A 267,848-nucleotide genomic window follows, 5' to 3' on the forward strand; every position below is an offset into this window, starting at 1 on the left:
TAAAAATAGACTCTAAAAAGTGAGAACTTTGGGGTCTGATTCTGCAAACCAACTTCCAGGAGCATCAGATGAGCATCTGACAAGGCCCTGCTCCCTCCTCATGTGCAGGCCACCTGGCCAGTGGCTTGGCATGAGCAACTCTAAGGCTGGTAACTATGATAACAACCTTGCAGAACTTCTGTGTGTGTGTGTGTGTGTTTGTCTGAATGAATGTATGAATAAATACGAGATTGAATGGAATGTTATAACTATAACTAACTGCTTACTATGATTCTTTCTGTATTCACAATAAATGTGGTATTTTGCCTTTTTCCCTTTAATAAGATCCTGCTGGTTTTTAATTTATTGGTATAACAAGGGTGGAGCCAAGTCTTTGTCGGATGCACATCCGATGCTCCTGGAAGGTGGTCGCAGAACCAAACTCAAAGTTCTTAGTCTTTTGGTCTGTTTTTATAGGAGTTTTATTCCTATGTCAGTCTATGGAGGTGGCTTTATCATGCTGTTGCTGAATCAATCAGCAGATGGTACATCCCTGATGGCTCCGTGCTGCCAGATGTTATCTTGTTCTTCGGTTCTCCCATCCTTGAGGCTGTTGGGTGGATTCCAGTCTGCCCTCTGGGAGTCATCCAGTTATTTCCACTTAGCGCATTCTTCGGCCAATCGATACTGAAGTGGTAACTCTTAGGCTGGCACTCCTAACCATTCATCTTCTATTTACACACAACATCCATTCACATGCATTCTCGAGCTTTATTTCAACATACATCTCTTCTGACGTTAACAACTCTTAGGGTGTAACGAAACTGCTTAACCCCCTTACCATATAACATACATTACAAGCAAGATAAAGAACATGAGAAGGGTGGGAGTCTCTGTGTGCTGTTCCAAGGAACAGTTGTTTTTGCAAAGTCTTATCTCTTCTGAGAACAGACTCTCTGTCCCAGGATGTGCTGAGCAGTTTGGCCTTCTAATTAACATTACTTTGGGATCTTTAAACTATATAAAATTAAAAATCATACAGAAATCCTCTGGTATAGTAACAATTCCCTGTCACTCATTCTCAGCTTCTGGCAAACAGAGGCTAGGGACACCATCCCTGCCTATCCTGGCTAATAGCCATTGATGGACCTATGAATTTATCTAATTCTTTTTTGAACCCTGTTATAGTCTTGGCCTTCACAACATCCTCTGGCAAAAAGTTCCCCAGGTTGACTGTGCGTTCTGTGAAGAAAGACTGCTTTTGTTTGTTTTAAACCTGCTGCCTATTAATTTAATTTGGTGACCCCCTAGTTTCTGTGTTATGGGAAGGAGTAAATAACACTTCCTTATTTACTTTCTCCACATCAGTCATGATTTTATAGACCTCAATCATATCCCCCCTTAGTCATCTCTTTTCCAAGCTGAAAAGTCCCAGTCTTATTAATCTCTCCTCATACGGAAGCCATTCCGTACCCCTAATAATTTTTGTTGCCCTTTTCTGAAGCTTTTCCAATTCCAATATATCTTTTTTGAGATGGGGCGACCACATCTGCAAGCAGTATTCAAGATATGGGCATACCATGAATTTATATAGAGGCAATATGATATTTTCTGTCTTATTATCTATCCCTTTCTTAATGATGCCCAACATTTTGTTCGCTTTTTTGATTGTCACTGCACACTGAGTGGATGTTTTCAGAGAATTATCCGCAATGACTCCAAGATCTCTTTCTTGAGTGGTAACAGCTAATTTAGACCCCATCATTTTATATGTATAATTGGGATTTTGTTTTCCAATGTGCATTACTTTGCATTTATCAACATTGAATTTCATCTGCCATTTTGTTGATCAGTCACCTAGTTCTGAGAGATCCTTTTGTAGCTCTTCGCTGAGTTTGGCCTGTCAATATTTATACCCAGGGCTCTAACTGAGGGGAAATGAGGGAAAATGCAACTCCTTGTTAAAATACGGAAATCAGTCTATTAAATAGGATAGGCTTAGGAAGAAGAGATCCCGTTATCACTATGCAAGTTCTGCATTCAGACACACAAAGGGGCTGTCATAAACACACAGCTAAGGGTAGCATAAAATCCCTCCTTTACCTGTAAAGGGTTAAGAAGCTCAGATAATATGGTTGGCACCTGACCAAAAGGACCAATAAGGGGAGAAGATACTTTCAAATCTTGTGGGGGAAGGTTTTTTTGGGGGCTGTGTTTGTTCTCTCGGGAGACAAAGAGAGACCAAGCAAGTACTCCAGCTCCTACTGAATGATACATCTAAAATTACAGGAATAGTAAGTAATAGCAAGGAAATGTGTTAGAGTATCTTTTGTTTTAGCTTGTGAATTTTCCCTATGCTTAGAGGGAGGTTTATCCCTGTTTTTTGTAACTTTAAAGTTTTGCATAGAGGGGAATCATCTGTGTTTTGAATCTGATTACCCTGTAAAATTACCTTCCATCCTGATTTTACAGAGGTGATTCTTTTACTTTTTTTTCTTTATAATAAAGTTCTGGGTTTTTTTAAGAATCTGATTGGTTTTAGTGTCCTAAAAACCCAGGGATTTGGTATGTGCTCACCTGTACCAATTGGTGAGGATATTATTCTCAAGCCTCCCCACGAAAGGGGGTGAAGGTGCTTGGGGGGAATATTTTGGGGAACAGGAACTCCAAGTGGTTCTTTTCCTTGAATCTTTGTCTAACTCACGTGGTGGTGGCAGCAAATACCGTCCAAGGATAAGAAGGGATTTGTGCCTTGGGGAAGTTTTAACCTAAGCTGGTAGAAATAAGTTTTGGGGTCTTTCATGCGGATCCCCACATCTGTACCCCAGAGTTCAGAGTTGGGAGGGAACCCTGACAGGGGCTGATTTACAGTTATTTTGGTAAATCACCCATTTGATAAGAGGAAAATATATCTGATTTATTAATAACTTTAGAGCAAAAAAGAATTTGATATTTTGTGGAAGTGCATAATGACCTTCTAAAGAACTGTACTGTTTGGGGGGTTTTGCCGTTCTTCCCAGCCAGTGGTTTTGATCCTGCTGTGCCTACATGGTCAAAACTACCAGGAAATTTTATGGCCAGGTTCTTCTGGTACATTCTGGGAGCTCTGTGAGGCTGCGCTTGTGTAATTCCACCAGAAAAGGTGACTACAGAGCTCAGGAATTGAGGGATCGTATATGGAATCCTGCACTGACAAATGTCTTGCCGTCTTTGGCTTAGGGGCTGCAGGGTTGTGGTGATGTAAAACAGGAGTATGGTTAATACTTCTCCCTGTTGTGCTGATACTCAGCTCTATGATTAAGGCAAAACAGATGTAAGTAGCCAGTGTAACAGAGCAGATACCAGTCTTTTCTAGGTCCCTGTATAGTGGTTTACTCTTACCCATTAGTTTGGAGAAAACAAATGTTTCCCAAATGTTGCTGGAGGCTGACTAGCATCACCTGACAGTGAAGTAGTTCTTGACTGCAGACATGTACACTCAATGCCAGCATTTGCCCCACAGTATCACAGTAAGGACCAGTTATACAAGACTGAAAGATCTACATGACAGACAAGGTGGGTGAGGTCATTTCTTTTCTTGCACCAACTTCTGTTGGTTAGAGAAGCTTTTGAGCTCTTCTTCATAGATCTAAATGAATCATGCTCGGCATAATCCAGTTAGCTGGGAGGGTAAATGTTCCCATAATCTCAAAGACACCACTACCATTTGTTTCCTTAGTAAAATGCAAATTTCTATGAGGCGTCACATAAAAAACTGCAGTCTATACCCAATCAGGTGCATATTTTCAGCAAGTACCATCAACTATCCCATCGCTGTGTCTTCACAGATATTCCACTATGCTCCAGCACATACACCAATATATCACTACAGTAATAATAAAGTCATTGGCATGGAAATGGGCTGTGTTAGACAGAGCACCCGACTGGCCCATCTGTCCAGTCTTTCATCAGTATAACTTTCAGTAACACTGTGTCCTCACTACCTATCATGCTCCAAATGTACTTAAGACGAATGTGTACATTAATAAATTTGAGTATTTTCTCAATCTTGACTTCAGTATTTCTCATAAGAAAAGCAAGACAGTTATATTTTAAACAATATTAATGTGTATTTCTAGATATGCACAAGATTCAGAGGGATTTCCTCCTCTTACTGCATTCTAATCTACTGTAGTATGTCACCGCACTGGGATTTCCCTAAACCACATGTTTAGGTATGTAAGGGTATTCTTCGAGCAGAGTTTTCATGAATAGGTGTACTGCTCTGCATGTGGGTGAAACAGAAGCACTTAGAACAAGTGAGGAAGGCTGGCACAAAAATGTGTAACTAGAGGAAATAGCACATTCGTCTCTTATCTGGATCTGAAAAAATAAAATGTCCTGGCATAATAGATTTTAAGGCCAGAAGCATAGGTGCCAACTCCATGGATGCTCCAGGTCTGGAGCACCCACAGAAAAAAATAGTGATGCTGAGCGCTCACCAGCCACCTGCCAACAGCTGTTCGATGAGCCTCACCAATCAGCTCCTCCCCTCCAGCGCCTCCCGCCTGCCCGATCGGCTGTTTGGCGGCAGGGAGGAGGCACTAGGGGGATGGGAGAGGAGTGGGGGCAGGAAGAGGTGGAGCAAGGGCAGGGCAGGGCATCAGGGGAGGGAAGAGCAGGGGTGGGGTCTTGGGGGAAGAAGTGGCACGTCAGGGCAGAGCGGGGTTGGGGTCTTGGGGGAAAGGACGGAGTGGGGGCAGGCCCTTGGGGCAGAGTGGGAGTGGAGAACCTCTGGGGAAAGCTGGAAGTTGGCACTTGTGGCCAGAAGACCTTCAAAGAGAATTACGATCATGTAGTCTAATGTAGTCTAGTGAAGTCTACGATCAATGCAGGCCATAAAATTTCACTCAGTAATTCCTGTATCAAGCTCATAGCTTCTGGCTGAGCTAGACATAAACTTTTAGAAAGACATCTAATCTTGATTTAGATATTGCATGTTTGAACTGATCCAAGAAAATACTTTTTAGAAAAATGTATTTTAGACAATGCGTAAGTAGTATGTGGATCTCATTGCCACAAGATTTGATTGTGGTCAAGAGCTTAGCAGAATTCAAAATAGGTTAGCCATCTATGTGGAAAGTGACCACACACAAAAAATCTAATGTTACCATAGTGTTAAGTTTGGAAGGGTTAGAAAACCTTCATTCATCAGAGCACACAAGCCAACCTCTAAATAAAGGGTTAGGAAGAAACTCTCCATATGGATGGGTTATTCTGTAATTGCCCACTTCTGGTTTTCTTGCAGCTTCCTCTGAAGCATTTGGTATTGGTCACTGTCAGAGATAGGATACTGGAAATAGGGCACTGATCTGATCCAGAATAGCAAATCCTATTTTCCTGTCTTGTGTGAGACATGGTGATTTACTTCCGGTGTGCATTAATGTGTAATGGTGGAAGTGTGTGGCACCAACATAACTTTTCATAATTCTGTATTTCACAGGGCTGAGGTCACAATGAATTATTACTCTTAGAAAACTGCCAATAAATACTGGAAATAATATCATTCCATTATTTTTCTAAAACTCCTTCACAGGACTCACACTTTCCAGCAGGGACAGTTCACCACTCAAAGGCAGTGTGGGATGACCTCTGTGCCTTCCGCTCCTGGAGTAATCCCCAAACTCAGAGGTAGCTAGTTTCTCCATATGTATACCCATGACCGAAGTGTGATACAGTGCATCATCATACTTACATTCCCCATGCATAAATATAGGCACAAATACATCATACTGCCCACAGAAGATCAGGGAGGGAGACAAAGAAGTAAAGATGGAGGATCCTGGAGATTAATAGCACAGGATGCTGGCTGTATAAGAGACCACAGTGCTAAGAATAATTGCTAATAATAAGCATATTCAGTTTGTCTATGATAACCAATTGACTGCCCAACTAAAGCAGCATGAAGAAAAATATACTGCAAAGGCTAAACACCACTTTTCTTGAAGTTGAATACATTATGTAATTAACTCGTTCATTTTTCTCTACAACTCAGTTGATGCACAAATCAACTGTGTGTTGGTCAGCACAGCGCATAAATTTTACATGATGCCCTGGGGTTATGGCTTGAAAATTAACAAAATACTGAACTGCAACTTTTCAATCATTATCATTATGGCAATACAGTTTTTTCCCTATTACCTGCACCATGGTCTATGTACTTACAATATTAGAGACAACTGCTATGACTGTATGTCAGAGGTGGGCAAACTACGGCCCTCTGGACCCTCCTGCTCGGCCCCTGATCTCCTGGCCCGGGACGCTAACCCCTAGCCCCTCCCCTACTGTTCCCCCTCCCCTCCCCCGCAGCCTCAGCTCACTGCACTGCTGGCGCAATGCTCTGGGCGGCAAGGCTGCGAGCTCTTGCCAGGCAGCAGAGCCGCAGCCTGACCCAGTGCTCTGGGCTGCACGGTGGCGTGGCTGGCTCCAGCCGGGGGGCACAGCTGCCTGTCATAGAATCATAGAATATCAGGGTTGGAAGGGACCTCAGGAGGTCATCTAGTCCAACCCTCTGCTCAAAGCAGGACCAACCCCAACGAAATCATCCCAGTCAGGGCTTTGCCAAGCCTGACCTTAAAAACCTCTAAGGAAGGAGATTCAACCACCTCCCTAGGTAACCCATTCCAGTGCTTCACCACCCTCCTAGTGAAAAAGTTTTTCCTAATATCCAACCTAAACCTCCCCCACTGCAACTTGAGACCATTACTTCTTGTTCTAGCACCGCCAGCCACCGGTGCTCCATGCAGCGCGGTAAGGGGGCAGGGAGCGGGGGGAGGGGTTGATAGAGGGCAGGGGAGTTCGGGGTGGTGGTCAGGGGGTGGGGGTGTGGATAGGGGTCGGGGCCGTCAGGGGGCGGGGAACAGGGGGGTTGAATGGGGACAGAGGTCCTAAGGGGGGCAGTCAGGAAAGGGGGGGGTTGGATGGGGCAGCAGGGGGGAGCCAGGGGCAGAGGTTCCGGGGGCGGTCAGGGAGAAGGGGTGGTTGGATGGGGCAGGGGTCACGGGGGAGCAGTCAGGAATGAGAGGAGGGGTTGGATGGGGCGGCAGGGGGCAGTCAGGGGCAGAGGGTCCGGGGGCGGTCAGGGGACGGGGGGTGGATGGGGCAGGGGTCCCGGGGGGGGCCATCAGGGGACAGGGAACAGGGGAGGTTGGATGGGGCAGGAGTCCCGGGGGGGCCAACAGGGGGCAAGAAGCAGGGGGTGTTGGATAGGGGGTGGGGGCTGGGCCACGCCTGGCTATTTGGGGAGGATGTGGCCCTCAGGCCAAAAAGTTTGCCTGCCCCTGCTGTATGTAGCAGTTGATAAAATAAAACTTAAAATGAGGCATAATGCTGGGGGTCGGTTCTACTGGTATGTGCAAACTTGCATTTGTTGCATTCTTTTGGATGTGGTCAACTAAAGGCAACATGGTTCCTGTGGCCTTCATTAAATTATTAAAGTAATTGCCATTCATATCACAGGCAACAGAATAACAGGTTTTCATTATATACTCTGAGGAGTCAGTTATCACCGGTATCTGAAATGCAATGGGAGTTTTTATAGCAGATACTCATGCAGAAATTTGTACGTGTCCAAACAATAAACACCACTACCAACTACATGTATTTCTGCAATAGGACCAGCTTGCACAGCATCTATTTTGTTGGGGTGGGGATAAGGAAATGTCTTAGGACAGCTGTTTTCCACTGTATTTACCTAAAACATATATAAGTGTTTGCTCTTTGAATAATACACACGTGAAGAAACATAACTGCCCCTCTGAGGAACCCCACTGCATGCTATGTAACTGCACAGCCTTCCTAAAATACATATACTATCCTAACAAAACTGAGAGCGTATTTCACTGTTTGCAACAGAGATTGAAATGTGTCCCACAGCCCTGGTTATCTAAAGACTAAGCCACCTAGCCTGTGGTGCCACATCCCCTAGAAGTCATGTTCCTCAAAGCCAACACTACTGCATTGACTTTGCCACATCTTCACTCACTCTTCTGCTGAATAAATCAGTTCTGTGACCCTACCCCACCCCACCCATAAACGAAATCTTAGCCCTATCAACCTGGCAATCCACACACAACATAAATCAATTTGTGCTGGTTCCAACCACCAATCTATTATAAGCTACTTGGCTTCCTCCTCCCTTTGCCTAGCACTCTGTTAAAGCAACAGGAGCCTGCAGTTCCCCGGCCACACTCAGTCTATTCCTCTCAGGCCTATTTCTATTCACCCTGGGCAAACAGGGCAGTGGTTTTCCAAAAGCCCTAATTTACAATTCATTTTAAATCTCACTTGCAGTAGTGCTGCCCTTAAACAAAAAGGCTTACTGTCCTCTAGTACATAGGTGTCTTTGTAAACATTGCTCATCAGTGTGGTTGCCCACAGCATGACACTATATCGAACAATCTATGACAAGCAGAGCTGGTTGGAAAATGTGATATTTTTACTTGCAGAAAACTTCAGTTATATTTGTTTGCATCTCAGTTTTTCATGGAATTTTTTGAATATTCTGGAAAAAAACCCTAAAGTATTTTGACTGAAAACTAAAATATTTCAATGCTGAAATGCTGCTTTAGTACCTCATGGAACCTTTTTCTTCCACAGTTCAGGTTTCCTGACTGGAGAACTTCTCCCATGATGCACCATGCTCTCACCTTTCATGACGGGGAAGGCCAGTCATCATGGCAATTGCATAGGAGATGTAGTCTGGTGGAGGATCCTGATCTACAGAAGAGAATGGGAGCATGATGTACCCAAACTACAACTCCCATAAGGCACCACGGCAGCATTTCAGAATCAAAATATTTCAGTTTGGGGCCAAAATATTTTGTTTTTTCACCAAAAACCAAATACTTTTCAATTTTCAGGTGTTCAGTTTTTCAACAAAATATCAATTTTTTTCTGTGGAAAGTAGATACTTTTCACAAACAAAAACTTTATTCAAAGAACTAATTTTCTGTTGAAAAGCAATTATGATGGAAAAATTTCAACCAGGCCTTATGCCAAAACTAGGTATAGTAGGTAAGGGAAATTTGCCTGCATTGTACAGACACAGATCCTATCCCCAAACACCAAATATATGACACAGGTGGAATCTGAAAAACTTTTTAAAATTTACTCTAATGGAATGCCTAATTACAACATGTCTATGCAAATTAACAGTAGGCATGTTTGCAAATACCAAAACGGAGTGCATAACAATTTCAGCATTGGCAACACAGTTAACTGTATTCACACTGCCTGTGTAACGTACGTTGGTTACCTATGTACATAGCTTACATATGTAGCTTTTAAAAAATTCCTAACATCACAATGTGTGTGCATAATGAAGGAAAGTCACACAAGTGCATGCATTTTAACATAAATCATTCTGTATTTCTGGTTCACTGCAGACCTCAGTGCTCCATTGCCATCTATTTCCACCTGCTATGTCCGTTCATACTTTATCTTGATATCCGTGTAAACACATAAATCCTTGACATGTATTCTGACACACCTCTGACAGATTTCTTTCCAGGCCATCACAGCTATTTCCTCAGACCCTACTGCCAAACATGACATCACTAGCTCATGTATTATTACTCCTACATGACACCAGTCATTTCTCTCTAGGAGATAGTTAAGTGATGATTTTTATATATGATTTACATTTTTAAATGTAAGCATTTCTTGTTATAATTCCAAAGTTCACTTTATGTTGCATCTGCTGCACATGCAACTTAACTAATAAACACGTCTCTCCTGCTATCTGGCCCCCTGTACAACAGCAGTAAAGCCATTCAATTAATGCAGAATTATAGAGAAAATCCTGTTAAAGTACTTATGATAGTTAACTCATTTGGTATTAATGTGTCTAATGGTCAAGTTTATTATAAGAAATACCAAAGAAACTAAGGATTAGGCCAATACTTTCATAAACTTAAAAATGATTTATTCTAGTCTCCCTACACCAGTTGCAGATCTCTCTCTCTTTGTGTATGACCCTGGTCTAGACTCTAGTAACCTCTTCACAGGACAGGGAAACGAGATTTGGTTTCTTTCACCAGTGCTGACACAGACTTCCTACGTGGCAGTTGGGCAAATTGCTTATATCATTAATGCTTGTTTGAAATCTTCAGTGGAAAGGCTCTCTAGAAGAAGTATGTTGAACCAGGTATGTCCGTATAATTCGCTCCCTAATTTGTTCCTCATTACAGGACATATGACTAAGCTATATCATTGAGTTGCAAAACAACAAAATACTGAACTAAAACAATTCCTGCTCTCCTTTACTATGTAGTACTGTAGATAAACATGTAATTGAAACTGGGAGTATAAAAGATATAACGACCATCTTTCAGTAGCTGACAAAGTTAGCAGCCCCACCTTACTCACCTGAACTAGGAATGGGAACTTGTCCTGACAGCTGCTGCGGGTCTAGACAATCACCTGGGTTTTTTGGGTTTTTTGGGTTTGGGTTTTGGGTGTTAGGAGGGAATTTTTTCTCCTATGGGCCAACTGGCAGAGGACCAGGGAAGGTTTTTTTTGCCATCCTTGCAGCACCCTCAAGCCACAGTGGGTCAAGCAGGAAAGCAATAAATAGCGTACAGAGGTACTACAGTGGAGTTGTTTATTGGTTGCAGCTTGCAACTGGTTTCCAGGGTGGATGAGAGAATAAAATGAATGATTTGGAGAACTAAAAGATCTGGGATTTTGGTGATGTGCCTTGGGCTCACGGGATAGGGTACAGGCCGAGGTCAGACCTTGTGACCCTCATGGGCTGAAATCCCCACCCTTCTGCATCCTCTGTACCCCTCATGGAAGGAAGGGTGCTAGAACTCAGAAAGAGCTGAGTCCTGGAGGATAGACTGAGGCGAGCCTACCGTGCATATATGTAAGGAGCCTTGTAACCCCTGCACCAGAACCAATTAAATGCCTGCTATATGGGCACCTCCCTCCCAGAGGCATCAGGGAGTCGGTATGCCTGCTGGGCGTTTTGTCAGGGGCCTGGCTTGTCGCTCCCCAATTGCCCAAATAGCAGTTCAAAGCTCTGAAAGGTGGATTAAGCGAACAACCAGTTGGCCGGTAGCCCAGGCCTCCTGGTGGGGGGGTGAACAATAGTCTATGGCTCGGGCCTTCTGAATGTGGGATGAGCAATTAAACAGTCTATATTGCTGGCCTAAAGATTAGCACACAACCAGCTTCATGTACGGAGCTGGGGAGAAGGAGACCCCAGCCCGAGGCCCTAGAAGTGGCAGCTGATCCAGTCACTTCGTCAGTGGGGAAATGTGCAGTCGCTGCCTCGCGTTCCAGCAGCACAATGAGACCAAAGTCTTGTTTCCTTGGGCTACTTCCTACCAGTTCCTGTTGGCACTGCTCCATCACTGCTGGGCCCTGGTCCTCAGTCTCGTGGTCAGGTTTCTGGGGCAGCCGTTTGTATTCCTTGTCTGGTTGCAGGCTCGGCAGAGGGCTCTGCTCCCTGAGAGGGACATCTGCCTCTTGGTCTGGCCGCGACTGAGCTGCAGGGCCCTGTTCTTACACTTCCTGCCCCGCCCTTGCACTTCCTACAGAGGGGGCAGGGTACGGTTAGCTGCGCCCACCAGGAGGAGTTAACCCCCTCTGTACTGGAGGGAAGTCACTCTGCCTCGCTACAGGTACGGTCGGTGCATGGGGCTCTCCACCCTTCAGACCCCCTGTGCGTACTCCTGGAGCTGGGGGCAGCCTTGTTGCCCACCTCTCAGGTTTTCCTTGAGCGGGTCCTGCGAGGGTGCTCCCCGCCCACCCCTTGCCCAAAGCCCTCTGGACCTTTTCATCGGGCCCCTGTCCTGCGAGCCCACCCCGGCCTAGGGTGACCAGATGTCCCGATTTTATAGGGACAGTCCCAATATTTGTGGCGTTTTCCTTATATAGGCTCCTATTACCCACCATCCCCTGTCCCGATTTTTCCACACTTGCTATCTGGTCACCCTACCCTGGCCCCCTCCCTTTCATAACCCGAGCTGGCTGTGTGCCCTGCAGCTGGTTCACCTCCGAACAGCACCAAGGGAACAAGTTTACACACTCATGCTCCATACATTTCACTTCCTCACCCTCGTGTCCTGCCCCAATACCAAGTGGCAGGACTATGTACTATCTGTAGGAGGAACACCGGTGGGCCAGCCTCTATTCCACCTTGGTCCCACGGCCTGCCGGGGATATCAGTTGGTGTCTCCTTCATGGAGCTGTGAGCACGGGCATATACTTGGCACGGTTCACTCCCATCCCCAACGCCTGCCCCTTTTGCGGCGTGAGGAAGACCCTGGCGCATGCCTATCTCGGAGGCGCCAGGTTGCAGCCTCTATTCCGGCTCCTCCAGAACCTCCTGTTGAGGTTTTGTCTTTACTTTTCCCCACGCCTCTTCATACATTCACACCCTGTCCATGGCCTCACAAAGTCGCGAGACCTCCTCATCAACGGCCTCCTAGCCCTGGCAAAAGTGGCCATCTACAATGCCAGGAGGAGGATGCTAGATGAGGGGGTGCTCTGCGACTGTGGGGCCTATTTCCGTTCCTCCCTGGTTTCATGCATCCGGGCAGAGTTCCTCTGGGTAGCATCCGCTGGCTCCCTAGACAGCTTTGAGGAGCAGTGAGTGCTGTCCAGGGGTCTCTGCTCGGTGTCCCCCTCTGGATCCCTAGTTTTGAACCTGTGACCTCCACTCCTTGCCCTGTTATTTTTTAGTTGCCCCTCATGTTTAGTTAGATCCTGCATCCAGTGGTCCCTGCTGCAAGGCTGGAGGAGGGGCCTTTAGCCATGGTCGGGCTTGCGCCCGCCCGCCTCCCAAAATATCCAATAAGGCCTCGCTTCAGGTAGGTAGTGCTCCTCTCCTTTGTTAATAGTTTAAGAAAAGTTGCACCTCTCACTTAATTCCGTGCATGTGTTTGTTCTGATTTTGCCACTCTGTCCACGCAAATGCTTAGCTATCCATTTTAAAACTTTAAATGAAATCTTTCAACCCAGAGAAAAATATCTGTCTGGAAAAAGAGCAAAAAAAAAGGAAAATTGTTAGGGAATACAAAACCAACCTCACTAATAATGAGGCTTACAACAATGTGGCATAAAGATTTGAAAATTCTAACATTTTATTTCCATTACATGATGAATACATTAGATTCTTTGGGCCAAAATTAGCTCTCATATAAACAAGTGTAAATCAGTTGTGTTAAATGGGTTCCCTTTCACTTACAGCAGGGCTGGATTTGGCCCTTTAATTTTAAAAATAACTTTTTCAAAACAACCGATATATTACAGCTTTATACCTTCATTTGTTTCCTCAAGATCTCCTGTGGAAACAGAAAGAATCTTTACTTATTTTATATCTGCTCATTGAATAAGACTCTTCATAGTGGTCTTGTAATCAATTTTATAAGGACTAGTTCTATATGGACTGGTTCATCAGGGCTGGATCCACTGGTCAGATCTTCAGCTGATATCAATTGTCATGTCTCCATGGACTTCATTTTGTACCAGTGGAAGATGTGCTCTATGTATTTTTACAGCACCTGGCACAGTGGGCCCCTAATTCTGAATGTGGGCTGTGAGTCCTACTGCAATACAAATAAGTGCTAATTAAATAATATGAATAATTAAATGTTGAGGCAAAGTCAACTTTATTGAATTATCTTGGGTTTGAAAAATTAACTTGGAAATTTCACATGTTTCAAATTGTCAAGATTTCTGGTACTTCTTACTTGCAGCCAAGGTGAAATTTTTAAGAGAACTTGCCCTTTCTAATGGTAGTGTGGCATTTCTGCTTCTAATGCTAGAATGGGTCATGGAAGTGAGACAGCATGGGTCTAGTACACACAGCATGCACCTGGGTGCCAGGACCAACTGAGTTCTAGTCAGGATTCTGCCACTGACTCACTGTATGGCTCTCAGCAAGTACTAGGGCTGCATTGTTCAAAAATGGCCTCTAATTTGGGGTGTCTCTGTTTTTAGATGTCCAGCTACAGAAACCTTGTGCCTGGTTTTCAGAGATGCTAAACATCCACAATTCCAGCTGAAGTCATCTTTGAAAAATCAGGCCCTGGGTGTCTAAAGCTAGGCACCCAAAAACTGAGGCATCCAAAATGAGAGGCTACTTTGGAAAATTTGGCTATAAATCTCTCTGGGTCTCTGTAAAATCATCATTGTGGAAAATCCCAAAAGGATGTATCTTCCTTTCAGATTGAGCACCACCTGGATCATTTTCTAAGTGGGTCCTTAAGGTAGTTTGGAGGATATTCAATTTATGTCTACCAGTGACGATCTTACCGCACCACCAAAGTTTTGGCTACCACATGATCACCGTCCATGTAGCAGTATTCTCTCCGTAATTTATTGGTCTGCCATCCTAAAAATATGCCTGTACCAAGAAAGCTTCTGAAATGGAACCAGTGCTAATTGAGGTGGTTGCTGGGTTTGGCTTCGAATATCTTCATTTCTGATCTCATCTTGTCATTTAGTATGGAGCAGCTGACAAAGAAAATGAGAATCTAAAACATCATTCTGCTGTTCTTCAGCCTTCCTTGGTGCTCATGTTTTATTGCTGTACAATAGCGTTGCTATCTACAAATCCACATCTTCGAAATAAGCTTGATGTGAAATCATCCCCACAGAGTCCACTAAAGGGCTCAAAACATGGCAGCAGCTGCTGCCATACAAGTGTCCACATCCTTTGAGCATCCTTCAGCCCTGTCTATGATGCTTCCCAAGTGTTTGACAGTCTCTGTAAAATGAAAAAAGATAATAATTCCATCCCATGAATGGTGTGGAGGCTTCAATGGCTAATGTTCAGCTTGGAAGTTAAAAGCATTGTTTAAGTGCTAAGAATTACTGAGTGCAGAGGTATATAAAAATAGACACTAATGGAGACAAGCTAACTACATATCTGTGATCCTCAAAATGTTCTTATTCTACTCAAACTAATTCATCCATTGCTAGTGAAAACATTTCACTTCTCATGACAGCCACTGATTATGAACATGGCAGAATGGATGAGAAAGCAAGAGATGCTGTTCCATCCACTATTCCATTTACAGGAGATTTTCCTCAATTACTGTATTACATAGTGAAATTGATTTTATTAATTATCATTACAGTCATCTTCCATGTTTTTGTAAAAGAATATATTAATCAGGAGCTCACTGAGCTGTTTAATAGGATATCATGGTTATTAAATCATCTATTCCCACTGTCCCTGTGAACATGCTCATTTGCTTTTATTCCCAACCATGTGCTTGCTCTACCCTAATTCAATAAGGCAGAAATCCAAATGCATCTTGGCAAAGAAACAAAAGCTCTGACGAAGTGAACATTAACAGTGTGATTTGTTCTAAGATGGTGATACATTCCTCTCTTCCCGCCACCCTTCATTGGGCCCCTATCTGATTATTCATACTTAATTAAAGAAATCATTTTAAAATATAGGATAGTATTTCTATAACATGCATCATTCATGCCTTCTTATTAACTGCCCACATTAACTTGATGATAAATCTTCCTCAAAACACACACATTAATGGTCTGACCCATTGGCTATAAGATTGTCCTTGAAAATTTATAAAGAAAAATGTGCATATTTATTCCCATGCCACAGCTGACAAGAAGACTAAATGTTTATGTGACCAAAATGTTAGAACGTGCATTATAATCCCAGTTGCAAATCGAGCATGAAGTGTTGTTTTCTTAGATATTGTACTGATCTTTCAATTTTAGGGAAAGAGCAATACTAGAAACAGATCACAATGGGCAAATTATTGCTGGCCCTGGACAGGTGCACTAAAGAGGAAAGAAGATACATGGAGCCAGGCCATAGTGGAACCATAAATCAGCTGACTGGCCTCAGGAGCATGGAGTGGGGCCAAGAGCTAATATAGGGGCATATCTGAGGGATGGAAGAGAACAGAAGGCGTAGCAATTTCCGAAGTTCATAATACTGCTGAGTCCCTCTGTGGGCAATATGCCTTACATCGGACTAATAAGCCAGATTCTGCTCACAATAACACTTGTGTAAATGCAAAGTAACTCCACTGACTTCAGTCAGGAGACTGGACACCTTGGGTCAGATTCTGTGAGGTGATGAGCAACTCCCACTGATGTCAATAGAAGTGGAAGGTGCTCAGCAACTCACAGGGTCAGACCTGGTATTTGTTGAAACATTCATCAGCACTCACAAAGCCTGTGTGATGGTGAATACTTGTGTAATCTTACTGTGCTGTAGTTTATTATGCAAATCTGTTTTCACTTTTGTGGCTGTCGTTAAATGTCTACTAGAGCCAACTAGACACAACAGATTCTTTTTTCTATAGACAGTAATTGTATTTTACCATTTTGAGATATTTGTGGCTTGAAAGCTTGCATCTGTCAGCACTTGCAAAAATTAAACTTCTACAAAGGGTAGTAAAAGTAGAGCAGAACAGATTTTGTGGTCTGAATTTCCCCTGAAAGTACTTTACCACTCATGCAATTTTGTACATGTATCATCCTTTCTCCAACATAGTTCTCTTTTTCTGTCATTCTGATGTGAGAACTGATAAAACATAAAGAAGAAGTTCTTCCCTAGGTCTATGCCTTTTATTTCTCCTTTTTTTGCCATTGAGGTGGTGATGTAAGGAATAGCAATGAGACGTTTCTGAGAAGTTTACTAATGCTCCTAACAACTTAATGTATTGGGGATTTTTTTAAATTAGGTAAAGTGAAATTATGTGAACTAGTTTCCTGTTTCCATTCTAACCAATTACACCGGGCAGTCTTTTTGACCCCAATCCTGCCATATATTGTACATGGGCAGACCTCTGCACCTGACTGAAGCCCTACTGACTCCAGTTACTTCAATGGAGCTCTGCATGGTATCAGGGGTCCACCTACATGCAACACATCACAGGACTGGGTAGGACATTTACAGTGACTAAGTAGATACCGGCCCCCCTCCAAAAAACCCCCCACACAAACAAAAAAACAACAACCACCAACTGAAAAATCCTAAGGTCCTGATTCTTATTCACACTAAGGTCTCTTTACACCACTCTGACAGCACGATCAGGCACTGAAGTGTATGTAAGTTATATTAAATGTAAATGTCATTTACAAGGGATTGTTAACGTACATGACAATTTAGGCCTCAATGTCGCAGGAGTACAATATATTCAGTTACCTCTTCCATTACCAACTTTTAAAATTGGTTTGTTCAGGTTGCATCACCAACTCTCCCACTACAGAATGGTTACTTGAACCCAGTTCCTGCAGGGCTTAATGATGCAGTCAGTGGGGATGATGAGGATTCCACTCTAAATGTGCATGCCCTTCCCAGCGCTGCAGTCCTCCTTTAGTTCCATCGTAATTAGAGCACCATGGTAGCTGAGGACTCCAAAAGCGGCAATGAAGGATGGGCTGTGGGATCCACACTGACTACATCATCTTGAAGAACCACAGTTACTGTTAGGTAAGTAACCATGCTTTCTTTTTCAAGTATGTGTCTGTGGGAAATCCCACTGAGGTGACTGGCAGGCAGTATCCTCTTCAGGATACTGATAATGAGGACTACCAGTTGCATCAGTCGAACAGCAATTGTAGATGCCGCTCTCCCAAACTTGGCATCTGGTGTAGTAGCTAAATTCACCAAAGTCAGGCAGTCCATGCTGCTGCCTTGCAAGATTTCTGACACTGGCACATTCCTGAAGCTGGAAGAAGACAATTGCTTTGCTCTTGTGGAGTTAGCTTGATGTTCAGTGGCAGAGGTACACCAGCCAACTGGTGACACTGCAAGATGCATTGTTATCTGTTTTCGTATTCGCTGTGAAGAGATGGCTTGACCTTTTGAATGCCCAGCTATGGCAATACACAGACAAGGCAACAGTCTGAATGGTTGGGTCCTGTCAATGTAATAAACCGAAGTCCTGGATACATCTAGTGTGTACACTTTCTTTTCTCCCAGCATGAAGTGTGTTGTTAGAAAGACAACAGGCAGATTGATGGACAGATTTAGATGAAAATCTGAGACTGCTTTAGGAATGAAATTTGGGGATATGTCAGAGTACTACCTTGCCTTATGGAATGTTGTGGGAGGCAAATGGTTCAGCTGTGGAGAGTCCAAATGGTAGTACCTCATACTGGTAATGATTTTATCCTCCTGTGAGTCAAGTACTTCCTAAGGCTATTTGGAAATATGTATCCTGTAAGTCAAAAGGCACAAACCAGTTCTGAGTCTCAAGTGACAGGAATGAAGGAGGCAAGCATTACCATCTTGAATCTGAGGCAGTATTTGTTCAGCCGCCTTAGGTCCAGGATAGGACAAAGACCCCCTTTCTTCTTTGAGATAAGGAAATACCACGAGTAGAAGCCTCTTCTCTTGTAGTCCTGAGGAACATCTTTTACAGCAAAGCAAAAACACTACTTCTTTTTTAATAGGCTGTAAATAGAAGGGTCCCTGATGAGGGCTGGGGAAGGAGGATACATAGGGGGAAGAGTGAAAGCGACTGTGATAACTGTCAGCAATCATCTCCAACATCCATTTGAGGGAACAAGACAAGGCAGCTCCTGAAGACTAGCTCCTGATTGGTTCCAGTGTGGCTCCCAACACGCCCATTTGTCTGGATGAGGAGGTGGGGTGGGTGATAAAGGAGGCAGTTGACAGATAACTCCTCAAGTATTGAGGTTGTTTCTACAATGGATGCTCTGGCTATGTGCCCCAAGAGTATGGGTGAGCCTTCTGTTTCTGTTGGGGCCGATATTTGGAGGGCTTCCTGAAGGGGGTTAATGATGTATCCTCGGTGATCTTAGAGTGGTCTTTTTGAGTTCTTCAGGGAGTGGAATACTTCATCCCTTTTTTTATTAATCCATTCCCTTAACTTGCGAGTCCTCAGTGAGAAAGATTTACACACTGAACACTTACCTAGGACATACTCTCCCTCAGAGAGGAGAGATATTGGCTATGCCTATTGACCAGGGGAACGAATCCTTTGCAACTCTGAAACAGCTTAGACCCTGAAGGATTAGAGTCCATGCAAAGTGCCTTGCCCCATTGTATTATGCAGTATATAGGGGGGATATCTTTTTATGTTTTGGGATGTCCAAATAAAGAAAATTAACAAAGGTAAGGAGGGTGAAGAAGGATTAAGCCAACTAGTCTGAAAGCTGAGTTTGAAGCTCAAATAAAAGCAAGTTGGACTTTGGCCAGGTTACATCTTGCTACCCTGGGCAGTAAGAGGAAACTGAAGGAGGGTCACAGCTGCTCCATCCTTTAAAACAGTGGTTCTCAAATTTTTTTTTTCTGCGGACCACTTGAAAATTGCTGAGGGTCTTGGAAGACCACTTAATGATCTTTCCAAATGTTGTTTGTCCCGTTAGCTAACTATTTTAAAGTGTTTTGGATAAAAGCGCTATATAAAAAAAAACAACTTTTTTTGTTCTATAAATAAAAGCACACAACTCATATTTTAATATCAGTAGTCTTACCTTTCTAATGTGATGGATGTGCCCTCTCTCCCCCGCCGCGGCAGCCCCCGAGCTGGGGCTGAGAAGGAGGGGGGTCTCTCCCTCTCTCCCACACCACAGCAACCACAGAGCTGAGGCTGGGAAGGAGGGCCATCTCTCCCCGGCAGCCGCAGCCCTGGAGCTGCCACAGCCCTGCAGGTCCCAAATTCCCCCCACCCCCTCTTCTAACCCCACTGCCCCTCATTCCTCCTGAGGCCACCACCTCACCTGTGCGTCTTCTCCAGGATCCAGGCACCTAATTAGTGGAGCCACACCTGCACAGCTCCACTAGTTAAGTGGGTGGCCCTTCATTGTCTCATGTGCAGCTGCCCAGATACGCACCTTAGCGGAAACTATCCATGGACCTCCTGAACGGAGCTCACGGACCTCTGGTGGTCCATGGACCACAGTTTGAGAACCTCTGTTTTATACTCTAGCACAGGAGGAGCATGGCCCCAACAGATACTGGTATTCAAAAATAGCATGCACATCTACAGTGGAGTGACGCTGACACCATCTCAAAGAACTGCCGTTTTCTTAATGTTTCAGCTCTTGGAGTCACCTGATTACCAGATCCTGGAGCTCCCAGCTTTCGTTAAAAAAAAAATAAAAATAAAATAAAATAGGATGGCACTAGTCATATGTATTATATTCCATGCCTACCTTAAGCAACACTACAAAGATCTAATGAAGGTTAAAGTTATTTAAACTAGTTATGTGTAAAACAGAATCAAGACTTATTTTTTGAGGCCTGGGAACAGTCCTTCTCTTCTACCAATAACATGACAAATGAGGGTTTTGTTGGGAAGGAAAATAAAGTGGGGGTAATCCTAAAATACTCTCTCAAATTACTAGTTGGGAGAGGGAAAATGGACTAAAAAGATATTAAACCAAGAGGAAATGACAGAATGTACAGAGTGACAGTAAAAAGAAAAATCTTTAGAAGGCATCACAGGTGCACATCTTATTTTACTGTGAAAAGTATATGAATATTAATCCCTTGTATAACCTCAAGAGGTACCAACTTTAGTCATCAAGATGGTGCTGAGCCTAAAAGACACTTCTCAAAATTTGACGATTTGCAATAAAACATTTGGAAATTTTCTGTAACTCCTAATGAAAACATTATATATCATTCCCTCTTCTTTGATTATGGGTAGATACCTTCTCATGCATGCCATTCAGAATGCTTTAAACACCTTCTGTCATGAAGTAATGTCAGAGATTATTTTGCTTTAGTAAATTTATTGAGGCAATTTTCCAATTAAATGCCACGGATGTCTGGGTTTTGAGTCTATACCAATAACCAAACAAAAAATCACTATCAATTAAATCCCCAATTTCCTATTTCAGATTGTTTAAGCAGGCTTGGGTTGCTAGAGGTCAAACACTTCATTTTGTCATTGTTTTACATGTAATCTCATTAATTAAAAATACCCACTTTTAATCAGACCTTTATATTGCTAGGAGGCATGAGCTGGAGCGCCCTCTGTTGTATGCTGTGTCACATAAGCAGCTAGTGGAAGACAGGAGCATACAGATTTTCTTCTTTCAGTCTATACTGTACAGCAAAAGGATTTTAGTTTGTTTTAAAAATAAAAATACATAATGTGCGATAGAGCCATCAGACTATGAATGGTTAAAGCGCATTGATCCATCATTTATCTTTTGCGTGAATAACACAATAAAGATAAACAAGGAAATGTTATCAGATTATTTATTACTTTGAAATAGAATATTTCCTTTCTTTTGCAGTCATCTGTCAAGCAAGATAACTCTACCAATTGAGTAATAGTTGAGTTTTGTGACACTGGTTTCTCTTTGTTTTTATGGCTTGTCTTCACACATTTTTTTATTCTAATTATTTTTAATTTGTATGGTATTTTGTTGTTGTGTCTGGATGCAATATTGTACAGTGTATTGTATAATAGATGGGTACATTGTATCTGTGAAAGGCTTGATTCCCCAGGATTCCGAGCATTCTGACTCCAATCCAGCAAAGCGCTTAAGCGTGTGCTTAGTTTTAAGCATGAGTAGTTTCACCGATGGCTCACATGGCCCACATTCAGTCACATTACTCACATAGTTATAATAAGCACGTGGTTAAGTACGCAGCTGAATCAGAACCAGAGCGGTCAGCACTTTGCTCAGCTGAGCCCTAAATTCACAGACAATATTATAATACACTGAGGTTTTTTTATTACAACTCCAGGACATGCACAATTTGTTAGACCACTGGCAACTTGCTTAGAACCTGACTACATTTAATTTAAACATAACTGTGCATGAATGTAACAAAGCATAAGAACATAACCACAGAGTTTGCTTGTACTCTTATCTTCCTTGACACATGAATATGTTTCCAGTTTAAGACTGTTATAGAAATGTTACAGTAAACATCTTGGCAAGTATCAACTTATTCTGAATTTTAGCTACCTTTATTTTTTTTCTCCTCTGAACTTACTATTCGTATTTGGCTGCCTCCTTTAGTTTCCACTAAGGCGTTATTTATTCTTTATACCACACAATTTTGGTCCACCATTATTAAGCCCTAAAATTTTATTATGGTGCTGAATTACACAAGCTCATGTTTTCGAGGTCCACACTTCCCTCAGTTTTTTGGAAGGGTGTGGCGCTGCCGGTGTGGTATGTAGCAGTTCTAGGAGAGCATTTCTCAAAGACTGACTCTCTCTTTTTTGCATTATAAGTTTCTTTCCATGATTTTCAAACCTTTCAAAAACACTATCAATACTTATTACAGACTAATAGCGTACTTAAGGGGGAAAAAAGAGCCTCTACTGCTAGGAGATTATTAATCTAATAGACTGATGTATGTTTGATTTTATTTATTACCTAAGAGATATCTAACAGGTAAAGTACATGTGTTTTAAAGTACCAACAAGAATTAGTCTAGACAATTTTTCATTCTCGCTTTGTTCTAGGCCTAGTAATCTGAAAAAGAGGATTCCCACCTCCCCTCCTATAAACACATGCTTCCCATTTTATACATTCTCAGTTACCATATTCCACCCCTGGTGAGATCATCGCATCTTTGCTTCACTTACAAATGACCATCAAAAGAGGTACCAGATTCAATTACCATAGTCACAGTTTTTCCCTCCTGCCCCTGAGAATAAGGGAGTGTAACCTGGTTTCAGCAACCCTCTCTCTGGTCCCCATTTCTCTTACCTCTATGTTCATACCTCCATGTTCAACAGGGCGATGGGAACAACCAGAGTGGAGAAATGCCCCTCATGCTATTGCCATGGTATTCACTTCCATCCTAATCAATACAACGGGGGTGGAGGGTGGGAGAGACAGATTGACAGAAACACTTGGCTGGGCAGATGGAAGCTGGTGACTAACCATGCCCTGTTGGCTTTATCCTCCACTCTGGCAAGACCAAAGAAGAGCAAAGGTGGACGATTAGTCAGCCACGACCTATGCTGATGGTGGACTTTAGTGGCACAAAATAACATTAAAAATAAACCTTCCAAGTCGCAGACAGGACAGTGGCTTGGACTGGTTTGAAAACCAAAGAGCGGCCTGGCCAATGAGAAAAGCTGATCTGCAGAATACTGACATACATACCTAGGAACAGTAGCCGTACAAGAAGCACACATTTTTGTTCTAAACATACATTTGGAGATTTACCAAAAGTAATCTAGCAAAACTGAAGAGACATTAGTAATGTAACAAAGACAAGTCATACTATTTTTCATTATACATAAAAGTGCATTTTGCATGAAGCTATTTTTCTCCTAAATGTCAAATGCATCCTTCTGAGTGCATAAACAATACTCTGCTCCTTTCAGTCTAACTTCAATTAACGTTTAGCCATTACTGCATTGAAACGCAGCCTTTATCAAATACATTTACAAATATTGTATGAATTTGTATTTCAAAAGAAAACATTCTAAGCTTCTTTAGTGTTCATATTGAGTTAGAACTAATGAGAAAATTCCCAGCTGAGGATAAGAAGAAAGTTGTCCTGAATCAGTAAGCCAATGAATTACACATCTAACAAAAAGTTAAACATGTTGCACATCAGAACAAGTCTTCCAAAACCAACTGTAATACCAACACAAATGTGTGTGTGTGGTATTTTATCTTGACCACATGCATGTGGTCATGAAACCAGCACACAGACTCCTACATTTCTCAAATCATGGTCTGAACTTCAAATGATTAGGTAAATCCTTTATGCTGCACTTGTGGAGGTCACAAAACCAAGCCCATACCCATGACACTGTTTCCATAGTAACTAATGATGACAATACTAAGGGGACAAAGCAGAAGACTTAGTGAACAAAAGACAAGTTGATAGAGTGAACGTGTGCGTCAGCTATGAAATGTGTTGTAGTGCCAGAGCTGCGAGTGGAATTCTGCACCAAGAAGCGATTGGCTGAGTAAGACAATGCCAGTTTTACGCAACTTGTGCCCCACATGTTTTCAGAGTCATACCGGCTCACTTGAATGACTATGCCTCTGACCCTGCATGGGAAGAGTCCTGTTTCTGCATATAGCCCTACTGACTTCAGTGAGGCTACATATAGGTGCAGGGGTCTGCCAGTGTGGATTTTATTGCAGGATCAGGGCCTAAGCTTTTACTCCTGGTGCTTCTGCAAAGTCAACACAGAGGAGACTGAGTTGGATTCTATTCTTTCTTGTATGTCTATTGGATTATTTACTAACTTCCACTGATAGGGCCAATTGTTTCAACATGTGCAAAACCAACCAAAAGCAATAGAGATACATAGATCACCAAGGTCATAACTTGGACTCATAACTTTTATTACTGGGGAGACCACACAAGAAGGAAAGAACTCTGCTTGACTCTCAGATCCCTGGTGGGGCATGCAGGGCTAGCAGTCAGAAAACACAACACTTGTTTCAGACAAATGGCTTAAAACATCTGTCTGCAAGATAGGGGCAGAAGAGATGCCTTATTCACACATTTTTTACAGTGATGCTATTGTTAGTATAATTTTCCATCAAATAGAGAACTACTCAGCTAACAGAGCAGATTTAAGTGGTCTGAAAGTCCGACGGCTCACTTGCTCTTGCTTTAATAACTGCATATGGCGCTTCTTTCCATAAGGAGTCTGGCACAGCATGTCATCCAGAGTCAGCTTGGTTACCTGTCCTCTTGCTTGCAGCTTGGCACAGATATCTTCTAAGCCAGCACGAAAAACAGAGTTTTCCTCCAACTCTTCCCTGACTGTAGCCAGCTTTGAAGAAGAGATAATGGCACATTGTAACAGTCCGGCAAATAAAAATCTCATTTAATCATTGCCTTCCAGGCAACACAACCAACCATTCAATAAAAAAAAAGTGGTGACAGTGAGACGCAAGGTTAGCATAACCATCTGCAAGAAGAGATTGTTAAACAGCATGTTACAAGGCAACATACCACTGACCATGTGTTGAAAACCAATGAACGAGAGTTTATTAGATTAAGAGCTTCTGTAAAGTATCCAAGTATTCTTTTCAGTCCTAGTACAGACTGTAAAAACACAGTTATTTCTTCTTTAAACCCAAGTGGTATAATTGTATCCTGGAATCTGTTTCCCAGATCAACACTATAATTTAATGAACGTAATCTAGCATGTTACACTTACAATGCCATCAATAAAAATTAGGCTGCTATAATACTCAAAAGTTCTGTACACCATGAATCTGTACAAAGAGATGAACTCAGAAGAAAATCTGCTGGATATGGATTTGATGAATAATGCACTCTGCACAGGAAAGGGGTAAGATTTGTGTTTGGTCTTTGACAAGTTTATAAATCTTTTATTTAAAAAACAAAACATTTGTAACCTGGTAAAGAAAATGGAGGGGAAAAAACCTCTGGGAGTTGAGGTCTGATCATGAAAACACTTAAATTACAAAACCAGGATGCTGCTTTTTAAAAACCTTATTTTACGTATCTTATTGTTTGTAGTAGTTTAAAAGATACATATACTACATGATAATCTTTCTACCAACAATTGTATTTGATACTGACTCTTTCTCCATCACCCCATTAATCCTACAGAAAATTGTTTAAGCAGGTATTTTTGTATTCTGACAATGGCTCAGTCAGTAAACGTGTTCAAAGTGAACAAGTTCAACATGCTGCTAAACATTTACAGAAACAGGAAAAGCCGTGCTGCCAAACCCAACTAGATCAGCGTTCTCCTTGAACATATTCTGCCTACTGATTAACATAGTAATGGAATGATAATACTTTTTCTGTAGGAAATCTCAAAATACTTTACAAACAGTAGTAAGCCTCACAACATCCTGATGGGGAAGGTAAGACAGAGGGTGTACAATTTTCAAAAGCACTTACATGACTTAGGACACTAAGTTCCACTGATGTTAAACAAGACTTAGGCTAGTAAGGCCTGAATCCACAAAAGTACTTAGGCATCTAAGACCTGGTTTTAGGTGCTACTGTGATCCACAAAACCCCCAGTTGGCTGCCACCTGACCCTATAGATATCTATGTTTTGGCAGTAAGAAGTTCCCTAGGCACCTAGGCTCTGTCTCTGTGCATGCATACTGCTGCCTTGCTCTAGGCATCCAGATGCCTCTCTTCTGCCTCAGCTTCACAGGGATCCATAAGCCAGGGGAAGACAAGCATTCCTCTGCCCAACTCGCATGTGGGGTCTGAACAAGCAGGTGTGCTCAGAGGCTGCCTAACTCCCCCCAAAACAGCCGACGGGCGGAGGGGAGGGAGAAGCAGCTTCCTTTAACCACTGGGTGAAAGGTTATGGGTACTCATCCGGGATGTGTGTCCCCACCTCCCGCCCTCTGCCTGCTGAGAAGGGAACTGGGATCTGTCACCTCTCAGGTGAGTGCCCTAACCACTGGACTATAGAATGAGTCTCACTTTTTCTTTGGCCCAATTAATATTTAATTATTCAATTAAAGAGAAACAACTTCAATAGGATAGATTGAAGGAGACTCACGCAAATATCTTATAGCCCCGTGGTTAGATAACCCATTTCAGAGGTGGCCAGTCCCTGTTCAAATCCCTGCTCCCCCCGACTCAGATGAAGGGGGGACTTGAACCAGTGGTCTCCCCCATCCCAGGTGAGTACCCTAACCACTGGGATAAAGGTTGTAAGAGCGCCTCTTCCTCCAGCTGTTTTGTGTGGAGTCAGGTGGCCTCTGAGCATGCCTACCTGATCAGGCCCTGCATTCGAGTTGGGCGGAGGAGCACCTATCTCCCCCGAGTTGTAGATTGCCAGCAAAGACAGGTGCTTCCCTGCAACTCAGACTTAGGTGCTTATCTCCTTGAGAGAAGCGGGGCGTAGCACACACACCTTTCTCATTGCCATCTCTCACTGGCTAACTTTGGTAGCTCCCTGCCTAGCATGCTGGCTTTTTTGGATCGTATACTAAGGTGTCTATCTCTGCCCATTCATTGTATGGGGAGCTCAGGTGCCTAACTCAGGCTTTGTGGACCACAGTGTTGTTCTTATGATCTTGGAGGCGCCTAAAACTTCAGCATTGTGACACTGCGCATCACAATGCCTAAGCTGCTTTGTGGATCTGGGCCTAAGTCACTTCTGAAAATTAAATTTAGGCTCCTAAGTTATTTAGGCACTTTGAAAATTTTACCCAGGGAGAGCAAGTTAGTAGCTTAAGGTCACAAAGGAAGGTTTTGCCAGAGCCATGAATATAAGACAGGTCTCATGATGTCCAGCCCTGTTTTTAAACAAGATCATTCTTCCTCCCCATTCCTATTCAACAGAACTGTTGTTATGTTTGAAGAGAAACAGAAAAGTGATCATCAAGTTTATTCACTTATCGGGTTAAGGTACCTTAAGCTATCTAGAACATTAAATATAGTAAGTATAATAGAGAAAAGATGATAAACTAGATAAATGAACAGCATTGATGATGATAATAATGAGGTTTTTGAAGTAATGTTTGTTCTTTCACTTACTTTGTTCAGTATCTGCAAACTATGCTAAAATAATTACTTAAATAAGCCAAAGCACTAGAAAACATGTTGGAGGAAAAGAAAACCTGCTCTGGCAGGGGAAAGGAATTGACTAGATCAGGGATTGGCAACCGATGGCACGCGAGCCAATTTTTAATGGCACGCTGCTGTCTGCTGGGGACACCCAGCCCACTCAACCCACTGCCGGTCTGGGGTTCTGGCTCCTGGCCCCTTGCCAGCCGGGGTCCCGGCCGCAGGCCCTGCTCAGCCCACTGCCGGCCTAGGTGAATGGAACCCCAGGCCGGCCGCAGGCTGAGTGGGCCAGCGGTATAAGATCAGCATTTTAATTTAATTTTAAATGAAGCTTCTTAACCATTTGAAAACCTTGTTTACATATGACAATAGTTTAGTTACATACTATAGAGACTTATAGACAGAGACCTTCTAAAAAACGTTAAAATGTACTATTGGCACGCGAAACCTTAAATTAAAGTGAATAAATGAAGACTCAGCACACCACTTCTAAAAGATTGCTGACCCCTGGACTAGATGATCACCTAATAGGTCTCACCTTCAGTGTTAATGATTCCATGATTTTTAATTAACCAACTTATGGAGTACTCACCACTTGCTCAGAAAACTCAGCTCTTTTCACCAATTGTGAAGTACCTGTATCCAACGCTGCCTCCAGTGTCTGCATAAGGTCTTCTAATGCCCCAGACTTGGCCTGTACAAGAATCTTTTTAAAAAGGAAAAAATAGAAAATCATACACACCACCAAAAAGCATGCTTTAAATGTGTTAAAAGGAGGACACTGGCAAGGATGACAGGACTAAATACAAGCTAACTGTAAAGGTTTAAATTTTTAAATGCTCTATTGATCCTCTACCAATCATGAGGGGAGGACTTAACCAGAAGAGCCTCTACAGTGTAACAACTGGGCCTTGGAAGGTGAACCATGTCATGGAGACAGTGGGCTTCACAGACAGCTATGTTTGTTGCTCTGGGGGAAACTGGTTTTGATTTTACTGACTTATTAACTTCTGAAAATCACATACAAAGGATTTTCCTCATTAAGCTGGTAAAATGTGCAGCTAACGAAAGATTCACTGCATGCACATATGCACAGAGCCGAGGCAGGGCTTGCTATAAAATTTACTTAAGAGTTTTTGCCTGTCTAAATGGTGGTGTTTTAAAAGTGCAGTTTTAGAGGGGAGAAAACAGCATTATTAAAGTAACTTGCCCAAAGGCCCAGAGTAAAAGGAATAGCTGAATGAGAACTGGGTCCCAGCTGTATCCTCACCAAACTAGGTCATGCAGCCCCTCTCTCTGTTACTACAAATATTCAATAAAAACGAACTATTTTTGTAACAGTCCAGAATGTGGCTTATTTTTAAAAGTGACCATGACAGAAACAGCGGAGTCCATTTTTGGAGCAGCCCATTGCATCATTAAAATACTTACAAGGTACTAAAAACCAGATTCTTCTCCACTGCCTTGAACAATGCAAGGGCAAAGTAAGTAAAACAGTGTTGTCTCTCTCTTAGCCTATGTCTACACTACGAAATTAGGTCGAATTTATAGAAGTCGGTTTTGTAGAAAGCATTTTTATACAGTTGATTGTGTGTGTCCCCACACAAATGGTCTTAGTGCATTTTTCCAGCATTTAGTCGGTGGAGTGCATCCACAGTACTGAGGCAACTGTCGACTTCCGGAGCGTTGCACTGTGGGTAGCTATCCCACAGTTCCCCCAGTCTCTGCTGCCCATTTAAATTCTGGGTAGAAATCCCAATGCCTGATGGGGCAAAAACATTGTCGCGGGTGGTTCTGGGTACATATCGTCAGGCCCCCCTTACCTCCCTCCCTCCGTGAAAGCAACGGCAGACAATCGTTTCACGCCTTTTTTCCTGGGTTACCCGAGCAGACGCCATACCACGGCAAGCATGGAGCCCGCTCAGTTCACCATCACCATATGTCTCCTGGGTGTTGGCAGACGTGGTCCTGCGTTGCTACACAGCAGCAGTTTATTGCCTTTTGGCAGCAGACAGTGCAGTATGACTGGTAGTCACCATTGACGTACTCCAGGGTGCTCTTTTAACCAACCTTGGTGAGTTCAGGGGCGCCTGGGCAAACATTGGAGTGACTCAGCCAGGTAATTACCCTTTTAAGTTTCGTCTCATGGTGATTCAGTCCTGCTGGTAGTCCTACTGCACTGTCTTTTAATGAACAGCCAGGAGCTGACGATGGCCAGCAGTCATACTGCATCATCTTCTGCCAGCAAGATGTATAAAGATAGATGAAGTGGATCAAAACAAGAAATAGACCAGATTTGATTTGTATTCATCTTCTCCTCCCTCCCCCCGTGAAATCAACGGCCTGCTAAACTCAGGGTTTTGAGCTCTATCCTTGAGGGGCCCATTCTGTTTCTCCTTGATGCAAAGCCACCCCCTTTGTTGATTTTAATTCCCTATAAGCCAACGCTGAAAGCCATGTTGTCAGTCGCCCCTCCCTCCATCAAAGCAACGGCAGACAATCGTTTCGCGCCTTTTTTCAGCGCAGACGCCATAGCCCTGGGAACATGGAGCCCACTCAGATCACCGTGGCAATTATGAGCACTATAAACACCGCGCGCATTATCCAGCAGGATATGCAGGACTATAACCTGCAAGAAAAGCAAAACCAGGCAAGGAGGAGGTGACTGCAGTGTGGTGACGAGAGTGATGAGGACATGGACACAGACTTCTCACAAAGTACAGGCCCCTGCAATGTGCACATCATGGTATCAATTGGGCAGGTTCATGGCGTGGAACGCCGATTCTGGGCCCGGAAACAAGCACAGAGTGGTGGGACCGCATAGTGTTGCGGGTCTGGGACGATTCCCAGTGGCTGCGAAACTTTCGCATGCATAAGGGCACTTTCATGGAACTTTGTGACTTGCTTTCCCCTGCCCTGAAGCGCAAGAATACCAAGATGAGAGCAGCCCTCACAGTTGAGAAGCGAGTGGCGATAGCCCTGTGGAAGCTTACAACGCCAGACAGCTACCACTCAGTCGGGAATCAATTTGGAGTGGGCAAATCTACCGTGGGGGCTGCTGTGATCCAAGTAGCCAACGCTATCCCTCAGCTGCTGATATCAAGGGTAGTGACTCTGGGAAACGTGCAGGTCATAGTGGACGACTTTGCTACAATGGGATTCCCTAATTGTGGTGGGGCCACAGACAGAACCCATATCCCTATCTTGGCACCGGAGCACCAAGGCAGCGAGTACATAAACCACAAGGGGTACTTTTCAATGGTGCTGCAAGCACTGGTGGATCACAAGGGACATATCCCAACATCAATGTGGGATGGCCGGGAAAGGTACATGACGCTTGCATCGTCACGTACTCTGGTCTGTTTCAAAAGCCGCAACAAGGGACTTACTTTCCAGACCAGAAAATTACTGTTAGGGATGTTGAAATGCCTATAGTTATCCTTGGGGACCCAGCCTACCCCTTGCTCCCATGGCTCATGAAGCCATACACAGGCAGCCTGGACAGTAGTCAGGAGCTGTTCAACTGTAGGCTGAGCAAGTGCAGAATGGTGGTAGAATGCGCATTTGAGCGTTTAAAAGCGCGCTGGCGCAGTTTACTTACTTGGTTAGACCTCAGCAAAACCAATATTCCCATTGTTATTACTGCTTGCTATACTCTCCGCAATATCTGTGAGAGTAAGGGGGAGATGTTTATGGTGGGGCGGGAGGTTGAGGCAAATCGCCTCGCCACTGATTATGCGCAGCCAGACACCAGGGTGGTTAGAAGAGTACAGGAGGGCGCAGTGCGCATCAGAGAAGCTTTGAAAACGAGTTTCAGGAATGGCCAGGCTATGGTGTGAAAGTTCTGTTTGTTTCTCCTTGATGGAACCCCCCGCCCTGGTTTCACTCTACTTTCCAGTAAGCTACGCACCCTCCCCTCCCCGCTTCGATCACTGCTTGCAGAGGCAATAAAGTCATTGTTGCTTCACATTCATGCATTCTTTATTTATTCATCACACAAATAGGGGGATAACTGCCAAGGTAGCCCAGGTGGGGTGGTGGAGGAGGGAAGGACAAGGCCACACAGCACTTTAAAACTTTAAACCTTATTGAATGCCAGCCTCCTGTTGCTTGGCCAATCCTCTGGGGCGGAGTGGCTGGGTGGCCAGAGGCCCCCCCACCGCGTTCTTGGGCGTCTGGGTGAGGAGGCTATGGAACCTAGGGTGGAAGTTGTTTGGTTACACAGGGGCGGTAGCAGCGGTCTGTTCTCCTGCTGCCTTTCCTGCAGCTCAACCATACGCTAGAGCGTATGAGTTTGATCCTCCAACAGCCTGAGCATTGACTCCTGCCTTCTTTCAGCAAGCTGACGCCACCTACCATCTTCAGCCCACCACCTCTCCTCGCGGTCATATTGTGTTTTCCTGCACTCTGAGATTGTCTGCCTCCATGTATTTTACTGTGCTCTGTCAGTGTGGGAGGACAGCATGAGGTCAGAGAACATTTCATCACAAGTGTGTTTTTTTTGCCTTCTAATCTTCGCTAGCCTCTGGGAAGGAGAAACATATCCAGCTGGTGGAGGAAAAAAAAAGGGAGAGCAGTAGTTAAAAAGACATATTTTATAGAACAATGGGTACACTCTTTCACGGTAAACCTTGCTGTTAACATTACATAGCACACGTGCTTTCATTACAAGGTTGCATTTTGCCTCTTATTGAGGTATGCCGGTTTGGTGTGAGAGATCACTCACGCAGGGCCGGGCAGCAGAATTCAGCTTGGAGGCAGCCACGGTAAGCCACAGTCTTTTGGCTTCTTTAACCTTCATAACATGTGGGAATGGCTTCAAACAGCAGCGCCCTCATTTCCCATACCAAACAGCCATTGGGTTGCCCATTAAAAATGGGTTGGCCATTTAAAAGGAGGGGCTGCGGTTTCCGGGTTCACATGCAGCAGAAATCCAACTAACCCCCCCTCTGGACACACACACACCCACCCACCCAATTCTCTGGGATGATGGCTTCACCCCTTCCCCACTGCACGGCTAACAGTGGGGAAGATTTCTGTGCAGCCACAGGCAAACAGCCCAGCAGGAATGGGCACCTCTGAATGTCCGCTTACTAAAACCACCCTATTTCAACCAGGTGACCATTAATGATATCATTCTCCTGAGGGTAACATAGAGAGATAAAGAACGGATGTTGTTTGAATGCCAGCAAACACCGGGACCAAATGCTGCAATGCTTTGTTCTGCAGTGATTCCCGACTACATGCTACTGGCCTGTGTGGTAAAGTGTCTTACCATGGAGGACGGAATAAGGCTGCCCTCCCCAGAAACCTTCTACAAAGGCTTTGGGAGTACATCCAGGAGAGCTTTATGGAGATGTCCCTTGAGGATTTCCGCTCTGTCCCCAGACACGTTAACAGACTTTTGCAGTAGCCGTACTGGCTGCGAATGCCAGGGCAAATTAATCATTAAACACACTTGTTTTTAAACGATGTATAATATTTACAAAGGTACACTCACCAGAGGTCCTTCTCCGCCTTCAGGGTCTGGGAGCCCACCTTGTGTGGGTTCGGGGGGTACTGGCTCCAGGTTCAGGGTGAGAAACAGATCCTGGCTGTTGGGGAAACCGGTTTCTCCGCTTCCTTGCTGTGAGCTATCATCTTCCTCGCTCTCAAAACCCGCTTCTGTGTTGCCTGCCACTCCTTGGACGGAGTCAAAGCACAGGGTTGGGGTAGTGGTGGCTGCACCCCCTAGAATGGCATGCAGCTCATCATAGAAGCGGCATGTCTTGGGCTCTGAATCAGAGCGGCTGTTTGCCTCTCTGGTTTTTTGATAGGCTTGCCTGAGCTCCTTAATTTTCAAGCGGCACTGCTGTGGGTCCCTGTTATAACCTCTGTCCTTCATGCCCTTGGAGATTTTTTTTTCAAATATTTTGGCATTTCGTCTTTTCAGAGTTCTGCCAGCACGGATTTGTCTCCCCACACAGCGATCAGATCCCGTACCTCCCATTTGGTCCATGCTGGAGCTCTTCGGCGATTCTGGGACTGCATGGTCTCCTGTGATGATGAACTCTGCATGGTGACCCGTGCAGGTGAGCTCACCTCACTGGCCAAACAGGAAATGAAATTCAAAAGTTCGCGGGCCTTTTCCTGTCTACCTGGCCAGTGCATCTGAGTTGAGAGCGCTGTCCAGAGTGGTCACAACTGAGCACTCTGGGATAGCTCCCGGAGGCCAATACCGTCCAACTGCGTCCACAGTGCCCCAAATTTGACCCGGCAAGGCCAATTTCAGTGCTAATCCGCTCGTCGGGGGGTGAAGTAAAGAAATCGATTTTAAGAGCCCTTTAAGTCAAAAAAAGGGCTTTGTCATATGGACGGGTGCAGGGTTAAATCAAGATAATGCTGCTAAATTCGACTTAAACTCGTAGTGTAGACCAGGCCTTAGACCTTGTCTATGCTACAGGTTACTTTGGTATAATTTATCTCACTAAAGAGTGTGAATAATCCACACCCCTGAGCAATGTAAATTCTACTGACCTAAGCGCCGGTGCAGACAGCTTCTTCCACTGACATAGCTACCACTGCTCTCAGAGGCAGGAGTTATTAAGCTCTCTCCTGTCAGCTTAGAGACTCCCCACCGCAAGCACTATAGTGCCTAGCACAATGGAGTCCTGATCCATAACTAGGGCTCCTATAGGCTACAATATTACAAATAATAAATAAATAAATAATAAGCACCAAATCAGAGGGGTGGCATTTTACATCCAGACTGTGCTCATTTTGCAGATGTGTGATTTATCTGCAATCCCAAAGTCACCAATGTTTTTTACATTCCTAAATACACATGCTAGATTCCTCTGAGCTCTTTCAGCTAAAGGTACTAAAAGTGCTATCACACATAGACATCGATAGGTATTACATAGTCCTGCCTTGAGTGCAGGGGACTGGACTAGATGACCTCTCAAGGGCCCTTCCAGTCCTACACCTCTATGATTACACAAGATGCAAGAGACAGTAGAAACTCAGGGTCTAAATGTATACGTAACTCCTTTAGTATTTTTCGCTGCATAAGCCTATGTGAACATGCAAAATAAGCACACTTACATTAAGATTACTGCATAATCTGCTCTCTGTGTTCATGATCTGAGAATAAAAGGACCGGGCTTTTACCACATCATTCTAGAAGGAAGGAAGAAAGAACCCCCCCCCCGAACAAATATCAAGTTATGCTTGTACAAAACCTAATTTTATTACAAAAACTTAAAAACAGCTAGCTTGTACAGCCTCCCAATTAAATATCCACACCCCCCCACTCATGCTCTTTCAAAATATTGCAAAAGACCCACTCATTCTATGTAGCGTTCACTCTGTAAGAAACACACCCTGCTCAGTGTTTCTTTCGTCATGAAGCTCTCTATGGTAGCATCTTGAGCCGTTAGAATTTAAGGCCCTAGTTCAGCAAGGTACTGAAGGGTGTGTAGCTTGGAGACAATACGACTTTCACCTCCTTAAATACCTTGCTGAACTGCTGGAAAGGGGAGCTCTTAACTGTTCAGTGCTTTAACATTGTGGACATAGCCAGGCACATTTACTATTCTATATAAATCAGCTAATTTGTCATACAATACAATGTTACAGTACTATTATTATATGGCAGCACTGATGTGTGATCAAATCACTATATACGCTTCTTAAGCACATAATGCAACATGATGTCATAGTCCCCATATCTTCAGGAATATGGAGGTATGTCCAAGAGTGCTGTTCCATTTGTAAAACAGGAATTTAAAATATTTTAGTGAGCAAAATAAAGGCATTATGAATACAAAAGAATGAGACTCCATACTTGTACATGGAATGAGATTTTGGTTTTAACCTAAAGGCCATGGAAAGAAGTCCACATCACGAGAAGCACCACCACAACAGATACTAATAAAAGTACCCTTGTTGATATTATCATTCCGTCTCTATGCTCATAGAGATGCACCACAGGGGCCAAGGATTGAATGAGCATGGAGACTGAATATTTAAATACCACTTTACACAGTCAAATCACTATACACACACATCAACTAATTAGTCCTTAGAACACTCTGGTGAGATAGAAAGTATAATTCCCATTTTACACATGGGGAAAGTGACACAGAGAGGGTTAATGAATTGCTCAAGATTGCATAACAATCCACTGTGAGAACTGGGATTAGAACTCAGAATTTTCTAATTCCTCGATCCTCCAGACTATGCTGCCTCAGACACCTAAAGGTGGTCCCTTCTATGTCAGGTTTGGAGCATGCTGTCAGGGCAGCATAGAGATATCAGCACTGCCTCTGTAGGTGCTGTTCCTATTTTGTGGTATTCTGTTTCAGTTTCGAAAGCTGTTAGTAGACAACTAATTAACAAAAAGAAAAGGAGTACTTGTGGCACCTCAGAGACTAACCAATTTATTTGAGCATGAGCTTTCGTGAGTTACAGCTTACTTCATTGGATGCATGTAACTCACGAAAGCTCATGCTCAAATAAATTGGTTAGTCTCTAAGGTGCCACAAGTCCTCCTTTTCTTTTTGCGAATACAGACTAACACGGCTGTTACTCTGAAACTAATTTACAGCAGTCTTTGTATTTATGTTACTATTTCCGTGGGTATTTAGTTATTACCAAAGGGCTTTGTTAATTTTTTCATTGATTCAAAGACCAAAAGGGACCATTGCGATCATCTAGACCTGTCATGTAACAAGGGCTATAGAACTTCCCCAAAATATTTCCTAGAGCATAACTTAACTTACAGTTCTCTCTCTCTCACACACACACCCCAATAGCAAGGAAGTCATGAGTTAAGCCATCATTAACACCCTCCCCAACGTCTTCAGGGCAGGGTCCACGTTTATGTCTTTGGCCTCTGGGCACTACTTTTGTTAACAGCCGTCTCAATTCATACTATGTTGGGATTTTGCATTAACAGGGTTTGATAAGTTTATGGAAGGGATGATATGATGGGATAGCCTAATTCTGGCAATTAATTGATCTTCAACTATTGGCGATACATATGCCCAATGGCCAGTGATGGGATGTTAGATGGGGTGGGATCTGAGTTACTACAGAGAATTCTTTCCTGGGTGTCTGGCTGGTGAGTCTTGCCCACATGCTCAGGGTTTAGCTGATCGCTATATTTGGGGTCGGGAAGGAATTTTCCTCCAGGGCAGATTGGAAGAGGCCCTGGGGGGGGGGGGGTTGCCTTCCTTTGCAGCGTGGGGCATGGGTCACTTGCTGGAGGATTCTCTGCACCTCAAAGTCTTTAAACCACGATCTGAGGACTTCAATAGCTCAGATAGGTTAGAGGTTTGTTACAGGAGTGGGTGGGTGAGATTCTGTGGCCTGCATTATGCAGGAGGTCAGACTAGACGATCATAATGGTCCCTTTTGACCTTAAAGTCTATGATTCTATGAAATAACTATGCACTGGACTGAATATGTATTCTAGGATTTCAAAATTCCCACACATTTTAAAGGGCAGTTATATTATTCTCTTTTTTCAGAGGCCTAATCACAATGAAAGACAGACACACCTCCTTCTTTTTCCTTTTCCTTCTGCTTGCTACCATATTGCACAGAAAGTCAACAGAATCAAATACTAAATAAAAATAAAACCCCAGTACCTGTTTCAGAGCAAACGCTACAGCAAAGCAGTATGCTCGTCTTGACATGTTATCTCCTTTTAACTGAGCCTCTTCAAATAACTTTGTGCAGATTTTGCAAGACTCTGGGCTGTTCTGTGTAGACATTTAAATCCACATTGTAATTGTCCATTTAGAGAAGCAGCAAATGCTTCACATGATTTCAGAACTTTATTAGCTAGATTGCATATAAAAATTTATGCATCATAAGACTAACAAGACAAACATCTTTTCAAATGGTCATCACACCTGAACCAAACTACACCACACTACAGGGCAGATTCTGTGCTGCGCTTCCTGAGAAGGTCAGCACCAAAGGTATAATCAAGGGGAGGCAGGATCATGGGAGCAAAGCTGACTTTAAACCACGTTTGCATTGCCCTGATTGTGGGCTGCTCAGAGGGCTAAAATGGCCCCATGAACCATTGTGCTTAGCGCTATGGACACTGCCCCTCCCACCACCAGCATGCCTCCTAAGCAAATGGACTTTTCATCATTACATTGCTTTGCGAGCTGCATTGGATCTCAAAGGAAATCCACATGCTTTCTAGATATCATTAATCTAAAAGAAGTCTGTACCCAGGCACTTGAGAATTCATTGTTTCCATAAGAATTATTACAGAATACATTTTGAAAGATGGTTCTATAGGAGGAATTCTAATATCGCTTAGATTTTTGCTAGTTCTTCAGTATGGATAACTTGCATTATTTCTTGGAAATAAATAATCACATAGATGTTCCACTAATGCCTTAAACATACACTTTGTTAGGGCCAGCTGCTACAAAGACTTACACACACACTTAACTTTATGCACACAAGTAGTCCCACTGAAGTGAGCAGGATCAGGGCCTTTCTGTGCAGATCGACGTGCCAAAGGCACTCATTGATATTACATCACTATTTTCAATGGGATCATATAATTTGTTTGTCCATGTATTTTCTGCTTAGTTAATCACCTTCAATTTTTTTTTCTAATATTTGTTCCTGCTTTCTGTTGCCACGGCTTCAAGAGTTACACCTGCGATGTAGCCGCTGACTGTTTTATGATTTGGGTCTTTCAGTGTTTAAGGCTGTTATTTTATTATAGTGATGGATAGTCTTCACTACTGTTAATGATCCTTCATTTGTTATTTTATTTAAAGTATGTTTTTGCAGACTTATTCCAATGATTAGCAGACAGACTTATTATCTAAAGATTTTGTTCTCCGTAAGAGAGGTACTGCCCTTCATGGCAGCAGCAGAAAAGACCACCTGCTGAAATCTGATGATAGCCATCCCTTACAATGATTTGAAATATTCAGTTTTCTAACCTTAAAAACACTTCTGTGCAAAGATTAAACAACAATTCCTTTTTTTATCCATGAGCAATAATCCCATCTTTAAATCCTATATCTATATATCTCTCTCTCTGAGCAGGTTCCTGGTATTGCTATTCAAAATAAATCTATACAGCTATAATTACGCATTACTATTACTTATAGTAGCATCATAATTTTACATCCTAAAACTTTAGATAGAGTCAACTTTAGAGAGTTTCTCCTTGTAAGAGTGTGCTTATCGCTTTCCTGAAGCTTCCTATATTGCAATATTAACAGTAGTACTTTGCACTTCTATAGAGCTTCTGGAATATGCTTTCCCCAAGCCATCATTTTAGCATGTACCACTTTAAGAAACGGGTGGCAGAATCAATGAAAGACTAAAATTTCAAATAATCTCCTTTCAATCATCTTTAGCGCATAAAGGGCTACCCTGGCATATCCTCTTATCAAAGGCACCTTGTCTTTAATGAAATGACAAAAGTATTATTGCTGTTAAATTTTAACTGGGTGATAATGGGCGCCCCATCACATCAGGCATTGGCACCCTGACAGCAGGATTGTCTGGCGATGTAGACTCCCTCCTCAGGCCCTACACTACCAGCACTCCCAGTTACCTTTGAGACACCACTAACTTCCTGAGGAAACTACAATCCATCGGTGATCTTCCTGATAACACCATCCTGGCCACTATGGATGTAGAAGCCCTCTATACCAACATTCCACACAAAGCATGGACTAAAAAGCCGTCAAGAACACTATCCCCGATAATGTCACGGCTAACCTGGTGGCTGAACTTTGTGACTTTGTCCTTACCCATAACTATTTTACATTTGGGGACAATGTATACCTTCAAATCAGCGGCACTGCTATGGGTACCCGCATGGCCCCACAGTTTGCCAACATTTTTATGGCTGACTTAGAACAACGCTTCCTCAGCTCTCGTCCCCTAACGCCCCTACTCTACTTGCGCTATATTGATGACATCTTCATCATCTGGACCCATGGAAAAGAAGCCCTTGAGGAATTCCACCATGATTTCAACAATTTCCATCCCACCATCAACCTCAGCCTGGTCCAGTCCGAACAAGAGATCCACTTCCTGGACACTACAGTGCTAATAAACGATGGTCACATAAACACCACCCTATACCGGAAACCTACTGACCGCTATTCCTACCTACATGCCTCCAGCTTTCACCCTGACCACACCACACGATCCACTGTCTACTGCCAAGCTCTGCGATACAACCGCATTTGCTCCAACCCCTCAGACAGAGACAAACACCTACAAGATCTCTATCAAGCATTCTTACAACTACAATACCCACCTGCGGAAGTGAAGAAACAGATTGATAGAGCCAGAAGAGTTCCCAGAAGTCACCTACTACAGGATAGGCCTAACACAGAAAATAACAGAACGCCACTAGCCGTCACCTTCAGCCCCCAACTAAAACCCCTTCAACGCATTATTAAGGATCTACAACCTATCCTGAAGGATGACCCAACACTCTCACAAATCTTGGGAGACAGGCCAGTCCTTGCCTACAGACAGCCCCCCAACCTGAAGCGAATATTCACCAGCAACCACATACCACACAACAGAACCACTAACCCAGGAACCTATCCTTGCAACAAAGCCCGTTGCCAGCTGTGTCCACATATCTATTCAGGGGACACCATCACAGGGCCTAATAACATCAGCCACACTATCAGAGGCTCGTTCACCTGCACATCTACCAATGTGATATATGCCATCATGTGCCAGCAATGCCCCTCTGCCATGTACATTGGTCAAACTGGACAGTCTCTACGTAAAAGAATAAATGGACACAAATCAGATGTCAAGAATTACAACATTCATAAACCAGTCGGAGAACACTACAATCTCTCTGGTCACGCGATTACAGACATGAAAGTTGCGATATTACAACAGAAAAACTTCAATACCAGACTCCAGCGAAGCAGTAGAAGCAGTGGACTGTATGTATTGCTGGTACTCCTCAAAACCTATTGCATGCCAGCTACTGCAGGTAGGGGCTAAGGATGCCTTAGAGATGTTGGACTGGTATAAGTTAAGATCAAAGCCCTTTAATGGGGGGTTGCTCCTTGGTCCATGATCTGGCCCTATATAATTACTAACTTATTACAGTAGATACCTAGTAGAAACCTCTATAATTTAGATTACAAAACAGTTTGATTATATCCCAAGTTTTTAGATGCTCATAACTTCCCAAATATTAACTTTCTACATTTAAATTATTAGGTCTGGGCTTCAAATCTGCCTGTAGGCAAAGGTCCCCACCTTTTTTTACACAGTGGACAATCTCCTCTCCCATTCTTGAGCACTTTCCACCTCCCATCCTATAGGCCATCAAATATCATCACCATGTGACCAGCCAGCTCTGCATGGACCACCTGAAGGTGCTCCTCAGGCCACTGGAGATCACAGTTTGAGAACGCTTGACTGTAAAACTCACTACCATGATAGTGTTTTAGGCCAACTCTTTTTCTTGAGTGCAATTAAAAAAATATCTCCTACATTTAGCTGAAAAATTCTGGGAAACGGAGTTTACCGTGGAGTCATTATTCCGGAGCCAGTGGCTGTATTACCAAAAAGCATGGTGGAAAACTAAGTATGGATTTCCGACAGATCTATAACTAAAGGAGGACAATCTTTTCTAGGGTGGCACACATAGCAGAAAAAATATTGTGTTAATATCCTTAACATTTCATTTTTGCAGAACTGGGTTCAAATTTAGAGAGAAACAGAGAACATCAGTGACACCAATTTGGGTGCCTCAGTCTAGTCCGTAGATAATGTTTGCCTATAATGTAAAATTAGTGAATGATTTGAGCACACACTGACATTTGTGCAAGGAGCAGATATTCCAGGAAATAACAAGTGCTGAATGCCAAGTTTGGAGTGTGTTATAGTATCAGAACTGCCATTGAATGAGGCAGGAGTCCTGTGGAAAAAATAGTATGTAATCATATAATAATAGACTGAATCACAATACATGTGCACAAGGGAGATGAATTACAGTTGCACAAGAAATCTTAATTCTGGCACTTCCTAACTTATGAGTGCTCAACTTCGCAAACTTAACATTTTTTTTGAGGTGTGTGTAATATATATTGTACACTTGACAAAGAAGCCATCTATGATTGACTTACGTATCCAACTGAAGTGTTTGCAGCAGATGAGAAACAATGGCAGGGTATCAAATAGAAATTTTAAAGATAAATCTAATTAAAATAAAATACCACAACACTTCTTCAGGGAAATAATGAAACGTTTTACCAGTTTGTAGCATATTGCAAATGCAAGTAAATAGGTGTCTTTGATGAATTTTACATGTTGTTTTCTCATTTCTTCCAGCACTTCCAAGGCACCTGCCAAAAAATAGATATTCATCCAGTAGTTAAGTACTTCACTAATTGGGGCTCTTATACTTAATGCATAACCCATCTACCACTGAAAACGCAAGATTACAATATGATATGAGCCCAACTAAAATGTTGCTGCAGATTAAGATCTATTAGTCTAAAAAGAGATTTTACATATAAATATATTTTCAGAAACCTTGCATCAGTGTTACGTGGTTTAAACTGTTGCTTTACGAGAGGGATGTGATGAATACTTGATTTGGATTCAATTTGTATGTAAATCCTGTCTTATTGTCACATCAATATTCATACAAATGTGATTCTCATATCATATGCTTGTCTATCATCCTCTCAGATCCCAAGAGACACCATGTGGTAGCCATTTAAAAAAAAATGGCCAAACTCCCTTCACTAACCCTGTACAGAATTCCCACAAGCTCGCAGCTGCTTCTCTACACCCTGGCCCTGTATCCAGTCTCTAATCTGTTCATTTTCAGGGTAGCTTGCCTTCCTGACCTACTGACCCTGGCAATATTTGAAATCAGATTTGCCAAATGCCAAGACATTGTACTGGGTATATTGCAAATTCCAAAAAAAGGATTTGTCCCAACGTTCCTTTACATTATGCTTTAGATTTTCAATTTAGAAAATCCTTTTTAGGCCACATGTGACGCCTCCCAGGTCTTCATATAGGGAGAGACTGTGGTTTTAAAGACAATGGCACTGTTGTGGGGGAGACCCTCTGACTGTATGTGTTTCAGATCAAACAAACAGAGCCTCTGAACAATTTTCTTACAAACATTTTTTTCCACATGCTCTAACGCCCACAAAAATGCCTGAATAAATTTTCTTCAAACTTCCCCATCCCACAAACAAAACAAAGTAGCGGGGGGGGAAAGCATGAGAAATTTCTGTCTAAAGGACATTTTTAGAGAAGTTAAGCCCCTTGAAAACAGGAGTCTAAAACAAAAGGCTCTTGCCTCAACCATAATTGTACAGCATTGTTAATGGGAGGCTAGAGCGCTGCTGCAAGTACTTAATGAGTACACATTATGGAGCCCTTCGAATGCTGTTGCAGACTGCTGTGCAGCTTTCAAATCCAAGAGCGATCACATATGGCTCAGCGAGCCAAAAGAAGCACACTGTTCAGTGTTCTGTATAGCTTTAAAATACATTCATGGTTATATTTAAGAAGTGTACCTTGCTCAAAATGCATTTGCCTTGACACATTTATTTTAGTACTTACTTTCGTAATGACCTTTTTTAAACAACATATCCATCAAAATATTGAACGATGTGCTATCAGAGAAGAAGCCGTGCAGAGTCTGGTGAAGAAAAATATAAACAGAGCAGGTTTTAAACAAAATTGCTATTAGGACCTGCCTTACCACATACAGCATGTCCTCCAGCTGTGAACTGCCCATGTCCCCATAAGTGATACATTTGGCTCTCAAAGCTCTCCTTGTTTCCCCCAATGGAGTAATCTTTAATTTTCCATTGAACTTTAGATCATATTGTGTCACTGATTTTTGAAGAACCACCTCCCACTGAGTTCTACTTCAAAAAAGACTGATGGCAGGATATGCCCTTTAAGTTAATACAAACAGAACTGATTGGGTACAGGCTACTTTGAAAGCTTAAAAGTTATAAATCCAGGTTTGTGCTTTCCTGTAGCTGAACACTGATTAATGATGTCTTTGAGGGGAAAAAATGTCAGCACCATCAAACTGAAGGAGGGTTTTTTTGCTGAACACAGAACAAAAGTGGTGAGCTGACCAGGACTAGGGCTGGAATTACCAAGAGCAGAAAATTTAATGAGAGAGCGCCTTAGCATGAAAAATGAGCGTATCTTCCCTCACTGAAATTATACCGAACATGGAGCATTCAGGGAAATGAATGTGTGCAAGACAATACGATGCTAGAGGTATATTAAGGTTGAATTTCTATCCAAAGAGGCTGCATTAGTGACAGCGACTGCTGAACGTTACTGCGGAGGATGAAGGGGTTACATGTAAGGCTACGACTTTGGCGGGGAGATCAGTGTTTCTGATAACCATGAATCTGAATAAATCTTCGCAGCAACAGCTCCTTTCCCCTCTGGAAGTTGCGACCTGGCTCACGTGGTCGCAGGGCCACTCAGGTTTGGTGTGTATGCCACTCTGCAGGTGGGGACAGAGGGGCAGAGACACCAAACCTGAGTGGCACTGCGACCCGTGGACTAGGTCACAATGACAATCCAATTTGGCCCTCCCCTCCTCCATCCCTCCCCTCCCTATGGAGGGACAGACAAGTCACACCTTAGTGGCGCTGTGTCCAAGTGAGCTAAGTACCAATGCCTGGAGCAGGGAGCCAGGCCCAGCCCTACACGACAGGAGACACTGCTGCAGAGTGAGTGCAAGGCAGGCTTCCTCTCCAGCCTCCATTTTTCCTCAGGGTCTTCCCTCCTCACAGAGATAGGCTCACTCTCCAACCCCTCCCATAGGCCCCCTGCTCTTCCCCTTTCCGTGAGATGGCCTTGTTTTCCACACACCCTTGCCATAAATTTTTTAAAAAATTCTGTGAAAAAAATTGTAGCCTTAATTACAGGTAGTATTTTTTATAAATATGGCATGCCCCTCTGGTTATCTGTTCCACATTAGCCTGCTTGACTGCCAGAAGTTAAATCAAAGAGGTTGTTAAGGGAGAAACCAGCAGGAAAGGCACAGCAGTGACAAAGATAAGTCTCCTCGGAGAAACAATGGGGAATCTATGGATTGAGAATAGCCCTTGCCTGGCTCCAGATCGTCTGGCAAGGTATATTGTTCCCAAACCAAAACCTAGGCTCAAGCTGTTCCTAAAATCCAGGGTATATCTTTACAGTACAGTCAGCCTGAGTTACAACTTGAGTGTTACACTCCAATTTGACTCCCATCCACACACACAAATCTCTAGCTCGAGTTAAGCGGTGCTTTAAACTTGAGCTAGCTGATCCGTCAGGGTATGTCTACACTGTAGCTGGGATCATGCCTACCAGCCCATGTAGAAGACATTCCTTAGTTTCACTCAAGCTAAATAGCAGTATGGATGTTATGGCACGTGTGGCAGCAAAGGCTAACCACCCTGAGCTCAGACCCAGGTGGTCATGGTGGGTCTGACCTCAGGTGGTTGGCCCAGGCTGCCACCCATGCTGTAATGTCCACACTGCTCTCTTTACCACCCTAATTTGAGCTGGATTCAAGATTGCTTGGGTAGGCTAGCCTGTGCACTTTTACTGTGTAGACTTACCCTGAGGCTGTCACCCAGACTGACGGAGACACACACAGGGACTGCAGCAAGCAAGCTGGCTCTCTCAACCCACAGATGGGAATAAGTCAGACCTACCTGAGCTATGGATAGGGAGGTTAAGCTTATGTAAGGGAATATATTCAACTCTTTGTTGTGTTGACCCATTTGCCTAAATGCTGTGTTCCCTTTGGCAATTAAATGCTACTTTGTTTTGAAGACACTGTTTCTGAGTCACTTTAATCAGCTGATGTCACTGGTGCCTGAAGAAAAAGGGGCTTACAGGTGCCAAACTTGGTTGGGCCTGTTGGATTAACATGGTTGGGTAAACAGGTGTGTTACACCCTCAAGACTCAATCTAGGAGTGGTTGGACCACATGGTTCCACTGAGAGTGAGGTGCAGGAAGCCAGGCCTGTCACCTGAGGGGTGCACTTGAGAAAGACACAAAGGTATCTAAGATGTGGCTGGCCCAGTTACTGTGACAGCTGCCTTCCATGATCGAATACCATTCATCAGTTCTGCAAGTACTCAGGGCCTTTCTTACATAGGCCCCAATTTGAAGAGATATTTATTTAAAGACATGCCTGAATAAGCATGTGAGCAGCTCAGTGATTTCAAGGGATTTCTTACATGCTTAAAGCTAGGCATGTGCTCAACCATGTTATTAAATTAATGCCTAATCCAAATCCCACTGAAGTCAAAGGGAGCCTTTCCATCAACTTCAGTGGGCTTTGGAACAGGCTGATAATACATAGCCTCCCCTCTCTACATTATAGGGCTCCAAAGTGCATCCTCCCCTGTAATAATGACCTAGGTAGCATATATATACACACGATTTTATATCTTCAAAATGTTATTCAAAAACTAGTCTTTATAATTGTAAAGCATTAAGGGACTGGTTTTCAGAGGTGCTGAGCACACACAGCTCTCGTAAGCTTCAAGAGTTGCTGCAAATGCTCAGCATCTCTAAATCTGTGCCTCATCTTCTATACAAAACCTCAGAATCCCTGATGTCCAAAGATGATGTGACGGAGCAAGTAGTGGGGAGGACTGACCTGGGGATGTCGCAGGGGAGTTTTACTGGGACTGTCTGCATTGGGGATGGGATAGCAGGGGTGACTTCACTTGAGGGATGAAACCTGAGCTTGTAACCTGAGCCAGGAGGGGGGGGTGGGGCCAAGTGACACCTTTGCCCGGGAAACTGGACAAAGGCTGGAGGAGGAGCCAGGGAGAAGCTGGGTGAGACTGCCGGAGGGAGTTTCAGTTTGGACCGGTCTGGGGAAACGGAGGGAGCCCCAAGGCTGGGGTCTAAGCTCCCTGCCCGCCAGAGGGACCTGACTGAGGGGTCCTGTTTGTACCTACAAGCTCTGTTTGGAACTGTGTTCCTATCGTCTAATAAACCTTCTGTTTTACTGGCTGGCTGAGAGTCACAGGGAATCACAGGAAGAAGGGGGTGCAGGGCCCCGACTCCCGCACACTCCGTGACAGATGATTATATAGAACAAACAATGCATCAGTGAAATATGTTTACCAATATTAGGTGAGTTTGGTAGATTGAAGAACTTTTATTCAATGCATTTTATAGAAAATGTTGTAATTACTCTGAAATACAGCTAACCTCCCAACTACAATGGAAATGATAGTTTGGTTCAATGTTTTCAATTGTTGTTCCTAATGGAGAAGAGCAGAGACTGAAAAATCAGCACAGGCTAATCAGCCCACACGTCTTTGCATCTTAGAAAATAAATTCCCATTATTTCTAAAAATCTTCCACTTTAGTATAACTTTGAGCTCACAGGAGGTCAGGACATACAACATATTACTGACCAAAATTAGAATTGAAATGGAAAATAATTAAAAAATATATATAAAAGGGAAGCTACCTGATCTTTGATGAGTTCTATCGCAGTTACTTCAAGGTCCAGCTCATAGCACAGCCTCATAAAAAGGGGTCCAAATTTAAACTCACCAAAGGCCACATTTCTGTTCTCTGTATGGTACCTGATTAGAAAAGATTTAAAAAACGTAAATACATTAGGAGTGGAAAATTGTGACAAATTATGACTTTCAAGAGGCAATGAAATCTGCATATGAAGTGGCTTAGGCAGACTGTTCTGTCTGTATGCAGTCGATGGCATTTAGAACAACAGTAGGATCACTGCATGGAAAGAACATTATTTATTAATTGGCTGGAGCTGACACTGAAGTGAACAGTAATAATAATAATGTCATCTCTTCCGTTGCCCACAAAGTAATCTCTATCAGTTTAGCAATGGAGTGGGCCTATATATTGCTACAGCATTTATTTGTATTCATTTTTGTTGCATTATTTTTTTAGTACACATGCTACTTGTAAAATGTAAAAGCCTTAAATACTCTAGTCCTCTATTTACAAAGCAAAAGCAGTACAGGCAGTAGCAGGGCTATTTTGATGCCAACATGCTGCCACCCTTTTCTGCAGGGTAACATCTAGGCGTGAGCGGCTTTTTCACTCTCCATAGCCTTTTTTCTTTTTCCTGAGCTCAACGTTTCATCGTTGCTAGAGAGATACATTACAAATAAAATTGCCATAAATGAAAAATACAAGGAGATGGAGAAAACAATTTGCTTTGGATTTTTTTCTAAATTACCTGTAAATAACATTTTTAGCTATTTCCACATCGTCTGGTGTCTGGCACAAATGCAACAATGCTTTTAATTCATCTTTGAGGATTATTCCATTTTTCTTCAATTTTTCTTCAATATTTCTAAAATATGAATCTGAAAGTAAACAAATTGTTGCAGTAGTCTATTGGACACAGCTCCTTCAGTAAGCATACTATACCTCTGTACCAGAAGTGTGACAATTTCATAGGCTACATCTACACTACAGCACCGATGAAGCCGCATTGCTTGTGGTGGAGATGCTCTAAGCTGACAGGAGAGAGCTCTCCCGTTGGCTTAATAATTCCTGCCTCTGCAAGAGGTGATAGCTATGTTGGTGGGAGAAGCTCTCGCGCTGACATACCTCTGTCTACACTGGCACTTAGGTCGGTATAATCCACACCCCTGAGCGACATAAGTTATACCGAAGTAACCGGTAGTGTAGGTGAGGTAATACCTCCCACAGAGAAGTACATATCTGGGGGTTTCCTTGAAAACTTGAATGTCTGAAAGAGAGGGGGACTCAGCAACTTTAAAAAGGGCTCCAAATCTGAAGCTTTTCTAGACTCTTCTGCACCATGTATTGTATGGGATATAAAAGTAAAAACCCCCAAGAGCTTTGATACTCTTCTTTCTTTCTTCCAGTCCCAGCTGTAGACTCAAACAGGCCTGGGACCTATACCAATCACTAGATAACAGTATTGGTCTGGGGGATTCATATTCCTGGATAAGTGAAAGAAGCAAGGAGAAGAGATGTCTCATACTCTTCTAAAGCTAGAACAGAAATGCACAGGCTATAACCGTAGGATCCGGGTAAAAAACTTAATTACTTCTCTTGATCTCTCAAATGCTATGGTGGGTGCAGGAAATAAGAACATATAACATATGCACCATAAACTAGGAATTTGACATATTATAGATCCATTATGTCCCAGGGGATAATATAACTCAGCTAAGTAGACGAACAAAGTGAAGTATGACCTGAATCCCTATAAAACTTAGTTCCTACATTTAGCAACAGTGCCTGACCCACATTAATAAGTTCAATATATATCTTATTAATCTTATTCCACATCCTCTGCATACTGAAATTCCACCACTATAGCAGGGATCTTATGAGTGAAGCAAACAGTGGAAATGTAAAGGGAAGAGAGCCCTTTTAAACATAAAAAACAAACGTACTTTTAACAGTAGATCTATGCAAATCAATACTAGCAGTATTGTAATTATTAGTCCATCAAACCTTTGCTTTCCTTGTGGCAAAAGCCTGATTGACTGTGGGGCTACTAGTCCAAATTTGCGCAGCCCAAAGTAAACATCACAGGATGTAAAACCACAATTCTCTAAGGAGAATTCATCTGATAAATGCTACACAAATCAGACAAAAAACAAACATTTCATGTTTTAAGAAGCAGCACTATTTTTTCAACATGAAAAGTTTTTAAGAATTGCCCTGTTGCCTAATATTTTTAAAGAATACTGTTTAAATAATGGTATATCCACACAAAGTACCAGAAAAACGAGTAAGTGTGAAGAAACTTATTAAGCTGCTTCGAAAGAAAGCAAATTTCCACAGCAGATTTGTGATTATGTTAGGCTTGGCAAGCCAGTCAACTGACTGCTCAAATAATGTCATTTGACACCGATTTATCTGACCACAGTCAATTGTTGCTAAATATTCCAGCAAGAATGGCCAGATGCAGGTGGGAACCTACCTTTTTGACTGCATCCTGGTGCCATTTTTTCATTTTATACAACTTCATTTCATTGTGTTTTGCAATTTTCTGAGTTAAAATAACTGTTAAGTAACTTGTTTTTTGTTATTAGTCATAACTATCTACCTACAGCGAAGCCTATTGGAGACCATAAAGTTTTACTTTTTTTTTAGGTTAGTGTTCTAATAAATCACTGCTATAAAATATTTGACCCAGGGGTCTCAAACATGCAGCCCACGGAGTTATTTGCTGCTGCTCACCAAGCTCCCCGCCCCCGTGGAGTTATTTCCTGTGGCCACCAAGCTCCCATCGCCCTCTCCCCCCGACCCCAGTGCGCCGCTTCCCCGCTCCTCTACCTACCTCCAAGTGCTTCCCGCCACCAAACAGCTGTTTGGCAGCACTTAGCACTTTCCAGGAGGGAGGGGGAAGGAGCGGGGAACAGCGCGCTCAGGGGAAGAGGCGGAGAAGAAGCGGGCAGGGGTGGGGATTTAGGGGAGGGGTTGGAATAGGGGCAGGGAAGGGGTGGGAAGAGGCAGGACATGGGCAGGGCCTCATGGAAGGGGTGGAGTGGGGGCAGAGCTGGGGGCTTCTGTATCTTTATATGAAAAGGTGTCAGTGGTGCGGCCCTCGGGCTAATGTACTAGTCCTCATATGGCCCTTGTGGTGATTTGAGTTTGAGATTCCTGGTATAACCAGTCAATTGACCGATTATTTTTAGGATTGGTGAAATGGCCAACCACAGATTATGTCTCACCTGCATTGCTTTTTTCCTCCCCCAGGGCACTAATGTGACACAGTTTCATGCCATTCATCCCATGTTTAAATTATGGGTGTCTCACTCTTACCCTATTTTGCATTATGACACTATACTGCTAATTAAATTTTTTAACACTTGTTTCTATCTTTTATCTCAGGAAATAACTCTCAGCTCCCACCCTGTCCCCCCACAAAGAATGGGTCATTTAAGATTGGGTTTTACATCTTCACCTTCACAGAACATCCCCTCCCCCAACAAACCTCATTTTGTTCTTTGGAATAATTCTTGCAGGTTAGCATTAAACAGAAATAAAATCTGTGTATAATCAGACAGCTTCATGAAGATAAGTCCTGCATAACCTTTCTGAACTCCTCAGGGCAGATTTAGGTTTCATTAAATAAAGGGAGAAGGAACCACTACAGATTTTCCCTAATGGGACTTTGTTAACAATAACAATTCAAGACTTTACTTCTCATTCATTTTGGAGAGCCTGAAATCTTTCATATTTCTAATTTACAAGTGTCACTGGAATCAGATGAGATACAAGAGGAGAGGTTGGGAGAAAGGAAATATCTGAATAGCACAAAATTGCTAATTTACAAAGTAGATTAAGACAGAATTATTGGCATAACCCTCCTCTGGATACCTAAGCATTTACTAAATTTTGTACTAAGTTTCCCTGTAGAAGAAAACAGTTATCTGTTCTAAAAAGTTCCAAAGTTGCACAGTGGTTTGGTGGCCTTGACTGGAACAAACAGAAATCTCAAGCACTAATTTTAATATTGATGATATTGCTCAGTAAAATAAAGACTTGTACCTTTATTGCCATAAATTTGATGTTCAGTTGCTACCTTCTTCTGCTGAAATTCTTGCAATCGTATAATATCATCTGTTAACAGATATCGCTTTGCTAAAAATGGGGAGGAAGGGGAAGATTCACAATCATATTAGATTTACTGTTTGACGACACTGAAGTTTTCATTTAGGAACTGCTGCTATTATTTACCATGTAATCCAGGACCACAAGAAGATTCAGGGCCTGGTTTTCAGAAGTGCTGGGCACCTGCAGCTTAGTCAATGGAAGCGGTGGGCATTCAGTGCCTTTAAAAACCAGGCTCTTAAAGTGCATCATAGTCAAAATGTGATGGTAAACATGGTGCCTTCTTTCTCAACTGAGTCTCTGAGCCATAGTTGCTTATTTTACTGACAAACATAAATATTTACTCCTACAGTTTTGCAGGGCAAATATAGACAAGGAGGAGTGAGCAGTATAATAGTTTTGCTTCATGCATAATTAAACTGCAAAAGAATAATTAAAATTGAGATGTGTGTTTCCCCACTAACCAGTCTGTGAGAGCAGTCAGAGCAGAAAGGCGGAAAAAAGCTCCCCCATGTGTGAAATCCTCTTAGTAGTGGTCCTTTCCGGCTTTCTCAGGAGATCCCAGAATGCACCACTCTATGACAGCACAAATAGCGGCAGTGAAGAGACTTTGATACTTGTGCTATCATAGAATGATAGACCTTTGAAAAGTCATGGAAGACAGGAGACATTCCAGAAGACTGGAAAAGGGAAAATATAGTGCCCATCTATAAAAAGGGAAATAAGGACAACCCGGGGAATTACAAACCAGTCATCTTAACTTCTGTATCTGAAAAGATAATGGAGCAAATAATTAAGCAATCAGTTTGCAAACATCTAGAAGATAATAAGGTGATAAGTAACAGTCAGCATGGATATGTCCAAAACAAATAGTGTCAAACCAACTTAATAGCTTTCTTGGACAGGGTAACAAGCCTTCTGGATGGGGGAAAGTGGTAGATGTGGTATATCTTGACTTTAGTAAGGCTTTTGATACTGTCTCGCATGACCTTCTCATAAACAAACTAGGGAAATACAACCTAGATGGAGCTACTATAAGTTGGGAGCATAACTGGTTGGAAAATCGTTCCCAGAGAGTAATCATCAGTGGTTCAGAGTCATGCTGGAAGGGCATAATGAGCAGGGTCCCACAGGGATCAGTTCTGGGTCCTGTTCTGTTCAATATCTTCATCAATGATTTAGATAATGGCATAAAGAGTACACTTATAAAGTCTGCGAACAATACCAAGCTGGGAAGGGTTGCAAGTGCTTTAAGGATAGGATTAAAATTCAAAATGATCTGGACAAACTGGAGAAACCGTCTGAATTAAACAGGATGAAATTCAATAAGGACAAATGCAAAGTACTCCACTTAGAAAGGAACAATCAGTTGCACACATACAAAATGGGAAATGACTGCCTAGGAAGGAGTACTATGGAAAGGGATCTGGGGATCATAGTGGATCACAAGCTAAATATGAGTCAACAGTGTAATGCTGTTGCAAAAAAAATCAAACATCATTCTGGGATGTATTAGCAGGAGTACTGTAAACTAGACATGAGAAGTAATTCTTCCGCTCTACTCTGCGCTGATTAGGCCTCAACTGGAGTATTGTGTCCAGTTCTGGGCGACACATTTCAGGAAAGATGTGGACAAATTGGAGAAAATCCAGAGAAGAGCAACAAAAATTACTAAAGTGCTAGAAAACATGACCTATGAGGGAAGACTGAAAAAACTGGGTTTGTTTAGTCTGGAGAAGAGAAGACTGAGAGGGGACATAAAAGGTGTTACAAAGAGGAGGGAGAAAAATTGTTCTTCTTAACCTCTGAGGATAGGACAAGAAACAATGGGCTTAAATTGCAGCAAGGGCCGTTTAGGTTGGACATTAGGAAAAACTTCCTGTCAGAGTGGTTAAACACTGGAATAAATTGCCTAGGGAGGTTGTGGAATCTCCGTCATTGGGGATTTTTAAGAGCAGGTTGGACAAACACCTGTCAGGGATGGTCTAGATAATACTTAGTCCTGCTTTGAGTGCAGGGAACTGGACTAGATGACTTCTTGAGGTCACTTCCAGTTCTATGATTCTGGGATCTCTTGAGTAAGCCAGGAAGTACCAAAATAATTTCATAAAACGGGGGGGGGGGGGGGGATTTAAAGATGAGCATGTATTATTTTATGCATCACAATAGAACCCCAACTTCCCAATCAAGTTTGGAGCTCATTCGTGTTAGGTTCTGTTCAAGTACATAGGAAGACATGGTTCCTGCCCCAGAGAGTTTACAATCTTAAGACTTCAATGCTGAACTCAATTTTTTTTTTACAACTCATCTTTTTCAGCTAATTGTCAGCTAAGTTCTGTTTGCAAAATCTCTACCATCACAGACATCTTTTAAGTAACAGAAGCTATATGCAACAAAGCAGTTTTAACAGGGTTACTGTAATAGTTTACACTGACACAATCCACTCTTCTAGGCTGCTTATGGAATCATTCTAATCCTTTTTATGTGTTGGCTTAATCAGAAGTTAGGGGAATACAAAAAGGAAATAAGTAGCCTAACTAATGGAGCAGCTCATATCAGTAGGAAAAAAGGATAGTTTTATTTATACATACACACAAACCAAAAATTCTAAGGAACCAGAAAAAAATAAAGAAAATCCTAAAATTTCTATTTACATAAGAAAATAAAAGCCCATCTATACATATTAAAATATACACCAATGCAAACCATCCCAACACAGTTGAAATAAATACACCTCATTTCTTTCAAGTGTGTCTTGTCTCATGGTAACCTGTTATAACAGGTTTCAGAGTAGCAGCCGTGTTAGTCTGTATTCGCAAAAAGAAAAGGAGTACTTGTGGCACCTTAGAGACTAACAAATTTATTTGAGCAAAAGCTTTCGTGAGCTTTCGGATGAAGTGAGCTGTAGCTCACGAAAGCTTATACTTAAATAAAATTTGTTAGTCTCCAAGGTGCCACAAGTACTTCTTTTCTTTTTGTTATAACAGGGTGACTAAATGACAATTCTTCTGTTCCCACTGAACTAGAATCTTGAAAATTGGTATATTCATTCCTCCTTCCACCCCCAAAACATGCCATTTCTAATATATCTCATCAAGAGATCATCAGTTTAATAATTTACAACACATTCTTTATTTTTGAGGTGGTCTTATTAATAAGGCTATGATTTTGTCACAGATATTTTTAGTAAAAGTCACGGACAGGTCACGGGCTTCCATGAATTTTTCTTTATTGCCCGTGGCCTGTCCGTGACTTTTACTAAAAATATCCGTGACAAAATGGGGAGCCGCTGCAGGGGCCGGCAGGGAGCTCTGGGGGCTCCCATCACCACCCGGGGGAGCTCGGAGCTCCAGGGTCCTCCTCCCCCTGTGGCTTGGAGCTGCCGGATCCCCCCCCCACGGCAGTTCAGATGCTACCAGCACCTGGAGCGGCAAGGAGCTGTGGGGTATCCCCCAGCCACCTGCCGGCAGGACAGCTCCCACCACTTGCCGGTGGTCTTTGGAAGTCACTGATTCCATGACCTCTGTGACAAAATTGTAGCCTTACTTATTAAGTTTCATCCTCTGACTTGGAGAAATTAAGGCAACTGAGGTTTCATTTATTGGATTTTCACAAACAAAATTTCTGAAGGTGAGGAACTACACCACAGCAAGCGATGTTAATATCCACAGCTGTCCAAAGCACGGAGTGCAGTCAGCTAGGAGACAATAATGTCCCAGGGCTGCATATTAAAATGTACCTCTCTGTTGCAAGGCAGAAAGAACGCATTCAGATTATCAGGTCCATGGCTGAGTTTAGCCCTCACATTTAGAAAAAACTCATCTTTTGACTTTAAATTGCACAAGTTTGATTTGAAAATCACAGGGAGAGAGAAAGGAAAAAAAAGTATGGAATGCCATAATACCATTTTTAGTCACTTTTTGTACTTTTTCTCTCCCATCTCTCTGCTTGCCTCCACCTGTTCTCTCTTGTTTTATACTTAGACTGTATAAGCTCTTTGGGGGCAGAGACTGTCTTTTTTGTTCTGTGTTTGGATAGTGCCTTGCACAATGGGGTCAGGGTCCCGGTCCCTGACAGGGGCTCCTAGGCATTACTGCAACACAAATAATAAATAATATTATTTCTGACTAGCCTTCAAATTTCCTCTGGATAAAAAACTCACCTAGTACAAACTCCACAGCACAAAAACTAGTCCAAATTGTTTTCTTTGCTGTGTCATTTTCTTAATTGATTTTAATGGGGAAAAACCAAGCTGTACAGGGCAACCTGATGTGTACATTGATTGCAAAGGAAAGATGCAAGATTCTCGATAATTTGAAAATAGAGGATTATACAGGCAGATGCTAAAAACTCTGAAACCCTTACAAAATAGTCCCCATGGTACTCCAGGATTCCAGAACTCTGGAAAGTCACTTCTTGATTTCAAGTTATACTTGCTGAGTATCCAACACAGGAAGAGTCAAGAAGTCTACTTCATATATGGCACCCAGATATCATGTTGGCAGACACAGCGGAAATAGACAAATACAGAAGCCTAACCATATTATCCAGTAAAAAAGTTAAGTAAAGGGGCACTAAATACGCAGATTTTCAAAGCTACATAAATTAGCAAGGGGTTCAAAGGGTGTAAGGTAGTTTGTCATTAGGTAATTAGAAACATTTGGAGGACAATGCAGACAGAGGCCCTGGTAGTCATGACTGTGTAAAGTGTAGTGGGAAACAACAGGACTGGACCAACCACCATGAATCATACACAGTAAAGCTCTGAAAGGCCTAATTCTGGAGCTGACAGAACACTTCCTGTTTTAGATTCTTCATGTGAAACAATGTCTTTTTCCCCTTCATTACGTTAATTACACATATACAGCTTCCACCCAGAATCAGTGATTACTACTAAGAAGTTACTAGTGTATCCTACCACTAGTTACAACTGCAGCTATAAAGCCCAGTGTTAGAACTGTGATTTCAACCCAAGTACTTCTATCTTTGGGCTTGATCCTGCTAAATCCCAAATGTCCTCAAATCCCTGCCCCAAAAAGACTAAAATCTGAAAGATAAAAGAAAACGAAGCAGGAGGGAACAGAATAAAAATCGTAAGTAGAGAGGTTGGTGGGGTGACTGGTACATGCATTATTAATGCTGCACTGAAAAATACAGCTACTATTTATCCCTATGGAAAACCTCCTGCAAACTGCCTCTTTACCTAGCTAAAAATTTGTGTACATGTTGCAACGAGTGGGTCTTTTAAACATTTCCATAATATTTTCTAAAAGTGAAAAGAAATGTTTATTCTATGTAAACAAACTCATTTCCTAGAAGCTGCTGAAAGACAGGAGAGGATGGCATAGTATATATCTTGACTGCAGAGTTAACTGAGGGTGATGAGCACTTGCGTTGGCCTCACCTGGGTGTGAGTGGCCACACTGCAAAGCTATACTCAAGAGCGTCCCTGGTGCACGTATTACTAGGACTTCTGAGGGGCTCATCTCATGGTTGTTAGTGCTGAAGTAAACTGAGCTGCTTTATAGTTCTTTCCCAGTAAACTGCAGAACTTGGCTGTCTTTCTGTCCACCTGGGGCTAATTGTGAGAAAGCACTTGTCAGAAACATACAGCTAAGGGTTGCATAAAATCCCTCCTTTACTGTAAAGGGTTAAGAAGCTCAGATAACCTGTTTGGCACCTGACCAAAAGGACCAATAAGGGGAGAAGATACTTTCAAATCTGTGGGGGAAGGTTTTTGTTTTGTTGTTCTCTCCAGGACAAAGAGGAACCAGGCCAGGGAAAACACATCTCCTAAAGCCATACCTGAACTAAGCATCTAAGATTACAAATTGTAAGTAATAGGAAGGAAATGCATTAGATTAGATCTTTTGTTTTAGCTTGTGAATTTTCCCTATGCTAAGAGGAAGATTTATTCCTGTTTTTTTGTAACTTTAAAGTTTTGCCTAGAGGAGAATCCTCTGTGTTTTAAATCTTATTACCCTGTAAAATTATCTTCCATCCTGATTTTACAGAGGTGTGTCTTTTACTTTTTTTTTTCCTTTATAATAAAAAGTTCTGTTTGGGGTTTTTAGTGTCCTAAAAACCCAAGGGTCTGGTCTGTGCTCACCTTGTTTACTCTCAAGCCTCCCCAGGAAAGTAGGTGAAGGGAGCTTGGGAGGATATTTTGGGGAAACAGGAACTCCAAGTGGTCCTTTTCCGAAATCTTTGTCTAACTCACTTGGTGGTGGCAGAAATACCGTTCCAAGGACAAGGCAGAATTTGTGCCTTGGGGAAATTTTAACCCAAGCTGGTAGAAATAAACTTAGGGGGTCTTTCATGCGGGTCCCCACATCTGTGCCATAGAGTTCAGAGTGGGGAGGGAACCCTGAAAGCACTGGAGGACTCTCAGCACTCAAATGCTTTAGCTTGCATCCACACTGCAAAATGGGTGGGTTACCAGCCCAAAAGCAAACATCCTTCAGGCTTTATCATATATCTCAGCTTGAGTCAAGTGAGAGGTTTATGTGTGTGGATGGGAGCAACAATAAGAGCTCAAGTTAACAACTCCGCAGTGAAAACAAGCCTTTAGTTGTCTAAGACCAGGTCTACATTACAAAGTTTTCTCAGCATGTCTATATCGGTCGGGGGTGTGAAAAAACCCACATCCCCTAACAGGCACGATTATGCTGACAACCCCCCCACCCCAGAGACACAGCTATGCTGATATAAAAGTGCTTCTGTTGGCACAGCTAACACAGTTCAAGAAGCTCCTGTTACTATGCCGATAGACAAATTAACTGGTGTAAGCTGTATCTACACCAATATAGCTATATCAGCAAAGCACTGATAGTGTAGACAAAGCTTCAGTATCAGGTTTGGAATATCTAGACTCTCCGGAAGTACATCCCAGCAAGGCAGACATCCCTTCAACCTTCGAAGGCAGATAAGCTGGGTATCATACAGGGCAGACATTCAGTAGCCACTGAATCAGCGCTGGGACAGAGAGTCTGTGTATGGGACGGAATGATTTTATCTGGGTTGAATTCAATTCTTTGTCTCTGAAGTACTCTATAGCCTTAAATTTGTAACTTATAGAGTAGAAAACTGAAAAGAAACTTTAGAGGGGAAAAGTAAGTACTGAACTGATCACTAGCAATGTACATTGTGGGATCATGGAGATTCCACTCACTAAGAAAAGCAGCTCTGTTAAGAAACCTGCTTTTGTTGAAGTGGTCTTTCATTGTTCAGAAGCTTCCATAAAAGGAAGGCCCATCGAGGAATTCTCATTTCTAAAAAGATAGGACAATAATAAATGGAAGGCCATTCCCATTTAAGGCACCTCCAACATCACAAGTTGTAGGTAAGGAATGCAACAAGGATGTAGTTACACAGGCTGTTCTGTTGCTCTTAAATGCTAGAAGCACTGAAACAGAAATGCAGCTTTTCTTGGGTGGATTCCCTTTCCTTTATTTCCACAAACACAGTAGGTCTCAGATTAGGGCATTTGGAAAATTGGTCAAAATAACGACTCGGTGTCAACAAGCAGAGGCAACAGGGGTTTGGGCAAGGGCGCTGTTCTCCCTGGGAAATTTTTACACAAAAAAATAAAAGTTAAAGCACTTTTCAAGGCCAGTAAACATGACCTTATATTTACAGATTGGAAAAGTGAGTCACAGAGATGAAGTGATCTGCATATTACTCACCCAGGGATCCAGTTGCAGAGCTGGAAACAGAACCCACATCTCCCACCACGTCCCTAACCTAGCCAGTGGCATTAGAACAATTTTTATAGGGGGGGATGCTGAAAGCCATTGAACAAAACTATAAACCCTGTATGTGATGGAAACAGTTTCAAGCCAGAGAGTGCTGCAGCACCGCAGCACTCCTAATTCCAGCACCCCTGATCCAGCAGATCGAGGGACATGATCGTTCCCCTCTATTCGACATTGGTGAGGCCTCATCTGGAGTACTGTGTCCAGTTTTGGGCACCACACTCCAAGGATGTGAAAAAATTGGAAAGTGTTCAACGGAGGGCAACAAAAATGATTAGGGGACTGGAACACATGACTTATGAGGAGAGGCTGAGGGAACTGGGATTGTTTAGTCTGCGGAAGAGAAGAATGAGGGGGGATTTGATAGCTGCTTTCAACTACCTGAAAGGGGGTTCCAAAGAGGATGGATCTAGACTGTTCTCAGTGGTAGCAGATGACAGAATGAGGAGTAATGGTCTCAAGTTGCAGTGGGGGAGGTTTAGGTTGGATAGTAGGAAAAACTTTTTCACTAGGAGGGTGGTGAAGCATGGGAATGGGTTACCTAGGGAGGTGGTGGAATCTCCTTCCTTAGAAGTTTTTAAGGTCAGGCTTGACAAAGCCCTGGCTGGGATGATTTAGTTGGGGATTGGTCCTGCTTTGAGTAGGGGGTTGGCTTACATGACCTCCTGAGGTCCCTTCCTGATATTCTATGATCCCACCCCAGGAATCCCTATTTCGGGGTGAGGCCCCATGTGACGGGGGCGGGGGGGTGGATTTACGCTCCCCTCGGACAGCGCAGCCCGACGCTGAGCGCTGTTAGCTGCTGACACAAGCGGCTCTCTAGCCCTTTGTACCGCTGCGGGCAGGGCAGACAGCCAGCTCCAACAGCCCCGCTCCCCCGGCGGAGCCTAACCCCAAATACAGTGGCGCACACGCTCCGAAGCACGCCGCTGACAGGCCAAGGGGCCGCTCCACGCCAGCCCAGCAGCGAACAGATGGAGCTCAGAAGGGACCACACATCCCAGCAGCCCCAGCGCCAGTTTGCCTAGTCCACTAAACCCAAGCGCTGCAGTGCATGCTGGGAAGCGTAGTCCTCCTGGGCCGTGACGCCGTCCCTGGAGTGCGCAGCCTATCCAGCCTGCGCGCACAGGACGCCCCCACCCCCACCCATCTCCCGAGCCTAGGCCAGGCGCCTGGGGGGTACCTCCGTGCGGGCAGCTCCAGCAGCTGGGCGCTGCGGCAGCTGAGACCAGCATGGAACGTTTCATTGTCTCCCGCAGGATTCGATTGGAACCTCTCGCTACCGCGGCGGCCATTCTGTCCTCGGAACGTACCATCTGCGCTCAGAGGCGGGGCGGGGGCGGCGAAAGAGGCCACCCGTAAATGGAATTCACCCCGCCCTTCCCCCCGCCTCTCTCGCTCGTGCTGGTGTCCCTCCAGGGGCAGGGAGGTGCGCGACTCCTCGGTAGCTAAATAGCTAGGTCAGGGGAGCACTGTCCCTGTGGCTGTTCTCGTCTCCCCTCTCCGCCTCAGGGAGTGGTACATTCCGAGATGGCGGCCCCCATGCTCCAGCGAGCCGTGGTCTTCTGGGGCAGGGCTGGGGGTGCGAGAGTGCCTCGCGCCGTGGCAGGTGGGTGACGGTCCAGAGCGCGTGGCCCGGGGCAGCCCGCAGGCTCCACCTGCCCTGGGGCTCGCTGAGGGGTGCGGACTCCCGGGCGGAATCAGTCAGGCTGTCGGGCACCGCTTGGTCCCATCACCTCCTGCGTGCCCCGGGGATCGGAGCAGGTCCGAGCTCGCCGCCCGCGCACGGCTGCTGTATGCCCGGGCGTCATAGGCCAGTGCAGGAGAGCTGGGATCTGCTCCTGGCTCCGTAGTGCACTTAGGAGATGACCAGACAGCAAGTGTGAAAAATGGGGATGGGGTGGGGGGTAATAGGAGCCTATATTAAAAAAAAAACCCAAAATCGGGACTGTCCCTATAAAATTGGGACATTTAGTCACCCTAAGCGCACTGCTGGGGTGACCTGTAAAATGGGGATAATCATGCCCCTCCCCGCCAGTGTAAAGAGCTCTGGGAGCTCTGCGTGCAAAGGACGAGTCAGAGTTGAGTGTCCTCCTATGGCTCCTGGCTACTGCACCTGGCATAAGGGGGTTACTAAAGCCAGTGCCCGTGCTAGTCCACTGGGGGCTCCAAGCAGGAATATTTTTGGGGTGGCCCACAACACATACTAATAATTAATAGGGAGCCTTTTTGAGCTGCTCAGGGCCTTAAGCAATTGTTGAATCTGCTTCTGCCTAGCACCAGCTCTGACTACAGCTTGCAAATGTAGACCTACATTTATTCCACATTCACCACCATACTATCATCTACCCAGTCACGTGCTTTTCAGGATAACATGAACTAGCACCCTGCTTTAATGCTGGGGCTCTAAAATCGGCAGGGATAAACGTTTACTAAAAATTATCCATCCAGCAACAAAAGTTAGAGAGGTCAGGTGAGTGAGGTAGTATTACCTCATCCACCTTGTCTCTCTAATAGCTTGGGACCAATTTGGCTATAACACCACCACGTACGGCAGTGGTCACCAACCTGTCAATCATGATTGACTGGTTGATTGTGATCTCCAGTGGCATAGTGTGGCTGCCTCTAGGGCAGACTCCCTGTCTATCTGGACCCGTGCGGCTTCCGGAAGCAGCCAGTGTGGCCCCAGGGGGCATGCGTCTCCCTCTGTGCCCTGCTCCTGCAGCTCCCATTGGCCAGGAGAACTAAGGGGCGGTGCTTGCAGAGAGGGGCAACATACGGAGCCACATTCTTCCTCCCTTCCCCCCCTTCCCCCCGGGGCTGCAGGGGTGCATTGGCCCCATCTGGAAGGGCTTAGGGTCAGGGTAGGCAGGGAGCCTGCCTTAGCCTCACTGAGCTACTGGAGGTAAGTGCTTCCTGGTGGGAGGCTGCACCCCATCCCTGAGCCCCCTCCCAGAACCAGCACCCCATACCCCTCCTGCAACCCAAGCCCCACCCTGAGCCCCCTCTCAGAGCCAGCATCCAAACCCCCTCCTGGAACCAGCACCCCAAACCCTCTCCTGGACCCCAAGCCCTGGTTCCCCTCCCAGAGGCAGCACCCTGTACGCCCTCCTGCACCCCAACACTTTGGACCCTCCTCCCTGAGCCAGCACTGTGATGTTGCATTCCATATGTTTTATGGAAATATGCTTATGAGTGTGAATATGATGTAACTGGAATATGCTTTATGCAAAAGGTCTCTTGTAAGCTATCATAACAAAGGTTATAAACTACTGAATATATTTTTCCTATTTCTATGCATGTATCATTCTTGTGTCTGAAGCTAGACATATGAAGTATAACTCTGAGGTCCTATTGTAATTATGCAAAGTGTGGGCCATGAATGGTTGTTTAGGATCTTGATGGCTCCCATTGACTAGGACAATTGGTCGTAAAAGGTTTATTTACATGCAAGCCTTCCTCTGTACTGTAGGCCAACCCAGGAAGAATGGAGACTAAGGGTTTTACAGTGAAACGTGACCATGTCACATGATACTGGAATCCATCTTAATCCTTGTACTTTTCCATTGGTGAGGCGGGGGTGGGGACAAGCACAGACAAAAGATTCCTGCCTTGTGCCAAAGCTATAAAAAGGGGTGGAGCAGGCCACAAAGGCTCCCAGTCATGAGAAAACCCCTGTTTAACACCTGAGATGTCTGCTGGATCTAACAAAGACTGTATGGGGGGAAAGGATTGGGCCCAGACTAGGAAAGGGTCTAGTCTGTGGGGGAAAAAAAAGCTTATTGGCTCATCTTTGAGCTTGAGATATTACCTGTAATCAGTTTCTTAATGTATTGGGCTTAGACTTGTGAGTTTGTTTTATTTTGCTTTTGTGACTTACTTTGTCCTGCCTATTATTACTTGAAACCACTTAAATCCTACTTTTTATACTTAATAAAATCACTTTTATTTATTAATAAACCCACAGTAAGTGATTAATGCCTGGGGGAGCAAACAGCCATGCATCTCTATCAGTGATACAGAGGGCGAACAATTTACAAATTTACCCGGTATAAGCCTTATACAGAGTAAAATGGATTTAGATCCCATTGGGAGCTAGGTGTCTGGGCGCTGGAGACAGGTAACCTGCTGAGTTGTTTTTAGTTAATCTGCAGCTTTTGGGGGCGTGGCCCAGACCCTGGGTCTGTGTTGCAGCAGGCTAGGGTGTCTGGCACAACAAGGCAGGGTTCTGGAGTCCTAAACTAGCGGGGAAAATGGGCTCAGAGGTAATTTCAGCACATCAGGTGACAGTCCTAAGGGGATCTCTGTGAGTGCCCCACCCTGAGCCCCCTCCTGGAACCAGCATCCCATACCCCTTTCTGCACCCTGAACCCTCTCCTGCACCCCAAACTCAGACCCCCCTCCCAAAGGCAGCATGTGGTACCCCCTTCTGCACCCCAACACTCTGGACCCTCCTCCCAGAGCCAGTAGCCCCTGCCCTGACCCCCTTCTCAGAGCCAGCACCCTGTACCCCTCCTGTATCCCAACACTCTGCCCCAGCCTGGAGCCCGCTCCTGCACCCAAACTCCCTCCTCGAGCTTGCACTTCTCACCCCTTCCCCCAGGCTCAGCCTAGAGCCCCCTCCCACACTGTGAACCCTTTGGCCCCAGTCCAGAGCCTGCACCCCCTCCTGAACCCCAACAACCTGCCCCAGCCCACTGAAAGTGAAGTGACGGAGGGAGGGCGAGCGACAGGGGTGGGGAGAAATGAAGTGAGCAGGGCAGGGCCTTGGGGAAGGGGTGGGGTAGATCCTGGGTTCCCCGTAGATTCAAAGAGTGATCTTGAGTGTAAAAGAGGTTGGAGATTAATAAAAATGGTTAAGTGGGGTTGCTGCAGGTCAGTAAAGCTTGTTTTTACAAAAGCAAAATTTTGGGCAAAATTGAACTAGAGTTCTCCTTAAAACCCTGTACTTAAAACACCTCTGGTGGTGGAGTTTGTTGGGTGTGTTTACAATTTCAGTAATTTGAAATCCCTCCTTGTTGTTTCATAGTAGGTCAGTGTCCATGTCACAGAAATCACCACCTTTTCATTTGGCACTAACTGGTATTTTTGTGACAAAAGTGAAGTAGCATGGAGACTGAACTACCCTCATGGTTAGGGATGAAGCTCTGAAGGCAGCACAGAAGTAGGAGTGGTAATACCATGATGCCCCCCCTAAAATAACCTGGTGACCTTCCAGCAACTCCCTTTTGCATAATGTCCCTTCATTATGATGTCTGTACTGTGTGAAGACATCACATTTCAGCCTCTACAGCTGGCATTCTTAACCAACTCTCACTGTGCACACAGACACAAACAAAAGGGAAAATTGTTCTAAAATGGCTAATTAAAGTTATCACTGTTTAACACACCTACCACTTATATTGAAGAATGGAGGATATTAAATGCTTCTTGTGATTTGAAACCTTTTTGTACAGCTGAATGCATACAATAAATGTATTCAGACCACAGGACTCCAGGCCACCAGATCTGTTTGACACATATTTGCAAAGAAATGCAGAACTGGACATCTTTAAAAAGAAGGGTGGTGAAGCGAAAGAGGTACATTTTCTAGCTTCCAGCTATAGCAGGAAAATAACTGTAGGAATAAAATGAAAAACAATGACTTTAAATGTAATGAGGTTTGTTAGTGCTTTCAGATGAGGACTTGAAAACAAGTGCTATGTAGTGTGTGGAACCATAATAGTAATTTGTACTTATAATATTTCATCCAAGTCTTTCAAAGCATTTTACATCCATATCTTTACCTCTTTCCCCTTCAGCAACACATGACATGCTGCCCTTGCACCTCTCATGTATTCCTTTGCACAGTGGTGTTCCCTGTCCTCCAGGATTCAGCACTTGCCCTTGTCTTCCAGAAGATATGAACAGTCTTGCTCATGTTTCACAGGGCTGCCAGTGTCTCTCAAAGAGAGCTTGGAGAATAACCATTTTTTATTTGGCTTATTGGCAATTTGAAAAAAAAAAATCCTTTTGAGTTGGTTCTAAAATGAAAACTTTAGGCAAGTAGAAGTAGTAAAAAAAAAATAAAATTGTGGGTTGAACAAAACATTGTTTTCACAAAACTTTTCCTTTAAATTTTGAGCTTTAACATTTTTGAATTTGCTGAATAAAATTGAATGACATTTCAAAACCTGAAGTCATTTAAAACTGAAAAATTGTAACATTGTTTGGAAAATATCAAAACAAAATGCTTTGAGTTTCAGATTTATATTCTGAAACAATTTGGGGAAACAGACATCGGTTTACAAACTGACATGAAGTTATGTTATTGAATCTGCATTTTTTTTTTTTGCCAAAAAAAGGTTCAGTTGAAAAATTGAAGTCCTAATCACAAATGTGCATGAACAGAGAAGTATGTGGAGAAAAGTACATGTTTGATGCCAAGTGGGTTTTTTACTTCTTGTGTTTGTTCATGAATGTTTTCTGGCGTTAGGTTATTAGAGGCATAGAGAAAATAAGTAGTGTGTGAACAATAAATGTTTTAATGCCCGAAAGCTCTCTCTCAAATGCTAAAATCAAGTTAAGTGTTGTGGAAGTTAATTTCATGTTGGAGGGGATTATAGAGGCTTCTAGGGAAAAGAAAGTGACCACGGTAATGTCTTGTCTTACTATGGTTTGAATGCATATATGATGAATTAACTGCTTGAAATATGGGAGTGCTCACAAAACAGTTACAGTTAATTCAGTGAATGGAAAAATATAAAAAATTGTTCTAATAAAAATGTTCATTTAGTTAAACTGACTCCTTTAAGTGACCTGACTTCGACTATATATATATTTTTTTTTAAATTAGGCAGAAGATCTATTCTTTCTGCAGCTTACGTGGACGGTTCAGGATGGGAAGAAAGAGAAAAAGAGGTGCACAGCTTGGGTAAGGAAAGAGTTTTTACATTTACTCATCTTGACTAACTGAAAAACCTAAAATCATTATGGAAGAGTTAATACCGTTACTCACATTTTTTAGTACTTAACACTGAGTATTTGTGGAGTAAAATGCTACTAAGATTGAGTAAGAGGATCAGAATCCAATCCTGTAAGTTAGAAATACCTTGCCTGTTTGTACTATTGATCCAAAACAAAAACATGCAGATACTTTCTCCCAAGGGTAGACTTTATACCTTTCATTAAAATTAGAAAAATGTCTTTTCTGTAAATTGTTTTTTTTTCCCCACAAAAAACACACATTCCATGGATGTGATTTTTATTATCTGAGAAGTTCAAGTGCCCATTCTAAGTTTTGATATCAAAATTTAAAAGGCAGTCTGTGTTACTTACAATTAACAGTAAGATGTGTTAGATGTGCAAGATGTCATTTTGTAAACTATTGGAGGATAATTTTCAAGAAGACTGACTGAAATCTGTGTCTTCTAAATTTTTTGCTGAGATTTATTAATTTTCTATCAGGAAAATTGAAACTTAGTTTTGGGTTTGTTCAACATTAAACCATCTGCTATGATGTTTCATGGGAGTTGTAGTCTGTGCACTTGTATTATCTCCTTTGGGCTGAGCTCCTGGGCTGGACTACATCTCCTATCTCCCTACCAAAAATCACAGTCTATTTTGGTCAATTTCACAGCCATAGGATTTTAAAGATAGTAAATTTCATGATTTCAGCTACTTAAATCTGAAATTTCACAGTGTTGTAAGGGTAGGGGTCCTGACCCCAAAAAGGAGTTGGGGGAGGGGTTTGGTACTGCTACCCTTACTTCTGTGCTGCTGCAGGTGGCAGTGCTGCCTTCAGAGCTGGGCAGCTGGAGAGCAGTGGCTGCTGGCTGGGAGCCCAGCTCTCGAAGCAGAGCTGTCGCCAGCAGCGCAGAAGTAAGGATGGCATGGTATGGTCTTGCTACCCTTCGTTCTGTGCTGCTACCTGCAGAGCTGGGTGCCCAGCTAACAGCTGCTGTTCTCTGGTTGCCCAGCTCTGAAGACAGCACAGAAGTAAGCGGGCAATACTGTGATCCCCCCTAAAATAACCTGCAACTCCCTTTTGGGTCAGGACCCCACCCCCTCAATTTGAGAAACTCTGGTCTTCCCTGTGAAATCAATATAATATAGGGTAAAAGCACACAAAAGACCAGATTTTACAGTGGGAGATCAGATTTCACAGTCTGTGACACGTTTTTCATGGCAGTGAATGTGGTAGGGCCCTACTCATCGTGCACCACAGTATCCACTCTGAGCTGCATGGCGTATCATAGGGTAGTTTCATGGCAAGCTTTCAGCTTCCTTTAGGCAAAGGGATTTTCCTAGCCATGAATGAGGCTGTAATCTGATCTCGATTATGCTTGGATAAATCCAGATGGTCTGCACTAAGGACCAGTTAGTGCCAGTTGTGATTTTTTTTTTTTGGGGGGGGGGGGGGGGGGTGGCGGTGGAAGAGGAGGAGAAGGGTTTTGCAACTGTAGAAGCTTAGAGGGGGTGGGAGAGGAAATGTACTGCAGTATCCAGTCAGTTTCCTTGCCAATGCAAGATGTCATCTCAAATCAAGGTTGAAGGCTTTTCTAAAAGAAGTGGTGTAGCTCAACAAGAAGTTATAGGATAGATGCAGGATTACTGGGTGAAAGTCTATGGCCTGTGTGGTGCAGGAGGTCATGATCACCAGAATCCCTTGTAGCATTAATGTTTATGGATCTGTGAACTGCTCTCTATAGTGCATAACTTTTTCATCTATTCATAAATAACTGGACTGATACTAACTCATTTTACTGTACATAGGCTACCAGAGTTTTTTTATATCAATGACTATAGCCCTGATCATACAGCTCTCTTATGACACTTTTTGGGGAGGGAGACTACAACCTCTTTTCTGCCTGAGACCTTGGACCAAAGCAGTTACCTTACTCCTGGCTGCCTCTGAAAGTCAAGACTGCTTTCCCCTTTCTCAGGGTTATTAGAACAAATTCATTCATTTGGTTTGGGTTTTGGTGTCTTGTTCCTGGAAGGAACAAAAGAAGTTAGTTAAACCATGTCATTTCTAATAGCATGTTGGCGGAGATGACATCAGACATCTGGACTGTAGTCAGTCTTTGCTAATTGTGTTGCTGCACATTTAATCATGTGTGTAAGAGCAAAAAAAAATAATTACTACTAGGATGAATTATTCATATTAAGACAACTTGTTTTAATATTGAACTATTTTTCATGGACTCTTCAACTCCTGCAGAACAGTGATAAAGAAGATTAAATTGGCACTTACCCCTCTGTATCTGTTTTGCTGGTAGAAGCCTATAATCTCCATGATTGTCAATCTGGCACATCTCATGATGATTTAAAGAAAGTAATATTTTTGATATAAAGAAACAAGAAGTGTTCTTTACACAGATTCCCTCTATTCCACTGCTCTGATGACATGGTTGTGTTTCAGGCTTGTTCCTTTACTGTGTTATCTGTATGGTGTATTGTTACAAACTTGACTCCATAAAAATAAATGATGATTATAGCCTAAAGTTAATGTTCCTGGAGTGATAGGATTGAGACATCCAAATATTGCAGAGGAGAACATAGTTTTGGATGTGGAACAAATGCTAACTAAAGAACAGTGGGTTTTTAAAAGATGAGATTGACATGTCCTGGTCATGGTTTTCAAATAGCCTACTGATCGGGAAAAAAATCTGTTTAACAATAGACTCTCTTCTGAAAATTAGATGCTCAAAAAGGAGGATTGGATGGACCTACATTCTCTAAAATTTCAGTTGATCTATCAACAAAAAAGATGAAATTAACTGACAGTAGATTGATGGCAAGTAGAGACCGCACAAGTGGGGCAGTAAAATAAGTTGTTCATTTTGTTTGAAAAAGCATTGGTGTTTTACTTATCAAAACTGTCTTATCAGAACAGTAGATGGCAGTGCTCTCTTTGTAGACTTCAGTGAGAAGGCCTTTGTTATAAAAATCAGTCCTTTCCTGATGGATCCCAGGAATGTGGAGGCCAGGGCCAGTTGTGTGTGCTGTATCTTATTTGCATGTTGGCAGTTGAGAGCAGAGAGACATTTGATGTAATACTAAAGTTACGTAGGGTGAGCTCTTGACTCGAGCCATTGTTCAGTCTCCCAACATACGACAGAATTTTTTCCTCCAAAGTGTTTTGTTTCTATAAAAACTGAAGTTGAGCACTTAATTCTGCACTGAAGTAGGTCTTCACTCACAGGACGGGTATGTCATAGGTACCAGTTTCCCAACATTGCCTCGTCAGTGGGCTTCAACCTTGTTCTTGATGATCACCATTGTGAGTGAGAGAGATGATAGTTCAGTCTCCATGCTAATTACATGTTTGCCATAAGGGTGCCAGTTGTCAGAGTGGTTTTTGTGATGGACAGATCTGGAATTGAACTGAGACCACATTCATGTTGCATCTGAAGTGGGTTTTTTACCCATGAAAGCTTATGCCCAAATAAATCTGTTAGTCTTTAAGGTGCCACCGGACTCCTCGTTTTTGAGACCACATTCATATCAGACAGGCCACTGAACAGCAGTCAGATGTTAGCCACTGTTGGCCTGAGTTATATTTGAAAATCAGTAACTTAGGAGGTGAAAGACTTTCGTTAGTAGGTTCCCTGAGCCACCCAATTGTAGGGAGCAGGAATTTTAGTTTCCACGAACAGATTTAAAAATAAACTAACAAGAAATAGAAGAGCCCATTATTTCCATGACTAAGGGTGGAAGGGGATGCCTTGAATTTAAGTGACCCCCACTCTTATTTTTCTTAAAAAAAAAAATGACATAATATATGGTTATACTGTCTTCTGTAGTCTGTGGAAAATTATCTTTTTATGAAAGATAATAATTCAGTAAAAATTAACCTTGGATGAGAGTTGATCATATTAATCTCCTATTTGATAATTACCTCTGCTGGACAAATAGTGTAAAAACATTTTCTGTGGATATTTGTTAGAATTTAAATACAAATTCACTTGGCCATGTAAACACTCCTTTTGTGTTTCCACACACGTGGTCAGGTTTTACTGCCATGAAAGCTAAGAAATGTAAATTATGCACTTGCATTCAGCTATCCCACCAGCAGGGTTGATCATTTGACCAGTAAGATATTGTCAAACAGTGTAAAAAATGGTAAAATACTTTAAGCGCTAATTTATTAGATCACTAATAAAAGAGTAAGACATTATGGTCTCTGGCAGGCTTAGCCTTAGATACTTATGCCTAATAACAAGTTACTTAACTGAATTACTTTAACTTAGAAATATGCAAAAAACATAATGAAATGAAGTTCTAAAGAATGGCAAAATGATGCAATCTAAAAAGGTAGGCCGCTGCCTACTTCAGGGCATTCTTGCTGGAATATTTGACAGTGGTCAAATATTTGTGGTTAACTGACGTTATTTGACAGGTTTCAGAGTAGCAGCCGTGTTAGTCTGTATTCGCAAAAAGAAAAGGAGGACTTGTGGCAGCTTAGAGACTAACACATTTATTTGAGCATAAGCTTTCGTGAGCTTTTGACTGGCCAATTGATCAGCTTGCCATACCTACCCACAGCCCATTTATAATTTGCAACACAGCTACATTATTTTTTATTAAATAGCAATCCACAGAATTAAATTCACAAAAACCACTGAATAATTTAAAATGAATTTCAGAAAAATCAATCTGCTCTCACGCTCTGCAGACAGAAGCAAACCTGGAATATGTTCACTGCAAAATATGCATTCATCTCTAGTAACTACAATAGAAGCTGCAGTTTGGCAGACAATGTTAAATTTTCAGTTAACCTGATTTCTGTTACTTATATGTTAAGCTTTAATTTTAGTGTGATTTTTACACTAGGGCTGAGGGAGCTGTGTCAGTAGTGCAAGTTACTTTCTTTGGTAAAGTGCTGACAGATTTCCAGCTTCATTGACAGATCAAGGGGCTAATCCTGCAAGTCCTCTGAGTGTGCAACTCTCCTCGGATAGTTCCGGGGGAGTTCTCTGTGTGCCTTTCAGGATTGGACACCAACACCCAGAGCTGTGCTAGACATCTTTCAGCTTCAGATAGAGATGCATTAAATCCTCAACAACTCAATGAAGTCTGAAAAATGACTGCTACAAATGCTCAAATAAATTTGTTAGTCTCTAAGGTGCCACAAGTCCTCCTTTTCTTTTTGCGGATACAGACTAATACGGCTGCTACTCTGAAACCTGCTACAAGTGTGTTTCCCAAGCTGTATATTCATTCACCACAGAACCATGTCGTGGTATTGTTTAAATACTCAACATATTCTCATTGTATACTTTCCTGTCTTATTCACTGTGTAGATTAAGAACTCTAGATAGTCTTATGCTCAGGTGAGCACCTTTCTGTAACTAGCCTTTAGCTAATTGCTGTCAACCTGCTGTTGCTGATACATATGTTGCCCTTGAAGAGTTGTTCATTCCACTGTTTGAATTTTATCACTGCTGTGAAGAATCAAAATGGCCTCTCCAACTGTTATCAGTTGTCTAGACCTAGATCAATTGATCAGATGTGGGAGAATTGAATTATTCAGTCCCTTCTACCATTCCCTTTTCTACACATTTTCAAAGGAGTTTTAAAAAAAAAAAAGTACAGCAGATACATTTGCCCTTAAGCTTAGTGACTCAAGGCAATAGGTTGTTGACAATTTTCCATGCCTTCCCTGGAAGAATCTTGTATAACATTTATCTAAGGGTGGGGGAAAAAATACTTGAGAAAGATAGTTGAAGTTAACAATAATTATTGTGGTAACTACGGCTAGGTTAAAAATCAGCATTTCACTGAGTATGGTAATTCAGACATGGTCTTGAGGTGAAAGGCCTACATTTTCCTACTTAGATATCTTGTGTTTAGACACCTAAATCCACATTTAAGTACCAAAATAAGTGGCCTTTTTCAGAGATGCTGAACAGTCTGTGGGAGCTGCACCTTCTTAGCACCTGGGAAGTCAAGCTGCTTACGTATATGCCAGAATACAGATTTAGGTGTGTAGCTTTAGCCATCCTTTTTTGAAAATTTGGCAAAAGATCCTATCCACACTTGTAAATGAGCTAGATTTTCAAAGGTATTTAGATTTCTAAAGATGCAGATTGGCATTTCTGAAAATCCCACTAGATGCCTAGGAGCCCATCTGCATCATCAGGCATCTAAATACCTTTAAAAATCCAGTTGTAAGAGCTTGAACTCAGGTGGAACGGCTGGGTCTACAGGAAGCCAGCGGCAGCTCTGTAATTCAGAGCTGCCTCGGGTAAGTGGAGACTGCACAGGTACAGAATAAGTTATGCCTCTGGTGGCAGGGCCCTCAAAGACTTTACTTACACCATTGGAGAATCAGGTGTAGTGGAGCCATTCTTCCCCCCTTTCCTGGCTATGGTCCACCTCCCCTCCTGCTCTGCTGAGGTATAGAGCTTAACGTCCTTTGTGCTGGAAAGAAATTGTGGCCGTTGCATATTACAATGACAGGTGGAAAACAAATTTTAAAATAATCAGCACATTCCTTCTCTTCGTTGCACTGCAAGAGCCGGATCAAAAGCCTGTTGATATCAGTAGAAAGACTCATTGATTGCTCAGTAGGCTTTGGATCAGGCCCTAAGTGAGTTGCAAAGGGGTCAGTGAGTAGAGCTGTTTGGAAAGGGGGCTGGAGGAGAGTATTTGCAAGTCACCAGACCTGTGAGACAGGGAAAGTACTCCTAGGGCTGCTGCCAGAACCATGGAGGCATTTGGTATCCCTGACTTTGCAATGGAGCTGATACACAAGAGAATAGAGAGACAGTGAATCTGTCTCTTAGTATCATGGATGGGATACCCTTGGGGCATATCTGAGATGCTGCAATAGAGCTTTTCCCAAGATGATGTTGTTCAAGAAAAATGCAAAAAGAAGATACCAACTTAGATTTATGAAATTCAGTATTTAGCCCCAAAGTTTAAAACCACTGTGCAGACAGTTAAAAAAAAAAAATTACCATGTTGAGCTACTGGGAGGGTAATAAGATACTGACATATAGCCCAGTTTACATTTGACTTGGTGTTTATCTCCTTTTTGCTTCTAGGAGTTGCTGATTGTTGGACTTATTTTATAATAAAATAAGAAAAAACAAAACAGATGCACTGTCCAGTAAACACCAAACCTGAAACCAACAGTGAACTTTCAAGGCATCTGTCCATCTTGTTTAGGCACTTATTAATTTCACCGAATGCTTTAAGTTTTTCCCCAGTATTAAACATTTTGAAAAATCCTCCATAGATTTTGTTCTAACGTCAAATGAAAATAAAATACATTGCTAAGAACTGGTGTTTAATTTCATTACTGCATGCCCTGTTCCAGTTTGCAGAAGACTTAATCTTTTACTGTCAGTTTCTCTCACTAACTTTAACTAGTGGAAAATAATTTTTTGTATGTTTCTACAGCTGAATTGGCCACATTGATGGACAGAACCTATGAAAGAAAGCTTCCTGTCAGCTCTTTGACAATATCACGGGTAAGAAAAAACTCCACTATTAACAAAGATGGGAGTGACCTGAGAATACTTAAGAAATCAAGTGAAATCCTAAGGGATAATTATTTGTGCTGAGAATTCAAGTTGTAAACATCTTGTTATATTGCTAAATTGAAGCCTTAGCTCTGTAAAACTGTTTGCTCTATCCACCTGCTTTAACTATTTATTGTACTTGGATTGTAAGCTTTTCAGGGCAGAAACTGTCTTTTTATTGTGTTTGTACAGTACCTAACACAAGGGAACCCTGACCCATTATTGGGGTCCCCAGATACTCCCACAATACAGATCAATATATTAGATCAGAGTCTCTGAAACTGGCACAGAAGGGTGTAACTTACAATCCCCTGTGCCAGCCTGGCTCCGTGCACCAGAGGTGAGAAGACCCATCCTAGTGGAGTGCTGGCAAAGCTGCTGTTGCCTGCCCTTTTGTGATTTATGTCTGCGACAGCAACAGCTTTAAAATCCAACAAGTGCTCCATAGCAGTGGCTCTCAACCTTTCCAGACTACTGTACCCCTTTCAGGAGTCCGATTTGTCTTGTGTACCCCCAAGTTTCACCTCACTTAAATGACTTGTAAGCAAATACTTCTGTATTTTTGTAAGCTTTCTCATTTTTACCATATAATTATAAAATCAATTGGAGTATAAATATTGTATGGTACTTACATTTCAGTGTGTAATATATAGAGCAGTATAAACAAGTCATTGTATGAAATTTTAGTTTGTACTGAGTTCGCTAGTGCTTTTTATGTAGCCTGTTTTAAAACTAGGCACATATCTAGATGATTTGAAGTACCCCCTGGAAGACTTCTGCATACCTGCCAGAGATATATGTACCCTTTGTTTAGAGCCAATGCTCCATAGGAACCCCTTCTGCATAGGTATCTACAGGAAATGCACTTAATGTATTGCCTTGCCGTGTATGCTCCCTCTTCCACTTCAAGGCCCGCACTAGAGTGGGGGTTGTGGCCACTTTCTACCACTGCAGTATTGTCTTCCACCTGCAGCAGACTCCACCAGCAAGTTGGCTTGGGTTATATTAAGCCAATAAGCGATTCTTAAATCTTGTAAATCTTACCCTCTGCCATACTCTCCATACATTTATTTTGGGGGTGGAGAAGGGAGATGTGTTAAATTCTCTTTAATAAAGAGATTGTGATGGTTTTTCTAGACTTTGCTAGTAAGTGTAGCCCATATGACACTTGCTTTTAAAAGAATTTCAAAGCACAGAACTAGGTCAGAAAGAAAAAGGCTGACTGGCTATATTGGAAACTCAGCAGTACTAGTCTCACCCATTAGCAATCACTGGAATCACCAGTGGGGGTTTTCATACGATTCAGAAAAATACTTCATGCAGTTACTGAACACTTTGTGGCCTCAGTTCTGGTAGTCCCCTTGCTTTTAGCTGCTTCCACTGGGAGAACCTGTGAACAGTTTTGCAGCATAGTATGGTCTTGATCCAAATCCCATTGAAGAAGTCAGTGAAAAGACTCCCATTGACTTGAGTGGCCTTTGGATCAGACAGCTTTGCCTTTTTTTGGGTTGAGCTGTACTCTGACCCAATATCAAACTTGCGAGAAGCAGATAAGTTCTGAGATCATTATTGGATGTTGGGGAATAAAAACAGCATTTGTCAATTTTTGATTCTGTGAATTCAGAAAGGCTGGAAAATTGTGTATCGCATTGAGACCACTCAGTGTAACAGCTTCCCACAATTCCTCCTGTTCTCCGCTCCGGTTGTCTGAATTTAATTTTAAGAATTTTTTATAAGATTGTCTAAAAACTCTAAAGAGAGAGTTTTCCATTGGCATAGGTCAGCATAGCTTCATGGGGTTACACTGGTGTAAATAAGAGCAGAATTGGGCCCTCTCACTCCCATTTTCTTTTTACTATTAATGCCTAGAGACTAGCTAAGTCTAGTCCCTGTTGTTTTTGGCAGTGTATATAGATAGGGTAAGATCTTGCAATATAAATGGAGAAGACAAAGTGGAAGAAAAGGATGATTTTTAAAGATAAGGAATGGAAGCACAGGGAGATTAAGGGACTTGGCCAAAGTCCGAGGATGGAACCAGGAATGGAATCTAGGTCTCCTAATTTCTGGTCCAGGGCCTTAACCATCACACCAGTCTCAGTCTTTCCGGACTGTATGAGATGTAGATGGAGACAATCAGTGACTCTTAAGGTTAAAACATCAAGAGATGCTGTATATTTTTGTTTACATTTAAGAAAACGCTGCAAAAGTGAAGTCAGTTACTAAACAAAGTGAAGATTATTTTTTTGTGGTTAGACACTTAAATGTGAACCAAAACAAATGTCTTAATGTTCTAATATGCATTGTGACTGCTGTACACTAAAGAATTTTTTTTTATTTTAAAATCAGTTTATTGACAACATTTCTTCACGAGAAGAGGTGGATCAAGCCGAGTATTACCTTTACAAGTAAGCATCTTTTTGCCCAACCTGATCTTTAAATCAAAGCCCTTCCCTTTATAGGAATGACACTTTCCCACTCATTGACTTGGATTTCTGTGTTTTAAAGCATGTATCTGTTGTTCTTATAGTTTAGTTGAGGGACATTTTGATATTCTTGGTGCTGGTATGGATACCCTATTTCCTATCCTCTGGCAGTGGCTTCCATAGCAAGGGAGAGAGAATAGATTGGGAGGACTTCGTTCATAAATATTTTCTGCTGTTACTCGCCCAGGTCTAACTAGGATCTTGCATTTAAAAAAAAAAAAGCCTCTTCAGATTACATTCTAAAGAAGAGATCAGCAGCCCAGAACAACAGTTACAGCTATTTGCTACTTATTTGAAAAAATGATAGATTTCCCATAGCTAATAAACTGGGATGTAGTTATTTGCGTATACAGTTTGGCTGGTTATCACTATTTTAGACTTTAGTATGATTAACCTTTTAAGATGATAATAGAAATGTATTGTTTTGTCACGTGATTTGTTCTCAAAATGCATTAATAAGCAAGAAGCCCAACCGTAAAGAGAAGTCTGTAATCCATGTGAAATTGTAAATAAAACTCAATTATAACCTCATTTTCCCTTTTAAATTAAAATAAATGCACTAGCTTGAGGAAACTAGAGAAATAGTATTGGTGGGATCTGCTTTATTGTTCTGCACATTTCTCACTTAGGCTAGAGTTCACATGAAGGACACGTTTATAAAGAGATCTCTTTGCAGCTGGGAGGTTGTTAGAGAGCACGTGCACATTGCAGTGTTCAGCCAGCCAGTGCCATCAGGCATATAGGGAGCAGGGGAGTTAAAGAAGGAATAGCAACTTTAACTAGCGCACTCTCTTTTTGGGTAGTCACATCCTTAATGTTGTAAAATAGCTCTGTGCATTTAGTTTTCCTTTTGTTTAAATATTAGTGGAAATGTTTAAAAAGGGAAGGAATGGAAAATATTTTTCTTTGGTGCTGTGTAAAGTTTACAGAATTGGTCCCATTTATGAGCAAATGGCTTGTAAATTTCATTATAACTAACCTGTTTGTGTCACTGGATGAATGCAAGTAAACAGAGGGCTCCCAAACCACCCACCATACAGCTCTCTTCCTTTTACTAACTAGAGTCTAAACCTGTATCAGTAATGGGGAACCTTTTCCACGGAGTGCCACTTCCTATGGCACTTGCCCTGCGCCCACTTCCAGGAGGAGGTGGAACTTCCAAAGGGATGGCTGATATCCCCCAACACAGGGCTGTCAAACTCATTCTGTGGAAAGGACCATATTATACTTTGACTCATGTGTTAATAGTACAAAGACCATACTGCTTATCCACAGCAAATCTCACATGCAGAGATGTTAGAACATGGCTCATTAATAACTGAACCTTAACTTATTAGAGTTGGTATTGCATTCAGTAAGACTCAATGCTCAGTCTTTGAAGCAGTTTGTGTGTAGTTAGCGGATTTGTGCACAAAATTGCATTGTGCGCGAATTAGGAGTGCTAATATAAGGGAGTGTGTTGAATCATGAGGATAGATGTGGCATGTATCAGGGGGACAAGTGTGTGTGTGTGTGGAGGGAGATGGAAAACGGGAGTCATACGGTGGAATGGTAAGAACTGGAGGGGGCAGGACACACCACGTTGTCAAAAAAAGGTTTAAAAAGCAGCACAACAAGGGAAAACGAGAATTAAGGAACTAGAACAAGGGAGACGGTGTTTAGGTTTAATGCCAACATTTAACCATGCTAATTCAACATTTTTGTGGTACTTCAAAACATGATTTACTATTATTATTCTCTCAATGTTTTTGGGGGGAAATAAAATACAGCCAGGCTGACAATACTTGAGCCAGAATTTTGATGACTAATATTTTAACTCTCAAAAAGGGAGCTGAGCAGCTTTGAAATAAAAATGCTAAATGACCCTCAGGTACAATTCCTATATTCCAGTTCTCATTTTCTACTTTTTCCACCTCCTGCGGACCCTTCATCACCTTACCATACTAATCTTTGCACCATCTTCTGTTCCATTTCCTATGCTTGGAATTCTTTTCCTTTTTTTGGCAAACAAGGAACCTCCTTCTTCTGTATTTCTTCTGCATGACCTTTCATCAATAACCCACTGTGTATTTGCTGTAGATTTATACCATCCCTCACTCGTGATGTTACATATACAGCTTACTTCAGATAGAGGGTGAACCATTTATATGTGGTTGTGCTTGGTTTTACTGCCTATTCTTAAATTATTCTCCCATGCTCCCCTTCCTATATGTACATAAAGGAAGACTGCATTTGTGGAAGTGGCCTTGGGGACACAGAAGGGAGGAGAGCCTCCTCAGTGCCCCCCTTCTCTCCCTCAGCCCCGTCAGAGGCTCTGGAGTGTGAAGGGCCTGGGGCACCAACCTGGTCTCCGTTGGATTTTCCTACCTCCCACCCAAAAAATCCCAGTGGCACAGCAGAATAAATTACAGCAGTGGAGTCTGCAGTAATTAACATTTCCTCTTCCATGCTGCAGAACACTGCCCTCATGAAGGGAAACTTGAGGGCCAGGGAGCATTGCTCCTGCAGTGGCAAACAGCAGTTCAGATGCCCTTGGCCACTGCATAGATCCGCTAAGACCGACCTTGATTGCAAAGGGGCTGAATGTTTAGGATGTGGAGCCCTGTCCCTTTTGCAGAGGGGCAGAGGTCTTTGGAGCAAGAATCTGAAGGAAATATACAGAGTTTTCACTCCCATTCTGTGGTTATTCCCGTATACGGGAGTACTAGACCTTTAAATTGTAAACTGCATAGACAGGGACTTTTTGTACATTGCCAAAACAGTGCACATTCAGTAAATACAGGGGCATTCCGGGGCATTCCAGAGCATTGCTTAATATATTTCGTGAATTGTAATACAATATGCTTAATGTATTTAAGCCTACGTAACTTTATCTGCTTTAGAACTGTGGGTCACTAGCCATACCACAATATCCTGCGCTCTTAAGTATAGCTGTGCGGAAAAGACGTTGCTGCATGGTGGGGAACGTCAACAACAAGAAATCCCATTTCTAAGCATGATGTCAGCTGCTTGCAATACTCTTGTTTTTGTTCTCTTTTCAATACCTTTTTTTGGTTACCGTCTGACTTAAAATCCTTTTGTCTCCTAGCATCCCAACATGAGTTCTAATCAGAATTCAAAACACTTTGTCTGCATCAAAGGCAGACGGTTTGCCCCACTTTGTCCTGTCTTACTGAAATGTCACTTTTCCTCAGTTCATGACTCATGTTCTCAGATGATATAAATATTAGTATATTGGGGCTGAATTTTTTGCTGTCATAACTTCATGGATTTAAGGCTTTATGCTAGCAGAGAATGACCCTTAGTGTATCATAGCAGTAACATGGAATTTTTACATGGAGACCCCTTTACAGGCGTTTTGTTGGTATTAAGCACACAACCATAACGTTGAGGGTGAAAATGTGATCTATTAAAAAGGTACCAATCCAGCATGCTACATCTACTGTAGATGAGTCAGCTTTAACAACAGTGTTGATCCGATATATGCCAGACTCAAAGCAGCAGGAACCTGGATATACTGTGTAAGCACACAATTTCTGTGGAGTGGTGTATTAGCCCTGCTGGTCTGATATCAGGGTGGGGATATGAAACTTTGTCCTTTGAAAAATGAAGGCACTTCCATAGATTTGACTATATTACAAGATTTAAGAAAAAAATCAGTATGATTATAATTGCAAAATAATGCAATATCAAGCTAGAGAGCTTTTTATGTATTCTATTCTTATAGCTCTGCTGGTAGCAAATTACATTTTTTTTTAAAAAATATTTTCAGCTCTCAAACCATTTCAGGACCACAAAAGTCTACAGATGCATGAAATTAACTTTGTTCCTCACAGTGCCAAAGTATCGATCTGATCTAATATTCCATGTTACAAAACAAGTTTCATCTGAAGTGAGCATGTACGCATGCATGCCTCTATTTGCTGCCACAGATTAGGTTAGATACTTTTCTGCAAGTCAAGCTGTTGAAGCCACACATCATCCCAGAATGTTACTTAATAAAATGATCACAATGCATTAAATAGAAATTGCTCCTGCACCTTTGTCTAGGTGTATTATTTTTGCACTACTATTATAGTTTCACTTCCTTTCTTTGTAGTGTGTGCACGTACTGGTATTTCATAATATATTGTAACATATTACCATGCAAACTAGAGGCCTGGTCTTGTGAGATGCTTAATTCTTCCTTGAGGTGCCATGAAACCACACCTCCCATAGATTCCAATCTGGGTCATAGCAACATCGTAGGAGCCCTGGTCCCAACCTGGTCTTTCAGAGTTTGTACATTGCATTCCTGAGTTCATAAACTCTGCAGGAATCATTGTGGACTGGTAACCAGTCTCTAACTTTCAGGCCCCTGAGCACTTCAGGCAAAGTGTCTACAAATCTCACAATCTTCAGTGCTCAGTAAGAACCAAATGCTGCAACCCCTATTCACTTGAGTAGCTGCACTTAAATCACTGGAGCTGTTTGCATAAGTAAGAGGTGCAAGACCCCCTCACAGAAGAGTCTTTCACAGCATTCAAAAGTTGTCTTTTCCTCTAAGACATAGTTTTTCAATTATCTGATCAACTCAGTCTAGCCCTGTACATTAGTTCTCCCTCAGACCTGGAGAATGTACTGAATTTGGAGTTTCTAGATTACCTTTCTTGGACATTGTATGTGTAGACTAATTGCTTTTTAGGAAGTCAAGTTTTGAAGTTAACTGTTGAAGACCTGCAAATGGTTAAAACTGTGTGTGTGTGTAGGAGAACTCATGCAAACTTCAGGTGGAAAAACCCTTTTCTGGGGAGGTATCATTTTGCTCAATTAACAAGGTAAGATTCTTTCCTTTTATTAAGCTGTCTTTCTCAGACTCCAGAGCTGTTCAGCCACATGAGAAATCTAGCCAAAAAGTAGCGGTGAAATCCTTGCCCTGTTGAAGTTAATGACCATACTGCCATTGACTTCAGTAAGGCTAAGATTTCACCTCATGCTAATACTGGGTAACGGGGAGCATTAGGTAAATATTGTCACTCCCAATGAGGGACGGAAGAGTGAGTTGAAAATTAAGGACCAGATCCTCAGTGTAAATTGGCATAGCTCCATTGAAATTAAATGAGCAATGCCCGATTACACCAACTATGGATCTGGCTTTACGTGTCTTGAATCAGAGTGACTGAGAAAAAAGGCTGTTTTTATAACAGAGGGGAAATACTCAATATAGAATAGGTTAGGTACATTTTCTTGTCACATACTCAGATAGCTATTTGTTGCCATACTTGCGAAAAATAAAACATCCTTTTCCTGCCAGCATCCCAAAACATTTTGTATAGTAGATTAAATCAGTAACAGGTTGAAATGTAACATAAGAGGCATTTTACAGTCAAATCTTGAGATGTGCTGATCACTTCTGATGCCTGTGGAAGTCACTGGGAATTACTAACCATTTTAAGTGACAATTTCCTAATTCAAAAAGTGGTGCAGCCAACCCAGAGAATTCTATATTAGACCTTTCCTAACTGATAGAGGAACTGAACACAGAACTAAAAATTAATGGTAGCTCAGGTATAAGTAATCATGACAATCACATTTACATTGTGCAAGCAGAATCTAGTCCAGATGAATATATATCCTTGATACTTTAATAGGGCCAGTTTCAAAATTGACCCAGATCAGCTGGAAGGAAGAATTTAATCAGAAAAATGTGAATGATAATTGAGACTCCTTTAAGAACCCCTTACTAGATGTCTCAAAAGCCACAAATCAAGGAAGAAGGCCATACTAATTAAAAAATAGACTTGATTTAGAGGGGAAGTGAAGGCAGCTGTAAAAATAAATAAAAACAAATGGAAGAAAAGGGGAAGTTGATAGTAATGAACATAGATTAGAAATTAGGGATTGTAGAAAATTGATAAGGGAAGTAAAGGGACACAAGAAGTCTATGGCCAGCAGAGTTAAGGACTATAAGAGGCATATTTTAAAAATTAGAAACAAAAATAATCCTGACAATGGTATTGATAAATTACTAGATGCAAATAATAGAATTATCACTAACATTACAGAAAAGGCAGAAGTGTTCAATAAATGTTTGTTCTATATTTGGGGGGAAAGCAGATGAAATAGTCTCAGTGATAACACTCTTTCCCTTTCACTGTTGTCTCTAGAGGATGGTAAATAGTAGCTACTAAAGTTAGATATTTTTAAAATCAACAGGTCCAGAGAAATTGAATCCAAGAGCTTTTAAAGAGTGGCTGAGGAGATTGCTGGATCTCTAATGTTGATTGTCAATAAATCTTGAATCATTTAGGGAAAAGGTAAATAGGCTGACCCAGGTAATTATAGGCTTGTCAGTCTGACATCAATTTTGGGCAAGATAACGAAGCAGTTGATACAGGACTATATTAATAAAGAATTAACAGAGGGTAATATAATTAATGCAAATCAACATGTGTTTATGGAAAATAGATCCTGTCAAACTAGCTTGTTTCTTTTTTTTTTTTTAAATGACATTAGAAGTTTGGTTGATAAAGGTAATAGTGTTGATGAAATAAACTTGGACTTATGTAAGGTGTTTGACTTCATACAACATGACATTTTGATTTTAAAAAATCCTGGAATAAGATTAACATGGCACATATTAAATGGATTAGAGATTGCCTAACTGTTAGATTATGTAACTAAACAGGGAATCAACACAGAGTGGGTGTGTTTCCCAAAGGGTCCCAGTTCTTGGCTTTATGCTATTTAACATTATCATCAGTGAATTGGAAGAACACATAAAATCATGATAAAGTTTGTAGATGACCCCAAAATTGGGAAAGTGGTAAATAATGAAGAGGACAGGTCACTGATTCTGAGCGATCTGGATCACTTGATAAACTGGGTAAATGTATACAACTAGGAACAAAGAGTGTAGGCCATACTTACAGGATGGGGGACTCTATCCTGAGAAGCAGTGACTGAAAAAAGATTTGGGGCTTATGTTGGATAATCAGTTGAACATGAGCCCCCTGTGACAGTGGCCAAAATGTGATCCTGGGATGCGTGAACAGGAGACCCTTGAGTAGGAAGAGGGAGGTTATTTTACCTCTGTATTTGGCACTGCTGCAATACTGTGTCCAGTTCTGCTGTTGATAATTTAAAAAGCATGTTGATAAATTGGAGAGGCTTCAGAGAACAGCCGCAATAATGATTAAAAAACATGCCATACAGTGATAAGATAAATAGATTTAGCTCCTAGAGTCTAACAAAGATAAGGTTAAGGGGTGACTTGATTACAGTCTATAAGTCCTACATGGGGAACAAATATTTATTAATGGGTTCTTCAGTCTAGCAAAGAAAGGTATAACATGATTCAATGGCTGGAAGTTGAAACTAGATGAATTCAGACTTGAAATGGGCACACAGTTTTGACAGTTAGGGTAATTAACCATTGAAATATGTAACAGGTTCACTCACCATTGAGGCGCGCCTCCTTAGTTCTTCAGGAGTCTGATGCCCCCCTCCTTCACTTGCTTGCCCCATACTCAGCCTCTCACTCTGGACTCAGTTGCTCCCTCTCGGTAATAGCCCTCTGGCCAGGTCACTCTAGTCCTTCCATTCCAGGGTAGGAAAGTCCCAGTCTTCCTATCCACTGCCCAGTCTGTGCCGCTTGCCCAGTGGCCAGTAGGGGAACCTGGGCTTGCCCACTACTCTGAGTTCCAGCCTAGGGACTCTGCCTAGCAACTAAGGTCTGTGCAAGTTCTGACCTTGTTGCTGTTTTCCTGGGCCTTTTCCTACCTTTCTTCCCTATCTTCTGGCCCTTTAGGTTACCACTGGGGCTTCCTCTTCTCCATGTGGCTACTTCCCCCCCCCGGGCTCTTGCCAGTGTCTGTTATCAAAGAAAGGATCCTAGGGCTTCCTCTCCTTCTAGACCTCTTCCTTGTATCTAGCTGCCTTCCTTTTTCTCTAAGGAGTGACTACAGAGCTCCTTCTTGCAGCCTTCTCTTACTACCAGTTTCCTTTCTTTATAAGCTTATCCCAGCTAGGCTTCCTAAGCCCTTGTGCCTGATCAGGCCCCAGCTTTCCTCCAGGTGCAGCCTATAAAGTTAATTGGCCTCTTCTAACCAGCTCTGCCTTGGGTGGACAACCCATTACGGAATAATTTGCCAAGGGTGGTGGTGGATTCTCCATCACTGACAGTTTTAAAATGAAGATGGGATGCTTTTCTGAAAGATCTGCTATGGGACTTATTTTGGGGAAGTTTTGTATCCTGTGTTACACAGGAGGGCAGACTAGATGATCACAATGGTACCTTTTGGCTTTTGAGTCTATGAGTTGCTGCAGCAAGTCTCAGGATTTGGCTCTTTTCCCAAAGTTAAACTGGAGTGCATTCAATATCAGTCTGAAGGTTATTTCAGAGCCTGGACCCATAACAGCCAAAAGCCCTACTGGAGACAGACTGTGAATTATATTTTAGAAATTTTAAGAGATGAGCCACAGACAAAATAAAGTTGCAGCCAAAAAACGTAGAGAGCTAGTAGTTCAGATGAATATAAATGAGCAAGACATGAGATTCAGAAAAACATTTTTAAGAGACAGAGATGTGTCCAGAAGCCAAATCAGACATCTAACAACGGGCAAAATATATTTGAGACTTAAGCCCTATCCAGCTACCATTGAACTGATCATCTGCTGCCATAACACCCTCGGAGGACTATAGGCAGCCAGTATAAGGCAGAGCAGCCTCAGGTGAGCACAAAACACACACAAAGCCACCCCCACTCCAGAATTGCACTGAGTTGCTCCTAGGTTAGCATAGGGAGTTTGATCATCTTATTTGCAAGATCTGTGTAAACTATATAATCGCTTACTTAAGAAACGTTCATAAGCTAGTGCTTACTACCTGCCAACTTTCATCGTTCCTTTACAGTATCAAGTCATTTTTTTTCCATTTACTTTTTATGGCAAACAAAACATAGATGTAAAACAAAGATGATACACTGAATTAATACAACTGTATTGTAATAATATTCAAGGAGCTGACAGGAGATATTTGAGCCATGAGTGATTCTCTTTGAAAAGACATGGAAGACAGGAGAGATTCCATAAGACTGGAAAAGGGAGAATATAGTGCCAATCTATAAAAAGGGAAATAAGGTCAACCTGGGGAATTACGGACCAGTCAGCTTAACTTCTGTACCGGAAAGATAACGGAACAAATAATTAAGCAATCAATTTGCAAACACCTAGAAGATAATAAGGTGATAAGTAACAGTCAGCATGGATATGTCCAAAACAAATTGTGTCAAACCAACTTAATAGCTTTCTTTGACAGGGTAACAAGCCTTCTGGATGGGGGAAAGCGGTAGATGTGGTATATCTTGACTTTATTAAAGCCTTTGATACTGTCTCGCATGACCTTCTCATAAACAAACTAGGGAAATGCAACCTAGATGGAGCTACTATAAGTTGGGTGCATAACTGATTGGAAAACCATTCCCAGAGAGTGGTTATCAGTGGTTCACAATCATAATGGAAGGGCATAATGAGTGGGGTCCTGCAGGGATCAGTTCTGGGTCTGGTTCTGTTCAATATTTTCATCAATGATTTAGATAATGTCATAGAGAGTACACTTATAAAGTTTGTGGACGATACCAAGCTGGGAGGGGTTGCAAGAGCTTTGGAGGATAGGGTTAAAATTCAAAATGATCTAGACAAACTGGAGAAATGGTCTGCATTAAATAGGATGAAATTCGAAAAGGACAAATGCAAAGTACTCCACTTAGAAAGGAACAATCAGTTGTGCACATACAAAATGGGAAATGACAGCCGAGGAAGGAGTACTGCAGAAAGGGATCTGGGGGTCATAGTGGATCACAAGCTAAACACAAGTCAACAGTGTAACACTATTGCAAAACAAGCAAACATTCTGGGATATATTAGCAGGAGTGTTGTAAGCAAGACATGAGAAGTAATTCTTCCGCTCTACTTCACGATGGTTAGGCCTCAACTGGAGTATTGTGTCCAGTTCTGGGTGCCACATTTCAGGAAAGATGTGGACAAATTGGAGAAAGTCCAGAGGAGAGCAACAAAAATTATTAAAGTTCTAGAAAACATGACCTATGAGGGAAGATTGAAGAAATTGGATTTGTTTAGTCTGGAGAAGAGAAGATTGAAAGGGGACATGATACCAGTTTTCAAGTACATAAAAGGTTGTTACTAGGAAGAGGGAGAAAAATTGTTTCCCTTAGCCTCTTGAGAGTAGGATAAGAATCAATGGGCTTAAATTGCAGCAAGGGAGGTTTAGGCTGGACATTAGGAAAAACTTCCTAACTGTCAGAGTAGTTAAGCACTGGAATAAATTGCCTAGGGATTTGTGGAATTTCCATCATGAAGAGCAGGTTAGACAAATACCTGTCAGGAATGGTCATAATACTTAGTCCTGCCATGAGTGCAGGGGACTGGACTAGATGACCTCTCGAGGTCCCTTCCAGTCCTGTGATTCTATGATTCCTATTGATTTTGACAAAGAAGAGATAAAAATTACATTGAATTCAGTGACAGTTTAAAGAGGATGACCAGCAGGTTGAATTTAGAGATTAAAGCAGGCTTTAGAAACTACAGTTCTTGGAAAAGTGGCAGGGAGGTGAATTGGCCCACATATTTTCAGATGTCTGGGGAAGAGTAGACACAGAAGCAATGTTTTAATTTTTGAAGGATGGAAAGTGGTTGCTCAAAGACCAGTAGGTAAGATATTTTAAAAATCAGCTAAGCATGTCTTGCAGGCCAATAGATTTCTTTCTTTGTCCAGTAATAAAGAAGTTTAAAAATTTAAGTGTTATGGCAGGCACTCACCCTTGAGCATCCCCAAGAGTGGGGTGTCTTCCTTCATGCCCCCTGGTGGCCTGGTGTGGAACTGCAGGTACATCCCTTCCAGTGTGAGCTTTCAGTGAGGCTTTGATGCAGTGAATAGTGCCCCTTCAGGGGTCTGATTTATTTAGTTAGAGGCCAAACACGGTACATAAACAAGCCTTCACCCCAGCGTCACTTCACTTCCTACAGGAAAAAAAGGCTTATGGTGCAAATAGAACAAAATAATGTTTTAGTATACTTTATAACGGCACTGATAAGCCCAAGTTACAGCTTAAAAATTTGCTGAGTTGACATTTTAGGTTAGTATGCTCTCTCCCAGGAACGGGAAACTAAGGAGAATAACTTCTGAAAGTGAGACATTTAAAATATGCCTACATGGGGAACAAATATTTAACAAATATTTAAAAGTATGCTCTTCAGTGTAGCAGAGAAAGTCTAACCTGATCCAGTAGCTGGAAGTTGAAACTAGACAAATTCAGACTGGGAATAAGGCTGTACATTTTTAATGGTGAGAGTAATTAACCATTGGAACAATTTACCAAGTGTTGTGGTGGATTCTCCATCACTGGCAGTTTTTAAATCAGTATTGGATGTTTTTCTGAAAGCTGTGCTCCAGTAATTATTGAGGGAATTGCTATGGCCTGTGTTATACAGGAGATCAGACAGATCACAGTGGTCCCTCCTGACCTTGGAATCTATGAATCTATGAAACCCTTAAAGCAGTGTAGTAAAACTGGCGAATTAAGACCGCCTGGTATTTATTAATGCTGTTTGAATAGTGATCACTTGTAAAGCTGTATGGTCCAAGATAACATGCCCACAGCATCTGTGCTGGAGTGAGGCCAGATGCATTTCCTTTGCTTCTCTGAAGCAAGCACTCCAACCATTATGTGCAGCTATTGGCAGAAGCTCAATCACTTATTTTCCCTTCTTTCTACCAACCCCATCTCTTCATCCCAAAATAATAAATCCTACAGCTTTCCTGTGACAAACATCCTCCTCAGTGACAGCACCAGAGTCCACTCACCTCCCAAAACCTTGTCCCCTTCACATGCTAAGTGTCCCCAATTAAACCCACTCAGCTATCAATTTCTCTCTATTGTGCTGTGCCAGATCTAAAATATTTGAAGCCCAGAGATTCTGCAAAACAGAAGCTTGGTCCTCTCTGGAGGAGGGCCACCACGGCCTTTTTCTGGTGTATGTTTCCATCTTCACCCTCTAACTGTCCATGGATGGGATGTGGGCCCCCTCAGTATGTTCCTGTTAGAATTTGTGGCCATTGCTTCCCGCACTGTTATAACTGACCAGCTCTGGTGAAGTACCTCACATATATGCTTAGTGCGCAAGATCCTCAGGTCCACTGACGTCAATGGAGCTATGCTATGTCTGGTTACAGTTGTTTAGGATTTAGTCGAGAGTGTTTTTAGGGGGCCCTTGCACACTTTCTTTGGTCATTGTCATTTGGATTAGAAGCGTTTATTCAAAGCACTTCAGAGAGCAGTTGATTGAATCTTCTGTTTTCTCAGCTGTAAACTCAGATGCAAAAGGTATGTCCTTTGTCATTTCTCTTTCTGGGAAAAAAAACATGAATGGAGTTTTGGATTTTGTTCTTTTAAGTCTAGATCTCCTCAAACTGAAAGTGTTCAGATTTTGGCAATTGGTTTTGTAAGTAGGTACATGCCCTTGAATAATACACTTTTCCAAGAATTGTAGTTTCTAAAGCCTGCTTTAATCTCTAAAGTCAACTTGCTGATCATCCTCTTTAAATTGTCACTTATTTCATTGTGATCTTCCTTTGTCTTCACTGCAGTTCTCATTAACTTTTTACCAAGGGAAAAAGATGTCTTCTTACTCCATTCTAATTGTCATTTTGCTGTTCAGCTGTGCTGGAAATGAAGCTTAGGGAATGATTTTAGGACTTGCTTCTTGGACAGGTGAAGTCCAAGCCCATCAAGGCTATCACAGGTTGCGTTTTCTGGATCACTTTGAATGAGGTTAGTAAAGATGTAGGAAGGGTACATGCTGTAAAAGCAGCCAGGCGGGGAAAGGTAGAAGGAAGGCAGGGCTGTATAAAAAATCATAGGACTTAATAGTGTCAGGCCTATTATTTGTTGATTTGGGTGTATTGTAGTGGAGACACAGGCAGGCAGGAAGAGGGAATCCTGAGGGATAGTTGGTTGACATGTATTCAGTGGCTCTAGGTATGCCAGCCAGTTTGGAAAGGAACTACATACTGACCATGTACAGTGGAGGAGCAGTCTGCCACCTGGCTGGGCAAGTGAAAAGGCAGTCCAGGTGTGGGAGGTGGTGGGGAAAGGAGGTAGAGCCAAAGGAAAAGAAAGTGAGCATCATGGTGGAAGTGCTGCACTTGTAATATTTCTGAACTGTTCCTGATATGCCACCAAGTTATGAATTGGGTAACGGGCTACTATACAAAATAGTATGGTCTTTTAGCACTCATTGTGTTGTTTGGCCTTGGTGTAAGATGGACAAAAACATGTGTCAGAAAAAGAGAGGTGGGCAAGGTGCCACGACTGGGGTTCGTGTGTCCTGCAACTAGCCAAAAATAAAAGGATTTTAATGAATTTAAAAGATATTTGGTGTCTTTCTTTTCTGAGGCTGCAGATTTTCTCTTTTGCCATCATGAAGATTCTTTAAAAAGATGAAAGAAGATGATCCTGGTTCTGTTACGATCATTATCCCTCTACCACTGCTAGTAGCTATTCTGATTGATTTTGTTGCACTTTTCAAGTTACTATAGTAGAAATAAATAATAATGTCCATAGGCCCCAATCAGGGCTAGGGCCCCATTGTGCTCTCTGTCTAGATCGTCACAGTATTTAAAGGTCATACAAAAGATTAGAAAGACATGGTGCCTGCCACGAACATCTTAAAATGTTCACCTGAGTATCCATTGGAATATGGCATTATTGCTTTAAAAAGGAAGACTACACCTCTTCATGCTCCACCAAACTACTATTTTGCAATGGGCACACACACCCAGATGGCTTCCTTTATCCAGGCAAAAGATTGTAGCTCCTAACTTAATTTTAGGATTTTATTAATCTGTTTGGAAAGCCATGGTTCTTTGGGGGTTTTAAAAGAGCCTGCCTGGAAAATAAATCAGTGCGAGTAACTGTTTTGATTCACCAGTGCATAATATTTTAGCTGTGATCACAGGCACAGGAATGTGATAGGCACACATGTAGTACTTTCGCCCGTTCTGCCTGTCTGCTCTGGTTTTATATGCAATGGGTAACATGACATTTATAAGCTTTATGCACGATGAACGCTTCAGAGAGCTGGATGCTTGTAAATGTCAGTTCACTGTCTGAATACAAGAGCTGAGTAAGCCAGCACAGTGGGGTGGAATAGCATTGCATGCACACACTTGCACCATGTTCTGATGCTCATCAGCAATCACAAACCCAACAGGTGGGTTATATTTTCTGACTACCAAACTTGACAGTGTTCATTTTCGAATGGGAAAGGAAAGGACAATAAAATATCCCCCGGCATTTTCAAGTCATTTGTCTGAGCTTTGAGCCACACAGCCTAATTGAATGTACATGGGAACTACGCAGCTTGGAAAAACCAACAACTCTGACCATTTATCCAGTAATATATACAGAACTTCAAGTTAGGTTCTTGCTGTCTCTTTTTAAATAAAAGCCTTGACTTTTTTTTTTTTTTTAATAACTGTGTAAAATGCAAAACTAGCCATATTCCTTGTATAAGTATGCTTGTCAGATTAAATTCAATATTTGATAAGGAAGTACTGGCGTATTAAGCAGTTGCTGTAAATCCAAGAATGTAGTGTTTCCCCACCCCACCATTAGTAAATTAGTTACAATACATATCTGTAAGTTGTATTAACTGTGACTAACTACTGACTTTAGGGCATTTACCTTTATTCCCTCCTCCCCCCCCCCCACACACACTGTTCTTTTGGGAAAAAATGGTTGGACCAGCTCTATCATTATTAATTGTTTAATATTCACAACAAGTTTGGCACGGCACAGTACAGTAATAAAGACAGCCCCTGTCCCAAAAAAATTAGAGAAGGCTAGGCACACAGAAGACAGGATGTACTGGGAAATCTTCAGGTTGGCTAACATAGTTTGGATGCAGGGTTGGATTGTTTGTTTGTTTTTTATTTTTGATGAACTCAAGGTTTGGGTTTTGTTTGGTAACTGAATAAAAGAGGCTTAAATATATGAGTGGTTTGTAAAGAAGGAGATACAAATAGATTGTTATCATCAAAGTTCTATGATCAATCCTTAATTAGACTGCATATTACTTCATAGCACCCAACAGGATGGTAGGTGCTGTATAAGAAATGGATGGTCTGAGTCCTTCAAAGCTGACATCTGGACATCAGACATGTCACAAAAAGTGATGTGACAAACAGCAAAGAGGAGATACAGGTGGAAAGATGTTACTACAGTAAAATCATGCAGTTGCTGAGATTGATCTAATTTTAAAATAAAGACTGTGATGAATGTTATTGACTCGCTTATTGGCAGAATCACAAAAAAAGGGAGTTTTCAGAAGGATTTAAATGAGGAAATGCTAATTGCCTGTCAGGCCAGCTCACAAAGGGTGCTCTGAACGTAGAGGCTGGAAAAAAAAGCATGGAGGTGTTAGTGGGAGAGTTGGATTAAAGGAGTGCTCTCCATGGGCAGAGTGGGAGCAAGATGGTAAGAGATGAGGCTGGATAAGTAGGGAGTGGCAAAATTATATATGGCCTTGAAGTCAAGGACAAGAAGTTACAATTGATACCAAGGAAAAGGGGAGGGCTAGTGGAGAGATTCATAGGGGTTAGTGAGGTCAGAGGAATGTTTTAATTTTAGCAGCTGGATTCTGGATGGACCGGAGAGAGGAAGACACTGTGGATGTTGGGGAGGCTGGAAAAGAGGGGGTTGCTGCACACTAAGTAAGCAGGGAGCTGATTGGAGCATGCATGAGATTTTTTGTAAGCAGGACAGAAAGGCTGGATCTTCAAAATGCTGTGGAGAACCAGCAAGACTGAGTACAGCCTAGATGCGGGAGGCGAATGAGAGGGACAAGTCAAAGATGATTGCCAGCTTATAGACATGAGCGACGTGAGGGGAGGTGGTAATGTTAACAGTATCAAAGAAGGAAGAGGAGAGAGGTGAACCCATTATCCGGAGCTATAGTACAATATGGCCTTGACAATATTGTACAATGTAATATTGTTCAGTTAATAGTATAATAAGGCTTTTCTACTTCACTTATTATACATGATAAACCTTAGACATGACTGTAATGCTGAGATACAGCACTGATTCAAGGTAAGCAGCCCAGTAGCAGCCTTCAGAGAGAGTGGTCAGATAAGGATTTTGTCTCCATGAGTGAATTTTTCTCTGTGTTCCCGTAGGTGGGAATCTCAGGATCTACTAACAATGCGCTAACATTTTACATTTTGGAAATAGCTGCCAATTTGTGGCCAAAACATCAAATGAGCCTAATCAATTGGTCAGTGTTGCGTGTGCATTTAATATGAAAATCTCATTTGTATTCCTTAGCAGTTCATCTCATTCATTCTAGCTCTGGCACCACTCTATTGATGATGAATTCGGGTAGCAATGCATAGTGGAATCAGATTGTCATAGTGAAGAATTGTGAGTACAGAATAGTAAAGTAAAACCATGTTCATCTGCCACATGGACTCTTGTTCTGAGATGTGGAGCAGGGACAGGGAAATGGTATCACCCACTTTGGGTTAAAACATTTTGAAATGAATGATCATTGCGGTGAATTTTTAAATTTGGAAATTGGTTCATGCCAGTGCCACTTAAAATTTTGTGGCAGCAATTGTGAAGTTCACCTCTGAAATGTTAAATCATTTTATAAAATCTGTTCAGTAGTTACGTTGTTGCAGCACTGCCCTTTTTTGTTTTCTGCCTCTGGGGCATCTGGTCTGAAAGTGAACGACATTGCAGAATAAATGGCTTGGTCTCAGAACGCACTAATTAAAGTTTCTGGTACAGAAGCCGGAAGAAAAGGTTGCTGCGTAATCTGCACGGATTCAGTTTTGGCCCCTGTGATATTCAAGTGTGTAAGTAATTGTGGCAAGCGGCACAGTTCAAACTAGTATCCAGTCTGTGCCAGAAAGAAATTATGTGAAGTATTTGTAATTTGAATAGAATAAGCAGATTTCGCAACACGTCTGTTACAAAGTGAAGGCTTTCTAGGTGAGCTATATTAAAAAGTCAGTATTTACAAGTGCTTCCCACAATAATTTATTGCAGTTTTTTCTGTTCTTGGAATAGAAGGTCACGGTGGTAATGCAGTATTTGTTGGCAATATTTACTTTTTAATGGCACCCACGGTGTATTATTTTATAATGTGAAATGGAAAGGCATATGGTAGTGGTCTGAACATGGGACTGGAATCCTGGAACCCCGAGTTTTAATCCTAACTCTGGCACAGATTCTTTCTTTGGCCTTAAGCAAATTATTTAATGGTCCTGTCAGCTTGAAATTTTTAGGTATAGACCATTCCTAAGTTAAAACAAACTAGGTACCTTTTAATTCACCCCAGCAGTGTCCACAACGGGGAGTTAAAGCATGGCATGCTAGTGTGCGCTACAGTTCACACCCCATAGTCTAAACTGTGGGACCATGTAGACATAGCCCTTAGGCCTTCCTTTCCTCCTGCCAGGCAGCACAGCTTTTGTTATCACAAAGTAAAAAGTAGGCCATCACTTGTAAAACTCATTTTTTAAGATTAAAATGAGCAAAACTTTTCAAAGCAGCTAAGTATGGAGGGTTGGCCATAGGCTGAAATATTGGCAATCTGAGCAAATAACAAGCAAGGAGCTGAAAAATAAAGCTGTCATTCTCTAAAAATGAGGTCATTTGATAGCTAGTGCTTGAGTAATACAGCATTTGAAACATACCTTTTTGACACTCTCTGTAAATTAACAATAACTTTCAATATGAGATTAGCAGGGGCAGGGAGTGGATTTAATTGGCTTGTTGCCAGTTTTTGGAAGGCGCTCTCTCTCTCTCTCTCTCTCTCTCTCTCTCTTTCTCTCTCTAATTGTATAATGAGCCCAGATGGGAAGGTGATGACTGCAATAGAAAATTTAAGTACGTTTTCAACAACATGTTTACTTGTTTTTGAAAAATGTATCTGGCTGATAACTTGTGTGCCAAGTTTCAGACAGATGGAGAATCAGTCAGGACGGTGACGAGCATCCAGAAAGGCTGAGTGACTAAAAGGGCAGAAGGAAAAAGTATTTTACTTACATTTGCTGTAGTTTTATAGCCTTTGTGTCTAATTAATTTTCAGAGATACGCAGATACGCAATAGCTCCATACAACTGCTCTTTTGTCAAACCTTAAAACAAACCTTAAAACAAATAAGTTTTAGCCTGAAACTTTGAAATTGCTGAGATTCAAAAACCTCCCCAAAGCAAGAACTCTAAAGTGTTGCTCAGCTCATAATTTTATAACCTGTATTTCCATGCCAGTATACTAGGGGAAGATATAATTAATGCAAGTGTTGGTTGTAAATTAGACTTTATTATGGTTGCACTGGGACTAAGGAAGGCACTAGAGATTATCTTCTGGTAGAATTGCTATAGCAACAGCTCACCCCATCATGCTCCATGTTTTCCTGAGCCTATCGTTCTCTGCATCCTAACACTAGATTATTAGTGGCATTTGTATTCAAATCTGGTCATTTTCAACTGTAAAAGCCCAGAAGTATTTTTAAGAGGCAGAATTCCTAGGAGCTGTGTCCTTTTATTGTCAGTAAGATTTTTTTGTGTTAAGAAAAGGCTTTCCCCATTTACTTACTTAATTGCTGCACCTCAAAGGAGTTTCAGCTTCATGATGAGAGTTCTTCATACCCGTGGCAAGAAATTCTGATTTCTTCTCTCCTCCTATCCCCTTTTCTTTTCTGTTAGGATTGAGAGAGAGGGAGATGTGCAATCAGATACTCTGTTCATCCTAAGGACTGGGGAGAATAGGGCCAGTATTTTAAAGTGTTTGTTGGGTCTCTGTCTTTCATTGGGGGTTTATCCTTGAGCAACAAGGAGCGAAACTAATCTCTTTCTAATGCATCTTTCTGTCCTGCTGAGAATCTGAAAAAGTAAAATCCAAAAGATGTTTGTTCATTAGATTTTGTTCAAATGTAAAAAAAAATTAAAACACTGATAAAATAATTGACTTACATTCTACAGGAAACTAGGCTAAATGCCATCTTCTGAGTTTATTAGCAGTATTTACACTTCCCCAGTGCTTTTCTTCTGTAAGCTCCCAAAGTGCAATATAAACTGCACAGCAAACAATTGGGAGACACGGCTTTAATTCAGTCACCTCAACTGCGTTAAAGGCAGTATGTCTTGTCTGTTCTAGACTTTTTAAAGCATGTTAGTTAGCACCTTTAAATCCTGGTCTAGACAAGGCCTGAGTCTGAGGAACTGTTATTCTGGGTTATGAAAAACACCCACAGTCCCTTAATCAAAATCATATTGAGGAGGACTTGAGGCACGATGAGAACCTTGTTTTGAGAACCGAACTTTTGTTGATGCATCTTAAGACTATCGCTAGTGTATTGTTTCATATTGTTCTGAAGAGATGTGGCCATTAGAAGATTCTGGAGGAACTGCAGTAACAGCCAGGGGAGTTTTCCATCAATTGAGAAAGTATCAAATCCTGAAGGGGGGCACCTTGTGTGTTCTCCCTGTTGGGCTTTGCTGCAGGTTCTAGAACTGCTGCTGTTACTATTTCTTTTCTAATGCTGCTTTTGTGTATTTTTATGAAAACACAGCATTTCCTTTGTCTTTGTGCAGTGAGTCTCCATTAATATTTTCGTATGAAATGAGTAGCAACTCTTACTTTTTTTGCAACTGCTTGACAATCCTGTTTTCCTCTCTAAACATAAGATTGTTCTTTTCTGGTTTGTTCAGAGAGATGTGTTAACTCTATCAAAAGAAAGAGGAGCATTTGAAATGACATAAGGCTAGAGATTGACAACATTGGGCAGAAGTGCTTGTTGTATCAAAAATTCAGCTTGTCAGTCATTTGTAAGGCAATTCACATAAATGACTGTCAAATATACTAAATGGGTCACTAATGGATGGACCAGATCTTGCCAGCATATGGCTTGATTGCCCCTCAGTCACTGATGGAAAGAGACCGTTTGAAGCTGTTCTTTCTATGCAGCAGAATAGTTTTGAGCAAAATGTTAGCCTTTTCAAGATTGTTGAATGGTAAATACTATTCCTTATACTGTTAAGAGATTGTTTTCCATGATCATATGAATTTCTCATGCAAACCCATGCACATCTATACTCCTCCTAAATGACGGTATATGCAAGTGTGTACTTCTCCCAACAAAAATTCACACCAAATGTGTCTGGTGCTTTTACCACTCTTGATTATTACTGTACATGGGTGTTAAAAACAAAAACCAACCAACCACACTTTGGACAAGATAAAAATAAAAGGGCAATGGAATCGGAAGGGGAGAGAAGGGAGTGGCAAGTATGATTAAGTGGTGAAGCCTGGCCACTGGGTTTTGAGTTCTGGGTTCTGTTCCCTGTTCTGCTACAGACTTGCTGGGCGACTTAACTATGCTTCTGTGCCTCAGTTTCCCATCTCTAAAAGACCTTAATAATTGCCCCCTACCTGAAAGCCTTATTGTAAGGCTAAATTCATCAGTGCTTGGAAAGCTCTTTGTGATGCTAAGAAGGAAGGTACTACAGAAATTACAAATTACTTGGGGAAGAAGAAAAAGGCAACCGTATAGATGCTGTGGCAGTGGGTGGAATACAAATGCTTAGAATAGCTCATAGGCAAGGGATAACAGGTTTAAACTCCTTTAGAGAAAGCAGATAAAGAATTAAAACGTAATGGTTGATAATCTAAACACATGACCCTTTTCAGGTAGTGCGGTGAGGCTTTTCTATAGTGGCCTAATTGTAGGAGAGAGCAGTTGTGCCTGGCAATTATTCTGCTCCCCCAACTTACAAATATTCTGCTCCTCCTCCCCCCACGCACTGACTTGATCAATCTGTTTTTAAAAGATAATTGATTTGTTATACTATGTAGCAACGATATTCTACATTAATTCTATGTAATGTTTTTATTTTACTTTAAAAGTTAAAAAAAAAAAATTGTTCCCTCTGCTCCTACCTGAAGTTAGAGTCATTATGTTAAGAAATGACTTGTGTCTTTCTTGCATGAATGGTATGACTACGTACTGTACTGGATTTTAAACAGAGTATACACACTCGTGCAGACAAACATGCGCACACACACACACACAGATATAGCTGAAAAGAGAGAAAACTGACACTTCCTTCACTCACTCATGTTTTAAAAAGGAAATTTCCAAACCACAAAGTTTTGCAGGGCAATTGTCTTGACGTTGACACATGATCGCTGCCTCTGGGCCCATTTCAAATGTCAAGGATTTCTCCCAGGGTATACAGCTTGACCTGACGAACAAAGGAGACATTTAGGTGACGTTTTTCTTCGCATGTTAGTTTCCAAGCTGAGTCTATTTGATCATTATGCACTGTAGCTTGAAAAATGTGCCTTGGAAGAAAAAAAACATGGCATTGCCAAGGAGCTTTGCATCTCCATATGACTTGCATTTAGAAAGTGGAGTGGCCTTGGATTAATTCCAGAGAGGCCGCTTCTTCCTGGCAATTAGAGATGTTTCTTAGGAGCTGAGGCATTTTTCATCTTGTTATTTCCATTTCTATTTTGCTCCAAGACCTTTTAGAATCTGAAGTGGATGAGAAGAAGCCTGACTCTGTTCCTTTTCCAGATTAAAACAGTTTAGCATCCAGATCCATCCCTCATTTTGGTTCTAGAGAACTAAAAGACATCTTAAAAGTTAAATGAAGAATTTCACTGTAGTGTTCAACATAAGACAGGATCCATGCTATGAAAGGGAGATAAACATACACCAATCAGCTGATAGGTTAACTATTATGAGGAAAGTTAAGACGAGTGAAAGCTATGAGCATCAATTATGGGTAGAGGTGGGAAGTATGATAGCAATCTTCCAAATATGTGAAGACTGTCATTGCCAGAGAGAAAGAAAAAAATATTTAGGGTAGTTCAAAGTTGTTTAGGAATAACAAGATGACATTTAAAAAAAGGAAAATTTCAGGTGAAATTCAGTAAAAATCCTCTACAAAATGCAATTACTACAAAAGCGCCTCGAGGCCTCAGAGATCCCATTGCACACTGCACATACACTTCATAAGAGACAGTCCCCGCCTTGATGAGCTTGCTGTCTAAATAGACAAGACCAAGGAAGTTGTTGTTCCCATTTTACAGATGGGAAACAGAGAGATTGCACGCAGGAAGTAAGTCTCTAGCAGAGCTGGAAATTGAATCCACACCTTTGAGTCCAAGTCCAGTGCCTTAACCACAAGGCCATCCTGAAATGTGAAATAATCTCTCAAGGGAAGCAGTGACAGAAGCCCCATCAACAACTGGACATTTTAAAGTAGAATTTAAAAATCAGAATTTTTTTCTAGGGAACCATCTTAAATGGTTTGGGGGACAGAGGGGACTAGACAGCTCAATTGATCTGTTCCATCTGCCACTGCTCTGATTCTGTGAACTAGTTCTGGAGCATGCAAGTTCTGGCATCTTTACTTTTTTTTTTTTTTTTTTTTTTAACTGAAGAGAATTTGCTGCCTTCTTTACCATTTTGTTGTCGGCTTCAAGACTACTGTAATTTCCTTGAAAAACTGTATATGAATGTGGTAATATATAATTTCACCACTTGGTGGCATCAAACAAATTTTAAAAGGACAATTCTTTTGTTTAAAAAAGGAACCAACTCACCTGGTTCTGCACTTCCTACAGTTCTGAGCAGAAAAGCCAGCCCTAATGCATTTTCAGCATCTGATAAATTGCTTCATTATTCACTGTTTTCTAAAACACTGAAATATTTCAGTATTACTATAAATAACAAATAAAGTCCTGATGCAGGAAATCAGTAGTTTAGGACTATATTCTCAGTGTAATACGCAGGCTTTATCTACAACTCATTGATAGTAGAGAGTTTCTCAGCTGAAGTCATGTCAGTTGTGCTGAATACATCTGTACATAATAGCTGCCAACTGCAAGATATATTAATAACTAGTTTCTGCAAGTATTAAGCAATAGTTTGAATCAGTCTCCTTACTAAAGTAGATTATTTGAGCATTTTTCCACACAGGGGGAGGAGGAGACATGCTACTTTTGGTAGTAGAATCACAGTACATTATTGCATTCTACATATTTAGTTTCACAATGATCTCTCTAGTTCACTGACTCCTTGTCTTAAAGAGATTCCTATCTGGGTTCCCTGTAGGGAGAGATGTTCTCAGTTCAGTGGCCATGAGAATCGCCATATTGATTTCTCCGCCATTAACACTAAACTATTCCAACACTGAGCTACGCTAATACTGGTATAGATTCTTCCCCTTGTCTTTTCTGAGTGTGTCATAAGAATCTGATATTTCTTGAAGTTTTATTAGACCTGCAAGGAATGAATCTGTTTAGCGGACATCTGGATGATAACCTCCTAGTCTTTCCACTGAACATATAGGAATTGCTAGAGGCTTCTTTAAATTCAGTATCTATCCTCTGGTCTGCCATAGCTGGCTTTCTGTGGTTTATCCACCTCCTAACTTTTTGTCTGTCCCTGCACATATTGCATTCCCTAATTATATCCTGTTGTGTGTTTGAGAGGAGGGGGATATTGATACTTGTCCAAATGACCAGCATTTTTTCCTCTTCCATTTCAAACAAAACTATCTGCTACAACATTTGGATATTTCATCTGGATTAGTTATAAAAATTGAATGATCTATCGGCTTCGGTCCCCAGCTGATACAGTAATCTACGCAAGCACACCAGGAGTCACAAATTATGAAAAGACAGATCCGATATATTTTCCTTTCACAACTGATTCCATCACCTCCCTGCCAGGAAAATGTGCTACTGCAAAGGGATCTATACATGCACGCACATACATGGCGCACGCGCACACACGTCGTCTTGCTAATATGGAGACAAAGTGAGTTAATTTGGCACTGCTCCCCGCCTTCCCTTTCCATGCACAACTGTTTAGTAATTATTAATTTCTTAGATAGTAAGCTCTTTTGGGACAGGGACAAGCTTTGTTCTGTGTTTGTACAGGGTTTTTAACACAAGGGGGTACTGGTCCATGATTGGAGCTCCTATGTGTTACAGTAATACAAATAATTATTATTTGTACACTGGTGGTGCCCACATCATATTGGGTGCTGTTCACCCACAAAGGAAAACCAGTCCCAGGTCACAATCACCAGTGTTTTAGTCATCTTTATTGTATACCCTCCAAGGACTTTGATGGTCGTGTCATTTTCAGAAACTTTCACTAATTAAATTAATTTCAGGCTGACTCCAGTTTTTAGACAACATAGCACTTCCTGCTAAAGCCCTTTACCATTCACTTGCAATTTAACTTTTGAATCAAGAAAAAAATTTCAGCATTACAATATACTGTAGTGCTTCTAGCATGCAGGGAGAAATGATGGAGGCATCGCTATGTCTGGTATTTTTTAGAAGAGAAACACAGCTCTGCTTAAAGATGAATATTCAGATCCATTATTAGTCTTAATTCTTTTAATGTTCCCTTCAAGCCTTTACTACCACCCCACTGGAAAAAGATATTAAAGACCAGGTAGAGGTCAGTGGGATATTTTTAGTGTATCTGAAAGTATTACGGTCATGTCTTTCTAGTGCAGGACTGTAGTTTTGCACTTAGGAAAGGATGTTAGCTGTTAAATGAAGCAACTTAGAATTATGCTGGCAGTGGATGTCAAGATTTCATTCTGACCTTTTTTTTTTAAAATGACTGGTGAAATAGTCTGTAGCAATTAGATAATTGTTTCGTCAAGATATGACTAAGTCTGAATGTGTGTAATTGATGCTTTTTGTAAGCATTAGTGAAGCAGGACTTTCATTAAAGCAAATATAGGATCTTGCTGTTCCCAATATCAGAGTTGGGGGGAAGAAGAGGGAGAAGAGTAGAAAGCAAGTAGATCAACAGAGTGCATGTTATATCTTGATATTTAAAAAGTGTGCTCTCATCTGCCACGTAAATAACTCTATACTTAGACCTTATTTAGTTGGTTACGTCTCAAAGTCACTGCTTTTGGCAGTCCAGTCTCTAGCAACTTTGCAGATTCTATAGACTTGAACATTTTCTCCCTGGTTTCGAAGCTTGGTGATCTGTATAGCCTTTAGCCATAGGATACAATTTGTAGGAATTCACGGGGGAGGAGAGGGGGAGAGGGTTGGTGCTACAATAATCTGATAAATGTTCTGGAAAGCATGCTCATTCAGATGGAAGAGCCAATCCTGCAACTAAATGGTGATGTAGCGTAGCTCCAGGCTGCTAGCATCTGCACATTAGTACAACTCAGCCATCACAGTTTTCTGCAGGAACTGGAGCTTTTGTACTTTAGGCATAAAACCTTTTCTTGATGCACAGTGCAAAACGTGAAAGGTTTCAGGTATCTCTTGACACTTAGATATGTAATTCAGCCCAAGAGCAGGACGGACCCTACCAGAGGGGCTTTTAGTTTATTTTACAGACTATAACTACTGCAAGAATCTGCAGGTTTTGGTCACTAATTTTCCGAACAAATCGTGAGACATATTTGGGTGAATAAGGATGAACCTTCCAGCATTTAATCTTGCAAATTTGGATCTGCACCATCCCTGATCCTCAGCTGTTCATCATAGGATGATGCCCTTTGTGAAAATGACCAGCAGCAGCAGGAAGCTGACTGTGAGGTTTATGAAAACCAGTTGGAGCTACTATATAAGATGGAGCATGAGTTCTAGGTTTTTCATTCTCTGGTGCAAAATATTATTTTCAGATGCTCTTTTTTTGTGGGGAGGGAGATGGGGAAGAATAGGCTTTCACTGGAAAATACATTTAGTCCTAAAACCTTGTACCCTGATCAGAATTTAAGGTTGTCTCAACACTTCCATTTTAAATTCTGTTTTCCTCTACCTCCTCCTACCCCAACTTGATAGAGGCATAGAGATTTGTTCTGGGTTGCAACTTGGCTTGTGAGGTTTTCTCCCCAGAGGAAATCCACTTGAAGTTATGATTGTAACAAAAAGTAAATACAGAAAGAATTAATTAACTTGTTTAAATTTAATGTTTGTTTTTATTCAGTGGGCACTTCCATGGGTCCGAGTCTAATCAGACTGACATTAATGTAAATCAGCGTAATGCCACCGAAAGCAATTGAGGTACTCAGGGGTATGTGAATCAGGCCCAGGCACCTCAAAAATATTTTCCGACTGGAAATAAGACAAATTTTTAATGGTAAGAGTAATTAACCATTGGAACAACTTACTAAGGGTCACGGTGGATTCTCCATCACTGACCATTTTTAAATCAAGATTGGATGTTTTTCTAAAAGATCTGCTCTAGGAATTATTTGGGGGAAGTCCTATGTGTTATACAAGAGCTCAAACTAGATGAACTCAGTTTAAAAATTAAGTAATCCTTTTCGGTTCCTTTCTGTCCCCTTCATAACATGATTAAGTTATATTCCTCTAGGAGAATGGAAGGACTGGCTAGATCCTTTCTTTTATGAGCATAGATAATGCTTGCTAATACACCTCTACCCCGATATAACGCTGTCCTCGGGAGCCAAAAAATCTTACTGCATTATAGGTGAAACCGAGTTATAATACTAATAATACTAATCTTAAATACTGCTGATTGTTTTAAATTATGCCCTTTGCATCTGTGAGACTTCTGGGAAGAAATTAATTGTAACTTAAGACTCTTCTGTTTTGTCCTTTAGGTTTCGGCATAGTCCGAACTGCTGGTACCTGAGAGACTGGACTATCCACAGCTGGATCAGACAGTGCATCAAATATGGTGCACAGGACAAAGCCCTGTACACATTAAAAAACAAGGTGAGGTTTTTAAGAGAAAAGGCAAGATTTTATTTGATCAGCATTAGACAAGTGTAGCTTATTCTGAATTCCTATCATAAGCAAGTCTCCCCATAGACTGCAGTCTTGGATTACATACTTTTGTGGAATTTAAAAATATAGATGGAATAGAGCTTGAAATAAAGCTCTTCCCAGATTTTTTTTTTTTTTTTACTTTTCCCCCGCATGCACTGTGGTAGTGTCCAAAATGTGCTGGCCACTGTACAGACATACGGGAAGACAGTTCCTATCCAATCCTGAAGAAATCTAAAAAGAGGACAGAAAACCACCAATGGTGGAGGAAAGGACACGTCATAGAAACGTAGTTATCAGGGTGATAAGCACATGGGCTCTGATTCTGAACACTTACATCCATGGCCCAAGTCTGCAAGCAATGTGTGTTAGTTCTTTTGTTGTTTAAATTTAAACAAATAAACACCACATTATACAAGATGCCTCTCCCATGTTCTAATCACTGTAGCACTTATTAAAATCACAATTCAAAACATGAACCACTCATGATATTTTTCAATGTGTTTTTCTCTCTCTCCATTTTAGGTACAATATGGAATTTTCCCAGATAACTTTATCTTCAATATATTATTGGATTATTTTATAAAGAATGAAAATTATGAAGGTAAGAAACCACATATCAGTTATGTCATCAATTTTATGCTTTTCATAATAATGGTACATTGGATTTTTAAAAGTCTTATAGTGAATTAAAACCAAAATTGTTTTTCTTAAAGCCCTTTTTTTCCCTCTGGAGTTTAACATATCTCCCCCCATCCCCCAATCTACTTTTCCACATGATTACATTTGGTTCCTCTGTTTCCTTTGGTGTCTTTGCATAATTTTGAAACACTTAGGATTCATGAGCTTTCTACCATCTTTAACTTCTCTTCAATCTAAACTACCTTTTCCCCATGTTTTTGAAGTCAAGCATATTGTATATTATGTGGTGGGGTGAGGGTAGGGAGTATTAATTAGATATCTGAGATAGAATACTCATTTAATAGCAGATTTATTGCAAACAGCCTAATCATGAAGTCATTTACCAGTTTGCTGGTAGACGTGTGCAGGTTCTCCACCTCCCTGAGAGACAGTAGTTGTCTACACCAGGGGATAGGTCGTAGAACTGTCGCTTAGGGCAATGTAGTTATACCAACATAAAATTGTAGTGTAGACCAGGGCTCAGAGTAGCCTGAATTGTATATAGTAGTTATCTAGTACTAGGCATAAGGAGGCTGTTTTTTTTTCCTATCTCATTATGACTCTGATTCTGCATCCATTGAAGTCACTGTGAGTTTTGCCAGTGTTTTCAGCCTGTAAATTGTTATTTTATTTTCCTCCGTAGATGCTGTGTCAGTAGTTACTGAGATCATGCTTCAGGAAAGCTTTGATGAATTCTCAACACAACTTCTCTCCCTCCATGTCTTATACAAATACCTGGCAACCAAATCAGAATTTACAGTAAGCTCGCTGCACATTAAAACTATCTACAGTGCCTCAGGTTCAAAGGGTTACTGCATCCCCATGGGGGTACTAAGCTAGGTAACACCCATCCAAGTTAACTTAGAAAATGAAGTGATCTGGTGCCAACGTTTCAGCTGATTTTATCAGCATAGGAAAAGCAAAATCGGTGTCCCTTTTAGTTATCTCTGTCTCTCAAAAGGAGGCTGGGTATTTCTAGATGTTTAGGAGATTAAATGAAGATGAACCAGAGTTTACGGTGCAGATTAGGCATCGTTTCTTTCTATCTGCAGGATTGACTAGTACTGGGCTCCAAGTCATTTGAAAAATTTTATAAATGCAAATAAAGAAAAGCTATAAAAAGATACATTTACAATTTATTAACTAAACAATGCCGTCTGGGAAGCACCACAGAAAGAGAATGTAAGTGTTACTCACAGGCAGGGATGTTCTTCAGTGGCAATGATGGCGGTAAGGGTCTAGTGCTGTGTAGTTTTTTCACAAGGATTTCTGACACCTTTTGGGTTCTGGAAATACTGGATTCAGTATACAATACTCAGGTTTTTTTAACTAGCTTTGTCTCTTATCACTAAGGCTGTGAGTTTGTCACGGATTCCATGACTTTCCGTGACTTCTGCAGTGGCTGGTGTGCCTGGCTCAGGGGCAGCTCAGGCAGCCCCTGTGCCAGTCGCACCAACAGCTGCTGGGGCAGTCTCGGGCCATTGCGCCCCCCAAACCCTCCCAGCAGCAGAGTTTGGATGTGGGAGGGGGCAGGGGATTGGGGCATGGGATGGGATGAGGCGGGCTCTGGGCAGCGCTTCCCTGGGGGTCTTCCCAAAAGCAGCGACATCCCCCTCACTCAGCTCCTGGGTGGAGCACTTCTTCTATAAGAAGAGTGCTTAAAGGCCCCATTTTTGTTACTTGAAACATATTCAGTAACATATTAAAAGAAACCACAGATGTCATAAGGTTTTAATCAATTGGCTAGTAATTTCATATATTTTTCATTGCTGATAACTGTTTGTTCAATTGCCCTATTCTCCTTTCTTCCCTTTCGTCTATAAAAGTCAGTCATTTGAGTTGTCTTTCCTGATCGCATAATCATGAATCTAGGGGAACAAAAATCCCATCCTCTATTTGGGTATATGCAAATCACGTACATACATCGCTTGCACTGTTACCATGACCACAAATGCTAGTCAACATGACAGAATCCATTGTGTGTTTGCTATGCATATTCAGACACCGTCAGGTGATAGAATATGCACACACAAATGCCATGTCTTGAAAATGTGCCCTTAAATGACTTGTTAATTCAGGATGCTGAATCGCTCTGCTATTGAAAGCCCATGTACTTCAGGAGTCTCTTGGCTCAATTTTTACCCCCCATGAGGATATTAATTTGTTTAATAGTTTTTCAAGGGTGAGGGGGTTACACCAAGATACTGGAGTGCAATGCAATAAAACAGAGTTATTGAAGAGTTTAGGGCCCCTTCAATTCACTGTCTTTTACTTTCATTCTCTTTTGTGTTCATAGAAATAATAAAAATGAAGGGTTGGAAGGGACCCTGAGAGGTTATTTTGTCCAACCCCTTGTGTGTGGAGGCAGGACCATGTATGCCTAGACCGTCCCTGACAGGTGTTTGTCTAACCTGTACTTAAAAACCTTCAGTGATGGTTCTACAGTCTCCCTTGGAAGCTCATTTCAGTACTGAACCGTCCTTATTGTTAAAAAGATTTTCCTAATATCTAACTTAAAACTCCCTTGCAGCAGATTAAGCCAATTACTTCTTGACTGGCCATGAAGAACAGTCAACCACTGTCCTTTTTATAACAGCCTTTAACATATTTGAAGACCGTTATCAGATCCTGTCCCTGCCCCCTCAATCTTCTTTTATCAATACTAAACATGCCTAGTCTTTCCTCACAGGTCAAGTTTTCTAAACCTTCTATCATTTTTTGTTGCTTTCCTCTGGACTCTCTCTAGTTTGTCCACATCTTTCCTAAAGTGAGGTGCCCAAAACTGGACATAGTAGTCCAGCTGAGGCCTCACCAGTGTTGTGTAGAGTGGGACAATTACGTCCTTTGCCTTAGACACAACACTCGCATTACTCAGAATTATATTTGTCTTTTTTGAAGCTGCATCAGATTGTTGACTCACATTCAATTTGTGAGCCACGGTAACCCCCTAGATCCTATTCTGTAGTACTACTGTCTAGCCAGTTATTCCCAATTTTGTATTTGTGCATTGATTTTTCCTTCCTAAGTGAAGTACTTTACACTTATCTTTATTGAATTTCATCTTGTTGATTTCAGACCAAATCTCTTAATTTATCGAGATCATTTTGAATTCTAATCTTATACTCCAATGTACTTGTAATCCCCCTCCGATTGGTGTCATCCTCAAATTTTATTGACATATTCTCCTCTCCTTCATCCAAGCATTAAATGAAAAAATTGAATAGTACTGGACCCAGGACAGACCCCGCTGGGCCCCATTAAATATGCCCTCTCAGTTTGACAGTAAATCATTGATAACTAATTTTTCAACCAATTGTGCATCCACTTTGTAATAATTTCATCTAGATCATATTTACCTAGATTACTTATGAGACTGTCATGAGGGACTGTCAAAACTTTCACTAAAATCAAGATATATCATATCTACTGCTTCACTCCCATCTACTAAACCAGTAACCCTATCAAAGAAGGAAAGTAGGTTGGTTAGGCTTGATTGGTTCTTGACAAATACATGTTGGTTATTGCTTATCACCCTATTATACTCTAGGTCCTTACAAATTATTGTTTAATAATTTGTTCCAGGATCAAAGTTAGGCTGAGTGGTCTATAATTTTTTGGGTCCTCTTTGTTCCTCTTTTTAAAGAGAGGCACTGTGTTGGCTTTTTCCAGTCTTCTGCAACCTCACCAATCCTCCATGAGTTCTCAAAGATAATTGCTAATGGTACCAAGATTGCATCAGCTAGTTCCTTACCTACGCTAGGATAAATTTAATCAGGCCCTGCTGACTTGAATATATCTAACTTATCTAAATAATCTTTAACCTGTTCTTTTCCTGTTGTGGCTTGTGTTCCTTCCCCTTGTAAATATTAATTGTGTTAAGCATCCACTTACAATTAACTTTTTTTTAGAGACAACTGAAGCAAATTGAAAGCAGTCTGTGGCTGACAACTGTTCATCCTCTTTCCCTTAATTCTTTAAGTCTGCTTCTTTGTTTTTGTTCTGCTGAAGGAGAATACTGTGTTTCCCAAGGCCAAATTACTCGTGTGGTTTTAGTATACTTACTAATTTGGCCCTAGTCTCCTAGCCTCAAGGGTGGTCTGGATCTTTACAGAAGCTCATGCAGTGCTCCTTCCTAAGAGCAGAGCCATGTCTCCAGTGAGTCCTAGGGCATTACTAACTAGACCAATTGTCTTGGTACGATGCATTTTGTTTGGTTTTGCCCTAATATTCCTTTCACAATTGTAGATGAGGCATTCCCTCCGCCCAGTGATTTCCTACCCTGTTAGCATTCTCTTCACTGTGGTTGCAAGACTCATGCATTTTAATTTCTGGTCCCTTGGCCTGCTCCCACCCCCTTTTTTGCAGGGTGAGGGTGACTGCTTCCGTGCATAGACCTGTGCAATTTTGTTTTCTGAATACTATGAATTTCAGAACACTGGGTCATATCTTCAATTGGTAAATGAAGATAGCTCTGTTGATTTCAACAGAGTTATGCTTAATTATACCAATTAAGGATCTGGGCTACTGAATTTGTATTAATACTCTCTTCCAAGAAGATACAAATCCTCTTAAATACAAGCTAAGACTGTAACTTTGAGTTTTTGGTAAGGGGTGATTTCCAGTATTACTGACCTATTTAAGGATTTTTTACCTCCCCATGTTATATGATATAAGGCAAGCACATGCTATGTTTGACTGTTGCCATTGTAAATTAATGTTTTATACAAGAAAGACTTAATCTGTTTTGAATTATTTACAGTGGGAAGAGGAAAGAAATCTTGGAGCCTCTCTTCTGCTTACAGGCCTAAAACAGACAAACACTGTGGGTTTTAGCTCCCAGCTGTATGGCTATACATTCCTTGGTAAGTTTGTAAGTTCCTTACGTACCAATATTTGTTTCCTGCACTGTACTCATTGATTTCATTAAAAATAGTCCCATTACATTATTTCTTTGGTATATTAAAATATCATCATTCACAGACAATAGAATTAGGCTTAAATATTGGGAAAGTTTTGATACAAACCAGATCTGAGTGATTTTCCATCCGTCTTCAGCTTGCGTCAGTCTGGGTGGGGAGGTCACCAGAATGTGAACTAAGAATGGAGTAACAGATTTAACTTTGAAAATTGTGCCTAAAATTGTCATCAGTTTCACACCTGCCCTTCCCTGTGGTCTTCCCCTTCAGGTTGCCCTGCTACAATGGAATAAGAGGAGGTATTCTTTTAGATGTTTACATTTCATTGGAACTTCAGTGTTTCCAAAGTGAGATAGTTGATATAGGAAGTGCATTTTCCACAGCATACCAAGTATGCTGGATGTGTGTAAGTAGCACCAGGTGTGGTGTGTTAGGCAATGTTATTTAAATAAATAGTGTTCGATCTGAATTTTCTTGAAATTTCACATCTGTACTTTTTTTAACTTTCATAATTCCTGCATTTCACAGAAGACTATAAAATGCATAGTGATTTTCTTCCCTCTCCACTGCAAAACTGCCATTTACCTCTGGGTAAACACCTATTTTAGCAGCAAGCTTTACATGATTGCTCCATCATTGTATCAGTTTATTTTAGAAATCTATCAAAGGTAATAAAAACTAGACATGTTTTGAAAATGTAACTTCAAAGTAAAATGTGTAATGGCAGAATAAGGATGTTGATTCTGATTTAACCTGACTGTAAGAAAAAATTGCACACTCAATCAAAAGGGAGATAAAAGTTGTAAGTAAATTTGAAAACAAGTTTTCCATGGGGCTGTTAGTTTACCATCCCTTCGAGATATTGTTACAGATAGATTTTTACTGTTTGGTCTGCATTCAGATTTGTTATGCCATATAGATTGGCTGGGAAGTGGTTCTATTTAGAAAATGTACTTTACTGTTGTCTGTGAGGAATAGTCCTCATCCCATTACATTGACATTCAGTGGATCAAAAGCTATTTACTGCAATGTCACGTATTCTACAATCTTGCCAACACTAACAGAACAGACCTCTGCAAGAGTGAAAGATGTCTCTAGGCATAGCCTGACCTGGAGCACTTTAGCAATTTAAATTTAGCCATAGTCCAATAAGCTTTGTCTGTGCATTTGTTACAGTGCTTTTCCTAAATCATCCTCTTCCATGTAAGAAAAGTGTGTGTTTTAATTGCTTGCATTGTCAGAGTCATAATTTTAACTAAGTTAGACAATTAAAGATTATATGAACTCCAGTAAGCGAGGTAAGGCTGGATCAAAAGGGTATAACAAAAATACACCATTAGTTACCATGGTGAGAGTCAAGAGCTTAGACTGGTTACCATTGTAAGTCAGCATTTACCAACATATAACCACACTGTGGAATGTTGATCTTCATTTCTCTATATGTAGAATAGATGTTTCATGTTTTATAATGTGTTAAGTCTTGGTAAATGGGCCAGATTTCTAGAGGTGCTGAGCACCTAATACACCAATGAAAGTCATTGGGAGTTGTGGTGCTCAACATTCCCAGAAATGAGGCTTAACGAGTCAAGTTGGGCACCTAAATGAAGGCCTCTGCTGAAAAGTTTGGCCTAACAGCTGTCTTAGTTTCTCCAGCTGCAAGACAGATGTTAATCCTTACCTAGCTCACTAGGGTGCGATAAGGCCAAATTAGTAAATGTTTGTAAGGCTCTGGAGCAAGTTATTATTTCCTTAGATACTACAAGAGTTATTTTCACTTTTTTAGTGCAGCCCTTTGTCATTCCTTATCTCAGGGCTCAAACAGTAAAGTATTAACTCTTAGATATTATTGTACAACAGGAAAAGTGGAGTTGCACAAAGGACTGCGAGCTGTGTACCATCAAATGCCACTGATGTGGACACCGGGATACCTGTGCAGAGCTTTGCAAGTGATGGACAATGTGGCCTCACTCCCAGGGGATATAAAGCTCTGCAAAGAAGCTGTAAGTGTAAAAGACAGTTTAGCATGGAATAGTTGTGCACAGTATAATGGCCTTGAGGGTCACACGCAGCCCATGGACTCCCTGTCTTGGTAACTGCAAAGTGGGGCCAAAGCTGACGCACTGCAGGTTTCTGATGAATCTTTGACAGCAAGCAATGTCTGTTCAGTGGTGCACAGCCTTTCCAGCCTGAGAGCCAGACATATTACAAGGTTATGAGGCCACAGTCAGTACTTAGGGACTGATTCTCTGCTCTGGACCCAAGCCATCTGCTGAGGATTCCCCTGGTGTGAGAGAGTCCACAATGGGCACAAAGCCAGCAGAGCCTACTTCTGTGCCTCCCTTCTCACAGCCCACAGCTCAGGGGCCTGGAAGGGGGAAATGGGTTGGAGTGCGCTGCATTCAGTGTATTCCCAATGGACTCGAAGGGACCATTGGCAGCTGGTGAAAATCTGAGTAGCCTGGGCGGGGGCATGGAATCAGGGAATCCTTAGCTAGTTGTTGGTTTTCAGCTTAATCTTTTTATACCCTCCCCTAGATGGCTGGGGGGGGCGGGGGGGGATGGTAACTTCCCTTTGCTAGGAGTTCCTCTAGGCTCAGGCAGAGCCAGCCAAGCTCATGTCCAGTTCTCCCCAGTGCTCTCATAGCCTGACAGGGGAACAGGAGATGACAACCAGAGCACCTCTTTACCTGCCCCTGCCATGTAGCAGGTGGCCAGCTGGGGAGTTGCTGAGCAGCTTCTCAAAGCACCCCACAGGCCCACCACAGAGCAGTTTCTGGGGCTGCAGAGGAAGCAGTGAGGAGGTGGGACTCAGTTTGAGGCTATTTTTGGAAATTACAGGGTGCAGCTTGAGGGATGCATTTCCAATTCCTAATCAGATACTTAATTTTCTTCTGAAATGTGAAATACCATTTAAAGACACAACTCAGAGCCCCAAGGACCACAGATGGCCCCTTGGCCACAGTTTGGACACGAGTGATCTGAGTCATTAAGGAATATAAAAATCCTAACAAACCCCACAGAGCACCAGTTATTGCGGTGTGTGCATTTGGTTTTGATTTTCAAGCCTTAAGGATGAAGCCTTGTAGGTCCTGGCAAGTCTGTTTGTTTAGATTTATAATCACACAGTAAATAAGCACCCATTCAGCCTGCTTTGGGCAATGACAACATGGCCCTTGGTGCCACAACCCTGAAACCAACTTTTGTCTCTGTTTATAGAAATTCAGATCTGATCTAGTCCCTTCTAAATTTGTGTTTCTTTTATCTGCATATGAATAACAATCATGGCCTGATCTGGCAGAGCCCTCTTTGTGCAGATTTTAGTGAATGAACCATCAGGGTGATTATAAAAATTTTCAAGAGCACATAAGTGACTTAGAACATGTCTACACTGCATTGTAGGTCCAGAGTTCAAACTCAGGCTCAAACCTAACCCTCCTTCTGTCTACACACAAATCACACTAACCCAGGATTCCAGGATTCCACAAGCCTGAGTCAAGCTGGGATCCAGAGTTCAAGCCCTATTGCTTTGCAGTGTAGATGCAGCTCCACTGGATTCGTGTTGAGGGAGTCCATCAAAAGTATCCCACAAGCCAACTGTGTGTCCTCTGGACAGTCAGTCTCGGTGGACAATCAAATTTTCCCATACTGCACTACTAACAAAGAGCTAGAACAGCTTCATTCTGGGAGGGTGTTAGGAAGTCTGGGAGGCTGAACTCAGGCCTGAATAATGTAGATGCTGGACCCAGGGTTCAGCAGTTCCTAACCTGGGATTACATATGAGTGTAGCTGCTCAAGTCCTAGGTTAACAAACCAAGAGTCTGTTAATTGGAGTTCTATTAACCCTGGGTTTACATTGCAGGATAGACACACCCTTAGGTACTTTTGAAACTTCTACACCGAAGAGTTTTATCAAGTCTAAATTGCACCTTTTTTTGGTCAGACTGTAACAGAAATTAAAGTTGGTGCTGATTTTTAACCAGTCACAATCAGAGACACTCGTCTGTAGACTCATGACTAGTATCCTCAAGGGCTGAACTAGTAGAACCCATGAGGTATATGTAGTCAGCACCAAGAAACTTTATTGCTGCTGAGGAGTAATTCTGCTCTCAGTTACCAGTGACTTATCTCCAAATCATTATCATAAACATGACACAAAACAGCAAAATATTGGGCCATATTCAAACCCAACTGAGCTATGCTAACTTACAGCAGCGGAGGATCTGGCCATCTCTGTTTAAAGGCTCATTTTAAGAGCTAGCTTCTTTTAGATATTTGTAATCATTATCTCTGAGTGAATGTAGCATTCATGAGAGAGAGAAACTAATAGCATTGACCAGATGAGACACTGGGGCTAGTCCTGCTGCTGTTGAAATCAGCAGCAAATCTTGAAGCGAGTCCACTGGAAGCTGGATCAAGTGCTGTAAAACCTTCTTTCCCACAGTGCCCTGGGGCTCCCTTGAATGAGACTGTCAGATATGCAGAATTATATTAATTGTGGGGTGGTTTGGGGATGTCAGTAAATAGGGGCCATATCAAAACCACTAAATTCACCCACACTTCTGTGACCCCAGTTAGTACAGTTGTTTGAGAGATCCTCTAAACCATTCCACAACCTAGTCCCATGCATTTTTAGTGTGTGCAGGTATTTCTGGTTGGAGTTGTTTTGTTATCTAAAGAGAAACTTCAAAATAACCATCTCAATAGTATGACTTAATAAATAAGTCATAAGCTACTGGTTCTATATTGTGGTCTGCTTTTACAAACTCTGGAGTGGTCTAGAAAGATATTTAATTTCCTACTAAGGTTTAAAGCTTCCATTAATCTTTGACTAGCAAGGCCTTTGTTTCCATGCTGAGCTTATTCTTCTAAGAACTCAGTGTCCTTTTCGTTATCATTATAAATACTGTAACTATTATTTGACTGCTGCTGTGCACAAAAAAGATACACATGCTCTTAACAAATCTCTGGATACTCTGAGGAATTCCATAAATGAGAGTACACATATTTCTAAGCATGCTTTTTTGTTCTTGCCACTTATCTCATCTTGTTGTTTCATTATTGGAAGTTTCAAGCTAGTTTATGGTCCCATTAGATTACCGTCTCAAGAAACAGCAATTGAGAAATGTTCTGTTTCAAATAAGCTTGATGTTGGTTCATTAAGTGTTATACAAATGCAGACAGTAGGAAAATAATTTTTAAAAATAAACAAACTGCAGGCATCAAGATCAGTTTTGCTTTGTGGAAAGTATCAGAGGCTTAGAATGTTCAGTGGTTATTTATAGATCCACTTCATCCTAGTGGCATGCCTGCAGAATCAGGATTCTCAGTAGGATAACAGCTCCTTGCATTTGTAACAGTTGAACCTGAAAAAAATTCAGACTAGACTGAACTTTAACTTGTTACAAAAACCTGAAATTTTCCCCAAATACCACAACAGCATCAAGATAGCAGTACCATCCTTTGCATTGATCATATATACAAAAATTGTTTATAGAGTTAGTTCATTAACCTAATGCATTCCTTTTGGTTCTGTTACAATTAGGTTATGAGACAGGGCAGTTCTCCCAGAGAGCCAAAGTACATCTAGCTGAAAGCAATCTGAAGAGAACCAGGATCTCGCAAAAATTAAAACCAAGTCTGTACCGTGGATGCTATGTGCTAATGTGTTTTCTTTCTGTTCCTCCTATTAAATTATCAAATTGCTGAATTAAAGATGTTTTTTCTGCCAGTTAAACAGATCATAAATTCCCAGTGCACTTTAGCCAAAGATGAATTGAAATGTCCTGTGAAGATTCTATTACAGAAGCATTCCAAAATAGCTCCCAGTATATAAATGCTGTGGTATATTGTGTCTGTACTGTTTTCACTATGAAATATTTATAGCCAGAAATTGGAGTAGTGGCCGGGTGGGATTTTTCAGAAAGACCAAGCATTGGCCTAACTGCTCCTGATGAAGTCAGTGGTAGTTTTACCATCGACTTGAATGGGAACAGAGTTTCAACGCTTATGAAAATCCCAAACTTAACACTCCCAAACATATTAGACCGCATTAATTCTTGAAACAGTGAATCATGTTCCTTGTGGAATTGTTCAACTTACAGTACAGCCATCTCAAAATCAATGTTTATATTTAGAACACCTTCATGAAATGATGTTGGATTGTGTTTGCAAACTACATGGTAACAATTCTGATTTCTTGTTCAGATTGATATTCTGGAGACGATTTTGCAGTCTGTCCCTGAGGTAAAAACTGAGGCAGAACCATCAGAAGAAGTCAAGGTATCAGAACACAAGCCAAAGCAAATAGAATCTGAAGAAACAGAGCAGTCTAAACTGCCTGAGTACCTTACCCAATTTAAAGTAAGATTTTCTTTTTTACCGTTTTAACCAAGCTATAGTAGGTTTCCACTATGTACAGCAGCAAGTAAATATGTTTTCCTTTTATGCTGATGGACTGATACCCCCACCTGCATCAGTAAAGCTAGCTGGCATTTTTAAAACTGACACTGAATTACATTTTTACTGCCCCAAACAGGAAATTGCCTTCAAAGAATCAAATGCTCTAGGCCACTTGTCTATTTTGTCTGTCTGCTGGGATTTTATCTTCTCTTTTCATAACGTCAGACTGATAAATCAAAATCCTGTTAGCTAAAATGGTGTGTCATTACAGATCCATTATTTGACCATATGTGGGCTCTTGCTTGTTAAAACAAATGCCGTTGGTCTGACATTGTCCAGGATTTGTTGCCAATTAGGTATGTTATCATTAGAAGCTATAACAGTCATATTTAACTTCAGTCTGGGAAGTTACATGCCCACCCCCTTTTTTGGTCTTTAAACTACTACTAATGTGCCCAGTACAAATTATTAGACCGGTGTGCACAAGGAAGATTCACATACACATATTAAGGCTGTGTGGATTTTTTTTTAATTTAAAGTGTATGAAATCATATGCAAACGTATTGCAGATTTGGGCTTCTGTCAGGTTACCCTCAGTCTGGCAATGTCTGGGCAAACCCTTGCCTTAACACTACTCACAGGTAGTAGAGTTTCTCCTTTTGCTCAGATGATATTGGCTTGTGTTTTTCCAGCTGAAATTGGTTAGCTCTGTTGTTCATACTGTTTGTATAGGGGTAGCTGATGACAATGGTGTCTCTGTGCTACGTTTTCATTCCATGTTTACTCCAAGAAATTACTAGGACTGTTTGTTTCATGCTTGGGCTTGCTCTGCCTGGCTTTTCCACACATGCTTTTGGATTCATTTCTGCGCTTTGTATTCAAAGGGGCTGTTTTTGGAAACAGCATAAATAATCCTTTGCAGACTGGCTAACAAGGAAGATGTTTGGCAGAGTGCCTCCTTAGAGGTGCTGAGTGCCCCTCCATCTCTGCTAAAGAGACTGAGAGTAGAGGATACTCACCATCTTCCAGGATCAAGCCCTTAGAGCAGGGGTGGGCAAACTCTTTGGCCTGAGGGCCACATCGGCTTTCCAAAATTGTATGGAGGGCTGGTTAGGGGAGGCTGTGCCTCCCCAAACAGCCAGGCATGGCCCTGCCCCCAACCCCTATCCAACAACCCCTATCCAACCACCCCTCTTCCCTGGCCCCTGATGGCCCACCTGGGTCTCCTGCCCCATCCACCACCCCCTACACCCTGTCCTGTGACCACCCCAGACCCTCCACCTCTGACTGTCCCCCACTACCCCATCCAACCCCTCCTCTCATTCCTGACTGCCCATCCAACCACCCCTTCTCCCTGTCTCCTGACTGCCTCCGGAACCCCTGCCCCTGACTGCCCCCCACTGCTCCATCCAACCGCCCCCTCCTTCTTGACTGCCCCCCTGGGACCCCTGCCCCCATTCAATCCCCCTGTTTCTCACCCTCTGACTGCCCTGACCCCTACCCCCAGCCCCTGACCACCCCCTCGAACTTCCCTGCCCCCACTCCCCCACCCCGCTCCCTGCCCCCTTACCACGCTGCCTGGAGCACTGGTGGCTGGCGGGGCTACAGCTGCACCACCATGCAGCACAGAGCACCGGGGCAGGCCAGGCTCTGCAGCTGCACTGCCCCAGGAGCTCACCCCACCGCCCAGAGCATCGCACCGGCAGTGCAGTGAGCTGAGGCTGCGGGGGAGGGGGAACAGCAAGGGAAGGGCCAGGGGTGAGCCTCCCGGGCCAGGAGTTCAGGGGCGGGGCAGGAGGGTCCCACGGGCCGGATGTGGATGCAGTGCGTAGTTTGCCCACCTCTGTCTTAGAGTTATAATTTAGACTGTATCTGACATTGTCCTGTAATAATTACCTGTCCTCAGCTACCACACCAAGGCCTACAGTTCAGTACAACTTTCTTCTAGTAACTCTTTCCAGCTGTTTAAATGATCAGTGGGCAGGGCTTTCATTACATAAAGGCTCTACAGACAGCTAATGCGGGGCACCAAGCCACACACAAACCATTCTGTCTAAAAGCAACGTTCCTTTTTGGACTGTCTGCATGTGGAGCCCAGGGGAATTGCTTTAAAAAAAAACAAATCAATGATTTAGCTATTTACAAATGCCTTCTGGCATCTACAGCCTGTTATTTTCCTAAATGAGTTTCATTTATGTATTAGAGTATTTCCGGACAGTCGAAGAGTTCAGTTGTTATAGGTGATGGAAGATCATCTAGTTCCTCATTCTTTTGCATTTCTTTTTGTTTAATGTCTTGGCATGTGGGTGTCCCTCTCCTCATCTCTCTGTACTCCCCTCCTCCTGGTATGCAGTAGGAAAAGTTTTGGAGTGATTTTTAAACAAAAAAGAGACTAATTTGGCAGCGTGAAAGTAGCTATCAGGAATGCCCTCCCCCACAACTAGATACATACTAACTTGTCACATCTCTCACTGACATGCCAGTATGTTTACTAACAATATTTCAAACAAAATAGGAGAGCTGTATGTCCAGATATGAGCATGCATTTGCATGGTCTGGTGACTTCAAAGCAATTGTTGATCTTTTGTCATATCAGAGTTTTACAGAATCCACTATCTCAACCATTTTAAAAAATTCCCATCGGTCCAGAGTATGTAGCGTTCAACCCCACTCCCTTCCCCCGCAGCGTCCATCAAGGGCAGGCAGTCTAAGAAGTGCAGAGGCTGCTAAAGGAACATTGTAGTCTTCTGGGCACTGCAGAGCTGAGCTCCATGGCAACTCTCCCTGCAGGAGATGAGGGGGGAAAGATTTTGAGCAGACAAAGGAGAAGAAGGAATGTGGTCAGTGGGTCTGCGAAATATATAGAACACAGTACGGGTTGGGGCATGGGCTTCAGCTTGCAACAGGAGCCCTAGCCCAGTTGTCCAGGTGCCCCGTGTCTGCCTTCTTGTTTGGGAGTGAATTACACACAGACACTGCAAAGCCCTTATTCAGGCTTCATGCAAGGGGCTATGGTAGAAACATAGCTGCACACTCTGAAGAGGAGACACTATTTCATGCATCTCCTAGTAGAGGTCAACTCTATGAAATAGATATTAGAATTTTATTTCAACCACCACAGTGTGAGAAAATGTGATCCTTTCAGAAGAGTGAGCAAAGGGTAAACAACTGCTTTTTAAGCTGCTTGATGCCATGTCATCTTCCTCCACCAGGAAGAACCCCTCCCCCTATTCTCTGGAAGGTTGCACTGACAATGGCATTTTACTACCTTAATGATGCAATATCATCCTATACCGTAAGCTTCCAGAAAGCCACAAATGGCCTTGTTGAATGATCTAAGTCTTGAAGCACTTACGCAAATTAATATTTGTGTGCTTCATCAGGGTACTCCACAAGAAATACTGCACAGTCAATATATAACAAAGCTCAGAAGAAAAATACTGCGTGGCTTCCTGACCAAGTTCTGCTGTTAACGACACTGGTGTAACCAAGCATAGAGTCAGTCTCTGAATAAACAGCGCTAAAGCAAGAACTGTTGCGAAGTCTGTGTAAGCATAGCTGAGCTTCAGGTCACAGTAGTTGGAAAACATCTGTAATGGTATTCGATAGTTCGCAATGGCTGCAAGGACTCACGGGAGCTATTTAGTATGACATTACTATGAGACTATTTAAATGATCTGCATCTGTTGAAAGGGATTCTAATAGAAGCAATCCAAGGCAAATCCTTATATTATCTGTGGCTTAAAAATACCAGTGAGGTGTTTAGTTACGTTTGTCTTAGTTCGCTGGTCATCTATCATTTGATACATAAGAGTTTTATTTATGGTGTTTCTCTTTAGTTTTGTGAGTTCAGTCAACTCCAGCACTTAACTGAATTAAAAATTGATTGTCTCAGCTTGGTTATTGCCAAATGAAAACTAATTTAGATGTTGTGTGTTTGGGAAGGATGGCAAAAATGGACAGTTACTGCCATGAAATCACTTTGCCAAGATAACTGTATAAGTTAAATTATCCCCTAAGAATGGCACAGTCAACAGTTAAATAAAAACAGCCATTTTTTTCAGGCCAGGAAATAATGTGGACATTTTGGGACTGACTGGATTTTTTTTTTTTAAAACCCTTTTTTATGACAGGATCTGTATTCAAAACTGCATTCTCTTGGCAAGGTTGAATCTGAAAGCCTATTGACCCTGACCACCCAACTTATGAAGGAAAAGCTGCCGGCATGTGAAGTGGAAGACATTGCAAAATATGAGCAGAAGCTAAAAGAATGGGAGCGGGAGCAAGCACTTCTAATGGAGAGAGAAAAAGAGATGAGAGAGAAGGCTAAGCAGGAGCAAGCAGCTAGGGAATTCGCTAAAGCATCTGTTTAATATTGCAACTCAGAGACTGCTGTTATGCTACATATTCTTCTGGTAATAAACTTAAGCACATGTCATTATTAATACTGCAATGCAACCTCGTTGTAAATGTGACATTTGTGGTATGCAAATTAAACTAACTGATCGTTTCCATCCATTTTGCCTGTTTCCTGGAGTACACGTGCAGTTTAAAAATTATGATCCTGCCTAGAATGAACTCTCCTTACAGGGGGTAGAAGGAGAATGAGTATGTGAGGCGGGGGGGTGGGGGGGGCTCATGGCAAAGGCAGGAACACAGTGAAGCAAAAAGGAGCTTGTCATTTGTATAGGGCTTTGACACTGGAGCAAGTTTGAAAAAAATAAAATAAAATCCAAAACACTTATGGCTTGTCCAATCTTTTCTCCCCTGTGCTTTGTTTTTGTTAAGAGCATGTGGATCATCTCCAGGAGAGAAAGGAAAACTTGTGGCTACTTTAAACCTGAGAACCATCAGGATTAATATTTTAATCACCCAGCAACTCCTGTTTGGAAAAATTGGGCCACTAAATATAGACTTAGGAGCCTAACTTGAGGCACCTTTTTTTTGCAGATCTTAGCCTCTATGTTTACTATTTGTACAGGTACTATAAATAAATTGTTAGCCCCCTCCAGCTTCACTAGCCCCCCTCTGCCCCACCACCAAGATCAGTGAAAAGACACTTCCAACCACACCAGGAAAGATGGCAGGGAGTACCTCATGCCGTGTACCCGCTTCCCCTCAGTTTCTGGGCACCACTGCCCCCTTTTTAGTCACAGTTCTTCCCTGGCCTCAGCTGCTCCTCACACACTGGCGCCAGTCTTTGAGTGGGTTAATAAGCAGATAGTGGGGCATGTTGTGAGCATAGAGCAGAAAAAGATTAGGGCCGAGGGAATCATGGCAGATAGGGACTCTCCTAAGATGGGGCTGGGTCAGGACTCTTAGCTATTTATGCTCCCCTCACTGTAGTAGCTGAGCACCTACTGCCAGAGAACCTCCTTCCTTCGTGGCGGGGCAGGAGTTGCCCCTTTAGAAATAGGGAATCCCAGGTGAGGGCCCTGGTGTGTCGGGGCTTGGTAGAACACAACAATCTACCATAGCATTTACAGCTGACTATTTTTTAACAGTGTTTGAGAAGTATCTTCTGCTTTAGCCTGCAGTTGTCTATTGTTGTGGACATAAAACTCCTGTCGTGAAGTCAGCATGATTGAGAACCTAAAAAAGATGCTTCAGATGTCTGTGCAGTGAAATTTTAAATGCGCAGAGGGTTCTAAGTAAGGTGTATATTGAAAATTAAACTCTTTCCATTCCCAGTGCATCGGCTCAGATTTAGCCCTGGCTTCTCTCTCAGTTTCAATAAGATCGTAATAAGGTCACTCACCTAGTCTTGGCATCAAGTTGCAGAGCCACGCCTCCATTTCCCCTCACTGAAGACAATCTTTCCCAAGTTGGTAGATGATTTGGAGTTTTGTCCCATGGCCAAACCAATGAGTCTTTCTTGTCCCAGGCAAGATAAAAACCAAACAGTCCCTCACTCTCCTGGGCTGAGTCCTTTTCCTTAGTTAGCAGGTTGACACTAGTTTGTATCCCTCCTTGGGACAAGTCTTTCCTCCTGGCTGCAGGAAAGCAAAGGAGCCAGGGAGCCTTCTCCCAACCCCTTCTGAAAGCTCCAGACTGAGACTCCTTAAGAGCAGTGGCACAGACCAGGCCTCAGGCCTGCACCGCCACACCCATTTCAGGCCAAACAGTCCTGCTCCCCACAGGTTTTAATCTTCACGAAAAAAAACCCAACCCTTCACTCCTCAGCACAGGGCCCACTGCCCCTTGGGTCTGGGGCTCGCAAATAGTCCCTTATCCCTGGACTTCTTCCACAGCCTCTTGGTAGACAGCTACATCTACCATCCACACTAGCTCAACCACCTCCCCTTCCATGAGCTGCTTTCCCGGCCCCTTGACTGTCCTAGCCATCCCTCTAGGCCTAGGCTCTGCCCTATACCACTGTGGGAAGATACCACATCCCAGTGGTTTGAGTCCTAGGCAGCTGTTATAGTCCTGCCATCACATGACTGTCATGTGACCAGCACCCCCCCCCCCCCCCCAGGCACTATAACAGCAGGACAGAGGCCATGCTCAAGGCTATGTTGCTGTTGAGCTGGGTCACAAGGGATGCTGCCATACGTCTCCCTGGTTCTCCAGCTACTACTGCCTGCCCACTGGCAGTACATGGAGCCTGCCGTGCTTAGGGTTGCCAACTTTCTAATCGCACAAAACCAAAACCCTGGCCACCCCCCCACCCTGCCCCTTTTCTGAGGCCCCTGCTCACGCCATCTCCCCTCGCTCTGTTGGGCACTCGCCCCCACCCTCACTCCCACGCTCATTTTCACTGGGCTGGGGCAGGAGGTTGGGGTATGGGAAGGGATGAGAGCGCTGGCTGTGGGTGCGGGCTCTGGGGTGGGGCTAGAAATGAGGGGTTCAGGGAGTGGGAGAGGGTACCAGGGTGGGTGAGGGATTTGGGGTGCAGGAGGGGACTCCAGGCTGGGAGGTGGAGCTGAGTTTGGAGTGTGGCTCCAGGCTGAGGCAGAGGTTTGGAGTGTGGTAGCGGGTATGGGCTCTGGGCTGGGGGTGTAGGTTCCAGGATGGGGGCCAGAAATGAGGGGTTCAGGATGTGGGAGGGGGCTCTGGGCTGGGGCAGGGATGTGGGCAGGGTTTTGGGGTGTGGGCTCCAGGTGGCATTTACCTCGGGGGCTCCACTGAAGCTACATGTCCTTCGGCTCCTAGGTGGGAGCTCTGCATGCTGCCTCTGCCCACAGGTGCTGCCCCCGCAGCTCCATTGGCCGTGGTTCCTGGCCAATGGGAGCTGCAAAGCCGGCGCTTGGGGTGGGGGCAGCTCGCTGAGATCCTCTGGCCGCGCCTCCGCCTAGGAGCCACTTCTGGGGGAGCTGCACGGACCCAGGTAGGGCGCTTGCCTGTCCCACCCACTGGACTTTTAACAGCCCGGTCAGCAATGCTGACCGGAGATGCCGGGGGTCCCTTTTCAATCAGGCACTCCAGTTGATAACCGGCCACCTGGCAAGCCTTGCTGTGCTCCTTTCCTGCTTCAGTGCTGGCTCCTCTAGTCTCAGGTATGTTCCCTGTGACATTGCACCCCATAATGCTTTATAGAAATATGCTTATGAGTGTAAATATGACATAACTGGAATATATTTTATGCTAGATATGCCATGTAACATTGCAAAGGTTGTGTTCTTCTGTATGTATTCATCCTATTCATATACATGTATTATTTTCATATCTGAAGTTATGAACATTGGCTTTATGCTTGTATGCTCTATGTTGCCCAGTTTGGGCTGTTTTGGACTATGGTCCACAGTCCTGGAGCCATCAGAGGGAATGATGCCCTGAGGACATCCCCTCTCTTCTATAATGAGGAAGCTCCCACTTGAGCACATTTGCCAACTGTAGTTGTGGCAGTAAGGCCTGGGGGAAGATGGTCCCTCGCAAAGGAAGGGCCAACACCATTTAGGGCTTTAGCAGTCATAACCAACCACTTAATCGCCATCTGGAGCCCCATGTTTCCACCAATCCGCACCCATATATATCTCCTCCCAGTCCCACACTGACTCAACAATCCCCTCCTGCCAGCCACAATCGCCTCACCCAAGGAATCCCCCATGCTTCCCCCAATCTCTTCTGTTACCACCAAAACCCTCTATTGACATTCTAACAACCCCACTCACGTTTAGTCCAGCTCTCCCAACCCAGTGAGCCCATCAATCTCTCTCACACTAAGTAGCAACCAGCACCTGCCAACCCCGCATACCTCTAATCCCAGCAACCCTTTGTCATCCTCAAATCAGTGTCGCATCCATCTCTTCCCCAATCCCTCAGCAACCTCTCCTGCCAACTTCAATGCCCCCAACCCACAGACCCCCCCCATGTTTTTCCCCAAACCAGTGCCCCCCCCCCCGTTTCCTCAACCCAACAATCTCCCTTTATGCCCTCCCCCACCACCTCCTATCGCCCTCAGTCTCTATCCCCAGCTCCCAAGGCCTTATCACTGTCTCTGATGTACCACCTGCTCCGTGAATTACAGCACAGAGAATCTAAAACTCAGAAGCTTTACGGCTAAAAGCTGCAGCCTGCCTAAATGTCTCACCCCTTCTCTTGGAAATAGCAATCAGTATCTGTTCTAGGAAATAAATAGTTTTTGACACATTCTATTATTCCACAAAGGCCCCCGCTTCTGTGTATTTTCTCCCATCCCTTGTACGGTGGGCAAACTGTGAGGAGGAATAAAAAAAATTCAGAGATCTAAGGCTAGTTACATTCAGAGGTCCGTTCAATACAGTGTGAAGTGAGTCCTCTTGATGGATGGCTCAAGTTCCAGAGGTCCAATAACTGCCATTGTGTAACGCTGGCAAGGAAGATGAGTATCAGCAGCCACTTACTCTATTTGGCACTTGCTTCCCTAGGTTAAGATTTACTTCCTCCTACTCCTCGCTCATGTCCCACGTGATAGATTTTGCAGTCAGTTTTTTAGCATCTGGATACGTAATCCCTAGTAACAACAGCAGGAGTTTTGCCTGCTCAGCAACGGCAAAATAAGATATTTTGGCCCAGGTTTTCAAACGGTCTCACCTCAGCCTTCATCTGTGTGTACAAACATTTGCATGCTCCATGTCTGATAATGACCACGTACCTGCAGTTGACAGCACCTACAAGTGGAATCTATGCAAGGGATAAAATGGGTTTTGTGTATGCAAATTTTACCAGCTACTCCTGCTTAAAAAGTGGGCCTGGTCAACTCAAGGCTGCTTTTTAAAAAATACAGCCCTGAGTGTGCTTTATGAATATGAAGTTTGTTAATTGAATTAATTCAGCGCCTCTTCAGTTACAAATGGTCACATAGTGGTCACATTGTAGTCAGCTCTTCCCCAGTGATAAAATGAAGTTCTCAAGTTGACCACCTCATTTCAATGCTTCAAAAATCTCAGTGCTCCAGGCTGCCCCATTTGAAAAAACATTCTATAGAAGCTACTGCGTGTGGGTTAGAAGGCTAAAAACAGTTTTTTAGTGAAGCCAGACCTATGTCTTTCTTGGCAGTAATTGTAAATATATAGGTATAAGAACAGGTAAGTAATTGTACTGCCGCTTACCTATTCAAGGGACACCATCATAGGACCTAATCACATCAGCCACACTATCAGAGGCTCGTTCACCTGCACATCTACCAATGTGATATATGCCATCATGCCAGCAATGCCCCTCTGCCATGTACATTGGCCAAACCAGACAGTCTCTACACAAAAGAATAAATAGACACAAATCAGACGTCAAGAATGATAACATTCAAAAACCAGTCGGAGAACACGTCAGCCTCCCTGGACACTCAGTTACAGACCTAAAAGTCCCAATTATTCAAGAAAAAAACTTCAGAAACAGACACCAACGAGAAACTGCAGAACTGGAATTAATTTGCTAACTGGACACCATTAAATTAGGCTTGAATAAAGACTGGGAGTGGATGCGTCATTACACAAACTAAAAACAATTTCCCCATGCTAATTTTCCCCCCTACTGTCACTCACACCTTCTTGTCAACTGTTTGAAATGGGCTATCCTGATTATCACTACAAAAGTTTTTTTTTCTCCTGCTGATAATAGCCCACCTTAATCAATTGGTCTAATTAAGAGGTGGTATGGCAACCCCCATTTTTTCATGTTCTCTGTATTATATATATCTTCTACTGTATTTTCCACTGCACGCATCTGATGAAGTGAGCTTTAGCCCACGAACGCTTATGCTCAAATACATTTGTTAGTCGCTAAGGTGCCACAAGTCCTCCTCGTTCTCTAGCAATGCACACTCGCGTCCTGTTTTCTGTCTTAACTGCAGCTGCAAAATGAATTAGAGAGTTTTCTTCACATTTTCTCCCTTGCCACTATGTTTCTAAATCATGCTGGTTTAGCCTTCATTGTAAAGGCTTTAGAATAATTTTTGTACCCAATGACACAACATACAGATCAGCCAAAGACACTCAGTATAGAAAACATCACAATAGTATGAACTGTATTTGCATGCACAGTCATTGAATCATGCATGCAAATAGGGGACCAGACAGCCTCAGTAGATGCTGCATGCACAATCACCTAATTCACAGGCAGAGTTGTGATAAGTTTGTGTACATGTATAGGTGTTTAATTGCACACACATGGTTACAAAAGACGTGGCACCTTTCCTTTAAAAAAATAAAATAAAACTTAGTCCTTAGTGTAGATCCGAATTAGTTTGGCTAGTGTTTGGAAAATACCAGCATTCTTAGGGTTAAAGTTAGTTTTCTTTCATTTGAAACACAGAGCACTGATTCAAATTCATGGCAGACACCAAATACTTTAACAATTAGGTAAGCAAATCTGTAGCTCTCCCTGCCTCCTTTACTGACAGACCATTTTCACCCTAATACTAAAGGGCAATATCCATTATTCACAAGAGGAATATTATACATCGATTCCCTTGCAGCTCAGATAAATGTTGCTCAGCATCACTTCCAGTATCATGGAACTTATTTACAGTAACACATAAACCTGTTAAAGTAAGATTAATATGTAAATGTGCATCTGGTGACCAGAAATGTATGCACTCAATACCCCACATAGAGAGTGGAGAATGATCCTCCTCTTAGTTTGTAACTTAATGTGACAAAATACCCCACCCTTAACTCATACTCGTGCCTAGATCTTCACCGCCTCTGCAGCCTCTTTGTGCCTTTGTGGCAGCACAAATGGGCCATAAAGCTGGCTTAACTAGCCAAAAGGAGGATTTGCTTGGTGTCATACAGTCCCCAGTGTAGGGGAAGAGGAAATCAGGGCAAGACGAAACATGGGTGAAGCCCTTGTGGCCCTTATCAGCCAGTGCAAACTAGAACAGGCCTGAAGCTGCTCTGACTTGTGGATGGATCCAAACTGAGAGCAGCTTGGCCAAATCCAAGGATCAGGGAACTATGCCCTTGAAAATAATCAAAACTGGTTCTGGAGGACCCAGGGGAAAAAGTGAGCTCCTGCACTGAGGACCCTTCATCGAGTATGCCCTGTGTAGTGCCCTGCCATGAAACCACGTCAGGGGAGTAGCAATCGCAAAGGTAGGCAGGGCCCAAACCTTTCAGAGCTTTATGTGGTAAAACCAACGCATTATACATCACCTGGAAATCAACTGGTGTCCAGTGCAGATTATTTAGCACAAGTGTAATGTGATCTTAATAAGCAGCAGTCACCTTCTATACTAGCTGCGATTTCTGAATAGGCTTAAATTATGGTCCTATGTAGCACACACTGTAGTAATCCAACCTCATGATGACAAAGGAGGGATAATTAGCAAGTTCTGTACCAGAAAGAAAATGCTGCTGCCTTCTACAACACAAGAAATGAAAAGCATTTTTGGCAACTGCTGCTACCTGAATGTCTGCTGGCAAAGGGATCCAAGGAGCTCCCTCCCTTCACCCAGGCTGTGAGCCTACATACAAACTGCGGGAACGTTCCCACGCTGTAAGGAGTTGATCTCAACCCTGGCATAGTTACTGGTTTATGAACAGGAAACATAAGTTCAGTCTTATCTGGACTGATCTCAGCCAGGTAACCGTCCTCAACACCTCACCTGTACCAAATGCTCAGCCAGTCTAGCTGGGTCAGAAGAGATGAAGATCTGGCCATATAAAGCTGGGTGTCATCCAAAGACTAAAAGGAACTGCTGCTGATGCCGCCTCACTAACCACCCTAAAAGGCCCATATGCATGTTGACAAAACGGAACGAGAGAAGAAAACCCTGTAGATCTCCACAGGAGGGAGCACCCAGGGTGACAAGCCATTGCTCAATACTACTACTCGCTGGGATCTCTGAGAAAGAGAGAAACTGACTCTGTATATCCTGGCCAGGGCTTGAAGTCAGTCAACAACTCATCATGGCCGATGGTAATGAAGGCAACCTGACAGACAGATCTAAAAGAATCCCTGTAGCTACCTGAGCGTCAGCCATTGCCAGGATCATTAATTTGTACATGTGGCACCCAGGCCCAAAATCAAACTGGCTCTGGTTGAGAAGCCCCAAGCACTGCAGATGTTACCTGCACTGCTTTCCTGCAACCTTCTCAGTAATGCTTCACCACCACAAACGGGTAATAACCAGTGAAGGTGATAGCAACAAGGTGAGAACTGGAGAAACTGTCAATGTCAAGAGAAGGGTTGTTGGGCAAGAATATAACAAGTGTTTCATAAAAGCAACTGGCATCTTTTCTTCCTGAAGGGAGATACTAAGAATCAGCTCCAGCAATGGCCCGAGTGTGCCCGCACTTGCATTCATTAGCCACAATGGGCAGGTAGCTCACTTGCCGGTCGTAGCCTGTATGCCCATGCAGCACTTCAGCAAGCAAGCCTGGCCAAAAGTCCGGCGGAGAAGGCTCCATTTGCTCCCACTAAGTGTAGCTCTGCTCCCCCAGCTACAGCTAGCTTAATCTGCAACACAAACTAGCACTAAGTTTCCTTTCCGTGAGAAACACTCAACTAACCCTGTCACCCGAGGCAGATTAAGATTTATTGGGGCCCTAGGCACAAAGAACATTTGCCCCCCCACCTCCAGGAGCCCCCAAATTGGCTGGGACCCCTGTGCACAGAGCCTGGGGGCCTGTGAGTTAATCCGCCACTGCCTGTCACCAGCTGTGAACCTAAAGAGTTCCTCTAAGTCGACCACAGCAGATGCTACGATGGAGGTAAAGAAACAATGAGACTGTGGATCAGCCTTCTAAGGGAAACAATGGCAACCCCATCACTTGAGTAATTGAAACTTGGACTACAGAAAGCACTTTAGAATGCACGATAGGGAACAATCATAGAATCATAGAATATCAGGGTTGGAAGGGACCCCAGAAGGTCATCTAGTCCAACCCCCTGCTCGAAGCAGGACCAAGTCCCAGTTAAATCATCCCAGCCAGGGCTTTGTCAAGCCTGACCTTAAAAACCTCTAAGGAAGGAGATTCTACCACCTCCCTAGGCAACGCATTCCAGTGTTTCACCACCCTCTTAGTGAAAAAGTTTTTCCTAATATCCAATCTAAACCTCCCCCATTGCAACTTGAGACCATTACTCCTCGTTCTGTCATCTGCTACCATTGAGAACAGTCTAGAGCCATCCTCTCTGGAACCCCCTTTCAGGTAGTTGAAAGCAGCTATCAAATCCCCCCTCATTCTTCTCTTCTGCAGACTAAACAATCCCAGCTCCCTCAGCCTCTCCTCATAAGTCATGTGCTCTAGACCCCTAATCATTTTTGTTGCCCTTCGCTGGACTCTCTCCAATTTATCCACATCCTTCTTGTAGTGTGGGGCCCAAAACTGGACACAGTACTCCAGATGAGGCCTCACCAGTGTCGAATAGAGGGGAACGATCACGTCCCTCGATCTGCTTGCTATGCCCCTACTTATACATCCCAAAATGCCATTGGCCTTCTTGGCAACAAGGGCACACTGCTGACTCATATCCAGCTTCTCGTCCACTGTCACCCCTAGGTCCTTTTCCGCAGAACTGCTGCCTAGCCATTCGGTCCCTAGTCTGTAGCGGTGCATTGGATTCTTCCATCCTAAGTGCAGGACCCTGCACTTATCCTTATTGAACCTCATCAGATTTCTTTTGGCCCAAACCTCCAATTTGTCTAGGTCCTTCTGTATCCTATCCCTCCCCTCCAGCATATCTACCACTCCTCCCAGTTTAGTATCATCCGCAAATTTGCTGAGAGTGCAATCCACACCATCCTCCAGATCATTTATGAAGATATTGAACAAAACCGGCCCCAGGACCGACCCCTGGGGCACTCCACTTGACACCGGCTGCCAACTAGACATGGAGCCATTGATCACTACCCGTTGAGCCCGACAATCTAGCCAGCTTTCTACCCACCTTATAGTGCATTCATCCAGCTCATACTTCCTTAACTTGCTGACAAGAATACTGTGGGAGACCGTGTCAAAAGCTTTGCTAAAGTCAAGAAACAATACATCCACTGCTTTCCCTTCATCCACAGAACCAGTAATCTCATCATAAAAGGCGATTAGATTAGTCAGGCATGACCTTCCCTTGGTGAATCCATGCTGACTGTTCCTGATCACTTTCCTCTCATGTAAGTGCTTCAGGATTGATTCTTTGAGGACCTGCTCCATGATTTTTCCAGGGACTGAGGTGAGGCTGACTGGCCTGTAGTTGCCAGGATCCTCCTTCTTCCCTTTTTTAAAGATTGGCACTACATTAGCCTTTTTCCAGTCATCTGGGACTTCCCCTGTTCTCCACGAGTTTTCAAAGATAATGGCCAAGGGCTCTGCAATCACAGCAGCCAATTCCTTCAGCACTCTCGGATGCAACTCGTCCGGCCCCATGGACTTGTGCACGTCCAGCTTTTCTAAATAGTCCCTAACCACCTCTATCTCCACAGAGGGCTGGCCATCTCTTCCCCATTTTGTGATGCCCAGCGCAGCAGTCTGGGAGCTGACCTTGTTAGTGAAAACAGAGGCAAAAAAAGCATTGAGTACATTAGCTTTTTCCAATCCTCTATGTCAGGAAGCGGGTCTAGATGATCAAAATTAGTCTTTGCCATTTTCCATTTCTGTCTAGTCATTGGTACAAGATGTTTTCATTAGAACTTTAACTTTGCCAAATGTAATCTATTTTTAAACATGTGAACATGCCAGATGAAGCCTTCAGCAGCTGCTCCCTGCCTAGAGGCACAGCCTGTGGCTCTGCATACTTAGTTGCCACACATCCATTGCACTTTTCGGGGTCCCACTGAACTCAGAGAGCTCTCTGTTATTGTCTTTAGTAAATCAGTCAGTCTGGGCAGAGCAGACTTTATGTAGGCTGGGGAAGAAGTTAAAAGGAACCACAGTACAGAAATATTGGCCTCTCTCTCACTGAGAGCTCCATGCTTCCTGAAGGGCTGGAGAGGTCTCTCTGAGGAGTCTCAGAGGTTTGCAGGGGAGCTGATCCATTAAACAAGATCCCCTCCCCTATTTTCAGGTCATTTACAGATGCTTCTGAAGTCACCAGTTTAAAGAGGAATCACGGAACTCTGGGCCCAGGTCATGGCAACTTAATACTTCTCAGTTTACAGTGAAGGGAACCCTTACTCTGAAGGTCAATCTAGTAATGGCAGTTTTATATGAAAAGTAGGAATGAGAGCTGGGCAAAGCCTGCATACATTTCCACCAGCGATTGTAGGAATATTGTAATGAATTTGCTTTGACTGTATTTGCCCCACTTGTGTGTGAATATTCTAGCAAAGGAGCTTACTGACAGGAATGGTCACGGGAAAGGCACATACTGAGAGCCATTGATCCCCTTGTACTCACACTGATCCTGCACCACTGAAGTCAATGAGAGGTTTGTCATTGACTTCAATGGGAACAAGATCACACCCCCTGAAGAGTAGCTTACTCTGTGAGTAGGCCCATTGGTTTCAGCGGGACTGTTTGAGTAGTAAGGTGCTACTGAATTTGTGTTAAAGTGACAAATCTAGCCCTAAGTGAATAGTTGAGTAGATTTTCAGAAAGTGAATTTAAATGTATTTGTCACAAGCATTTACACAGGAAACCTGATTGTGAGCATTAACCTCCTCCACTGAGGGAAAAAAAAACTACCTACCTCTGACGTAGCTGACACACAGCCTGAACTGGAATATTTGCAATAAATTGCTTGTGTGTGAGCTAAAGAGCAAAAATTATTCACAGAAAATAGCCCAGTGAATACTTTCAAATAGGGAATAAAGAGAATTGCACAATCTGCTCATGGATAATCTGCATACAGAAAAATATACACCACTCCAGTAATTACAAATTATTCATACAGCTCCAATAGGTACAGTATATTTATAATAGCCACTTTGAAAATTGCTATAAAAATATAAACTCTAGTTCAATATTTAATTTTTAAAAAATCCTGCTTTAACTTACAGCATCCCTCCTCCCTGCCGGCAACAATAGGTTTCTATACATTTCTGAACTTCAAAACAAAATTTAGCTTTCAGATTGGCTTGTTTATTCAGCTTCTTGTCAAGTGTCTGCCTTAAGTTGAATTTGGAATGGAACCATTGAGACCAGTTCATCGCTAATACAACTAGTGAGTACTTGGAACAGTAAACTCCTGCTGGAAATCCTGACTTGTAGGTGCATGAGATTAATATTAAGTATTTAGGAGGGCTGCTTCAGTTTACCTTCAGCTGTTTAAGTCATAAGTAGCACAGGTGGGTTGAGATAATACCAAATTGATTGGGGCCGAGTTGCGATCAGTTTATGAATCTAAACAGGTGTGTGTGTGTATATATATATATATATACACACACATTAAAAACCTAACAATTGATGTATGTGCTGTTTTTAATGTGTGTATATATATATATATATATAGGTTTCAGAGTAACAGCTGTGTTAGTCTGTATTCGCAAAAAGAAAAGGAGTACTTGTGGCACCTTAGAGACTAACCAATTTATTTGAGCATGAGCTTTCGTGAGCTACAGCTCACTTCATTGGATGCATACTGTGGAAACTGCAGAAGACATTATATACACAGAGACCATGAAACAATACCTACTCCCACCCCACTCTCCTGCTGGTAATAGCTTATCTCAAGTGATCATCAAGTTGGGCCATTTCCAGCACAAATCCAGGTTTTCTCACCCTCCGCCCCCCCCCCGCCCCAAACTCACTCTCCTGCTGGTAATAGCCCATATACACACACACATATATATACATATACACACATTAAAAACAGCACATACATCAATTGTTAGGTATTTACAGTGAGCTATTGGGATTATTAGTTCCATCTGTTTCATGTATCCTTTCTGCATATTTTATGATTACAGGTGATGGCTTGGGCTGTAATCTGCTCAAGCATTGCTCCTCAGTGCGACCTAGGTGTAAACCATGATTTGCGTGACCCTTCGGCCAGCCGAAGTTACTAGCAGACACACGAGCACACTCTGACTCTGTGTGTATCAGTGTGTCATCTGGTGATTGTTAAGGTTTTACAGAAGCAGCTGCCTTGAGGTATTAACCTTTGAAAACTATTCGCACACCAATGAGGAATCAAGACCAAGCAAACCAATGAGCCACTTTTCTGGATTGTTGTTACAGTTGTGTGTTATTTATCGGTTCAAGAGCACAGCTTCTTAATATTTAAAAAAGAGAAATATAAAATCGTGTCACAGTTTAGAAATACTTAAAATGCTGAAGCCAAGGTCTGTTCAGATCTTACAAGATGCCTAGTGCTCTGCATTCCCATTGCAGTCAAAAGTTTCCAGTGAACCAAGGCAAGTTGAGGGCGTTCAGCTTTTTCTTAGCAGACATTCAGCAGCTTTTTGTTTTGAGGAAAATGTGTATATCAAAATGGAGGCAGATGTTTAGGGTAGAGGTTAGGGGCTGCTTTTCACTAAGGAAGCCATGCTCCAGGGGAGTTGGAATTAGGAATTGAGGGCAGAATATGGCCAAAGATCATCACCATGAAGGAAGACTATGGAAGCTACTCATGTAGTAAAATACAGTATAACTGCCTGCTGAGCTGCAGAATAGCTTTGCTGAGATGCAGAAGAGGGGCTAGGTGGGACTATGGTTCTCACCAAAAACAAAATGTCTCCCTTTCTGTGGCAGTATTTCTCAAAGGGGCAGACTGGAGGAGGCTTTGCCCCATTAAGGGAGGCTCAAGCAGTCCTGGGCCATATGAAAAATATTTTCCTTAGGACTAGAAAAAATTAGAATCCAGTATCGTATATACTACTGAGTTTTAACCACTCCTTAGCTGTTTGCTGAGCTAAAGCAGAAAGACAACAAAATAACCAGGCTTGCCACTGAATCTTTAAAATATGCTTCCCATGTTGTTTCGAGGCAGGCCTCATTGTATAGCTTTGCCTTGTTTCTTTCCATGTTTGTGCATCAGCAGCCAGGCTGTTATCAGCAGGCTCCTGCGTGGCATAGCGCTTGAATTTAGCTCTTTTCGGGAGTGTGTATGGTGTGGTAACAGAATGAAAACAGGTTCCTTATCCCTATAGCTACCTATGACAATAAGTTGAAATTTTACAGCCTCGGGAAACTCTTGACTTGGGGTAGTCTCTAGCTGGCCTAGAACGCATATGGACGACTTCTATGCTGCTTCCCCCCATAATCTTCAATGTAGAACGTTCCCTTGGAGAGAGCATATGGCACTCTTATCATCCCCCCCTTAAGGGGCAAAGACAACTGGAGATAGATTAGGACCACTCTAAACTGTAGTAGCCACACTGGCCCTGGGCTGGCTGCAGGATTGGGAAGCCACAAATGTTTCCCCATTTCAGCTGCACCCAAGAGATCGTTGATGGAGATGAAAACCCCAGTCTATTACTATTCAATGGCATTCTAAAATACTTTACAACCAAGAGAAATTTGTTAGTTAACATCAGTAAAAATGTAAAAGCTGCTTTATAATCTATGAAACACAACATGAGGTCTGCAGCGGGGTGGAAAATGGATTCACCGCAGGCATCACCAAGCAAAACCTTCTGGGTCAAATGTTAGTCTCAGTTACACCAGTATAAATCCAGAGTAATGCCACTTTAATCAGTGCTGTTATTTTGGATTTACACCAGTGGAATTGAATTTGGCCTGCATCTTCTTCAGTGTCCATGTGTTAACATCAGGCTTGTCCGCCTCAGTAACATGAAAAAACTTCTGTAGGTCTAAGAACATATATCATTCTAGAGGTTCAAGTTCAAGATTTGTATTATTTGACTTTCCTTCTCTTGTCTTCATTTTGCTCTCACGCTGCCATGCTCAAGCCAGCTCATGCTACAGAAAATGTATTTGTATATTTTATGAACATAATAGCTTATTGGTGAAATCATAGAAGTTAGAGATAGAAAAGACCTGTTAGGACACCAAGTGCATACCCCTGAGAGTGAGGATTGTTCCCTATAGTGTATTTTCTAACCTAGAGCTTTGTCTTGTCTTGTTTAAATGTCTCAAGCAATGGAGCTTCCGCTTCTTCCTATAGGAGACTATCAGTCTGATAGATCTCTCCATCAAGAACATTTTCTTTATGTTCAGCCTTAGTTTTCATTCATTTCAGCCCATTACTTCTACTAACCTTACCCACCCTTTCTACCACTCCATCTGTGGTGGAACACCCTTCAAATAAGCAGAGGGGTACCTTATCCCCCTTCGCTATTATTTATGCAATAGAAAAATGCAAGTGAACTCCATACTGCAATAGCAAACAACACATGCGAAATGCAAACGCAAACGTATTATAAAAGTGGAGGGCCTGATGCTCCTGGGTGTTGAGAACCACTCAACCATTTATAAGATTGAGCCAGAAAAAATAAAATGGATTCTTCTGAAATCCTGTCTTTCATCTTGAGTTCTAGTTTCCCCAAAAATGTCATTGTAATTGATGCCATTCGTTCTCAATGAGACTTCTGAACAATCAATTTAGTTATCATGGGGATTTGAAAACACTGTATTTTGTTGGTCTAGGAGACAACTAACTGGTTTTGAAAAGATCACCTCTTTTCAAACCAGCAAGAGCTAAAACGGATATATCATAATTTGCCATCTGATAACAGTAATTTTAAAATGTATTTTCTAAATATGCAGTATTTTATCATATGCTGTACCCAATAATGGAAAACTCTCCTGGATTACAATGGAAGCAAGAAAAAACACACTATAATGTAATGTAGAATGATTTTATAGTTCAGTATAAAAGTAACATCTGTATATATTTTTTGATTTCTAAGTGGAGATAAGATTCTCATTTTTTTAATATGTAAAAGGAACAAACTTATCTAAAATTCAAACACTGACACCCATATGTTGACAACAAACCCATGTACTGGATGAGTGTGATTCAAGAAAAGGGAAAACTTACAAATACAGATGTACACTGTATGGGACTGCTATGCCTTGAATGGTTAATAACTAATGATGCCTTCTGGCCTTCAAAAATTAGAAAAGCTATCCCACCTGTTTAGCCCAAAATAGGATCCTCCTATGAAAACAACAGGAAAATAGTTCACAGCACATGAGTCACTTTGTCTAAGGACAGGTTTCAGAGTAGCAGCCATGTTAGTCTGTATTTGCAAAAAGAAAAGGAGTACTTGTGGTACCTTAGAGACTAACCAATTTATTTGAGCATAAGCTTTCGTGAGCTACAGCTATAGCTCACGAAAGCTTATGCTCAAATAAATTGGTTAGTCTCTAAGGTGCCACAAGTCTTCCTTTTCTTTTTGTCTAAGGAGTCACAGATCAGCCAAGGTTGTGCATTCCCCTGCCCAACTATAGAAACGAAAACGGCTAAATGGGGGCATCATCAGCTAGGCAAGATCCTTTCATTATCTGCATATGTATAAACCTTTTTCTTCCTCCCAACCTAGCCAAAAAACTCCCAAGTTACCGAACAAGAGTCATACTCCACTTTTCTCTGCAAGTGGCCCATTGCACATTGAGTGGACCAAGAAGAGATGGGTGGGTAAGTTGCAAGTTAAACAAACTAGAAATGTGCCTGTAAGATTGAAGGTCAAATTGGGCAAACTGTTACCCCAAGAAATCCAAGCCACATTTTCGCACCAAATTATAAACTATACACTGTTTCTTGTAAATCAAATATACCATGAATAATCGGTTCTTCACCCGTAATTAGAATCTGCACACTTGTTTGCCTTGTGAGTCAGATCTATATATTTCTATATGTGGAAAATGTCTCATTCTTTTTTAAGTTCTAAACAACGTGCAATGCTTAGTATAATCAAAGAATGTATGGAATGTGTCCTCCAAATTTAGATTCTAAGGATTTTGCTGGCTTTCATTGTAAATAATTGTTGCATTCTAGCAGTAATAGGAATTGTCAGGCACAAGGAAGGATAAATATTCAAAGATATAAACCAGGGTATAACTTTGGGATATTAACAGAAATTGCTTGGGGGGAGAGGGAATCCCAACTGATAGTAGGGGCAAATAATGAAATGCAATCCTTGAAATGAATCAAACTTAAAAAAGCCTCCAATAAGGATTAAGGAAATTTGTTATAAACCAATGCCATCTTCGAGATGCTAATGTAAGCAGCAAAGAAACTAGGAGAGGGTAAATCTGGGGCCCACTTGGCACATGTCCAATAGGAATCACAAGGTGGCCCTCTCCTATGAGCCCTGAAACTAAGATATACAAACTGAGGTCACCATGTGCTCAAGGGAGTTGAGTCAACCCAACACAAGAAGCTGCAGAATCCCAAGTGTGACCGATGCCTAGACCAGCTGTGTGGAAGGAATCTCCACCTTTCCAGGGTTAAGAGGATAACATGAAGAAGTGGTGAGATTTCATTCCCAAGATTGTATGTCCCCTTCTATTCTTTAACATAAATAAGTGTAGGTTATCTTGCTGAGTCTACATTCTAGTGAGACCTCAAGTAACCATACTTTAGATTTTAAGAGAGCTTGAAAACAATAACTTGAAGCAATTGAATTTTAAACTTGTCCCTTTTGGACCAGTTTAGTCAAAGAGAAGTAACAATGTGCCTTAAAGATAAGTGCACCCGTGGAACTGTGATAAATGTGTTAGTATTAAAGAATTGATGATTGTTAGTAAATGTAGTAAGAAATCTTGGTAATTTGCATTGTTCCTTGATATAGCTGCTGAGTCTCAACTGTAGTCTGTAACAACTGCTTGCAAGACTGTATTGTTTATGTAGTACACACAATTGGTTGTGTCTGTATTTCAGTGGTGAACTATTGGTTATACATTAACATGGTTCTGGATGAATTAACAAATTGTTGGTTGGTTAAGAATAAGCAAGTCTCCTATTTGAGAAATACTGTTTAAGTTAAAAGTTGAGTTGAAAAGAACCCAGCATTAAACTAGTAAGCTAACACTCCCTGGACTCAAGAAAATATTGAATTCTAGTGTATAGTTTTTTTATAGATCTAATGTGGCTTAGTAGATAGGGCACTGGACTGGGACGTAAGAGACCTTGAGTCTCTTCTCATCTCCATCACTGGCCTGTGGGGTAATCTTGGGCAAGTCACTTCACTCTGCCTCAATTTCCCCATCTGTAAAATGGAAACAATTATACATCAGGTTTGTTAGATTTTTGGCTTTAAAATCTAACAGGCAGCCTGGCAAATTCATAAATTCACACTTACAACACAAAGACAAGAAACATACCAACACCACTTCATTACTTTTGTATTTTATTGTGGAACTGAGTTTGTTTCCTTTACATCAAATATCCTCAATGGAAGAGGGGATATTGCACACAAATATCATAAAAGCACTACATATTACTTTCACTGGAAACTATTTTTCTACATTAGATATGACTGGATAGAATAGAAGTGATGCAGGATTATAAGACATATTACCATACACAGCTGCAGACTGACACAAACACCATTCAGAACAAGAGAGAGGAGTGTGTGAGGTGCTTCTCAGCTGGCAACAAGACTGTTTCTTTCCATAGTTTGGAAGATACATGGCTGCATGCAAACATGTGAAAGCATATTGTACTTCATAATTGCTCTTCTACTGTTGTGATTACAGCCCAGTCTTGAATGAATTTTATGGATAGCTCCTGCCATCTGGAGCGCCTAGCTAGTTAAGTGCAGAGAAGCTTTTTTTTTTCTTTCCCTTTTTTCCTTTCTTTTCAATATTTTTATGCGGCCTTTTTATTTAGTTATTTGATTTTTTTTTTTGTAAAGTCACAACAAACAGATTTTTTTAAATATCAAACATTTTAAATCAGGTGAATAACAGAATTGCATTCAAAGAAATGCTTATCACTAGGTTGCTTTGTGTTTTTGTTCAATTATTAAGTGAAAAGATGAAAGCTTACAGTTTCTTTCAAGTGTAACCATTATAGTTTTTCCTTTTCTAATAAATCCAGACCAAAAAAAATTACCATTTCTCTCAAAATGTTATCACTGAGCAAGAACCTCCGGTGACAGATGAATAAAGAGGCATATGACAGAAATTTCAAAAATGCACAGTAATAGTTCCTTACAGCTGAATTTCTTGCACTGGGAAGGGTGGAAAATTCCATTAACAAAACTACTAGATCTTAGCAAATGAGTACTGGAAGGCTCCTAAACCATATAAGCTACTATAGACAGTTAAAAAAACCCCATATACACAGTTGGATCCATTCACCAGAGTGAACTCTACAGGAGATGGAATTAAAGGAAAGAGACAACGTAGTCAGCCCCAGCACAAGACTTTGAGAAGGCATGCAAGGGGATCTGTTTAGGTTTGGAAATGGATGTGATCTCCAATGTTAACTCTTCATTGAATTTTATTCAGCAGTGCAGTACTACCATAAAGGTCATGATTGGGAATGTTGTCATGGGTAACAACATCATTTAAGTAGAGTGTTCTTTACACTCAAATATTGAATCTTTATAATTCGAGTAATCAGTATCAAACCATGCTCCTAGAAATCTGTGCTGATCAACAGCGCTCACCATTAACGTTCATGGTACATTTTGATGACTGTTACTAAACTAATTGTGTATGACTATGACTAGCACAATTAGATTAGCTACACAGGCAGGAAAGGCATTAAGGGCAAGAGGAGCTAATTGGGAAGTTAATAACACTCAGGCTTGGCTGTCATTTAGAACAGTGGATGGAACAAGTATTACAATATCTCATTGGAACAATGTCAGCTGAGTCAAAACAGCTGACTTTTTCTGTAGCAGCAAAAAAATCAAAGTACAGTTTAAGATTGGCTGTAACTGGCTTATTTTAAGTAAAACAATTATTTGAGCTGTTACAAATTTACTTGGGGTGCTGGAGATTTAAAGCTTGTTTCTGATTTAATTTATACTAATTTACCCGCAATTTCAATGAAGCTACTCCTGATTTACATTGGTATAAGATTAGTCTCGAGATCATTGCTCATTGTTAATTAGATTTTCTATCAAAGTGGAGAAACAAACTACTTCCAGTTTTGGGAGAGTCTGGAATTTGCTCCCCGAAGCCAAAAAGTTTGAAATCTAACTGACATGAGAGAGTAGATAAATCAGAAAGAATTGTAGTAGAAATAATACAACTATTCTACCAAATCAGCTAACTAATAAAATATTTTGCCTTTCACTTTGTAGACAAAATAAATGTTAAGTAAATGATTATGAGCTCAGCAAATTCCGCTTGTTTTCACAATACATTTCCCTTTGTCTTTTGTATCAAAATCATTCTGAGTTATTTTCAAGGATCTAAAAGGTAGACCAATAAATAAAATAGCATTGCTAATGATATCTAACAAAAATATTAAAACAACCCCCACCCACATCTGACAAACAGTAATTCACAGCATTAAATGGGCTACAAGGGCCCAGATTTAAAGGGCTCTGAAGTAGTATAAAAAACCCAAAACATAAAAATTAGCAGTGCAAACACACACCTACCGAACAAAAATAAACTAACAATGTTAACATTTAAAATACGTAATACGTAAAGAAAATAAAATGAGGTCATTGTTCACTACCTAGTGGAACTCAAAGCCTACCATAAAGGTGAATTGTACAGACCAGCACAAATCTCCAGTTAGGAGGCCTTTACCTTATTTAAATTCTGATGTACAAGTCTACAAACTGAAATGTAACAATATTTTCTATAGTGGTAAAGCTTCCAAGACTTAAGAGTCCAAACTCTCTTTAATAGTGGAACTGATCTGTATGTTTTTACTTTTGGAAATGATCTGTAGACACTGGGAACACTTTACAGAAAAAACAAAAACACACACATACAAAGAAAACCAAAACCCCCCAAAACCTGCTTGGCTTATTTAAGGTAATCATTGCTTTTTCAATCGTTTTAAAGATCTTGGGAGAACTGTGAGTCTAACTACCACTTTGTAAAGAGCAGTCAACTGGCATTTCAACTCCTATTTTTTGTGAGCGCTAATAGATGAATTTAATCATTAAGGGTTTTCCCCAAAAATTCTTGGCAGTTAAATGTTTTCAATAAATATGTTACTGCAATATCATACTTCATTCTCACCAAAACCTCAAACAACATTATGTATTTCTTACAAAACTACTAAAAAAAAGGCCTTCACCTGAAATTTTTTTCTTTGCATTTTCCTGTAAACAAAAAATTTTGTTAAAAAGTCATCTATTAAAAGTTCACACAGAGCTAAAAAAAATTCTTCTGTACATTTGTTCCCATATTCACTCTTAAATTAACAAATAAAATAACGTAAGACAAAGGAAAGTAAAATACTGTACAGACTCGCTGAGAACCTTTTTCAATATACTGTGTTTCACTAAGTTTTGCATTTCTGATACTGGATACCACTTCAATCTTGCTTCCGCAGTACAAAAGCAGCTTGCAAAAATGCTTGTCTTGTTTTGTTGAGCTGTCCAGGTGTTACCAATGAAGTGTTCAGCCAACATACATAATTCATAGTACCAAGCTGTTTGACCAATCAGATAGGCTTCTAGTACCACACATGCACACTCACACTTCTTTACTGGTGTAACTATAATCCTAAACAGATGTTTTATAAACTTGCTGTCTCACATTAAAAAATAAGTGCATTAAGTATCTTTGTACATTCAAGTCACTTTCTAAGGCAATTTGTCTACTGTATGTACTCCCCAACTGCTTTGGTATTTTGCTTCAGTAAATTGGCTGTTGACTTGAGTGTTTAAGCATGCAGGTTTGTCAATTTTGAGTGGACTAAACAGATATTCACTGGGAGCATGCCTTAGACCAACATATTTGCATGTTAAAAGAAAAGTTTTAGAGTTCTGAATGGGGTTCAAACTACTTGCATATTTAGTGTATGATAATTACGTTACGTCAGTATGCAGCGTTCAAGTTAGTTAATGGCTAATGAGTGTTTAGATCTTATGTCCCTTCAAAGCCACATTCAGTTTCCTTTTATTATTAGCTCACATAATTTTGTAAACTAAGGCCCCCTTTCCTATAACTCAGACTGATACAAATTTAAAACTTTCTTTTCACGTGAGAGCATAAGCAGACTGCAGTAAGCAATACATCTATCGCCGTGAGACTAATGCAGACCCAATTATTTATACTTTCTCCTCCTACCCCTCTCTCTATTTCTCTCTCTCTTTGTGTTTCTCTCGAGGGCAAATGCCTCTACCTGGCAGAAGTCAGTTGGGTTTGCTAGTGCATGGTTTCCAAATGTTCAGCAGAGATGAACCAGGATCTGTAATTTTGCAGTAATCTGAACCCTACTTTGGGAATACTGTTATTTCCCTTAGCAATCAGCAAAGACTGAAAAATATTAGTGACTTGCATCACCGTGACACAGTATAGCATTTGGCAGGTATATAGTTCAGCAGTTGAATTAGATGGGTTGAATTTTTAGAAAAGGTATTTTCAAACTGAAGAATTTCAGGAAGTAAAGTTTAATGTTGTAGTGGATGGCCTTGTTTCTACAGTTCAATCTTGCATGCAGGGAAAGATTCATCTTGCATAACAACAGTGCTGCTGCTTGCCAAAACCATGATGTTGAGGTCCTGCTGTTTCTCATGGGTCTCTTGATACCAGTCCCTCATCACTTCTGAATCATGGGTTGGGATTAAGGTCACCTACAATAATGGAATAGGAAAACTCTTTAGGAATGGACAGAAGAAACAACTGATGTGAGAACAGAGTCTTGATGCTAAAGTCACAGTCAACACGTAGATTTTCCTTTTGGAAGCAAATGGGTATTTCAAGCAAGAAAATATGCAGGATATAATAGCGGCAAAGAAAAGCCTGGATATGCAAGGTATTGCTTTGCATGGAAGCTAAATCAATGGTCTCTAAATGAAAAAAACTAACTAAAGATTGCACTTACAGTGCTGCTGTAACTCACTGGTGAGCGTGTTCCATGTCCCCTTCTGTGTTGATCCACAGAGGATATGAGTAGCTACAGTCCCAGCCACAGAAGCTTTGTGTTTTTAACTCAAACTGTAGCAGCTCCTGCTTTTACCTCAGAAGGTCCCTAACTTCAAACCCTGATGTGTTGGCCAAAATGACAGCCATCACACTACAATTCTGTAGACTGCAGAGGTACCTTGTGGGACTAAGGCAGCATGTTTAGTCTTATTTATTATGTCTGAAGGGCAAATGAGGTGCCCTAGGATTACATGTTTGCAACATAAAATCATGCAGCGTTCACAGCTTCAATAGCTAGGATCCCCTTAGGTCCAGATCTTGCAATGAGTACAATTAGGGCATTTTTAAATTTATTATTATTATAAGACAATTTTCAAAATCCTTTCTACTTCACAATTTGTGCACATACAGTAACACTGTACAATACTAAATTCCTACAGCTTTTATATATACACAACAAATAATTCCTGGAAAAAGACAGAAGAAGCAACACAAGTTTAATACAGATATTTCTAAATGTAACTGTTCCTATGCTAGACTACTTGGGAAAAAGCTGCAGAGTGCAGCCAGCAGCCACTGACTCCAGCAAGCAGGGGCAGGGCAGAAGCAGCCAAAGCAGAGATTGCTGCATTGGGACAGGATGGGTGTCAAATGGGGACCAGCCAAAGCCATCCCTCTCTCCAGTGCTCTGAAGGACCCAGAACTATATAGGGGAGACACCCTTACTAAGGGGGCACTAGGATCAGGTGGTACCTCCCCTTCTGTCCCCCAACTCCCCATGTGACCTTAGGAGAAAACTGCAGAGTGGAGCCAGACAGAGACTCCAGCGAGTACGGGCGGAAGCAGCCAAAGCGGGGACCTTTGGGCATTTGGCCATTCTGAGAACTTTCTACAGTTTTGTACTTTCTCTGCCTTGTGCGGTTTGCTCCAGATCTCTCCTTCACAGTCTTCCCCTCAGCTTCACTCCATACCTACCCCTCTTCTCCCCTGCTCTGCCCCCTCCCTTTCCTTTTGCTTTCCATTTAGCTGATACCCTTCTAAGTAAACCCACCCTAAAAAACTAAACAAAAACTGTTAGTACCCATGGAACTAATAAACGGACATGACCTTTTTGGCCAGCACATTGTTCCCGCTGCTTGTATATTAAACCCCTTCCATCACCCAGTGTCTACCTTCTCTATTTACACAGTAAGCTCTTCGGGGTAGGGTTCGGGGTAGGGACCATCTACTACTCAATATCTGTACAGCGCCTAGCACAATGGGGCCCTATTTTGATTGGCCCTTTAGGCAATACTGCAATAAACATGACTAATATTAATAATAGTTCCAATGAGTACAATCTTGTTCCTTAAAATTTATCCTTCTCTTCACAGATTTCCTGATATGCTGAGTAAATTCCATTAAATAATGTTGAGTTCCTGTTTTATAAAAAAGCTGGAAAGACTCTCCTTTTCTGTAGGAAAGGAGAATTTTAACAGGATGGCGTTGGAGGCAACATTTTAATAAAACTGTGTTTAATTTTTTTATTAATTTGAGCTGCCAAATGTATGATCACTATTCCTCAACGTTTTTCCCCACATGAAGAGCACAAAAAGGTCTCTGTCCTCTCTGATATTTATTTTGGTGACACAGATTTGGCACTCAGAAAATGAGTCGATACTGAAAGAAAGAAAGAAAGAAAGAAAGAAAGAAAGAAAGAAAGAAAGAAAGAACTGGATATAGCCATATCAGCCACACTAGAAATAATCATTATGGCAAGGAATCTGGACATCAAATTAACTGGACAAAGAAAAATAAAACTGCTTTTATCTAAACTGTGCTACTCAATTACAAGGAATTTAGGCTTACTGTAAATAAGAATGTTATTAACATAACAGTTGCAACTGAACGTTTATTATGTCAGCTATTGTGGGAAATTTTACAAGAGAGGACAGTTTGTTTGTTAGTCTTTCAGGGAATTCCTGCATCATTGACATGGCTCTTCAAACACCTTTTACACAGTAGAACCTCAGAGTTACAAACACATCAGGAATGGAGGTTGTTTGTAACTCTGAACAACACATTATGGTTGTTCTTTCAAAAGTTTGCAATTGACCATTGACTTCATATGGCTTTGAAACTTTACCATGCAAAAGAAAAATGCTTTCCCATTTACGTTTAACGCAGTACTGTACTGTATGTGTGAGTGTGCTGCAGCCTGATTGCATACTTCTGGTTCCCAATGAGGTGTGTGGTTGGCTGTTCATTTCATAACACTGGTGGTCATAACTCTGAGGCACTACTGTATTACACGTCACCATGCTGCTGCTAAATGGAAAATACCAAAGCTGAAGATGAATAAATTATATTCTACTCTGCACAAAGGACACCTGAAGATACCACAGAATATAACGTAACATTAGGTATCAAATGGATTTTAATTAATTGAGTTAGCTAACTGTTTTTATGGACCAGATACTAATGCAAGCCTTGTTCCATTATGTACCCTGAAAAATCTGCAGCTGTGCTTGCACATACAGACAGCATGCCGCAGTTGATTTTTGAACGGATCTAATATTAGCACGGTATTTCCTAATTTTTAAAAACGTGGGTGTCTGTGTTAAAGAACCTAGCTCCACATTTAGGTGCTCAAATTGGCCAAATCCCTTGAGCCTGCTCTTGTTGCTAAGATCACGTGGGCTTGGCTGAGCAAGTACCTTTCATCATGCCTCTAGGCTAGGAGGATTCCAAAACCTGATCCTCACATATGTCGCTCTTATTAAAAGAGAAATGAGGGAGTGTTTATCTATAGTACACCAAAGGACTCTCTTCTAAACAAGAGCCATAGCTTAGTAGCTTCTCTTGCTTCCTGTGGTTGCTTTTCATAATGATTTTAATTCACAAAACAGAAATATTGTTAGAGAGCCTACCTGCATGTTACTTCCCCACTGAGCCTTGCCCTCCAGTAGGGAGTCCAGAACAGCCCTGCTTGGTTCTTCAGCTGCAGGATCATTCCCACTCACCACGTAGTAGGATGACCTCACTCTCTTGAAAAACTCTACATCGACATTCTTGCTATTACTGTGGTTGGGAATATATACCAGGTCCAAGTACACTGGAGGTCCTGGAGGCACAGCTGTGGATTTTGCTGGTTTACTATTTCCAGGTCCTTTTAAAATAAGAACAAAAGCCTGTCATTTATTGGTGAAAAACACACATTTATTAGCTACCACTATACCATTAAAGGTGACATTCTTTTTTGAGAGGATTAGAGTTAGTACCTGCGTCACACAGCCATTGCTGTATTCCTGTGCACTCTGATGCACTTATGTTGTTATCCTATTATATCTAATAGCATATTCTAATTTGGTTATATCCCATATATGTTTTATTGGGAGAAAAAGAACAGAATAAACTTAACTAGCTACTGCTACAACAAAAATTCATTACCGGTATGGGCAATCATTTGAACTGTATTCAAGAATGATCATTATTAAGTACTCAAGAATTATCCAGTCACTGTGATTACTGAATTACCATTCAATTAATGAGATTATTTTTTCTCGAACAATAATAGCTACAGGACCTTGGAATTCTCTTGCATGCTTGATAACACAACTCTCTGACACTTTCTTTTCAAGACATCAGTGTCGTAACTCAAGGCCAATCCTGCTTGCTTTACTCATGCAAACTGTCCCATTTACTTCAACGGGACTATCTGAGTGTGAAAAGAAACAGCGTTTGGCTCTCAGTTACAGTATGCAGGTTTAGAACCTGTCTTGGGACTCTTGAGGCATCATTATGACAAGGCTCGGAGATAACTGTTGATATCCTAGGAGTATCTTGCAGGAGCCTACTATATGTATGCAAAGCTAGAAGAAAGGGAGGGAGGAACTTGGAGCACACTGAAACCTTCCCAAGAGAAGACCCAAAGGAACCAGAAAAAAATTATCAGCTGTACAGTAAAGATGGTCTTTAAAAACACTGAACTACTTTGTACTCGAAACCTCACAGGGACATTTTAAAGTAGTCACTTAAGACCAAGGGTTGCCTACTGGAGAGGATTGTTAGTATGAAGGACAGCATCTCCTCTCAAAGACTATTTTATATGGAGAGTGGAGGGAAGGAAACTGCACAGATTTTCCTCTAGTTTTCATTTCTTTATTCTAACTCAGCCCAGCTTTATATTCTCCTGACTTATTAAAGGAGTGATCACAGTTGGCATATACACATGTCAAAAGTAATCTTTTCTAAATTCCTGCAATAGTGTGCAAAATATAGGATTAATTTTCAAAGACAGCATGTACAATTGTGCCCATACATTTGAGCACCCAACAATTTATGTACACAAAGATTTGATGGAGGTTTAGATACTCAGAAATCAGCTCTTGTGTGGATGGGGCAAGTTACATGTCTAAGTAACTATATGCATGTGCAAACATCTAATCTGTGCTACCCAACTGAATGTTTATGCACATAGGTTAGGTAGATGCAATTAAGTATGCCTACTTTTGAAAATCTGGCCCTATACTACCAAGTTTGGGGAAAGCTTCATTTTGCTACCAAGTCTTAGGATGCACGTGTCCCAAAAAGAGGGTTTTAATTGGAAAAAAAGGTGTAAATTCTTGATGTTTCAACAATAATATTATAAAAGACACTGTTGTTATCATGCACAGGATAATGGCATGAGCTGGAATCATAACTTGATCAATAACAAAACCTGTTCTATTAATCTCAGTGTGTTACAAAGAGTGCAGTTAAAGTACTAAGTGACCTATGCAATATATTTTTCATAAATTCATAGATTTTTAAGGCCAGAGAGGCCCACTGTGAACATCTAGCCTGACCTCCTACTGAACACAGGCCATAGTATTTTCCTGAATTAATTTCTGCTTCAAGTCCAATAGCTGTCATTGGAACTAGAGCACAATTTTTAGAAAAGCATCCAAACTTGATTTTAAAATTTCCAGTAAGGGAGAATCTTCCACAACCCTTGGTATATTGTTCCCAAGGCTAATTATTCTCATTGTTACAAAATTGTACCTTATTTCTAGTCTAAATTTGTGTAACCTCAGCTTACAGCCATTGGATCTTGTCATATCTTTGTCTGCTAGACTAAAGAGCTTTCTGTTATCAAATTTCTGTTCCCCATGTAGGTGCTCATAGCCTGTGATCAAGTCACTCCTTAACCATCTCTTTGTTAAAATGAGCAGATTGAGCCCCTTGAGTCTTTCAATATAAAGTATGTTTTCAAATTCTTTAATCACTCATGCCTCTTCTCTGAACCCACTCCAATTTTTCAGCATCCTTCTTGAAGTGCGGACATCAGAACTGGACACAATACTCCAGTAGCAGTTGCATATTTCATAATCTTATGTTATAAAAAATATATAGTTTCTGTTCCAGCACTACAACATGCACTGCAGATTTTTTTGTTCTCAGAATATACTTGACACCAGGCAGTAGTTCAGTGGGGAATGAAATGTGCTATGGACTTCATCTTACTGCAGCTCCAGAAAGAACGTACCAACTATTCTTCTGCATTGGAAGGCCAAGAATAGTGGAGCAGCATACGCATACGGAGGCTAGAGATGGTGGAGTGCCAGTTTGCTAGGAACATATCCTGCAGCTTCTGCACAGGTGAACTAGGGAAGGAAAAGGTTTTCTATACCCTCCTCTCTCTGCCTGAGATAGCACAGATTTTGCTCAAAAGGTGCAATTTCTCTATATGGGATGAAGTACATAGTCTAGTAGAAATACATTCTATTTTTGTTGTGATAATAATAAGCCACTCAAGATTTGGTTTTTTTAATGTGATCAAGTAATATAAAGTTAAGCATGGATTCATGATCAAGCCAGGAAAAAAATTACTTAACCCATAAAGCAAATCAAATCCCACATACAACAAATTGGTCAATATCTGAATTTTTAGATTTTATCTATATCTATAAGAGATATTTCTGTTTTAACCATAATTTTTGTACCGCAACTGAAAACCACAGTATTTTATATCAGATTCTGCAGGATCCTAGCTGCAGGATAGGGTGCATTGTATTACAGATTATCCTTTAGTTCAACAAGCCCTCAGGGTAAGCCCTGCAAGGGGAACTGTGCCTTTTCAACTATCTACCCTGAAATGAGATTTACAGTTTCGTTGAATGAACAGGAACGTCTGTAGGAAATGATCTCCCTATATGTTTAGTAAACCACCACCATCAGAATGTAGCCAGACTTCATGGAAGTGCATGCTTAGATAACTGCCTGTCTTCTGAATACTTAATAAGGAATAATGCACTGGAACAGTAAAACACATCTAATTTCCTATTACACTCACACAACTCAAACTAATTAACGGGGCTTGTTCACTTTACAATTTTATGTCTAAATTATGTTTATAATGAAGAGAATAGTTGCTTACTATTCATTTAACTTTTCACATAGCAATTTTCAGCTTAGCCAGCTGGCTAACAAATTGGACAAATAATAATTGCACTCTATATTTCATACACTGTCTCGCTAATTGTTTGATATCTGAGCAAATTAACATATTTAAATAATTATTAGCTTTTTCCAGATTAAAGAGTTGATTCAGTGAATTTAATTAATTTAAATGTGAAACCTTATACTATAGATTTTTAATAAACATGGATTTTCCTCCGGGAACACCTCACAGGCCAGATGATCAGCTGATGAAATATCAACATAGCTCAATTATACCAGCTGAGAATCTGGCCCCACATCTTTTCCTGATACACACAGGTCCTGATCTTTCCTTACCTGAAGTTGCACTCTTTGCAGACTTTGATGTTGTGGAATTTGTTGCATTCTTGGCCTCCTTATCTTTTTCCTCAACACGGGAAGATTTTACTTCTGGAATAGAGATATTTTTCGCTGCTTTCTCCGCAGACTCTTTTTTCTTTGGAGAAGCTGTTCTGGAAACTTTGTCTAAAGATTCCTTTAAGCCACCTGGCTTTGGTGAAGCCACCTGCTTTGATTTCCCATCACTTTTTTTGGCAGGTGAGGAAGACTTGGTCTTCGTACCCAGCTTTTTAGTTTTGGTCTTTTCTTTCAGATCCTTCTTCAAAGGTTTGCCTAAATTCTGATCAACAGGCAAAGCTTCTGGGTCTACCATTGAGACATCTGGGTGCCGGGGTGAAGGACTGCGGTCTTGCATTGGGACTGGTGGAGGGTCAATATGTTTGTATGTAATTGTTTTATCAGTTGGAATGGTTTCAGATTCATCTTCTGAGTCAATGTTAGCATCTGCAGTAATAGAAGGGCATTCTTCAGTCTCTGGGGGAACATCTGAATCGGTCTGAGATGGAGCAGACTCGCTTACTGAGGTGGGAGGAGTTTCATCACACTGGCGTGCTTGCTGTTTTCCTCCTGAAGGTGGCTGGGCTCCTCCTGACTGGGTTAATGGCTTTTCTTGTTCTTGAGACTGTTCTTCACTTGCAAACCACTCCAGGGGATTGGGGTTGATAAATGAGGGTGAAAGTTCAGTTTTGGGATGCTTGTATTCACAGGAAGACACAAGGCATAAATCGACATCTTGACGGGTTTCTGCTAGAGATGATTTTTCTGCAGCAAAATGTACATCTGTCTTATAGGAGTAACTAACAGCCTCAGGCGACCTTGTTGTTTTTCCAGGTGTCTCATAGGCATAACTAACAGCTTCAGGTGATCTCGTTGATTTCCCAGTTGTCTCGAAGGAGTAATCCATGGCTTCAGGTGACCTGGTGGTTTTCTCTGTTGGCTCATAGGAATAACTTACAGCCTCAGGTGACCTGGTGGTTTTCCCAGTTCTCTCATAGGAGTATTCCACAGCTTCAGGTGACCTGGAGGTTTTCCCAGTTCTCTCATAGGAGTATTCCACAGCTTCAGGTGACCTGGTGGTTTTCTCTGTTGGTTCATAAGAGTATTCTACAGCTTCAGGTGACCTGGTGGTTTTCTCTGTTGGTTCATAAGAGTATTCTACAGCTTCAGGTGATCTGGTGGTTTTCCCAGTTCTCTCACAGGAATAATCCATGGCTTCAGGTGACCTGGTGGTTTTCTCTGTTGGCTCGTAGGAGTAACTAATAGCCACAGGTGACCTGGTGGTTTTTCCAGTTCTCTCATGAAAATAATCCATGGCTTCAGGTGACCTGATGGTTTTTTCTGTTGTCTCATAGGAGTGACTAATGGCCTCTGGTGATCTAGTGGTTTTCTCTGCTGCCTCATAGGAATAACTAAGCGTAGTTTCAGGTGACTTGGTGGTTTTCCCAGTTGTCTCATAGGAATAACTAATGGCCTCTGGTGATCTAGTGGTTTTCCCAGTTGTCTCATAGGAATAACTAATGGCCTCAGATGACCTGGTGATTTTTTCAGTTTCATCTTTTTCTGTGGAGGCTAAAGGCTCTGGACTATGTTTTGTTAGAGAGTCTTCTATTGTGTCATGTGTTACTGAGGTATGGTAACCAAATATTTTATCTGAGGACACATGAAGTGATAGTGATGGTGAGTGACAAACAGCAGTTGTTTCTTTGATCGCAGGAGGTGAATCTGAAAAACTAGGAGAGTATAAAGGAGAGGATTCTCTTGTAGTTAAAGGAGATAAATCAGACTTTGGTGAAAGCTTTTCTCCTAGGCTCTGCATCTTTTCTGAGGTAAATGAAGAATGCAGAGGCATATCTCTGGGTGGCATGACAGCTGAAAGAGTTTCCTCTTGCAGTGGAGAAGCTACCTGTGAAGGTGTATGTTCTGATGAAGTTGAGGGTGAAGCTTCAATCTGAGATACTGAAATAATCTCTGAAAGATCCTTTTCTTGAGTATAACACGTCTGCTCCACAGGTGATATCTTATGTGAAAAAGTAGGTTCCTGTATCTCTGAAGGACTATAATCTACTTCAGTTGGTCCATTTTCAGATATATGGTGTACACTAGTGCCTACTGTGGGATGTTCTGGAGATTGTCTACTAAAGTCCATTGCCAAAGACTGCTCAGGGGACTCCTGACTGAATTCTACTGACATAGTTGACTGCTCAGGAGATCTGTGCTCTTGCACTGGTGTTCTTGATTTTGCAGTTTTAGGTGAAAAATCTGGTGGAGAAATTGACATGGGTCTCGGACATTCTTCTTTAGATGGAGACATTTCTGTTTCCTGAAAAATTGTCGGTGTTTGTACAACAGATACAGAAAGAGAATCATCAACTTCTGTAGAATGTGGTGATCCAACCTCAGCATGTAAAGAAGGAGATACATCATCTGTAGTAGGCTCTGGAAATGAACTAGTAGCAACAGAAGCTGTGGAGACAGAAGCAACTCCTTCTATATGTGAATATGTGTCTTCTGCTACAACGTCGTCAACGGGAGTTGCAGATTTGTCAGAGACTGTACCTTCAGATATTGACATTTTGGTGTCTTCTTTAAAGGATCCAAACTGGCTAACATCTATTTGTGTAGGAGAGACATCTCCTGCTAACTTCCTTTCATCCAAAACAAGTGGAGACTGAGAACTGGTAGCTTCAATATCCTCCATATTCTTTTCTAGACCAAAATCTTTAGCAGGCATAAACGCCATACCTTTTTCATCTTGCTGTCCTTGGAAAAGATCCACAGAGGTGACTTCAGAAACTGGGCTTATCTGAACAGGAGACTCTTCTTTTTCACTTTTCTCCTCAAAATGACCCTCAGTCAGTCTGGCAGTTGACTTTATATCGGCAGTCAAAAATGTATCATAGGAAGACTCTGAACCTATCAAAGGTGGACTTCGTAAAGGAGAGAGAACTTTTTCAATAGGCGATTCTGAGTCTGGCACAGGCTCATCCATAGGGCTTATTCTGGGTTTTGCAGTCTCATCTTTGGCATCACTAAATTCAAAACTAACTGGAGCCTCTGCTGCCTTTTCAGTGAGTTCAGAAGGAAGTTGGCTGGACTTTTCATCAGTGGGAGACTGATAATAAGGTGTGTGGCCTGCACTACCAGCAGCAGATTGTGCAGGAGACACCACTTCTAATGTTTTATCATCAGGGCTGACAGAGTGCTCTTCAATGACTTCTGGATGTTCATCAGGCAATGCAGTGAGCACTACAGGTTCAACTGATGCCTCAATCTCATTTGGGGTCAGAGAAAAGTTCACACTACGTTCACTTAGTGGTGTTTTAGCAACTGGTGATGGAGGTGATGGACTCTGAACTGGACTCTTGGCTGGGCTATGCTTTTTTTCCTCAAATGCCTGTGAAAAGGTATCTTTGATTTCTAATTTAGCAGTACTTTTGATTTCATTTTCTCTTTGATGGTACATTTCTTGAAAGGAAGATTTGCAGAATCTGTCTTCCTCTAATGAAGAAGGGGGTGAGAGAGTAGAAGCTGAAGCATTATAATCTTTACCTTCTGTGGCATCTGTTTTTGATCCTTCAGATAAACCATTGAAAGCATCATGAAGTGGAGAGAGTTTAGGTCTAGTATATTCTTGAGAATACACTGATGTCTCATACTTAGCAACGTTTACAAATTCTTGAGAAGGCGATTCACTTTCTTCGTTGTTCGTTTCATCACTCATGATATCCCGAGGAGTTGACATTTCATCCATTGGTGTTGGCTCACTGGATATTTCAATGGTAGACTGAGTATAACCTGAAGTAGCAGTGAATTCCTCATGTTGGTCTTCTCTATTTTCTTCATCGGAAACAGTTGCTTCACTTTCTGAACCGCCAGGTAAAGTCTCATCATGGATAGAAGATGCTGGTTCAACAGCTGGGGACTGAGGTTCAGAGTGTTTAGTTGGTGTGATTATGAGTAAGCCATATTTATCTTCAACTTCACCAGCCTCTGCAGCTTTGTCTACCACAGCCATAACATAATCTTCTTCAGCTTCGACTTTTTCAGTTTCCTCTTCTTCATCTCTGACATCCTCCATTTTGTCTTCCTCCTCAGCTTCTTCTTCAGTCTCTTCAGTTTCTGCCTTTTCAACGGTCTCTTCCATGTCTTCTTCAGCTCGCTCATCCCCTGCCTCAGATTCTGCCTTTTCAACATATTTATCTTTAGTTTTAGCATATTTATCAGCTTCAGTCTCTCCCATTTCTCTTTCCATGCCAATATCCTGTTTTGTGATGCCCACTGTTGCTTTTTCTTCCTCATCTTCATCTTGTTCCTCAGCTTCCTCAGTCTCTGCCTTTTCTTCATAATCACCCGCTTCGGATGATTCCTCAAAACCAGTTCCTTCATCTTCAAATTTTTCATGGTCATCAACCCTGTGCTTTTCTACAGGCTCCAGCTCTTCAGGTGTCTGTTCACATTCACCCTCAGCTTCAGTGGTCGTTATGCCTTCATCAGGAGAGTCCGCAGGTCCTTCAGTATCTAGTTTTTCTTTCTGGATTTCACGTACTTCCTTTTGTTCTGAGTCAGCTAGTTTCTCTTCACCTTCTATTAACTCTACCTGAGGCTTTGTTTCCTTTACTATTTCTACTTCTTCAGCCTTTAATTCTTCAAAGTCTTTTGTTAAATCCTCTGGTGAAGACATAAGGGATCTCTCAGCTTCAAGTTCTTTTCCATTAGCTACCACTCCAGCAGCTGCTGCTGCTGCTGCAGCGGCAACCGCTCCCACTACAGCCACAGCAGCTTGTGTTTCACTGACCTTGCTCTCTTTCTTTACCGTCTTAATTTTGCCTTTTTCCTTTGGTTTTCCAGCAGGCCCAGCTTCCTTTTTAACAGGTTCCTCTTTCTTTTGTGCTTTAGGTTTTGTCACAGGCTTTCGGGCTTCAGTTGAAGGAGCAGGTGTTTTCTTTGTTTCTTTTGGAAGCTTTTTGGTGTCTTTTTTGGATTCTTTTTCCTCCTTTTTAATTTCCTTTTTCTCTTCTTTTTTAGCTTCCTTTTTAGCTTCCTTTTGGGGAGTTTCTTTCTTTAATTCTTTTTTAGACTCTTTTCTCTCTTCCTTTTTCACTTCCTTTTTCACTTCTTTCTTGATTTCTTCCTTTTTAGGTTTTTCCTCTTTCTTGGTAGGTGTTTTCTCCTCTTTCTTAGAAACCTCTTTCTTTGGTTTTTCTTTTTCCTCTCTCTTTTCTTCAGATTTTACTTTCACTTCCTTTTTCACATGCTTCTCCTTTGCAACTTTTGGTTTGACATCTGCTGCTTGTTTTTCAGCAATTTCGGATTTCACTAGCTGCTCCTCCTTAACTGTCATATCTTTTTCTGTTACTAAAGGTTTTGTCTCTGCTTTTGCCGGTTTTTCCTTTTTTACTGTAGTCTTTTCCTTGCTTTCTACTTTCTGAGGCTTTTCTGGAGGACTAGGCTTTGCTGGTTCAGATGCTTCTTCTTTAGATTCTTTTCTGACAGTCTTGGTTGATAATGTCTTTGTGGCAGGTTTGAGACTTTCCTTGCTGTCCGTTCGCTGTTTCAGCTTTGCTTGTTTCACTGCTGGGCTAGGTATGTTACCAGTAAGGTCTTTCTGTGTAACCATTGGTTGTTTAAGGAAATCTAAATGTTTGAGTTTTTCCAGTCCTTCTAGTATGTTATATTGAGTACTGTTTCCTGGAAACAAAACTCTGATTATTTTTTCTGCAGGATTTGCTGGATGCCAAACGATCAGTGATGAGACTGAGGTCAAATAGGATACTGGAATATCTACTTCCTGACCATTTGGCAGCAGTAATTCAGTTTTATCTTTACTTGTACTAGTCCACTGCTGCATAAAATACTGCATCTCTTTGCTGTTTTTGACTGGATTGAGCACATACATCTCAAGTTTGCCTACTCCCATTTTTTGAAACAGAATGATAGGATCAATGGTATTTCCTATGCTTCTAAAGAGAGGTTCTGGTTTCATAGACAACTTATTTAAATACTGGAGAGTGAAACAAGCTTCTTCTATGCTTCTTTTTACCCTAAAATTAGGATCAGGGTTTTTCAGATTTTCAGGAACATTGAGGAATACAACTCCTAAATCAGGTGAGATCAGATTTTTCATCCAGTCACTGTTGGTAGTAGAACCCTGTGACTGTTCCTCTTCTAACTCAGCTATCTTTCGTTGAAGCATGCTATTGATTCCTGGTAGATTATCATCCCCAATGTGGGTGAGCAGAATGGAATCCACTCTGTCTAAATGTCGGATAAGTTTCCAGAAGCAAGATTTTCTTTCAGATCCCCCATTAATAAGCATATTGAATCCATTCACTGCAAACAATGCAGAGTCCCCTCTTCCACCTGGGAAAATATAACAGCAGGGTTTTGAGAGCTTCAAGAAACCTCCAGATGTTGGCGGTTCCAAAATGTCAAAGGGTGATGGCACTTCTACCGATTCTGACAGATACTCTGTGAATTCAGAAAGTCCTTCCATTTCAGGCAATATGGATGCTGAGTTGAGTTTAATGTTAATGAAGTCTTGAAGGTTATGTCTGTCAAGGTTTGAATTTTTCCAATCCCCTTCCTCAGGGCAAAACAGAGTTAAACTGGCTTTGTTGGCAGGGTGTGTAGTGCTCAGTAATTCACCAATCTAGCATTGGAAAACAAAAAAGACAAAAGGGAGGTGTAAATTTATATTTTATAATAGAAATGTCATATAAAAACATAACATAGCAAGGCTGTCTTTGGGTTATAGTACAAGCTACACTATAAGCTTCACACTAAAGATACAACATTCCTTTTTTATTCTTTTTCACATGACAGTAGCCAATTCTAGGTGCTAAAGGAATCTGTTGCTATCAGCTTATTGCTGTACTGTTTTTAAATACAAAAAAACAGACTGTGCCTGGCCTCTTCGTGGGTGCTGAAGGCACCTCTTGCATCCTTCACAGAGGGGCTGGGTACAATGGGAGTCCTTATGCTCAGAGCACAGTGTGAGGATTCCATGGTGCTGGTGCTGCTACTCAATGCAAATGAACTATGAACCTCTCCACTTCTCCTAACCAGCCAGTAGAGCTGGCGCACCACCCAGGGGAGCACACATTATACCCTCTTTACGGGGCATGATATAGCGGCGTCCCACAGAAGCCCCAGGAGGCACACTCTGAACCACAATACTTCCTGGAGCTCTTGCTGGAGCAGGATGCCTCCGCATTATGCCCAACATGGGGCTGTATTCCACAATTCTGCCATTATTTTAATGCCTTTTGAATGGTCTGGTGCCAAAAAAAGCGGGCATCACACCAGAACTAGTTTAATTGCTGGCCAGCTCTTGACAAGAAGAGGAGCTGACAGGGGTTCTAGAAAAAGTTGTATAGTGGGGGTGCTGAGAGCCATTGAACCTGTAAACCCTGTGTATGATGGAAACCACTTCAAGCCAGCAGGTGAGGCAGCACCACCAGTTCCAGCACCTATGGGAGCGGGTTTACTGCTTCAAAGTTAAAAAAGAGTTGAGAACAAAACTTTTGTAAGATCACTAGGTTTCTGAAATATGGGAATTAAAGAGGCAGATCTGCATATTCTTAATTAGTGTGCAATTTTGCAAATATACACATTTTGAATGGAACAATGGACTCCATAGCATTTATATATAATTAGATATTAAAAAGGCTATAAAATGGCAGTTGTATTAACACCATATGTTTAGTAATTAATCTCTGAACAACAGAGCATACATTATATATCAATTTAGGTATGTAAACTCAGAGCAAAAAAGAGAGAACCACAGCTGAGTGTTGTGGCTAAAAATCCTTTTGACAACATTTTGATTTAAAACAATCATGGACCACATTCTGAGTTCTTTTGCCAGATTAAATCCAGAATAACTCCACTGATTTCTCCAGTGTTGAACAACATTCTGAGACCCAAAACAGACACTGAACTGGAGGCTTCTATGAACAAAGAGTCCTGTGTTCAGTACTAAAAGCTATTATTCTGTTCCAGTCTGAATTGAAGACATATGTTTGGTGGTTAGTCAGATTAGTAAACAGAAAATAAAAGTACATAATATTTCAACCCTTCACTTACAAATTTCCTCTTTTCAGTTTGCTCTCAGAGTTCAGAAATCAGCACAGCTAAGAAATGGCTCCAAATTGAATCAGTCCTTGGGACTGGCATGCAAATAAGCACACCAGGGCCAAATTTTACCCTTGGATACACATGAAAACTCCCACTGCAGTCAATGGTAGTTGCATATGTGCATCCGAAGACAGAATCTGGCATCAAATGCTTCCCTTGGCTTCCAAAAGTCTCATATCTAGCAAAGACAGAAAGCTCATATCTTGAAAGTGGATAATGGTTTTCCCAGACTACAATCTGATAGTGACTAATAATTTATTAAAAGACACCAAAAGATATTCTGTTTGTGAGCCAAAACAAGTTGTGGCTAGAAAGGCCAACTAAATGGTGACAGGGTGCTGCAAGTCTCTCCTTTGCTGCCATTGGGGGCCTGTTGGGAGAACAGCAATAAAATGTTACTGGACCCAGTACTGTCTCTGTAAGCAGAAGAGAAGGGGGATTCAGAACTCCTGAATAACCTTGTACTTAGTATTCTGCACTGGCAGTTCACAAAATCCTGCCCACTAGGATCAATGAGTTACATGAACTTGACTGAATTACATCAGCCCCTTATCATCAAGAATGGTTTTTACAAACCCAGTGTGGCCTCCAGATTTAAATCCCAGTCACAGGGTAATCCCCACTGCATACAGAGTTTCCATTTGTTTTATTGTAAATAAAGTATATGCAGGAGACTTCAACTAGCTCATGACAAAGATATTACAAAACTGTTCAAGCATTTTTTTTTTTTAATAATTCAGTCAAATAACTGAATATGGAGACCAAATGTCAATGTAATTTGTGAGAGAGACAAGATGGGTGAGATAATGTCTTTTATTGGAGCAGTTTATGTTGGTAGAAGAGACAAGTTCTTGATTTCCAGAGAGCTCTTTTTCTCTGTTGAGCTCGAAAACTCGTCTCTTCCACCAATAAAAGATATTGCCTCACTCACCTTGTCTCTCATGTATCCTGGGACCAACATGGCTACAATAACGCTGCAAATGTAACTGAAGCATATTCACCATCTTGCAAAGTATTACAAAATACTTTTCAGGAATAGTCAATTGTAATTTATATCTACAAGAAAGACTTTTATAAAGATGATTTAGACTAGACTAGAGCTGAACAAACTGAAAATTTTGGACCATAAACTGGATTACCAAGAGGAATGGAGAGTACTATAATAATTAATGTTGTGTGTCTAGGAGATATTTCATTTCAGTGGAACTCTGAAGATCTGTGTGTTTCTTGCTCTCCTATTCTTGTTGTTACGGAATTTATTTTTAGAATTTAGTGAAAGTAAAATTCAACAGATACACAGAATGACATGGTAGATGTTATCCACACAAAAATAATCTACCCAATGTGTATGGGTGAGTAACGAATAAAAGCAGAAAAGGAATAAAATCTCAGAACAGCTGTTTTATGTTCACAAGTCATCCTTACTAAGTATATAAACCAACTTATATAAGAGTATAAATAAATCTTATCCAAACGTCAGACATAGCTTTGTTTGGAAGAGAGCAAAGACAGGACAAAAAAGGGAGGGAGAAAAGAGAGGAAAGAGTAAAAGGAGGAAAATGGGAGAGCCATATTAATGGCAATCACAGAGAAAGGATGGAAGGGGTAGAGTGGAGAGAGAGGAGGTGAGGACAGGCAAACGGCAGCAGTAAAATTAAGCGCATCTGAGTGGGATACAGATGGTGCCTAACTCCTTGTGCTGGGCCTCTGCTCAGGGGTAAGTTTCAGTCTATAGAACCCACATTATTATGGGAAGATAAAGTGACATGAAGTGCTCTTCATTCAGCTCAATGAGACAAAGTTTGATGGAGGGATAATGATAATTCAGTGCCTCTGATTTGGATGCAGATGATGGTTTCCCATGTAGGGAAAATTTTCTGGCAAGATCAAAGATTGTATGGGAAGAAGGTGGGTGAGTGGTCACTGAATTAGTGATGTTGACCGTCTGCAGTCTGGAAGGTAATAAGTCATTCAAGATTTTGTTTTACAATGATGAGAGGGATAAGTATGTAATCACATTAAGCCACTGGTAGGGCTGACCAGTGAAAAAGTGGGTGAACAGCAGTTTTAGACACAAATTCCTTCAGAGTGGAGTAGCAAGTTCAGGAATACACTGAAAAATGGCTTTGATGGAAGAGCTGATTTTAAGGTTAAATTGGGTACATGAATCTTGGAGACTAGATCTACATTTGAAATGGTATAATGCAGTGGTCCCCAAACTGTAGGGCATGAAAGAACATTTGAGGAGGCACGGTGCTGTTCAGGCCAGCCCCCATAAGGGGGAGGGGGAAAGTGAGCGGGGAGCACCACCCAGCACCACTATGTCCCCAGCTCCACTCTGGCCCCAGGCTGTGCTCCAGCCCTGCCCCCAGCCTCAGCCACAGCCACGGCTCTGCTCCTGGCCCCCACCTCTGCTCCCAGCCCCGCTCTGCCCCCTGCTCCACCCACAGCCCAGCTCTGCCCTTATTCCCTCTCCGCCTCCAGGCCAGCTCCACTTCAAGCTCCAGCTCTTCCCCCATCCCCAGTTCTGCTCCCACCTCCACCTTCAACCCAAACTCCTCTGCTGGGCCAACTGTGAAGTTATGGAGGGGAACATGGAAGTTTCCATTACTGGTAAGGGGATGGGGTGCAACAAGAAAAGTTTGGGCAGCACTGGTATAATGGAACCATCCTCTGAAGATCCAATAATATTTTAATATTCTATTGCTCCCAAAGGTTGCTTCTGAAGTTTCTTTTCCTACTCACCAGGGATAAGTTGTTTCAAAGAAGAAAATTGGCTAGAGGAAACTCTTTGCCAGAGGATGTTGTGAAGGCCAAGACTATAACAGGGTTCAAAAAAACTAGATAAATTCATGGAGGATAGGTCCATCAATGGCTATTAGCCAGGATGGGCAGAGATGGTGTCCCTAGCCTTTGTTTACCAGAATGGGCGACAGGGGATGGATCATTTGATGATTACCTGTTCTGTTCATTCCCTCTGGTGCACCTGGCACTGGCCACTGTCAGAAGACAGGATACTGGGCTAGATGGATCTTTGGTCTGACCAAGTATGGCCGTTCTTATGCAGGGTTCCTTTTGAGAGGGACAGGTGAGTTTGAAAAGAAAGTAGTTTGGGTAGAAAAGAAAGGCAAAGTTTGACCCTCCTTACTTGACAGCTCTAGTGGATTGTACCAGTAAGTACATTACATGTTAGGAATCCATCTGACCGTGTCTCTCAAATGGTAGGCTACACAGTAAAACAGAAGATCAGATAGACTTAGTCTGTCCTTTTACCGAGACCTCTTTAATTATCTAGTGGGAAACGCTTGAGTTCTTTTAGCCACATTCAATAAATTGTGAAAAAATTAGACTGAGAACTTTAAAAGGAACATGCATGTAGCGTAGAGAGTCTGGGGGCTATATTCCTTGAAGAATTTCAGCTTTGTTAAGGAAGAGCATAGGTAGTTTCACCCACTTTTTAATTTCATTGCTATGTTTTCAGAGCTCTCCTCTCAGTTACACAAATGCATACCTATGAACTTCAGTGGAGTTATACTGGTGCCCATGAAAGCAGAATTTGGCCCACAGTCTCTGTCTAGAGATGTTGGACCAAATTCTGTTCACAACTACTCCCATGCAACCCCACTGTCTCAGATGTTGCCAAGGTGTAACTTCCTATTATCTTTTTAGATCCAAGGTGACAGTTGATACCAAGGAAAGATATCTGTTTTTGAAAACACTGTCTGTTCACACAGAGATAGATTTGTTAAAATGAATCAGTGTGGATTTCTCATTTTTTGCAGTGACTTGGTTGCTCAGAGGGAGAGTGAATCAGATATGTGGGGCAGCCAATGTAAAATAATGATTTCAAATTGTGAAGAGCTGCTGTTAGGACACTGGAATTGGATGTCTACAGTGATCTGGTAAGGGAGAAGTTGAAAATCATATGGCAGGCATTGCCTGTGGAAAGATCTGGATTTCTGAATTGGATTCAGCAGCAGATTTCCCCACCTGAAAGGAATGACTTATTTACTCAACTGAAAATAGATTACTTGAAGACAGTCTTAGACCAATGGCCAAATGGCCATAATATAGAGAAAGAAACCTTCAATCTCCCAAAGTAAAGGTCAAATCTTATCCTGTGCTGTATTAAGGAAGCAAGGCGGCATAGGATTCCTCTTCCCCTCTAGAGTAACTATGCCAACGGGTGTATCACAACCCCTAAAAGGAGCTGTCTCCCATTTAAGGCGCATGGCCAGGCCCCTACCAGCTAGTATGTATGTTGCCATTATCCAGGAGTGCACACTGCTCCTTTTTAAAAGGGCAACAGAGTGTGCCCCACTATCCAGTGTGGCTGCCACCAAGAACCATTCTCACAGCACCTGTAACTAACAGCCAAGCTAACTACTCCATTTCCCTTCCCACAGTTTGGTTTTCTACAAGTAAGGATAGGATTTGGCCCTAATTTTGTATGCATTTTTAAAATTACATTGTTTTATTAACCAGCCAGGGAGGCAGTATATTGTGGCTTATATCTTGTCACACACTTGTACATGATGCTAATTTTTAGATGTCACATTTGGTTTCAGATATTATGAACCCTGTCCTTGCCTTGATGGTACAGCGCAGCTCCCTCTGAAGTCAACGCACCCCTGAAACTGAGAGCCAAACTAGACTAGCTCTTACTGAGAGACATAGCTAAGCTATGTGTTTTGAGGGCTGGAATTCCAAATCTCACTTTTCTGAAATACTCCTAGTTAATGTTGAAAAATAAAATTCCAGTAATGAGATTTTATTGTTCATTTAAACATATACTTTTACAGAACAGTCAAATTAAGTCTGACAGCTTATTTACCATGGGTTCCTGTGCCCTATGGGAGCTTGATGACACAGTGTACTAAACAAGACAGAGTAATGAGTACAAACAGAATTAAATACTGGTGTATTTACTGGGTAGCTGCTTATAATTTTTGGTATATAATAGACACTCACTTTACAGATATCTCAGACCAAATTTTAAATACTATGCAGCAAAACAAAACGATATGTGGTGAACATATCAATTGTTAATCCTACAGACTGCTGTGTGTCTTATTTAATGTTATCTACCAGGTAGTTGCTATCAGGCAAGAACTGATGTAAACACGGTGTCAAACTTAATTGGGTTGCCTTGTAAAAGTACACTGAATAATAATACTCCCCTTTTTTTTATTTCGTAAAGTTATTATTGCAATTTGCCAAATTAAAATTTAATTTTGTTGTTACATCAAAACTAAAGTAATGAAATAGACATTTTGAAGAAAATTGTGTAAAGAGGGCCAAAAGACACCAACCCTGAGGCATCAATGCTAGTTTCAAGTATATCAAGGTTGCCATCTTCAATGCATCTAAAAATATGTCATCATACTAAAACGTAATGAAAGACATTTTGTTAAGGACAAACCTCTTGATCAGTGAAGATCTCAATGAAGTTCTGGAACGAGAAAGATCCTGATTGGAGGATGAGCTCTCCTGTGTTTTCAAAGCACTGGCCAGTTAGTACAAGAAGCTTGTGTCTTGCAGCATCTGTGATCATTAAGCGCACCTAAGGTGAAGAACAAAAGCACAAAAATTAAATGCAGCTACCACATTTCCAACCTTCCTCTTCTGTCCAAACCCTGCTTTGCCTAATTTCAAACCCACCCACCCATTACTGGGTTTCTACTCTGTGACGTTGCACTCCATATGTTTTATGGAAATATGCTTATGAGCGTGAATATGATGCAACTGGAATATGCTTTATGCAAAAGGTCTCTTGTAAGGTATCATAACAAAGGTTATAAACTACTGAATATATTCCTCCCATTTGTATGCATGTATCATTCTTGTATCTGAAGCTAGAAATATGAAGACTCTGAGGTCCTATGGTACTTATGCAAAGTGTGGGCCATTAATGGTGGTGTAGAATCTTGATGGCTCCCATTGACTAAGTCCATTGGTTGTAAATGGTTTATTTACCTGCAAGCCTTCCTCTATACCCGTGGGCCAACCCAGGAAGAATGGAGACTAGGGGGTCTTACAGTGACATGTGACCACGTCACATGATACTGGAATCCATTTTAATCCTTGTACTTTTCCATTGATGAGGTGGGGGTGAGGACAAGCATAGACAAAAGATTCCTGCCTTGTGCCAAAGCTATAAAAGGGGGTGGAGCACGACAAATGGGGCTGCCAGTCATGAGAAAATCCCTGCTTACCACCTGAGATGTCTGCTGGAACTAACAAGGACTGTACTGGGGAAAGGACTGGGCCCAGACTAGGAAGGAGTATAGTCTGTGAAAGAAGCTTATTGGACATCTCTGAGAGTGAGCTATTACCTGTAATCAGTGTATTAATGTACTAGGCTTAGATTTGCATGTTTTTGCTTTATTTTGCTTGGTGACTTACTTTGTTCTGTCTGTTATTACTTGAAACCTCTTAAATCCTACTTTTTATACTTAATAAAATCACTTTTGTTTATTAATAAATCCAGAGTAAGTGATTAATACCCGGGGAGCAAACAGCTATGCATATCTCTCTATCTGTGTTATAGAGGGTGGACAATTTATGAATTTACCCTATATAAGCTTTATACAGAGTAAAACGGATTTATTTGGGGTTTGGATCCCATTGGGAACTGAGTGTCTGGGTGCTGGAGACAGGTAACCGGGTAACTTGCTGAGCTGTTTTCAGTTAAGCCTGTAGCTTTGGGGGCCGTAGACCAGACCCTGGGTCTGTGTTGCAGCAGGCTAACGTGTCTGGCTCAACAAGACAAGGTTCCTGAAGTCCCAAGCTGGCAGGGAAAACAGGCTTAGAGATAATTTCAGCACATCAGGTGACAGTCCCAAGGGGGTCTCTGTGACCGTACTCATCACAGTGACGTAGTTGGCAGGATATGTGCACAGCTGTTTGCTTTGAGACACTGGCAATGATTTTAAGGGAGTGGTGGCTGTAGAACAGAAAGTGGTTATTGGTTTGGTGTTTTCTGTTTGCTTATTGTGGGTAAGCGAAACAGGTACAGAAAATTAAGCAAAATGAGTGAGTGAAGCTCAGAAGAAGCTAGAACTACACAGGTTGCAGATTGTTGAGAAGGAAAATGAACACAAAAGGCAGATGGAATTAAGACAAATGGAAATTGATGTGCAAATTGCCAGGGAGAAAGCTGCTCACGAAAGAGCTACGGAGTTAAAATAAAAGAACTTGAGACCCAGAAGCAGGCTCAAATTGAAGCACAAAAACTGCCCTGGAACTCAGGCAGCTGGAGACTGACAAAGAAAAGGCTGCCCACCAGCAAACCCTGGACTTAAATGACAAAGAAATTGAGGCCCAGAGTCGAGCAAAAATTGAGACCCAGAAGCATGAACTGGTTGTAATGGAGTAGAAAAGGCAGAACCCTTCAGCAGCTGGCTCCACTTCCCCCAAAAATCCACAAATGGGAATGGTTATGTCCGCCCTATGATGAATCCAGTAATATTGCCGAATATTTCCTCACCTTTGAGAGACTGTGCACTCTCATGCGATTCCTGAGGATCAAAAGATGACTACTTTGGTTGCAAAATTGATGGGGAGAGCTCTGGACATATGCAATAAGATGCCTATTGTTTATGCTTCAAACTATGGTATATTTAAGGAACTGGTTTTGAAACAGTTTCAGATTACACCTAAAACCTACAGGGTTAAATTCAGGAGCCTTACAAAGGGAACTGGATTAAGTGATGTGGCTTATATAAATGAAACGAGGGATTTGTTAGACAAGTGGGTGAGCGGAAAAGGCATTACAAACTTTGAAGAAATGTGTGATTTGGTTGCTCAGGAGCAGTTCCTGAATATGTGCAGTGATGATGTAAAACAATATTTGTGGGACAAAAAGGTGGATGCGGTGAGCGAGTTAGCTTGTTTTGCAGACTCTTATGAGCAATCACAAGCTGCAATTAAACATAAACCACTGGCAGAGGGGTACAGGGTTGGTGGAAAGCAGAATCACCGTTTTACCCCTGGGGAAACAGGAGGCTGGACGTTCACCTCCCAATTCCCCTGTTACTCGTCCCAAGTCTCCTGTATAAGCAGAGGAGCCCAGAAGGTGCTATCATTGTAATTCCACTGAGTACCTGAGGAATAAATGTCCTGGGCTGAGTGGCAACAGGCAGCAGGTAACACATGGAACTGCTGCTTCTCAGAGCACAGGGGCATTCCAGGCTACTGTCTCTTACCATACAGGATTTGTAAAGGTTGCTCCTACACAACCAAGCGGTGAGCATATGAACGCTGTTAAGCTTAATGACAAAGTGCTCCAAGGTTGGAGGGATACTAGTGCAGAGATTTCTGTGGTCAGGAGGGACCTGAACCATGAGAAGGATTTGTTACCAGGAAAAATGGCAGAATTAGAATTGGTGGGAGGTTATAAGGTCCTTGCCCCTTCAGCTAAGGTACATATGTAAACTGGTGATTTGCAGGCTGAACTGACTTGTCACAGCAGTGGCACACAATTTTGTACTGTTTCTACTGGGGAATGACTTTTCTGATGTGGCAGAACCTGTCCCAGGGTTTGTTAGCAGCAAGAAGGAATCTTGTGCTGAAAGCCCCAGATGGGAGGGTGAAGTCACAGGTGCTGCTGGGGAAATAGGAGAGTGTCTCTTTAATTCCTCTGTAGCAGTGGAAAAATGGGCTGTTGAGGGCAGGGATGGTTGAGACCAGTTCCTGTAACCCCAGGGCTCAAGGCAGGTCCCTGTGGGAGGGGGTGGATAGAGCCAGCTCCTGTCCTGTCATCATCTCTCTGGGGGAGGAGGATGTTCCATCTTGTAATGGGAAGACCATCCCAGCTGCTGACTGCCAGGAAGTTACAGTTCAGCAGGGGACAGGCCCTGCCCTAGGATGCAAAGGGACATGTATCCCGGAGATGGAAGTTGGAGTCCTGATGACCGCTGCGATGGGAACAGACCCCAAGGGCTCTGTAGCTGGAAGCATGCCCAACCTGAGTGAAAGGGGGCAGATTTTGCTGGCCAGTGAAGGGTCTGTCACAGCTGGTAGCTGTGAGCCCACAGCTGGATCAGGGTCACCTTCCCTTTTGGAGGACACAGGGGTGTCTGCGCTAGGGGGGAATCCAGAGAGATAAGTCCAGACGGAAGGTGAGGGGGGACACGAGGGTCTGCTCACCTTCTGTAGGAAGGCATTTCCCCAGGAGGAGGGTGAAGGATCAGCATACGAAATGCCAGACCCCTCACCTGTGGATCAGGTTTTAAGGGAAGACGGGGTCAAATCTCCTGGAGGGGAGAGTCCACCCAGCTGACCTTTTGGGAACAGAGAATGGAGTGATCGAGGGGATCTTACCAATCCAAAGGACTCTATTGAAAGATGTTGTTCTTACTACGCTTGTAATAGATAACACTATCTCTTCAAGGCAGGGGGAGGAAAAACTTTGCATTTCAAAACAGCCTTCACTACAGCTGATAATTCCCAAGTTTTACCACTGCTCTGTCACTGCTTGTAATACTTGACAGCCTTTTGTCAAAGTAAAGCTTGTAGATCTAGAGGGATGTCTGCTGGCTAAATACAACTGGAATTCAACTGAGTTTTGTGTAAAGAACTGTATTCTTGAATACATTTTTTGCAAAATATTTCTAAGCCACAAAACAGCATCTCTCAGCACTCCCAGCAAGCCAGTTTTATAACTTTATGTACTGATTGTTAATCAATCGCCTTAAATTATTCCATCTCATGCCAAGAAGGATGCAGTATTGACCTAAATCTCTGTTCAACAACTCTGTTTTTAGAATGAGATGAAAAGGGCCACTGAAGAGTATGGATCAGGAAGACCTCCATTTTGATCTTACTAAAGAAGTGGCCCTGAGGTTTGAATAGCAGAAGGACCCCATAATTAAAAGCTGGCCTAATACGGGCTTGTCACTAATTGTACTGGATGATAAAATCCAACAATATCCTTGGTGGGTCAAGGATTTCCGTTTCAGAAAAGAACATTGATAAGTGCACCTGGCTGGCTGATGTATGTCACTCAAGCCTCATCTGTTTTAGCTGTATTAAAATCCATTAAAGAACTGGTTTCCCTTCTTAATTTTTTTTCCTCTTTGCAGGAGCAGTTCTGGGCAGTCAGCCAGCTTATGTATAAAACCACTAGCTTTTTCAGCCACAAAATTACTTCCTGTCTCATGAACCACCAATACACGACTGTCATATAATTCCCCTCAATTTCGTTTATTAACTGATGATAAAGAGTTTCTATAGAGATAAAGAACTATGGCAGAAGCAAAAAAAATACTTGCAGTTTTTAGAACATAATACATAACATGCATGGAAAAAAATGAGAGACAAAGATAAAAAGAGTATAATGATGGCCTAATGGGGGATTACTAGAATTCTGTGCATTGATATTAGACCATTACTTTTAAAATAAATTGTGATAAGGTAGTATAAAATAGACAGAGATATGTTGTGTTCAACCCTAGCCTTGATTGAAGCCCTATATTGTTCAAAGTAGGATGGTCACTTAAGTTTATAAACATGTTGTTGAAAGAAAGCCCAGAATTAAGTCAAATATATGGTGTTTAATGAGTCTGTGTGGCCCAAAGAAATAGCTGATTAGAAGTTTTCCAGATGTGGTAAAGTTATAAAATTGTTATAGCAACAGAGCAGAATCTTCTTAAAATGAGAGAAACTGTCCATATAGGAAATGTATTTTGTCTGGGCAGTTTTGATGAGACAAGAATATTGCCTGTTTTGGACACTTCTTTCCTAGGGAGTATTTGCAGCTTACTGATCCTTAGGCAGCATCATGCTCAGTGCATCAACCTGCATCACTAATACGATCATCTTTATCACAGGGCAGGTCCCAAGGATTTACAATCACACCATGAGCCTTCTTCTTTCCCACTCTGTCAGATATTCCGTCTGGACTCGATAAGGAGATGGAACCAAATGACATCATCGCCTCCCTGGCTGTGTCCTAAGCTACTCTGTGATATGAACCTAATGTTCCTGATTGCCATATGGTGGGGTGAGATGGCTATTTCTACTCCCACTTTTTTCCTCCTTCCTCTTTCTTAATTCTCATTTTGACTTTTGCCTAATGAGAGTCTGGCTTAGCTAGCCAAGATAAAATTAACCTTGTAACTTTTGGCTGTTATCAGTTTGGCAGAATGAAAGCATTGAAGAGCAGCCAAATGTCAGGAAAAAACAAACAACAACCCCTCCCCCCGACTGGTGAGAGGAAATTAAGAGTAACCTACCCAAACATTTTCCAGAGCCAGGGCAGTAAAGCCAGGGTGCAGGAGTCACTAACTGGCCTGCATGCCAACTGCTTTTCCTATGGTCTTCCATCAATAGAACTACCAGCCTCAGAGACAGAAGCTGCATTTTCCTACCTTTTGCCATTCTTTCCTCTCTCCCTTTGTGATGTTTCTCTTCCTTTATAAGAAGAAAGGGGATCAGACTTTAACAGCAGAACCTAAGAGCTGCCACCTGAACTGATTCTCTCTTTTCTCATTAAATAATTTGGATGCAATTTAAGAGATTCTATAACAGCAGAGACGAAATAAGAGAAATTATAATAAAGATGACTTACTTGATGTTTAATGGTTTAAACATTTTGATTAGTATAGCCTCCTTTTAGTTATGGTTGTTTAATGTTAGTAAGAATCTGTTCTTTGGTAGTGTACAGCAATTAAAACTACATCCCTGGCAACAAAATACCCATTTGAGGGTTTTATACTTCTAATATGTTCAGAGGGGATCCTCCATATTCACACTGAAAATTATTTGTTAACTGCATAGGTATGCCTATTTTTATCTGCCACAACTTCCTGGATGGAATGCTGCTTTGCCTCTCTAAGAGGTGTCTTGAGATATATGGTTGGTGCTTTGACCCTCTTCTAAAGAATACGCAGGACTTGGAGATCTCTTGTTCTGTGATAGCCTCCAACTCTGTTGATCATGGCATGTGATTTCTTGGAGGAAAGATGTTATATACATGTTAATCCTTCTCAAAAGGTCTAAAACTGTCTCAGATGACCTGGTTTATATCAAGTTTAAAATAGACATGCAGAACACAAGCCAGGGAGAGGTGCGGGAGCAACAGTCCAAGAGCTCTCATCGCAGTTGCCTCCACTTGATCAAAACCAGATTTTAGTGGGTTATTGGAAATGTAATGCTGAGAACGGAGATATGAGTATTTCTGTTCTATGTCTTTAAAATCCTATTATGGGAAGGGGAAACAAGAGGAAGAGATAAGAGAAGGCTGACACTTTTACTGACATTCACTTCCACATGTTCATTTATGCACAGTCAGAATACCGTTTCCCCTTATTCACTTATGGTGCTTTTGTGATGCATCCAATAAGACATTTCCAGCTGACTTACCTCAGTACTAACTGCTTCATCTGAAGGGTTAATCAGGACTACTGTTTCTAAGACATCACTTCTGTGGTGAAGGATTTTCTGACCTGTAAGCACAGGAGAGGAAAAAAGAATCATGAGGCTTTGCAAGTTAAAACCAACACTTCTTTCACCTAAGCACATGTCCTCCAGGGGCCAGCTCTCACGGCACCCAGAGCAAGGACACTGGTAGTGTCACCTGCATGCATCCAGAGATGCCACCAATGTTCCCCTGGATGGGCCAGATCCACTGCTGAAAGTCTCCACCAACTGGCAGTAGCAGCTATCCCTGTCTCTTCCAACTTCCCTTTGTGATTGAATTGTTCCTTGGTGTACTTGTTGGTCTGTCTGAATTAAATTATAAGGTCTTCTGAGTGGGGATTGTGGGCCAGCTTTTATGGGCCAGCTGAGGACATGTCCCCATGTCTTTAATGTGTTTAAGCTACTTCACCTATACACTCTATGAATAACAACACTCTTATGAATAATTTTCTGGGAGAAATTATTTATCAAACATGCAGGATCCTTGCAATGTCCCTGCTCCATATTACTTGATCTTTCAGTTGTACACAGAACTTCTAACGGTCAATGTTATTAAACAAGAGTGAACAGACATTCAATATGCAGGTTCCTAAATGAATAGTCTGTGTAGTTTTGGTGCTGTGTCATGGCACATTGGCTTTCATACTTAGTAGTTAGTCTGTCTCCATATTTAATAGTGATATTCATCTTACCGGGAGGGGGTTCCCTAAAACACAACAGGGCTCTTGACATTTTCTTTCTTATGTTAATTGGTGATATGCTTATCAGCATTTCTTTCTGTGAGAACTGCAGCAAGATTAATTAGCAGCCTTATTGTGAAGGGAATGTCATCCAGAAACCCTGACTAGCAATTAGTCCAACAATCAGAATAACTGTCTCTTGCAATAACTGTCTTAGCAGCATGGTGTCAATTTAGTTAATTAATTGTGGCTTAAAGGAATGTGCAAGGAGCCCAGAGTAAACTGCCCATAGGCTAAGTTGGAAAATTCCTCTTAAAAATCCTTAATATTAATAAATAAATCAAAAGCAAGCAGCATTGTCTGGAAACACTTCCTAAGAAAGTGGTGTTGATTCCACCTGGGTTGCAGGCATCTGTAGCTTGCCATGCAGCCTCACCGTCCCATTTTAAAGATTCCCCGGCAAGAGAATCCAGCATGGGAGTTCCACTGATGTATTTGGTGCTGCACATAGCACTTCCCCAGCATTACCAGCAACAGCTCCTCTTTCTGCAGTACCAGAGGATCACCATGTTTGTGGTGATTCTTCACACATCCTTCCCATCCTTGTGACCCAGCAGGAAGAGAAGGATGAAACTAACAAGGCTTATGTGAGTTTCACTTTGCTGTTTCTCTTGTGGGCCCCTCTAGGGAAAGAGCAGCAATCCTGAGGGACCACACAAGAGACAAAGAAGGGGAGGAAAGACATGGAAATGAGGATGAGACACATAAACAGGAATGAGAGAAAGGGGAACAGAAATATACAACTGGCTGATGGAACAGGGATGAAGCATACAAATGGAGGAGGACAGACACTCGAGCATCAGGCTAGTGGCAGACCAGGAGAATTAAGGGCCAAGCTTGATCTTCCATTCTCTGTGCCAGAGAGGGGAACCTACTATGACTATGAGGGTGAAGGGTTGTTAGCTATCTGGTAAGAGGAATGCTAAAATACCATTCATACAATGTAAGTGGCTGTCTTTCTCCGCTGGGAGGCCATCTTTTCGTCTTTCTGTCTTTCCTTTTTGTAAAGTGGCTGGTTGGGGAAAATCTCTTGTTACTATGTATAAGAGATCTTATTACATGAAAGAACCAAGGTCCCAGACTGTCTATGTGTGTCTGAAATAAAAGGTGTGGAGGGAAAAAATAAACATACAAAATCCTGGGGAGGTGAAGACACACAAATAAAAGAGGACAGAGCTAATAAAAAAGCAATGAAATACAAAATGGGGTAGTATAATTTAAGAGGAGAGATTGTATTTAAAGATTTTTGGCTAATAAAGGGGAAGTACCTCTAAGCAGCATCCTGGAAACCCTATATTCACCCATGTCATATAATTATTATATATTTCGTACAAACCATGCCATATAAAATATCACGTGAAAGATCCTGATCTGCTGAAACCCACTGTTCTGTCCAAATATGTATATTGTTAGTGTATATGAGTTATGAGATTTTGCTGTATGGTTGTTAGTGAAGTACGTTGTGAGTTTGGAAGTCGCACAATGCTAGTTCTCCAGTGACAACGACAAAGGAGGTGATCAACACCCTGGTGGGCGTAGAACGATCATCACCAGCCATTGACCAGCAGGAGAATAGTAAATAAGGGATTTACAATTCAATGACAGTTGCACAAGCACCACACAATGGGGACTGCTCAAATCTATGACTCAGTTGCATAAGATCACACCAGGGAGATTGCTCAATCCTGTGACTCAGCAAAGCCCACCGGGTTAGTGTCTTCCAGGCATGTGGAATAAAGATATAAAATAGGGGACAGTGGCATCATGCTTTGGCCTCTCTCTTCTCCGAAAATGCTGAGAAGACAAAGACTTGAACTGAGGAAACTGGTCCCAGACTTAAAGGGGAAGCCTGTGTATTAAGAACTGTAACATCTGGTGGTGTGAGAAAACTGCTTGATCCAAATACTACCTAGTCTAATAAGGTTTAAGATTTCGACTGGTGCTTACATTTTATTTTCTTTGGTATATCTCTGACCTTTGTGCCTAACACTTATAATCGCTTAAAATCTATCTTTCTGTAGTTATTAAATCTGTTTCAGATTTTACCTAAAACAGTGTGTTTTGCTTGAAGTGCTTGGGAAATCTCAGCTGAGTTTACAAAAGTTCACGTGTCTCCTCTCCACATCAAGGGAGGGGCGGACTCGGCAATGAACTTACACTGGTCAGGCTTCTGACCAGGGCAAGATGGCTCAGTTCTTGGATGCAAGGCTAGGGGGTTGGGAGATTTGCTGGTGCCCTTCTCTGTGTGATTCGTGAGTGGCTCAGAGAGCATTCATGCAATCTAGCTGGATGTGCAGCTCCACATGTTGTGCTGAGTGATAGCAGCGCCTGGAGGGGTTTGCTGCCTGACACTAGCAAAGCATTGTGAGAGACAGCCCAGGCTGGAAAGTTAAGGAGGCACAACAATACCCCAGTTCCAGGGTATACCCGGGGATCCCGTCACAAATACAGATAGCTTAAAGAAACTCAGCAATTGCTGCCAGCTATTTTTTTCTATTTATGTTACTTGAAAGAGACATGAATGTATGTACTGGCGAGTGGGGGAGGGGCAGGCATAACTCCTTGACAGCAAGTTTTAGGATTAGCATTCCAAACTGCAACTTGATTTTCATACATTCACCTGTTTCTCCCCAACCGAAACACATATTTAGGCCTACCTTCAATAAAACCTCCATCTAATTCCTTCACCACAGAAGCTTTAGAGGGTCCTCTAAAATCTGATACGTCAAGGATTCTATTGGCTTCCTCAGTGAGGAGATTAGGCAGTCTATAGAATACGGCCTTCAGTGTTGGGAGGAGAACAAAAAACTGGTTGTCCTTCACTTACTGAAAAGATTTCCTATATGATAATTTGGCGGCAATGAATGAAAATTCTGTTCCATGCCAAAGTATATGTAAGGATGCACAATTCCAGTTTAACACAAAGAATCAAATTCTGACTTCAGTGAAGCTGCCCCAGTTTACACTTCCGTAACTGCAATCTGGATTTGTACCTAAGTAAATTAAAAGAATGCTGATCAACACTGATTACTGTCAGCACACTACAAATGTTTAATCTCTATGCTACATAAACAACACCTGTACATACATACTGAGAGCTACATTAAGCAATAACTCATCTCCTATTGGTTAAATTTCATACAACTGTACATTTAGGGACAAAGGTGTGGGAACACCTAAATTATGTCTGATTTCGATATGGTGTGAGGTAAAGAGATTGAGGGCCAAGTGTCTATATGCCTTCAGCCTCACAAGATTTTAAACCATTTTTAAAAAATTAGCTCAACTAGATCTTTAGAGCAATTAGCCACTAATTTTATAAAACACTGCAGCTGTTCCTCTTTAAATGCTATTACTACCTTTGGAAAATGCCTTCAGTGATGTTTTTGCAACAACTCAGGCTCAGTCCCAACCTACATGGTTATACTAGATGTACCTGTGCAAACAAAAACCATCTGCTTTTTCTTTCATAATGCCCTCAAACTGATGAAAAGCTGTGGGGATTCCTACAGCCCAAGATTAAAAAACTGCATATAAAAATGAACCAGTTTTTGCAGTCATGGGAGTATCCTTGACAAGGTTTTCCCAACTTTCAGTTCATATAAAACTCTAAAAATCTTTCTCCCTACCATAACTGCTCTTACAGCTGCTAATATGCTTCTATGTAAACTTTCAAAGAGCAGTACAGACTTAACGAGGGCTGCTGCTGGTTTGCCAAGAATTTTCATAATGTTTGCTTAGAAGGAAGGAAGAAAAGCCATTAAAATCTTGCAAGACATCATTGACAGCAGAGGAGCAGAAGCACTATGGGCATTTGTCAAGCTGGAAACCGACTTAATGGTACAGACCCCAGGCCACCAAGTCAACAACAATGTACGTAAGAGAACGTGGCCCACTCTGAAAGTTTAATTTTTAAAAAATTAGCTCAACTAGATTTTTAGAACAAATGGCCATTAATTTTATAGAACAGTCACCCCTGTTTGTAAAGTGTCAGAAGAGATGAAGAAATCATCATTTACACCTGCACAGAGTGAGTGCAAAGAAACATTGGCCATTTTACCTACTTCTAGTCTCTGGATACCATGGATGAAGATGGATTCATGTTCTATTTAAAGAAATTAGGAAATTAAGACTGATAGTGTTGGAAGAAATATTTTATGTCTTGAATAATCTTAGAATGTATTAGATAAAAGCTTTGGTTAAAAATATATAGATCATAATATAGAATCTTGCACATATATGGTGTTGGTTTGATTCTGGACCAAGTCAACAGTGATCAGAAGTAATTACCATGTGACAGTTCCTCTGTGTATGAATTAAGTTGGTATCAGTCCAGTTCTGGTCATGCAACCACATCATTAAACCCACTGGATCAAATCTTGATCTCAGTTATACTGGTATAACTGAGATCAGGATTTGGTCCACTACAACTACTGGTGCATTGTTAGGTAGTCACGCTTGTTAAAGAATTGACTAAACTATCCTCTCACAGAGCTGACCTCTCCAGGTCAGGGTTGACCATGTCAGTTAGGCAGCATGGAAACCCTTTTACTGCTAGCATTCATATTATCCCTATTCTATGGATGGCTATATCACAATTCATTTTATAAAATTTGTGTATAAAAATTATAAATGAAAGGCAAGTGTAGGTAAGGAGGCACTGCTATGAGCCTAATTATTGCTGTATTTATCATTACCCAGCTTTGCTGCATAATACTAACCCATCAGGGATGCATGCTTTTGCCAAAAAGCAAGTCAGCAGAGATGTTACCATCAGCTCTTAACCCCATCAATCATTAATACCAATGCTTGGTTGCACAATCTAAATCAATTCTCTTTCTTACGCAAATGAAATTTTAAAAAGCAGCATCTGTGGAGTCCTCTGGAGAAACAATTGTAATAAAAAACAGCCTGTGATAAATAGGGCTAGAGGGGATGAGAGAGAATGCAATCCATTTGCAAACAAGGAGCGTTCAACACATGAGCTAACATTTAATAGTCAGTCTTTGCCTGGCAGTTTTTAACAACTATTTCTCATTCAGAAAAATTTTAAAGTTTCTTTTCTTTTTCAAAAGCATGAACAACATTTTACCGGTATCTTTACACAACACAGGGTTAACAGATGACAGAGTGAGCAAAGCATGATTTTTTTCCACACTGCTAGTGAATAGAAAGTAAACTCTCAGCAGCTAGAGATGCTCAAAGTACTCTATGTACTTGTAAATTAGCTCTGATACACATAGATCTCTACATGCCTTTGTCTTGGGGAAACATTCCTGGATTGCTGGTGACACTAAGGAAAAACGTAAAACACAAATCATACTAATTTCAAGCGTCCCACTCCAACTTCCAAAAGAATTTTTTTATGGATAAAAATAATACTTCAGGGAAAAACAATGCACCCCAACAGAATGATACTATGTTTGAGGAACAGCAATCAGTAAATCCCTTTTCAGTTTATTTGGATGCAAGCAAAGGAAAAGGCCCTGCATATTTTCAGTGTTACTGTGAACAAACAAAAGCCCTATTTATGGACATTACACATCTATTCACACATTAGAGGCTTGATTCTCTACTGCCATGCACCTTGTATAGTCATTTTCACCTGCTCAGAGTGAGTGCATGATGGTTTTTAAATGTTATTAAATCAAGATTACAAACACACCCACACTTACACAGGTGACAGCATTTCACATGTGTAAAAAACTACATAAAGGGGCCAGGCAGTGGACACTCAGACCCTCCTTTATAGCTAAATTCAAAAGGACAAACTACTCCCTTAACAAAAATTGAAATAATAAATATTTTGAAGTCTACCCAAAAGATTTCAGCTGTTAAAGACATCATCAGCTAGGACATTTGAGCTACAAAGTTGGCAGAAGAGACTGTAACAGAGCATGTCAACAATTACATTAGAAACCAGCTCCTGATGCTCATGAATCCTTGCAGCAAAATTTGCTTTACCCTACCCTTAGGTGAGGAGGATGAATACCAAGGATCCAAGCAAGAGATCCCTTTGAAATGAATGAGGATTTTGGCCTAAAAACAACAGTGCAACATAACCCCAAGGTTGATTCCCCCCCCCCGCCATTTGAATCTTCATTTAGTCATTAAAAAAATATCCAAACTACTGTCCCTAATACAGCAAACAGAAAATAGGACCTTTTTACTCTTCCACCTTCTTTTGATGTTGGGGATCTCAAACTGAGACCCTCAAAAGGACATTTAAACCTCAGTGTTAGGCTAACACAGTTGCTTTCCATTATTCACAAGGCAGACAGTATGAGTTCTGGAAGGCTCATCTTTTGATAGTGAATTTTTTAGTGAGTAAAAAAATGCATTTGTTCTGGTATTTTTAACACAAACACACACCACCAAGTAATGCTAAAATTGTGACACAATCCAATATCCTCTGCGCCAGCATCCTTGAGGCCCGCCCCCCCCCCCCCCGCCACAACTGCACGCTTCCAGCTGAAGAAGAAAGGATCAAGATCCTCTTTACATCAGATCCTTAATTAGCTAGAGAAATCATTTGTTAATGACATGAAGCACTCCTTCCCTCTCATCCCCAGGGTCTGAACACAGTACTTCAGGCCTCTAGTGACCCAAACTGCATCATTACCACCAGGCTGAAGCAATACAGCTCACTGAGAGCACTTAAGAGAGTCCATGAGTGAAAAAGTGGATTTTGTACACTGATCAGTAACCTCATTAGAATCTGAATGAAAAATGTTTCAGCAAGACTGACAGCAGTGGAGAACCAAACTACCCGACTGGAACACAGGCTTGTGCATGTAAAGGCTAAGGCTTAAAAAAAATATATGGTAGAATAACTGAGGAAATGGTAAGTTTTAAAAAACAACAACAAATACATTGGGTTTTATGTTGAGACCCAAGCAAGAACAGGGTACCTAAGAATTTAGGACAGACCATCTGGCAGTGAGAGAAAAGGATCTGCACACTTAATGGAAAAATTAGTTTAAAATATTCTAGTGCATGGGTGGGCAAACTTTTTGGCCCGAGACCCACATCGGGGTGCGAAACTGTATGGAGGGCCAAGTAGGGAAGGCTGTGCCCCCCGAACAGCCTGGCCCCCGCCCCCTATTTGCCCCCTCCCACTTCCAGCCCCCTAACTGTCCCCCCTCAGAACCCCTGACCCATCCAACCCCCCCTGCTCCCTGTCCCCTGACTGCCCGCACCCCGACAGGCCCCCCGGGACTCCCATGCCCCATCCAACCCACCCTGTTCCCTGACCACCCCAGAACCTCCACCCCATCCAACTGCCCCCTGACTGCCCCCCGGGACCCACTTCCCAACCCCCCCCACTGCCACGCACATGCCGCCGCTGCCCCCTTACCATGTCGCTCAGAGCAGCAGGAGCTCGCAGCCCGACTGCCCACGACGCAGCATGGCTGCAGGGCAGGGGCTGAGGACTAGCCTCCTGGACCATGAGCTCAGAGGCCGGGCAGGATGGTCCCGTGGGCCAGATGTGGCCTGCGGGCCGTAGTTTGCCCACCTCTGTTCTAGTGGGAGGTGATGATTGTGATGATAACATTTGCATTGAGGGGCAGTACAGAATCCCTCCTACAAAAGCAGACGAAGGGAACTCTCTTCCAGTGATACTAAAATTTTATTTTTTGGAATTGGGGAATACTGAAAAGGAAAGGAGTCTTCAGAAATTTCAAAAGAAAGGAGACAGAATTACAGGAACAAGAGAAATCAAAGCTAAATTTAGCATAACTCCATTTAAATAAGGAAAGATGCATCCACTTCCTCCAGGGCTGAATTTGACCTAATGGTTTCCCCAAATCTTAAGCGATGGATGGAAAAAATTTTCTTCCATGGGAATAAATCTGAATAGCTGAATGGCAGTACTTTACTTTATATGGCTTCTGTATGAAAACAAAATATATATTTACTGCGATGTTGAGTTGACAAGACAGCTTTGAACAAAAGTTAGCTCTGCAAGCATTACTGAGAACTCTGACAGCAACAAAGATATGGAAGATTGAAATTGACTGCAAAGTGTTATTTGACTGCAAAGTGTTGTTTCCCTGCCATGATTTAAACCACTTTGATATGTACACAGTTGCTACAGTATAATTCTAAGAAAAAGTATGTTAGGTCTTTGTCTTTTAAATATCTTGGGTTCGTCTGCCCTGCAGTTTCATGGGTTTCTCTGTTTGGAACTGTGGACTGTGTTATTATTCTGAATTTAATTACTGTGATGCACTCATTCTCCCTCCTCCCATCCCTCAAAATAGTTTCTCTAAAAGCTCTCCCCTCCCCCCCAAAATGGAGGACACAATCAAATTTCATATGGTTCAACCTCAGTTTTGTGAGTGGCTAGAGGTTCAGGTCTTTCCCCTTAAGACTAATAATTTGACAACTAAAAATCCCTCAGCAGTAATACCCTGCAGTGTGTTATAGTTTTTTTTAAATGATTTTTAACAACCAAAATCAAAATCAGTCAAACTGATTTTCTTTTAACCATTAAGCTGACACCTCATCAGGCAAGATTTCATTTGGGCTCTCACTTGCATGTAATAAAGCCCTGAAAATAGAGGATTAAAGCAAAGATTTTGATGCAGATTGAACAGTAACTGTACATGATCCAAGTTTACCAGGCCTCTATCTGAATCCCTTGAATAGCAGTGAGAGAAAACAAGTTGACCAATTTGTTGCTAATTCTTCAATTGAATTGATATCTTCTGCCTAAAAATTTAAACTATAACATTTTCTGCCTTATAAAATGAGCTCTGCTGAGGATTGCTATAATTACCACGCTACTACTTGAATACTTTGGGGTTTTTTTACACCACTGCAACAAATTCCCAGTGAAATCTTTTGAAGTAAATTGAATGCACTAAATCAAGTTGTTTGCAGATACACTGTTGATTAACAGACTAATTGTACCAACTTTTTATCACTAAATATTGATTTGCTGCATCATTTGCCAATTTTACATGACATTTAACTTGCTATCAAACTACTGCCATATAGCAAGTACAGGCAAACTTCTGACCTTTCACCTCCATTAGTTACTGTCGGGGGAAAATTCTCACCCACAACAGTCAGTTCTGACCTTCAAAAATAGCTTTTTCTCATACTTTTTCATAAATTTCAGTTTTAAGGTTTTTCTACCATAAGAATGACATTCACAACACTGATACCCCTTCAAGGCAAAAAACAACCAACCAACCAAATAAATTAAAAACCCTAAAACTTCCAAAGAAAATCTGAAACAAATCAACCTGAAAAGAACAAAAAAACCGCCAACAAACGTAAATAAAATCAAAAATAAAATAAATAAAAGATACAAACCCTACCCGAAGCAGAGATTTTATTCCAAAATGGAGAAGTGCCAGAATCTCCATAAAGTATACTAGGGACTTTGCTTTCAATTTTACAGATACTACGGTGATGTTTGGCAATTTAAAACCAATACAAAGATATACAGATGAAGATCAACAACAAAATACAACAAATGTCTATAAATGTTGCTTTCCCAAAGAGTGGGAATCCTAATTCTGCCGATAAATAAATTTACTCTTGATACAGCTTAAGGAAAAAGTATTTTCAGTAATCAGTCATCAGGCACTGATCTATTTATTTATTCAACTGTAAGTTATTGTCCATCTAGCAAGAAAATATACTCTGCTTTACAGAGAGTTGAAAAGACAATGTCCCTGCCACCAGGGGCTTGCAATCTCTTTAAAAAAAATAAAATAAAAAAAAAATCAATAATTCAAGTAGAGAATGTTGAAGTGTTTTAAGGAACAATTCAAAGGCAAAGCTGTTACTGAGTGGGTGACTGGCTAAGCCTTTGAGCCTTAGTTTCTGGATTTCTAGTGTAAGTAGGGATTCAAAATTCAAACTGATTACATGTGCGTATCAGGGTAACCAGCTGTCCATTTTCACTGAGTTTTTTCCCAATTATGATGGATAGTCCCAATGTCCCAGCTGGTTGTAGTGAAACTGGGAGGTGGCCAACCACCTGGCAACCCTGTTTCCCCTCTTTTTAGCTAGTCACTGCTCTCTCCCTGTTGCTGTCACGTCACAACTGTCTTTTTGCTGGGTCCAAGTGTGCAACCTCTTCTTCAGCCAGCTGCTCCTTTATTGACTTGGGCCATTTACCATCCATGCCACAGAGCATATGGCATGATCCCACATGCCCCATATTTCACTGTTAGGTAGTGTGGCAAACTGAATGGTGAAGTGACCAGCAAAGAAAAAAAAGAGTCAGCACTAGCACAGCTAGGCCCATCAGCTGCCAACTGCAAGCAGCAAGTTGCAACAGTGGTGGTGTAATAAGTCAGTGCAGCATTAGGAGCCCACCCCAATATAAGCAGCAGCAAGATCATGTAAGTAGAGGGAAGTGGTGCAGAGAGGGTGTGGTTGGGCAGGGAAGGTGCAAGCGAGTTGGGGAAAAAGAGAGAGAGCCAGCATATCTGGGCAGAAAAAAAGGGAGGATACATGGCCGTCTGTAGGAGAGGGAGTGTGAGTACCTGCTGAAGGAATGTGGGAGCATGGAGGGGAGAAGGCAAGAAAGCTAGGTGGAGGCTGTAAGAAGTGGACACCTAATCCTTAAAAAACATCTTAATCCGTATTGGCTCTCTCTGTGTGCTGCAAGCTCTTTTCTATCAGTTTCATGGTAACAAATGGCAGGTTTATATTTCATATAAACAAGTTTCTTTCTGGATTTTCCTTTAAAACATTCAAAGGTAAATGTGGTCGATTACTTAAAAAGGAACAAGTTAATCTTGTTTAGGATTGTCCTTACATCTTGTTTTTGTAGACTTGTAGTACTGTATTTTAATAGTACTTGCCAATATATTATCTGAGCAACTCACATATGTTAATGAATTTATCTTTAGACTCTCTGTCAGGTGTGGAAGTATGATTATCCCCATATTATATAACTGGGAAACAGGCACTGAGATATAAAATGACTTGTCCATGGTCACACAGGACATCTCTGACGCAGCCGACAACAGAATCCTAAGTCGAAGTCCAGTGTCATAGCCACAAGTTAAGTATATCTGATGGAAGCATCACAATGTGATGCATCAAAAAATGTTGACTATTTAAAAATCTATTAACAATGAATGACACTTCTTTTTAGATGCACTTACTAAGTCACCTTTTTTGGCTACTGTCTACTGCTCAGTCAGTGGCAAGATAACTGCAATTCTTTTATTCCATGTATCAGAGTGCCTGACCATACACACATACATAATTTAAAAACATATCTTACATATTCAATATATTAAAACTCTAAATAAAACGGCAGTAGAAAACAGAAACCAGGACCCTCACCCTGCTCCCACTGAATTTAATAGGAAATTTGTCATTGACTCTAGCAAGAGCAGGAGCAAATCTAATCCATCCCATCCTCTCTTTATTTTTCATCAATTTCTTATAGAGAGAAAGGTATGTGTATCATTTTAAAATAGTCATCAAGCTTTGTAAACCTCCATTTTATAAGCATCATGCTCATAGGAGGCTATTGCAGTAAATTCATCATACTGTCTGAGCAAACCTTCATTATAAGGATGCAATCATTCTTTCATGTTCTCATAATAATCTTTCCCCAACCCTATCCCCCTAATTTTAAATACCTAGAAAATGGCAAGGACAGGGAAACACCTTTTCAGGATTTCCACCAAATACTACAGCTGTAACATTCTAACACTAAGATTTTTCTGCAGAGGTGAATGTTAATTTGGAGTGTTGGTTTTCAGTTACACAGCATATTGTCCTATTACCCACATAATTGGCAGCTAACATGTGGTATGATGAAAGACTGCAGTGATTTGGAGCTGACTCATCAATCCTGAAGGTTACTGAAGTCCCAGGCCTGGAACTTTACTGGGAATAATACCAACCAGAGAAAGGAAAGGTAACATGGCAATGTCAAACGCTCTCTTGTGTAGGACAAAAAAGTACATTTCTTCTTTCAGTACCTGAACACATTTATGACCTAGAAATTAAAATAATCATGAGTGTTGCAGTCTAATTCCAAGTGTAATCTCCTCTAGAATTGTTCAGATAATCTGATATTTTAACCTTATGTAACTATTCAAGAAATAGAAGATCACTTTCACAGCTCAATTTGGTGTAATTACTGAAAAGCTAAACAGCATATTATTCTGCAAAAATAGGTAACTCTTTGCTCAATATCTCTATGGGCCTCATTTCAGGATCATTACTTATAAATGCAACACTTGAAGCTCCAGTATTTATCAAACAGAATCTGGCACCATAGTTAGCAGGAGTGGTTTGCATCTTAAGCATTCTCCTATTATACTAGGCAGCCAATACATGTTCAGTGGTGCAAGGAAACTATTAGTGGATTGTATGAAGATGCTCAGCAAACTCAATCTCAGGGGGAAAAAATGCTTGGGGCTTATTTCAAGGGTGGTTTTACCTGGAAAAGAAGCATGAGGGCCATTCCTTTATCACAGCATGTGATAGCTGGGATAATAATTAAATAATTCTGGGCCTGATCCAAAGCCCATTGAAGTCAACAGAAGTATTTCCGCTGACTTCAGTAGGCTTTAGATCAGGCCCTCTGACTGTAAAATATCTTAACTGTTGAAATGAAAGCTAAATAGGAAATGCCAGTATTACCTTTCTCCTCAATGGAATTTAATCAACAGTATTGCTCAAGACCCTTAATATACTTGTAAAAGTCTCAGCTAATTGTACATTATCATTTTTCTCTCTTTTTTAACATTGTTATTGTAACTCTCAGTGATGGTTCACAGCTCAGAATGCAGAAATTAGTTCACAGATTCCATTAACTCAGAGTTTAGGGTCTCCTAATGCTAGAGAACTGCCCAGGGTGAGTCTGCTTCAGAAGCTTTGATCTTGTGGGATGCTACATTTTCCAATTTATCTTCTTCTGTTGCTCTCGCCAGCTGCGGAGCTCTGCTCCCACTGTGCGGACTGTCAAAGAAGTGACATTTGTTAGAGTACTTTCCTCTGCAGCACTGTGTGCCAATGCTTCAAAATGTAGGATTTCACTGAACTTCACTATAACTACCAGCACAATACACTGAAACAGAACACAGCACAGTAACATCAGGAGAAAGCAAGCAACGCAAGAATGCCTGGAGTGGGAATAAAACACTGAATTGAAAGGAAGGATGAGAACAACCCCATTGTAAGAGGAAAGGATAGAAGGGGAGAAGAAACCACACACAATGGAGGAAAAGCAAGCAAGATGATTGAGTACAAAAATAATGCTGGGCCAAAGATTGCTTAGTTACACCAGACACAGGAGTAGATCTGGAGTAATTGCACTGATTTCAGTAGAGTTACTCCAGATTTAAACTAATGTAACGGAGAAAAATTTGGCCTAATCATATTTTAAAATTGAATTTTTGAATCTGCAGTGAAGCAATAAATTCTTCAGGAGAACAATGGAGTTTTGAAAATTTCATCTGAGGGATTAAGAACTCTTCAATTCCCCCAGTCTCTGAGTGAGCTCTGTGTTTGATATCAGTCTGGAAAATATAGTACCTCACAAAAACGTAGGGCTAGCAGGTACCTCGGGGTGCTAGAAAAAAGATCAGGTGCACTGAGATATGTGCATATGCTCCAGGACTCAGTGACTGCTTCCTTGCTCTTGGTTGTAATGAGACCCAGGCACTTCTGAGAACAGGACCTAGTCCTTGTATCTCAAAAAGGGTCTCTCTGCTTTTGCATCAAGGTCTTTTGTCTGGTGAGGAACCAAAAACTTCTGAGGAGGACAAGACCAGGCCTCAGGCCTGATAAAGGTCTTGCTTCTCTTGCTTCAGGCTGTGTGTCTGTCTGGAGTTTTCCCTGACGTCTTTGCTTACAGCATTACTCAGACTGGAGACAGCAGAGAATGATCTAGGAAACCTGTTTGAGATTTCTGTTCTTCACAGACATCTCTGGCTGATTTTAACTTCAGCCTTTTACTTCCCTTTCCATCAGGGGAAAGTGTCTATATTTTGATTATTTCACAAACTCTCCTCTACAGTAACATTTCTAACAAGATGGGCTCTCATCACTATGGCAATTGGAGCCAAACCCAGAGCTCCAATTAGAAGCCTTTGGAGGCAGTTCCTATTCTGGAATCAATGCTGCAAATGGGACTGTAGTTATATGATCATCTGCCACCTCCATGGAAAGTCTCCAGGGAGTTACGTACATATATAGTTTGGTGTAAACAAAAAATACACTTTTCCTTTAAATTGGTATTTTTATATGGACTCTAGTTTATTCCAATATTAAAGCTCTCCAGTTTACATGGACTGTCTCTCCTTCCTCTCAATTAAACAGAGAAAATTCTCTGATGGCCAATGAATAATGAATGAATAATGAAGATTTGCTGGCATCTCCTGCAAACTATATTGCAACTGGACTTGGGTTTCAGCTTTGCTGTTAACTTTATAGTATACAACATAATTTATGGCTGAGTTTTTATTTACTCTGCCAGTCAACAAAGTTTCTTCCTAAGGATCTTTGTAACCTAACCACTTAATCTCCACTGTAAAATTCATTACACACAATAAAAACAACCCAAATCCTTTAAAATCACATCCTGATTATTTGTTTGCCACAGTATTTCTTTAACCCTATTGCATGCACCTATATTTTCTTTTCTTTTCAAGTACCATCAGAGCTTTAGCTTTGTTTCATGAACAAAATGTAATTATAGGATTTTGTATTGTAAACATTTTTGAGCATTTCCTTTTACTTCTTTATAAGCCTTTTAGGAACTCCTCACTCTGCCTACTGTATGTGATCATTACCTTCCAATTTACCAGTTGTGGAACCCCCCTTGAGCCTTCATGAGCACTGCAAAACCTAACAAGACGCTCTGTTTGTAAGCCTTTAATAAGAATTGGGCTTAAGTTTTTTCCCTGGCAACCAGCCAGCTTCCCAATTCTATAGAAGCTGTTGCCCAGGGCTTACATTTTGCTTTATATATACACTCAGTGAAAAATATTAAGATAAACAGTGTTACTAATCAATTTCTTAACTTATAGAAGTCACTGTCATATGCTAGTAGCAAAACTTTTGCTGACTTGAGACATCAAAGTGACTGCTGTACCCTGAAGAAGAGCTCTGTGTAAGCTTGAAAGCTCGTCTCTCTCACCAACAGAAGTTGGTCCAGTAAAAAAATATTACCTCACACACCTTGTCTGCTGTACTCAAAGGCAGAAAGCTTGCTGTAAAAGGGAGGAAACCCAGCTGAAAGCCCAGAAGCATCTTTGCGCTAGGATTCTTTATTGAATATTGGATTCTCTGCTGAGAAGGTGTCTTTGTCCAAAATGTTAAATGTAATAAGAAATAAACTGCCCATACTAACAATAAAGGCACGTGCTATAAATTAATTACCTAGGGAGCTGCAAACATTTCAAAAGGAAGGAATCAGAAGGTGCAGCTGCTAGATATTTCAGAATAAGAGGAATTATAAGTAAGTTTTCATTTCTTACACAAATACAAGTTTTGTTTAACCATATTCTCTTTTGTGTTTGCCCTTAAAATTTTCCTACCGTATATCCTTGGTACAAACAACTAGCCTGTATAAGGATGCAGCACAAGACACTGGTATCCTGAAATTGAAGTAGCAAATACAAGTAGAAAAACACAAAGTATCTTGGAAAAATACAAAATAGTATCCAAATATATTGAAAAATTGATTTCTCCTAACACCTAAACTCTAAAATTCTACAAAGCAAATATCCTTATTAGTGAGGGGACTCTGATACCAAGAAGCAATGCATTAATGACAGATGGTAGGAGCTCATCCCACTGATATGCAATAGAAAAGAAAAGAAAGAACATCTTATTTTCTTCCCACTGCTTATTAAAACAAAGAACCAAAGTAGCACTTAGGTCCAAAATGTCAGACCTCTATTTATAACTAAGCTCAATCTTCAGTGTCTTAATTGACTGGTTTATCAAGGATACTTAAACCTTTGTTTACATCTGGAACATTGAACTAATGCAGTGAAATTATTAAATTTCTCAAGATGACATTTTTGACCAACCCAACTTAAAATTTTACACAACTACATGGATACAGAGTATTAATACAAATTCTCTGGAGCTATATCATTCTGCAAAGAGAACAGCATAACTATTCATAGCTTCTCCACATGTAGTCATGTCAGGCCAAAAGTATCTAACAACCTACCAGCTTCTAGGTGCCTATTCCTATCCTTTTAGGATTCTGCTGCTATGCAGAGAACCAAATGCAAACCCAAACAAGTCCCCAGAAACTCTGCATCCCTACATAATTCATTCTAATGACACTTGGAAAAATAGCTGACCTCTGTAAAACACCTGGAATAAAATTTTGGCTCCACTGAAGTCAATGGGAGTTTTGCCACGGACTTCAAAAATGATTAGGGGACTGGAACACATGAGTTATGAGGAGAGGCTGAGGGAACTGGGATTGTTTAGTCTACGGAAGAGAAGAATGAGGGGGGATTTGATAGCTGCTTTTAACTACCTGAAACGTGGATCCAAAGAGGATGGATCTAGACTATTCTCAGTGATAGCAGATGACAGGACAAGGAGTAATGGTCTCAAGTTGCAGTGGGGGAGGTTTAGGTTGGATATTAGGAAAAAATTTTCACTAGGAGGGTGGTGAAACACTGGAATGCGTTACCTAGGGAGGTGGTGGAATCCCCTTCCTTAGAAGTTTTTAAGGTCAGGCTTGACAAAGCCCTGGCTGGGATGATTTAGTTGGGATTGGTCCTGCTCTGGGCAGGGGTTGGACTAGATGGCCTCCAGAGGTCTCTTCCAACTCTGTTATTCTATGATTCTATGATTCAACGAGGGCAGGATTTAACTTTCAAACTCTCCCACCTGAAAACATCCAAACTTTAATAATTAATCTGTTCAAACTAAAGGATTAGCTATTCTTTTCCACATCATGCCAATGCAAACACTTGATACAATCTGGATCATCTGATATAACCTAATAGAGGCACAGAATTAAAAATTACTAATAAGTAAAGGTTGATTTTTTAATCAGATTCACAGATCTCTCTCATAAACATATCCATGTAATCTTTCATCAGCACCAACCCCTGTGACTAAGCCCGATGCTCACAGGAACACTCTGACTTCACCCTTTGGCTACTGTCTCCACAGCTGGTCTTGGAATGACACAAGGGTTTTGCTGTGCATGATGTCCAAACACTTAACTCTCTACCAGTGGTGCTGGAACTGGGGGACCATGGCCCTCCCACTTTTCGCAGGGGCAGACCCTGTCCCCTTCCCCTCTTCTTCCCAATGAGGTCCCACCTCCCAGCCAGGCTGCTGTGAGGACTCTCCACCGGCCCGCAATGCAGGAGGGGGCTGAGAGCAGCCCCCGGCCGGTGTCCCCACCCCTGGGCTCCCTGCCTGGCCCAGGGCAGGTGGAGGTGGAGAGTCTGCCGTGACTCTGTGCTGGCTTCCCACAGCTACCCTTGTGGCTCTCCCTGACCTGGCTCTGGCCAGGGTGGAGAGGGCCCTCGGAGTTACAGCGTGGCCATGGTAAGAGCCTTGCCGCAGGTGGCTGTGGGGAGTCATGAACCCTCCACCTGCCCTGGGGCTGCTCAGGCCAGTTGTGGGTCTGTGTGTGCTATGCTTATCATGGCCGGGCTGCAGCCCAAGCATCTGGGTCGGGGAGAGCTGCATGGGGAGCATAGTCCCTCCACCTGCCCTGGGCAGAGGCCCAGGGACATGGGCAGGGGGCTGCTTTTGCCGCCCCACCCCTCGCTCCAGCTTGGCAGGGGGCGAGGCCTCAGGGGGTGGGGGCTCCAGCCCCCCCCCCCAACTTTTGGGAAGACTCCGGCGCCCTTTCTCTCTACCCACCTAATGAGTCAGACAGAATTGCCTATAAAGCATCTGCTATTAACAGTAATGTGCCTCCAAGATATTCTGTGAGCGTATCCCCTTAAATATACCACCCAAGAGTCCCGACTGCAATTTTTATACAACTATATGCAAAGCAACACAACAGGAAACAGAATTGTACAGAGTGAGAACAAGAGATTACAGACAGTTCTGAGGATGTGCAACCTGCGCAGGCATGCAAGATGCCTCTCCACACCTCCAGAACAGTAATGTGATGTCACAAACTGAATGCCCTTTAGCTTTGAAGACATTGGCATGTAAAAGTGCTAAACCCACCCAGGAGGAATAACAGATGGAAAGTACAGGGGTGGGTGGGCAGCAAGCCAGGAGGTAAAAGCAAAAGCTGCCCCTTGCTTTGTCAAAATTGGTCAGACTCTTGAGTGTGGAGTATGGGTCCGAATAGCTGGCATTTATCCTTTTCTCACCCTCTAACCCAGGGGTGGGCAAACTTTTTGGCCTGAGGGCCAAATCTGGGTACAGAAATTGTATGACAGGCCATGAATGCTCAAGAAATTTGGGGTTGGGGTGCGTCCAGAAATGAGCTAAGGGTGTGGGAGGCGGTTCCAGGCTGTGGTGCGGGGTATGGGTGTGTGGGGGCTTCGGCTGGGGATGTGGGCTCTGGGGTGAGGCTGGGGACGAGGGGTTTGGGGTGCAGTAGGGTGCTCCAGGCTGGGACCAAGGGGTTTGGAGGGCAGGAGGGGGCTCTGGGCTGAGGCAGAGAGTTGGGGTGCTGGTCGGGTTGATGGCTCTGGCTGGAGGTTCAAGCTCTGGGGTGGGGGTGGGGATGAGGGGTTTGGGGTGCAGGATGGTGCTCTGGGATGGGACCAAGGGGTTCAGAGGGCAAAGGGGGATCAGGTCTAGGGCAGTGGGTTGGGGGGCTCAGAAGTCCAGGCTCCGGGCGGTGCTTACCTCAAGCAGCTCCCAGAAGCAGTGGCATGACCCTCCTCCAGCTCCTATGCGAAGGTGCAGCCAGGCAGCTCTGTGCGCTGCCCCGTCCACAGGTGCTGCCCCTGTAGCTCCCACTGGCCACAGTTCCCGTTCAATGGGAACTGCAGGGGGTGGCAGTTAGGGCAGGGGCAGCGTGCGGAGAGACCCCTGCCTGCCCCTACCCATAGGAGCTGGAGAGGGGACATGCTACTACTTCTGGGAGCCGCACAGCAAGCCCCTGACCCTGCTCCCAGGCTGGAGTACGGCAAGCCCCTGACCCTGCTCCCTAGTGGGAGCTCGAGGTCTGGATTAAAAGGCCTGACAGGCCAGATGTGGCCTGTGGGCCATAGTTTGCTCACCCCCGCTCTAACCTGTTTCTAGGAAGAAGTTGTGCCCTCTGCTGACGACACAACAACAGGCAACCTCAGCGAGAGGGAAGGCAGCAAGAAGCAGCAGCTACTGCAACCAAACAGTGAGGCTGATGCTGCTTCCAAAAGCTTTATGTTTACCTTGATGTATTTTCTTTCCCCCTCCCACCCATCAAAGGAAGGTGATGGTAGCAGTTCTATAATGACCATCAAATTTAATTGCTTTTGTGCCCAGAAAAATAGGCCCATCTTGCATATAAGATTCAAGAGAACCTTGACTATTGAGAGTTGCTGAATTTTCAACCAGATAAATATTCATAAAGCTCAGAGAAAACCAAAAGTGACCTGAAGAAGTTTTCAGTATTTATTAAAACTAACATTTTTTTTAAATGCAAAGGTCTGTTCTAATAGCATATCACAAGCAGGAACAAGCAATAAGTTAAGTATGATTCTACTTCAGATTTTGTTTGTTGCAACTGATATCATGGCTGCCTTTTCCCAAGCCTTAGCTGAAGTATAAAAACTGCTAAACATTCCTTATGCCTCAAAAATACAAGTCTCTTAGAATATTTATTATTACTCAGTGGGAAAAGTAATATGATCCTGGTCTAGTCCTCTGTGAAATCGTAATCATGGTACACCAAAGATTTCCAATTTTAGGGTCTATTCTCTCTAAATGTGTGCTTAAGTCCCATTAATGCCAACAAAAGTTATGTGCATGCAACAATGAAAGATTAGACTCCTTTATTGTTTAAGATGTGGTGGTCTGTCCTGCGCTGCTTTTGGAAAAACCCCTCAAGGATACTGCAAGAACTATGGGGAGTTAATCTCATTACACACTACTAACAGCATTTATGGCAGTCAGCAAAATGTGTGTTTGTTCCTTAAATCAACCATACATCACCACCTGGTCCCCTACAACTAGAAAACCCCTTCTACACATATGCAGACCAGTTCCAGCCTGGCAGATTAATCTGTGAGCAACTAAGTGCTACAGAATCAAAACATTCTCCCCCACTGAGTACAACGTTTTCACTTTGTCTGAATATTTATAATTAAACAATGGATTATATTTTAAATCATTTAAACTATAAAGATCCTTTTAACAAGTCAACTTTATGGAAATCATGGATTTAGAAACAAATTAATTCAGAACATGTTATGCTGTGATGTTTTTCAGTGGAACCATTACAAACGCTGAATGTTTCAAGTTTCTATATCACCAACCCTAACTAACATCCCTCCAAAACGTAATTGCTGCAAGGACTAGCTTTAAATATTGTATCAGCAATACACAGCCATTCCAGAAAATACAGAAACTTGTAAAGGATACAATGAGAATGAAAACTACATAAGAGACCCTCCCCCTCTTCCCCATTATTAGCCAACCTTGTCTTTACAGGCTGCGCCATTATAGTCTTAAAGTTATTGGGACACATCCTCAGCAAAGCTCCACTGAAGTCAGTGGCACCACACAGATTTACACCAGCTGATGATCTCGCCTCCTGATTACAAATCTGCTCCATCTTCAATAGAAGACTACCTCAGTTAAGAGACCTGTTTAAGTCAGCCAATTGAATGGCTTCTTTAAGCAGGTATCATTGTACAAGAAGAGCACTGTGAACAAAAACAACACCTTTTGACTATGCTGTAGATGACTGATCTCTACCTTCCTACTCTAAGCCAAGCAGATGGGTCATCGCTCATCATCCCTTAATAGAGCTCTTATTTTGCCCCTTATACTGGTATAAATCCAAAAGTACCTCAATTTAAGCCAGTGGAGTTACTCTGGATTCAAGAGGGCATAAAGGAAAACAGAATTTGGCCAATACAGTATGGCTATATGTCTGGTACATCGATATAGATGTTTCAACTAATATTTCAAAGTAGGTAAAGAACATATAGGAAATTACAATGGGGAGACTCCTTTCATTACATAAAGGATCTGTGGTCTGCTGTATTACTGCTGCAATATTACCATGATGTAGATTACAAAGCAAGGTGTGTAATATGAGAGGTTTCAGAGTAGCAGCCGTGTTAGTCTGTATCCGCAAAAGGAAAAGGAGGACTTGTGGCACCTTAGAGACTAACCAATTTATTTGAGCATAAGCTTTCGTGAGCTACAGCTCACTTCATCGGATGCATGCAGTGGAAAATACAGTGGGGAGATTTTATATGCTCAAATAAATTAGTCTCTCAGGTGCCACAAGTACTCCTTTTCTTTTTATAATGTGAGACTATTTCTAGATGAGCACAGATAACACCAATGCTCAGGGCATTTATAGCTCTCACCTGGAAGTTCTTCCAAATTTAAAAACCAAATACATTGTGGAATTCCCCTAGTTTAATGGTGGAGGAAAAAGGGGTGGGCTTCTAGTTTTCCCAGGTTTACATCCAGCAATGGTGCTGAGTGGCTGTTCAACTAAAGTATGGTGGGAAATGGCACCAACTTGGTGGGAATACAGGGGTGGAAGGAGGCAAATGCACGCTCCCCCCCCCCAACCCCCGAAGGTTTATGCACTTGCTTAACATTCCATAGGCCGGGGAGGTGGTAGGGGGACATGGTACACTTGCGTTTAAGCAGTCGACCCATACAGCTGGTGCCAGAGTGGTCCAGAGCATCACTCCAGCTACATAGTCACAATGCCACTGAAATGGACCAAGCTGCCCCTCCATACAGATAGAGGGGTGGCGGGGTTACATTTCAGTGCATGCCTGACTGGGTGCAAGTGGTTGCAATGTCACTGAAATTTGGCCCCCGCCCCTCCAGCTGGATTTCTGTGTTCAGACGGAGGGGCGGCTGAGCCAAATAGTGTTGTGCCCTGCTGCAGGGGGAGTCTATTTCAGTAGACCAGAGCACAAAGGAGTCTGATGAGAACTTGATTCCTGGTGGCACCGGCTCATGCACTGAGTGGATAAGACAGCAGGGAGACTCCCGGGCTGAGGGAGACTGGAGTCTTTGGGAGAAGGGTAGTGGGGAACAAGTGAGGACTGGAACAGGTTCCCTGCCAAGATAGGGAGGGGAACCAGAATTTGCCTCCCATCCATTATGAAATATGTGAATTGGTGTCACTTACAGTGGGTGAACCGCAAGAATCTCTGAAGTCTGCCAATGTGAAACACAGGAGAGGAGAGCTAATCAATTTTCCTTTTTATAGATTTCCTTTTTTCAATTATATTTGGCAACGGAGACCAATTTTTAATGCCTTCATTAGTAGCCTGAAGCAATGAGTTAATGAGATGAGACTTTACAGAGAATTACTATAGAATATGCACTTGCAAATTTGCTTAAATTTAAATGATAGGGTTGTGTTGGCAGAATTTTTTTAAAAGCACTAACATGTTGAAATATACAGAAGTAAATATGGAAATGTGCCAAAACAGAACAATCTATCTGCACCAAAAAGGAATATACAACATTCTGATTTTCTTTAAAGGGTGTACTGTATATAATTTGCAGCTGTAAATTTTATAATGAGTTGTTAAACTGATACACTTTCTCTGAACTGAGTACCCCAGAGCTACATTATTGATGAGTGAACCTCAAAAGATTCAGAGGTTCTGTTTAGATTAGGTGCTTTTTTTTTTTAATCCAAACTGTCCCTTTGAGGCCAGTTACCCCTTAACCATGATCTCCCCTCCATACTTCTGGCTTCTCCCATCAAACAGACTATTTGCCTTCTCTGTGTCTCTGGGCTTTGTGACTTGCCTCCTCCTGGAAATCCTGTTGTGGAGCCCCCAGGTCTGAAAGGCTCTCAATTGTACCCTCAGGGATTACTCTAGTGAAATAATCCACACTCTGAGGCTTCCTTGATAAAAACAATAAGGGACTAGGAGAGCAGAAGAAAAGAGAGCCAGGGGGATTAGAAGATCTCTGGATGATAGGTGATAGGAAGAGATAAAGAAAAGATCTCAGGGAAATAACTTCTCAAGGGAGGGAAATCTCAAACAGATGGAGATGGGGGAAGATGGCAGAATAGACAGAATAAGGAGAGCTTAGTTAAAATTACTCAATAAAGATGCAAATAATTTACTAAACAAATTGCTTGTGCTTTTGTGGCGGTTAGAACTAACTTGCTTTAAAAGAATCCTGCAGATTTTCCAAAAATTTACACAGACTCTCACGTGGCAGGATGGGGGTCCTATAGAAATTGGCAACATTGCCTGCAGATTTCCAGAAGCCTTATGGTTAGCGCCCATTTTTATCTCAGAATTCTGAGATGAAAATAAATAAAATAATACATAAATAATCTGGAAAAAGGGGCAAACAGTGAGGTGGCAAAATTTGCAGATGATATAAAACTACTCAACATAGTTAAGTCCCAGGCAGATTGCGAAGAGCTACAAAAGGATCTCTCAAAACTGGGTGACTGGGCAACAAAATGGCAGATGAAATTCAGTTTTGATAAATTCAAAGTAATTCAATTTCAAATTCAAAGCACATTGGAAAACATAATCCCAACTATATATATAAAATCATGAGGCTCTCAATTAGCCATCACCACTCAAAAAAGAGATCTTGGAGTCATTGTGGATAGTTCTCTGAAAACATCCATTCACTGTACAGCGGCAGCCAAAAAAGCACACAGAATGTTGGGAATCATTAAGAAAGGGATAGATAATACGACAGGAAATATATTGCCTCTATATAAATCCATGGTATGCTCTCATCTTGAATACTGCATGCAGATGTGGTCGCCCCATCTCAAAATATATACTGGGCTTAGAAAAGGTTCAGAAAAGGGCAACAAAAATGATTAGGGGTATGGAACAGCTGCCATATGAGGAGAGATTAATAAGACAGGGACTTTTCAGCTTGGAAAAAAGACGACTAAGGGGGGATACGATAGGTCTATAAAATCATGACTAGTGTGAAAAAAATTTATAAGGAAGTATTATTTACTCCTTCTCATAACACAAGAACTAGGAGCCACCAAATGAAATTAATAGACAGCAGGTTTACAACAAACAAAAGGAAGTATTTTTTCATATAACGCACAGTCAACCTGTGGAACTCCTTGCCAAAGGATGTTGTGGAGGCCAAGACTATAACAGGGTTCAAAAAAGAATTAGATAAATTCATGGAGGATAAGTCCATCGATGGCTATTAGCCATCATGGGCAGGGATGGTGTTCCTAGCATCTGTTTGCCAGAAGCTAGGAATGGGCGACAGGGGATGGATCACTTGATGATTACCTGTTCTGTTCATTCCCTCTGGGGCACCTGGCATTGGCCACTGTCAGAAGACAGGATATTGGGCTAGATGGACCTTTGATCCGACCCAGTATGGCCGTTCTTATGTGGCTAAATAGCTTTAGTGTTTTGTCTATACCCTAATATGAAGTTAAATGCCCATCTTTTTGCATTGTTTTTACTCGCTACTCAGGAATGAAGATAAGACAAAGGGAGTGTGCATATCCTTAGAAGAATGGACTCTTCTTATTTATTCTGAGATAGGGCTATTCCATTGCTTGCAGCTTGTTCAGAATGCAGTGGCATCACAGGCGCCACCTTCTTCCTTGTCCTGGGGATGCACAACCCAAAACAAATACAGCAATAAAACCATCAAAGAAAGATTTTAAGGTGTTGTAGAACCATAAGGCCTACCAAGGAAAAATCATCTTCCCTGTTCAGGGTGGGTTTTTCTCAGAGCACAGATCTCCTGTTTTCTGTTTTTATGGGTAAGGGCCAAGATAGTTAAGGGCTTTAAAAACCTGCAGTGTCAATTTAAAATTAATCCGCAAATCAATTCCTCTCCCAGCACCTCCCGCCTGTCGCAATCAGATATTCCATGGTGTGCAGGAGGCACTGGGGGTGGTGGGGGAGAGGGAGAAGGAGCTGAGATGGGGGGGCATGCTCAGGGGAGGAGGGGGTACTGGGCAGGAAGAGGTGGGGCAGGGTGGAGATGGAGCCTTGGGGGAAGAGGTGGAGTAGGGGCAGGGCCTAGGGCGGAGTGCGGACTGAGCATCCCCAGGACAAGGAAGAAGGTGGCGCCTGTGATGCCACTGCATTCTGAACGAGCTGCAAGCAATGGAATAGCCCTATCTCAGAATAAATAAGAAGAGTCCATTCTTCTAAGGATATGCACACTCCTCATTAAGTATATATTTTTTCCTTTTAAGATCATTTCTGGAGACAATTTCACGGTAACAGTAGTGCTTCTGACTTCCAACCTGTATCTAAAATAACTCTTTCAATTTATACCCCACACAGTGAAACAGAATCCTCTTTGTTCCCAAACTTCTCATTACCACACAAAGTTCAATTCAGAGTGAAAAAAGAAACATTTAATCCTGAGAAGTGCTTACCTTCCCCATGTAAAACAGAACTCCCAAGATCTGCCATAGCTTTTTGGACTGTTTTCAGAGTACTTGTAAAAATAAGTATCAGGTTATTGCAACCATTTTGTTGGTTATAACATCTTTCACCACATAAGCCCTACAGTGTGGGTTAAATCCTAAGGGCTCTTATGCATTTTTTAAAATCCGTTCTCACTGGGCAAATTCCCATGGGTTTTAATGAGAGTTTGTCTGAGTAAAAACTGAACACCACCCCAAGGATCTAGACCCAGGTTTGTGGTGTATAGTAGATTATATAATATAATCTAAATATTAAAAGTACTTTGTTCTTGACATATAGCTAAGAGAAAAATAAAGATGGATATTTTAAAGTTATACAAATATGCTCACTTTCCTCTCCCTACATCCCAAATTGGAGGGCTCCTGAGACCTTCATGGAGCCTCCAGGATTTCTGTCAGTTTTTCCCTTTGTTATTTTCCCCACTCTCAAAGCCACATGCCATGACAGCTGTCCTTTGGCAGAAAGGGGCTTGATATGGATCCATCAGAGTCCTGAAAAAGCCAGAGGAGTCACTGCTGACTGACGTGAGGCATTCCTATCCCCAAAGCCTAAGCAACACTATGCGTAATTTACCCAGGCCCCACAAATGTTTTTCAGTCAACAGAAATAGAGGCAGATTCCAATATTAGGACTCAAATATCCTCCAATATGGATACTAGCGTCTACTATAGCTTATATACTTGAGTGTCTTAACAAAGAATGCTACTGCACAGACAGTTACAAATAACGGGAAATGTTTGCTCTCTGTCACTCCAGAGAACAAGAGATTGAATAGTCTTTAGTCATCACAAAGAACCCTATGGAAGAGTACACATGTATTTATGGGGTAAAACTAGAACCTTATATTCAGGTTCTTATTCCTGAACTCTTGAGGTTTGGATAAAATGATATCTGGATCACCCCTGGTTTTGCTTTTCCAAATTAAACCCCAGCTTTATTGGCCTCTCTCTAACAGTAAATAGTGCATTTAAAATCTCATGTGGTTTGCTTTTAATCAATACTTTATTTTGGTACGCAATCGCAAACACTCCTTTGCTGTTCCCTCATGTTAAAGTGTTTGGCTTTATAGTCTACAAATAATAGATTTTAAAACCCTGTTGGGTTTGTTTTTGCTCTAATGTATTTATAAAATGTCCCTGTCAGTCTTCTTTGAATATCATAAAATGCTTCTGGGAGCTGTTTGGGGATACCCAAAACCACACATTTGCAGTTTGCAATACCTTGGTATTATGCATGCAGCACACACCAGCACTTTGTAACATTCAGACACAGGCAACGGAGTCCTTATAAATACTAAGGGTCCAATCTACCTTCAGATAAAAAAGGAGACACACAGCTCATGTTCAATATTCATTTGAGATGTGTATGCAGATTGTATTTGAGGGAAGAAGTATAAAATCAATCATTAAGGCTTGATTTAAAGTTTTAATTAAATTAATATAGTTGTATGCAAACTCTAGGAGAACAGAGATTTTTCCCACCCCACTTCTTGCATAAATTAGCACATCTGAGGAGCTGATGGTTTGGTTCTCAGTTTTCTCGAATTTGATTAATTTATACAAACATTATTTGGCCTATACTTTCCCTTCCAACTCCTATCACCTGAGAACAGCTAATCCCATTGTTGTCAGACACAATCCCTGCACCACCTGTCTAAATTCATTTGCACACCCAAGGTCTAAATAGCTCTCTCCTGTCCGTCACTTTAATCTTCCAGGAACAATATTCTATGTCTATCTCAGCATCATATATTATGTGAAATCAAAGGTATCCTTCAATTATATAAACCTAATTAAAGTGCATTTTCATGGTTTTATTCCTTCAATTTATAAGATCCAGAATGCATAACAGAGTCCTAATTCTGGCACTTTGTAGGCACTGTTTATTTGTGGTTCTATTCTTTCCTATTTGTGTTCTTATACAGCACCTATCATTGTGAACTGAGTGCTTAGACAGAAGAATATTAGACAAACTCATTCTGACAGTTGAGTACTAACCTATCTAAATTTTAATCTTCTCAATGTTTCCTATGAGGATATGAGGCCAAATCCATGGAGGTGCTGGCCACCTGTAATTCCAGTTAGTCCTGGGCCACCCATTTGAGTGGGCCCCAAAGCCAAGTGGCACTGTGACTTGGCACACTGGGTTGCAATGCCACTCGCTGAAATTTGGCCCTGCCTCCTTGGCTGGGCCAAATCTGAGTAACAGTGTGACCCTGTGTGCCAGGTCGCTGTGCCTGGCGTAGGTAGCCGGGCCCAGCCCACGGGACAGGGCCGGGCCACTGACACAATGTGGTTGCAATATGAATTTGCTGCCCAACTCTCCCTGCTCCTCTGACAACCACACCCCCTTGTGTGGTACCCTTGGGGGTAATTTTTTTGGAATATGGGGTGGGTGGGGGACGGAGAGGGGGATAGCTCAGTTTCAGATTTTGCCCTGGGCCCTCAAAAACCTCTGTGTGGCCCCGCCCTTTGACTTAAATGAAAGTGGCAAGTACTCAGTTCCTCTGAGGATTTGGCCCATGGTCCTTCCTCTATATTCCTCTACTGGAGAGCAAAGGAATATCCTTTATATTACACAGTGGAATCCTCTTTGCTTTGTAACAATGACTGTAGAAAGTTTTATCTAATGATTTTCATGCTAATAGGTTCCTGAAGTTTGCATCCTTTCCTCAACCCCTCATTTATATTTTGTCTGATTATACTGGAATTTCTTTGGGACAAGAAACGCACACCAACAGCCCCATATAAACAAGGAATTGAGATGTCTTGCAGGAGCATCCTGTAGCTCTGCACAGGAACAAACAGAAGATTATTAGCAGACCGCCTGAGTGACATCTGGGTAGCCAGAGGATCCACTGGTCACAAATCCCACATGGGGCTGCTTAGCATAATGGGCCACAGCTATTATTACTACCTATAAGCTATAACAGTAGCCATGTCCCAGCTGTGCAGGTTCTCAGACCCTATGTCCAAGTTTGGAGGAGAGGAGAATACTGTCCCTCATGCATAATCAATTTAATCAGGTTTTGTGCAGGTTACGTGAATTTCACTTGTAATTATTTATCTTAGAGCTGATTTGGAAATGAGATTTTGCCATTAAAAATGAACATTTTTGTCAAAAAATTAGATTTTTTCCAGGTTTTATGACAACCCCCCAAATGTGATGTTATTTTACAAAAACCTGAAAATTTTTGATATAAAAAGTGACATTTTTAAATTAAAATTTCCATTTTCACTTAAAAAAAAGAAACATTTTCCATCAAAAACCATTTAGATAGAAAAATTTCAGCCAGTTCTAATACCTCTGTTTTAGTGAGCAAATACAAGTTTTCCTTTTAGCTTCCTTTCAATAACTACAAAGTCCCTTCCATAGTCACTGGAGTTCTTGTTTGCCTTATCCCTAACAAAGCCTGAGGGCAGCATGGCTGGTGTGCTACATTTACATTAGAGCCCTTGGACTGCACTCTCCACTTTCCATAGCTGCAGCTGTTGACCTAGTGTTTTACTGATATTTGCATTTCAAATAAAATCAGTGGAAGCAATGAACTACAAAATAGATTGAAGATTTGCATAGAAAAGAGAAGCTTTTCATTTATCAGAACTCAGCAGCTACAGTAGGTGTGGAAAAGTATCAAACTGTGGACAACTTGTAATGAGCCATGATAATGGCCAGTCTGGTCAGGACTAGACAACGCTTAACTCTGAATAAACTACCCAGCAGAACCAAGAACATGTATGGAGTGTCCAAAAAGGCTTTCTGTAATTAATAAAGGACCTGATTCTCCACTCTGTTGTCCCCGCTTTATGCTGATATAGCTCCATTGAGTTAAATGGAGTTACACAAGCATAAAACCAGTGCAATGGAGAAGAGACGGAGGTCCAATAATTCTATCTTTAAACTATCACTCCTGCCCTCTATGGAAATATTGTAATTTGGAGCACTGTACAATGTAGAATTTATTAGATATGAGCATGATTTGTTTCTCAAAAGCCCTCTACTTATTTCTACCTCACTCTCATAGGTAATTTCTCTCCCCTATTGACCCTGATTTTTGATGAATAAGGAAACTTGCGCTGGAAATTAGTTTAATGTATGATTGACACAATTCTAGACAACATTATTAGTTCACACTTTAGCAAAAAAACATGCTGATGGAGCAAAGTTGTACACTAAACTACAACATCCCTGTAAAACTACAAAAACAGCATTCCACAGAATGATTCTTGGAATACAACCACCCAGTGTCATTACTTCATTGTGACAACATGGTTTTAAAGTATGCTGTGACAGATATGGCAATTTCCTGAAATGTCTTTAGGAGATTTTACTGTATTAAATTTATGTATCATTGTGGGCCAGGGATTATACGTAATTCCATGGGGGAGGGAAACCACTGCCCTGCAAGAACTAAGGGAGGTGTTAAGGCAAATTTACTCAGATTGTAACACCTCCTGGCACACATGTAACACCACCTGCTACCACTTGGGGAAGCTTGCATATATACTGGTTCAAACTAGATTCTCTAGAGACCAGCAGACAGAGAAAGGGCTTTTGGATAAATAGTCTGAATTTAAACTGACTCAGGGCCTGCTTTCTGATCCAGCAAATGGACCCTTTGTCCAATTCTTCCTGGGAAGGGTTGGACAGACTTGACCTATTCATGGGGGTTCTTGTTATGGCGGGGGGGGGGGGGGGGGGGGGGGGGGGGGGGGGGGAAGAGAGAGAAGAGTTATGAATTTGTAATCACAGAAAAAAAAGCCCTGCATAGGGTTTGAATGACTGTTCACAAGCCAAAGCCCTTGCTGGAGTTGGGGTGATCTCTCGTAAACTTATTAGCACATGTGCAGGTTCTGTTATTGTTTTAATGTTTTCTCCATATTTTTATTTTAAGAATAAATATAAATAAGCTTGCTTAGAAAGAGCTGTGGGATAACTTCTACGCATGGGCAATTACACTGTAGCCTCTGAGGAGAAAGTAAACCAGGCCTGCTGAGGCAGTCTGACTTGCTCGGGACTTTGGTGTAGGCAAGGACTGTGCAGCCTGGAAATACCCCAAACGGGTGGGAGAGAGATGTACGTCTCCACCCAAGAGAGGTGACGATTGGGAAGCCGGAAGCCTAAGAGTGGAAAGACCGTAGGCTATAGTGCTGTTTTACACTTGTTAGGATGGGTAGGTGCTATACCATCTCTTTACCACGACCAACTACTCATGTCAAACCTGAAATAAACTTCAGAGCTAAGGGTGAACCATTCAAGAAATATGTTTGCTGATGATGTTTTAAAGAAAGTCACATCAGTGAACTAGTGGAAGTCACTTAAGCACTTGGATTCAGAGACTGTTGAAGTGATAATCTCACTTTTAACAGCAATAGCTTCTTCTGCTGGCGTAGAAAGAATGTTTTCTTCCTTTGGACTAATTCATTCCAAATTGAGAAATCGTTTGGGACCTGAAAAAGTAGGAAAGCTTGTTTTTCTTTTCCAGATTATGAACAAACAGGAAAATGAAGGTGAAGATGACTGAGTTAGCTGCAGAACCCAATATTTTAACTTTCTCATGTTGACCTGGCTGACATATTTTTTTAAAACAATTAAATTGACTATTTCATTTAACTATTTTAGTTAAAAACAATGTTAACAAAAACAAACCTGATTTTAAAAAACTTGAATGTTTAACTAAATTCAAAAATTCATATGCTTGTTTTCTTAGAATATTATGTTTGTTGAAGAAAAAAAATCCAGAATACATAACATTGTTGTTTTAGTTAAATAAAACAATTTAAATGTCTATCTGGTGATGTTCTCCTCCTACTACAGCATGGCAAGAAAATCCTCTAAATATTAATGATTAACCTGTTGTATTGGAGATATTTATGAAGTCATTGGGAGGTGAACTATCTGCTTCAATTACCTTTGGTAAATGAAATAACCAAACAATCATTCATTTTCTGATATAGCTGTAAAACTAATCTGAAAAGTTTTCAAAATAAATCACCTTAAAAATGTATATAGTGGAGACCCTCTAAAAATGAAACCTACATCTATCTCTGAGTTGTGAAGAATGTGTATTAAGGTTATAACAACCAACAAGAATGCACTTTTATGTAGAAATCCATGATTAAATCGAGTCTTCCTGACTAGCGATTTAAATCAAATCCACCCTGCATCGCTGACACAGGACAAACAAGTATGAATCTGAAGTGTATCAGATTCTAAACAGTTCTCTTTTCATCCATACAAAATAGTTTTCAGTCACCTGTTCAAAACTGCTGTAGTGTTTAATTCAGATGGCTTTTTATGGACCATCACATCAGCTTGTGTCCCGAGTTTTCAGAAAATAAGATCTGCATTGATTTCTTTAACTGATGAAGAATAAGTCAGCAATATTCTGTGCTAGATGGTTATTTTCAGTCTGTAGCGGTGTGAGACTCACTGCTTTGGCATTGCCTGCTGGCCGTTCTGGAATTAGCTCAAGTCCTTCCGCAGGGTGCCCTCCTCTGGTGGTGTCTCCCTCACCATTACTCCCACTTTGCTGTCTCCACCACTCTGTGACCCGCGTTGCTCCCTGGAACACAGCGTCATGTTCTGGGCACAGCCCTCCAGCTGTGCCCCGCTTTGCTGTCTCCCCCACTTTCAGGGGAACCGGCAGTCAATAGTCCAGCCGCTCGCCTCAGTGGCCTGCTGCAGTCACTAGTCTAGTCCCTTGCTCCAGGGACAAACTTCAGTCTGTGTTAGCCACTTCCCTCAGGGCAAGTGGGGGCAGCCCTAGCACCTTATCTGCCCTTCCTCCAGGGCCTCAGTCTGGCAGCGGCTGGCCATCCATCCAGCCAGAAACTCCTTCTGCTCTACTACCCTGCCCAGCACTGCTCTAGCCATGGTGCTCCTAAGCAGCCATGCTTCTCCTTAGCAGGCCAGGGAAAGACTTCCTTCTGCTCTGTTGAACAGCCCTTTATATATGGCCTTGCTGGCCCTGATTGGCCGCTGCAAAAAACCCACTTTCCAACTGGCTCACTTAGTGAGCCCGCCTCTAACTGGAGGGTTCTGCACAAGCTCCCTCTGGCCTGCTTCAACGCTTCCTCCGTGTATGGGGCAGCCGCCCCACCACCCAGTCACTCCAGATACTGTGATTACCCAATACCAAAGTAATGAATCACATTATTACCCTTCCAAATATTTAGTACCTCACTTTAATCCCACATTCAATTGGGCTTCCTGTTTTGCATCAGTGTTTCTTCACAGGTGCAGTAATGGCATATACGTATCTGACTTCCACGTGAGTGCCCACGGATCAGATAGCTAAACATCTAAAATATATCAGTTGTACCCACAAATTGAGGGAAACGGGAGAAGAGAAGAGAAGAGACGAGACTAAAAACCTGGACTTTAAAAGCTGAATCAGGAAAGCACTTAAACCCTATGCTTAAGAGCTTTCCTGAATAAGGATGGATTAAAATATGTAAGTGTCTTCCTGCATCAAGGCCTTAATTTATTGTATGATTATCCTATGCTTATCGTACTAAGTCTTTGCATACAAGAAGGTATATTTCAGATTTTTGAAAGAATGCTGGTAATGCTTAATATTAAACTGCTGCACAGAATTTTTTCAATCTATAATTATGTCTACTACAAGCACCTGTTCAGGCTTTCAGATTCAGCGCAGAAGAAGGAATGTAAGAATGTGTCTGGGTCTTGTATTAAAGTATCTTTTTTTTCTAAATAAGGCAAGCTTTATTCCTAGCTCAGCAAAAGCTTATCTAGTCTGGTCAGAGTTCACAGAACCAGACACCAGACATAACCATAATACAATTTCCTGACAAAATTTTGTTTTTTTACATTTCCCTTTGGGATCCTGAGTAAGTTTCTACTCACAAGACTTCAGACGGTATCAGTTTCTTTGTGGTACTTCTGTCAAAAACGACATTATATCCTCTGTATGGTTTTTCTTATTATAGCAACAACTGCTAGTACAGCTATCGTTAATGCACTGTCAGCACTTCCTTTATAAACCTCTATTTTCAGTGGTTTATACCTCAGTTATAATAATTCGCTCCATTCTGAAAAAGCATTCAAAGCCTGGGAACAGTGTTTTATTAAACTATTATTTTTATAAGTCTGTTTCACTGTTTTTAAGAGCAAAAATAGAAGTACAAGGTGTAGTTTTTTAGGTAGGTTATTTACAGAATGCCCAAACTGTGTTTCTTTACAAATAAAGAAAGCCCCTGCATAAAACAATCATAGGGAGCACATTACTCACAACTACTTTCACTGGGGTTTCATGGACCTTCCGCTGAAGTATCTGGTACTAGCCACCATTGGAGACAGGATACTGGACTAGATGGACCAGGGTCTCATCTAGTATGGAAATTCCTATGCTCCCTAGGTTGATGGTCTTACAATCTAAATAGATGACAAACATACAAAAGAAGGGGGATTGGATGAGACAAGAATACATGAGAGCGCAGTGTTGCCCAGCAAGAGCCTTGTAGTCCAATATTTTGTTTATTGTTATTATTTCATATATTCATTTTGTGGGGTGGAGAAGGGAAAGGATGCTAATAGAAATATAGGGCTGGAAGGTCATCAAGTCTCCTGTGCTTAGGCAGAACCAAGTAAACCTAGACCAGGGGTCTCAAACTGAAATGACCACGAGGGCCACATGAGGACTAGCATATTGGCCCTAGGGCCGCATCACTGCCACCCCCCCGTCGCTGCCCCCGGCCCCGCTCCCACTCCACCCCTTCCATGAGGCCCCGCCCCTGCCCCACTTCTTCCCCGCCTCCATTCCAACCCCTTCCCCAAAGTCCCCACCCCAACTCCGCCCCCACCACCCCTCAGGGAGCAGGAGGCATGTGGGATGCAGCAGGGGGTTGGCGTACGGGGGGATTGGGGGAGCGGCAGGGGGTCAGGGTGCGGCAGGGGGCTCGGGTGCAGGAGGGGGCTCAGGGCAGGGAGTTGGTGCAGGAGGTGTTCGGGGTACGGGCTCCGGGGTGGCAGCAGCGCGCACTGGAGCCAGGGCAGGCTCCCTGCCTGCCTACCCTGGCCCCTATCCCCTGTGCCGCTCCGCTCAGCAGCCGGAACCATGCCCCTGTGGCCCGGGGGAGGGGGCTGGCGAGGGCACAGGGCTCTGTGTGCTGCCCTTGCTGCTCCTCCAGGTACTGCCCCCAAAGCTCCCATTGGCTGCGGTTCCCCCTTCCTGGCCAATGGGAGCTGCAGGGGGCGGTGCCTGGAAGCCATGGCAACGCACAATGCTCCCTCCCCCTGGGCTGCAGGGATGTTGTGCCAGCCGCTCCAGGGAGCGGCGCGGGGCCGGCGGGCAATCCCGCGGGCTGCTGTTTGCCCACCCCTGGCCTGGAGGTAGGCCAGAAGTGCGGGCTGCTTGGTGGGCCGCAGGAAATAGCCCCGCATGCTTGAGACCCCTGACCTAGACCATCCCTGACGGGTGTTTGTCCAACCTGTTCTTAAAAAGCCTCCAATGATCTCGATTTCACAGCCTCCCCAGGAAGCCTATTCCAGAATTTAACTATCCTTATAGTTAGAAAGTTTCCCCATATATATATATTCAAATATATAATCTAAATCTCCCTTGCTGCAGATTAAACCAATTACTTCCCGACTTACTTTCAGTGAACAAGGAGAACAATTGATCACCATCTTCTTTATAACAGCCCTTAATGTATTTGAAGTCTTATTAGGTCCCCACTCAGTCTTCTTTTGACTAGACTAAATATGCCTCATTGATCAGGTTTTCTAAACCTTTTATAATTTTTGTTGCTCTCCACTTTGTCCACATCTTTCATAAAGTGTGGTGCCTCACTCTGAGGATTTTTAAACACTTCTGCATAAATAGGTGGTGAATGGAAAAACACTCCACATATGGATTTCATCCCTCTTTTATTGAGTGGGCCAGTCAGCTCCATAGCACAATATTCCTGTGCCATGTGGACTATGTGGTAAATGGAAGGAAATGGAAGAAAAGCCAAGACTGAGATGAGGGGGCCATGCTTTACCCCTCAACAACCCCACAGAAAGTGCTTAATAAAATTAACATAGTCAGAGACTATATTAATGGACATGCAGAAAAAACTCTCCACTGGAGAAACCCCCTTAAAGGAGAGTTTTGGGGGAAATTCATTGGAACTTAGCTGTCAGAGAACTGGGACAGAGCCCTAGGCGTCAAGAGCCAGTGCAGAAGCACAGGACTTCTGAATGGTTAGCCCCATATATCCAGGAGATCCCCAGTGACCTGCAGAGATCTCAGGGTTTCTAAACCCCTCGCTGTCACAAAGAGGGGCAAACCTGGAAACTACATGAGCGGATAAGACTCCCCTGAATGGGTCCATAACAATTTTGTTTTTATTATATTATCAGCATTGTGTTGGATCCACATTACAGTCTGACTGGTATGATGTCAATACAGATTCACAGGAGATGTTAGGGTTTGTACCATGAGTAATACTTAGTTCTTTTTTAACAATGTATATTTGATAATGCATGAATTATATAAAGAACTGCTCACTAGGTGCCTGTGAAATAATAGTACCTTTGTTAACTTTTTCCTTCTGAAGTTTACAATTATTAAAGAGAGTATAATATCATTGATTACCCTATGTTTCCATTAAAGTCATAGAAAGGAAATTAAGTACTAAAACACATTTCATAACACTATGGGCCAAATTTTCCTATTCCAGCATTTAAATCAAAATATGTATGGAAAAGGTAATTGTGCATACAAAATACATAGGCATCTGTACACAAAATGGGTAAAACAGTCTCCCATCTGGATGCACATTCCTAATTTTACTTGTGAAATTTAGGTTCTTATTTTATCCTTTTGTTAACAAACAGATTTCTTCATTGTAAAATAAACAATTAAATCCCTGAAGTATCTAACCATGTCAAGATGTACTCTGTGTTCTTCCTGTGACTACATTATTGTTAAAAGGCAGGAGATTACTTTAAAAAAAACGCTTTTAATAAAATTATCTTGAATCTTGATCATCAATAGGCTGGGAACAACAATGAGAAGGTACTTCACAAAGTAACCTTTTAAAAAGGTTGTCTAGACTGTAAGAATTCACCTTTAAATAATGTTTTTATGAGAAGATGTGTGAAGAGCAAATGCGAAATACAACATACTACACTAATTATTGTCTGAAAAAATGTAGGAAGCAATTTCCAGGGCTAAGTCTTAGTGAAAACTACTAATAAATATTGCCTCTTGGCGGGGAGAGAGGGAGGGAAATCTATATTAGATTGGAAATAGAAGTAACTCAAGGGAAATCTGCTAAGACAGAATAACCTTTTCTCAGAGGGTCAAGATTCAGCAGAATATATTCTATGGTTTTCCAAGCAACAGTAAGGTGCAGACACTGCTTACATGGCAGCTTGACATAGCCAAGAAATCTCACACACACACACACCCACCCACCCCCCCACCGAGTGGAAGGAGCAAAAGAAAGAAAGAAGAAAAGCTTCATACTGGGTAATGGACAGCTGACCAGGGTAGAAGATCCAGCTCCATAGCATCTTATTGTCTGCTCATCCTTCCCTCCAACTAGGGTTGACCTAATTCTCCTATATGGCTGGCAGCAGGAATGTCTCAGAACTACAGGTAAGGATTATGTTAATTTAATAGTTACCTGGAAGTAGAGAAGGGATAGGTAAATGGTTCCTACTCTCTTGTAACAAATAATTCCTCAAGCAAGTTCCTTCTCTCAGTTCACTATTGTGCCAGGAGACTCTCCATCAAAAAATCTGGGGGTGCAGGGAGAGAAAGGTTGATTGCCATTTTTTAGGCTCGGGATGTATTCTTTGGGTAGTATGATCTTTGTGTCTCCTTCAGTGAGCTAATAAAACAGTTGTGAGCTATGAACGTTCTGATATCTTTGGGCCACAGTCCCTTAGAATTCACATCAAATGCATCAGAATGTCAAAGGAGTCTCTGATCATACTTACATCCCCCCTAGGAATGCAAATATCAGATACTGCAAGCAGTCTAGGTCATATCACAGATTCTGTTCCTAAAAATGGACTAGTTATTGGCATTCTACTGGAGACAAAATAACAAACAAGAAAATGGAACAGTCTGAGGTTTCAGAACTTCTATTACCAGTAGCCACAGAAATTAGTATTTTTCCCACACAGTGTCCAGAGATTATGGAATTGGTAAAGTAGATAAATCATTCTAAGTAAATAAAGATACAGAGAAAGATGTACATTCTTGTATAATGCTAATACACTGTATGATTCCAGGCAGGTAAAGCATCTTCTTTTAGCATATGATTAGTAAATGATTCAATGGACAGTAAATCTTTGCCATTTTATTCTTTTATTGCCCTCAGGGACAAGCAGAGATTTAATAGCGTGAGCAAACCCATCCTGTCTATTTACCACTTACATTCCCCTTGATATATTTCTCAGACTCCCCTCCCCCCAGACAGCTGCTGTCATTGATACTTCATTCCCTCCTCTGCCTTACAGCATGGAATTTGCCCCCTTTAAGGAAGCTGTATTAACACTGATCTATCAATCATCCAGCAGGGAATGCTCATACAGGCAATTCCACTAGCACCCACCCTCTTTGGACAAAGCAAGTCTCTTATATACTAGCTTTCTAACACAGAAATGAATGTTGTGCTTGGCCTCTTTTTTTTTTTTTTTTTGGCAGAAGTTCACTTAGTAAACACAATTTTAATATTTTCTTTTCACTAACAGGGCTGGCAAAGTTTTGCTTAAAAGATGACCTAGTCCTTTATTTGACAAGTACTTCACATGACACCAACTATCAGAATCTGAAGTGAAAGACACATGCAGTCATTCAAAGTAGAAAAATGTGTTTTTTGTAGAAATATTGGCTGACTTTAAAACCTAGAAAGACAAACTTCTTTCAGGATTATGTACGCTGCATTTGAGGTGCTATCTATAAAGGCATTAGAGCTCTATGCTTTAATTAAAAAAAATGAACAATCTATTTAAAATTAGATGTACTGCATTAATCTGAATGTTAGCCTTTGGGCATTATTAAGATTCACAGTGCTAAGTGTCATGCTAGGTTCTAATAAATTGATTAAAATGATTTAATGAAAATATACCATCTCTATAATGGAAAAATACTTTGTATTACTAGTGCTTCTAAAACAAGTTGGCTGAATTGCTTTTATTGTATGATTCACAGCCACATGTTTAATATATTGGTACTTCCCATTGGCTGCATCTGTGTCCTGTACTCCTGCAACAGGAGTGTAACAATGTTTAATTTAATCAGCCTCTTCAACTGTCACATGTATTCACCGTCCTCCCTCTAACATTTTGACAAATGATAGATCCCTACGTTAAGTAAAAACCTGTAGTACTTGGTTCAATACCAAAGAGATCTCCGTGGGATATCAAAGTAATTCGCCATGCATAACAAATAGAGCAAATTATTAAAACAATACAAAGAAGTATCCAAAAATCCATCAATAGTAGGTTGATGTACATGATGTAATATTTCATTAGCATAATTAGAATCTGATTTATAACAGCTTATTTTTTCAAACCGTTCTATTTGCCTGAAGGGAGACTGCAATACTCTGCTGCTTCTTGGAGAAAGTTTGTAATGTGACTGGAAAAAATGTCAGGTGAAATCAGACCACAGAATGCAGAAAATGTTATTTTAGATGTGAAAGTTAGAAAATCTTGCTAATTACACATACATTGTGTAATTACAGATTCATGAATTATACTTAATTAGAATGACAAAGTGTCAGTGCTGGTGAGACATTTAACCTAGCTAATAAAAGAACAGCAAGCTTTTAGGATCACCATCAGTCAAATAAAAAAAAAAAAAAATAGAGGAATGACAGGTGCATGCTAATTTCACCAGGATATTTTTGTGCTCTTTCTAAAGATTAAAATTGTTCTGTGTTTAATGTAATTTCCCCTCTTTGTGATCCTGTGGGATATAGTATTTTCTGTCAGCAAAGAAATGAGAAGATTGATGTGAGACTTCCAAGACTTGTACTGGGAATTTCCCATATCTTTTGTTGTAGGTGGGGTTATTTTTTTCTTTAAGAGCACGAATATTTAAAAGGCTGGTGTACTAATATAATGGACTAAACTTACATTAACTGGGAAGTTCTTGCAAAATGTTAGCAAACTGATGAGGATACAGTTTATGATAGCTCTAAAGAGTATACAGAGACATGGTTAAAGAAAAAAGGTACTTACATGCAGAATAGGGGCAAACACTAACATGGGGTCTGATCCTGCTTCCACTGAAATCAATGGCAAAATTCCCCACTGGCTTCAATGGAAGCAGTATTGGAAACACAGATTGTATTACTAGATGGATTTATAAAGCTACAAAACTCACTTTAAGCTCTGGGTGTTCCGTAGAAAGAAAGTTTTTATTTTAGGTTAGTCAAATTACCCATATTTGCAAAGCAATATGTAAATTCCTTGGTACAGTATTTAATTTAGTGATTATTGTCCAAGCCTTTTCTTTGTCTCACTCCAAATTTTTCATACGTGGCTACATTTTAGTAGAGACATTATTGTACATCATTTTATTAAATGATCAATGTATAGTAAAAACATAAATAGCAAAAAGTCACTCTAATGTGATAATACTAATCAAACCAAGTCCTGCAAAACTGAGAAAGACAACTGCTTCTTTTCCATACACATATGATTTCTTATTATCTGTTCATATGAATGGGTCTTTCATTTGCTGGAAGGTTATTGATTTATGGTTTCTATTTCAGGGCTTTTGTGAATCCTCACTAGGGACTACATCTTGCACATTGTCCCTGTTTGCTCCTCAGGGGTTACATGCGTCCTACACAGACATTGCTACTGGAACCGATTTTAAACAATAGAGCTGCCTTACAAACAAACAAGAAAACACAAAATCACCAATAACAAACCCTCATTCACATGAGTTGACTCCTATGTGATTGTTCTCAGAAGGCCACTCTGAGTAAGTGTTTGCAAGACTGATCTCTAAATATAGTTCCTTTGAAGCCTTTGCATCTAGGAGGCTCCACAATTTGGATTTTCACCTTAGACTATGGTACTTCTTATGATAACTAATGCAATTAAATAACCCTAAACCCTTCCTTGACAGTTCTATACTTGTGTTTGAAGTTGGTCACTTTCTTTTAGCCTACTGTCCAGGCATATTTTGGATCCTATATTAGTTTATTCTGAGACAAGCAGTGATAGGTAGTCTCTGAAAAGAAAGACCAACAACTGCTTCTAATGAAGTCTAAATATCACAATAAATTAGTATGACAAAAATATAGTGGGAATTAAAGAGACTTGGTCTGTCAAATTTAATTTTTTAATATTCTTTTGAAATTAACATTTAATTGTGTCTTCAATGGCCCTGGAATCTTTGAATGGGCAAACCCGTCTAACTGAACAGATTTTAAAAAAATACTCCTCTCATATTGTAATATCTCCTATAAATACAACAGTCTTTCTTTGCCTAAATAAACTGTGCTAATATGAATATGTGGGCCAGGACTGTAAGGCACAACAGACCTGACAGAGTGTGAAAATGCCTTGAAGTCATATGCCACTTGAAAGATATGCACTGGAACTCTGTCTGCATACTAATAAACTCCACTAGATCATCAAAATCCATACAGGTGGAATTTAAATTAACCTTGTGCCAGGAGATAAGCAGCCATGCTGACTCGGGGAATGGCACAGCAGAGATGATAAAAGCAGGGATGAAAGTAACTGAAGACACTTATCGGTATGGGCCGGGATGGCTCTGGTCCCCGGAAGGGGCGGGGCTGGGGGGGGGGGTCAGCATCCCCCAGCCAGCCCTTCCAGGCCACCTGGCCCGTGCCACCCGGGGCTCCCCTGTTGATTTAAAGGGCCCGGGCTCCGGACGCTGCTGCTGCAGTAGTGGCAGTGGCGTCCAGAGCCCCGGGCCCTTTTAAATTGGCGGCCCCAGGGCAGCTGCTCCCTTTGCCACCCCCCCCCCACCCATTGGCGGCTGAGGGGGGGCAAAAGGGGCAGGAACATTAAAGCGCTGCAGGGCTGCCGAGGTGGGGGCGGGGGCGTGCAGCAACATTAAAACACTGCCCCGGCAAAAAGATCATCCTTAAAGCACTCCCGTGCTTTAACATCCCTGCCCCTTTTGCCTCCCCTGTCGGTGGTCCTGCCGGTACGGACCCTACTAGCAGGGCTGCCAACGGGGGAGGCAAATGGGGCAGGGTATGGGGCCAGTACAGCCAATATGTTCCAGAAATTTTAAAAAGGCACATATTTCCAGAGACCTGTGGCAGTGGTTAAAAGCATTTAACTCTCACGTGAAGTAAAGCTTTGTTAGATGACAGACAATATTTCACCAGCTTGCACTGTATGCTTGTATTATGCTTTGCATAAACATTTCACCTTCACAGGTTTATATCTAATGTAAATCTGCTGATTCATAGCCATCTCTACCAAAGCCCAACATAAGGGGGGGGAGTGGGAAGACCATATTGGGCTTTCTGTTCAACAGAGGACCTTAACCCAATATCACTGCATTATATTTTATATGTAATATTACAAACAAAATATAGAATGATCTCCAAAACCAATCCCCAAACTATGCATACGGGATTTATAAATTGGAATTCTTCAATAGTGGTCCAAATTCTGCTCTCATTTACATTGGTGTAAATCCAGAGTGATCCCATTGTAGTCAGTAAAATTACTCATTTACATTTGTGCAAATGGGAACAAAATCTGGGTCAGTGACTGTAACTAATATAAGCATCTAGCTACATGATTTTAAAGCAGAAGCAGACATCCATGCACAACTGTACATACGCTTGCATCTGTGCATGCAAATCAGTTGAATGACTGTACAGGTAGGTATTTGCATGTGCATATTCCAGTTTTTGCATCTGATCGAAAGATCTGTCCATGCAAATCTGGGTAGGTGCACACTGAGTGTGCTGGACCTCAGTTCGTACATCTTAAAAATATCTGACCCATAATATCTTGAGAGACTGAGTAACTCAGGGGCTTGGTGATAAGATACAGAGTCTTATCTCTGTGTTTTTTTTTCAAACCAAAAAGAGAGATCTATCGTCATTACTTTCTGACAGCTGGTTGATGACTTATGCGAAGAGAGAGTTGGTGGTCTCAGTTTGAGTTCTAATGAAGAACGTACAATACAAACCATCTACATTGGCTTCATTCTTGGCCCTCTGAGCAGAAAAGTCCATTATATGAGGCTGAAGCAGGACATGAATAAATAAATAACCTTTTCACCCTTACAAATGGACCTTCCAAGTCAAGGTTGATGCTGTTTGGCAGGGTAACATATCATGATAGCAGTTCTACCTATTTGGTGGGTAGTTAGGACTTGAGAGTGTCCTAACTAAATTCCAAGCCTATCAGTATATCACATTTTATGTGCACTGTGGTCACTAAAAATATAACTTTTGACACAATCTGATTTATACACACACACACACACACACTTATTTTAGTTGTAATGCACTAAAAATGCTTAGTCAAACTAGTAGTATTCTCTTCAGCAAGTGACATGGGACTGTGTCCCTAGTGCTTCAGACATTTTCCTGTTTCTTTCAGAAAGGCACATCAAACATTGAGACGGGGGGAAAAAAACTAAATTATACTAAACTCGACAAGTGATTCGGAGCCTACTTGCTTAGGACTCAGGTCTTTAAATTTCATGCTGTGTTCTAAATTCAGCTGGGGGAGAGAAGGAAGCAGGAGTTCATGCCTTTTTGAAGTTGTTATAGTATAGCTTCTGGAGAGAAAAGTTCAGATCTTTCAAGATGCATTCTTACAACACAGAGAATATAATGTTTGCAAGACTTAATATGTATGCCCCCTAACATCTGTATTCATTCTCACACACACAGATTTTCAGAAGCACTCTTCTTTGGCCTAACTCTGTTCCCACTGGCTCTTTAATGGAAGACAGTTAGGACAATACTGAACATTTTTGAAAATCTCTCTCTCTCCATGTGTTACAGCGTCCAAATCCTGGTCCCTACTCATAACCCAACTACATGGAGAAGTTACAGGGGAGCTGAATCCAGACTATCTGCATCCACTAATGAAGCTGTAGAGACAAAAAGTTTTTGACCAGTCTGTGTATCCAAGCAATCACAGACCCAACAGACTCACCTCCATCATGCTCACAGACCACCATAGGCCTATGCTCCAAGGCACATGTGGGGCCAAGGTGCACAGTCTACCTATAAACTATATCCTGCCTCTCCCACACTGGTTACAATGCACTTGGGGACTGCTGCACTCCCACACGGCGGGATTTGTCCCTTAGATTCTACAGAACATTCCAAAGTAAAAGTATAGGCTATTGAAGTTCAGGTAAATGTTGATACAAAATATTTTACAGAGATATACATATCAAATTAAGTGCTAAAATCTACATACTTTATAAAAATGGATTATTATAGCTGGTATTTGTTCCAGTGTGTTTATTGTATTGTTACAGATACAGAAATTGCCAATGCCATCTACTGGTGAAAAAGCAGAAATGAACCAAGTATCAGAGGGGTAACCATGCCAGTCTGTATCAACATAACAAGGAGGTCAGTGGCACCTTAAAGATTAACAGGTTTATTTGGGCATGCATCTGAAGAAATAGGTTTTTTACCCACAAAAGCTTAGGCCCAAATAAATCTGTTAGTCTTTACGGTACCACTGGACTCCTCGTTGTTTTTGTAGAAATGAACATAATTTTCCAAATCACTATTTCTGAATAAAGACAGGCTGGATGACAATGAATAGTCTTTGTTCTGTTGTTCCTGTTAACAATTTTAAGATAAAACAGTTGAAAATGTGTAATTAAATGTTGGCCTTCTTATGTAGACTTTGTTTGGAGTAAATGTTAAAGTTACTACTTCCATATTAACAATGCTGGAATAAGTCAGGAGTTTGAAAGTATTATGAATTATATTTGAAGACGAGAGAGAAAATTTGTATAGGCTCTCTTGTTAGCCTTTTGTTCTTACTTATTTTTCCTCTTTATTAATAAATTTCAACAAACTACACACAAGAGTTCTTAGGATGTTTTGTGCTAATATTCGAAGTGAAAACCTTTGGCATACAAATCTGTAACACTTTAAAGCAGCAATGTCCAACTGTGAATGTGTTTGTTAACTATGGCAACCATGACCACAAATAGCCATCTGGTGGCAGAATATATGTACACTGAACAGCTTAAAAACAATTCTTTTTGACACAAATACAACCGAAATGCAAATTTATTTAAACCCACCCTGATGGTAGTTTGATCCTGAATATATGGTTTGAGCAATTTAATAAATTTATCTTCATCTTATTCTTAGCCTTGGTTACATATGGGATATTTAACATCTCTAGTCTGCACAGCATAGTCAGCAACTAAAACAAGTTATCACAACTGAACAAAGCTACTCTCGTTTGACCCTCGTCATGCAGTATGCTCTGAAGAGTGCCCCCATCCCTGCAGGTGATGAGTCACGTACTAGATTGAGTAAGTAAGTGCTAGAAGTTGGTAGGATTCAAAGAGACACAGATAGAATTAGAGTCCTGGGTATCAACAGATGGCATGTTAGGGAATGTTCAATGACAGAGAGACCCAGAGTGCCCAAGAGGGAAAGAAAATCTGAAGAAAGTTGCTTGGAAGGGTAAAGTGGACATTTTAACTTCTAATTTTTAGAGCAGCAGAGGTGAAGCCAAAATCAGTGGCAGTGTCTGAGCAGATGTGAGCAGGAAAATTAGACTTCAGCTAGCAGATTACCTCTAGATTCATGTTGGACAAAGGTGAAAGACAAAGGAGCTTGAGGGTAGGTCTGACATATGTCAAGAGAGGTAAGAACTGTAGAAGTTAAGATTTAATAAGGATGGATCCATCTGTTCCACATCTTAAAAACGTAAATCTTCTGAAAAAGAAAGGAACATGGAGGAGTAGCGTCATGGAGAGAAAACAGGCTAGAGTTTGAATGCAGATAAAGGATATACAGAAACACTTCCTTGTGGTCAAATGCAAAAGTAAGGACGAACTAATGGACCAGACATTAAGGAGATTGAATCTGAAGAGGACGGGAATAGTGAAGGGACTTGATGGAGCAGTATGATACTGTGCTGTATACTTAAGACATACAATACAGTATAACCCTCTAATAGCAAAGAATTTTATTTCCCCTAACATGGATTTCATTATAAAGAGGGCAGCTTTATTACTAATCGTAGTTTTCAATGACATAAACAATGTACATGGTGAAAAGCAAACACAAAAGAAGTCAGCATCTCTATTCTAAAGAGCTTACCCTTCAGAGAAAAGGAGGCCCTCCTTCTCACTGCCAGTAAGGACCCAGCAAAGTTTCAGAAGCACCTGTACCTGTAAATGCCTTCAGGAAGGACATATAATCATTCACATTGCAGGATAGCTGTAGGAAACAAACATCTCTTCAATCCTACAGCAATACTGGGCTTACTTCTTCACAATGACAGGTTTCAGAGTAACAGCCGTGTTAGTCTGTATTCGCAAAAAGAAAGGAAGACTTGTGGCACCTTAGAGACTAACCAATTTATTTGAGCATGAGCTTTCGTGAGCTACAGCTAGATAAACTATTACCAGCAGGAGAGTGGGGTGGGAGGAGCTATTGTTTATGGTGTCTGTATGTATAGTGGTAATTTCCACAGTATGCATCCGATGAAGTGAGCTGTAGCTCAAGAAAGCTCATGCTCAAATAAATTGGTTAGTCTCTAAGGTGCCACAAGTCTTCCTTTCTTTCTTCACAATCTCCACCACTGTTCCCTCTAAGCTGTGCGCATGTGCACACAGATCCTGAACCCCGTGCACAGGGCGAAACACTGCGTGCACAACAATTTGCACAGAAGAAATTTTTTGCACACACGGCCTGTCAAAAATTAGAGGGAACATTGGTCTCCACTAGCATAGATGCAGCAAGACTGGGAACCAAGGGTTTCTCCTTTCTCTTCCCTCCTAACGCCTGTCTACAGTAGTTCAGCAGCACCAGTGTTAATAGCTTTGGAAGCTCTAATGTAAACATACCACCATCATTTTAAGCACTGTACCATCTGACCTGATCAGGCAAGATCTAATTACACCACCCCTAAAATGATGGCAGCAGACAATGACCCATCTACATGAAGGCTCCCAAATTGCTAACACTGGTGGAGCTGAACCAGTGATAGCAATGGTGGGAAATGTTTTTCAAAATTTCACTATTATAGACAAAACTGACTTTCTTTCTCCGCTCATCAAGCGCGAAAAGGATGGGGAGAGGATAAGTGGTGCCTTCTAATGGGATTTACCTCTAACTAGCAGGCAATAATTGCTGTATTAGAATAGAATTAACACAGCAAAAGATCAATGTAAGCCCAAAGAATCTTCACTATGGTTTTTTGTACATGGGGGTCTTCTTTGAAAAAATTTTCATTACTGCTAACAATGGTGCAGCTCTATGGGTGGCAGTTATGGTGGAAGCGCTTGACAAGGTGCCACTGGACAATGACATGTCATTTAGCCTTCCTCTGAAATAAAAAATAATAAAGGAGGAATAAAATAAAGAGAGAAAAATAAGAATGTGTGAAATTTAGAGTAAGTGCAAGTCAGACCGCACTCTTGAAAACATAACAGCAATATTAAACCCACCAACATTAGTGCATCATATTCTCCAATGTGCCTCCTTCAGACATAACCTTCTACTTTGAAAAGGGAGAGGGGAAAGAAAAGACAACATGACTAAAGAGAAAGAAAGGGGGTAATGTGGACTACATGGTCACATAGTGAAACAGCATTCTGTGTCTTTCACTTTATACCATGGAAGAAAGAATTCAGGGTAATCCCTGCCTTTTGCTATTTAAAAATCAAGGAAGAGTACCAATTTTAAAAATGAAAATACCTCCACCATACCATTAAATTTCTAGCTCCAGATGTTTCAGGTGGGCCTGAAACAAAGTTGGAGGATTCAGGTTATTTCATAGGTCACCACACAAGTGTCCTCTGACATCAGAAGGAGGAAAGATGAAAGCTAAGGAATGGACTCAAATAAAAGGACCAAAGCTAAAAGTTGGTAACATGTTGTACAACATAGCAAATAGGAAAACTGTAGAGATTTATTAAGAAATTGCCAACACTTGCAGAACATTTTCCTTCAGGTTTGCTGCAAGACCAACGTGTGGGCCAGATTCTGCTCTTGTTTACACCAGTGTAAGCCATGAATAGAGTTACACAAGTGTAAAATTAGTGGGAGATCAGAATCAGGCCCCATTAAGCAACTATTGCTACAGTGTATGCTTGCCCATATTGTTCAGCATACTGAAGAGCATGTTTATGTTACTGTTTATGGAAATACAGATTTTAGAGAAATGCTTTTGTCCCATCTCCTCTGTAACTGATAGTAAAGGGTTATGGAGCACACGCTCCTATTAATAGAGCAGGTAATTGGGTTTTTCCCCACTGCAGCAAGGCAACAATTGCTTCTCTCACAGATGAATATAACCACATTCTCCTATTTAACATAAAATGAAAATGTCGGCAGGGTCTCCTTCCACATGATAATCCCCTACTTGACATGCAATGACATTATCCCACTGAAGCTGGAGACAAATTGTAATTCCTGTTGTAATTACAGGGTTTAATGGAGAGAGGAGATGGTTAGATGCAGAGCAACTATCCCACCAGAGATTCTTTGGGGATACAAATGGTGCAGTCACAAACTGTTTATGCAATTGAGGGATCATGTTGTGATTCAACTCAAAAGAGAAAGGAATCAAAGAATCACAACTAAGAATTTTAAAGGGTCACATGAATACTACACAGGCTCCATTTTGATTGTTTTTGAATGACTTCTCTATTTTTTCCTGGTGTTCCATTTAAATAAGAGACTTGTTTTTCAGGAGACACAGCAGGTAGGCTTGGAGCCCAAGCCAAAAAAAAATATTTAAAGTTTTCTAAAAAACAACAGTGACTGGAAAATATTTTTAGTTTAATTGTCAGCTTCAGTAATACCATTAGCAAAAATACAAATAAAAGATCAAAACAAATTTTTTCGAATGTGTTTAATGTTCAAAATCCAGATTAGGTATTGAAGAATATTTAAAATCTTTTAACTCATATGAGCTTTCAGAATCTGAGCTGGTAAGTGGTAATGATGTCTTAAAAAATGTTAGTAGACCCAGACAAATGAGTATGAGTAACACCACTGGATTAGTAGATTGCTACAAGTATTAAATCCTGTCTGCAGACTCATTTGAGGGGACAGACTTTCTCTCTTTAATGTACCTTTCAAACAACTGAAAAAGTGAATACATAGTTTTAGTCGGATCAACATAATTATCTCCATCAGAAAGACTGAGAAAACAGACAATTAGTACTTTTTTTTTTTTTAAATTTAGCAGGTCAGATATATATCACTAAAATTACATAGCATAAGAAGAGACGGCTGGCTCCTAATGTGTGAATCCTGCAAGCTACTGAATGCCAAAAATTCAGTAGAACTGAGATGGTTCTTCTGTGTGGGTGGGGTGTGAGGCAGCTGCCAGAATCAGAGAGACCACATGGTCTCTGCTGAAATGCAGAGGAGGGAGTTGTGATTGCACCAGGGAAGCTCTGGGAATACAGCCATTGGATCCACTATACCAGGGGTTCTCAAACTGGGGGTCGGACACCAATGAGGGGGTCACAAGGTAATTACATGGGTGGGGGGTCACGAGCCGTCAGCCTCCACCCAAAACCCTACTTTGCCTCCAGCATTTATAATGGTGTTAAATATATTTTAAAGTGCTTTTAATTTAGAAGGGGGGTAGGTCACACTCAAAGGCTTGCTGTGTGAAAGGGGTCACCAGTACAAAAGTTTGAGAACTACTGAACTATACAGATCCACTGACTATGCATAAAGGTGGGTTTGCAGCATAGCTACTATAAGCAGGGGCTATTGAAAGGTGTGGAGTAACAGGCAGGCTGGGGCATGAAAGGTTTCTGTCCCCAGCACAAATATTGTATAGTCAGGCTTTAAGGACAAAAATTTTCACACCACCAGTATTGCCAACCCCAAAAGTTCAAACAACTTAAGTCAAACAGGCCACCCTAAAAAAAAAAACAAAAAAAAAAAAAAAAAAAAAAACCACCAAGATTAAATCAGAGGTTTTGTGTCTGTCTTCTGGTTTTTGAACCCCACCCCCCTTTGTGGATGTGAAAATTAAGAGTGTTGCAACTCTTAAAGTGAGTAAGACAATTTTAACCTCTGCTGCAGGATCTCTTGCTAGAGGACCCAATCAAGATTGGGGCCCCTTTGTTCTAGATCAGAGGTGGGCAAACTATGGCCCACAGGACACAACCGTCCTGCCCAGTCCTTCAGCTCCCCGCCAGGGAGACTTGCCCCAGGCCCCTTCCCTGCTGTTCCCCCTCCCCTGCAGCCTCAGCTCACTGCTCTGCCAGCGCAATGCTCTGGGCGGCGAGCTCCTGGGGCAGCGCAGCTGCAGAGCCCGGCCTAACCCGGTGCTCTGTGCTGCGTGGCGCGGCTGCCTGTCCTGGTGGAGCGGCGCCATCAGTGCTCCAGGCAGTGCGGTAAGGAGGCAAGGAGCAGGGGGGTGGATAGAGAGCAGGGAAGTTCGGGGATGGTGGTCAGGGGGCAGATAGGGGTCGGGGGAGTTGGAGGGTGGGAAACCGGGGGGTTGAATGGGGCAGCGGGGGGCAGTCAGGAGACAGGGAGAAGGGGTGGTTGGAAGTGGCAGGGGTCCCGGGGGGGGGCTGTCAGGAAGGAGGGGGGGGTTGGATAGGGCAGCAGGGGGTAGTCAGGGGGCGAGAAGCAGGGGGGTCAGATGGGGGCAGGGGCTGGCCTATGCCTGGCTGTTTGGAGAGGCACAGCCTACCCTAACTGGCCCTCCATACAATTTCAGAAACCTGATGCGGCCCTCAGGCCAAAAAGTTTACCTGCCCCTGTTCTAGATCCTATTCAAGCACAATAAGAAAGGGCCTCTGTTTCAGGGTCTGCAGCTCTCAAATCTTGGTCCACAGGGAACTTAGGAGCCAGTAAATTCCAACCTGTTACACAGGGACCTGCTAAAAGTTGCCAGAACTAGAAGCTGAAATCTGACAGAGGACTCCTGTCCTGGGATCTGACTGGCAGAATTCTGTGGGTCCTGATTGGATTCCCTGCTTGTATTTAAACCAAGCTCAGGAACAAGAAGTTGTCCATGCAGCTGGGTTTCTTTCCCCTGCTTAGAGCTGCTTCCCTTGCATTACCTGCTCTTATTGCCTGACTCTGATCTCCTGGTAACCCAATCCTGCCTGCCTCCTGACACCTGACACTCAGTTTGCCCTTTGCCATATCTCAGACTCTGATCTACTCATATATAGTCCAGCCTAACTCTCAACTCCTGCTCCAACCACTTGGTCAGACCACCCATGACACTCTGCCCTGAAAAGCTTTTACCTTAGTGCAAAGCATAGTGATGGGTTTGTGACATGAGATCCCTGGATTTCAGAGTCCAGGCTTCAGCCAGAGCAGGAATGTCTACACTGCTATTTTTAGCTCTGTAGTATGAGCCCAAGTCAGTTGACGCAGGCTCTGAGATTTGTAGCCGCAGGGTTTTTTTGCTGTGGACATACCCTTACAGAACTGAGTTCTAGTCCCAACTTTACTTGAACTTATATTGTCTAAATCCTGACCAGTGAAATGCGTGAATGATAATTACCCCTTAAGGTAGCAACATGAGACCTTGGCTCATAATAAGATCTGTGAAGTGCACAGAAACATTAACAACAGTCTCTTGATGGGCCTGCAGTTTAGTGCACTCTCCTGTAGTCTACAGGCAACTAGAGGCCCTGTCTGATTTTGACTCCACAAAATTATATGATGGCTGGAGCTTTTCACATCACTGAGAGACTGAAAACAGCAGCAGCCAAAATTGCATTTCTCTCAATGAATTTGAGAGAGTAGTCAACATTGCGCATAACTAACTGTACAGGCAGAACTGGTATAGTTAACAGCCACATAGGTTCTGCACCTGCTCCTATTGAAGTCAATGGCAAAACTCCTATTGACTACAATGGTAGCAGATTTGGCTTTCTTTATACTATTGCACATACATAGGAAGGCTTTTCACTGGAAACGAAGTGTCATTTCATTTGACTAATAGGGAAATACAATTTCCTTTTTCCCCTCCTTTCAGGTTGTCATGAGATCAAGCACTTATTTTACCCTTAAAAATGGCAGAAAATATTTGGTCTATAACAGTGGTCACCAACCTGTAGATCACCATCGACTGGTCGATCCTGGAGCCTACCAGTCGATCATGATCTCCGGCCGCTAAAAGTCTGGCAGTGCAGTGGGGCTAAGGCATGCTCCCTGCCTGCCCTGGCCCCACGCCTCTCCCGGAAGTGGCCAGGATGCCCCCATGGCCCCTGGAGGGGTGGAAGGGGGAAGGGGTCTCCGTGCGCTGCTCCTGCCTACAAGCACCGCCCCTGCAGCTCCCATTGGCCGGGAACGGGGAACTGTGGGGTGGGGGTGTGTGCTTGCAGGCAGGAAAAACGCATGGAGAGCCCTGTCCCCCACCCCCCAGGGTTGTGGGGGCATGCTGGCCAATTCTGGGAGTGGCATGGGGCAGGGGCAGGCAGGAAGCCTGCCTTAGCCCTGCTGCGACACTGACCAGGCGCCACCTGAGGTAAGTGCTGCAAAGCGGGAGCCCACATCCCAATCCCCAACCCTGAGCCCTCTCCTAGAGCCAGCACCCCATACCCCCTCCTGCACCCCAAGCCTCTACCACAGCCCTGAGCCCCTTCCCAGAGCCAGCACCCCAAACCCCCCTCCAGCACCCTGACCCCCCTCCTGGACCCCACACCCCGTACTGCCTCCTGCACCTCAACACTCTGGAGCCCCCTCCTGCACTCAAACTTCCTCTGACAGCTTGCACCCCTCACCCCCTCTGGCACCCTAACCCCTTGCCCCAGGTTCAACCCAGAGCCCCTTCCATACTCTGAACCCCTCAGCCCCAGCCCAGAGAAAGTGAGTGAGGGTGGGGGAGAGAGCAATGGAGGAATGGAGTGAGCGGGGCAGGGTAGATCCTGGGTTGCATTTAAATTCAAAAAGTGATCTTGTGCGTAAAAAGGTTGGAGACCACTGGTCTGTAATAATTCTGAACTGTTAGGGCCTGATCCAAAGCCCACTAAAGCCAATGAGAATCTTTCCATCTATTTCAATGGACTTTGGATCAAGCCCTTTATCATTATAGATACTGAACAGAAACCATTAATATTCAGCTCCGCCTTTCCCAGCAACTTACTCATCAAAAGGTTGATAAATTGTAGGTGAAAGTAGATGGAGAAAACCTAGGTAGTGAAATAAAAGATAAATCATAGAAAGAGAACATAAAAGCCAACATTTAAACAACGTTGGCTATGACCACCAGAAAGCAGATGACAAACGACAGTGACAGCCTAGTTACAGACTTATAACAATTCCAGAAAGGAAGACATGAAAATCAGACAAAGGTCACGTGCTAATAACACTGAACAAAGGCCAATAATGAGAGGACACTGGAAATGAATACCAAAACAAAGATCAATGGGAGCCATAATAAAGGTGGCAACCAAAAATAACTAAGAGTCTAGAAAGAAGCAACTGAATGAAGAGAAATATGGAGATTAATACTGTATTCCCTCAGCAAAAATCTTGGGAATGCACAGCTAAGGTCGATCACGTCTCCTCCAAAAGCAACAACAAAAAACCCAACATAAATATTAACAATGGGAATGTAAATGATCTAAAACAGCGGTTCTCAAACTTCATTGCACTGCGACCCCCTTCTGACAACAAAAACTACTCAACTCCGGGGGGCTGGGGGGGCTGGGTACACAAAGCCTGAGCCTGCCCAAGCCTCACCATCCCAGGTGGGGGGTGGGGGGGGGGGGAAGAGGGCCAGAGCCAAAGCCCCATGGCTTCAGCCCCAGGTAGGGGGTCTGTAACCTGAGCCCCGCCGCACAGGACTGAAGCCCTTGGGCTTTGGCCCCAGGCAGTGGGGTCAGGCTTCAGCTTTGGCCCCCGACAGTGGGGCTCAGGCTTCAGCCCCAGCAAGTTTAAGTCAGTACTGGCAACCCCATTAAAATGGGGTTGCGACCCACAGTTTGAGAACCGCTGATCTAAAAGGAAATTCTCAGTTAAGGCTCACCTAACCCTACACTGCTGCCCACCCTCCACATACAAGCCAAGACCAGTTTCCATAGCAAAGGGAGAGTTCTATAATAACATGCTAATTTTATCTACTTGTGATGCAAGGCATTTAAAAATAAACTTCTCAGTACTATTGCTGATTCACTTTAGCAGCTTAATATCAGCATGTACTGGTGTTTTAGCAGTAATATAAATTCATGTTAATTGTCTTTGAGATCATGCCTAAAAAAACCAGAAGTGTCAAATTATTCAAGAATGATTGTCACATCAGTGCAACAACTGACTCACTGAGCAAATAAAATCACTTAGTAGCACACTTCTGGAATTTTGATCACCACTAAAAGGAAGAGTTTAAGTAATTCATATCTATTCCTGTAGCCAGACATTTCAGGTATTTTACTTGTAATCCTTTATTGATCTATGGAAATCTTTGTACACTACAAAATAAAGCTAATTATACTTTATGAAATCATGGCATTTATTTCCTGCGTGAGGGATCCTTTTTCACCTTTAAGATGTCTGCAATCCCCTACCTCAGCCCTACTCTGTAGTGAGAGACAGTGACTCTACTGTGAAGTTGCTAGCAGCAACACTCCTACAGGGAACACCAATCACAGATCCAGCAGCATGAATCAGCTTAATTCTCCACTTGAGCTCTCTCTGCCTCCATTTTCTTTCTTCCAAGTAGCAACCACTTTATAGCACAAAAACAAATCTTTTAGCCAACTGGAGATAAACTCTCCAAATATATACCAAGCTAATCGGATTCCCCGGAGATAGTTATTCAAGGTACAGAAGTCTCTAGTAGGTTGAGAATCATATTTATAAACTAGCCCTGAGCTTGCTAACATGCCAGATTACTTGCATTTTGAAGATGAATGTATCTAAGTGTTTAGAGACATTGCTTAGTGCTTAGATATGGACAGTGCTCTCCATTTCTCTGCATAGAACACAATTTACTAGACAGATATTACAGTATAGACACACCTGGTACTAGATGATGATCCCAGTTACTCTTGTTTATGCTGGTGTAAATGAGATCCAAATGTAGGCCAGGATATTTTAAACTTTAAAAAAAATAAAATTTTGCTTATAGTAGAGTTAAAAAACAACTTTAACACTACATTTTATCAGTAATTTTGGAGATCTGATCTTACAAAGCATTAGAACAGATTCTAATCTGGTATAAATTGGCATAGCTCTAAGTCAGTGGGCGCTACACTATTTACACTAGCTGAGGATCTGACACATTGTATTTCTAACGAACATAGATATGGTCTCAGTATTGGAGATGTGAATATTTATTTAACATTAAATGAGAAACATTGTACTGACTCTCTTTAAGTCACATATTTCTGTAGAAGTATTAAAGGCTAAAATGCAATGCACAAATTCTCCATTACAAGACTAAAAGGTACTTATGTCATTTTAATTAAAAATCTACACATAGTATTCAGTCGAAGGCACTAAGGTTTATATGCAACAACTCAACAAGTATAATTAAAAATAAAAAGGTATATGTGGTATGTTGTGTGTATTTTAACACAAGAAAAGCAGGACATCTCTGAGAGGGACCTTTATAGATTGAACATCTGTGCCATGTTGTATTACAAGACAGCATTTGGCAGAAAGTTTATATTTAAAAGTGCGGTGCAAACAATGCCTATGCAGCAACATCCGCTTCAAGAAAGTTTCTTCAAACATCTTACAAAAGTAATACAAATTAAAATAAAGCAGATGAATTCAAATGGGCATGTATGTGGTTGCATGTCTCTCTATAGCTATGTATTTTGTATGTGCACACACTTCTCCACAGAGACAAAGGAGAGAGAAGGAAAAAAAAGCCAGTGGCACAGACAGAACCAGCAGGGGGGGCATGGACATGAACCCTAGACACATTTGTCAGTCAACTGGGACTCTCCACCACCACACTGAGACCCTGCAGACTAAACTGATTATCACCTTTTATTCTTTCTATTTCTAAATGCGCTACTCTAGTCACAGAAACAATGCATTTTGGGTAGAATTTACCCTACTACAGAAGGCCCAAGGCAAGGCCCTCCTCACTGTAAGTCTCAAGATGTAGGTGGAGATATGGATGAAATGGCCACCAACAGGACCTCCACTTCCGCTCTACATCAGCTAGCTCCTGCCTGGTATTGAATAGGCAAACACATGTTCATTCGGGGCAAACCAGGAAAGGAGACAATAGGAACCGTTCTACACACAAACCTTGCACTGGTTTAGCTGAAATGGATTTTATTTGGACAAGGCCTAGAATTCACACTGATCCAGTGGCTGGAAGCCTCTGTGTAGGAGGCAGAGGGACAGATGAACATCTGTGGAGGGCCTGACTGAATGAAAGCGAATATATTCCATCACCCTCATCCCACACTGATTCCCTGCACAAAGCCTATTTACTCTGGCTTCGTGTAAGAAGAATTTCACCTATTATGCACTTGAAAAATAAATTTTAAATTTAAAAAGGATTAACAAATTGTTTAAAAGTAGCTTCATTTTAAAATAAAACACCATTCAGTACTTTTCCACCCTCATCTCAGCATGACACACAAACTGTTGCGTGTGTGCGTGCGCGTGTGTGAGATTTTCTCTTCTTTTGAAGTTTACTTCAAAATATGATGGAAATTATCAGTTCATGATGGAGAAAACAAAGAAGTATGCACTGGAGTATTCATTTTAAGTAGTGTTCCTTGTTGTCTTGGCAACCATTTTATTAGCTTTGCTATTCATTTTTCACCAGGACCTGACATCATCAGTGCAAGATTTTTTATTAAGGGGCCTGCTAACTCAGCTACTGCATAAGCCATAGGAGAGGGCCTGTAAGCATTTCCATTCTAAACCCCATTTTTGAGGGCAGGATATATTGTCTTTATAAAGTACTATTCTGGCTATAACTGAGCATACAGAACACCAGCAAGTGCATTTATTCTTTTATAACATTTAAAAAATATATATATGTTGGGAATTAATTCTATTCCCATTGATATCAATGGGAGTTTTGCCATTCACTGCAGTGGGAGCAAAATTAGGCCTCAAATTAATTCATTCCTCAGATATACAAATGTAAAAAGTAAGGATGCTCAGGAAAGGCATATTCTCTTCAGTGCCTCATAGACTTTAAAGGTCAGAAGGGACCATTATGATCATCTAGTCTGACCTCCTACACAACGCAGGCCACAGAATCTCACCCACCCACTCCTGTAACAAACCCCTGACCTATGTCTGAGCTATTGAAGTCCTCAGCTCATGCTTTAAAGACTTCAAGGTGCAGAGAATCCTCCAGCAAGTGACCTGTGCCCCATGCTGCAGAGGAAGGTGAAAAACCCCCAAGGCCTCTGCCAATCTCCCCTGGAGGAAAATTCCTTCCCGACCCCAAATATGGTGATCAGCTAAACCCTGAGCATGTGGGCAAGACTCACCAGCCAGACACCCAGGAAAGAATTCTCTGTAGTAACTCAGATCCCACCCTATCTAGCGTCCCATCACAGGCCATTGGGCATATTTACCGCTAATAGTCAAAGATCAATTAATTGCCAAAATTAGGCTATCCCATCATACCATCCCCTCAATAAACTTAGTCTTGAAGCCAGATAGGTCTTTTGCCTCCACTGCTCCCCTTGGAAGGCTATTCCAGAACTTCACTCCTCTGATGGTTAGAAACCTTAGTCTAATTTCAAGTCTAAACTTCCTGATGGCCAGTTTATATCCATTTGTTCTTGTGTCCACATTGGTACTGAGCACCTTATGAGTGTGACTCCCCCTCCATCATACCATCATTTGGAGTAACATACCCTGTTTGCATTGTTGCTTTGCGTAGCCCTTGAATTGCTGTGAAAGGTCTGGGGAAACTTATTACTCTTGCCTCTGTCACTGTGCAGCCATGCAGGGACTGCACAAAATTATTGTTACACGTTTATATTGTGGTAGCACCTAGAGGGCCTCCACCAGGTGAAGGACCCCATTGTGCTAAGCTCTACACAAACATTAGTAAAGACAGTCCCTACCCCCAAAAGTTTATCTGGCTTTATGTTTGGGTCACACTAAGGGCTTGGTTTTAAACAGGCAAAAGCAGGGAGTTTCAAAATTAAAGATGACATTTGTTATTTAACTAAACCCCCACCTTACATATGATGGGCACTACTGGAATCTCATCAGGTTGATTTTTTTTTTCCCCCATGATGAATATTGTATATTCGTTTCACTGAACATGGGTCTTAGCTACCCGGATTTTCCAAGATGAGGAGAAATTTAGTCAGTTTTACACTTCACCCAAAATGTTAACTCTGTTGTGAAATCAATGTTAATTTAATTTCAATCCAGCTCAGAAATTTCAACAGAAATCAGTTACTTTGACATTTTATTCAAAAAGGGCTCCAAAAAAGGCCTCCTTTTCATGGCACAAAATGGAAAGCACAATGGAGTCTCACATGGGTTCAGTCAGTACCAAGGCACTAAGGATAGAGCCCAAAATTTTGTTCTTGGTTCTGTGAAGAGGGATCTCACTGAGGTCAATGGGAGTCTTATACAAGCATCTGGGGGTAGAATTTGACCTAGAGTGCCATCTTCACTTCTGAATTTCCTCACTTTTTCAGGTTTAAGACAGATTCTTTAATGCCTTTGAACACAGATTTGTGTGTCTTATTGTTTAAGGACTGAGCAGTACTAGAAAACACATTCATTACTGCTTGTCATAGAGATGGTGATGAATTCAAGTCACATACAATTAAGCTGTAATTCTACACAATGACAGACTAAACAGGCAAGTCTAGACAAAAAAAGGCTGCTAAAAATACAATTCCTAGAGAATATTTCTTAGACAATTTTATAATCTTTCCATTGAAAAATAGTGTATAATCCTCTATCATTTACAAAAAAGAAGTAAGATTTGCTTGGTTTTAATTCATGTAAACCTATCAAAAAATAATGTCCCAAGTTAAGCCATTTAACAGCACTTCCTGAAAATCTGAAATGCATGGTCATGTTTTTGCTAAAATAAAGGCAAAGAATTTTTTAGCTGAAATCTTAAAATTAGACATTTACAAATTAAATTTTAGGTGTAATGTACAGTTCCACCCTCAGGGTCAAATCCTGCTAGTCATACTCAAGTACTCTCAAAGCAACAAAAGGGAAACTTGTGTGACTAAGCAGCTGAATTTGGTTCATGATCAATGAAATTTAAACCAAATTGTAAGATATGTACTTTGGATCTGATCCTGCTTCCATGAAAGTCAATGATGGCAAGACCAGGACCTAGATGTTCATATTTTTTTTTAAATCTGTTCTGCTGTTTCACAGGCCAAGGGGAAAAGTCCAAAAATTTTTGGTTTTCTAAATCTGACCAAATGCGCATAGACTTTGCCACCAGTCTGTTTATTAGAGACAAATGGTGTAATGAATGCTGCTCAAAGTTACAGAAAAAGCTTCAGTGTGTTATCCAAGATGACAGAGTGAATACTGCAAGACAAGAGTCATCTGAATCTCTTTGTTACAATTTGTGATACTGACTGTAGGAATCTGCTGTAGCAGCATTTCATAGCCATCCCGACCATGCTCATGACCAGTAATTTTAATGTTATTTAGTCAATATTATGCTGCATTAGTTGTTACGCTTACATCCACAAATATTTCACCAGTGAAAACAACCTAAATTCCTTTGAGAAGACTGTATATTATTAATTAAAATCTAATGTTGATTGTACACGTGCCTAAACTCAAGATTTGTTTAAAAAAAAAAAAAAAGTTAGAAAAAACTTACCAATCATCAGATTCCCATGAAATGACAGAAGTCAATTCTGTATGATTCACAACAAACTATAAAATTAATTTTTATTGGTACAAATCCTCAACTGAAAAGCAGTCTTTCAGAGAAGTCAGAAGAGAACACTTAGGTCTCATGCCTCCCATATGAGTCCACAGTCCCCAGGAAAGTGAAAGAAAAGTGTTCCCTCAACCATTCAAAGCAGGGGAGTGGAAAATTCTATCTGAGCAACTCAAACAACACTATACAAGCCATGTTCACACAGAACAGGAATTAAACCAATTCTGAAGGGCTTTATCATACTGCAAAATTAACAGTTTAGGTGTAGTCACAGTTCAAAATAGGGGAAAAGAAAAAGCTGACTTGTAGGGGGAGAAGAAATTAACTTGACTGAACAATGAATCCCAGAGTAAGCCAGATCACATGCACTCCCCTGCACGTCCATATGTAGTCCTCCCTTTCTGTATAACAAGAGGGTGGCCAGGGGCCATTTCTGTAGCAGTGCCCCTCCATCATACCCAAAGGCCACAGAAGGCCCTCCAAAACAGTCTGAGGTGCTGTGTGACGAGGGGGGGGGTGGATTTGAGATTAAAAGGGGCAGGGCCCTCTCCCCGTCCCCAACCAACTATGGGGAATCAGCTGACAAGTTATATTAATCTTTAAATTACAAATATTCCATTCTGTGGAACTGGTGCTGAGGCACAGGTCTTCTACTGGATTCCCCTGAGGTTTATGTAGATCTCAGGGGATCTGTGGTTTCTGGTGGCTGAAAACCCTTTTCATTAACTGAGGGATGGGGTGTAACCTTGTTTAAAGTAAGTTTAAAGACAGTAATTTGCTGAACAGAGCCTGCTCTGATGCAAAGAAATACCTGAACTTCATGAGAAAGCAAAAGCTTCTTACTCGTTCATTCTCAAAATGTACCTTAAGCAAGGAAATGGATGGGGCAGAGAATTGTTACAGGGCCATGGAGTTTTTCCCCTCTCAGTTATCTGTTCAATTCCAGCCCAAGTAAGTAGTGACCAAAAGTTACTACCTTTTGATAGCTCTTTGGTGACCTGTTCAGCATGAGTTGATAGGCTAACTCCAGTTCCTTATGAACAGATTTCCATGTCACAAAACCTCCACCTTTTGTTACAGACTTACTCTCAGAGAGAATCACGAGTGAATGATTTTAGAGAATGAACCACCCCTCCTGTCTCTCTAGAGGTAGTCCATCCAAGTCAGGATCAAGGCACATTGCTGGGATTGTGCTGTGCCTATTCTGATAAAAGACCTCCAGTCTCCAGGGCTGTTAATCTGTCACTTTACCTTAAGGAAAACAACCACTCATTCAAATAATGAATATTGCCTAAACCTCAGCAGCACCCAAATATCAATATGCAATGAAGTTGAACATAGCGTTGAACATGCAACATACCTAAAGCATAGGTTTTAGTTTGCGTACCTTAAAAAGTACTACCAAATATATTACATCAGATATCTGAATATTTTGACAAAAGAATATAATGTCTGAAGCTTTTTTTTTTTAAAAAAAATAGAGAAAACCATCCTAAAAACTAAGCTAAGTCATGCAGTAGGGTTTTTTGTTGTTGTTTTGTTTTTTTAAAAAAGCTATGCCAAACATTGGTCAAAACTAAAAAGAAGTCTTACCTCGAACTTCAGGAGAGAACCGAGCTGAATGGCGAGACACAAAAAGTTTCAGTTCTTGGTCTAAGTTGCATTCAATCAGATTTGTGTCCCATGATCGGATTCCTACAAGTCAAAACACAATATATATTCATATTTGACATGTCTGATTTGAAAGTTTTCAGCTGAATATTTTGGATTCTCATTCATCAGAGCTAAATATTTCTCCATTCCAAAGCCTGCCTGTGTCCCATCCTTCCTCTCTCTGATATCCACACATTTGACAGCTGTTTTGTTCATTTGCACTCACTATAGCTCAATCTTGCATGATACTGAACATTCTCAGACACAACTGAAGACAGTGGTCAGTGAGAAATGAGGAAAAGGCAGTTCATCGGTGATAAAAAACAGTGGCTCCTGCAATCTGAGAATTGCTGGTTGCTTCTGCAGCATTATGACATATATATTGATAGTATATGCCCCCAAACTGACTTGCAACATAATACATTGTTTTTACTGATCGTTAGCTACTGAATTGCATAAAACTAAATTATTCAGGGGAATATTTTAGCCACATTACAAGATCATTGTGTTTGCTCCCATGAAAGAAAAAAAAAAAATGACACCTTACATATATTATAGTCCCAGTACTTTAAGTATTAAATTTGCAGATCTCTTAATGACGAGCTGTTATGCTAGCAATGAGCCATCTCATTTAAAGTGAAAATATAAATTGTTACTTTATTCCCTTTGTTCAAGAAGTGTCGAAATCCTGTCTCTCTCAAATATAAAATATACTACTTGATCTCCTCTCTTAAATTAAGCTTGGAAACGGTCCTACTACTTTGCTATCCAGTTTCTTGTCTCAGTTAAAGAGGAAGATTCTTGACCCATGTAAGGCACTGAAACTTATGTTTCCATAATAAATATTTTTAAAAGTTTATAGTTGCAAGTGGGGGAATAAAGTTACCAGTTTCAATATCACAGGAATGAGAAAACCAAATATGAAATGGTCTGGAATGTTTTATATTTTTCTACAACTCAAAAATTCTTCATTTTTTTAAAAGTGTGTAGGCAGTTCTCCAATAAGGTACAGGCACTCGCACCACTTTGAAAATAAATTTAAACGTTTATCCTCTTCTGCTAGGGTGCGGTGATTAGACCAGCACAAACTAGCCAAGCTGGATGGCAATGGGATGGGCAGAGGGAAAGGAGCAGAGCCTATAATGGTATCAGCCGCTTCCCATTCCCATAAGCCGAATTGTCTCTCTGTTTTTTCCCTTCTTTTCTGTACATGTCCTGTCATGCAACTGTGGAGTTGGGGATCTGCAGTATTTGGGGAGGGAGGACCCAGCTGGAGGAGCTAGAGTAAGGGTTGGGGCAGCTGCTCAATATGGTCCCATCCCCTGGAAGTTCCAACATGACTATGCTCAAACTAGCAGCCCTGTTTCCCCACTTTCTTCTCCCTCTGGGGGGGAGAACCCTAGTCCTAGCTTGACTCCTGTGGGAAGCACACTGTGCACGGTAGGGATGAAAAGAAAGAGAAGTCACAGAGAGAGTTCAGCACTCTGCATGGTTGGCCTGAGATCAATAGGTTTGATGACTGGACTCCCCATACAAAAAGTTTGAGGATCTGCATTTCAAGGCCCTTGCCCCCTGCCCACTCCAGAGGCCTTTGCTATAGAGAGAAAGCCATCTAATACTTTCTGCATCTTCAAATCTGTTGAAATACACGTTTATTCCTGCCATTTCCAAATGATTTTGCAGGGGAGGAGATGATTTAACTCTCAGTTTGCTGTTTTGATCCAATAGCTACTTTGTGCCACCAATGACATCACAGGAATACTCATTCTGCAGCAAGTCCAGAAGGCACAGAGAGTAGCTACTTTTGATGATTTTTCATAAGGGTCTTTATGACAGCTTTTCAACCAGACTATCAATGTGCCTGATATTGGGGTATGTCACTTTATTAATTAACTGCAATTTTTAAACACTATATAAGTTTTAGAAATACACAATTTTCCATACATTTCATAACAGTTTATGAAAATAATTCCCTAACTAAATTACTTAGTTGAACTATGGAGGGACTCACTCACTACTTGAATTGTAACATATTTGTATGTAGGCACTGGAGGTCACCCTCTGCTAGGAGTCTTCCTATCTTTGTTTTCTAGAAACCTCTTAGTCATGCAGTTTTTTGGTGAATGAATTTGGGAATTAAATACACCACACTAACAGTGTTCATATTTAATTATTTCCATGTGTCAAATACTTCAAATCAAGAATAATCTTAAAGATATCATACCCAGCGGTCAACCATCATCCAGATAAGTAGCACATCAGAGAAATGCTGTTTGTAAATGTGCACTGACCATAAATCTTGAAGCTAAACAATGGTGATTAAACAAGTCCTAAACTCAGGCAACCTCCAGACAACAGCTCATTGACCTCTGATAGCAAACCATGAGTGATAAGCAACGGTGTTGTTTAGGGATAGACTACAAGCATTTGGTAGACCTATTAAGCAACACAGACATGGATTCAGTGATGCTGCAGGTACATAGTGTCTGTCCTGCCATCATTCGGTGCATTGACATCCTTTTGATGCAAATGTGTAGAGTGTAGATTTATGCCTGGATTGAGAGTCTACAATACAATACTGGAACAGAGCCAGATCACTCAGCCTGTCAATATGCAAAACACAAGATTCAAGAAAATGCTGGAAGCTTAAAGAAAATAATTACATTTCATTTTATCTTAAAGAGCATTTTCTATATTTGAAGGTCCATGATTCAGCATTTCTGATATAAACACCATATTTCAAATAGAAAAGGAGTACTTGTGGCACCTTAGAGACTAACCAATTTATTTGAGCATGAGCTTTCGTGAGCTACAGCTCACTTCATCGGATAGTAAAAGTGATAACGTCAGGTTTAAGTGAGATGGAGATTAAATCTATAAACCAAGGACAATTTAAAGATAAAATATTACATGCATAACAATATACAGTCAGTGAAAATACAATGGACCTGGGATCATTACTTCTTTCCGGGGTATTAGGAATACAGATGCCGCTAGCCCCTGGACTAATTATACAGCAGAATGGGCACACCCACAAGCCTTAGTCTGTGTGCTAGACCAGTGGATAGATACTGAAGCCATTTTTTGACACATCAGAAGGCAACCCTAGACCACTAGAAGACTGCCATTTCAAAGAGATACTTCAGAATTTAAAAATACAGTTGGCAAACTCAAAACAAGACACCCTCTCTTCATGAAATTTAAAGCAACTGAATCTGCAATCATCCAGGCTGTGTAAGACCAACCCACTGATGTAAATTATCAGATAATATCTTCTCTGTTTTTCTTCAGTACTGTACAAGAATCCACAATCTTCAGTGATGATGCTCAAAAGACATACCAGACAAGACAGCAAAGAAGAAGAGTTAACAGGGACGCTGAACTCTTGAAGGCCTTGTTGAGAATGGATGGTTTTGGAATGGACTATTTTTTCCAGATAGTAGTGAGCTTTCCTCTGAAAAGAGGAGATTCATCAAGCCCATATTTATTCCACAAATATATAGCTACAGACTCCCCCAGTGTGTTAATCCAGAACAAAGCAGATGAACATAAAATCAGTGATATCTCCAGCAGCTGAATTCCTAATCAGATCTGCCACCTGCAGGAGAGAGGTGACTTCTAATCCAAAATTTTGAGTAGACAGCCCACAGGGTTGCTTATAAATATTTAAAATATGCTATGCTTTGTGAGTTTGGGTGGCAGCAATGGAAACCGTACAGCAGGAATTACACAGCAGAAGCTTCAAGAGCCTGAAGAGGATTTCTTCAGAGGAAGGATGACATCAGATGTCTTGAGGGCAGAAGACACATCCGTTTGCTCTATTAATTATTAATAATTTGATTTAAAAATGCAGCCAACTCAGCTTTAACTCAATCAAAACTTGAGTAAAATTAGGAAAATACACTGACCAAGTGGCTCTAAATTACAGAGCAGAGCAACAACAGTTTTCACTGGAAGACAATGGCAGCTATAAAGATAAAAAAGGTAATTTTAAAAGGTGGTTAGCTGTGACTAGCTAATCCTTAATCAGAAAGGAGTAAAAAATACATTTGGGAAAAAAATAATGAAGTAAGACAGATGGTGGGTGGTGAAGCTACAATAGGAAGAGACAATTGAAGTCCTATTGAGACTGCTGAACCACACCTATAAGCCAAGAACGGTAACCAATTCACTGTTTAAAAGGTCTCCCTCTGACAATGGACATTTTCTGAAATCTCTACCCTCATCAGCCCAAAAAAGAAAACACATTTGTTACAAAAACATCAGTAATGTAGCTTAATAAACTATGGCATCTAGTAATGGTTTTACTTGTACTACATATCAATATAGTGCCATCATAGCATTTTCCAATTCACTGAAATCTATTATTTAGAAACAATAGCAAGGACTGATTGAAAAATCATGATTTTCTTACTTATATTTTGATGGAGTTGTGACTTTTAAAAAAAATATAGCAAATATTCTGAATAATAGCAACAGCCTGTAGCTGGATAATGTAAGGATTGTGAGAGTGAATGTTTAGATATTTAAATTTTAATCACTTAAATCTTTGTTGTTTTTCTTCTATAAAAATCTATTCCTATAAAATTCTCTAAAGCAAACAAAAAGTCTTATTGCTGAAAGTTAGAAACAATAGAAGCAGCTGCGTTCCTGCTCAGGGGTTTCTCGCTATTCAGAACTACGACTCCCCAAATCTCTTAGATTTTATTTTGCAGTGACGAAATGCAGTTTGTTTTTAAAAATAATTGTTTAAAAATGTATTTTTTCTTGGCTATGTGAACGCCCTTTGTCCGCTATGGGCTGCCATAGGGACCGCAGTGCGGACTGCACCACGCCCACGAGCCGGTATCTCTGGGCAGACAGACTCCAGCAGCACCAAGAGGGGAATAGAGAAAGCGAGGGAGGCATTGCTGCTGCTGCAGAAGACCGGAACGACCTCTGCAGAAAAAAACACTAGCACAGCGGAGTAACAATGGCGGGGGGGGACACAGAGAAGCAATAGTGGGGGGACGGCTCGAGATCAGTTGCAGTGGAGGGAGAGGTCTGTTGTCTCACCCGTTCACCTTCTCCTGCCTTGTGTCTTAGGCTGTGTGGGTGCAGCAAAAGCCAACTGCAGATCTTTGTGCGGGGGAAGCCAGCGCGATATAGGAGCCTCCTCCTTAATTTCTGCTGCTGCTTTATGGACTAAATAGCCACGTATGTCTCATGATACTGCACCTAAACTACTCGATTAACATTGGCTTGACCACAAAGATCAGATTCCTGCAGTCTCTGTCCCCCGTTCTTTATGTCTGGACATTCTCGATGGAGAAGGGACACCTACGAGGCTGTAGGTCGGGGTGGGGGGATTGTAAAGAAAAGGGGCATAAAATAAGCCCCCTCTTCAGCAGGCAGAGATTTCCGTTTGGCTTTCCCCAGTTTTCCTTGTGAAATGGAAAAATGGGCAATGATGTCACGCAAGGTGGGGCGCTCCTCGAGCTAAGAGGAAAATTCTTCCCCCATGCGCCAAACGGAACCACCAAAACCGCTTCAGGGAACCACAGCTGCCCCCCTCCGCCGGCTCCAGCCCCAGCCACCCTCCCGACCCCTCCAAGGCGCGTCAGCCAGCCGAGGAGGTTGAAGCCTGGCTGGCTGGGCTGGGCTAGCCCCGTTGCCAACTGTTAGCGCTGCAGCTCGGAGCGGAGGATTTTCCCCCCTCCGAGCAAAGGGAGTGGTTGCATCAGATTCTTTTCTCCTTGTGGTTTAGTGAAGGCAACATCTTGACTCCTGGCGCCGGACGCTGCGAACTGCAGCCCCGCTCGTGGCAGACGTGAGGAGCCAAGGGCGGGCACCGAACCGGGGGCATTTGTGGCCGATAAAAAAGGAGAAGGGGGGAGGGTCTCTAAAGAGGAGACAACAGCAAGGACTTCTGTGCAACCTGTGGTTGCCCCCGTGCCTCCCACCCGCAGCAGAAGGGCTGTTCTCGGGGCGGGCCGGGCACCTTACCTCGCTCTATGTTGCCGATGGCTCGCCTCAGGTGCTCCTCGGTCACGAGCTCGCCGATGACCACCAGCAGGTAGAATTTGCTGTCGAGGAAGCGGTGCGAGAGGCTGGGTGTGGGGGACGTGGGGTTGGGGATGCTACAAGACGGGTCCGGCTCCGCTTCCACCACCACGGTCGCCATCCTGCCAGCCCCTCTGCTCCTCTTGCTGCTGCTCGGGGCCGGGGGGCAGGGAGGGAAAGGATTATCTCCAGCGGTGCCTCCCTCCTCGGCGCCGAGCGGTGCCGGGCTGCGGGCAGCAGGAGAGTGAGGGCGGGCTGGGAGGCGGCGGCGCTTTTATACCGAGACGGTGCAGGGCTGGGACCCGGGGAGGAGGAGGGGACCCAGCACATCCCGGCGCGTTGCTGCCGCCGCTGTTCCAGCATCCACAGCTGATGTCATCTGCAGCAAATCATCCCCGGCGCTGCCTCCGGAAGCAGAAGGAACGAGGTGTGCAAACAATGCCCAAGGCTGAGCAAGGTGTGGGGGGGCCTGGGGCCCAGCAAACTGCCCTGCCTTTGCAGCAAAACCCCCACCCCTCCCCCCCCCCGGCCTCAGCACACAGACCCCCAGCGAGAGGGCAGCCGAGGAGCAAAGTTCAGGCCAAAGCTGACCCCCTCCCCAGTCCTCAGCTGGGGTAGCACAGGGCTTTTCCTCTCCAAAACTGCATGAGAGCAGTACCTTCACGGGGCACCCTCTTTTGCCCCTGCCTGTCACAACTCCATAGGGACCCTAGCCACAAAATGCGCACCCGCATCCATGTGTGAACTTTCGCTTTCGCCTATTTTAAATAGAGCCAGTCATGAAGTGCAGAGCCACAGGTCACCTTCTGGAACGGGGGTGCTTGCCCTGAGGATTTTGGTTTAGGTCCGATCTCCATTCACAAAGATAATATCCCTTATAATAAAAGTATGTACAGCAATAATCTACAGTAGTAATTGTCCAGACTCCTGCATTGCACCATAATACTGCTGCAGAACTTGAGGAAGTTACTGTAGAATACTGTAGCCTGTTTTTACAAGGGGGAATTCAGACGTTCCCTTTAGTCTTTTTATTTTAAAACCAGTTACCATAATCAAACATTCTGAAACTAAGGCCTTTGTTAACATAAACAGTGCTCTGCAGATACAGGATTCACTCCTGGGAAGTGGTCCTTCCATGATGCTTTGGGTAGACTACAAAAAACTCAGTCCCTGCATAAACAGTTTGAGCCAGAGCTCCACCAGTGACTTATGAAAGAACACACCCAGAATTACAATAGTAAATTTGGAAGGGATCTAAATTCTTATGCTCCAATGCATAAAGATAAACTGCCCACAGGATAAGCTTTTTCTCAGCTGGGTAGAGGTTATCCCATTACTACTTCATGCAGGGTTTAATGCAATTTCCTCTGAAACAGTTGGCACTGGCTACTGTCAAACATAGGAATCTCAGCTGAAGGGACCATTGTTCTCATGAAGTATGAGAGCTCCTATGTTCCCAAAACGTGTATTTTTATTTTTACAACACTCTGTAGTCACTATAACAAACAAGTATTTCAGATGTTATAAATAATAGTAATAATGTATTGGTATTAGAGTAGGGCCTAGAGGCCCCAACCAAGATCAGGACTCCATTATGCTAGGTGCTGTTTAAACACAGAGACAGTCTTTGTCCAGATGAGTTTACAGTCCAAGTAAGCAAGACAGAGGAAGGGTGGGAGAGAAAACAGAGGCACAGAGAAGTGAAGTGTCTTGCCCAAGGTCACAGAGCAGATCAGTGACAAAACCAAGAATAAATTCCATGTCTCCTGCCTATTCACTATGAAATAGTATAACAAGACAAGCAATATGGTCCATATAGCCATGTGTTTCTAACATGAATAAACCTTCTCCAGATAAACACAGAGAGCATGCCAAATTCTGGCTAATGTGAGGAAACTGACCTCTAACGGTGCATCTATACTAACATTTCTGAGCCATTTTCCTGCATCTGTATAGTTTCCCTGGTGCTACTAGCCATGTAAATTGTGTTGTGGACTGGGCACAAGCATTTTGACAGCCATGTCATGTAAACCCAGAAGACTCAATGGAAAAAACTGTACAAAACAATTGAAAGCAATTTTCCTAAAATAGACACAGTCTTAATGGACACAAATATGCTGGAAAAGTGTCACTAATATGAACCATATTCTACCAGTTGTGACTATAGTTTTTTCCTGCTGAGAGTAGAGTTTTTCATGGCATGGTTGCACTGGTCTGTGTTGATACATGTGGGCACACAAATACATATGGATGATGCTAGCTTCTCCATAGCCAAGCCCTGTTATACTCATGCCCACATATACACTATTTCAGTTACAGACATGTTGAGAGGTCTCTAAAATTTTGTGGAGGATCCTACACAGAGGCAGGCAACTTCCAATGTTCTCTCCCACTCCTACATACAGGTTTTCTGGTATGCATACTACATGTGTATTACCTGCAAGAATTTAGCCCATAAGGTGAGGAGAGGGTGCATCTAAAAAGGTATTTTACTTAACGTTTACAAAACAGAGTGATAGTGATTCCCAAATATAAGGGTAAAAGATTTTTCACACATCACAGTCACAACAGGTTAAGTACATGAAATGCATTTGATAGCATTAATCACACAAGGTGCATTACCTGGGTGACTTAGTGCCTTCTGTTTAAAAAAAAAAAAAAATACTATGACCACAACAGAAACAAACAACTGTGGGAAAATTATCTGTTGAGATTGTAAGCAATAAGGTTTACTTAAACAAAATAAACCAAAAAACCTCATAAATATATGTATATGATACAAGTATACCTAAGGTAGCCTGCTGAGGCATATGCTTCCGTAGTCTTGTGTTTTAAATGATGTTGCCACAGACTATATAAATATAACATATTACAGAAAATATACTATGACAATTTATAATATTGTGGTAGGAGCTGGTAGGTATATTAAAAACCCTAAGGGCCAGATGCTACCATTTGGAAGAAAAAAGAAACCACCAGTTTTGTCTCTATCTGATCTCTGAGGGCTGAGTCTGGCTCATAGATATTTTGCATTCCTTCGATACTCACAAGCACATACAACTGGCAGATCTAAGGTAAAGTTGGGGCCAATAGCATGCTTGTTACAAATGCAGTTCTAGCTTCATGGATATGGCTCTTGGAGAAGGTTGCAGATTCAGATTCACAGTTTACATGGTTGATGTTCATGTGACAATAACTTGCCCTGAAGCTTGTTTGTTGGCATTTTGAATTACAAAACAAATAAAACTTTGTCCTTGTACCCTACACTTTTCTTACCTGAAAAGAAGTTGTCTTCTTTACAAGTAACAATAAAATCTGAAAGCATAATCACCAGATCTTCAGTCAGGTGAAATGAGAAGATGAACTGTGAAAAGCTGACAATGTCACATGGCATTCAGTGTTTCAAAAAGATTTCAGCTTCCTAGCTGCAGAAAAATTACATAAATATACTATTTTGGATAAAGAAATAGCTAAATGAATGTAGACTGTACACATACAGATGTAGAAAGACAGTAACGGGTATCAACTGTTGAAAAAATGTTTAAAGTTCGTGTTACTGATCCATTTTTCGCTTGGTACCCAAATGATACACATAAGGCTGTATTTTCATCTTGGGGATCTGGTGATATTATTAATCCTCTTTATAATTAATTTACAATCTTAAGGTGAATATCACAGGAGACTCATGACTTGTCTAGCGCCTCCTCCTGGTCACTCTTGAGATTAGCCCTTGACGTCAACACCCCTTCCCATGGGTCGCACACCATCACGAAATCCATCTCTCAGGTCTGCAGCTCCTCTCTGGTCCCAGTAACCACAGCATCCTCTTCATGACACAGCCCTCCAGCTAGGTCACTCAGTGTTACCCCCCTTCCAGGTAAAGTCCTTCTAATTTCCATCACTCTCACAGAGACCCAGACAGTCTTCCTGTTCACTGCCCCGCAGATCTATGCCACACCCTCAGTGGCTGGTAGGGGAACCCAGGCCCATTCACTACTTTGGGTTCCAGTCCAAGGACCATACACTCAGCAGTTCTGGACTTCCCTCTCCTAGCCCTTACTGCTCTTACCCTGGACTGCTTCCTACAACTCCTGCAGCCTACATATCTCCCCAGCCTGCAAACACTCTTCCCAGGGAGTGACTACCCTCTCCCAGCAACAGCCCCCTTTGTTTGTTGCAGCTTCCTGGCTTTATAGGCCCCACCTGTTCCTGCACAGCTGAACCCGCTTGCAATCCCTGCTCCCTGGCTCTTCCTCCAGGTGCAGCCTGTGGAGTTAATAGACCTACCTGGCCACCTTAACCCCTTCCAGTCCTCTTTGCAGAGCACAAGACCTATTATCCACCACTGAAGTCCTATTTTAAGACCTTAAATGGAGTTTACATGGTGTATAGGCCTCCTAATTGCCTTCTGCCCAGGGCTGAATGTCACCCCAGTTGTAGAGGAAATACAATGCCCTCTGCACCACTGAAGTCTCATTTTATGAGCTTCAATGCAACTGCAATGATTCATAAGGCCTCGTGTGGTCCCTGTTTATTGAGGGGATGGTGTGAGCACAGTACAATACAGTATGACACAATATGATACAGAAATGTGTTGTGTGGTATTTACAACTTGAGTACTTCATGAAAAAGATGGATTTTCAGAAGTTTTCAGAAAGAGAGGAAATGGGGCTTCGCTTACCATAATTACAGAGCCTTGCCAAGTAGCACCTGTAAGTGTGTGGTGAAGTCAGTGATGTGCCGCCAACATTTTAACAAGGAGCACCGTCAACACTTTCTGCCTCAGTTGGAGATAATGTGACATTTCCTGGGTAAAATACGCTTCTCCCACTTCCAAAAATTCATCAATCCAGTTCCATACGCCTTCCTTCCCCCCCACTTTCCCACCCCCCAAAAAATCAGTTCTTCCATTCCCACACATTTCCTAACCCAGACTTCATGGAGTCTTCTCTATGTTGCTCCCCTGCTTGGCAACTCTTCCTCACAGCAGCAGCAATGGTGGCAGGTGGATGTCCTGCAGTCTCTGTGGGCAGCGTTAGAAATAGACATGTCATGCTGTGGTTGGTCAGGAGACAAGAAGGTCTTATCAGACCTGGGCTCCATGATCTGTTGGGAAACAGGTTCCCTTTAATTTCTGAGATAGGTAGGTTTTCCCTGACTATAGGCAGGATCCCACAGCTGGCACTGATGAGGAAGTTCTTGTGGCAAGCTGATTCAGTCCCACACTCAGAGTGGGCTGAACATTTTTTTGTGAAAAAAGTTTAATAAAAAATTCAAGAAAAAGTTGACCATCTCTATGCTTAATTAAACAATATATAAAATTAGTAGAGCTGGTTGCTATTTTTTCATCCAAATTTATGTTTTTAATCAAGTAATTTCAGTTCTGACTATCTTTTTTTAAAAAACAGATATTTTACAATATTTTCAATTTTTTCCATTATAAAATGGGAAAATACCACCTTCTCTCTGTTCCCCCTCCCCTTCCCACTAGAAAAATGGAGGAAATGTAAAAAACATTGAAGTGAGACAATGTAACACTTTTGCTTTTTTAAAGTAACACTTTCTCTCACTTTTTAAAACTGTGTCTCAAAGTGAGAGAAAGTAACACAAAGTAAGAGTGGATTTTTTTCCAATGGGGTGGGGGGAATAAGAAGTGTGAGAGAAAAAGTGTTTTTCCCTCTGCCTTTTTCTAACATTAATTCCTCCCCCTTTGCACTCCCCCAGTGGAAAGAAGGGGGAAGCATAAGGAAAAAAGCAACACAAAAATGGAGGAAAACACACCATGTTTTTCACTAAATGAAGGTAAGGGAAAGAGGGATTTTTCCCACAAAAAAGAAAAAAGTTTCAATACAAAACTTTAACAAATTTCATTGTGAACATTTTAATCAAAAACAAAAAAATTCAAAACATTTTTTGATTGAACAATGAAAACAATTGGGTTTTTTCAATTTCCATGGCAAAGTAGGCCAGTTTTGACCAGCTCTAGAAATTAGATGCTCCTTACCAAGTAAGATGACACTAAAAATATGGTTATAGTTGATAAGAACATAGGCAGTTATGATATCCATGGTATCTCAAAAGTTTCTGAAGCAAAATAGTCAAAATTTAGATTTAAACAATGAATAATAAGAGAGCCTGAATCAACACAATGTTCCACCAGTTTTGAGTTCCATAGATGCTGCTCTAGAGAGATGAAATTTATGTAACTGTTGATATGGGTTATGACTTGGATTTACGTGGGTTGTCTGCTTTCTTTTAATTGCTCTCAATAAACTACAAGATAAAGCATTATCTTGCAGTGTTAGGAAAGAATATGTAATTTATATCTTGATCTATGCCAGTCTGGGGGGGATTTATAATCCAGAGAGAGCTGATCTTGCTCCCATTCAAACCAATTATGAAGCTCCCACTGACTTCCATGGGATCAGGATTGAGCCCTAGCTTTGTAAGTGACTACTCTGCTTGTTATGTGAATGTATTGTGTAAAAAATGTATCTACCGTTATATAAGGGCTTATTCCTGTGTTCTCCTGGGCAGGCTCAAAGGGCCCAAAGTGTAATGCCAAAGCCACTGTTCTGCTGCATCGGGAAAGGACCAGATAAGAAGAGGCCACACGGGCATTGTCTGGCAGAATGCACAACTCTGTTTGTGGTCTTGGGTAGGATATGTGGACATTGCCAGCGTGGGGGAGGGATAGCTCAGTGGTTTGAGCGTTGGCCTGCTAAACCCAGGGTTGTGAGTTCAATCCTTGAGGGGGCCATTTAGGGATCTGGGTCAAAAATTGGGCGTTGCTCTGACCGAGGGAGGGGCAATTGACGACATGGCTTACAGGGTTGGTTTACAGGGAATTAAAATCAACAAAGGGGGTGGCTTTGCAAGAAACAGAATGGCCCCCTCAAGGATAGAACTCAAAACTGGGTTTAGCAGGCGGTTGATTTCACGGAGGGAGGGAGGGTTTTCTGGTAGGCTTGCCTCAGCTCCTTAAGTTTCACGTGGCACTGCTTCGGGTCCCTGTTATGGCCTCTGTCCTTCATGCCCTGGGAGATTTTGACAAATGTTTTGGCATTTCGAAAACTGGAACGGAGTTCTGATAGCACGGATTCCTCTCCCCATACAGCGATTAGATCCCATACTTTCTGTTCGGTCCATGCTGGAGCTCTTTTGCGATTCTGGGACTCCATCATGGTCACCTCTGCTGATGAGCTCTGCACTCACCTGCAGCTTGCCATGCTGGCCAAACAGGAAATTGAAATTCAAAAGTTCGCGGGCCTTTTCCTGTCTACCTGACCAGTGCATCTAAGTTGAGAGTGCTGTCCAGAGCGGTCACAATGGAGCACTCTGGGATAGCTCCCGGAGGCCAATACCGTCTAATTGCGTCCACAGTATCCCAAATTCGACCCAGCAAGGCCGATTTCAGCGCTAATCCCCTTGTCGGGGGTGGAGTAAGGAAATCAATTTTAAGAGCTCTTTAAGTCGAAAAAAGGGCTTCGTCGTATGGACGGGTGCAAGGTTAAATTGGTTTAACGCTGCTAAATTCGACCTCAATTCCTAGTGTAGACCAGGGGTAAGAGAGTACCAAGGGAGTGCAGAGACTGACAGACTCATTCAAGGGCAGCACAAAATGGGGGAGTTGAGAGTCCTTGTATACTCCCCAGCTGTGCCCCCTCATGAGGGCTAGCCACAGTCTGTCCCTAAATGTTTCACTAATTTAGGTAAGACACTTGAAATGTTGAATTGTTGAATGATATTGCTGGAAGAAATGCTATACTGCTCTAACTATATTTCTGAAATATGGAATGTTGATTTGTTTTTTTCTTATAATAAATAAAATATAGCAGCAATATTTTACGGAGTAATTTGAAAAAGTGTTATTTTCATTATACAACAGTATAGCTGAGGGAAATTTTAAAAAGTAGGAAATAAGTATTTAGTTTTAAGTTCTTTTGCAAATATTTAATTTGTTTTCCTCAAGCTGGCTTTAATTTTTTTTCAACCTCTCCTTAGGTATCTGCTTTCAAGGTTAGCCCAATGGCTGTTTTATCAACAGTTCTATGGCTATAAAGACAATGTCACCTTTTTATTTCAATTTTAAAAGCTCAAAGTTTAGTTTTTCAAAGTCTGAGGAACCCAAGCTTTGTGTTAACCAAATCTGAAGTACTTTATTGCCATCATGAAATATGCATTTTTTTAAAAATAGTACTGGCGACCATGTTTAAAATTATATGGCATAAGATTATTTCTTTCAGTGATATCTCACATTTGTATAGCATCTTTCCTCCTGAAGAATCCCAAATCACTTTACTCTAGTAACTCTCTCTTTCTATAGGAATAACTCCATCCAACATTTGAAATGCCACTATCTGTGTGTGTTGGAACACAGCACAGTGCAATTTTGCACAACCGTTTAGGAAAGGATATTAAGTAGTATAACATATCCAAGTAAAGTTACAGAGTGAATTTGAAATAAGCAGAATGTAATTATCAGATCGGAATTTGGCCAAGGCATCCTTGCTCTTATGCAAAGTGCTGTGAAATCTTTAGTGACAAATGGTAAAGGACCTGGTTTTCACATCTCATCCAAAAAAAGTCACCTCCACAGGGCATAGTGCCTTTTAACTATGGTGGGGCATTGGTTTACTAATAAATAAGAAAGAAAAGCACTCTCTACGCAGATTGTCAGTGTCAAAAGCACTCTGGGTTTTCCTTGGAGGTTTCCCCTTGAAGTATGTCTGAGCCCAATCCTCTCTAGCTTGTATCAGTGACATTAACGAAGTCCAGAATGTCTCCTTTTGGCCCACAGGCCATAAAATATCTCATGATTATTATTTTTTATAATCACACATTAAATTTTTAATAACACAGAAATCAATATAAATATTTCATTCACTACTTTTTCTTTTTGATTGATTTCTAGTTACCTTTTCATTTTCCATATCTCCCATTTCCACTCCAAATACCTCCTTCTAGCTTAGGCACAGCCTTCTCCTGCAGCTCAATTAGTGTCAACCACATTTTGTGCTAAGAAACCCAGGGAATATTAAACACCTCCCCAGGGCTATTTTTATGCAGAATGAAAAACTAATTTAAGATGGTGGTATTGGTAAAAGTGGCTAGATAGCTTGAGATAGATAGGTGCATGAGATTGTTGGTAAAACCAAGAGCCACTCTGCAAGCTATTGAGAGGTGTCTTGAATAGAAAGTTAGAGAGAGAAAATACAAAGGAAGCAGGTGGCATTATACAAAAAATTGAAACGGCACCATTTTTCTGCCTTGGAGATCCTTGATGTTTACTGCAGGTCTTGGTGTACTGCTGAAGCATGATCACTCTTACCAGCTTTCTTTTCTTTTAGTCAAAACGTACATTCCTAATGCACGGATCTACCTGGGAGAGTGGTTTGGTGATCTGCATATGCTCTGTTCTTGGTCCACGTTCAGCCTGAATTGGAAGGGGGTAAACAGTGAGAATAGTGAGGTATATGGGATTATAACTAGGAGCAACAAAATGAAATTTAACAAGGGATAAATTTAGGCTGAATATGAGGAAAAATTTCTGATGGTGAGATATATTTGGTTCTGGAAAACTCTCCCTAAGGGTATGTCTACACTGCCGTCTGATGGTGGGATTGCAACTTATGTAGACGTACGCAAGCTAGCTTTTGATTTAGCATGGTCTGTCTGACGGAGTACAACCCCACACAGGTCCCAAAGTATGTATTTGAGTGACTGCTGCCCATGCTGCCAAGGCTTCACTGCTGTTGTTACCAGAGCAAGCTTTGATCTAGCTCAGATATGGCTACATAAGGTGCAATCACACCTCCTTATTGCAGTGTAGACATACACTGACTCTGTCCCACTTTGATACCAGTACTTTCACGCTACATCTTCCCAGACTATCATGTTTGCTTGGCAGTCTGCTCCAGCATTTTCTCTCCTGGGACTTCTTCCAGTTGTCCTAAAATGGTTTCTATCTCTCTCACTACTGGAGCCCCCATTGCCACCACCACCACACCTAGATGAAGAATGGATGCTTGAGACCTTGCATATTATCTCCAACTTCATGAACATAAGAGCCAAGGTCTCTGCAGAATGCTTTGACTAGACTGTCAACACCTTTAAGGAAAATCTTCTCTCCTTTGCACAGGCTGATCTCCCTCAAAATATCAGGGCAGCCAGCAAGCAAGGTCCTGATTCTTCTGCCTGTCATTTTTTGAAACCTTGTGCTGGGTATAGTGGAAACCTGGAATTTGGGATTGCCTCAATATAATCAGTTTAGAAGTGACATTTGTATAGGCAGTTTTATATGCAGAAAGATAATGACTAACAGAAAGGAGTTTTTTTCCAAATTTGGAAATGTGATTATGTATTGTATGTGATCTAGTGACAGACAGAGTGGGTTCTCTTCTGATGATGATGGATTGCTTAGAACTTTAGCATTAAATGGCTTTTCTGGAATACCCTTTCTGAGTGTCACCTTAGGGTGAGAATGCTATCCTTGTACAAAAATATCAGAGCTGGTGGCTAGTCAAACACATTTCTGGTCTACTGTTGCCAGGGTGGACTGAATACTGCAGAGTGCTGTGGTGGATACAGCCCTCACCAAACTCTTAAGCTTTTCCCAACTTGACTAGTTCTGTTCTCTACACGAGTCTGTGCTAAAATGGCATGACTGAGTCCTTTTTTTATGTTCGTGATGATGGTTGTTATGGACTCACAACTGGTGGGTATCATGGAAGAAACAACAGTTCAGGAAGGATATGAATAAAGAGGGGGGCAGCTTTGCGAACCAGGTGTAGAAGATAATTCCATGCATGTTCTATGGGCAATCCTGAAAAAAAGGCCTGGGTATGGGAATGGGAGAAAGAAGGAAACTAAAGGGGCATCAAACGTGCCCTCACTGATTGAGGGGAGAGGCCAGCATGGGAAGCAATAGGAGTCGGGGTCCCAGATGTAGCCTGGGCAAAGGCAATACATTCATCAGTGGGAAAACAACAGGCCAAAGTCTGCCACACAATGTACTTCCCATTGACATCAGTGTAAATCAAGGCAGGATTGGGCCCAATATGCTTTCCTTCTCCGATAAACATAATGTTCTTAAAATGAAAGTTATCTGCTTTTACTGGTAAACTTCAGCCCTGGACATCAAGGCATAGTCATAATCCACCCCAGCATTTCCCCGTAGGCCCTCTGTGATTCCCCCAGCTATCTTTATCATAAGAGCTCACACCTTCTCCTTCAGACACTTAGAAAAAATGGTCAGTAACCATTAGCCAGCCCTCAGTACTAAGGATTTACCACACAGCCCTTAATCACTGTAATCAATGGAACTATTTTTGTGAGCAAAGACTGCATCATCATCTCCTAAGATTGCTGTACAGCCTGCTGCTCTTGAACTTCCTCCCTTCAGTGTCCCAGCATGTCACCCTGGTTCTGAGTCTGAAAACTGGTGGGCCTACTGTCATGAACAAGGGTTTTTAGGATTGGTTGCACTGTGATGTAACTGAACTCCACTCCTTTGGGGAGCAGTTTCTCCAGGCTACTCACAAACCCAGGTGTCCCAAGAGACAGTCCAATATATTATAAGTGATTCATTGGCCTGTGTATCTGATACAGTGGAAGGATTACTAGACTGAGAAAATGAGACTTTGGATCTATTCCTGACTCTGATTGACTTGCTGTGTGACTTTGAGTAAGTCACTTAAAGTGGAGTTTCACTCTTGCCTCTCAATGGCTTCCAGACCACACAGCTTCAGTTTAAAACTAGATAGATGTTCTAAGTGCCAGTTCTACAAACTCACCCTAGAATCCAATAAAGCTGTTTCATGCATCAAGAACTATAAAGATTTTGCACTCAGAATTTAATTAACACCCCTGTTGATGATGCATAAACCAGACTAGAATCCAGCTCATTTTCCAAGAGCTGTATTTGTTCTGCACTGCTAATGGGAATGAGTAGTAGTAAAATGTTATTTTAGTCAGTAAAGTAACAGGTGTCACTCTGAATACACACAGAGCAGATCTGTTAAGTAATAAGGTTCCATTTTACATAGGTCACATAAATAAATTTACATAAAGCCAAACTTTACTCTCATTTTCCCATCTGTTAAATGGGGATGATAATACCTGCTCATCTTTGTAAAGCTCTTTGAGATCAATAGATGGGAAGACCTATATCAGCACCAAGGATTCTTCTTCGAGTACTGTCCCTATGGGTGCTCCACTGTAGGTGTGTCTGCTTTCATGCACTGCTGATCGAAGAACTTTGGTAACAGTGTCCGTTCAGCTGGTGCATCTGTGCATACACTACTCCACTTCCTCTCATCCCCTTGCTCCACACGAGGCTAACCAGTGTTGCAGGGGCAAACCCACCTCAGTTCCTTTTTAACCACCCTGGCTAGGGATGGAGCCTGAGCTGTCCGTTACCAGATCATTACCTTCCATAGAATTGCTAGTTGTTTCTAGCTACCCTTTTAGAGCTCCCTTTTTTCTTTTTCACTCCTTTATCTTTTTTTTATTTAACCAAAAAAAAAAAAGCTTTACTTTAAACTTTATTTTTCTTTGACCTCCCCCTCCATCTGGGGACCTCCCCTGGACAGGGTATTCCAGGTTTACTGGGCTACAAGAAGTGTCTCAGTTGCAAAGAATCTATCCCAGTAACTGTCTGACATTCTCAGGGCATGCATTGCCTGGGAGAGAACCAAATCCCCCAGAAGGGTGGTTTATGCCAACAATTAACAGAGATAGAGAACTGACCTTCTAATGGAAGTGGCACTCCAACCACCCGCAGAGCTGTGCCAAGACTCTGGACCACAGGGATCTTCACCACAACCCTCTACATCTAAGGGAATACAGACTAACACGGCTGTTACTCTGAAACCTGTCATCTAAGGGAGGTGAACCTATAAAGACAACCACGAGCTACTCACCTAAGGCTTCTAAGAAAAGGGCTGAGAGTCCTCACACTGAGCCCTGACCGAGCTGAAAACCATCTCCAGCTCGTTTGGTATCATCAGTACCAAAGGCACCAAAGCTGTCTAAATCCAGTACCCAGAACTCACATGGTACCGCCCTGACAGAAAAAGTGGGGCTGCCTAAGAACTCAATGGGCACAGGCAAGGAATCATCAGTATCGACTGGGCGTGAGAAAACTAGAGAGTTCACCCTGGGGAAGGCTCCTTCAGTGCGGACATAGACGTCAGTACCATCGTCGGCACACGAGACATTGGAAGACAGCTCAACCAGGACTACATCGCCAACTCTTTGGTACTGACATCTCAGCACTGCCAACCACTACTGGTACCAATGCCTACAGCACTGCCAGACTTCCAGTATGCGGCAGACCTTTTGGTGCCTGAAGCACCAGATTCACCTATACTCGGTACTGGGCCCTCCGGTACCGAGTCCATCCAGAGCTCCAGACTCACTGGTGGCATCATACCATGCACTCCCGTTTTCGAGTGCTGAGTCAGACAGTGAGCAAGGAAACAGTCTCACGTCACTCCTCTCATCCACCCTATGGTACCAATTTCCAGTATGGACCTCAACCGTACCGTCCCTCTGACACCCAGCCTCCTTGGTATGGGCAGCTGTGGTACCAACCTCTGGGACCCTTCCCACACTCTCAATGGCCTTACTGGGACACTTGGCAGGAACATAGACACCGTGCCTCCCATAACTCTAACTTGGCCTATTAGGAGCCGATGAGACACCCTCCTTTGGCCACTGCATCAAGGGTATCCAAGCCCCCTGAACAGTTAAGAGAGGAACAAGAAGCTACCTCCCAGAATAACTTCTCCTCTTCATCAGATGAGACAGTGATGCCCCCTCCACCATCGTTGGCAGAGGGCGTCAAGCTTTTCCAGGAGCTAGCTTAGAGGGTGGCGGATGCATTACAACTACCATTACAAGACGTGACTGAGTCACACCATAAACTATTGGACATTTTACACTCCTCTGCCTTGTCCAGAGTAGAACTCCCTATTAACGAGGCTCTCTTGGACGCTGCTGAACTCATATGGCAGACCGCTGCATCAGTCCTGCCAACATGCAAGTGAGCCAATAAAAAATATTCCATGCCAGTGAAAGACATGGAATTTCTCTTCTCTTATCCACCCCCTAATTCAATCACTGTGGACACAGTGAACTCGAGGCCATCAGCATCACCTGAAATATACCCCCTATGACCTGAACTGGAAGCGCCTCAATTTTGGGGGGAGAAAAATATACTCATCAGCCACTACAGTTCCATATTGCAAAAGAGCAAGCCTTAATGGCAAAATATGATTACATCAACTACTCAAAACTCAATTCCTTTATTGAGCAGCTCCCAGATTCTCACAAAGATCAATTCAAAGCTATCATTAATGAAGGTCAACTGGTGGCAAAGACATCACTCCAGTCTGCACTCAGTGGAACTGATACAGTGGAATGTTCCATCTCCACTGCCATCATGATCCGATGAGCCCCTTAGCTGGACTTATGTGGTTTCCCCAAAGAGGGGCAAACAACTGTTGAGGACCTATGTTTTGAAGGCACAAAGCTGTTCACAGAAAAGACAGCCTCTTTCCTCCACACTTTGAAAGACACCACGGCCATTCTTTGATAGCTTGGAATCGATATACCTGGGCAGAAGAGAAAATATAGTCCTCAGCCTTTGTTCAGGCCCCACTTGTCACAATATTCATCCCAACGCTTGTATGAATCCCAAAAAAAGAAGTCCAGGTTCTTCAAACGGAACCTTTGGGCCCTCAACCTATTTCCTCACAGCCATTCACCTCATAACGACAGTTTTGATGAGCTGGTTGAGATACCATCAGACCACTCTCTTCAATACCATCCAATGCTGGAAAACCTCTCTCATCCCGATGGATGCCATCTCACCTCATTCCGCAGCACCTGGGAATGGATAACCTCTGACAAATGGGTACTGGAGGTTATTCAAGATGGGTACTCCCTCCATTTCACCTCCATACCTTCCCCGTCCATCTTCAGGGACCCTTCTCACAAGAGCCTGTTATGGCAAGAGATAGATCATCTCCTCCCTCAGCACAGGAGCCACAGAATCAGCCCCACATCTAAGAGGCAAAGACTTTTACTCTCGCTACTTCTTGATCTCCAACCTCCCTTTTTCTTGGGTACCCATACTAAACCTCAAAGTGCTCAACAAATTTGTCAAGGCTGAGAAATTCAAGATGGTCACTTTGGTGATGATTGTTTAAGCCTTAGAAAATATACTTTGCAGCAATAGTGACCTTCCACCAGCAGATAGAAGGATACTAAATTTTTTCCCACCTGACTACAAAGTCATTTCTCAAAGGCATAGCAAACGTCTTCCCAACCCAGGCTTCCTACCCCAATCGATCTACCCCAATAGAATCTCAATCTACTGTTAAAAGGACTGACTAGACCACCCTTTGAACCCATGACCACTTGTTCTTTAACTCACCTTTCCATGAAGATGGAATTCCTGATCGCCATTTCCTCGGCAAGAAGGATCGAGGAGATAGTGGCCCTGATGGCGCATCCCCCTTCTAAGTGTTCTTCCTTGACAAAGTCATGCTTAGACCACATCCAAAGTTCACCCCCAAAGTGACTTCTGCATTTCATGTGAACTAATTCATTCACCTTCCAACCTTTTATCCCAAGCCTCACCAGGATAATAGGGAAGCCATCCCCACTCCGCTTGACATAAGGAGAGCCTTAGCCTTTTATTTGGATAGGACAAGAGTTTTTAGAAAATCTCCAAGACGCTTCCTCTCCATCGAAGACAGATCTAGAGGCGCAGCGATTTCAGCTTAAAGAGTCTCTACATGGGTCTTGAACTGCATCGCACTCTATCAGATTTGCAATTTAGCACCCCATCTACAATCTGCACACATTCTACGAGATCGTTTTCCTTATCAGTTGCCTTCTCCAAGGGTGTCCCTATATCTGAACTCTACAGAGCAGCTACATGGGCTTCTGCACATACCATTACAGAACACAATGCCATCCTGGGGGACTCTGCTGCAGATGCCAGATTTGGTGCCACAGTATTATCATCTATAACAGACTCAACTCTGAAGCCCCAGCTTCCAGCGGGGGGATACTGCTCAGGAATCACCTACAGTGGAGCACGCATAGTGACACTATTCGAAGAAGAAATTACTCACCTAGTGCAATAATGATGGTTCTTCAAGATGGTGTGTCCTTACCAGTGCTCCATGACTCACCCTCCTCCCCTCGACTTTGGAGTTCTCATCATACACTCTGCAGTAGAGAAGGAACTGTGGAGAGTTCACCCATGCAACGTGTATTAGCCTTGTGGCAGAGCACGAGGCAGGGGGAGGCGGAAGCACATGCACGGGCTACCAAAGTTCTCCAATCGGCAGCGCAGGGACGCAAACATACCTGCAGTGGAGGACCCATAGGGACACACAGCTCAAAGAACCAGTAACTTCTTATTCATTTTTGTGTTTATTATTATTGTCCTGATTCTGCAACCCTTGTTCAGAAAAGTCAAATCAGAGGTACATGTGAGCTACATGTATCTCTACATTTATTTTCTTCTTCACCTCTGTTTCCTACATGTATATTTTCCTCTTAAGCAATTATCTCCTAATCTCACTCAGTTCAGTTTCTTACTTTAGCAGCCATATAATTATCCTAATGTGGCTTATTTTTAGAAAGCAGGGGAAATGATGTCAGTAAGCAAATAACTGAAAGATGTATTCTCCTAACATAAAAGAGAAAAACAGATGATCAGTTTCCTTTTGGATTCCTATTTACTCCCCTAAAGGATCTCCTAGTCTATTGTCTAGACAACTCTTGGGCATGCTAAACTACAACATTAATAATACCGCCTAGCTTTTAGGTAGCACTTTTCATCAGTAAATCTCAGAGTGCTTTACAAAGTCGACAAGTATAATTATCCCCTTTTTATGGATGGGGAAACAGAGGTACAAAGAGGTGAAGTGACTTACCCAAAGTCACTCAGTAGGTCAGTGTCTGAACCAGAATAGACACCCCTCGCCCCACAGGTATCCTGTATCCCAGTCCAGTTCTCTATCCACTAGACCACACTGCCTCCTTGGTAAGTGAAGTTTATCATATCTTAAATTTGAAATACAAAATGAAAACCCCTATTGTAAACAGACTTTTCCAGACAAAATGTAAAAGGCGGGTGAAATAATATATTTGTTTTTTAAAGCAATACAGTATTCTATACATGTGGTATAATGCCTTCAGTTAAACTAACCTCATTAAGCAGTATGTCAAGTTTCCTGCAATTCTGAAAGCCGATAACAATAATTAAGCAACAAGACATGACAAGTAGTGTTTTATTATGCAATGCCAGAACACCTAGGTGAGTTGTTAGGCATAAAGCCAATTGCTTTTCACCATCTGGAAGGATTCTTTTTACACATAAAATGGATTGGAATATGGAATGATCTGATTTGCCCATAGCTATGCAGTTATCACATTCTAACCACCTTGCTTAGAACTCATCAGCTCTGTGACCAGATTGGTATTGATTTAAGTAGTAATGATCAAGGTCTGGGGCATTTCTTTTGGATTAATGACTGACTGGGAGGAGTTGATGGCCCAAGGCAGAGCCAAAGACCATTAACCCTGTCTGGTCATCAATCCCTAGGTAATGTCCTGTACTGAATTTGTTATTGTTAATATAAAAGATGAAAAACAAACCAGAGGCATATAGGCTTTTGGAGAGCGGGCCTGGGCAATGAAGCATCAAGTGGTACGTACTAGCCATTTCTAGGGAATTCATGTCCAATGCAGGAGCCAGTTGTTTGAATCCAATCTCATTCCATGCAAGTAATAATCACATAGAAGCAGTCTCAAGTATTTTCTAAAGGTGTCTATCAGAAATGTTTAAGATAGTTGCATTCATTTTTATTCAGTTGAGTTACATATTAAAGGTTTCATTTCCAAAAAGCTGGGTGTTCAAAATACGCAGATACAGGTAAAAAATGAATCCTTTCATTTGCTATTGGTTAACTTTCAACTGCATACACATTTACAGGGCTAAATGAAATTTTTCAAAACATAGTTCCTGACTTGGTCCAATCCTGATCCTATTGAAATCAATGGAAAAATCCCATTGGCTTTAATGTGGGGTAGAATTGAGCCCTGGTGGCTCTACAGATTTAGTAGAGGACTAATTTATGTAATTTCTTGCATAAAACACATTTCTTTAGTCTTGGCTTCCAGAAAGGTGCAAAGCAGCCTTAATGGGCTCAAGGATCTGGCCCTGTGTGTTATTGCTTATGCTGCACACACCCTGTGTTTCTATGACAATGATTACATGATTGATTTAAAAGAAGAACAAAGTACATATTAATCTAAAATATGATATTAAAATAACAGTGACACAAATATTCCCAAAGATAACAATTAAAAATAGGTTTGAAGAATATGATGCAAATTATATAAACAATAGGTAAATTAATATATAGTAGCTAGGGTATAAAATGTTTAAATCTTATTAGGAGGAAAATAATTATCATCAGTTACTAATTTTTTCATTAAAGCTAAAGGCCTAGATGTTCAAAAGTGAGTAGGTGATTTGGAGTGCTTCAATTTTTGGGTGCCCAACGTTAGAAAATACTGGACACCAACCTTCTGAATAGACAATCAATGAATGGTAAATAGGTGGTCCTGAGGATTTTGGGGAGGTAGGGTGGTGGCTGAAACTCACTGATTTCATTATGAAAATGGCATGATTCTCCAGGTTTGATTGAAGTTTGAGAGTAAAATACTGGCCCCTTTGAAATGAATGGGAATTTTGTCACTGACTTCAGTGGAGTCAGGATTTCATCCCCAGTATTCATCTGAACCTTTATAATTCAAATAAAACTACAGGGCTAAGAACACAGATGAAGTCAACCTGCTGGTTTCAAGTTTCTGAAACATCCATTGATGTTCAGGATGTCCAAGAGGGGGAGAAGACATTAATGTGCATGTTTAATTGGAAATGTTATTTTGTCTCTTTTTCCTCTGCATCTACGTAGTGCAGGCAGATGGTGATCCCACACCTTTATCAGATATTAGGGATGTGGGTTACCTCTCACCATCCAATAGTTCTCACAGCAGCACATACAGAGTTAAAGCTGTTTGGAATGGAATGGAAGTCATTCTATAGCTGGTTTGTTCTCTATCACAAAAGCACCACTCTTACCAATGCTGGTATTTCACAATAAAAACACAAGGTAATCGGATGATGAAAACAGGAACTAAATCAGGGGTGGGCAAACTTTTTGGCCTGAGGTGCCCGTCGGGTTTCGGAAATTGTATGGAGGGCCGGTTAGGGGAGGTTGTGTCTCCCCAAACAGCCAGGCGTGGCCCGGCCCCTACCCCCATCCCACCCCGCTTCTCACCCCTGACGCCCCCCTCCGGGACTCCTGCCCCATCCATCTCCCCCTGCTCACTGTCCCCTGACCGCCCCCAGAACCCCCACCCCTGACTGCCCCCCACAACTCCTCCTCTCTTTCCTGATGGCACCCCCCCGGGACCCCTGCCCCCATCCAACCACCCCTTCTCCCTGTCCCCTGACTACCCCCGGAACCCCTGTTCCTGACTGCCCCCCACTGCCCGATCCAACCCCCCTTCCTTCCTGACTGCCCCCCCCCCGGAACCCCTGCCCCTATTCAACCCCCCTGTTCCCTGCCCTCTGACCGCCCCGACCCCTATCCACACCCCAACCCCCTGACCACCACCCTGAACTCCCCATCCCTCTATCCAACCCCTTTGCTCCCTGCCCCCTTACCACGCTGCCTGGAGCACTGGTGGCTGGCGGTGTTACCGCCGCGCTGCCCAGCTGGAGCCAGCCACGCACTGCACAGCTCAGAGCACCTGGTCAGGCCGAGCTCTGCAGCTGTGCTGCCCCAGGAGCTCACAGCCCCACCCCCTAGAGCATTGCGCTGGCGGCACAGTGAGCTGAGGCTGTGGGGGAGGGGCCGGGGGCTAGCCTCCCGGGCCAGTAGCTCTGGGGCCAGGCAGGAAGGTCCTGCGGGCCAGACATGGCCCGCGGGCCGTAGCTTGCCCACCTCTGGACTAAATACTATATTAATAAAAATAACAGATATCAGTTTGATAAAGATTCTTTCTGTAAGAAATATAAATGATTGAGGTATAAATGCTGATACTTCTGAGGTCAGATTCTCATCATGCTCTAACACCTTTATGATGCATAAAAGGTCCAGAATGGTATCAAGAGGCTCTAAAAGCCTCATTGGTGGCCCAGGTAAGATTTCTCTGTCACAGGCACTGTGGATGACTGCCTTTCAAGGACCCCATCACAAGCCCTGGCATCGGGGCAGGAGGGGGCAGGCCTGGCTGGCAGGGGCAGGGCCACAGCAAGCAGCACTGCTGAGATTCCTGGCTGTCCCAGGAGGCTGCTATAACTTGGGGTATGTCTACACTACAGACAGTACAGCTACAGTGCTGCACGTGTGCCTCTATAGCACCATATTACAGACATTTGCCCCAGTAATGGGGGGCCAGCGGGGGTGGCGGGGGGTTCTGTCACTGTAATTAATCTACCCCTTGAGAGGCAGTAGTTAGGTTAATGGAAGAATTCCTCCATTGATCTACCATTTATGCTAGTGAATTACATCTCTTGGGGGTGTCAGTTTTTCACACCTAAGGTCACACAGCTAGGTCAACCTAAGTTTTAGCTGTACACCAGGCCTTAGGAGCATGTCTACACTACAGACTTTTGCCAACACAAGTTATATTGGCATATAACCACCGCAGTTAGTATATTGCTTGTGTATGTGTGTACTGGACTCCTTGTGTCAGTGCTGCGCATACTCTCCAACAGTGCTTGTTTCAATGTACAATGTGATGCACCATGCGAAGGTATCCCACTGTGTAATTCACCACCTTCCAGCACACTGTCTTTTGGGAAGTTTTGGCAAAGCATAGTGGGGCAGAAATGAGTTTTGTAGAGGAGACTGGGATTTCAGGGTCAAGTTCCATCATGCTACTTTCCGCATCCCATAATACCATCTTTATCCCATAATTTTCTTGCCTATTTTGAAAATCCCACAAACCCACGCAGGACTTGTCTCTGTCTGCCACCTCTGGCAGCAGCATGGAGCCTTCACAGCTCTGCACTAGTGTCATGACCGTTGCAAGCACAGGACACACAGAATCACAAGAAGAGCCATGGGGAACATCATGATTTACTGGAGGTCAAATTGCTGTGAGATATAGCAAGAACCGATACAAGGTTGTTGTTAGCCTTCATGGAGTAGCTACAAATGTTGCTTCTGGGCCTAAGAAATGAGCACTGACTGGTGGGATCCCATTGTAATGCAGGCTTGGGATGATGAGCAGTGGCTACAGAACTTTCATATGTGCAAGGCCACATCCCTGGAGCTGTTTGCCAGGCTCTCCCCAGCCCTCCAGCACAGGAACACCAAAACGAGAGCTGCACTGACAGTGAAGAAGTGAGTGGTGATCTCATCATGGAAACTTGCAACACTGGATTGCTACCAATCAGTGGAAAATCCACTGTGGGAACCACTCTCATGCAAGTGTGCAAAGCCTTTAAGTCATCTCCTGCCATGCAGGTCTTCGACTCTCAGCAATGTGCGGGACGTAATGGATGGATTTTGACCAGTGGGGTTCCTGAACTGCAGTGGAGCAATAGACAGCATGCTTGTCCCTATTTCGGCTCCCGATCACCTTGCCACAGAGCACATCAACAGGAAGGGCTATTTTTGTATGGTTATACAAGTGCAAATGGATAACCGGGGATGCTTCACCAGCATCAGTGTTGGCTGGTCCGCGAAGATGCATGACATTCACATCTTTAAGAACACAGGATTGCTCAGAAAGCTAGAAGCCTCTTTCCTGACTGGCAGATTACTATTTGCGATGTTGAAATGTCAATAGTGGTCCCTGGGGGCCGCAGCCTGCCCCTTAATCCCCTGGCTCATGAAGCCCTACACCAGCCAGCTCAGCAGCACGAAGGAAAGATTCAGCTACAGGCTGAGCAGATGCAGAATAACAGCTGAATGAGCTTCTGGTAGATTGAAGTGGCACTGGTGTAGTTTCCTCACAAGATTGGATCTCCGTGAGAAGAATATCCCACTGGTTATAGCTACCTACTGTGTCCTGCATAATATCTGTGAAGAAAAGGGGAAAAGTTGCTGCCGGGGTGGAGGTGGAGCAGCGAAGAATTCAATGCAGAGCTGTATGCCTCAGGGAGGCTTTGAAAGAGCACTTTAACATTGAGCCACAGTAATGCGTTGTGGTGTACCGTGCTCTACCCAGCCCTGCAGTTTGGGGGCCTGTTAGGAATTATTTGGTGCTTGATGTACATTTATGATTATAACACTGTCTTTGTCCCTGATCCTCTGAGCTATGTCACAGAATACAATGACAACTACCACCAAGCATTCTGCAGCATATACTAGGAACTAATAAAGATGAATTGTTTTCCAAACAACCGAATGTTATTGAATAACAAAAACACCTAAAAATGTGCAAGTTAAAAGCTAATACATTAAAGCCTTAATCAATTTATGGAACAGCTCTTAAAGAAGGAGAAGGAACATTTATGTCTGTTTTAGCTACACATGTATCAACCATGGTTCTCACATGTCAGTGTATGTGAAACTGTGGTTGTTGTTAATGTCTCCCTGGTGTGGAGTGGCAGAGGCAGGGATGCAGCCCCTGATGCCACATGGAGTGTTGACGGAGGGCTTAGGGAGGTGCTAGGCCTGGAGTTCTTCATGGACTGAGAAGGGAGGTAAGCCTGGGACTGTTGAATCTGGAGAACAATGAGAGTGCAGTATCTGTCTTCACTGCCAGAGAAGCCCCATTATGTCATGGTGCATCTCCCACTTCTGCTTCTGGCCCTTTCTACATATTCTGTACTATTCATCCTTCAGGCCCTTTGCTCATGGTCTGATACAGCACTTGGTTGCAGGATCTTGCTGAACATGTCATCCTGAGTCTGCTTCTTTCTCTTCATTTGGTTCAAGCATTCTGCAGGTATAGAGGGGGAACCGGTCAAGGCCAGAATGGCAGCAGCTACAGATAAAAACACAGAGGTATCATTGTCCATATAGTCACACTGGAAAGCTAAAGTTAAGATTCAGAATTCTCTTCCCTTGCGGAATACCTCTATGAAAGTTTCACTGAGATCTCTCAGGAGGATTCAAGGGACAGCTCTGTGTACATAAAGAAACTGCTCTATGCCTCCCCTCCCCGACCCTTGCCTAACTCTACAGGGGAATGAAAAGCAGATAACTCTACCTCTTTGTTGTACCATGGCAGTTCCTTTGCTTTCATGCAGCACAGCTGCTGGTCCCTGTCTTACCCCTGCTCCTGCATCCCTCATGCAGTCTGCTCACAGATGTCCACATTTCTAGAGTTGGTCCGTAGATGTGCCTACACAGCCTCCTTTCTCCTCAGGCCTAGGAGATCCAATGTCGCCTATCTACTCCAGACCTGAGTGTGACATCAACATGGTCAGCTGGGCAGTTGCACACAAAAATGGAAAGCTGCAGGTGTGCCCACCAAGATGGACAATCAGGAAAAGGCATATCAAAAATGTGCAGGGTTTTAACAGGGATTGCTTCTGGTCTCCAGCTTGTGAAGGGGACCTAGGAGGGCTTAGCTTCTTCAGACCCACCACCAGGGGTTCGTATGTCAGTCTGTTCCCCTGAACAGCTTCCCAACAACTCTGGCCCACAGAGTGAGTCATTTTTCATCTTCTCGGTTTCCTGGGCTTGAACTCTGGTGCCCAAAACCAATTTGATAAACTCCATGGGCGATTGAGCCAGCCCCTTCCAAACCAGTTGTTCTTCCTTCGTATCGTAAGAATCCTGCAAGTGTTTGTTGAGGGCTGTCTTATCACAAGTCATTGGTCTGCCTTCCTCTTTGTTTCTCCAGTATAGTCATACAGTGAACATACCAATAACCAAGACACAATGCAATATCCATAAGTTACAGAGCAGCTCTACCTCCTTCACAGTATATATATCCCACACGCACTAGCCTGATTCTGATCTCACAAGTATTAAGCAGGAGAAACTGTTGAAGTCAATAGAGTTACACCAGTGTAAACTGGTATAAATGAGATCTGGGTCAAACTCTGTAAATAAGCCAGCTGAGATTTTCAAAAATAAATGCTTAGTCTCCTAAATCTGTATTTAGACACCTAAAACATGATCTGATTTTCACACTCAGTTTTCCCACTGACTGAAAACAGACATAGGAACCGAGCCATAGGCATCCATTTTAGAAAAATCTGGATCGTAAAAATGTTGAAACACATTTCAATTACAGAAGTTTAAATCTGAAAGGACCATATTAGCTACTGTATACCAGTGCCAATGGAAATGCATCCCTACAATATATTCTCTAGTGCTTTGTGCCCTGCCGAGTCTTATGAATCTGTTATTCATGTCTAAATGCACAGTTTTGAGTAGTGACAGATACTTCCTATAGATACAGGTATAGCTTCAAATTAGCAATGTGAATCAATATAATTCCCAGATAAAATGTAACCTCTAAATAATCACTAACACAGGGATTGATTCTTCAGTCATTCTGCAGAGAAAACTGCCATTGGTTTGAATAGTAATATCTTGTGCAGGTCATCTATAGGATTGGGCCTGTAGTCCCCAATCTGACTGTAACGAAAACCAAGTTTGGATTATTTTATTTTATTTTATTTATTTAATTCCTATACTTTCTGGGTCAAACGTTCAAACAGTGACCTTACAAATATGCACCTGCAGTTGTGCATGCATTTAATTAGCTTGCAAATTAGGTAAATGCACATGTGAACTGGTATCCACTGAATCCAACTACTGAATGTACCTGATTAGTAACTTGCTGATTTAGGCTCCTATTCTTCGAAGACTTACACATGTGCATACTGTGAGTAGTCCCACTGAAACTAATGGGGATAATCACAATGCACTAAAGATAAGCACTGAGGATATGGCTTCAAAGTTGTGGGAAATGTGCACAATTGTGGGAATAGGGTTGTGTGCACATTTTTTGCACAGGCCGCCACCTGCACTGTTTTGACAATTTGGCTCAAACTGTCCTCAACATGTTATTAAAAACTTTATAAAATTTAAATTTCATAATTTTAAACTTTATAGACCATAGAGATAGTAAATACCGTCCTGGCTACTGCCTGACAATAATGCTTTCCTTGCAATCATATAGCTTAATTTTATGTTTTGTTTAAAATCTAATTTACACACATTAATTTAATTCTTAAAGTTTTTTTAAAAAGGTGCCAAAATCCAGCAAGAACACTACTGAAAAAAATACCTATTTAAATGTGAATGTGAATAAGGCAGCTCCTTCTTTCTCTACTGCTAAACATGTGTCTGGTCCGCTTTTATCTGATTTTTTTTAATCCATAAGGTCAAATAAAATATATAAATAAGACCCCCTTATTCAGTCCTTTCTGGTGTTTAGATAATATGGTGGTGAGTGAGGTCTAACATCTAGATAGATTTTTAAAACATGACAGTTACAAGCACCCTGAATGCAAGTAAAATGCAGTTTCTATCTTAAGAAACAAACTGCTTATCCGTTAGATTTCTAAATGTATCCATTGACAGTACTTGGTAACCATAAATACTCCACCAACACTGTATTTATACATTTTATTGACCTGCTTTTGTTCCAACTCATTCAATACAGAAGCTGCTGAAGAAAATGCACTGGCTGCCCTGTGTATAGAGCAACCAGACTGGCTGAAACTAATGGGCTGACTAGTTACTTTAAATACACCCTGGACCAAAGCCATCTCACCATATGTGATTAGTCCCTATGAGGCCAATGATTCCACTCACATAGGTAAGACAGAAGAATGTGGACCCAGATGGTTAAAAGAGAAGTTTTATAGCTGTTGCCTGTCACAGAAACATGGACAATATTAAGTAGCACAGCAGGTGATGAAAGCTTCTTACCTAATATAGATAACACCAATATTATTTACAGTATGAGTCAAGCCCCCCAAAATCATGAGATTTTTACATGTATATTGGGTTATTTTTATTTGCTTTCTGGTCTTTGAACCTTTAGGGTACATTTGGGTCATGTTCTCAAGCTTTTGTCTACAACCACAAGTGTTAGAAACTTACTTTTATTTTTAAATGAAAGCTGAGATGCTCACATATCCACATGACTCCAACAACTGGGGCTTTAAGAAAAAACCCAAATACGATGAAACTCATAATCAAATATTCAGAATTGGCAACTCCGTATCTACCTTACATACACTGTGGCTATGACTATGTGGTTAGATGTTATGCACAGAAAGAATATGCATGAATAGCCACTGGGCAACATTAATATTTAAGTTATTCAATTGCATATTCTTGCCAGAAACTTCATTTTTTGTATAGTGTTGTTACAACCATGCCATCCTAACCAGCAAAATAAATTGCTTGGGATTATACGTAATCTCCTTTCCATCCCTGTTGGTAGCAGGTCCTGCATACAGCTAGTGAAAAAAAGTTTGCAAAATTGTCAGGTTTCTTAATTAGTTTTTTAATAGTAAGTTAGTCAGGGATTTTTAGATGAAACTTTTTATTTAAAAAAGTGATTTTTGGCAACCAATGAGTTCTAGTCCTATGATGTTAGTGGTGGGCGGAAATCCTGCCTCCCAGTCATGGTCCACAGCTGCTACTGCAGCTTGAGGGTTACTCAGTTGATTGCATCGCTTGCAGGTTGTTCAAGAGAGTACCTGATGGATCCATGTACTTGTGAATTCACTGGCCCCATTCCCGCTCCTCTTCTACTCACATGGCTCTCCTAGCATACTGGAATGCAGAGAGAATGTGTGGGGAACACCTATGGCATAGAAGGGACATGGAACACTTGCATGAGACCCTCAGGTGCCATCAATTCCTTCCCACCTCCCTCCCATGCAGCTGAACTGTGCCACTCTGCTGGGTGTGAGCCCCTTCACGGCAGGGTAGAACAGGGTAGGTTTTGCCCCCCAAACACCAATGACTAGACTTTTATTTTGATATTCTGTAAAGCATGCTATAAAATCTTGACTAATGAGCGTATAATGGTTGGCTGAACTCAAGATGCACATTTTGGTTTAAACAGCTAATTACATGCATAAAACAACAGCATCTTAAAGGTTAAATGCATTTTTAATAACTCTTTTGCATGAGCAAAGAATCCCAAGAATTGATTATGGATACATTATTTTTGTGCGTTATTGATGAAAACCTTACAAGTGCAGAGGACCAAAGGCATTATTGACTCAGAAATAATGTTGCCATGGTCAACCCACTGGGTATCCCTTGATAGATGATTCTTGGGACAGTATCTGTAAAAATAATAATCTGAAGCAAAAAAAAAAAAAAGACAAAGATTTCTGAGAATCCGTAAGTCACTGTAAAACAAAAGGAAATGCCCAAATGTAACGGTATTTTTGATAGGCTGGCTTGGTGAGGCAACTCATTGTGGCCAGGCTTTTGCTGAATCCTAATATAAGAGGTTTTCTCACATGATCTTGTAAGAGGGAATATAGATAGCTTTATAGGCAAATCTGAGGTAGAAGCAGATTTCTACCTTTGATTTCTAACCTGCGAACATCTGATCTGAAAGTTTGCTTTTATTGTATTTTTGGATCAAGCACTTACTGCCCTAATCTTTATTAAAATACTTCTAGAGTGTAAGCAAAAAAGGATTGTATTGGTGATCAATAATTGGGCTATGGTAAAAATAGATAAGTATTGTACAGAGAGAACTGCAAACATATACATAATATGTTAACCTGTCATTTAAATCAAATTTGTGACAAACATTCAGGCAAAGCTGATTCTGATTTTATCATAACAGCTATCTGAAAATTTACTATGTAAATATTAAAATGAAAAGCGTGTCTGAATATACATTTACTTCTCATTTATAACTCCATCTCAAAGAACCCCTTCGTGATAATAATAATAAAAAAAGTGCTGCTTATTGAAGTTTCCAGTAAAAAATAGTTGGGGGAGGTGAAGAAAAGGAAACAAAAAGATTTTTCCATTGTGCAAATCTCTCTTTTGTGGAATGATGCACATAATAGCTAAAGTAAAATCTGAGCCCTGCAGGTGTTTGGAAGAGATAAATACTGTCTGTAACACTAGACTCTGAGGAAGTTTCCAGTTAGATTACCCAGAAGCAAGCTGTCCTGTAAGGATCTATACCATTAGCAACTGCTGCCAAAAAAACTCTCTCTCTCTCTCTCTCTCTCTCTCTGGAAGTTTCAGGCTTTTAACTCTAGGATTCCATCCAGCTGGAGGCTCAGCAATAATGATAAAGCAAAACCTACAATCAGCTAGGCTACATGAAAAGTAATCTCAGAAATGCAAGCGAGAAAGGTTTCTTGTCGCAGACAACAGCACTTCTTGAGATTTCCTGTGCATCTCTATCACCATCCATACATTTTAGCTGTACCAGCAACACTTGGAACTCAAATGCCATCTTTCTCCATCACATTTCTCTTATGCATGACAAAGTAAAATCACTTGCTATTTTCTTATCATGTAGCTTATAAAATATATATATTGATATTTGCTAACTACAGTTGTATTTTTGGGAGCCAAAATAGTTTATAGTACAGTGTTTTCACCCAATTTCTTGAATTTTCCATCTTATCCTCCTTTAACTCTCAGTTTTCAGTCTTAACATTTGTGCTAGAGCAATATTGGGCTGCTGCTGAAGGCTCTCACACAACAGATATTTGTGCCACTGCATATTGCAGGCACAATGATGCAGCACAACTTAATTTCCTCCTCTCCTAAGGACAGAAACCCTGCCTTGGAAAAAACCAACCCCCACTAGGCATGCCCAGAAGTCATACATTGCCCAGTAATTAATGTCAGTTTTCCTTTTTAGTCTGATATCTGAAGCTAGGAGTCAAGTTGCAGCCTCTCTCTTGAGTGCAATATAGAGGAACATAGCTTTTCAGTTCTGCTGTACTTTAAAAACATTAGCAGTCAGTAGCATTTAGGCAGCCTCTTCCCTGCCTCCAACATACAGTCTCTCAACCCACATTGGTATCACTGCATACCACTCAAAGATAAAATTCCCCCCAGCAAGGAGGTCACACATTAGCTCACAGCCGCACAGAATGGGCTGTTGGGGTACTTTGGGTGACACTGCATGTGGGCTTATGTGGACCCTCGGTGACAATAAAATGCCTAATAAACTAGGCATTGGTATACAATGTAACAAATCACATCATGACTTGCAGGTCTTCTCTTCTGAAAGCTAAGGAATGTCTTGAACACTATATTTGGGCTTTCCCAATGTGATTGTTTTTAGTGCTGTTAGGTTAATTGTTAATGTTCATAAAGCATTTTTAAGACAAAGGATGCCATATGAATAGTAAATATGATTGTTATTGGAATGGGCTGATACTGCTTCTGTAGCTTTGGTTTGCTTCTGAGCATATTTGAGCGTCTGGCTGCTAGTAGTGAGGCTGGGTAATCTTACTGCTAGTGCAGCACACGCTGACTGGCTGTTAGACTAGAACTACCACATTCATGGTAGTTTTCCTGCAGAGGAAAAACAGTCATTAAGAACTTTTAAAATCTAATTAAGCAGGTGGCCTTCTGAGGAGAACAATAAAGGGGAGAATGTTAAAAGTTACAAGATTAAAATTAATCTGAATTTTCTTTTTTGAAAATACTGGAGTTACTCCAGCTATCAAGGGCAGAATTTGGCCCGGGGCTTTTCCAGCAAGCTCAAAAAGAAGCAGACAGCTCCCTGGCACTAACTAGCAGACAAGTTTATTACTAATCCATTTCAGCACCCTGAAAAATCAAAGCAAGCCTGACATCAAAATCACAAATCCTTCAGAGAGATGCTCGTCTGGTAGTTCAAACTCCAAATGCAGGTTGTATCAAAACAGCATTTTCCAAAACCTAAATGCTTGTTCCTAGTTTGTTCTTCACATAGAATGTTTTTCATGGTTTATTTTAAACTTTTATTTAAGTTTATTGGCATATTTAAACTCCCAGGCAGTATTGGAAATAAATCCCAATACCATACCATTACGTTAGTCCATGAGAACTAGAAACTGAATGTTATATTTTTCCATAGCAAATAGCTTTCAGTCTAAATGGCTCATTTTGGAATAAAGCAGTTAGGAAAGAAAGAATAAATATAAAGCCTCCATGAGGGTGCACAGTGTGTATGAGTCACTCTGTATCATCATCCATCTTGAACTGATTCTCATGGAGTGCCCTGAAGATGAGCATGGGCCCTACTGTTTAGATAAAGAGAGGGTACCTAGACAACAGCTTTGAAATTACATAGCTTTATATACCAGAAGAAGTGACTATTAAAAATACAAAATTCAAAAGGCATGAATTACATTCAAAGGGTCCAATCTTCTAAAGTGCAGAATGCCACTAAACTCAACTCACCCTTCCTCTCTCTGAAAAACGTACACCAACTAAACACAAGAGTCATGCATTTTAGGCCAAATTCTGACTTCAATTACCCCCAATGTCCGCATTACGTCAATGGGTAAGCAAGGCCAGAATTTTGTCCCATTATTC

At 41.8% G+C, this 267,848-nt stretch overlaps 3 protein-coding genes across 13 annotated transcripts; 1 reads left to right on the plus strand and 2 right to left on the minus strand.

Moving 5' to 3' along the window:
• Window positions 1-13,080: 13,080 nt before the first annotated feature.
• Window positions 13,081-60,138, minus strand: PTCD2 (pentatricopeptide repeat domain 2). Of its 7 annotated transcripts, none has more exons than XM_027821697.3 (10): window positions 60,006-60,138; window positions 51,006-51,098; window positions 47,704-47,833; window positions 46,957-47,074; window positions 43,058-43,136; window positions 41,726-41,817; window positions 37,087-37,200; window positions 34,538-34,576; window positions 28,047-28,160; window positions 13,081-24,713 (listed from the first exon to the last, which is right to left on the minus strand). In XM_027821697.3, exons 1-10 carry the CDS (start codon window positions 60,136-60,138, stop codon window positions 24,489-24,491), a joined length of 1,137 nt encoding a protein of 378 aa, XP_027677498.1. In that variant the 3' UTR covers window positions 13,081-24,488. The 7 variants fall into 7 exon arrangements, with proteins under 7 accessions (XP_027677498.1, XP_007059297.1, XP_043402318.1 ...); XM_007059235.4 differs by having other exon boundaries at window positions 34,538-34,612; XM_043546383.1 differs by lacking the exon at window positions 60,006-60,138 and adding an exon at window positions 58,754-59,014 and having other exon boundaries at window positions 34,538-34,612.
• Window positions 60,139-60,249: 111 nt separating this feature from the next.
• MRPS27 (mitochondrial ribosomal protein S27) lies at window positions 60,250-119,192 on the plus strand. 3 transcript variants are annotated; one of them, XM_027821695.3, is made up of 11 exons: window positions 60,250-60,431; window positions 65,658-65,735; window positions 73,214-73,284; window positions 75,682-75,740; window positions 102,517-102,631; window positions 103,208-103,286; window positions 104,007-104,122; window positions 108,123-108,225; window positions 110,137-110,279; window positions 114,484-114,639; window positions 118,812-119,192. In XM_027821695.3, exons 1-11 carry the CDS (start codon window positions 60,353-60,355, stop codon window positions 119,049-119,051), a joined length of 1,239 nt encoding a protein of 412 aa, XP_027677496.2. In that variant the 5' UTR covers window positions 60,250-60,352; the 3' UTR covers window positions 119,052-119,192. The 3 variants fall into 3 exon arrangements, with proteins under 3 accessions (XP_027677496.2, XP_043402316.1, XP_037759061.1); XM_043546381.1 differs by having other exon boundaries at window positions 114,484-114,558; XM_037903133.2 differs by lacking the exon at window positions 60,250-60,431 and adding an exon at window positions 61,579-61,727.
• An 18,075-nt stretch (window positions 119,193-137,267) lies between these two features.
• MAP1B (microtubule associated protein 1B) lies at window positions 137,268-241,458 on the minus strand. 3 transcript variants are annotated; one of them, XM_043547756.1, is made up of 8 exons: window positions 237,241-237,699; window positions 231,196-231,297; window positions 169,257-169,339; window positions 162,313-162,453; window positions 149,876-155,403; window positions 148,713-149,824; window positions 144,866-145,104; window positions 137,268-141,664 (listed from the first exon to the last, which is right to left on the minus strand). In XM_043547756.1, exons 1-8 carry the CDS (start codon window positions 237,416-237,418, stop codon window positions 141,509-141,511), a joined length of 7,539 nt encoding a protein of 2,512 aa, XP_043403691.1. In that variant the 5' UTR covers window positions 237,419-237,699; the 3' UTR covers window positions 137,268-141,508. The 3 variants fall into 3 exon arrangements, with proteins under 3 accessions (XP_043403691.1, XP_043403692.1, XP_037759066.1); XM_043547757.1 differs by lacking the exon at window positions 237,241-237,699 and adding an exon at window positions 240,574-241,458 and having other exon boundaries at window positions 148,713-155,403; XM_037903138.2 differs by having other exon boundaries at window positions 148,713-155,403; window positions 237,241-237,847.
• Between the last annotated feature and the right edge of the window lie 26,390 nt (window positions 241,459-267,848).

The sequence above is a fragment of the Chelonia mydas genome, chromosome 5, assembly GCF_015237465.2.
Source record: "Chelonia mydas isolate rCheMyd1 chromosome 5, rCheMyd1.pri.v2, whole genome shotgun sequence".
Lineage (NCBI taxonomy): Eukaryota > Metazoa > Chordata > Testudines > Cheloniidae > Chelonia > Chelonia mydas.

Coding starts and splice junctions, on each gene's coding strand:
- MAP1B (XM_037903138.2), bottom strand. CDS start 237,418: ATGGCGACCGTGGTGGTGGAAGCGGAGCCGGACCCGTCTTGTAGCATC. Junction 231,298..237,240: donor CATCGGCAACATAGAGCGAG/GTAAGGTGCCCG, acceptor TTTGACTTGTAG/GAATCCGATCATGGGACACA. Junction 145,105..148,712: donor TGCAAAGAGTGCAACTTCAG/GTAAGGAAAGAT, acceptor TTATTTTAAAAG/GACCTGGAAATAGTAAACCA.
- PTCD2 (XM_007059235.4), bottom strand. CDS start 60,138: ATGGTACGTTCCGAGGACAGAATGGCCGCCGCGGTAGCGAGAGGTTCC. Junction 51,099..60,005: donor CTGGAGCTGCCCGCACGGAG/GTACCCCCCAGG, acceptor CCCCATTTTTAG/CAAAGCGATATCTGTTAACA. Junction 47,075..47,703: donor GCTAAAAATGTTATTTACAG/GTAATTTAGAAA, acceptor TTTTCTAATCAG/GTACCATACAGAGAACAGAA.
- MRPS27 (XM_027821695.3), top strand. CDS start 60,353: ATGGCGGCCCCCATGCTCCAGCGAGCCGTGGTCTTCTGGGGCAGGGCT. Junction 60,432..65,657: donor AGTGCCTCGCGCCGTGGCAG/GTGGGTGACGGT, acceptor TTTTTAAATTAG/GCAGAAGATCTATTCTTTCT. Junction 73,285..75,681: donor GCTCTTTGACAATATCACGG/GTAAGAAAAAAC, acceptor TTTTAAAATCAG/TTTATTGACAACATTTCTTC.